The following is a 230,179-nucleotide window of genomic DNA, read 5'->3' on the forward strand; positions in this document are numbered from 1 at the left end:
CAGGACAAGAAGGGGCGGCTCACTTGGAAGCAGAAATTTTCCAGAGGGAAATCGTCCAGTAAGCATTCGGTTAACAGTCTGGCGGGCAGTACGTGCCCTTCACCCACAGAAACCAATAGGACTGATGAGAACGAGGACAACTTTGAGGTTATCGTGAAATCTCCATCAAAAGGGAGGAGTAAGAAGCCGTCTAAACTGGGCCGGAGGACAGACTCTGAGCAAACTGTCAACACTGCACACGACAATGAGAGTAAGTCAGGAATAAAGTGGATATAAAAAGATTGAATCCAGAATAAACAAATAACCTAATCCAGTGGTTTTTAACCTGTGGTAAATCTCACGAGACAATAAGCAGGATAGGAAGGCAGAATTTGTTTTTCCTAATGTAGGAATCTATCATAATCTATATGCATAATTTATGCAAGTGGTTACAGTGGATTGTCTTCGATTTAAGGGTCACACGCCAAGAGGTTTGGAAATTGCTGATATAATCTAATCTTTCTCTTATTTTATAGCAAATAAACCAAAGTTACTTTTGAGTAATGCTGGTTTATTAGTCAAATATTTTACAATATCGTGGTAACATGTTTACAGACATTATCGTCTATGGATCCTGATTCATTCTGCATAATGTCTCTCTCACCTCACCAATATATTTTATAATTACTGTTGTTTTTTTTTCTCACAGGTGTTAAGAGTCGACGTCAAAAAAAAGAAGCCTGTAAAGTGTCCTGAGGCCTACCTGCCTGTCCTCTGAGCACAGAACGAAGTAACACATTCTTAAAATGGATTACAAAGTGACTTCCTTTTAAAACTAACGTCACCTTTGATTGTGCAATATTGTAAGTACTTTATCCAGTGCCTTACAGAAAGACCAAATGAATGCACAGTCCTTCAGGCACTGACACATGCAGTTTATATATGTTTGGTGCCAAATGTAAAATTAATAATCAAAGTATTGTGGGATGTCTGTTGCCCTTGTGGGGCACAGAAAGGTTTGATGAGATATTTCCTGGGGATCACTTGCATCTTGTTTGCTCTGAACCTTGTTGGGGCTTGAGGGATGTGGGGGTGACTGCTTCCCCCCTGGACCCTTGAGTGCATAGTTGTATAATGTATATTTGAGAGCACAAAATGCAAAGTAAGCTTGCACAAGTCTTCTTCGGCTGATAAGAGAATGTAAAGAAAGCCGCTGTCTGAGGTTTCAAATGAAACGCATCCAAATAATGCTGAGACGTACAGGCAGACAGAATTTTCCCTGATCAGGAATTATTTGTAACAACTAAGCCACACCTGTCCTTTCAAGAGCGGACTCTGCTGCTGAGCAACCTAATGCAGGACATCGTCAGACTTTGGCTGATTCTCACTTTTGCTTCTCCTTAATAATAAAACGAGGAATCATCTGAGCTTTGACTCTCAGTTACACAGCGAAAATATGTTAAACAAAAAGAAGTAAAGGTGAGTAATGCCCTTTTTAGTAAAGTGTTATTATGTGTGTACAGCATTGTACTGCAAACCTTTATTATTTTTCTATGTCGTCGTTTATCTGTAAAAGAATGTTGCCAAGAATTCATGTTAATGTCTGGTTGATGCACTAATAAGTTGTGGGATCTCTTGTTCATTGTGCTTAATAAATGGTTTCAGATAAGGAAAACTCTAAAGGTGCCATGAAGATTTTTTCAAATTTATATTTAGCTTGTTTTTAGACTGAAAAGTACTTCATTTAATACTATCCTAGTTTTGTATTATATTTTTACAGCAGAACTATGCTTTCATTCAAATTTTGAGTCAGGTTTGCCTTTTAAAAACCATGTCTGTTAGTTTAGGTTAGGAACTTTATTGTACACATTGTGGAAAATGCAAAACAAAATGTTTAAACTAAATAAACAAATACAGTAAAAATGAAACGGGAGAAAGGCTAGATATTTGTGAAACCCTAAGCAAGCTGTTAGTCTGTATGTTCAAACATGGGGCATCACTTTTATTGCAGCTTCACCTAGTGGTGTCTCACAGTAGTACTTCATTATTTGAGATGGAAAAGATGATTGCACTGCACAAACCTACCGCTAGCTGCCTCCCTTGTCCTCCCTCTGCTTGTCTCCTCTGGGTGTTTACTAACAGCTCAGGCCTCAGAGAGGAACTGCAGGCTTGTGAACTCAGGGTTGAGATTAGGGTGGAGGTAGAGGAGGGGGATGGGGATGTGGTGCAACACTGAAACAGGAAGTCAAAGCTGCAGCAAGAAGAGGCGTTAAGAAAAGACTAATTTTACTGACACACAGTGGGCATGAAAGTGTTATTTCCTGTGAGCATTTTATCTTACACTTTATCCTAAAACACTGCAAATGTCTTTCTTTCACTGGAAATCAGAGCTTGTCAGCAAGAGGTCATTTCATTTCAAGATGAACTGTATTCCAACAGCCAAACGCACACATGACAGTTAACCCTCAGTGGCACACCATAGATCACATCTTTTTACAGTTATGGGTTACTTATCTGTTTGCAGTGGTGTAAAACATGTTGCTGACTGCATAAGGCACAAACAGTTGGGGGCAGTAATCCACCTTAAAGGTGCAGTACAATGGCACCAATAAAAGAAGAGAAGAATAAGAGTGAAAGCTAATTCAAAGTCCCCCTCCACTTAAAAATGTGGTGTGCTTATTGTTTCTTCAGTTGGATGTTTGACCGTCACTGTGCAGAATGATGTTTGACACTAGAAGGCTTTTTTTCCGCTGAAGGTGGAAAGCTTCTCTGTGCTCACCTTCAATCTGAGTTTAAGGCATTTACGTACGAGCAGGATTTATGACATCACATCTAGTTTGGAAGCCAAATTTCTCTCTGCTCTCAGAATATTGGACTCCTGTGTGTCCCCAGAGTTAAAAAGAAGTCAGCTGGCTGCAGGGCCTTTTCCTATCGTGCCCCTTTTCTCTGGCGTAATCTTCCTGCTGACATCAGACAGTCTGACTCTGTTGAGGCTTTTAAATCTAACCTGAAAACTCATCCTCTGTACTAACTTTCCTTCCATACTTCAGGCCCTGTACCTGTTACCACTTTACTGCCAGTGGGTCGGTCTCAGTCTCAATTAATCTATTAGCATTAGTATTTATAGTCCGTGTTTATCTTGCTGACAGACTGCAAACTTTTTGATATCGACTGCATTTCTCGAACCCTCTGCTGTTTTTGTTTCTGTGCCCAAAAACTGCCAAGCTGTGCATGCCCCCTCCAGTGCACATACACTAAGAATGGACTTTTCAGTGAAGTCAGAGACAGCTTGTGTCTAGTAGTGAAACTTTCGAAATGAAAATATTCATTGATATTCAAGGATTCTTGATACTTCAATGAGGGAGAAAGAGTAGATGTAATTTTAAAACTAGTTCAACCTTTTTTGTAGAAAATATTATTCCAAGTGTATTTTTAGATGTTTACACACACACACACACACACACACACACACACACACACACACACACACACCATAGGAGACCTTTAATCCAAGACTACAATTCGAGGTGATATAATGTGTTTGTAAGAAGCAAGTTAGCATGGATTTGGTCGTTTTCAGGTAAATAGATGACTAACTCATCACAGGGTGTAGGTTAAATGTAACTTGTTATTACTGTTGTTTTAACAGCATTTAATTGTTCTTTTCAATGTACAGTTTGGACCTGATACACACTGAAATATCGTCATTTTATGCTGTTGACAATGGTGATATGTAAACTAAATGCCTAAAAAAAACTTTACCTTTTCAACCAAATTTAGCCTGGTTTTGACCTAAACATCTTTTCAATACAACATCAAGAACAAGGTGTCAACTACGTTTACTGTGAATGAGAATTTATCACATGAAGAAGGCCAGAGGAAGCCATACATAATTTGTGTTAGTTTGATCAAATTTGATGGTTTCTAAACCTGTGAGTGTGATATTGCATTAAACCACAAAGGTGGTTTAGGTGCTTCACCCTTCAAGAAGCACAAACAGGGATGTGAACTGAGCCTATCATCAAACTCACACATACACACACGGAGACCATAAATATGAGGAAGTAACGTGTGGTCTGATGGTTTCAGAGTGTGTTCAACTGAAAACACAGCTGTCAATTTGATCCTCAAACCAAAAACAGGATCCAGCCTTGCATGTCAACAGGCACCTGAATACTTTTTATTAAATAATTATTTCATGAGAACATAACAAATACAGTACTTACAATGACAGCTAAAAGATTTCTTTCATATACTACAGTGTACACATTGCAATTAAATCTAAGCAAACAGAATGTATATTGCACTTATTGCACTGGGCTATAAAGGTAGGTGGAATGTTAAAAAATGCAGGCTTGGTCTGATTAGAACAAGTGTTCTATGTCACTCCAAAGTATTTAACAACAACAAAAAAATTAATTCCCCAAAATGCCTGAAAATAATATATATATATTTACAAAATAAGCATAAGCCACCGTCGTCAGATGACACTTAACTGTAACAGTAGCGTAAAATGTAGCGCTCTCTTTTCATGCAAGAAATAATGATCTCCTGGACAGAAGTAAAGCTGCTACTTTACTTGTAAATGTCTATTTTTGAGAACTGTTGAAATGTCTTGCCTTTTTATAGCATACATAGAACTGCTGGGAGATCACGTGCTTAGTTTGTCTTCCTGCTTCTAGAATCTAAACCTTGTGGAGCCGACAGACCTCAACTGCAAATCAACTTTTCATGGTAGAAGATATCAGACCGTGCAATGAATGCACTGCCATTTAAAAAAAAAATTCTGTTAACAGAAAAATACAAATATCCACACACAGCTCAGTCCACAACATGAACTGACCAAGATTCAGTTCCTACTAACAGTGAGAGCAACAAAAATGAGTCAACGTTTTTCACCTGTGACACTGTTTAGTTCAGACTGTAAAAAGGGAAGTGGAAAGAGAAGTCCCTCTTTTAGACTAAACGACCACCGTCAGTGTCTGGCCTCCACTGTCCTCGTTCAGTTGTGTTGCAGGGTGCTTAATACAACTTAAAGGGGGACTGAATCCCACTGTACCATAAATGTCCATGGGGGGCGCTGGACAGCTTAGTCCTGAGGAGCTTGATTTATCACCTTCTTCTTACGGACTGAGACCAAGTCGTAGAATGGATCCTTGGTGATACTTGCTCTGTTTGAAGTAGAGAAGATCGTCATTATAGCGTGGCTGATGCAGCAATATTAGTGTGTGTGTGTGTGTGTAGACTTGTAATGCTATCTTCTTGAGGACCAATTTCAGTTTTAAACCATCGTAGTGAGGACATTTCTGGATTGAAGGTTTGCAATATCAACGTTATATAGTGATAACGTTAATCTTGTGTTTACATCTTGTTGCACTGCCCCCAGGTGGCCAAAAAATCTATTAATTCAGGTATACGGTTAGGAATAGAATTTGGATTAAGATTATTTCAGTTAACTTTTACTCGAAAACAAATCCTTTAAGGCAAGCAACAAAAGTGGTCAGACTATCAGACAGATTTTCCGGGTTTGACCTGATTATCTAAACAATTTTATTTGGTGAACTGAAAGCAAAGATAGATGCACCTTTCAGGACTGGAAGTGGTTGCTTTCGCAGATTTCTAGCCACTAAGTTAATGAGTAAAATGTTACGATGAAAGCATAAAGAAGTAATTACAAAAACAAAATGTAGGTTGTAAAAACCCAGATTTGTCCTTTAAAGAGTAACTACACCCAGCATAATAATCTTGCTTGCACTGCCAAGTAGTGGTGACTCCATGCTCTTTACACATCCTGTGTAGCACAGCACTCCATAGTACAATCAAATACAAGATCTGATCACAACTGGATGTGGTCTCAAACAGAACAGACCACACCTGACTATACCCAGCTGTGATGTTGGGTGTGGACAGATGTTTAACAGATGTATACCTTTCCACCCACAGAGGTAAGTTCAGCAGTGCTTTTCCTCTATACAAGATCTAGTGGAGAGTTATTCTTTAAGGTTGGATGTAAAAATGTTTAGGAAATGAACCTACTTAATAGTGGTCCTCACAAGTATATTAAACAAACAGGACTGCAGGAACGTGCAGGTGGATGTGTGTTTGCATTGTTACACAATGTATTCTGATGTTTCTGGTTATGCACATGTTGCTATTTATGTGGACGTTTGCACAATCCCGTATATATATATATGTGTGTGTGTGTGTGTGTATGAGAGAGTGTGGTCTGACCTGATGGCCTCGATCCAGGAGTCTCTCTCCTCTGCGCTGGCAGCACAGATGGTGTAGGACTGGTGCTTCCCCTCCACCACTCTGCCGTCTGTCTCTGTTTTACATGCTTTGATCTTCTGCCCTCGACTGTTGGGGTTGTACAGCTCCAGACAGTACTACACGACACCAGAACCACGTGATAATCAATCTATAAATCTATCTATTGCCCTAACTTAAGTGTTATATCCACATATTGCACCCTATTCAATATTTGATTTTAAACATGATAGCGTTGAAAGGAAACACAGCTGACAGCATCTTACCGGTTTACGAGGATATGGCACTTCTCTCACACAAAGGTTCTCTAGAGGGATGATGCCTCTGGGCTCCTTATCCTGCAGACAAATGAAAAAAAAGAAAGGGTGAGTCAGGCGATGTATCAGGAGGGCAAGAAGGAAGAGCTGAGAGTAAAAATGTCATTGGCGTCACAAAAGGAAGGGAAGTAGATGAGATAGAAAATAATAAAGAAGTAAATCACCTATGGTAACAATTTGTGACATTTTTTATTGACAGTAAAAACACATTTTGATAATCGCAGCAAAACGAAGAAAACTCTGCGCTTACAGTGAAAAACGTATGGCTCTGAGGTGTGGTTATCACGTCACTTGTATTTTGGATGTGACATAAGGCCAACAAAGGCCTTCTAACATGACCCATATAACTCCAAAAAACTCATGAGCCTTTTCCGATCAGTTAGGTTTCACAACTTCTTGGTAAAGGTTGGAGGTTTGCCTTCAATATTAATATTCAGTATTCAATATTGTTGAAGTTACATGCTGTGTAAGCCCTACAATACACCACAATGACCTCCTCTCTAAGAGGTTTTGCATCACCTGCCTTTTAGGAATTATCCTAACAAGTGACAGCAATACTGTTGTCTTCTATTAAGGGCAGTCTGTATCTGGCTGGGGAAAAATGGTTTTAGAAAACAAAGTGAGCAGAGGAATGCTAGGGCTCAAAAGACTTTCAGATATACTGTGTGTCAAGGCGACTTAAAAGGAGCAGTGTGGGAGCCTTACAGTGGTGAACTCAAAGTAGTAGAGGCAGTTGTCAGTCAGGATGAACCATCGCCTCTTCCAGGTCTTGACCCGACCACCTGAAACCCAGAGAAAGCAAAAAATAAAGATCTCTATATGCAGTTATTGGCTGTGCTGTCACTTGTCAGTAGAAACTCACAAGCGTTCAAACATTGTGTAACTTAACAACATGCTGACCAAAAATCATTTTTTTGAGGTTATCTGTCTGTCAAAATTCTGCATAACATAATACTGACGGTGTGTGGTTTGCATGGAAACACACGATGGTATTCTCCACTATTGGGTCATTTTCTGACTGCTTCCTCTGTACTTTCCTGTTTTGGCCTAATGTAGCAGCTTAGTTAAATATGATGTAGCACAACAGCGCAGAGCACACTTAAACCTCTACTATTTTGGTTTTTAAATCTGTTAAACATCCAAAATTATTCATGATTATTCATAAAAACAGACTATTTTGGAGAGTTGATTTACCAAGCTTGAGGAGCCAGCCTTCTCTGTCAGGGTTGAAGAACGTGTGAGTCAGATCATTCCCATCATCCTCTGGGATTTTGAAAGGCTCGTTGCGAATACTCTCATACAGTTTCTGAGTAGAAAGGAGTTAAATGGGTAAAAAAAAAAAAAAAAAAAACATTAAAAAATTACTACAATTTAATGTATTGTACCATCTGCTTGTGAGCTAAAGCCTAAACACTAATCAGAGGAAATTAAATGAAAAAATTTGATGCAAAAGTCTTAACATGTCCAAACAATGGGGATACAAATTTCCATCTAAAATACTGCTGTCATTATTTACATATTATTCCATTCACTCAAACTGAGACACCAAAACACAAACATGTGTCACAAACTGTGTGTATGATTTCACTTAAGGGTGACACCACATCAGATGTTTTCGGAGAGAGTGGGTCATTGGTGTGTTCGCGCATCTTTATTCTAACACCAGCCCACTGTCTGGGGCACTGTTAATCATCCCCACCTTCTGCAGACCACTGTCAGTTGTGACTGACCTGCGGGTGGAAAGACTGGGCCTGAGAACAACTTGGACGTGGTTATATGTATGAGTGTTTCTGGTTCAGATGATATGGTGATTGGGAGATAGTGGTATTATCCTTTCATTTTACAAAGTATAGATCATTTTTACTTTTTATTAAAAATAAAATCAATTTTACTATTTTTTTTTTGCATGCTTAGAAATTGAAAACTATGCAATCAGAAGTGAAACTGCCACTTTCTGGACTACTAAATCAAGCAAAGGAATTCACTTGAATACCCACACTGCGTACTGGTGAGAAGCACATAAAGTCTGCTCCCCGGGAACACCCCACAAATAGACTTGCCCTTGGATTCTACACCCGACAACCTACTTTTATGGGGATGTAAAGTGATTCGAGTCCTCAAACACAATCCAACAGCTAACAGTAAATCTATGTTACACCATAATGACATGGAGGCTAATAGGATTGTAACAATATATTTTGATACAAAAACATGACAGTTGTGGAGCTACAAACTTATTCGCAATATTAACAAAATCTGGTAAATTCAAATTAAGCTTGAAAATGTTGACAACTTATAGTCTTAAAGGCTGGCTATATTCAATATTTTTCTTATTATCAAGAAATCCCATGAAAAGACCAAAACCAACAATGTATTGATTCTACGCAGTGTTGGGCAAGTTACATGAAAAATAATTTAATCAATTGCTCATTATATTACTTATAGAAAACGTTATTACGTTACTTTACTAATTACTCACCAGTAAAAGTAATCAGTTACATTATTTGTTACATTACTGTAGTTACTCGGCACAGCTCTGTTAAAGGTGTCTTTAAACAGCTTCAAGGCCTCCACACCTATACCTGACAAATTCTTTTTTTTAAACGAGACACTGGGGTTTAACAAGCAGCCATCTTATAGTTTGGAGGTGTTTACTGACCATCAACAGCTAGCTTAGTGTTAGCTACAGTGAATGCACACAACTCTCAGTTCTCCTACTCACTCAAGTAGCTAATGTTAGCAAGTCAGCTAAGATGATAAAACATTTATGTATTTATGTATGGCACCTGACTATTGTTTGAGACAGACTTGAAAAATTGTGAACCTATCCTTTAAAAATACAGTGGACCTTGTATCATGTATTGTACCGAGCCACAGGCCACGGGCCAACTGTAATTGTCAAATTCCCAAAGGCAAAAACTGATGGCCAATTTTCTTCCAGAACATGGACTTTCAGCTGTATTAGGATTTGGGTTATTACTTCCTGGTGTCTTTTTTGGACACTGTGATTGGCCAGTGGTTCTCACCGAGAGCAGGTCATTAGGTAGATCCTCTCCGTTGTTGATGCCCCTGTTCATGGAGATGAAACGCTCCAGAGTAGTCTTGTCCTTCACATTGGGGTTGTGGAGGCTGGTGTTGAGCATGATGATAGCAAATGACAGGATGTAGCACGTGTCTGGTGTTACAGAGGAAGATGTACACACGCAAAGAATAAGAGGAAGCAACATAATGCCCATCATATTGATTCTAAGAAATGTAGTTCACATAAATACAGAGTCAGAGAAGAAGAGAGAGATTTGGAAAGAAAAAAGAAGAAATGTAAGTCAAAGTCAAACAGAGAGAGGTGATGTGGTCATTTAAAAAACATCCCCTCTTACGCACACACACGTTTTCACACACACACAAACGCAGCCCAGACAGGAAGTGGACAGAAGTATATTTAGTGAAGTTCACCGGTCGACTGGAAGACGCGAATGTTGCAGTCACAGTAGCGTGTGGCGAAGGCCTCCATCATGCGGTCGATCTTCTGGGCTTCACCAGGCAGACGGAAACTCCATAAGAACTGTCTGTCACATACACACCTCAATAACATTAGCCGTTGTATGTTATATATAGGGTACATGTTTATTTAGGTTTGTGACCAGTATTTGAACTGCAGATGCACTACACATCTGGAGAGTGAGTGTGTGTTGGCAGTAGGTGCACGGCTTCAAAGTGACGCAATCTGTAGGCCTATGTGTGATTTTATGTGATACTGCTAAAATTTAACTCACACATATTAGATTATAGTAGTGGTTAGGGATTTGTAATGACTCTCCCTCCTTCCCTTTCCAGTCATTTAATGCAACTAAGTACTCCTCAAGTAATGTACTACTTACCATTTTGACATACACTTACATTACTTGAACAGGTGTCGCTACCTCCTTCTACTTCATTACATTTAGATACACTTATTGTACTTTTTATTTCACTGTATTGATTTGACAGCTGTAGTAGTTACTAGTTACTCTGCAAATTAAGAATTTACATAAAGTACTCTTTTCTGAAAATACATTCTGTACTTTCTCCTTAAATGGGCACTCCAGCAGCAAAGAGTCTACGGCCATGCTAGCAGCTATGTGAGACTGTATTAGGCATGGTGGTGCTTTGAGCTAAATGCTAACATCAGTAAGCTAACATGCTCACAGTGACGCTGAATGCTAATATTAAGCAGGTTTAATGTTTAGCATTGCTGTGTTCCAAATCGCATATTTTTTTTCTTTTTACTTTTAGTACGTACTGAAGCTGCCCTTGCAAAGTAGGCTACATACTGTTGCATGCAGTATGCATACAATTGGGACATACTACTTCTGTCATAACATTGCGATTGGGGGTCAGAATAGCCAGAAAAGCATGCTGGCTTTCTTGTGGTGGCCAATGCTAACATTGGCAGGAAAGGCCACCACAGAGGCAGAGATATTGTGACTTTTAGTCACTGGTATGTGACTCAGACCTGACAAAACCCCTCCACAGCCACAAACGACTGTTTTCCCAAGCTGACTGATAGCCTACTCCTCATGATGAGTAAACTGATTTTTATGTGTAAAATTGTTGCCCCTTTTTTTGTCTGTATCTAACTCTGCCACACTGTCACTGACGCAGGTAGCAGTGTTACTTTCCGCTGATGTGGCTGCCAGCATTTCTATGCTTAGCACCCCCTCTCATATAAACTCACTGAAGTTTGTGGCTAGTTTCGGGCTGGTGACAGGTGTTGAGTGGTAATTGACTGTAATCTGGATCATGTAATCATGTTATATAACAGTGGTAAAATGGTTTGCAGGTAGTTGCATTTTAGTGATTCTGTGAAGACTTTGTAGTTTTTTTTTTTTGTTTTGTTTGTCATATTTTGTGTTTGCTACAGAAAAGCATGCCATAAAATAAGACACAATGATACCAAGTCACAGACAAGTTCAGGGACACCAAGAAATCAGTGTTAAAGATGGATTTAACAGTGGAGTGTTTTGCTCCTGACAATATTGTCACCATTTCACATACAATAAAATCATCACTGCCAACATACTTTTGTCATAATTCTGTGAAAATTGTGAAATTTTGAATTGCTGCAATTCAAAATGTATTCATTAACAATTAGCAAAAATTTCCAGTCCAAAATTAATCAAAGCAGTTATTAATTTTTGTTCCCTTTGTGACTCTATATGTAAGTACAGTAATTGTATATTTCCACCTACATTGTCTTTATTAATTATTTTTCAGGCTATTATCAATCGCTCCTTTGCTCTTATTCCCTCTTTCTTAGCATTCTTTTTTTATTATTGTCCTGTCTTTCACGAATATAAACTATGCACCTCAACCTTTTAAATTGGTAAACTTGTTCTAAGGATGCTTAAGTGAATCTTGACAAGAGCTATACATGCAAGGGTTTCTGTTAATTCTGTTAATGATGATGAGTAAGAGTACTGTAGATGAGACAGGAGAGAAGATGAAGGGAGCTGACCTGAGGGCCTGGACCAGGTTGAGGTCGGAAAACTCGTGCAGCTCTACAAAGGCCTTCAGGGTCTGGAGGTGGAGCTCCTCCCTGTTTGAGAGATGGGAGGAGGTAACCAGATGAAGATGTTCACTTTCCCTGTTAGAACCTGCATTCAAATCTCTTTCTCTCCGCCTCCTGCTGCTTTTTCGTCCTCTGCCTTTTTTCCCCTTTCATGAATTTTACCTTTACTTTTCCTTCGTCCCATCGTTAATCTCACCTTTCTCCTCCTGTATCTGCCTGATGTTTATTTTCTTGCTTCTACCTTTTCTATCTCAAATCCTCAATGTCCTCTTCATCCATTTTCTTTTCTTCCTACTTGCTAGTCTCCTTATTATCCTCATCATTAATACATCTCTTCACCCCCCTGTCTTTCATCCTCTTTTTCATACTATCTGTCCACGTTCCTCTTCCTCACCTTTCTCCAAGAAATTCCCCAATGGCCGTCTTGTTGAGACCCTCCTCCTTGTAGAGGAACTCAGCGATGGACTGAGCACTTCTATCCAGCAGTTTATTCTCCACCAGGTAATTCATACCCTGCGCGCAAACACACACACGCACAAAGCAGATTGTTTACTGGACGTATACATTTATATTTTCACATTGTTTTTGTTTATGATTTGTTTTATTGCACCTACAGCTAAGCTTGCACAGGTAAGTAGCATTTTTAGTTTATGACATAGGCCTAGCTTTAGACATATGCACTTAAACACACAAACACACACACACGCACACACACTGCCTTCTGTGCTGTGGTTACATGTGTTTAGTTTCATAATGATCTCATCTCCGGTTGGTAATGCAGAGCTCACTTGCAGCTTCTTTAATTCCAATTCCTTAAAACCCATTTCTCTTCCTCTTTCTCCTCCATCACAGGGGTTGGAGAGGAAAAGGATGGTTAAAAATATATATGGAAAGAAGAATTACAAATGATCTCTAACCACTAATGCAACATTGTTTCCTTTGCCAATATAGGCAAAAATAACACATCTGCAGAAATAGAAATGAGAGTTACTTTTCTAAATACTGAAATTGCTGTATGTAATGAGATTTTTTTGTGGTCTATGAGGTTGTGATTCTTTCCTCATACACACATGATCAATGCCAACTTTTAATTGATGAAAAAGACACATATAGTTTTTCATGACAGTGTTATGTTTCTATCTATCTATCTCCGCTGCGCGTCGGAGTTCTGCATCACCCTGTCGGGGTTACTTTCGCAATAATGGTCGGCTTGTGGTACATTGCCCTGCTTATTACACGGATACTAAGCAAATAAAGAAATCAATAATTTGACACCAAATACTGATTAAAAAAATATTTTCAAACGTTTGTTTGCCACAGGTCTTCGTTCTGCGGATTGATATGATTGGACTCCAGAGTCTATGATCAGAACTGCGTCCATAGCAACGGTCTGTTATTCATAGAAGAGGTCTGCTCATTTGTGTCCACAACAGTGACAAGCTTGACGTTGCAGTGAAACCACAGAAACTGTGCTGTGGACCTGCATCAGTGTCATTTCACAGACTCACAGCAGCCCATGTGTGGTTAAATGAGAGGAAGAGCACACAGCGACGAGCAAGAGCTGCTCGCTGAAGGTATTCAGTCATGTTCATTTTGTCTCAAAAGATTGTCAATAGACACACACATGCACATACACTTCTGAGCTCACCTTTTTAGGGTCCATGTTGAATTTCTTCTTCCCATTTGAGAACTGCTTGCTCTTCTCTATGGTCTTGCTGCAGGAAAAGCAACATTGGAGCAAAAAATCAATGGTATTAATGAATCATTGTAATTAAATAATGATATACAGTATATGCACTTTGGCAGATGTTCAGAAGCAGACTTCTTCTCAAAACCAAATCATTTGTAAACAAAAGTCTTAAGATTACTCGTAACTTCAATTATAACCTACTTTATATTGTGCTTTACATCACATCATCATTTGTAGCCATGTTAATTATATATTTGGTTATTTAGTTATTTATTTTCCAAACTTGGTGAAAAGATTAAATTGGCAGTACCACAATTGTAGTATCGCAGAAACAATTAAGTAATATGCAACAATGTGTTTTCTCATTGACGGTTTCTTTTATCAATCTTTATGAAAAGCTGCAACATGATACTGACGTTTTCTGCCCATATTCTCAGTAAAATTGTTATATTCTGTGCTCCAGTAACATAGCTTGTTATTTTAGATAAAACAAAACAAATATTTTATTAGCATGCAAAAACTTCACCTCCCATGAGGATTTCTGTAGAACCCCTAGGGCTGAGACTCATGGGAGCTGTAGTTTTTCACTCTCAGCTAAATAATAGTTGTTCTATCTTTGCTAAAATGTTGAGGCGCTCAAATGTTACTGTCCAGGACAGTCGCAGATACCTATTTAGCTTAAATGAATAATTCTACATTGTAGGAAATATGCGTATTCGCTTTCTTTAGTTAGATGAGAATATCGATACCACTCTCACATCTGTCCACTAAATATGAAGCTACAGCCAGCAGCCGTTTAGCTTAGCTTAGCATACAGACTGGAAACAGGGGGAAACAGCTAGCCTGGCTCTTTCCAAGAGTAACAAAATCCACCTACCAGCACCTCTTAAGCTCGCTAATTAACACTTTATACCTTGTTTGTATAATCTGCACAAAAAAGTGTAAAAAAAACGACAATTTAAGGGGGATTGCGTGGGACTTTGCAACAGGATGTTCAGGCACAACTGAAGTTCAAGTGCTCATTTTAATGGGAGCAATAGAAATTAAAAACATTTCTTGAAGTATTTCTTTAAAATCCTCTGTGAGTAAAGACATTGAGATCTAAAGTGGAACAGAAGATAACCCAGAAGAGGGTGAAAGTTGTTGGAAATCAACTGTGAGACTAAAACTTAAAATTAAGTGAGAGCATTTGGTGGGTGTTCTAAAAAGAGGAGTTCTATGAAAAGAATGAGTTGTTTGTCAGGTAGGTGTTGGGGTTTTTCCCAGATTAAAACTCACTTTTCCTCTGCAGACTCAAAGCTGAGTATTTCCGCCATGACGTTGTCTATCTCCATTTTTAACTTCTGGACAGGGCAGAATGAAAGAAAAGTCTTTAATATTTGTTCCATCAATATTAAGAGCAGGAAAAGTCGCTTTTCCCAGTGAAGATCAGAAATGTAATCAATGAAAACAGCATTTTTTAAGCTGACACGTGTGTGTGTGTGTCTGACAAAGTTTGTGTGTGTGTGTACCTGGATATCATCCAGAAGGTCTTTCTTATGCGTCTTAATGCTCTCAATCTCCATCTTCTCATCTGCTGTAAAATCTGAGGAAACTGTACAAAAATTGGAACAAAAACGTCAAATAGATTCTCAGGAATTCAGTTTCCTCACACCCACACAACTTTCTTCACATCAGGACATTCAGTTAAAATAATGATGTAATCTACTTTAATGGACTAATCACCTATTGTAGGCTTCCTGTGAGATATCAGCAGATTTGTAGAAACACACTCCTTATTTGCATAAGGAGATGACTACGTTTTAATGACCTTGTTTCTTTAGTTTTGAATGTATTATACTTTGTAAACCAAAGGAAATGTGTCTTCTTTCTGTCACTTCATAGATCTGTTCTACTGAGTAATGATTTGAATAAATCTGCATACAGTATCAATGAACTGTATTTTTAAAGAGAACCACAGCATGAGGAAGAGAGGTTTCTCTGGGAGATAGGCAAAGCAGGTGAAGTGGTTTTCTCATGAAAGACATCTGTCACCGCAAAATCTAGCCTTGAATACATTTCTTGAAAAATACAACACATGAGCATGCAAATACATGGATACATGTTCAAACACAGCTAACAGGCTCTGTGGAGGCCTCTTTATCATATTTCCACTTTCTCAACCACCAGCCCTCCCCACTCCCACATTAGAGTTCCAGAATGCAGAAGTGAAGTACAGTATGCATCTTGAAAAAACGTACACAGTCATACTAAGAAAATCATCATCAATCATTCATCTAGACTTTGTGGAGGCTTAGGAATCTATATTTGAAGGTTGCTCGGTATCATATAATGTGTCCATCAACAGCCATATGCTTGATCTTTAATGACAAATTACACTTCCAGGTTCTATAGAGTCAGTCAAATGGAATCATTGCGTCACAGGAGTTACTGGTTTGGTGAACTGGAGTTCCCTCGACCTGATATTGTAATACACATGCAGCCCACCACATAGGTGGGTTCTGTTATCCAGGTAAAAATTGTGAAAAAAAAGCTCTCAGATAAATATTGGAATATACCATTACAATTAAAGTCAGCATTCTGCAAAGCTTGTTTGCACTGTTGTAAAAGTGAAGTTATCATTGCACAGATTCATTTAAAATATATTGCTGGGCTGATGTGCTACGTGTGCTACTAGACAGCTTGGATTTGCAACGTTTATTTTTTATGTAAAGACACTCAATGCACGTTTACTCATTGTTTGTCTTCCAGGTCTGATTTTCTAGCAACATCAATTGTGAATACAAAACTGCTCTTCAGTCAACTCTCAACTCAGGCATGTTGGAGTGTCTCACCAGCACATTAACCCTATTGAGTCTCTCTTGATTTGAGGAAAGTTTTGCAAGGGAGCAAATAACATATTTACAGTTTTCTTCTCACTACTTTCTTGCAAGGATAATCAGCTGTGGCTATTGCATGTAGGAAAGGAGCTTTAGGCGCAGTTAGAAGGCTGATTTGAATTTCAGCGGAGAGCGGGTCCCACAAGACAAAACCAGAAGTAGTATAAATATCTTTCTTATCAGCATACAGTATATAGCAACAATATTTCACAGCATTATTATTATTATTTTTTTTTTTTGGTAGGCTACCAGTGAAACTAGACCTGAGAGTATGAGCTCTGTAGTGCCTCCATCAGTAGGGTGGAGGAGAGTAGCATTTGTTTCACACAGTTATACACCAACATGTAAGTAAAAGAGTGCAGGGTTTTATCCTCAGAGAGAAAAAAAAAACCCTTACAGAATATACATTTAAACACATGGGAACTATCAATGCTTCCTGTAGAGATCTGTGAGCCGTTTGGTGTTAATGATCTGAACACAGGACTTCCATTTCCCCACCCTTCCTTTACACATCTTGTGCAACAAAGCTGACATAAGTCATCTCTCACTTCATTTACATAAAAAAATAACTGTAGACATAGTAAATAGCTTGACACTATGACTTTGAAGGTGGATTGTTTAAATGTCTAACTAAAAATAGCAACTTCTGTTTTTATATTATTGACAGTATGACTGCCTCTTCCCTTTTTCAGCTGAGACCCACAATGTGTCCCCTGTGCATCGATTCACCACAGGGTTCACATGGTGATACGTGGTATACCGTGAACTGTGCACCAATAACCTAAATATTTAAGAACTATTAGACTATTATTAACTAGATACATTCTTACCGTACACTGATAGTTCACACCAGAAGGATTGAAATAAATGTTTAATGCATTTTTATATCACAGCTGTTTCTAAACTAGAGCTGACAGATAAAAGTTTTACTGTTTCTTGTCTGAACCCCAGCGTGTTGATGACCACAAATTAGTATCTAGTATTACAAATATCAAGTACATTAACGTTGAGAGGATAGTTAAATACCTCATCATATGTAGGAATAAATTAAAAGACAATTTATGCAGGTAAAGCACAGTTGATAATTTCACGAATCAATGCCTTATTCCTTAATTACACATATACACATACACATTCTTTAGATCATTAATTGAAAATAAAATGCCAACAAATGTTTTAAAGCTTTGTGGATATCTCAAATAAAATATTAGCATCAGCGATAAAAAGAGAGAATGCAAAACAGGCCCTACCCATTTGGCAATCAGTCATTTATATCCAAGAAAAAAGAAGAAACTGGCAACACCAAAACAGTTAGACACAGTCAAGTCGAGATATCAAGATATGCAGACTGCCTCGGCACATAGTGCAGTACTACTTCAATGAAGCAGATGTTGGCTTTTAACCCCACCTCTTCCCCATCCATCACATTATCAAGCTTACACCAGCATACAGACAGAATGGAATCTCCTTCAAAATAAAACCCTAACTGAATGGTTTAGTCCATGAAGTGAAGCAATCATGTCCTTTTATAAATTATTTTCAAGGGGTGTGAGACCTCTACAACACTGACAGAACCTGTGTTATGTTGACCTGTGACTAAGATTAGATCTTAAACTGTTGGTCCAACAGAGACTTCTAGAAGACAGGAGGCAGCAGTCCACCATGAAAAAGCAATTATAACATAGCTTTGTATTTGCTTTTGTGGCATGAATACGACATTTGTTGATCTGAGATTTCTTGCAACACCGGTGGCGCACCCGTCACTGTTGAGTGGTTGAAACTCTGAGTTGAGACGACAGAGAATGTTTTTGAAATTTGGTAGGACAATGAAACTTGGTTGCAAAACACAGTTCAGGCCAGGAAGTGAGTTTCGAAAGCCAGGAATCTCATCAGATGGTGAGCTACAGTAAGCGTTTAACCAAATTACACTTATCAACAGTGCTCTTGATAAGTGGTCATCTGGTGCTATATCAGAAAAAATGGACCTGGTTCCAATTTACTCTCTTTTAACGGCAAAATAGACACTTTTATTTTGAAGATAACATCATCTTCCTTCTTAACTTATTGTGGTGTACTAACTCAGGCTGACTTGACAGTTGAAAACCTTGTAGCAGAATTCATGAGGGGTTGTTAACAGGATGGTTTTGCACGCAGCATCTTGAACAGTATCTGACTGTAAACGTCTGTTTATCAGGTGGTTATTGAAATTGATGTAAGACATCTGCTAAATAACTAAAGCATAAAGACAACCTCACTAAAATGACTTCACTACATATAATACAATGCATACATACAATGAATACATATCTTACAATACATTTAGGACACTATATGCAAGTTACTATAAGTACATTTTCATAATACAGAATCATTTAGGAAGGCAACACTATATACAGTATAAAGTCATCTCACAATAACTATTGGAATAAGGATATTTCTCATGGTTGATCTGACAAATGCATCAGCTGTTTGCCTAAAGACATTTCCAACTTAAGAAAAACTAAAGTAAGATGCAAATGTGTATAGGTCTAATAGTTGAACAAACAGCTCCTCTGCTGTACATGCTCAGGACGTGATAGATAATGACAAAAACAATGCTGAAGTGCCATCTAGTGGTAACAAAGGAATATAACTTGTATTGTTAATTGTAGTGTATGATAATGAGCATGTGAAGATGTGTTTGTGTATTGATGTGGCTTATTTCCCATTTATTTCCATTTTCTATTACTTTTATTCATTATTGTTAAATTAAAATTAAACTTAAACTACTTAAACTAAATTTAAACTAAACTGTGTGTGTGTGTGCGTGTGTGTGTGTGTACTGGCAGTGGTAGTACTAGAAGCAGTAGAAGTGTATTACTGTGGTTTATTTTCTTTTAATTCCCATGTTGTATCACTTTACAAATTGAAATGAAACTTAAATACTTAAAAACTAAATTTAAACTAAACTGTGTGTGTTTGTGTGGTAACAGTAATAGAGGTGTTTTTGTATTACTGTGGTTTATTTTCCATACATTTTTATCACTTTACAAATCAAACTTAAAATAAATGTAAACTAAACAGAAAGTATTTGTGCGTGTGTGTGGCTCTGTGTGTGTGTGTGTGTGCACAGGCATGCATAATTGCAAATCTACAAGCAAACAAAAGGGGAAGTTTTAAATAAAGCCCAGGGTTATTGTTACTGCACCTTCCCCTTTCAAAACTATTTCGCAGCTCTCATCTATTGCAACAGTGTCTTTTTCCACATCAGTCACCACATTTATACTGTATTTTATACCATTTGCGGACTACTTGCATAAGTTTTGTTGTTTATAAGAAGAAAATACACAACAAGACCGGAAGGAGAGATTGGTGCAAAAATGAAGGAAGAGAGGCAGCAAAGGGAGGGGAGTGAGGGAGGTGTGTAACAATTTCCTGTAGTTGCATGCTGATCTGCGTTTCTGAACCTTCCTCTCTGAGTCTGTTTCTGTCAGAGTGAAGACCACAGACGAAGCTGAGAGGAACAGGATGCAGGCTATCAAATGTGTGGTCGTGGGAGATGGGTACGCCATTATTTTACTTTACCTACATTGTTATAACTTGAGCTGCCTTCAAGTATTGAATCAAGAGGTGTTGCAGCTGATGCATGTTTGGCCCTAAGGTCAGAATTTAGGATTATTTGAAAGAAATGTCAAAAATGTTCACATAGCCTGAACAGCCTTGAGTAACAGTTTTCTCAACTTCCGCAGTGATGTGGCTGTGTGATATGGTGTTCATTTGAAAAACTTATGGCTACTGTGCTCTTAAACTTGTTGAAGAACACAGTCTTAGTGTTACATATAAATCTTTAGGCATGTGTTTGACAGCGCTGCTTCAGAATGAGGGTGCTGGATGGTGCAGGCCACAACATGCAGGAAAATGCTGTAATGCAGCAAGGTTAGAGCACAGAGTCCTTACTGTAGATGAAAATCCAAGAAATGCCAAAAAGAGTGGCTCATAGGACACTGGAAAAAAATAGACTAAAATAGACTAGGAAAGAAAAGAAAAGAAACAGGAAGACACATATCTCTATTTTGTTAAAGTTTGGCATTCTTGCCCTCTTTAACATTAGAAAACCTGGTGAATTTGTTTGGTCTAAAGGCTTAAATGTACTCTCTCAGAACAAGTTTGGACAATGGGTCGTCTACCACATCAGAAAAACTAACTTCGGCACACTTCTTATCCTTGAAGGTGGGGCAAAAGGGCCGGTTGTCATGATGGGTGAAATTGTAAAGCGGAAGTACTGTAGTTGTTGCTGCAAGAGATTAACAGAAAATTAAATATTTACAGGTAGCAGACAGCTTCTGTAGCGCCAGTTCCTTTTGTGTGTTGAATGTGACACTGAGATTTAAAATTGTACAGTGAAGTAGGGAGACTGAAGTAAAACAGTCTATGATGGTAAAGTGCTGACTTTCAGCTTTGATTTGATGGAGACTATGCTCTGCAGTGTAAGATCAGAAAACAGTTTTACTTTGGAAACAGCAATGTCATCCTGTCAGTAGTGCTGTCAGAAACATGGACCAATGCCTTATTTTTGTCGTTGAATTTGGAGTACCTGTTGTCAAAATCACTTAGAACTGAAAGTTGCCACTGTTACTGTTTAATTTAAAGTCTAAAGGAGCCAAACACAAGAGAAAATGTCAGCATTCGAATGGACTGCTCTGCATCTTGGCTTTAAGTGGGGTTGTGTTACTGTGTTCATGAAGTTAATGATTTGTGACATACCTTGATGTTTTTAAAAATGACTTTGCCTAAGGAAATTACATTACATTTAAGAAAATACATTTTTTAAAACATATTCTGACATGAGGTTGGAAAAAACACAAAATCCTTTTGAAAAGGGAACAGACAATGTTGTTGCTAACAACAACCATTGCTAGCACAGGCATTCTCACAACTTAAACCACTTGAATGACAAGCTTGACTTCTTATTTTGAAAATACATCCTCATTGGGTCTATTTAATCACAGCTGTTTGTCATGGCTGCTGTCCAGAACTTCAGATTGTAGTCATACCACACTCCTCCCATTCATTCTTTGAAAACACACCGCCAACACAAAGGCAACTGGTGCTGTTCAGCAGAGAACATGAACAGTGGGGGAAGTAATGTGAGGAAGTGAAGAAAAGAATTTGGCCTACATATTCGTCTAGCGACCGAGCTAACAAGCTCACTAACTGCTCGCTGGCTTAGAGAGCTTTATTGAATAAAGTGATGTACAATCCTGAGAACAAAATATGCCAGGGCAGAGTAAACGACACAGTGCATAGAAAATAAAAAGAAGTCTGGAGAGCTGCTGTGGCTGACTAGCTTGTTAGTGTGACAGCTTGGGAATCTGCCCACTTTTACACCTGTGAACACCTGGCCAATCGCTGCAGAAAGTATTGATTTGTCGGTTGCAAAAACTGGATGAAAAGAATTGGGAATACCCCTGTTAAAAAGTCTGAAAGGAGCTTTAGAAATAGTCCAAACAGCACATCTGAGAGATGTATATTTGCCTTATGAGAGCAAAGAAGCTGTTGGAGCTGGTATGAGTAATTTCTGCCATGATTTTTTATTTTTTGATCGACTCTGGTGGAAGCTAACGTGGCATCGTGCTGCAACCTCTGCAAACATCCTTTGCTATATGTAGCAACAGTTTGAGTTTTGTGCTCCAACCACTTTGACAGAGGATGAATTCTGTGCAGGTGGACCTTGTGGAGACAGTTCAGTCTTTTAAAAGAAACTCAGCAGCTACATTCTCTGTGTGATGTGTGAACATGTGTTTGTATGTGACTAAACCGAAATGTCAAAAATGGGATTTAAAGCTTCCAGTAACACAGAGAAACACAGGTTGTAGAGAAGTCTGCCGTCTCTCAGCAAGTCACTGTGTACACACAAGCTAACTGCTGCTGATTTATGACCCTATTGTAGTGTTGGCCTGTTGGATGGATGGATGGACTGTTTCAACAACAGTTTAGTTACTTTTACCTCTTAAAGGGGCCATGTGGCGTTTTCTTGAAAACAATGGTTATATTTACAGTGTTACTAACCAAAACACATTGTGTATATCCTTGAAGTCAAGCAAACGTGTGGAGTACATTTCCTTCCTCATAAAAAAATTGTTTACATCCATGTTTACTTGCTTGCAGTCTTCTTCTTGCCTGCCTTTGCTGGCACATTGCAGCATAACTTGGAGTGTTACAGCCACCTGTTGATCAGTGGAATAGTGTGAGACCATTGGTAGGAGTGTGTATAGCGTCACATCATGTGCGTCCTCCTGCGGATGCGGAAGATTTAAAATAAAAACAGGGACCCACTCAGCGAAAAACAACTCCACAACTAGAAGTCTCAAACTCCACAGGGAACCTTTAACAAGCAGCGGCCTGTTGGTCATTCAGACAAACCCACAGAACTTTACAGTATTTCAAATTCTAGTGGAGATCCAAAACTTTTCCAAAAATGCAAAGTAGGCTATGGCAGGCTGAATTTAAGAAAATATGTATAAAATCATGAACAAGACCACTAGAATATTTTCATGTGATGGACTGATGCAGCTATAAAAAGTCTCAGGTTCGAATATTTCACTCAGCGTAAATATCATAGAGTTTCAATAAAGAGATGGAACAAGCTAATTCAGAAAACATACCTGCTACTGTCAGACAAAATAATATTATTTTAACAACCTTAAAGGCCCGGTGTACAAACTGCTCCACAAATGAAGAATGGTTTGCAGTTAGGTATGAGAGTAGGCCGACATATTCGTCTTTTGAGTATGTATGTAAGTATGAAAATATTGTCCCGTTAGCGACCAAGCTAACAAACTTACTAACTGCTCGCTAGCTCAGAGAGCTTTATTGAATAAATTGATGTACAATCCTGAGAACAAAATATGCCAGGGCAGAGTAAACAACAGAGTGAATAGAAAATAAAAAGAAGTTTGGAGAGCTGCTGTGGCTGACTAGCATGTTCCCGACTGGCTAGCTTGTTAGTGTTTAGCTCACAAGCTTTAGTAGTTCACCAACTGCCGCTGCCAGTAGTTACTACGTCTCCAAGCCTCCAGCGCCACTTGTTTCATAATGACGCATGGATGAATTTCACTGTTCCACTCTGGTGTGAGCAGGCTGTAAGCTACTTAAGGAAATTGCATGTTTGAGGGTAAAAAACTAAAGATATAATACATAAAACACGACTAATAAAAACTGAGCCAATTGGACTGAACCAAGTGGAGCGAGACGAGGCTATCTCAAACTAAGATGGAAGAAACGAGAGAAAGTCTGCTGTTGTGATGGTTACGAGATTCCAACCAACATGCATGGAACAACATAGAAATATACTGCAGAGGAAATAAAAGTGAGGTAGAGAATAAGTTTGAAGAATATAAAGACAGCGATAGAGACAGAGTGAGAATGAATCTCCTTTGAAAAGTTTACCAAGCTAAAACCAGATAATGTAGGATGGTGTCAGCAGGGGACAGAAAAGTTGATGGAAAACCAGATTAAGAATAGAGACAGTGCGAGATCAGAGGTCGAAGTCGTTTTTCTTTTCTTGATAGCTCAGTTTTGCTGGTTCCTGTTTTCAAGCACTAACTGATGCTTCTGAAACAGATCAGTTCCTATTTGACTCACACACAACCACATAGCACACACATGCTTGTACTTCTATACTTCTGAGAGCCTTCATCCTAACCTTGTCTAACCCCAACCTTTATATTTCACCTAAACCTTATTCTAACCTTAACTGTAAAACCAAGTCTGAATCCTCAAACTGCCTTTTGGAAAAGTAATGACCTGACAACATGTCATCAGACTCAACGTCTAAAACGCATTGGTCCTCACAAAGGTAGAAGTGCTCACACACACACACAGCTTTTCTTAGTCGACAGCTGGGCCCCTCATGCCACTGTTGAGTCATCTTGTTCCTGAGCTGGCCTTTTTTAAAATGCCAACTTATATGATGAGAGCATTTTTTAGACCCTGGATCAGTTCGTAGTGTAGATCTTTTTATCAGAAAATATTTGGATTTTATGATTATTTCGATTTTAGCATCACAAAATGTTCGACACAGCTTTGATGTGCCCTTTTTTTAATAAGTTAAGTTTGTCAGCTTCTATTTAAAGGGTCAATCCACCCATATCACAGATATATATATATATATTCTCAGTGGCATCTCTAGTGGTATCTAGCCCTGCAGACAATTTTGTTTTATTAGCCCAGATCAAAATATCCCCCGCTGAGTCTAGTTAATGCTTCTGCCGCTACCACAATACAATAGTGCTGAGGGAAATGTCATTTTTTTTGTGCTCAAAGGCTGTGTCTAAAATCACTCATTCCCCACATAGCCACTCAGTGGTGCAGCTGTGAGCAGTATATCAATTTTGGACACTAATGAAATCATAATTTTGTACAATCACTGACAGGTGTCGGTCACATAACTGATGGTGTAAAATAAATGTATAGTGCACCAGGGAGTGATTTGGACATAGACTTCCCTGTTTCATTGGGAGCTATTTTCTATCTTTTAAATTCTGAAAACAGTCCCGAGTTATACTAAGTGGAATTTTTCAGTGTTGCACCACAAACAAAATTCCAACCACCACCATTGTCTGGTATTGGCTGGCAGAAGTGATCAGTGGCAGATATTTTATTTGCCACGAGAACCTTGGCAAATAAAACGGAAACTGTCGGCTTGGCTAAAAACCAGAAAGGGTATCTGGGGATATATGCATGAACTAACACAGGTGAAGTCCCAACTCCCAACTTACTCTATGAAAGTCACGCCATTTTATTGGGGCCGGGTACATATTAAGCATATACTCAGGTGACACTCACATGATGCAATTTGTTTTAACATTTGTGTCAACTCTACCACATGCCTGGAAGTTACCTTGTGTGTTTCACCCCAAAATTAACCAGAATATACAAATCATTTATGTCTGCTTGTAATGTATTATCAAATTTTCCCATACTGCTGCACAGATCCCCTTCCCTTACCTCAGCTGTTTATGTGTAATGCAGCTTTCCTGGACTTTGTTTAGTGTATGGATGGGGGGGCACTACAACCCCAAGATGCCCAGTGGGGAGTGAAGTTACATTTAAGCTCTCAAGAAGTCCACTGTGAGCTGTGCTAATCCACTTAGGCTGTTCCTTTTGCACCCCATTTATGGCTGAACGCTTTTCTGATCTGGTGTGAAATGACCTGATCTTAAAAGAGCTTCAACAATGGAAACCCCCTCTGCCTTGTTGCTTGGCGTACGGCGATGTTGCCTGAATCATGCATCAATAATAGCTGTGATTCTGAATGGAAACATTTTGATTCCACTTTTCATAGGCTCGTACATGTGTTGCAGATATGAAATCATCTGATAACTTGGTTTCAAATCTTTAGTATTTGTTTGACAAATTATCTGAACTCAGTGCTCACTTACTAGTTATTTCTGGAGCTTTTCACCCCATCTCACAGTCCTCATCAGTGGATCTAGTTTTAACTGAGAACAACAAAAGACTAATAAGACAAACAACAAACAAAAAAACATTCTTTAACAGGGACACGGGTTACAATATATACAACTGTTATCACGTGACAGAAAAAGCTAGTAAACTACTGTTTCCAAGTTCAAGAACTTTCATGCTTAATTTATGTAGTATTTATCTTTAAAACCAAATATTTGTGATTAAGTAAGCAACAGTCAATGGTTTACCAATCAGAGTTGCTTTTTCAGGACTGAGTTGATCTGGTTTGATCATATTTGATTGACAGTGATGTTTCCTGGCAACAAGAGCAAATAACCCATGAAATGTCATCAGATTCCTCGATTGTGATTGGTAGGTGGGAATATGTGACATGATCTTTATCAACAAAGCCCCTCCCACTTCAAACTAATGAGAAGAGCACAGGAAAAAAAAATACAGAAATCTCTCATGCGATATATACTTTGTCAGATATCTGTATGTTCATGTCTGGTGCTACGGCTTACCGTCCTTACACCCTCCAGCTCGCACCTTTAAAGGCCGATGAACCGATGTGATTGTGATTGTGGGTGATGAGCTGATGGGTTCCTAGCTAATTGGGCACAATCCGAATTTGCTACGGCATGCCTGCTTACAGCCATTGTGGGAGCAAAAGAGTGAGATGTACCTGTAATTGTAAGACCATAACAGATGTAAAGAAGCTGTTTACTATATTACTACTATATACAAAAGAATTTGGGCCTAAATGTTATCCTTACAGGCAAACCACAGGTAGAACATTTGGGCCCTGAGCTGCAGACCCCCGTTTTATGGCTCTTTCCCTGCTTTGCAACTTCTGTTTGATTGACCCAACAAAGCTGAAGAGCAACTCCTCATAACTTCTTACCAATCAGAAATTTATCCTGAATGTTATCTGCTCTTTGTATCAGTGCCTCAGTGAAGACACGGCACGAGTTCTGGTGGTGTTGAAACGCTGACAACAAAACTCTGGAACAAAATAAGAGCAGGGCTAGTTGATACTTGTTGATCATCTCCTGCATGTGGTTTCATCACTCTGGATGTGGAGACAAGCTGCTTACTGCGCTCCTGTAATGAACATGTTACTGGGTCTAAGGTTTATAAAATGTGATATTAAAACTAATACTGTATAGAACTTGTGATACTGTACATGTGGTGACGGCACTAGTCTGCCAGCTCCCTCATCTCTCCTCCTCTTCGCCTTCTTTTCTATGACTGTGTCCTAATTCTATTCTACCAACTAAATCGAACCAGGTTTTGAGTTCACACTGAATTAAGCACACACGGATGTCTGTCAGTGCATGTCTTGCATGATTTCCTGTTAGTGCAACATGGACAAATGTGCCAGTTTCTTGTATACTAACTCCACAAAAGTATACTATGAAAATGAATGTATTGTACATACTGTAAACTGTTGTTAGTATGGAACTGGGACAAAGCTTATGTCTCCCACTAAAGCCCTGCCCTCCTTCAGTTTTTCTCTCACTGTCTTCCACTCTTTTAGCCTGAAACGTTCTTCTTGTCTTTCCATAATGTCTCACTGTATGTTTTTTTTTTCTTGTGTGATTTAGAGCTGTGGGAAAAACATGTCTTCTCATCAGCTACACAACCAATGCCTTCCCCGGGGAGTACATTCCTACTGTGTGAGTATGATGCACACATGCTCTCTCTCTCTCTCTCTCTGAAGGTATATGAAAAACATACAGTAAATTACATGTACAAGTAAACAAACATGTTTCTGTATGAACACTGATGAATTGAAATACGCAATTGTGTGCATGCATAGGCACACATTATACGTTATACAAATATGGCTTACATATAAACACAGTAAAAAAAAAAGATACACACACTGCAGTACATCTGCAGATATCTGATGGTATTAACACATACAGGTTTGGGTTGGCAGCAGCCTACAAGTTAGGAATACACACTTCTTCCTAAAAGCTTTCTTGATTAAAAAAAAGTTGATAAGTAAATGATACACTCTCCTCTAGTTGAACAACTAATGTTGCAGTGCTTGTGAGCAAGGCACTGATTTTATGTTTACTCTGCTAGCCAACATGGTAATAATAAAAATACTTTATATAATATACTATCATATACTATACTATTATACTAGTATATTACTATTAATATACTATATACTATATAATAACTTCAATATAGCACCTTTCAAAACAAAGTTACAAGGTGTTTTACACAGGAAAGATTAAAACATTTCAGGACTGCAAGTGGCAACTGAGAGACACGTAAAATCAGGCAATAAATGTACAAGAATTTAATGAAATTAAATAGGATACAATAAAATAAGATAAAAGAGAATGACGTAGAAAAGGTTTCAGTCGTAGTCAACTGGACACTGTTTTCAGAATCAAGACGTTTCGGCTCCCATCCGGAAGTCATTCTCAATTGTGATAAAAGAGAATGAAATTAACAAAACAGTTAAGCTATGAATTAGGAAAAAAGAACTTGCTGAAATTAGTAAAAGGCGTTTTTAAGAAAGAAGTGATTTGATATCTCTTTTAATTTTTACCCGGGATCTTGGAAAAGTCAGAGAAACTCTGCCTATGAAGTGCTTTAAAAGTAAAAGTTTAAAATCTGAAACTCAACTCTAAACCTGACTGGTAACCAGTGAAGAGAGGCAAGAACATGGGTGATATGATGTTATCTCTTTCAATTTGTTTAAAGCCTCTACCTGAAGGCATGAGGTGACTATGAATATGAGCAAAAGCATGAAAGGGAAGCAGGGTGTTGCTAACACATAGTTGAGTGTGTCCATCAAAGTTGCATAAGGGAAAACTGAAGTGATCGATGACAAGACCCAGGTTGAGAAAGTCTGTACCACTGACTTTTATTTTTACATTCAATAGTATGCACTCATTGCTCCTTTAGTATTGAAGGTAGTTGGTAATTGTGTATGTTGTTTTATGTGTAGCAGCAAGCGTACATACGGGAAGGTTAGGAAAGTAACTCACACAACTGATAGATGAGACTGTAGTGTTTCAATGTGGCCACACGGGAGCAGTGCTGCTTAAATATTATAATCTAGAACATTGCAGTCGTCACTGTCGATGGTGGAAGAAGTACTCATATCTTTTACTTAAGGATAAGAACAAAACTATTACTAGCAAAATGTACTTAAAGTATCAGAAGTAAAAGAACTCGTTGGGCAGAGTAGTTCTTTTGAGAGTCTTGCATTGTCTGTGTAATCATATAATTGGAATATTACTACTGATGCATTTTACTAAAATACATACTGTTGGGTAGTTTAATCTATAACAATGTATCATATTTAATAAGCTGGCTATATGCATTGTATGTAAAATCATAATCTACAACATAAATAATAACTATAGTTTTCATACAAATGTAGTGGAGCAGTATAAAGTAGCATAAAATGGGAATACTCAAGTAAAGTACAAGTACCTCAAAGTTGTACTCAAGTAGAGTACTTGAGTAAATGTAGTTAGTTACATTCCAACACTGGTTATTTCTTTACACACACTAGTGTTTTAACAACAGAAGCCAAAGATATTACGCATTTTAATGGCAAACAAACACAGGGAATAAAAATGCCTGTAATCCTTACAGTCTAAGGAGTAGTGCTCATTAGCAGGGCAAGAAATAGTCAGTTAAGTGTAATGAGCTACTTACTGTACTAAACAACATATTTTTCTGACTGCAAAGCACTTTGTACATTTTTTATGTAAACAAAGGTATTTTAAAATTATTATTATTAAAGCCGTATTACTGGTCATCCCAAACTCTAATCACCTTTTCCATGGTTTCTGTAATATAAAGATTCTCCTTTCAGGCCTCAGGTGACTTATGTCTAATTATGAGGCCCTACCTTGGCGTGATGACATTTCATTGCATTTATAAATCAAATGATTGATTGTTTAAATAATCAATTAAATGAAACATGGGCTGACCGTCCACGCTCCCCACAGATTTGACAACTACTCAGCTAATGTGATGGTGGACAGCAAGCCAGTCAACCTGGGCCTCTGGGATACAGCTGGACAGGAAGACTATGATAGGCTCCGCCCACTCTCCTACCCACAGACGGTATACCATCACACACACACACACACACACACACACACACACACACACACACACACACTGTTGATTAGAAAAGATAAAAAGCAGAAGAGAAAGGAAAAAGAAGCAGATGTTGCTTAATGTGTGAAAGCCACCTGACTCATATAAGACAGAAAAAAATTCTACAAAGAAATTCCTAGAAAAATACTGTTAACCTTATAATGTGAGACTTGACTGTGATACAGTTCAAAGACAAGTGTAGTCTAATACACAAAAATGCAATAGAATGCATATATACCCATATAAATATAAAAACTATTAGAGTGTGACTGACTTTGGACAAAATAATCTAAGTATTTTTTGATTTGAAGATTATTAAGGATGTTATTTTGAGGAAGATGTTCCTTTTTTATTTAATCCTTCAAATTGAATTAAAGCAGTAATTTTGTGCCAGAAAAAGAATATATTTTTTGTTTGTTTGTTTGTTGTTGTTATTGTTTTTATGCTACAACACTTGTTGAATATGCGGTGGCTATTATATTACAGTTGGTTACATGCATTTTCTCTTCTCAACACAGTTAATCTCACAGCAAAATGCACCAATGCAACCAAAACACTAAAACACTAACTAAGTGTAAACCTTTGGGTGCATTTTGAATCAGGCATGAACTACTTTTTTCAACAAAATAAAACGCAGATAAAGCAAAGCAAGCTTTCCACAACAAAAAAGGTAATAATGCCCTTTACAATAAAATAAGTCAAGCAGTTATAATTCCGTTACAGGTATATAATGACATAACTTTTACACTACAAGCAACTCTGATTGGTAAACCATTGACTGTTGCATACACTTGCAATTGACTTAGTCACCGTCCCATTGTGGTCAAATCTACCATCTAAACTACTCATGCCATTGTCTATCCATCTAGGATGTTTTCCTGATCTGTTTCTCCCTGGTGAGCCCAGCGTCCTATGAGAACGTCAGAGCTAAGGTGAGTCTCGTATCTGTGGTACATTATTATTTTGACCTTTTTATATATCACCTAAATAAACAATCACCCACTTTTATATAGATATTTTTAGTTTATTGAATCAAATAGTCCTAAAATAAAACAGCGGTTATACTGTATATTAATGGAAACAAACAACGCCTCATGCTGCCTCTTCTACCACACTTGGTTTGCTGAATGAAACGATGAGTGGGAGGCGGTTTGCATGTGTATGCAAGGGAAAAAAAGATATGAAGAGCAAGAAATATTTAGGGATAGCAGAATGATTCCTGTGTTAAATGGACTGAGTGAGTAAAATAGACTGCATGTGCATGCATGACATTGATTATGTGTCTTCTATGATATTCCTCAACATTGTCTATCTTTACATTGTGATTCACTTTAGGTTGAGAAAGCTGTGTCTACTTAGAAATGTAACATTTCTTATAATCTATTTTTTATTTATATATATCATAGATACATTTACATTGCATTACATTTTACACATTTCTATTGGCATATTCAAGTCTCCATAATCACTGTTAACAGTAGAGTTGCCCCTGTAAATTAGATGATTTAAATGATCTTTTAGAGCCCAGAATCTAATTGTCTGTCATACGAAATGGGCACCCCTGTGTCACTGTCTGCAGAACCACAGGCAGCCGCAGGTTTCCATTCATTTCAGAGTTCACTTTGACAGTCAATCTGCAGAGTCCTGTTATAGATCATTCAAAGCTTTGAACACTACGTCGTCTTTCTGTTTTTTTTTTTAAGTATTTTGTTTTGTTATTGTTCTATGCAGTTGACTGTTCTGCTGTTTTAACTGCTAATTATGGTTAACTTTGGACAAACTCCAGGGACAATTTAGCTATTAAAGATGCATGTTAACCCTGCCCTGATGACCAAAGTATGGTCTATATAGCCAATGATGCACATTGTGCTTCTGAAATCAGTGACCATGAATACGTTCTAAAGTGGAGAAAATGCATATTAATGCTTAGTGCAAAATGTATATAGATTTTCTGATTGATTTATATTAGTAGTAATGGTTTTGTCTATTGAACGTCAGAAATGAGTAAAAAACGTCCATCACACTTTCCTAGACCCCAAGATGATGTCTTCAAATGTCTTATTTTGTCCGACTAACAGTCCACAATCCAGATATTAAATATACAATTAATCATAATAATCCTCACATTTGAGAATCTGGAACCAAGGAATGTCTGGTGTTTTTGCTTTTTTATAAATTACTTAAATGGTTAATCAAATAGCTGCCGATAAATTCTCTGTCAATTTACTAATCAATTAATCAACTTAGCTCTATATTTTTGAATCCCGTCCATCCATATTCTATTTCTGCTTATTTCTATTCAGGGTCATAAGGGTTAAATCATTCAGTCTTTCAATCTCAACACATTGAAAAAAAAACACCTGATTGTAAATGTATCATTGTGAGATAAAAGCTTTCATGTACAGCACTCTCTTTCAATTTTCATAGTTTCATGTATTTACCATTTCCTGCGCTACGATGAGGCAAGGATGAGTATTGCAACAAAAGCAGAGCCTCTGGAGGAGCTGTCCGGTATGACCTCTCTCAAAACCACTCACTGCTCCTCTACCCCATACATATCCTATAAGAACATCAATATGCAATATAACAAAATAAAATAACATCAGGAATATTGATTAGATTTGTTTTAGTACCATTCACCTCTGCTTTGCGCTTCATTTTGAATGCCATGTGAGTCACCATACTAACAAGGGACTGGAGTGGTACCATAAAAGTGGTTGCTGCTAGAGTAGTTGTATGGAGGGAAATTAAAAAAGAAGACCGGTTGATGGGATAAACGTGGTTTCTATGAAGTGGCACTTTCTATAGCGGAATGAGGGCTTAAATTATAATTTTACTCCCAGAAAAAAAGCTGTATTTGGCCTAACGTACAAGTAATTACCTGTATGTGGTTAAAGTAATGAGACTTAAATGTATTTGGCACATATATGATCATGACAGGCAAAAGGAGGCTGCATGTTTTGACTGGCACTGTTTGCACTAAGCGTGCACTAAATTAAGCATACAAACATTATCTGGTCATTTTTGAGATATACTGTAGCTCATTTTTCCCAGGGCAAACCTTTTATGATTCAAACACCTGGCTTCAAACTAACCTGTTTCTCTCTATACATTCCTTCCTTCATCAGTTTCAGAAAGCTCATTGTTTTGTGTGTGGAGATGGACAACTATTAACAGCAAGGCACCTAAGCAGCTAAATGTCGAGCAAATAAAAGCATAATGACATGGTGGGGTACAGATTGATTGAAAACAAGTCCAAGTCAAGTATTAGATTACAGTGTGAAGCTAAAGGTATAATGTGAAGTGGACCTGCTGAATACTCAAGTTTAAAAACTTCCACCAGAGAATTTCCCTATTGGCTGTGAGCAAGATAGCATGTCAGGATTTCATTTAAATGTATTTTAATGAGACTTCAGAAGAAGATAAAGCTGGTGAGGGAGAACGAGACTCAAGGAGTCCATGAATGTGTATTACACAGTGGTTTAAAATTCCAGCTCCACGGTAAGACTTTAAAAAGATTTGACTCAAAGAATTAGCAGTATGATTCAGCGGGTAATACCTATAATCCCTTCTTGTCATCCGGCTAGCTTGTGAGCAGACTTCTCCACTAAGCAGGTTGAATTTGCCAATCAAAAACTACTACAGCTGTCAGAATATACTTAATTCATTTAGCAGATAGCATCTCTCTCCCACTGAGGACAATTGTTGGAGAGAGGATAAGAGAGGCCAAGAGTAGAGTGAGAGAGCAAGAGGAAGAAGTTTAAGAGAGAAAGGGAGATATGCGGTGCGAAGGGATGAGCAAACGAGAGATCAGAGGGAAAGACGTGAGGAAGAGAAGGAAAAATAGTGGGTGCCTGGGTGAGAGAACGAGCAAAGGCAAGAATTTTGAGAGGAATTGTAAAAGAGGAAAGAGGAGAGTGGAGGCAGCCAGGACAGGTCTGAAAATGAAAACCTCATTCATGTTTTGAAATGATTTGCAAGTTGGGGCTGAAACTTGGATTTCAGGATTTGCTTGAGCGAAAAAGCAAATGTGGAGGCTACATCTAACCACAACCATATGCATGTCATTTGCATTTTAAGACTTATTTCATCACAATTTAAGAAACCAGGCGAGGCGGACTCCTTCGTTCACCATTTTGTACCTCCTGGCGTCCAACTTTCTCCTCTCGTCTCCCTTCACCCGCTGTTTTCTTCATCTCCTTGACTTTGTGCCTTCAACTTTTCTCTCTTCTCATTTGGTTTGCCTTTAACTGTCCTTTGATAGTGGTACCCGGAGGTTCGCCACCACTGCCCCTCCACACCCATCATCCTGGTGGGCACCAAGCTGGATCTGAGGGACGAGAAGGATACCATTGAGAAGCTGAAAGAAAAGAAGCTGGCACCAATCACCTACCCTCAGGGCCTGGCTCTGGCTAAGGAGATAGGTGAGTGCCACTCATGGGGTTCTCTCAGGTCTTGTATGACAGAAATATGTAGCCTCCTTGTCTGATGATTTAAACAAAGCAGCACCTACAGTATCTATGTAGCACTCAGGGAGGGATATTAACCAGGCTACTGTGTTGTAGATAAATGAAAATATGGTCACCATATCATAGTTTGCCTATGATGTCGGTTGATTTATGTTTTGTGCTTTCTGCAATTACTACCATTACCGCGATGGTATATTGAGTTCACTGACAGTAAAAGCATAAATGGTTGGATTGATCATGGTAAACAATCGTCCTCTCTGACAGAGGAAAGTAGCCTATGTGATGTTAGTCATTCGTAAAACACTAGTGTCATGACATCAACCTTGACAGAAAAAATATCTTTCACAGATGAATTTGCAAGTGTACTTGTTAATTCATCATTTGCATGTTGTGTGAGAGTGGTTGCTCGTATTGACAGACCCGCAGGTAATTATCACCCGACTCTGCAGTTTCTCGGCCCGCAACTTTACTGTTTTGGTTCAGTCTCATGGCTCCATTTATCTAGTTTCCTGTCGCAGCAGGCAGCTATTTCTGGAAAAAAGGGTCCTTTAAAAAGCTCTGATAAATGCAGGTATTCTACCTGCCCAGGACCAAGTGGCAAACAAAGTTAGCAATAGCTGGTGAACAAAATGGAGCATTTAGCAGCCAAACAGCCAGATACTTTTCTCAGGAGTTGGTGGAGACCCAAACATACATAGGTCAGGTGGACAGAAACACGACACCAAATGAATGCTAATGTTGCTCCGTGACTAATACCGCTTTAACACAATTGACAAAGAGTTGCAATCCATGATTTCTTGCATTGTAATAAGATGAAATACATAATGCAATAAAATTTAAAAGGGGAATTCTCTTCTTTGCAGCCAGAAAACCTATGCAACGAATATTTCTCAGATGTAGCATGAAGATTTCATGAAGTTGAAAGCCATGAAATTAAGATTTTAGTCCCCACACTTCATGTTTGCCTCTAATGTTGGAGCGACTGATAACAACATAGCCAGATATGCATGGTTTTGTTGAATTTCTGGTGGAATTACGTCTAGGAGTAGCTATATTAAAAATGGGCCAAATTTGGTTGAGAAGCTAAAGCCCATTAGACCCCCAGTTGACATGTTAACAATTTTTCAGAGGATTTTCTATTTCTCTATTTCAACATGCAGGTTCTATGGGATTTCCTGCATACAGTAATTCTTTACAAATATGGTTAAAAAGTGCAGTTTACACTGGACACATACAGAACGTTAATGCACAGGCTTACAATTGCAGCTTGTTTACTTCAGCCTTCTTCCCTCACTCAGTCTTTATGTTTCTATATGTAGTTTTATTGTGTTATTCTGTGTGTCCTTGCTTGTATGTATAGATTCAGTGAAGTACTTGGAGTGCTCGGCTTTGACCCAGCGTGGTCTGAAGACTGTGTTTGACGAGGCCATCCGGGCCGTGCTCTGCCCTCAGCCCACCAAGGTCAAGAAGAAGCCCTGCTCACTGCTGTAAATGGTAAGACTGCAGTAAACATGGAGCGAGAGGAGGAGAGAGGTCAAAGAAAGAGAGAGAAGAAAGGAACAATTGAAAGATGTAGTGAACAAGTGAGGGAGAGCAGGAGGGGTCATGATGATTTGTTCGTTCATTTACTTTCCCTGGATCTTAAGTCTGAATGCATCGTGCACAGCTTGTGAGGAATCTTGCGCTCTGATAATACACGGAGAATAAAAGCCGATTCTTCTGTAATGATTTCACAAATGTCATATTTGATATGTGAAATAAAAGTTCCTATCACAGCACTTGGCTTATTATTTTCAAGACTTTAGGGCAGATTTCCAATTTGCCAGGAAGAGGACAGACACATAATGCAGTGAGCTAGAAATACAGCAATAATTTGACAGACAACTATCCGAGCCTTTTCACCACAGGAGATACATTAGCAACTGAAAAACACTAAGTCCAAAGAAAAAAGGGAGCTAATTTTGAGCTCCTGCCTTTTTTTTAAATTACTATAATAATTGCAGAACTGAACAGGACTTGCATCCCGCTGGCATTTCAATATGCCAAGGTACAGAGAGAATTTAAAGACATGTTACAGAGAAATTATTTTTACAAAATTGTCACTTCTTTGCTGAGAGAAATAATTGTTTTTGTTCTTAATGTTGAAGCAGGAATGGATTTTCTTGAACGTCCTACATGCATTGCCATTTCAATCTGTGTATGTGTTAATGAAGGTGTTACAGAATCATGTGGTCTTCATTGTTTTAGATTCTTGCAGGACCAGTAAGAAGAGAGAAAGAGATTGAGACAGCTGACCCCGGGTTAAAAGAAGACAATTTGAAAGTTCTGTTATGTTTCTAATAGAAAACTACAACTAGATTTCCACTAGTTTAAAAAATAATGCATTTGCAATTATAATAAAACGGTAGCAAAACTTTCTGTACAGCATACTCTGAGACTGATTTTAAAGTGCATTATAGATGATGCACCAGGTAGAATTTCTCTGTAAAATATACAAATTTATCAGAATAAATCACTAAATGTGGATGCAACAGACTGCCCCAGTTCACACACTATAGATTCATCCTGTTAGCTTAAATGTAACACCGGCAGCAGCATGCTAGCTTTATCCAGTGTACCAGACTTCCTGCATACCAGACTACATCTCGCTGCCCTTTTGGGGCCAACAATATATACAGGTGTCTTGTGCAGCTTCAAATAATGATGATATTTGTTATGGAGTGCAAACGTGGTGTTGCAATAAGATTAGTTCATAATGTCTCACGAATATTGTTTTGAAAGTGACAAACAATGATAAAACATAAGGATCAGGAATGTAATTTTTGTATGAACAGGGAGCTGAACAATGTTGTATTTGAATAAAGGTTATTAACAAGGGTATTATTTGTTGTGATATTAAAATAAAAGACATGATCAAGTAAAATATATGCGGAGAAAATGTTATTTCAGAGTTGACATGACTATTTCCACTTTGATAAAACACATGACTGCTATGAGGATCAAACCTACGGTTTTCCACTTACTGCATAGTCTACAGCTTCCTGCAAGCAGCATCAGACATACAACCTCATCTACATGATCCCAGCAGTGAAATTAATGAGCACAGTGTGGCGGCTCTGTCTTAGGTAATGCTGATATATCTGACTGCATTTCCACCATCTGCTACAAGCATAATCTGTCTCTCTTTGCTTTCCTAGAGGTAAAGACGTCAGGACAGTGACATCAATCTGGCTTATTTGTTTGTGCTGCTTAACAGTGGCTAACTGATTAATGGTGTAAATGGGGGAGAGAGTATAGTCCCAAGAAGGTGGTCAGGGTGGATGGTGGCCGTACAAAGCACAGGACCCCGGAGACCAGGGTTTGCATCCTGAGTCCTGTCTGTGGTTAGGTTTAGGCAACAAGAGCACTTCGGTTAAGGATAGGGAATGATTGTGGTTTCAGTTAAATGTTAACAAGCTGTGTCTCCTGCTTCAAGCCACAATTTTTCAATATTTAACCAAGACTACAATGTTTTCTTAACCTTAACCAAGTGCTTTGAGTTGCCTAAACATAACCCCGGAATATCTTGATTGGTTTGAATAGTGAAACAAGAATTACATCAAGACTTGAAAAAGGTTTGTGCAGAGGAAGTTAACTGACAGTATCTCTATGACCTATCTTCCATTAAAAATATTGCATAAGATTTCTAAGGAATTCCTTGCAATGTATTGCTAAACTTCTGCAATTTGACACTGAAGAATGTATTAGACATAAAGTACAAAAATGTTGTCAAGTGCATGCTTTCCACATCTGTGCTGACACATAAGGGTTTGATTATATAAATGATTTCTTCACAGAGTATTAAGTAAAGGCTATGCAGAAAGTAGAGAACCTACATGTCAAACCAAGACGTGGATAATGGACCTGATTATGACCTAAAAAAAAAGACAATAAACTGCTGAAAAATTATATTCATTGCGACTTAAAGTGAACAATACACTCAGAAAATGTATCATAAATGTATAATTTACACAAGTCTACAGTCAAGTACAGCAAACTAAATGTCATATAATAGGTGTGAATGGATAGCTTTTTGCACTTCTGAGGAACCCGTCTCTGCAGTAAATCAATTTCTCTTTCTTTCCACCCTAAAGCCTCTTCAGAGGCTTAGCGATTTGTCAGTAGCAGCAGTAAAAAGGTAGGCAGCCTTTTCAAACCAGATTATCTTTGACTTGATGGTTACACAGAATTTGGTCTTGACAGCTGAGATTAGGATCAATAGGGACTCTCGTGACAAGTCATTAATGTGCTCTACAATGGGAGGCCTAAAACTGCAGTCAGGTTGAATATTTGTACAGAACAGAGTGCTCTGGAGAAAACACAGAACACAAAGACATGATTTTCACAACAAACTGCATGACAGCCTTAAAAACTACGAGTGAGTAATGGTAAATGGACTGTACTTGTATAGCGCCTTTCTAGTCTTTCCGACTACTCAAAGCGCTTCACACCACATATCACATTCACACAGTGATGGCAGGTGCCAACTGCTCATCAGTTCCAAGGAACTAACTCATTCACACACACACACACTCACACACCAAAGGCACAGTTTGGGGTTCAGTGTCTTGCCCAAAGACACTTTGACATGCAGGGTGGGGGAAGCCGGGATCGAAGCGCCGACCTTCCGATTGGTGGACGACCCGCTCCACCACTAAGCCACAGTCGCCCCGAGTGAGAGAAAAAGAAACAAGAATAATGACTTGTTTTGCTTTCTGAATAAATCTCTCTAACCTCAATCTTAGCCTTGCTAGCATCCGAGCAGTCTCGTTTCTTTGTCTTTCCCAAATGACTCAGATTCATAGACCTCTTTCACAGCAGACACCTTCACTTGTCATAGCAGGAACAGCACAGGTGGAACTAACATTAATGATGGCTCAGTTCCAGCAGTTGTTGCAAAGCATTGCAGCAATTAATATCAGTTACAGCTGTGCTTGACAGGTCAAAATCTCTGCTGTGAAAAAGGTGTAATAAGGTCTATCCACTTCACACTTACACCCCTTAGTTTGGAAACCACTGAATTTATTGATTAAATTAACATGAAAATCTGTAAGTCAACATTTTACACGTACAGTAAATAGACGGACATAGCCGAAGACATTAACGCGGGTAAAGGGGTTAAAATCGATGGTTAGCTTACAACAATGTTAGCTTAAGTTTATTTTCATTACTGGAAAAGAAAACACAGCTCAAAGTTTTTGTTGTGATGTGTAAAAGAAAACCTGGCAATGCAGAATTTATAGCTGCTTGATTTCAAGAGATTGAAATGTGACGGCGCTGGTAATTTTCCTCTTGAAATTTTATTTCATAGTCACAGCCGTGTTTTATGCTGGACACAGTTTTTAATGCACTTCAGATGAAAGTGACAGAATATTAAACGTTAAGCATTAAACTTGCTATTTAATCTGCATCGTAAAAATCTCAGGATTTGGATTTGGATGTTCATCTGGATTTCAAACCAATTTTAATGCTTCATTACTTTCATGTGTTATGTTATTGGCAAATTATTATGTACCACAGTTAAACCCACATGGAGGGTTACAGAGGTCAAACCGTGACACGTCAGTCACAAGATGTTGTCTTTAAATTATTTTGTCACGTAAAAAGATTCAACTAACTGCTGTTGACAGGACAGAAAATGGATTTGCCACAAAAATTCAAGACACAGTGCCTCATTAAAATAGAAACAGTTAAAAATCCATAGGGTCATAGCCCTTAGGGCCATAGCTACCATTGAGGACATTGAGGTCATGTCCTCTGTTTTTTTTGGGAAAACGTGAGGGTTTTAGCAACCTGGGGAGGAGTTACACTCTACAGTTAAAATCTTTTTTGGGGTTTGGAGGACATTGACTCATGACCTCAGTATTTCTAAAACCCAGCCTAGGGCCTTGCATCTCATGTCACAGGTGGTACAAAGTATAGCAACAGATACAGTACATCCAAATATAAAAACAGACTGTTACAAACACTGTTTCCAATTTGTAAAAATTTTCTTGGTTTAAAAAACACATCAACCACACAAAGTTTCTTGTTTAGCTGGAATCTCATATTTTTAATTAGGAAAGATTCTTTACATATACTGGCGTTTTTCCCCCTCAGGTAATAGTTTTACGGATCCATGTAGCATATTCTGGATTGCAGAGGTCCATGAATGCAGCTGCTTTTCTACATACATGTTTACGATCACCAAGAAAAGAAATGACACCGTAAATCTTGTCTTCGTACACCACTCCTCCACCAGAATCTCCCTGTGAGAGAGAAATACATTTTGTTTGTAATATAATGTTGCCCTTTTTGAAATATAAAATATAAAATTGTCAAAACTTAACAGCACATATTAGAGGCCATGTCAACCCACATAACATATATCCACTCCAGGTGTTTGGCCACAGAACCAGTGTTGATACACCTTGACTTGGTAGACTTGTTGGAACTTTTTCTGCAAAGTATTGTTGAGGTTTTCACAGCTGACAACATCAATGTCTGCACAGTGGAGAGTGGGTGATTTACTGGGTTCTAGGTAAGAAGAAGAACAACAAAACGTTTCTACAAAATACTTGTTGTTACCTGTTGAAGAATTAAAGAATTTTGTTTGTATATTTTATTTTGTGCATACCTGCAGCAGAATAGAAATTAAACTTTCTCCGCCCACTGGCAAATGTATGTTATTACAATACATTTTAGTAAAAAGGAGAAATTGTTTTGCTGTGCATAAATCCGTACAGGAAAATTGACAGAATAAAAAAAATAGAATAGATAGATAAATGTATTAAATGATCAAAAATCATCTCACTCCTTTCATCATTAGGGCCTCCAGTAGTGGCAGCGTGACCTGCGATGTTAAATCTGGAAAATAACACAAGAACCAAGGGGTTATGTTACATCAACATAAAGCATTTGATGCAATCTTTCATGCCACTACTATTATCATTGTTGAAAGGAAGGCTCAAGGGAATTTATGATTTATTTTTACTCTGTACACAATGACATGGATACATCATACTCCCAATTACAACCACATAAGGCCTTAAAACAACAGACAAATTGAGACCTGGAATTGCTGACTTTAAGGGCAAAACCAACACTTTATTATTCAACTACAAACTAAACAAATTGATTGTATTTTCACACGTTCTTCATACAGTATAGTTGCACTAATCTTCAATGTGAAAGGTGTCACGCAAAGCTGTAAAGAATTAGCACCAAAACTCAAGCAGCTCCATGTAGCCTCATTGTCTAATTTGGATCATTGTTTTGGTTTGGTTTTCCAGCCCGCAACTCCACACTGATCAACCACGTTTCCAGCAGCACGCATTTTGCCAACCTCAAATCATTTTTCACATGCACACGCTCTAATTTTCACTTGGATATGCAGCGAAATGCTCGCAGTGTAGAGGCCGACTGTGGTAAAGGAGAGCAGTGCTGCAACACTAGCACGCTGAGGTGGAGAAAACACACAGAAGTGAAGAAAGACTTGGATTTTGAAGGCTTTATGCCCGGATCAGCCCCGAAATTATCCTTAGGATCGACTTGTGACATCTCTACTGACAGGTGTGTAGGACCAAAACCCAGTGAATGTGCTGGGACACAAAGTGAGGTTCGACCCTATTCATTTTATATGGGATGTGAGTGAATTGCCTCTCAAAGCACTGTGAGACAACAGGCTTCACGGGACTGTTCAACACTGGAAGAAAGGCGATAGCTGAAACATTTTAATTTACATTTATATTTTGCATTTACATTTATTCATTTGGCAGACCCTTTTGTCGAAAGTGACATACAAATGAGGTAAAATCCAAGCTACAGTAGATCAAGAAGCCTTTGAGAATAAGTGCCTCAACTCTTGGTTCAATTTTTTGTTGCTGATGGAGACAGAGAGCGAGAGAGAAAGCTTGAGAAACAGAACTATCTCCAATGTAAAACCATCCGTGGCAATATTAGACGTTTAGTGGAATGGCTCCGGCCATCCATTCACGCCAATATTAACCTGACTGCGACGCTATAAGACGCTGTGGGCATCAGTCCCATTGGAGAACCGAGGACCCGCCGCCTGGAAGTATTTTCCTCACTGTTAATTCCCATGTTAAGGTTTTCTTTCAATGATGTCCTCAACATTTCTCAAAACTAAAACACGAAAGTGTCCTTGATAATTCAACAATAAGATAGGTTAATGTTACGGCTATACGTTTAGATTATTTCTCCTGCGATTCAGAGAAATAATGTTTTTTGTTGTCAGTTTTAGATAGCGGAAGGCTAGGCTACATTACCCATGATCCTTAGCCACCGCTGCAAGAGGAATCCAGCTCACTTCTAAACCTGAAATCTGGTGGAAAACGTTTAAATTACTTAATTAAGTACTTACTGTACAATGAATTTACAGTCATAATCAGCCAGACACAGTGTGCCACATAGGTTTTGACCTGTTTTATACAGTCTATCTATTTTTATATTGTGCAACTGTCCTTCATGTTTATCTACTATATATAGTATTGTGTATTAGCTGACCTGGTGTAACAAGTGAATTTCCCCAGTGTGGGAGCAATGAAATATTATTATTATTATTGGACGGCACCCCCAGTTGTTGACTATGCTCACGTGATATCAGAAGTCAAGATTTCTCTGTAACAGTTGGTCACATGTCTCTTGTTGCTGGATTATAAGCCTTTAAACATGCACCAAGGTCAAGGTTCAAAGGTCAGTATGTCAAAGCAGGAGCCACGAAGAATCTTCATAATGACATATCTTACTCTCCAGGTCGCAGCCTTTCCAACTAAGTATCTGGTTTAGCTCTGATATATAAAATTAAGCTTTTTTTTCATTTTTAGTGGAACTAGTGACCAAAATGAGTTACCTTCAGAGATATAGTCCAGTTTGATGATATATATGAATGTGACAAGTGCAGGGATAAAATGAGGGATGTGATAGGTAAAGTCCAGTTTGATAACCCCTTCTTAAGAAAGGTGATTTCATAATTAAATATCTCAGCCACATGTTCTTGGAAATATAAAATTATATGAGCAACTTTACATTCTACAATCACAGGCTATAAAACGCCCTTTTTAACAGAGATAGTGGCGTTTGGGTTCAGGTTACGGCCGACCGGCAGTAATTTGAAATGGAATGAAGCCCACTGATGGCAGACTGCCCAAAACAGGAGTCGAACGCGCCAAGTCCACCCACAATTCCCTACGTAGGCGTAGCAGCATCCATTGAAATGATCTGAGAGAATCTTCATAATAACTAACAAAACTAGGGATCACATACATTCACTAAACAAACATTATGAAAATAAAATGCTAGAAATGTTATCAAAATGCATTTTAAATCAGAAACTATCTTAAAATACTGCATTTTCCACTGAGAATAAAAGAAATGTCCACCATTTTGGTTTTCAGAAAATAAACTTGACAGTCACGTGACGTGGACACAGGCCAATAGAAAATAATACAACATTTGCCTGACTGTAACCAAAAATGAATCTGAACTTGGTTAAGCTACTTTTAGCTCCTACGCTGCCCAGATCTGGAACAAACCTTCAGAAATTGTGAGACTTCAAAGGCCAGACTGTTAGCCATCATTTGATTATAGATGCATCCTTTTCAAAAACAAAACAAACATGTTGACTCAAATGCAAAATGATGTTAAAATGAACAACTGACAAGCACCTCTACATCTTTTTCAGGTGGGACAAAATCATAACTCACTTTTTAGGATGATGTTCACAGTCAGGAAGAGCTACAGGTTTAACATCAGAGGGGCTAGGTAGCTGCAGCAGCATGATGTCATGGAACCTGTTCTTGTTGTTCTTGTCTTTGTCTGTATAGATCACTGGTTTTGCTGTGATTTGCACTTCTTGTGCAGGACCCCCTGGATGCACACCTAAATCTGCAAACATAGTCCTACAGGCAGGAAGAGGCTAAAGAATAAACACAGTTTTATCTCTTTTATATTTATTTTTTCTTCTCAAGAATACCAAAAACATGTATGTTAGTCTGTATATACTCTGTATTAGTCTGTATATGTTTAGTGTTAGATGTTACAGTGTTTTAAGCAATACTGTCATTTTCTCACCTTCCTCGGATCAAACAGTGAGCTGCAGTCAAAATCCAGCGGTCACTGATCAGAGAGCCACCACACAAGTTTGAAGATCCACCAGCAGCAACTCCTCTCAGTTTGACATGGTACCGACGCTCACATGGTCGACCTCCAATGATTCTCTTCTGCAGATCCACCACTGTGCTCACTGTGACACCTGAAAGAGAAAATCCTCCACCAGCTGACTGTGAGTAAAACTGTGTTTGTTTGTACAACAATTACACCTTATATGCTCTCAGTAGAATAGGTAAGTCCCCATTAGGAGACCAGGCAAGTGGCTGTCACTGATCAGACAAATGTTTTTGATAAATCAGTTAATCAATAACAAACGTGTATACAGTACACGTTTGTTACGTGTACTGTATAAAGTAATTGAAAGATACACAACAACCCAACTCTCCTGCAAAAGCTCTTGCAAAGCTGGGTTTATGCTACATGCAAGGAGTTAATGACAGTCCAGCTGTAGATAGGTTTGGATTTATAGTTAAGTGTTGGATTTCCACTGCAACAGAACAATGTGTCATACGTGACCAGGCTATATATAGAAGTGGCATTACATCCAGGTAACTTGTATTTCACCTTGTCTCATTGTTACTGAATAGAAGGCTAATGCTGTGCAATCGCTGTGCACGCGTTCTTTCATTTATTGTAACAGACAGCGATGATCAGTAGTGGCAGTGGAACAGTTTTGCTAGATGTGTATTACTGAAAAGGAGAATATTACTGAGCGTTTTTGTAGTGTTAATGTTTTTATGACTATTGGAAGCTTGGCGAAAACACTAGCAGCCCAAGATGAGGTTTCCATGTGGTATCTCTGTAGCTGCCGTAGCTATGGCTATGGCTATGGTGGCCTCTTAAAGCTCAACTATAAATCCAGCTTAAATGTGCCCTGCTTCAGTCTTATTCACCAAAATACACTGTGTGTATCCTTTAGGTCTAACAAATGTGTTGAGAACATTTGTGAGGCTGATTTTCATGCACGCACAAGAACAAACAAAAAGGGGACCCACACCAAAATATATTGCTCCACTGCACTCCTAGTGGACAAAAGGGTACCTTTAAGGTTCGATGCTACTTAAACAATGAAGTAACTTTCATAATAACCTAACATACAGACAAATGCACACATTGATAGCACCGAAAAGGAGAGAGACACGCACAATAACTGTGAATGTAAATGGATTAGCTAGACATAAAATTATTAACTTCAAAATACATTATATACAAAATATTAACATAAGGTATCGTTAAAGTAAGCATCAGAAGTGTAAAAAAAACAATGTAGATAACATTTCTGAATACTCACCGACCCACAGCAAAAGGAGAAGCATCAGACGAGCCAGCGCTTCACCGTCTAATGACTGCCTTTCTGTCACAACAGCGGCCGTTATATTCACCTGACAAAGTCTTATCAGCAACCCCATTGGCTGCATAGTTGACACATTTATGCAAAGTTTTAATCACTTATTAACAGCAGGGAAATGACACTGAAATGAAACTATAAGGCACTATGAAGTAGGTTATTGCCCTGTGAGCTCACTGACTTGAATCACATGTTCTGTACTCTTTACTTGTCTTGACTTGACTTGTATCCTTTTTATTCAGAGAAACATGTGCTGAAATGTTGATTTATAAAATGAAAACAGTCCAGGATCCAGAATTATAATTCATATTGTTCAATGCTAACGTACTTCACAGTCAGGAAGTAGTGGGCCCTTTATGGAGCGAAGTGGAAAGTAAGGGGGTGGAGGTCAGAGTGGTGGATGGGCGTGAGGCAATGAAGGACCAACAATTAATGTTAACTTTTATTTTAATGGTAACCATGAGTTTCTCTAACCTTAAACAAGTGTTTTAGTTGCTTAACCTTAACCAAGCCTCAACCATACATTAACCATAGTTTATTTGCCATAACCATAATATTTCCATAACCTTAACCCTCCTGTAGTAACCATGTGCAGATGTTAGAGAAATAATACATTTTACATTGGCATTGGACATGAAAAATTTTCATTAACATGAATCTGTAATTTAAGGTTTGCATTCCGTCCAATACAAACATTCTGGTTTGGCAATAGGGTTAATTTGAAGATAAAAACATTGCATTAGAGTTGTTAATGTTATGTGAATTATATTTTATATCGTAATACCAATATATATTGTGATATGCTGGAAATCATCAACTGAGAAACAGTTTATGGATAAAATGTATTTTTTTAGTAACCCAGTCCTTATTTCAAGTCCTTTTTCTCACCTCCTGCACCAACAATAAAACAAACCTAATTGTCATTTAATAGCACACATTTGAGATTACTGATTTCCTGAATTATGTTCTACTGCTGTGATCATCACATACCACTGTTCCTGCTTCAGCGTGGTCGGAAAGCAACTTCAGGGCTTTCGATGGGGCTTTATGGCTTTCCCTGATAGAAGGAATACTGGATTAGGACTAGGATACTGTGGCATGTAAACATATTATGCTGGTTTCTGATCATTTTTTGTTGGTACAGAACATAAGGGCCGAGATGGTAAGACATCAAGGAATCATAGTAATTTATTTGTCACTTTATAACACAGGGTTGCACAATGAAAAGTTGGAGCCCCTTCATACACACATAGAACATTTATACAACTTTTTAAATTTAAAATAAAATAAAACAATATATACAGTTATGTATATACTTATATAGGCTATTTATGTATAGGCTACACCCAGAAAGTAATAATTCTGTAGTGCATTTTAAATTTTCCTCCAGAGGAATGTTACATAAAAAAAACATCTGGGAAACATTATCCATCAACTTTGACAACATTTGAGCACCAAGCATCATTGAAGACCTTTAGTGTGCAGCTCTCCCCTCCTTCCCATGAAGTCTACTTGCTATTTTCCTTTCTTTTTGGGCACAATGCATGGTAATGGTAGAGATTTTCACCTTTATACCCAAATCATTTCAAATAATTGTGACAAACACTCTTTTTAGTTTGTATGAAAACAATTTCTGCAGTAAAAAAAAAAAAAATCACAAGGAAATCACTCAAAGTTCCTTGTAGGGCTGAAATCGCTGCAATAAATCTGTTTATTACTGACAAGTTTCAGCCTGTTTCCAGTTAACCACATAATAGACCACACCCTCTCTGTGGTATGTCAATAGTATCTTTGATCCATTTTATGTATTCTTGATTGCAGATGTCCATGATTGCAGTTGGTTTAGTACAAACATAGTCCATATCACCAGTGAAAGACATGACACCGTAGATTTTGTTCTTATACACCACTCCTCCACCAGAGTCACCCTGTGAGAGAGAAGATATAATGTATATTTCTTGTAATATTATTCTACTCCATTTATTTAATATCTTGATTTGTCTTGATGATTAAAACTTTAATGAGTGTGCAGAAGATTGGGTTTAGAAGCCATGTGAACTTACAGTACAGACATCCACTCCAGGACTTTGGCCACAGAACCAGTGCTGATACATTACTTTTCTGTAGAAAAAGCTGTTCTTGTTTTTCAAATAGTTTCTGAGTCCCTGACAGTTGACTATGTCAGTCTCTACACATTGAAGAGTATGTGATACACCAGGTGCTAGAGGAAAAAAAATGCAAAAACAAAAATGTTCTCGTTATCCATTTTCTGTCATTTGAATACTCTGAAAATGGCTTAGACTGTAAGATGAATGAACAAAACCTACCAATGGGATTTATCATTATGATTATCTTAAGATTTATTATCAGGCTCTCTCTAAAGTTTTTTAAAGAATTTTCAAGAATCAAACATCTGAGCATAAGTATAATAATCTTCCTTATTTCCTTATTTCACCTGAAGAGAAATAAAACTCACTTTAAAATTGGGTTGTTGCCATCAATAAATGAAAGAATAAACTTTATGAAAATAGATCATTACTTATCAAGTTGTCAAAAATATTCTCACTTCTTTCCTTATTAGGGCCTCCAGTAGTGGCAGCGTGACCTGCGATCTTAACCTTTTCACCCCTGAAAAACAATAAAAATAAGAAGAAATTATTTTTTATTTTTTCAGTGGCAGCACTGCTCGGGGCGCATGCCTCAGCATTTGAAAAGAGCTAGAGGTTACTTCTGAAAAAGCCTGCTTCATGACAAGCTCACTGCGCAGTATTTGTGTCTTGGATGCTGCATCAGCGTGTAGGCTAATGTTAGCGGCTCTATCCTGCTCTGTTGGATTTGGGAAAATATAAATAAGTATAAAAACTCGTTCAATTATATCACAACTCACAATTTAGGAGGATTTCGACAGTTTGGAAGTTCTATAGGTCGAATCTTAGTGGGCCGAGGTAGCTTCAGTAGCATGATGTCATGAGACCTCTTGTTGTTGTTTTTGTCGTAGTCTGTGAAGATCTCAGGTGGTGCTTTGATTACTACTGGTTGTCCTGGGCCTGGATGCACACCTAAAACTGCATTTATAGTCCTACAGGTAAGTAGAGATGAAAGAAAAACATCACTCAATTAAAAACATCCACTTTTTATATTACAGTACACAGTAAATCAGTACAACGTGATAAACCTTTCCTAATAAGTGCAATTTTGTAACAGTGTAAGACAAAAGATATTTTTTATAGAATAGAAATAACTCTTTGATTGACTGGTTTAACAGTGTTGAAACACAACACAAATGGGAATGGTGTGCCAATGACAAACATGACTTGTTGCCTCTTGTCCTGTACTTTTATCACAAAATCACAGATTTTAAGTGAGAGGTAAAGGTGTTCATTGAAAAACACAAAATGCAATCTATGTTAGGGACTCCTCAGTTGTCAGTAGCTTGTAAACGACACTATAGAACACAGTTTGAAGAGATTCGGTCTGAATGAGAAATATGTAGGTTTTTCTCACCATCCCACCTCCCAGCAGTGAGCTGCAGTCAGGATCCACTGGTCACTGATCAGAGAGCCACCACAGAAGAACTCATCATTGCCATCATTTGCTATCAATTTCACATGGTACAGACGTTCCTTTGGTTCACACTCATGACCTCCAATGATTCTCTTCTGCAGATCCACCACTGTGCTCACTGTGTCACCTGAAAGACAAAGTCCTCCACCAGGTGACTGCAAGTTAGAACAGTGGTTGTTGTAGAGAACTAATTCACTCTGTATAAAGTTATTGATATACACGGTGAACGGTCCCAAAAGTTGTGTGAGCATTCCTATGGAATCCCAGTATTCCAGTTTTTTCACAACTGCAAACAGGCATTTCTCTATACTAAGTTCATTTTTAGAAAACTATTCACACAGTTCTCTTTACCAACATGCAGCTCAGCGCAACAGTTAATCTGACATCCAAAATGCACTAATGCAACCAAAACACTTCATACACATCTCAGGAGCAACTCATGTTCCAGAACACTGACTGCATTTGTCTGCCAACGGTAACACTTTGTCACTCAGAACACACTGACCTAAAACAACACTAACAAATCAGTAGCTTTACAACATGCATGGTGATACATGAAGTATCTTTTTAAACTCCCTAGAATACATAATATGTATTTTACGTAACACCCAACAGGCCTGATTGCAACAAGCAACAATTGTGAACAATAGTTGACTACTCACCGACCCACAGCAAAAGGAGAAGACGAGTGATGCCACCCATCTCTTTCAATGACTGTCCTCCTGGTGCAACAGTGGTGCTTTTTTTAATCAGTTCTCGCTGTCTTGTTGGCTTTCGATCCACCAATCACCTCATGAGGGTTTATCAACACAACCCCATTGGCTATAGAGGTCTGCACTTTTTTTTTTGTTTTTGATCAACTATCAAGTGCCCTTGTCTCGCTTGAAGTGACTGCATGAAAATGACTGATATACAAAGAAAAGAAAAAAAAAAAAGTCACCTCAGCTGAATTTTATCCAGCAGGCAGATTAGACAAACATGAAGCCAACACCATAGAGTATTCAAATTAATTAACATAGATATTGTTTAAGATTACGGTCAAAAGATTAGTAAAAGTTGGCCTCGAGTTGATATTTTGATTGAAAGGAATTCATTTTAAGCAATTAATTGTTACTTTATACCTGCACTGTGGGCCAATTCTAAGATGGTTTCTTCACACACACGTACCTTTGCAAAGCTTCTTCAAACCTTTTAAACCTTCCAGAGTGTACATGGAAGCTGCTACAAATGCTGCACCCAATAGTTCATTTGTGGTGCTGAAACAGTGAACATCTATTCATCATGTCTGTTCCAGTTCCCCTGTCTATCTCTGTGCACTCTGAGTGATGAAAGGTGAACTCCCCTTGCACATTTTAGAGAGGACAGAATGATCCTTTTGTCTGGGCTCTCGGTTTGCAAAAGTGAATATTTTTATGACTAATAGTCATTCACAACATAATTTTTACTTACATTCCAAACATATTTCAACAGTCACAAGGTAAATATATATTTACTGAAAGAGTTTAATCGACATTTTTTTCCCAAAGTTTTTATTGAAGTACTGCTTAATTGATATCTTTACAATATACAGGGATACACATTTTTGCAGTATCTTGGTTTACATTGTTTACGGTTAATGGTTTGTCTTCAAAACCACTCTGAGACCATGTGCTCTTCATCCTGACTTGCAGATTGAACATGGAGATTTCAGCTGAAACACACAAGTCACCCTCATGGCAGAAGTAAGAAAGGGAAGAAGTGTTAAGAAAGAGAGAATGTAGTTCTTTGCAGGTAATTTGCATAAAAATGGCCAAAGGCCCGACACTGTTCAGTATGTATGTGAATAACCTCAAAGCTGAAATTCAGTACATAAATCTCTCTAATCACTTTAAAAGGATTTTAGTCCATGCTGAGCTGCACCTGAAAAGGAATTAAGATTAATGACTTTTTCTTTCTAAAGAACAAAACAGTTCTGATGTAATTTTAGTAATTTTTATGTGTGCTATCAATAAATGAAAGAGAAAAGTTTCAAGTTCTCAAAAATATTCTCACTTCTTTCCTTATTGGGCCTCCAGTAGTGGCAGCGTGACCTGTGATCATTACTTTTTTACCCCTGAAAAATAGCAAAACTAAGAAGTTCACAAGGGCTGAGCTGCGCCTCAAAAACTGTCCTTTGTTTGTCTTCTTCTCTGGTGAGTAGTCAGAGAAAAAGTTACAGTGCATTAAATAACAGTTACCCCGTGCTTGTGAGCTCAGCACTCTGTATGCTATGAATTCACAGGTAACAAACAGTGCTGTGGTCACAGGACTACCTGTTGATGTGCTTTTTGGTGTGACTCGTTGAGTCTTTTCATTGGCCTTCACCACATCTGGACCCATGTAAGAATGACAGCTAATGCAAGCTGGAGATACCCTCCTTTTTATAACATGAGTTTTTTGTTTAGGGCATTCAGCTTTAACCTCAGTCATTTACTACAATATGTACCCATTAAGTGCATATTTAAAGCCCCTTTTACAAGATTTTCATTCTAAAGTCAGCTAGAAACATTAAGAAGTCAGTCGGAGACGAACTTTTCAATAAACTCTAATGTTTGCTTAATTAGCCAACTAATAAAATCGGCAACAGTCGTCATTTCAATTAAAGTTCAAATGAACCTGCTTTTGTCTACCACTGTCTGAATTCAAGGAGCCATTGTTTCAAAAATGACTAAGAATTTTGAAAGGTGAATCACATATTGTGTGAGAACTGATCAACAACCGTGAAATGCAGTAAACAGGTACATGTTATCATAATGTATATTTATAATATATAAAAATGTATATTGATGCTTCACTTCCACTGTTTGTTTTCACTATATATATATAAAAAATTCTCGAATGATGAGAAATTCATGCTGGAATACTTGTGAGTCCCAAATTCACACAAGTCAGCTCCTTAAGCATGTTTTTCCTCACACATCCACACCTGTGTATGACTGATTAAGTTATGCGGCTCTACTTTCCCGAACTTGTAAAAACCCAGAAGGTTTTGCTTGTTTCAACACATTACTAGGGATGACGTCTGGTCTGTTGGTCGATTGGTTGAAGAGCAGGTACAATTTCAGTCAACCACGATTTTCTTTGGTTGACTAACACCCTAGACATTACAACTGCTCTGCTTAATTATTAATGACTGTCTGCTTAACATCGTTTTTTGTTAATTGCTTACATGTCCTATTTCGCTTGTTACTACTATCCCGTTCAGCTGCTTCATGTTTTCACTTGCTTTTTCCTGTTCTAATTGTAAGTTGCTTGTTTTATTGTTTTAATGGTTAATTTAACATCCGTCCAAATGACAACAAAACACTGGCACATTTACAGTGATGTTGATCAATGTGCGTTATCCCTGAAAAAAATAAATATAAATTGCATAGCCACCGCACAATGGGATCCTCATTGTCAGTAAGCCTGATGCATCTGGTCTCATGGTCATTTATTTTTTAGATGATGGTACATACAATTGGCTAGTTCATTACATGCATGGTCTTTGCTGTCTGATATAGCAGCTCTGCTCTTATTCCCCAAAGGTTCATATTAGATTTCATAAACATGCTGTACATCATCAAGCTGAAACTGCCACATTCAGAAGAAACATTAAAAACTGATTTCAGCAGCCAGCTGGTAAATGAGCTGCATATTAGATGAAGGAGGAAACATTTTCATAAAGGGCTGAATTAGAATTAATTGCAATATACAGGAATCTGTATTAATGCAGTATCTTGGTGCATATTATTTACAGTTAAAGTTGAGAGCTTGTGCTGTTTTGCCTCGTCATCCTGACTTGCAGATTAAACATGGAGATTTCAGGTGAAACACAGAAGGAAGAGCTAGTAAAACAGCCAGTCACGCGCACCACAGAAGTAAGAAGGGGAAGAAGTGTTCAGAAAAAGAGAACATATTGTAGTTCTTTGCAGGTAATTTGCATAACATAAGTATGATTTAATCAAATAGAGGATTTTCACAGAATGTTACCAAAGTATGTGCATGTTGGAGGGGACAGGTCTTGCTAAGTGCAAAAAATAGTCACGCTCACAGACCCCGCTGTGAGCTGGCTGGAGCTCTCTCAAGAGACCGGTGTCGTACACAAAAGGCTTTTATTTCCCTGATGGTTTGTTACAGTATGTGCATTGTCCATTATAAAACCTCTGGTTATCTGCCTTTATTTCCTGTGGGATGTTTTGGTGTGTTGTTATTGTGACTGGCCAGTTTGTGGAGCGTGTCTTTGCTGTTGTGGGAACAACAACGTGAGCTGCTGTGTAGGCAGGCATACTGGGTAGTCTCGCCCAGCGAGTCACAGGCTAACTATGGGTCTTCAGCTAATAAGCTAGCTCACTATTCTCAGTACGTATCTATCATGTTTCCAACTTACTTAAATGATGAATTTACTGTTTATCAGACCACAAATAAGAAAAGAATTAGGTTGGAAAAACGATGCACGCTGCCGGAGCGGAGTGTTAACTGATCACTGTATAAAAGCACACAACTTTTATAAATTTATTCACTGATTTTGGTGAAACTGGATCATATTTTATGGAGGGAATATTTTCTGGTCTTCCCCATGGGCGTCGCCTAGCCTTGGCAAGATTGTTCCTATAGCCCCGAATAATTCTCCACTTTGAGTGGCTTGTCACTAAAGAAGACAGCAGTGTTGTAATTTTGTATATTCACTAAACATAGGGGAGCGGAGGCAAGACCAATCAGAGAGGGTTTAAAGGAAAAAAAGTGGAAATACTCGTGTCTGTACACACTCACAGCATTGGCACAAACATCCTCTCATGCTGAATTATGAAAACAACTGTAAATATCTGTGTGAGTTCCAAGTTACATGAACATGATATGAGCAGAGCACAAGTTACTGATATTTAACCATATACTGTTTAAAGCTAACCCACTTTGCATTGCACTGTAGCCAGCTAAACTGCTAGCAATGATAGTTGTGCCAGTGACACCAAACTAGCGTAGACTCGTTTTGGGCCGATTTTTGTCATTTTATTTTGCTAATTTAATGTTCTGCCTTGAACGAGTGAGAGACGCAGTTTAATGAGCACAAAGAGGCCAGCAACGGCAGAGAGAGAGGCAGAGGGAAAAACAGCTGTAGAGCCAGAATATTCTTACATGTAACTGTGAATTAACTGTAAGGATTTATTTCCACCAAACCAGAGTTGGCGATTGTTGGAACATTGGAAAGAGTTTGAGTTTGAATGAAGTGTGTTTTAGGATGAGTTAACGAGGCAATTAAGCTGGTCTTAGTTCGGTGAAAGAGAAAAACTTGAATTCAGAAGATGTAAGGTTACGGTTGTATTTTTCTGTTTAAAATAAAATAGGTGTAAAAATATTTGAATATATAGAATATTCTCCTGGGAGAGTCAGGTAATCGGACCGCAGCTGCATGGCTAACTAGCTGAGGACAGCTGGCGTTACAGTTAGCAGCAAGTGAAGCTGTGAATCTGTTTACCAGTAAACTCCGTAAATCACCGAGAGTTGAGGCAGAGCAGCCGGAGGACATCAGAGGGAAACCCAGAAAATGTTTTCTCCATAAAATATGATCCAGATCAGAGTCCTGGTCGGAGCCAGCTGTACATCTCCCAGGTGTGATAGTTGTGAGCCGACTGTCCCTCAGTGGCAACCGTTGTAGCAGCAAGGCATGTATGGTCGATCTATACACTCTTATGTCGATCGACCAATAGGTGAAAAGTTAAGCCCATGACACACAGCCCCCCTCATTTGCATAATGAGACAGAAATTCATACAGAAATGTAAAAAGAAAAGACAGAAATAAAATGAATAAATGAATGAATGAATAAATAAATAAATGAATACAAATAAATGCACAAATCAATAAATTAAATGGAAAATTAAATGGGAAAGTAAATAAATATGGGAATTAATACAAATGTAAATAAATACAGAAGCAAATTAAAACAGAAATATCAATTTGTGTCACATTTCATAAATTATTTAATGCCTAAATTATTTTTTATTTATTTTCTGGTGCATTTAATGGCATATTAATTAACATAATTTATTATATTTATTTATTTATTTTTGATTTTGGCAGTTGTGGTCCTGCTCCCCCTGATGTCCTGCTCGCCTAAAAATAAACTGACAAAAAACAAATATGCAAAAAAAAAAAACCCACAACCCCCCCTTTTCTGCCCCTTCCCCATTAATAGGATAGTCATTTGATTCATTGGTAATAAAAAGCAGCTATAATGAAGGTTATTATAACAGTGTATCAAATTACAATGTGAAAGCAATGTGACAATGTGAAAGGTGTCGCTGGTAGTGATAAATTATCACCATAGACTATATAAACATGGACGTAGTGTCCTTGACATCACCCATAGGTTTCGGAAGAGCTGTTGTGAAGCTGGCAGTCCCCAACTCCGGCTAATCCAAAATGAAGCCTGGTTGATGAAACCACCTAGCAGCTAGCCATCTGATAGGGCACCCACATGTCTTTGTTGGAGCCAGCCTCAAGTGGTCATTTGATGAACTGCAGTTTTTGGCACTTCAGTGTTGGCTTGATTTTTCAGCTCATTGTTCAGCTGTCTGACCTGCATCTTTACTGTTTTGGTTCACTGTCCAGACAGACACAGTTAGAGACTATAGCTGGCGAACACAGTCACATTTAGCAGCTTAAGAGCCAATTATCTCCCTCAGGAGTTGGTAAAGACCAAAAACCGAGCTAAAAAGAGATTGAATATTGGACATACATTTAGAAGGTGGTCAGAAACACAACTGAATGATAATGTTGCTCCATAACTGCTGGATGGCAGTAAACAAGCAACTACTTGCTAACAGTTTGCCAGTTTTAAAATGTAATGAGATCTGTTATTACCTATAGACACAAAGCAGTACCTGTCCTTTAAATAGGATTCAAACCAGTTTAATACTGTGCCAGAAAGTCCCACCTAGTTTTCCAGTCAGTCTAGTAATGTGTTGTGGTTGACTGTGTCTAATACAGCACTGAGATCCAATAATACCAAGACTGAAATTCTGCCACTGTTTGTGTTTAAGTGGATGTCAATGAAAGACTTTAAAAAGGTGTGCTCGAAAACCTGACTGGAAGACACCAAAACAGCTGTTGAAAACAGCTTTTTCAATGATTTTACTTAAAAACAGGAGGTTTGATATGGGCCTATAATTTCTCATTAGTGACACATCTAGATTGTTCTTTTTTAAGACTGGCTTGATGACTGCAGTTTTCACAGTCTGTGGGAAGACACCTGAGAGAAGAGACAATTGTGCAGAAATATGTTCATATATCTTTTTTGCCTGTGACACTGAAGACATAAAAACAATAATGATCGTGAGTCATCGTCATTTTAATTTAACTGACGCAATCTTGTAAAAGAAGTCATACTGTTTACCATTTTTATCAGTATTTTTTAAAAGAGCAGAGTATTATTTTGTCCCTTTGTAGTTTTTCCATACAATGACAAATCTTGTGAAACTACAGTCATGTTGAAGAATCACCTTTATTGTTTGTCTTAAAGGACTTTACAAATGATGGTTGAACATTTAACGTACATGTACATTTATGAATTGAAAATTTAGAGCAACTCCACAGTTTTCCGAATGAATGTGAAATGCTTGTTAAATGACAGGACATGTTACAGTTAACCACACATTAGACATTTCTTTGGTCTAGTAATAGTATTTTTGATCCACTTTATGTATGCACAGACGTCCATGAATCCAGCTGCTTCAGTACAGGCGTATTTAGAGTTACCAGTGAATGCATGGACACCATAAATCCTGTGATTGTACAACACTCCTCCACCAGAGTCACCCTGTGAGAGAGATGTATATATTGTTTATTATAGACATTTGCATCATTTATTGAAATACTTATTTATATTAAAGTGGTGAAACTTGTAATGACTGTAGATAAGATATAAGGTTAGAAGCCATGCCAACTCACTGAACATGTATCCACTCCAGGAGTTTGGCCACAGAACCAGTGTTGATACGTCCTTTTTGAGACAAGAGCTCTGAGCCTCTGACAGTCGACAACCTCGATGTTTGCACATTGGAGAGTATTTGACAAACCAGGTTCTAGATGAGAATAGAAAAAAGCTGTTTCTTCACTGCAAAAACAAAACACTCCATCATTTTCTGTTTAACTTGCACACTGAAAATGATTCCACCAGCAAATTAACATGACTGTGCTGTACCTTACCACTTATTTATAGTTTTATAAAATGCATCCAAATATCTTCAAAGAATGTTTAAGAATCAAACAGTATCTTTAAATGAGGTCATTTATCTGCTTTATTAAAAGAATGTTTCAATTATTTTCAAAATATCTGAATATTAAGTGTACTGGCAGATGTTTTATTGTGTATATACATAAATATAATAAATAAGCAACACAATTTTAAGGCAAAATAAAAAATGTATTTAATGTTAATATGTGTCAACAATGTTACCAAACATACAAGCAAAAATAAGAACACTAACGGTGATAAACAGATAATTGTTAATATAAAATAAACCAGATTCATCTCACGTCTTTGATTATTAGGGCCTGCAGCAGGGGCTCCATGACCTGCAATCTGAACTTTAGCACCTCTGAAATACAATTAAAAGAGTAAAAAGAAACCGTTTTATAGCAGTTTTCATTTAAACAAAGTCTAAAAAATGATTCAAAAACGTTGAGCTGAGCTTTCAGAATTATTGAAAGGGAAAGATTATGACTCATATTGGGACGCTTTTTACAGTCAGGAAGTCCCACAGGTCGAATCTGAGTTATAGGGTTAGGTAGCTTCAGCAGCATGATGTCATGGGTCCTTTGATTGTTGTCCCTAAAGATCTCAGGTGGTGCTGTGATTTGTACTGTTTGTCCCGGACCTGGATGCACACCTACAACTGCATTCATAGTCCTGCAAATAAATAGAGGTTAAAGAAGAACATCATGAATTACCATAAATACATCATATTTTAATATTGTAGGTCAATAATTACTGAACATGAACATAAGCAATGCTATATTCATTTTGGGAATGCTATAGTTTACCATCAAATCATTTAGATTGTTGCTTCATGACTTTCAGAATTTATGAGTGACAAATATATTGCTACTGGTTTTTAAGAAAAACTTTCTCACCATCCTTGCTTCCAGCAGTGAGCTGCAGTCAGAATCCACTGGTCACTGATCAGAGAGCCACCACACAAGGACCATTGTTGAGCATTAACTGCTATCAATTTCACGTGGTACAGACGTTCAGTTGGTTGACACTGTTGACCTCCAATGATTCTCTTCTGCAGATCCACCACTGTGCTCACTGTGACACCTGAAAGAGAAAATCCTCCACCAGGTGACTGTGAGTAAAACTGTGGTTGTTTGTACAACAAATACACCTTATATGCTCTCAGTAGAATAGAAAAAGGTGAGTCCCCATTAGGAGACCAGGCAAGTGGCTGTCACTGACCAGACAAATTTTTTTGATAAATCAGTTAATCAATAACAAACGGGTACTGTATAAAGTAATTGAAAGATACACAACAACCCAACTCTCCTGCAAAAGCTCTTGCAAAGCTGGGTTTGCTGTAGATAGGTTTGGATTTATAGTTAAGTGTTGGATTTCCACTGCAACAGAACAATGTGTCATACGTGACCAGGCTATATATAGAAGTGGCGTTACATCCAGGTAACTTGTATTTCACCATGTCTCATTGTTACTGAATAGAAGGCTAATGCTGTGCAATCGCTGTGCACGCGTTCTTTCATTTATTGTAACAGACACCGATGATCAGTAGTGGCAGTGGAACAGTTTTGCTAGATGTGTATTACTGAAAAGGAGAATATTACTGAGCGTTTTTGTAGTGTTAATGTTTTTATCACTATTGGAAGCTTGGAGAAAACATTAGCAGCCCAAGATGAGGTTTCCACGGTGTAGCTATGGCTATGGCTATGGCTATGGTGGCCCCTTAAAGCGCAACTATAAATCCAGCTTAAATGTGCCCTGCGGAGTCCCTGTTTCCATTCTGTCTTATTCACCAAAATACACTGTGTGTATCCTTTAGGTCTAACAAACGTGTTGAGAACATTTGTGAGGCTGATTTTCATGCACGCACAAGAACAAACAAAACGGGGACCCACACCAAAATATATTGCTCCACTGCACTCCTAGTGGACAAAAGGGTACCTTTAAGGTTCGATGCTACTTAAACAATGAAGTAACTTTCATAATAACCTAACATACAGACAAATGCACACATTGATAGCACCGAAAAGGAGAGAGACTGCCTTTCTGTCACAACAGCGGCTGTTATATTCACCTGACAAAGGCTTATCAGGAACCCCATTGGCTGCAAAGTTGACACATTTATGCAAAGTTTTAATCACTTATTAACAGCAGGGAAATGACACTGAAATGAAACTATAAGGCACTATGAAGTAGGTTACTGCCCTGTGATCTCACTGACTTGAATCACTTGTTCTATACTCAATCTAATGTATCATTTTTATTCAGAGAAACAGGTGCTGAAATGTTGATTTATAAAATGAAAACAGTCCAGGATCCAGAATTATAATTCATATTGTTCAATGCTAACGTACTTCACAGTCAGGAAGCAGTGGGCCCTTTATGGCGCGAAGTGGAAAGTATCAGCTGTCTCAACCCCTGGATCTGCTCCTTATCACTAAGCGCTGCATCATGCCACCAACCTAAACTTTTAAACTGACTTCTCTAGAAAAGAAACAGATGAAAGTCATTAGGAAAACAAAACACAAAAACAATATGGCTGAAGTACACAACAGAGAAGTGTCTGTCATTGTCATTGTCTGCCTCATTCAGAGGCCACTTCATACCTCCAAGTGATCTAGAATTCATCTGCCAGGATATTAATGGGAATCAGAAACCACATCACACCAGTCAGTGTCATTGCTTGGCTTCCTACACATTTTGGGATTGATTTTAACATTTTATCGTTTACTTCTAAAACTCGAACTGGGAGTAATAGCATTCATGCCATGCATTTATTTTTTTGTCTACCTAAATTATTATGTTACCAACAAGGTAACTAGTATTTTGATGTTTGTAGAAGCAAGCAGTGCTTCAGCTTCCACTGACACATATTCCACACATATTTTCGCTTCCGTTTCATATGAAAAAATGGATCCACAGATGCGTAAATATCACTTTACATGTATTTGTTGTGCTGAAACTATTTACATTTGTAAAACCTATACCATTTTTATGTGAAATTAAAATACATTTTTACAGACTAAGTTTAAGACATATTTGCAAATCGCTCTGTATTTATATGGCTATGACTTTACACAACACAAATAAAAAAATTCACTTTGTGCACAGTGAAATATTTGTGGATCATTGCACACATTTGTGGATTGTCTTCTGTGGGTTAAAACTAATAAAAACTTCCATATTTATTTAACATTAACCATCATCCAATCATAACCAATCATCCATTACAACAAAAAGAAGGGCACCTCTTTACTGCATGGATTGTGCTACCTTACAGTAGCCTATAGTAATTCCAGTGAAGACTAAGACACTGTAAGAGTTTTTGAGGGATGAAATGTTAAAAACTATGAGGATTCATATTTTTTTTTAACTGAGAAACTCAATTCAAATGTCAGAAAATTGATACCCATGCACTGGAGGATAAAGGCTATCAGATCAGGGGAAGTGATCGGCTCATGGCCTATATTAACTAACTAATAACATCATCTCTGCGTTTATGTGTGCGTGCGGGGGGTTTGGGGGTGGAGACTGTGCCCACAGAAGGGGCTCCGTCACGCGTCAAATTTAATCTGGACTGTAACGATGGGGCTCCGGCGCAAAAACACCAAAGACTAGGTGTTTGTGGTAAGTTTTGATTTAAAAATTTTTATGTTAATGTTTTTTTAAAGCGTGGTGCTTGGCTCTGTTGTGTTTAGTGTCTTCGGTGCTCAGAGTGTGTTTTCATTTGTAACTGTCCTCTGACGATTAAAGGCGAGGTTTGCGAGACGTTAACTTCATGGCAGTTACTTAGTAAAATATTTCGTTGGCTTATCAAAACAGAGGCGCTCACACACCCTGAGTTTATATCTCCTGAATTTGCCTCGTGGTGTGATAGGAGGCTACATCGTATTTTAATAAACGAAACTTCGGCACACAACGGCTACTCTCGTCTGTTCATTGAATCCATCCAAATGTCAATTTACATCTTACTATCTCAATGTACTTTTACACCAGGATCTTTGTGTTCACTGACATTTTAAAAGCAGTGGTCATCTAAAACAAACATTTAGTAGCCTGTTCAGTATATTTTGCTTATAGGATATTGTCTTTTTTTCCACGCAATATGTCAGGTGTTGTTCTTTATTGGTAGGATACTTTGGAATACGCCAGCAGTTCAGGAGTGAGGAAAATCTCTCTTTCTGTCTCTCTCTTGTACACACACACACAGACAAATGCATGTGCACATTTTAATAAGAGCACTAGTTAGTCTGGTACGCGAGAATGATCAGCCGTTGTACCACTGAAAAAGAAGAGAGGAGAGAAGAGAAAAAGGAGATGAAACAGTGGTTCCCAACCTGTGGTTCCCAAGATAAATCTGAGGGGTCTTAAGGTTTTCACAAGTTGTTTTAGTTTGACCTTTCCTTGACCTAATTTGAGCATTTTCCTTGTGAAATACTGGCTACTTTAACCTCAGCATGCCTCTAAAAATCAATCTGAGAAGGAAAAATCACTCTTAAGTTGAACTGCTCACAGCTCATGTCCACACTAAGGCCATGACTTGGGAGGAGGGGTTGCAAGCAGTGGCGAGATTTAACTAAGTAGGCTACATTTACTCAAGTACTGTAGGCTACGTACAGTTTTGAGGTACTCGTACTTCACTCGAGTATTTCCATTACTTTATACTTCTACTCCACTACATTTATTTGGACAGCTTTAGTTACTAGTTACTTTGCAGAGTCAGATTATTAATACAAAATCCAATCAAATAAATTAAATAGGAATAAATGTATTTTTATGGATTAAGCCACCAGGCAGCATATTAAGTAGTTAAAAAATTTGCTCCATCTTTACCAGCTGCAATATTTGTGATGCTTACACATTAAAGTGTCAACATCTTAATTCAACAATATAATATATATTATTCTGAAATGGGCCATTCTGCACACTAAGTACTTTTACTTTTGGTACTTTAAGTATATTTGAATGCTAACATGTCTGTACCTTTACTGCAGTAAAGTTTTGTACTTGTAACAGAGTATTTCAAACACTGGAATGGAAGACCAGAGGAAGGAATGAAGAGATGCAGACAGAGAAAAAAGGAAGCAAAAAAAGGTAAAATGAGAGGAGACGAGTATAGAGAGAAGGGGAAAGGAAAAGGGAGAGGAGAGAGAAAACAAGAGGAGAGGATACAAGGAGAGACTTGAGTTGAGAAAGGAGGTGACATAAGGACGGGAAAAGACAGGAAACAAGACAGAAGAAGAGGGGAGAGAAGATAGAAGAGGAAAGAAGAAAAGGGAGAGAGGAAAGGAGAGCATAAAAATGAGGAAAATAAAATTTCAATAATGACTAATGTAAAACCACCTGATAAGAAACATACTGAGCACACACCGTATGTTCAGTATCTTAATTTTTTTCTTCTTTTCATCAGTTTGCACCTGTTAACAAAGTCTCTCTGCTTAAATCAGTGGTTAGCAGTCAAATGAAGAAAATAATCGAACCTCTCATGACCCGTCTTTCTCTTTTTTTTTGTCTTTTTTGGTAAAGATCCACTCTAATGTAGCTTTTAAGGCTTTTTATTCTATTCTGCTCATCTCGCCAATTTGGCTTGTAATTACATGCATTTGTTTGGACTACATGCGTTCTGCATGCTGTGTGGGAAGAGGAGTTAATAACATTGTGTTTAGAAGGACTGCGGCATCGCATGACAACACAACATAAATACACTCAAACATACAAACACATTTTACTATCGTAAAAATCCACTTTATGTTCTCTGTGGGTGCTGCAAACTCTTCATCATGTATTTTTATTACCTCTAATCCATCACTCAGGATAACATGACTCATTTGAATGTGTGAATGTGAGCACACCACTGTATGTTTATCTTTGTGTGTATGCAAATGCCTGGTTTGGAAAAGGCAAACCACACTCAAAAACGTTCTGTGAGTGCGTTTGTGTTTGCATGTCTGTAGGAGTATTGATCAAACTCAGGCTAATCTGTGAGCTCTTGTCAGTCTTTGTAATGGAAAGTGTGGAGGCAGCGACGTGGCGGGGATGTAGACCTGATCCAGCCCTGTAAATCTGTTAATTGAACAGCAGCAGAGGAAGTATACTCCCGTGGGGAATGAGACTGATGGATCGCCAATTAGCTGATGGTGTATCTCTCTTCCATTTATACTTTCTTGTTCTAAAGGGAAATCATTTGGAAGAAAAACAAAAACATTGTTGTTGATCATCTGTCAGCTAAATGACCAGTAGATACACATAATTAGTCCACTGTCTTCCTGAGGGCATCTTCTTTGGGACAAAATGCTGCCTGGTGTGTGTGTGTGTGTGTGTGTGTGTGTGGTGCTATTTATCTGTCTTTGTAAAGGCATTAAGGCTATGCTTCTCTGATGTGATGGAGCTATTGATGTCATGGCTTTTTCACTTTGAAATAACATTTCTAAAACCTAATTCATTCAACCCAGTTCAGGCCAAGATTTTAAAAGCATCCTTATGCACATTTGCTTTGATTAGCATTTTCCATTTTCTTACTGTATATTGTACATACTGCCTTTTTTGTATTTATACCAAGCTACATTTACTTATACAAAACAGGTACCACTTTCTAATAAGTCAGCCTTTAACAAGACTATCAGTCTACAGCCATACTAGCTCTACTAACATGCTCACAATGATAATGTTGTTCACCATGTATGCGATGTGGCAGTTTAGCGCGTTAGCGTGTTAACATTTGCTAATTAGGACTAAACACAAAGTGCAGCAGAGGCTGATGGGAATGTCATTAGCTTTTCAGATATTTGGTCATAAACCAAAGTGTCAGACAAAAGGATAAAAGCAATGTTGACACAAATGTCAACCTCATGGTGGCGCTATAGAAAAGTCAGGGGATCACCAAAGTCAGTAGGATTCATCCTTGGGGTACCACGAATGTCTGTACAAATGTCCATTAGTTAAAACTTAAAAACCCTTTATAAAGGATGCCTTATTAGACAGTGGTATCCAACAGCACAAGTAGACAGAGAATGTGTTTCTGTGTAATTGAAGCTTGCAGAGGCTCCCAGAAAGCAATTGTTCACACCCTCAGTAGTTCAACTGTGTCCCCATGGTCTGTGTTTTAGCAGAGAAATATATCCAGTAGCCTTAGGCTCGAACAACAAACTAAATTGTTTGTTTATTTCATAATTGGAGTAATTCTCTGAAGTTGAAAAACTAATTTTCTTCATATTAATTCCCTGTACATCCTGGTGTGAATTTAAAAAAACAAAAACAATATTGCCTCTTAGTTTAAGCATAAATGTTACATCATGTTATTAGCAGACACCAGCAGTATTGGAGCTTATGTATTGATGGGTATTCACAGATGCAGGAGTGTGTTTCAGGCTCCGGTGCGTGAATGCTTATATAGTGTGTGTGTGTGTGTGTGTTTTGGAGGACAGGGGTGCAGTCATGTGTGGAGGTGGTGGTTTTGTGTCCTGTAGCATCAGCTGCATGTGCGTATGGAGTTATCACTGTGTAAAGCATGTGAAGTAAAGGTGGAGAGATCTCTATTAGTGCAAAGTCCTCCACTGTAATGGCAGCTGGCCCTGGCAGGCGGAAAAGCACCTAAGTGTAACAAAATGTTTGCTAAAATCCTTTGCAAATTCATTCTCAATGTCAAAAAACGTTTAATTACAAACCAGACAGAGTGTAAAAGAAACATTGTAAATGCCCTAAAATGCACTTATTGAAGATAATAGTAATGATTGTCAGCATGAATTTATTTGACTGACTAAATATTCACCGGACAGGCATTTGTTTTAACTGCAACCTTGTTGTCCTTCAATCACACCAGCAGTTTGTTTGTACTAAGCCGTGGCTCGAAAATGACGAGCTAATTACACAGGCATCAATAGAATTTTTAGTGAGAAGGAAGCAGCTCTTCACCCCCAGCCTCAACCATGTAATTATGAAGAGGCCTCTCATATGCACAGTCAACAATACTGTCAGTATAACAGTACTGACTGCTTTCAGAAAATTCAGCTGTTGAAATGCATTCAAATGCTGTGTGGTTGGTTGTGAAAGATGTATTTGTATGCGTTTGTCATCTCTGTATGTGTGCTCCTTTTATCTGTATGAGAGGTTTATCAGTACCAGAACCTATTAAAGCTCAATATACGCCAGGGTTGCTCGACACACTTGACAGAAATGGCGACTGCAAATGTGCCATTTCTTTAAAATCACAGCTGTAGCAGAGTGGAAACTGATGTTAAAGGAGTGCTCCACTAGATCCTTTAAGTATCGAATGCTAACCCCCTGTAGCCCTGAAAGTAGGCTTGACAGTTTGTATAGCTTGCTCCTTTGCAGAGGATGGCAGCTGAAGCCAGCTTGAATTCACAGCAGGGACATGAATTCCAATAGCGACCCAGAGTCTCCACAATTGATCTTGTTTATTATTTTCCACACAATTGTCACCTCACAAACAAATCTCTAAATACACTACTTCCAGTGGGGCTTTGGAGTTATGAGTGAGCAATAGCATTCTATGGTAGTAGTGTATTCAGCAATGTTGTGGACAGACCATGTTTGTTTGGAACATAATGAACATCGGAATCTATGGTGGAGAAGTGGATTATCATGCAGGAGTGGCAGCCATGGCGTCCAGTGTCGTTAATACAGGCACCTTTACTTTTCACCAAGGCATCGACAAGTTCACTGGGACAATAACTGTCGAAGCGCTGAGTGACCGAGCATAAATAGAGCTTTAGTGTTGTCACTTTGCAAAATATTTAACTCAAAGAAATATGAACTAACATGTCATTTGCTTTAAACTAATTCAAACGCAAACCAAAGCCTATCCTGAAATACGTTGTGGCTTCTGTCAGATTTTGCTCCCCATTCATTTCTGTGGGAAACAGGGTGAGACATATTCCATGGCAGTCCCTAACTGACCCTGCCTTGTTTGCTTTGTGCAGAGTTCAGTCATATTTAGTTCTGACACACAACATCGCACGGCTCCTAAATGTCTGAGAGAGGGGCTGGGATTGACCTTCATATTCAGCACTGATTGTTTATATCCTTGTTTATTTAAAACACACACTGTAATAATACAAGCAGTAGAGAAGAAGGGAGGCTGCTTGGCCGCAGTGAGTGCAAGGATATTAAAGAGGGTAATGAAAATTAAGTGTCAGATAAAATACTGTATAACAACCCGCTGGCCATGCCACCTCCCGCAGGTTACGCTCACAAGCCAGTGTACACTTTTTCCCGCTTGCTTTCTGCCTCAGCACATATGTGAATTTCACCGAGTGAATTTCAGTCTGCCTCACTTCAGAGACAAGCTAATAGGCACTTCAGCAAACTGCCTGTTGCACTTATACACTGAGAATTTCAAATTTGAACAGATAAATACAGATTGGATATTTCATTTCGTCCCATGTTCAAACAGTAAACAGATTTGTGTTTGACTGGCAAATGTCCAATACTCACTCTTCTTTTAGCTCTGCTTTGGTGTCCACTAACTCCTGAGAAAAATATCCGTATCTTTCGTTGCTAAATGTTCCACTATGTTCACCAGCTAGTCTCTTAAGTTTGTCTGTGTGGGGTTTGGTGTTGGGCAGGTAGCATACAGCCAGTTGGTGTAAATAGCCAAAATATCGATTAGTGCAGCTTCAAGGTTGTATAATCTTGTTAGGCAGAATTATGGAGTTCTGGAGGATATCCCGTCATAAGACTTGAAAATATAAGACCATTGAAATGTTGAGGCATCCATTAGATTAGATGTTTAGTTTAAAAATGTCCTCCTACACCTTCAGAAATGGCACCCACGCTGCACGGGTACAAACTGTTCTGTTCTGTGTCATTTTATTGAAGAATAACAACAACTCCCACTCTGTCTGCTCCCTTTTTTAACCAACTTTAGAGTTTTAGTTTCTCCATATGTCTGTGATAGGAGAGTTCTGTCTATGCAAGGCCAACTAAAAGCAACATCACAATATGTATTAGTATCTTGGATCACTGGAGTATATATGATGACAAAAATAATAATTTTTGACCAGGTAAAGTCATGTTTAACCTTGTTGAGCGGATTTAGCTTCTGACTTTAATAAATATACTGATACTGTAGATTTAGACTTTTGATTTAGCAAAACCAGCAACAGAAAACAAAAAAAGTTTGCTTCAATCCTTAAATAATATGAACCTAATCACATCAAAGTTTCACTGATATGTCTAAACCTACAGTATCTGCGCTCAGCAGATGCACAAAGGAAACAGTGTGCATACACACATGCACAAATGCACGTATCACACACATACACTCACACACAATACTCAATATATGTCATTGTTGCCTTTGTACGTGTATGTAAAGAGCATCAGCTCTTCAATCAGCATTCATTTTGACGCTCTTGTTTATCTCGTTCATTTGCTCTGTACAGGGCCTTTTGGGCCTTGTCTTGACCTCTTGATCGCCATGGCAACATCTCCCAGGAAGTTTTTCTTAGAGCCGGCCATAGAATGGCAGACAAAAGAGGTGATGCCTTCTGGGAAAAAAGATTGTCTGTCTGCTCTTATTGTGTGTGTCAGAGATTAGAATAGGAGGCTGTTGAGTGCTGCACAGGAGCACATAGGGAAGTGTGTGTGATTATGTGAGCCTGCACACGTAAGGGAGATCTTGTCTTCGGTAGGACATTAACTGACTATATATACATTTCTTGTGCTATAATTTGTGTAAAAAGCCATTTTATGTACCTGTAATCACATTTGATTTAGAAAAAGATATACATGTCTTGCACTCTCCAGCTCTATCTGTATGTTCATGTAACCATTCAAGGTGGTAATTTTCCCCTTCTAGATTATACCCGCTATAGCTGGTCCAGGGATTCAGGTATTTGGTGATGAACCTGTATCTCTTCCCTCCAGAATGGCATTGTTATGATTTATGATCTGCAGAAATCCACAGCTGACTTTGCATTTTTAGATTTATCTTGTGCATTTTGAATATGTTCCTTTTCCTATGCATATTTAATATGTTACAACTGAGTTTTTCTTTATTATCACTGCAGGACTAAGGTCAAGCAGTTTTAACATATAGTTTTTCAATTCAATTTATTTTCTATAAATATGGTTGTAAAATAATTTACCTATACTTTAACTATGCATATGGACTCTATAACCAAATGTGTACATAGTTTATGTATACATAGTTTATATTTACACAGACAATACCGTCCAAAGAGTCATATGTAATGCATATCACAGAACAAGGTTATGAACGTCTTTGAGAGAATCCCTTGATATGCACACAGAAATATCTGTCATGCAAGCCCAAGTGGGCTGGGCATCTTTTTAAAGGTATGACACTTGAATTCATTCATCTGCTGTACAAAATGTAATCACCCTTTTAGTTAATTGTCACAGTCCAGATTGCACAATGTATACAAAGTGGTGTGCAGTTTTGACACAGAGTGGGTTAAAGTGTGAATATGGCATATTGTGTGTTAGCTGATTTTTAATATGCTTGGAAAACCACCTTCACTCTGTGACAATATTGGTTCATTTTGAATACTCTCTATTGGCTACTTCCCTAAAAAAAAGAATTGCTCAATTGGTTGTAGTGCTCCATTCATGTTGACTTTGATTGGAACAACAGTCAATGACTGAAGACAATGTATTCATTGATACCTTCTCCTAATGTATTGGAGAGTTTTTAGCTTCACACCATTGTACCGTGAGGCTACCTAAATGTTGTGCAACTCCATAATATTTTTTCCTTCTTATAAATCAACATCAGGTTTTAAAGCTCACAAATACCCACCAAATCACTGAATCAGTATGAGACCATATCAGGAGCTCCTGTAGCGCTTTGATTTTGAGAATCCAGTGATGTGTTTTTCAAAATACAATAGACCAAATCTTCCAAAATTGCCTTACCTAACAAAAACAAATATTGTATATTCACTGGAAGTGTGTGTACTCGCATATGAAGTGGCTCAGGTCATCTCACAGCTGCACAGCATATAATGTCCAATGGCATTTACATTTAGTAATTGAGGCCCTGACCTCTGGCTATTGGCTCCTACATTCAGCCTAGAAAGAAAATCTACACCTCACAGGAGAAATGAGGAAAATTCGTGTGCACCAAGATTTCAACATGTTTGAACAGAGAAGATGACTGGAGGCGGTGGTGTTTCTTTCTTAGCTTACTTTTTGTTTGAAATAAAACCAAGATAATCAAATACCTACTTTTTTTCCATTGATGTTTCTTCCATTTATGTTTATTGCAATATATAAAAAAATGCCACTGGTTGTTTAACTGAGCACACTGCACAATATCCCCCTTTTGTTTGTTGATGTAGTTAATATCTCTGTCTTTATTTTATCCCTATTTCCTGCCTGCATCCTGTAGCACTGCAAATTATTCTTCCTTCCTTTTTCCCTCTTCTCTTCCCATCATCCTCACATCCACATTAATGACTGTGGAGGACATGCCTCTGTTATTTTTTCTCCATAGGTCAGTGCATTTTGTCCCTAACAGAGCACCAATTATTAGCCATCGCTGTGAGGGATGAGGGTGTGCCTGCATGCGGCATGGTAGTTATTAAGAATCCAGGATGGCTTCATAAACAAGTCTTGTGCTAATAGAACTAGATACGTTATGTTTTTGTTCCGGTGCAGGCTTGTTTTTGTTGTGATGGAAGGAGGGTTGTTAAGTTGATTAGTAGTTTAGTATTCTACAAGCCACCGAGAATGGACCAATTTAAACTTCTGCACACGCTGATAGTATTTTGGTAAATGTGGTTATTTACTTTTTTGCTGACAGTTACAGAATAATGTAAGATCTATACCACTCTCGTATCTGTGTGTTAAGAATGGAGCTGGAGCCAGAAGACAATTAGCTTAGCATAAAAGCTGGGGAAAACAGCTAGTCTGGCTCTGTAAAATAAAACGAAAAAAACAACTCCTCTAAAGCTCACAAATTTATCATTTATCACATATGTTTAATGACAGTTTGGGGGAAGGAGTTGATTAGCTTTGCTTAGTTTTAGATGGACTTAACATAGTGAAATTGTTACTTGATGTATGGTGGCGCTGTAATGTTACTAAACGGCACCACCTTTGCTACAATGTAAATATTGCTAGCAGTAGATGGCTAGAAACTCAAACAGGGCTTTTGTAAAAAGCCTGGTTGTTGCATATGCATGCTGATATTTTGCCAAGCGAATATCTTTTTTTGGCCTCTCTTGATATGAATTCAATTTCAATTAAATTTTATTTCTATAGCGCCAAATCATAACAAAAAGTTATCTCCGAGCACGTATGAGGCCAATCGTACAGTTCTAGAAATTCAGAAACATAAAAAATTTGTTTTTCATCCATCTTTCAGGTCAAGCAGTGGTCAACAGCGATTGGCCCACAAAGGTCAGTGCAGCTCAGGTCAAAGTTCAACAAATTTGAACTTTCGGTATCCGCGTAGAGCTGTAACAGCGCCCCCGCATACACAATAATGGTGAGGCGTAAGCAAAAGCTGTTTTTCCATGATAGTATGTATACGCCATAACTCTTGGTAACTGAGCAAAAAAAGAAAATGTCACACTACTTTAAATTGTCACAAATTATAGATAAACGAACAACAACTTATTTGGTTTAGACTTGTTGGAAGTCATATTTTTTTACTTTGGAAAAGAGCCAGCCTACCTGTTTCCCACTGCTTTCAGTCTTTATGCTAAGCCAAGCTAATTGCCAGACATGAGTAGTATCAATCTCCTCATCTAACTCTATAAAATGAATAAGTGCATTTCCCAAAATGTCAAACTTCACCTTTAATGCATTATGTATAGCACTTTAAATTGCTTTTGTGTATGAAATGTGCTAAATGAACTAACTTTTCTTTGCTTCTAGGGCCGTTGACCTGTTACTGATGGGATCTTAACGATTTCTGTTGCCTTATATTCGCTAATGCCTCCATGGAGCTCATCCAGGCCACCCAGGTTTCCTTGCTGCCTCAGGAAGCCCCTCCAGCTACCTGGAGCAACAACTCCATTCCCCCCTACTCCAATTTCCTGCTCCTCTCCACTCCTTCTGAACCACTTCTCTACTTCACCCCGAGTGACAGCTCTTTCATATTAAACAGCACCTGCCAGAACTGCACCAAACCTGAACCTGAATCCCTCCCTGGCCTGGCTGGAGTCTTCATCCCTCTTATCTACGGGATAGTCTGTGTCGTTGGCCTTGTGGGCAACACTCTGGTCATCCACGTTATTGTCAATTACACCAAGAATGAGTCAGTCACAAACATCTACATCCTCAATTTAGCCATTGCAGATGAGCTCTTCATGCTGGGCCTGCCCTTTTTGGCGGTGCAGAACGCTCTGCTCTCTTGGCCCTTCGGCTCTCTAGTGTGCCGTGTGGTCATGACAGTGGACGCCATCAACCAGTTTACCAGCATCTTCTGCCTGACTGTGATGTCAGTGGACCGCTACCTGGCTGTGGTGCACCCCATCCGCTCCTTCTGGTGGCGACGCCCCCGTGTGGCCAAGGCCATCAGTGCCACAGTTTGGGCAGGGTCCTTTGTGGTGGTTCTGCCGGTGGTGGTGTTTGCCAACGTGCTGAAGGATGATGGGAACTGCAGCATCGTGTGGCCTGAGCCAGCAGAAGTGTGGAAGACGTCTTTCATAGTGTATACGTGCACCGTGGGCTTTTTCTGCCCCCTGCTGGTCATCTGCTTGTGCTACCTGCTGATCGTCATCAAGGTACAGCATTTACAGTAACACAGATTCTGTTTTGTTAAGATAGAATTGCGAAGTGGGAGGAGCCGCTTGTTCCAGAAATGGTTTTCCCCATTCTGTATTATTAACTGTTATTTTAACGATATCCTCAATGTTACTTAACATAGAAACACAAAACTCTCCTGGATAATGTAACGACCATATTTATGTTATGACCACCACTTTTAGTTATTTTAACTTCATTTCTGAGAAATCAGGTCATTTTGGCATGGCGGACGAAGAAGCCAGTCAGAGGCGCAAATCAGAGTGGTAGCAAATTCAAAACGTTTTGTCGTTGAATTTGTGAACAAAACACTCTGTCATAGTTGCTGAATTAACCCCGAAATTGACCCAGAATCCAAAAGTTAATTGATTTAAACTGCAGATTGTATCATCAGTTTTCTCAAGACTGTAACCTTTAGCTTCCACCCACTGTTAGCGGTGCACGTCACAGAATTAGAAGCTTGGTGACTGGATGTTGCTTGTTAAAATTCTCCTTGGGAGACGTAGTTAACTTCTCCCCTGAAGTTTGCATGTACACAGGCTTGTACCCTCAACTTTTTAATCAACAAAACAGACATTTTCTAACAGAGTTCTTAATCTTTTGTACTTATTATTCCACCAGGAGAGTTTTATGTTCATCCAAGCTGTATAAGTGCTCCAACTGAGTCACGTAAATTAAGTTGGACTTTTACTTTCAAAACTAGGGGTGCCCGAAATAACTTTGCAACTCTGTTGCATTATTTTTTACATTATTTTTAAGTCAAAGATATTTTTGAAAAAAATGTAGATTTAGTATATTCACAAAGAAATCCCTCCAAGTAAAGCTGCAGTGCAGAGAAGCCCTTTAACGGAGTAACAGCTTTCATTATGAACTGCACAAACACATTGGTACACTCTAATATCCTTTATAATTGGACCATTCTCTGTTGATATTACTAATGATGTTGGCGGGTGCTTGTACCAAGGAGTATTTGCAGAAATAATGGAGAAGCACACTGTGCCAGAGTTAATATGTTATGATTCTGTGGAAAAACGGAGTGCCCACCACAATGTATGACACAAATAAGGCTACATTCCTTTTATTATTTTCAGAAATAGATATACTTTCATTTTTTTTACAGTATAAAGTAGCATTGTTGTTCTCAATATTAATGTATCAAAAAACGTGTTGCTCTTTAACTCCTTTTAATATTTAAAGGTCCAGTTCATCCAAGTCACAAAAAAGCATATTTTTCCCCTAACCATTTGTGATATCTTGCCAGTGCAGATAGTGGTAGTTATATGTTTTGAGTTATATGCTATTTCACTGTTTCAGTCATCATTTTTCTGTATTTATTTTGTATTTTGTATTTGATGTGCTATAGCAGTGTTTGCCCTGTAATGCATTTCAAGAATAAAATGTGAAATACCACTTTTGCAAAAAAAAAAAAAATTTTAAAGTAGGAAAGGAGGCCATGACGCTCAGGATTAATAACGTAAACAGGTTTCTTTGTTCTGTTTATTCTAAAGCCGTGAAAAATTACAAAAACAGCTAAGTGTATTTCCAGGAAGAATATCGTACTTATAATCCACAGACATCACTGTCAACAGTTTCCATACAAACTATTTCTTAGGTACAAAGTGGTTAGAAGTTACATTCACCTTTGTATTGGGACGGCAGCAGAAACGCATAACGCTCTGCCCATAAGCAGGTGGGCATAACGCAGAACGTCAGCAGATAAAATGGCAAGATACTAATTGAGAATGTTGTTTTTTATTTTGGTGAGCTAACCCTTTACCAGTAAATGTGTGTGTTTTAAATAAGACAGGTAAAAGTTCCTCATCTTTCCTTCAAAAGGTGCGCAGTGTTGGAAAACGGGCGCAGGCCACGTCCTCTCGGCGCAGGAAGTCGGAACGTAAAATCACCAGGATGGTGGTTGTCGTGGTGGCAGTGTTTGTCCTTTGCTGGCTACCATTCTATGCTCTGAATATCGTCAACCTCCTGGTGGTCCTGCCTGGAGACTTCAGGGGGCTCTACTTTTTTGTTGTTGTGCTGTCATATGCAAACAGCTGTGCCAACCCCATACTGTACGGATTTCTGTCTGACAACTTCAAGAGAGGCTTCAGGAAGGCCCTGTGCGGCACCTCACGTAGGGTGAAGAACAACGACAGGGCCGGCACTGAGGTACAACGACCGACAGAGGAGTGGGGCGGCATTGTGCTCCAAACACAAAAAAGTGAAGGAGTCGCCAATGTGCATAGGAAAGACTGTGGTGATAAAGAAGAAGAGGAGGAGGAAATCAATGGAACAGAAGGGGCCATGCAGATGAGTGAAATATGCAAAGCGTCACAAAATGGTAATAACAGTGGAGTGACAGAGGGCTCAAGGACACAGGTCGTGCAGAGAGGTAAGCCTGAGATGGAGAGTGCCAAACATGGAGAACTGGCTGGGAAAGGCCCAGGCTTTGATCCTGCTGAGGCAGCGTCCTGTACGGCCAGTAAAAGTAGAAACAGCAGGCCACAACCTGAAGAATTCCTGGACAAAAACTCTGTGCTTGAAATCAGCTACCTGTAACAGCTGTTTTCAGAGGAGTTTGGTACATGCCATTTCAAGCTTTTCTCACAGACATTTGAAACGGCTGTAAATATTACACACTGCGGATTACAGATTACAAGCTCAGTGTTAGATCATGTGCAGTGACTATTTTACAATGTGCAAATCTTTGAAGTTGTGGTCAGATCTTTTTTTCTTGGCTGAAATACTAATTTGCATGATGCCATATTCTACCAATATCAATGCAACTGTTTTAGTCATGGTGTGAGAATGTAAAAATAATGTAGCTTTTAAAAAATACAAAAAGCAGGCATGATGTTAACAATGTTAATCAAATAACCTAAACGGTAGGAAGAACAAATTTAAATATCTAAAACACTTGGGGAAAAAAACATTATGCCTTGGAAAATGGCTGCAAGTATTATGAAGTACAGCATGCAATTATTGTTACAAGTAGTTAAAGATGTGCAGACATACACAATGAATGTTCATTCTTGAGATTTAGATTTTGTGATGTTTTTTTCTTGATATTTTTGTCTCGAATTCTCACTCTTGATCCTGAGAGTGAGACTGTTTTGCCAACTGGTTTGGTATGGTCCCTTTAAACTGACAAAAGCCCAGATGTTTGACCAAGAGGGTCATCGACGATTGATGTAACCCTGTATATTTAGGTTTGGGCTTCAGTCACTGTTAACTAAGTGATCTTCTACATCAAAGACCATCATTTTTCTATAATTATTTTTTGCTGTCATGTTGAAGCAAACTGTCACTTTTTAAAAAAAATCAGGAACATCTTGTTCTGAAATGGCTAATGCACTGTATGAATCATATCCCAGTGGGAAACAACACAACTAATGACCCATTATGAAATTAAAAATGTAAACTATGTGTAGTTTTACTGAATTGGATTTTGAAAACAGCCCACAAAGGTAATTTACCTTTGTACTGCTTACAAACACATTTAAGTGATGTGTGTTAAGTGCTTTTGTTGAGTTTTTGTGTAACAACATCCATACTGTGCTCGGCTGAGCATACATACGTTGAGCTGGACATCTTTTCTCCCTTCAAGGCTAACTGACAACAACACATAAGAATAGAATAGAAAATTGATTAGTTATGATGGTTGAAATAGTAGGGGTGTGTTTTGTGAAAAATAATTCGTGTCTTATTTAAGGCTCATAGATTTAAGACAAATCCCAGATCAGCAGGTTATATTACAATGCCAACTTGCTTTTTTTTCCAGTTTGTCGTCTATGATCACAGCAAGTACAGTGTTTGCATTAAGATGTTGTATTATCAGCAATGTTGTCAGAGCTTCGGTAAAGTACTAAAGCCAAGCGTAATGTGGTGAAAGTGGGCTAAATAAATGTTTACAGATGATATTGGTATGTAAATATTTTTGTCCCTTAATAAAACTTGGTGTTGTATGCAATCATGTCACTTAAACTACTGCACAGTGTATACATGTATACAGTATGTAATATCTTCATATTTGTCATTGTGACCTCAACTTTTACTGTACGTTGTTCTCCATTAAAGACTTACAACCAATATAAAATAATCCTCCACACAAAAGAAATCAGGAATCTAATTGATGTCTGTTCACTTAAACCATTTTAGTGGCAGGTTCAAACAAGTCAAAGCTATAGAAAACAGTACATTCTGCACCTGGTTAACTTTGAAAATGAAAAACCAAGGCTGCCCTCTAGAGGTAAACACACTAGAAGAAAAAAATATTACAAGACTCAATTGATGGCTGGGACACAACAAAATAGGGCATATTTTAGAAAACATCATAGTTTTAATTATTTCAAAACACCCATTGTGTAACTTATTCACATGATGGGAACCTCGTCTTGTCTTGTAAGTCTTGGTCTTATGCAGTTGGTAAAACATTACAGATTTGGATAGTGTCTTGTGTGTGTAAAGTATTGGATGTGTCTTTGAGGGAGAGCATAAAAAAAGTGTAATTTCACATTTTGTCAGATTCTTTTTTACATCCAGCCATGAATTAATGGATCCACTCATTCATCAGTCCATCAGTCCGTCCTTACTCAGGGACAACGTCTCCTATCCACTTGAGGTAAGGCGGGTTGCCCTGGTCAATAGGCAGGCTGATGACCTCGGCCACCTCATAAGGATGGTTAGAGCTGGAGAGGACAATGAGCAGTTATACATATAAACAGCAGTAATTAAAGCCATACACTCTGACTGCATGAGACATGGCCGGTAATGGAACAAACGATCAACAGTGTTCCTGTGAGAGTTACTGTAGGTAGGAGCAAAGGAGTTTTCTGTAACGAGTTTAAAAATTAAACTTACCGGACATATTCAGCAAGAGCAGGCACCTTGGAACTTCTTGTTTTAATCATCTAAACAGGAGAGAGACACTGGGTGAGCTCAACCGACTTCATCAGATACTTGATAATTTTACCATTTTATATTAATTAATATTTAAAAACAACCTATTCTGAGTATAGTATACCACAAATTGTTTGCCCTCTCCCAGTATGACAACGTCTATAAAATGTTAACGGTTTCTGATATTCCTGATCCTGGAAGTCTGTCTCTACCCCAGTGAAGTTGATAGGTTTTCACACACACCCACAGGTGGGTCCCCAATAAAATGTGTGTTTTTTGACAAATAGTATTAGTAGTGTTAAACTTGTGTTTGATGTGATATGGTTATAATTATGGTTATATTCATGTATGTTGAAAATGTATCTGAAAATGAAACAAATAAAATCCCAAATCTGTAAATACACTGCAGACACACAGCAGCTGCCAGAAAGAGGAGGTCACATTATACAGATAAACATATTAGCTTTCTCTGGGTGAATAAATGTTAATGTGACTTTTAAAAAGGAAGCCAAAGGGCAACGAGAATGCTGGGCTTTCAAGTTTCATCAGTAGTCATTAGTAACACCATCAAGCACATCATGTTTAATTAGGAAAGTAGTTTAAAAACACACACACAAAGGGCAACCATTTACTGCATACAGCTGTTAGAAACTGAGTACAATTAGCTGATAAGTAAGATGATCAGCCACCGTTGGTAAACAATACAAGCACACATTATTAGACTGTAAACTAAATTAATAAAACAAATAACTAACCACAGCCAACGTCAGACAACCTTATCATACTTTAGCAGTTACAGTACCTAGTGTTTCTGTAGTGGTGACAAAACGTTTAACGGAATCGCCCTGCGCGCTCCGTGGAAAATATTACACCAAACTAAACATTCAGTACTTCATCTCATTCTTTATTTGATTATTTTGTATTATTTTTATTATTTCTAACTGTTTAATTATATGTAAATGATTTTAATTAAGTTAAAATCACATTTTTTTATTCAAACTATTTTAAAGAAGTTGCAATGAGGTTATGGATAATTATTATGTCAATAAGCAGTATTGCATTAATAATGGTATTGATAAAAACCAAACAATACCCCTGTCTAAGTGCTACTTGTAGCAGTAATTCTCTCTGTAGCAGCTGGTACTATAATGGTAGTAAATGTGGTAGAAGTAACAGAAGCTACAGTAATGGTTACAGGTGCAGCTGTAGCAATAATAGTATTTGAAGTAGCAGTGATACTAATTTACCCCGTGGTGTAGAAATAGGATTTAGATGCATTTAAAGTGAAATTTTACACAGATAATACTACATATTAGAAACTATTACAATACTTAGTTAACACTCACCAGCAGCACCTCATTGTCCTCCTCAATCTTACCCTGCCACTCATATCTGGGGAAACAAGACAAAATAAGAAGTTTGTCATCTAACAAATCTTAGGGAGTCATCCTTATTTTTTTTTTTTATAAAGTACCAATTTTTAAAAGGACAAAATCATTTATTTCAAATGCTGCCTGAGAAAACCCTTCACCCATGACCTGTCTTTAAGCAAAAACACCCTGTACATACTGAAAACACAGATAACTCAGTGTAGCATGACACTAAAAAGCAGCCGTCTGAAAACGTACACAGATTTGATTGCTGGGACAATGTTGACGCAAGCAGCTAGCTTCTTTTCCACAATACCCCTGTGAGACAGAAGAAAAGAATGAATCAGCCACAAATGAATATGCATCAAAAATCTGGCAAGATTGCTTAATCCTGTTGACTGAATGGCAAAAATGAAAATGAATATCAAGAATAGATTTTCACGAATTTTACTGTATCCTTTATTCTATAATCATGTTAAAAAGATAAAACATTTCCAAAAACAGAATTAAGATGTTGCTGATAGTATCACCTGGCCAAGTCTCTGGCTACTGTGTCGTTAGGACAAGTGACGAAGGCGGCAGAGTGTGTGCCCGACGTGTACGTCTCAGATGCCATGGAAAACGCCCTCAGTCCAACAGTCCTCAGCAACTGGAACATAAACACACTCAGGAGCACCGTCTGGGAGGAGAAAAGGCAGAGGAGGAAGAGGATGAAACCAACCAACAACACGGCAATAATGTGTCCCAAATAAATTAGAGCAAGACATAGGAGTTCAACAAACAGGAATGAACTAAGGGTGCTCCGATCGATCGGCCATTGATCATAAGACGATATTCGTTCTAAAAAGTTTGATTGGTGGTCTCTATAAAGGCCGATCAGAAGAGCCGATCAGATGACACAATGCCGCCCAGGTATATTAATGGCCGGCAAGCGAGTGTTAGCAAAGAAACACACCGAGAGAGAGAGAGAGAGAGAGAATGTTAACTGGTATTATGTTAGAAGACGTGGACACGGTGGATATTTTACAAGCATGGATGAGTGAACAGTGAACACACCTGTTGGTGCAGATGTCATTCGGTACCACGTTGGTTTTCGATAGTTTCAATAGGCTACGTCATTAAACTCCACATGCCGCTCCCCTGCTATTGGGAAAACAGAACAGCGAGTGACAAAATCCAAAACGGGAGCTGTGGTTTTTTTGGGTGCCTTTATAAAACATACTGCTGACCAAGAAAGTCAAACAGAGCAAACACTTACAGGGAAAGAAACAGAAAGAGGCAGGCGGGGCAAGCCGGTGTATGTGCAGACCAGAGGTGTAGGTATGTGCATGTGTGGGGGGAGGGGAGAACTGAAGGGAAAAGCAAGGTGAGCAGATTAAAGTAGTTTGAGAGTAAAAATAAGGTGGAGAATTAAGCTGAACTAAAATGGTAATAACCTACTAAAAATAGAAATAGAAATCCTGATCGGAGCACACTCTGAACCAACCATAACAAGTGAAATGAATGTGGTGTTTAAGAGACATCTGCATCCAGCATGGAGCATCAGGGAAACACACACTCACCACAACCAAAGCTTTCAAGGATCCACCTTGCAGTGTCTCTGCACTGGGAAATCCAATGCGCATTGCCTGAGCGGGTCAAAGACATAACGGTTAGCCAGCCAACATATAACACATGTCATTGAATGAAAGTGTAAAAACTGCGAATATGCGCTCAAAGGAGTATTTTCCAAGTCAATATTTATATATATATATATATATATATATATACATACATACATACATGTGTAAAATATTATTATTATTATTATTATTATTATTATTATTATCATTATTGTGACTATATGACCTTACTTATCTGTATATATTCTAAAAGCACATTTTTTCTGTTTTTATCTCACACATGCTTTGGCAACGTTAACATCTGTTTCCCGTGCCAATAAAGCCCAGTTGAAATGAACAGAGAAAAGTAAATATGCTTAGTAGAAACACAGGATTTAATGAATGCTTTGGCTGCAGTACAGTAGCAATGTAACGCTGTGCATAAAGTCAGCCTTCTTCTCTCATTTACTTTACATTATTTCACAAGATAAACAATCTGTAGAAATCAGGCAGCCATTCACCCACAAGGATAATGCAAACGTGACCAACAAAAACTTTGTACGAACCTTCAAACAATCAGTTTCTAGTTTATTGGTAACTTGCAGACGAGTTGTGTTTAGCTAGTAACGTTAGCATGTGTGAGCGCTAGCAGCAGTAACGTTAATGATAGTTGTTAGTCGGGAGTAAAAACACTGGCAACTTTATGAAAGGGCAACACTGCAAGACAAAGTGACTAAAAATGTCAGATAATTTGGTTAATACAAAATACGAACTAGCAGCACCTTTTATAGGTATTTGTTTTGTAACTTACCTTCTGACAGCTGCCTAGCCTCTGCCTAGCGAGCGACACACTCTACCGTAAAGCGGGACAGCTTTAGATGTTTGTGAAACTGTCGTAAATCAGCACTGGGCTCACAAACGAAGGTTACCAAAGTTTGTCTTCAGCAAAAAAAAAAAAACTTTTTATTAAATCCTTTTATATTATGTTCATTATTCCACGGTTTCCATGGATGGTAGTAAAATTAATTAATTAATTAATTAATTAATTATTTTTTAAAAAGTAAATAAATAATCCCTATGATGTTGTCAATCGGAGCAGATAAATGTTTTAGTCCATTTAATCGTGAACATTAAACCACAAAGACAGCATAAATCCTGTACATATTAGAGGTAGGTATATTGAGCTTTCAGTAGCCTAGTAGTGCAAACGCATGATGATATACTGTACACCATGTCTTCTTTGTTAGGCTACACATTTGTCCTTTGTCATATGTGGTTTCTTGGAAAGGATTTAAAACAGTAAGGCAGGTGTAGACTGACCAGACTTTTTGTTCTTGTCATTGTTTTCTTTTCTAAAATATAAAGTTTGGCTGATATAGTGTATTTTTTGCGGAGATTATTGTAGGGGGAAAATATCCCCACTAGTTGACTTGATCTTGACGCTTTTGGCAAATTTGACTTTTTCACCGCTAATCAACTAGAGGACAGCAAAGTATAGGGCAATCCATTCAAAAACACAATTGATTGAATACACTAGGCTACTAGAGCTATGGATGTTCTTCGAGGCCTCTTAGAACATCCTTGCATTGCTAATTTCTGCAAGACTTTGAATGGTCATGCAGCACTCAAAGCTGTCTGAAACAGATACCACTAATTATGTGCATATGCCATCTAATGCATGTAATGTGCACACATACTGATTTTCCACTATTGCCACCAACATTTTAGAATTATCAAACATGCAGTGGCAGTGGATAACCATATGATGGCAGCTTTTGTACAGCAGACAAGACAAGAATATGCTTTTTGATCAGCTCTGGTACCAGCAGTGACTGTGATTGTGTGCACACGAATGATGCATGCCCTATGTGTGTGTGTGTGTGCGTGTGTGTGTGTGTGTGCACAAGACAGAAAGCCACTTTTTTTGATAACGTCCACCAACTCCCTCACACTCTCCTCTCTTCGCCCTCATCCTTGATTAAAGAATGAGACAAGCATGTCACACATGCTAATATGTACACACACACATACACACACAAACTCACACACACTTAGAGGCTGTTGCACATGCACTCAGGACAAGATAGCTTGAGCTGTAGCTGATGTGAGAGCTCTACCAGGAATGCATGGACACATAAAGACGCAGCGAGGCGTATTAGCAGAGCTTGTCAAGCTTTTGCAAGAGCAATGAGGAAAGATGGAAGGAGGAGGGAAATGTTGGGGGGGGGCTTGTTCCCATGGAAACTGTGCAGTCAGCACATCTGTACTTGTTATGCGCTGTCCTCTCTCATCGGCATCCCGCAGCCTCTCCCCACCACAGCTGGACATGACAGCATGCGCTCACATGTAGAAGACGCATACACTCACGCAAATATGCACAACCTCTGCTCTGACCCCGTTGCCATGGCGACCATAGAGCCCTCGACCCATGGGACATTATCTTAGTATATGAAAAAATGTGTTTGTTTGCCTGTGTGTGACAGAGACCAGACATTCACACAAGTTGCTACGGGCACTGGGCAACTCTCTTGCGCTCCCTGTTTCACCACCAAATTTCATCCTCCCTTTTTCTCTCCCTCTCCCTCACCCTCTCTCTCTTTCTCGCTCTCTCTTTCCTCCTGTCCTTTTCCTTCTCTCCCTCTGTTTCTCGCCCCCTCTCCCTCCAAGCATGAGGAGAATCAATATGTTTTCAATTTGCAGCAGAGCTTTTCTCCTCTGCATCCTAATCAGGCTCCACTGGCCCTTTAACTTCCAGAGAGAGAGAGAGAGAGAGAGCCATAGAAAGAGACAAAGAGAGAAAGAGTGGGTAAACCTTGTGGACCTCAACCAAAGGACATTTCTACTATACAGCTAAGATGTCCAAGTCAAGATCAGCGTAACATGTGCTATAGAGCATTTTTCTGCTGTTTCACTAAGAGGCTATATGATGCCTGTAGAGCAGGAGTCCTGACGTCACATCCGGGTTATCCACTGTTCCACTAACTTCTGTAACTCACTGCAAGCTCTCATTGAAGGTTTCTTTCATCTGTCTTTCTGAGAAAGTTTTCCAAGATAAATGAATATCTACTTCAGCACTTAATAATTTTAACAAAGTTAAACAACAATGAATTTGTTCGCATTCAAAATAACTACAGATCCCATAAAGTTTTATCAGCATGGTAGTGTGCATGTGTTTCTCCATTATCCAGGATACTCTTTTCTAATGTCATCTTTATAGCTGTGATCTCTGCTGTCTGAAAAGCATCTGTGCTGTTCAGCCCTACCTGTCCATTTTCATAGGTTGCCGTACTCACTACACTATGCATTGACATTACAGCACTATACAATTTGGGTTTTATTTGAATGACAGGCTTTGTTTGATTTTTTTAGGCTTTTCTATGTGCGCCAACTTGGAAATGTCAGGATTACAACTTAAAAGTTGACATAAAGAATATTTACAAACGGTATTTACGGAAACTAGTTTTTAGAGTAACTCCCATATGACATGAGCATCACAAAGCAGCATCTCAGTCTGTCAAACTGTGACATTTAACTTGCAACGGTCTTGGGTCTTCTGGGAAATGGTGTTTGCTAAAAACTGAAATTTTAAATACAAAACAATATTGCCTTGTTTTTTAAAGAATTTACCATCCATATCTAGACTAGTAGAGTAGTAGAGTGTGCCACATGACCTAATGTTGAGCAAGTTCGTGTTCAAGGGATTTTTAGTCATTTGCATTATTATGAATGTCAGTCGGGTTTTGAATAAGGTGTTTTCTTACTTTTGGACCCGAAAGTTCTGGTATCACATAGGTTCTCTATTGATAAACACCAACCATCTGGATACAGTGGACATGCCAGCAACACTGCAGTTACACATTTAGTATTGTTCATTATTTAGGTGCCCTGTGGTGTTTTTGAGCACTAGTGGTACTGTGCAGCAATATGTTGATGAGCTAAAAAGATAAATGTTCTACCAGAGGATGCACACCACACATATATTTTCATCCATTTTTATGTCAGTGCTACTGTAGTGCTGTTATTTTGCACCCAATCATAAAGCTGGCCATTGTCTATTCATGTACTGTATTTCTATGTGACATGGGGGTATTTAATTTGGTGGGTGGATTACAACTGTCCCCCAATGTGACATTTTGTTGTATATATATTCTGTCTTTGGCTCCTGTTACTGTTGGCTGCTATAATGACAAGATTTCAGGGACAGGGATTTCAAGACAGGGATCAGCCATTATCATCTTATCCTCTTGAGCTTATGAGGAAAATGAAGTCATCTGGATTCATTAAGCTATATTATGTCTGAAGTGCTTTTAATAATACTGTAATCTGGCTCTTTCATTATACTTGTGGTATACTTGTCTTTTTACAATTGGTTTCTCACATCTATAGAGTTTTGAAATGGGAGGAGCCGCTGGTTCTGGAAGTATTTCCTCAAAATGAATTTCCATTTTAAAAATGTATTTTTAATGTGCGAAATGTTCCTCAATATAGAAACATGGGCATCTCTTATATAAAGTAACAATGCAATAGGTTTATGTAATGGCCACCACCAGTTGGTGCATGGCGAAAAGCTCTAAATACTACAATACCCTTGGCCGCCATTGCTACGGAGAAATACTTTGTCATTGCAGTTGGGAACAAAACACCAAACTATAGTTGCCAAATGAATCCAAAAGTAATATCCAGAATTTGAAAATGAACTGATGTAAACTGCTGAATGTTTTATTGGGTTTCTACAAAGTGTAATATTCAGCTTCCGTCCATCGCTAGTGCACAAGTAACAGATTTATAAGCTAGGAGTTTGGATGTTTTTTACCGAAATGCACTTTGGAAATTGTAGCTAGCTTCTCTTTTATGTACATAGGCTTGTATCTTTGACTTTTAATAAATCAAAGAATCAGATATTTTCTAGAGTCTAGAGTTTCGTGCCAACCAAGCCGTGGAAGTGCTCCAACTGTCACTCACCTAACATTGTCTATGCAGAAAATGAATGAATTAATTGGAAAATGATTTTTTTTCCCTTCCTGATCCAAGGAAGCCCAGGATAACCTTGCAACTCTATAGAACATGAACATAGTTCTTACTGATGATGCTACTTGCACTATGACTGCACGATAAACAGATACAGAATAAAAACAAACAGGTGACAGAAGATAAGGTAGACTCTGTGTAGGCTGGTGTTCTTGGACAAGTGTCAGCTCAGTATCTTCCACACTGTGACCAGCCGTCACAAACCACGGAAAGAGTCAGAAACACACTGAGAGAGAGAATCTCCAGCAGGAAGTCAGAATATAAAGTGAAAACTTAGGAAAGAGAAACAAAGAAAATATAAAAAGCTGAGAGTGAAAAAAAGAGTAAAAAAAGAGTAAAAGAAGTCATGATTGAGCTCCTGTCTTTCTCTCCTTCTGCTCTCCTCTGCCCTCATTAACACTGACTTCTGAAGAGGGAGGACCACCTTGGGACCTCCCTCGTTCACCCGGGAGACAAGAGGAGAGAGATGTTCACCTCTGTAACAGCAGGGTCTGGGAGACAATACCTTGGAGGACTGAAAATCCACAGCAATTAGCCCGTCTCTCCCTCTCTCCCTTCATCGTACTCATTCCTGCACTTATCTGCGTATTTAAAGTGTACCCATGGCTTAAGGACTGAGGCATACATGTTGTCTGGTGATTAGCTCTTTGACCTATTCTTGACCTTGAATATTAGGCTTTTTATAGGTGATTAGTCATTCATCATCCGTAAAAATGTTGATTACACAGTTACACAGTGTTTTTCAGCCTAGGAGTCAAGAGGGTTAGCAAGATTTTATAAAATCTTGAAAAAAAATGTCTACATATGGATTTTTCAACTTTATAAATTGCAAAATATATCCTAATGTTTAGGCTAAATAAACCACTCAAAACCAAATTGGATTAGCTGGAAAATTCACTTTCACAAAGCTGAAAAAAGTTGACATATTAGAGATTCATAGTTTTAACAGGAGAGTGACGATATATACCACACATGTCAAACGAGTTCTAGAGTAATTTCACATCTACTATGTTTTGGTCCTGTTCAATAAGAAACAGGAAATTAAATAAAAATGTGTTTCATTGCTGGAATAGAGTACATGAACATGGAGGTTTCTTGTTTCTATATTGTATGCACTTTTTTTTTGGGAAAGTTTTTTCTTTCTAAATTTATTAAGGTGAATTTTCTGCCGAGTCCTCTTCAGTCTGATCTCCTTTCTTTCTCTGTTGGATTGAATCACCAGAGGGTCTGTGGACACATAGTACAAACAGGTTCATGCAAAAGAAAAATCATAAGCAGGACAGTAGCCCAATTAAACTGTTAAGTGAAGCATGGATGTTTCCGGTATGAATAAACAAGCATGCAGTTTGCACACTGAAAAAGGGCGTCTGCTTGTGATTTTTTATTTTTGCTTTTGAGAATTCAGAACCCTTCTACAAGTACTGGGGTTGAGTGTGTTATTTATATAATGCAAATGAATCCTGAAAGGAGGTCAGGTCAAAAAAACTTGACCAAAAAAAAAAAAAGCCATCCCTTTATGGCAGTCAAGAAAACACTGAAGATACCACTAGTAGTAGAAAAAAAGTTGAAATTACACTTTAAAGAGCTTTGCATATTCTCTAATAAACTGATACAGTTTGAATAAATGACCAAAGCTGTTTTGTAGTATTTTATGCTCTTTAACAAAGACCATATTTCTCATACTTTCATTTTTGTGAGTACAGTGAGCATGTGGCTGTTTACCCCTCTGGTAACAGCTTTTGATAACAGTGAAAATTTATTCTGACAGGGTCAGCTAATGTGAAGACCAAATTTGAATAAACTTGACTTAGAATATAGTGGCAGCATGTAAAGTATACGACTGCAAAATAACAAGAGTTCCAGTTTTGTGCTACACAGAAATGTAGATTTAACACAAACTCTGACCCATTTTAATTCAGTGTACAGGCTGCATGCTGTCTTAGTGACGATCCGATTTGTTGAGGGTAATTATAGTAATGTCTGAAAATGAATGTGGACATGATTTATTGAAATGATTCCACTTTAAATGTTTCCACTGAATTAGAAGGAAGCAAAACAGAGAAGTGGGACAGTACAACCAAACCGAAATTTCCCTTTATGTCTTTTCCTCCAAAAACTCCTCAGAAGAGCTAGCGACAAAAAGAACAGCTGGACAAACAGATGTGGCTGCATCCATTCTGAAATCTTTTCAATCTGGTTTTGAGCAGAAGATCAAATTTGGGAAAATCTAGGGAAAAAAGCACGAACCCCTTTCACCAGCGCTGGCAGGAAGTTTTCTATTGTTCTCGAAAAATGAAAAAAATTAATAAATCAGTTTGTCCTCTGTGGAGTAGTGCCACAATGTGAATGCATGAAGTGCTCTTAAAAATATATTCAAAGCTGTACACTTTTCTTTCTTTGCTCCTCTCTCATCTGCTCTCTTCCTCCCTCCACATTGCTAATTCACCAGCCCACCTTCTCTTTCTGTCTGGCTGTGACTTTGCTGGTGGCGCTGGAGCAGAGCAGAGGAGGAACTTTCAAAGTAGGCCAGGTTGCAGCAGGTTACGCAGAGTCATTCATGCAGACTTGAAGATCGCGATGAGAGCGAGAGGAACAGGACACCCTGGCTCACCCTCAGGCAACGAGGTGGAGAGAGAGAAGAGCGAGGAAGAAGGAAGAAAAAGGGGAAGGCAGGGGGAGGATAGAAAAAGTGTTTAGGAGTGTGACGGAGACAGAAAGATATGAATTGTGAGGTTAAAAAGGAAAGATAAAGCGAGAAAGAGAGCAAAGAAAGATAGGAGGTAAAAAAAGAGAGCAAAAAAGAGAATGGAGCCACATTAGCCAAAATTATACATGTACAAATAGGACTCTTGTGAGTGTGTCTGTAAGTTCTGTTGGTGTGTCACTTTGTGTGTAAAATACTCAGATCCACATAAACTATACCAGTACTTTAAAATTAAAATGCAGTGCACATGCTTATGCACTCATCGTCTGCACACTCTCACACTCATTCTTACACAAATGCTAAGAAAGCGGCAGAGATACACAACATGGCTAAAACCATTTATGCTAGCGGAATTCAATTCAGTTGAATGGAATTTGGTCACGGCAGCAAAGTAAAGGCTCGCAAAGCATTTGCATCAAGTTCAACTTTGGCGAACTATAAAATGTGGAAGGGTAGCTTCAAAGTACAGTCCACAAAAGATTAAGCTACTATTTAAAGCTGTAACAATTGATTAACTGATTGTGCAGTAATAATTTTTTGCCACTTGGGGTCAGCGGAACAACCTGGAAACACAATATTGAAATATTATCACCTTATGATGTTGTTGTGGTGAGCAGTTGTCTATTTACACACCCACAGACACAGAGCAACATTAGCATTCATTTGGAGTGGTGTTTCCTGACAAATTTAAGCACAATATTCACTCTCACTTTAGCTGTGGTTTGGTCTCCACAACTCCTAAAGGAAATATCTGGCTCTTTATCTGCAAAATGTTCCACTATGTTCATCAGCTAGTAACTAACTTTGTCTGCTGTTTGTTGCTGGGCAGGTAGCGTAGAGTGGGTTTATCAGAGCTTTTTTCTATGAAAACAACTGTGGTTGGAAATAAGGCTGTTGAGAACAGTGAGACTGAACCTAAACAGTAAAGTTGCGGGCCATAAAACCAAAACAATGGGCTGGAAGATGCTAAAACGCTTCATTGAGCTAAGGGGAGTTGGATGATAATTTTCTGTGGGTTTGTCACTTGGAACCCTCTTTCACATTACACATAGTAATGACTTTGTTTATATAAAAATATTGATTAATGCAGCTTTAAACTAAGAAGTCATACACTACTTCTTCATGCGAAAGCACCATGATGTGGTCTGCAGTGAGTCATGATTGATGATGGATGATAGATAAATAACTGTGTTCTTCAGGTGCTTTATTTTTAGTTGCGAACTAGCTAGCAAGCTCGCTGCAGCGAGTGCTAGTAATGTAGCTATCGAGCTTGCTAGCTTATGGTGCCTAACAACATGGGAAGGAATTTAGCTGTCACTTCCTGGTATGACCGGGCCCTGAGGTTTTTTAGGAAAAATAACTGTCCATATCCACAGTCTCGATGGTCACCCTACCATGCTAAGAAGAACTAACCCTAACCCTAACCCTTGTCCAGAAGTTGAACGACAGTTATGGATATTTGCCATTAACTGGCTTCCTAACTTTCTATGATATTTGTGTCCAGCCTCATATGATATCAGAGGACCCAGTAAACACACAAACCTTAACTATGTTGTATTTCAAGTGAAATAAATCACAAAGGCAACATCTAATTTGAAAGTAGAACATATGAAGAGATTCAAGCATTTCCTGAGCCTCAGAAGGTTGTTTGTTCACATAAAGAATAAGACAAATCATGGCTCTTAAAAAATAGCAGGTACAGCCTAAATGTAACAAAATTCGAAGTTTTGAACAATGAGTGGATTTATATATTTTATACAAAGGACATAAAAGCGTATTGGTGTAAAGACAAGCAATGCACTTCATTTTTGATAGATATCTGGTGCTGCATTGAGTATGTTGCTTAACAAAGCAACATGTTGGCATTGATTGATTGATATTGGCAAGAGGCAAAAGACCTTCTAAGATGAAAATGATCCAAACGCCAAAACAACAGACAAACTGCACGTGTCATCGGCACATTGCTTGTGCAGAGTGAGAACATAAGATACAGCAACAACTATGCAGCAACAACGCCGTGCTGGTCATGATTAAGGGATTTTCTGTGCCTCTCTTCTCGTCTCTGGCCATCAGTAACCAGAGTGCAGCAGGGACTTGAGGCTGTGGCTGGATGAGAGGAGAGGAGGAGGAGTAGAGTAGAATGTTAAACATGTCCTCTAGACCCCAGAGGAGGAGGAGGGAGGGCGGCCAACATGGCAGACTGTTCACTCTCTGCCTCTCTCTTCTTCTCTATGGCTCTGTTTCTATCCCTCTCTGTCTTTTTCTCTCACTTCTTCCTCCCACTCTATCTGCAGCTTCTTCTCTTCTTTGGAGATCTTTTGTATCTTTCATTTGGAAGCTGTTCACATTCATCATCCTGTGTGTCTTTCTAGAATCTTCAGATTTAGTTTTGTCACTGTAATTGTAATTCACTCAGTGTATGAAATGTTATTAGGCTAAATGATTTGCGTCACTGAATGAGGTAACGCTCATTTGAAAGAAGTTAAACCTGTTCTTTTAGAATGATTGATAGTGCAATTTCATAATACCTCGCTGTACCTTTTAGGAGCACTTAAACACCCTTGGTTAACAAATCCCAACATTTTTTGCACACTTGATTATTACAGACAAGATTTTCCCACAGTTAAGGATATGCAGAATATTGTAATGGCACTAAAAAATTACAAATGAACTAAATGACACTTCTAAGAAGAGCCTACACAACAAATAAATGACCCATATGACCATTTTCTGATCTGCCACCTGTATGGTTGAGGTTTAGTTAGGTTTAGGCAACTAAAACTACTCGGTTAATGGAAGGGAAAGATTGTGATTATGGTTTAAAAAAACATTGGTAGGACTGTTGGTAGGAGACAGGGAGGCTTTACAGTTGGACACTTTGAGAGAGGAGGTTGGACAAAAAAGGAGTACAGTGGTTTTGCAATCTCATTCGAACCTCACGCTACTTCCGTCTTTGCCTCAACAGCAATTATTCAAACAATCACAAGAGGCCACCTGACATAAAAATGTAATGTTCTTTAAATGGTGACCAATGCTGCCATTTTTCTGGTGAGGACAGTCTTTTTTCTGGGAAATGTTAACAGTGGTTGTAAAATTAATAAACCACTGAATTATGTGTTGTATAACAAAAATCAAAAGCATAAGTGTATCAATTCATTGTGTTGATGATTAAAAACATACTTCAACATTTTGAGAAATATTTGCTTAGAGTTAGATGAGAAATTTGATACCACTCTCTTATTTGTTGTACAGCTCAAACAAACCAGATATAACATATTAATTAGTGCACTTTAGAGGTGCTTTTAGGCATATTGTGTTACCTTTGGACAGGGCCAGGCTAGCTGTTTCCCCCAGTTTTCAGTCTTCATGCTAAGCTAAGCTAACCATCTCCTTGCTTCATATTTAGTGTAGAGACATGAGTGGTATCGATCTTCTCATATGAGTCTCTCGGCTAGAATGAACTCATAATCCAAAATGTCGAAATATTCGGTTAAATCTGTGTTCATTTGCCAAGGCAGGGTCTTTATCCTTGCATTTATGAGGTTGATAAATATCAATTTCAACTAAATAATCTGATGCACGGGTGAATTTGTATTTGTAGAATATAAGGTAAAATGGAGAAAATCATCAGCAACAACCCAGAAATGTCAAACAACAAAGCACGGAATGCACAGTTTGTTACTGTTGCATGCATGTTGAAGCTGCATGCATTGACAGGAGCATGTATGGACATGTGTGTGGACCAAGACATTAACAAAAGCATCTCATCACCCACAAATGGTGCAGGCAGCTGTAGGCCAATCGGTGACAAGACAGAGCCTCCCTCATTACATCCAGATCAGACTACTGCTGCAGCAGTTATGGCCTTTCAAAGTTTGAAGTTTTGACATTTAATTACAGCATCCCCAACAGGCAACTTGTAATTTCAAAATCCATTGTTCCAAGTTTCTTCAACAGTAGACCAGTAGTGTCTCAGGCACAGTCTGAAACATGTATGGATGAACTAGCAGGCTGAACCAATTGCTACCACTTTGCTTCTTGGTTTATACATTCACTCTGAGTCTCATGAAATGCTATTTCAGGCCAGCAGCACTAGCCTTGTATCTAGAAGCTGTAGTGAACAAGTTTACATATCAGATGCTGCAAATGGCAGCGAGAGATAACTGTAAAATATCTGAACTTTGGTACCTAGAAATCCTGAAATGTTGTGTAGGAACCGTACCTCCTCTGTGAGTTAGCCTTTGTACTGTATAGCCCACAGCTACGTTGCTGCAGTATGTGTAGGATGTGAGCTCCTTGCATCTGAAACGTCAGAACTCATCTTATCTGAGAGAATCTATTTCTTGGTGCCAGTATGTACTCATTCTCTTTAGATGAGGAGTTTGCTCTGCATATTCAATGCAGTCTAAATGTAATTTATGATCATGTTAGTAGATAGTAAATCCAGTATCAGGATCAGCTTGTTTTGTTCTAAATATTGTTTCCCTTTCTACTTGGATGGAGATCTAAATGTATATTGCAACACACACTATGTTAAAGGGTCACTCCACAAATTTTACACCTGAAGTTCAGTTTATTTGTCATGGGGGGTGGGAGTACTTCCCAACCCGTTAAAATAGTTGCATAATGTCTTCTGTGGCTCTGGGCTTGAGACTTAATATTTCTAATAGACAGCCGGTGTTACAAACTGGATGTGTTTGAAAGAAGTGCACTTAGGAGGTGGGAAGGGTCTAATGAAAGATGCTCTCAAGTTGCATTACAGGATACGTAGGATCCAGTGTTTTTGGAGTTTGAGCCATGCTAAAGACTAAAACTTAAGCTATCTCGGCATCTGCTGCTTCTGCTGTGATTAATTAAAAAACTCGCATGAAGATATTAACCTGATGCATCCATGAGCAACAAATCGCCGTTATCAACAACATGCAGCAATGTAGCTTCAACCCATCTTTGCCTCCAAGTAGAGAGTAAAACATAAACAGTTTCTGTTACCTCTTGGCCAGCCTGCTGCACTGAGTATCTGAGTGTTTGTGTGTGTGCATCTGTGTCTATATCCCTGGCAATCCCCATGAAAATACCATGTGGCTACAGAGCAGCCTATCACAAGAGGGAGACAGTTGCCGTGTTTATGGCTCCAGTGAGGGAGCTGTCCATTTCAGCACCACGAAGAGGCAGCAGTAACCATGGTGCACTGTGAGGATGAACAGGACGTGACTAATAAAACACACACAAACAAAACAAGAACATTTATACGCAAACTTCAGAATATATTTAGAGATATAATTAAAAAGAAATACAGAAATTATCCTGTCGCATGTGCAGTTCAGGTCTACATTCATTCAGATTCTGGGTTTTGTGCTATATTTCCACCTACATGCACCACTGACATCTACATTTTGCATGCATACCTAAATAGTTTTGGCCAGTCAAAGCATACTTTACCTTCAAAATAAACACATTGTATTGTGTACTTTGTGATAATCTTTGGAACATCTGTCTAAATATAATATGAAGTATATTTCAGTGGTTGTGACAGTATCAGAATCATTGTCTTCTCTGCGGGGTGAGGGGATATTAAACATATGACAGAGTCAAACATACAGAGCACGGATCACTGAGCTTTACAGCCTAACACATCTATTTTTGCTGAACCCATCTAAGCCCTTAACTGCTCGGTCAGGTGTTTTACACTCACCGCTCACCCCTTTCATCATTTGTGTCTCGTATCTCCTCATCGGCAGGAAATTAAAATACATGTCAGTCTGTTGGAAAAGAATAACCTGCTGCTGATAATAATGTGACACCTTCTTGATCCCTGTCAGAAAATTGTCCTTTTTCTTGCCCGCTCTTCCATGAAGAGGTCAGAGGTCGGATGGCACGGGGTGGTGCCTTGCTCCAGGACACAGCAGGGTGGTAAGCTGGCTGAACTGGGTTTGTACTCCTTTTTAAGCATTAGTCACACCTGCTGCTTAATGAAATGGAGTCAGAATTGCACAGATTCGTTTAAATTACCATGGTCTGTCTCCCCTGAAAAACATAAAATAAACCACACAATCTAACCCCAGTTTCCTTTAGCAATTTAGGGCAACTGCACTGCAAAAAATATCTGCCTTAACAAGTTATTTGTTCTACATTCAGGGCTTATTTTAACAGGTCCATTGCTACCATCGAGGTCAAACCTTCTATATTTTTGGGGGACTTTCAGGGGTTTAGTAACCATGGGGGGAAGCTTACATTACATACACATGGACAGTGTTTTTGGACTTATTCCAGTATTTTTAGACCCTAAAACTTTACATTTGATAACTTTTAGGCTAACAAAAATAAATGAATAAATGATTCAATATGTCTCCACCAGAACTTTGTTCCTGGCAATACTTAGACTTTGGGAAATAAAAAGCTTACATTTTATTTTACAGGTCCGTGATTTCCTAACAATTTCCTAGGTTTCATTGAAAGAACTGTATAATTTGTTACTAAATACATGTAAAATAGATAATGTTCTGTTAGTTAGTGTTTAGTTATTTGAGTGTAAAAGCTCAATTTAAGTAAATATTGTAGGAAATATAATTGAACAGCTAACTCAATTATTATTGTTGTTGTTATTTTTGTCTTTTTTTATTTTATGTCATTTGATCTAATTTTTTAATCTAATTTTGTTCTGTTTTAATCTGTAATTCTGTTTAAATATTGTTCCACTGCATTTCTTCACCTCATGTAAAGTATTTTGAACTGCGTCTATGTTTGCAAGGTGCTATACAATAAAAGTGGCCTTGCCTTACCTTCAATACTTTGGAAAGGATCTCAAGAAAAATGACTCTAAAGAAAATAATTCAACAAACAAGTTGATGGAACACGTGAAATGAAGCCACATGTGCTTTTTTTGTTCAGAAAAATGAAATACTGAGATTCAGCATTAGATGAACTGACTTGTTGAAAAGGACAATTTTTTGCAGTGCTGCTGCTGCGCACGGAACATCTCTCCCCCCCTCTCTCTCGTCCTCGCTCTCTGGTTGTGTCGATTTTTTTCATCCTCTGCTTCTAACCATCATCCACCCCCTCCTCCTCCTCTCCTCTCTCCACTTCTGTCTCAGCTCTGCGAAGAAGGAAAACGAGGAAACCAAGGATTGATGTGTTGCTCCACTTGAAATTTAATATTTTTTGCGCACATAATCCCCCACGCCTGACAGCCTTGCCAAAAAAATCATTGCTTTTGATGATTTCTGATGATTTTGATGTGATGACAGTAAACGGCTGTGTGTGTATGTGCGCTCGTTGTGCTCCGGTTGGCCGTGCTATAACCGTCTAGGATCGTTTGGATGCTGGAGGAAGAGGCTCTCACGCTCCGGGAAGCTTCGTCCATCCCTCCCTGTCCTCTTAATTCCTGCGACCGGCTGCATGACCGGTGATGCTCGGCCTCTCCGCCTGGATGCGCCCCTCTCTCCGCGGTGTGCCGTCGGTACCGCTGCCTGTATCCCCCTATAGCAGATTTCCACTGTCGCCGGAGAAAGGTCTAGGGACCACATATGGAAACTGGGGATCAGAATTTTAGGAAAAAGGAAAACTAAGCAGGCTGTCGTTTGATTTCCATAACTTAATATTTTTTCCTCCTCTTTTTTGGCTTGATTTTTTTTTTTATTTGGAGAGAGGGGTTGATCGTCCCTGGTTGGTTTATTTTCCTTCATCTCTTAAGGAATGGCTGGTTTTCATGGCAGTCATGGTACCGGCTGATTATTTGGCATTATTTATCATTCTGTCCTTGATTTTGGGGGAGCTCTTGATTCTGCTGGTTTGAATTTGTTCTTTCATTTCTTTCAGCACATCCAGTCCTTATTTTTTTTAAACATATTTTGGGCCCTGCCTGTCTGTCTTGCCTGCCTCCCTATTCACACAGAATACATGTGATAGCGTGATTCTTCAGAAACGCTATGGAGACAAGCCTCCATAGTTCACTGATCCACTGGCTTACATCAAGGTAGTCAGATCTCATCCTGAATTGTGTCATCATCTGTTGGAGGTGTCTGCTTTTGCCTTTTTTGGGGCCATTTTAAAGAAATCAGGCCGCCAACTGTGTTAGTCTTAACCACCCTCCACCCCCACACCCCAGTGTTTCTTCATCCCTTTTCAGTATGAATTAATTCACACTGCGTGCATGCGTGTGCTCATCCGTGTACAGGTGTGTGCGAGTGAAAGTTTGGCTCTGTGAACGAGTGTGTGTGTGTGTGTGTGTGTGTGTGTGTGTGTGTCTGTGTTTGTGTGTGAACCGGAAAATGACAGTGTAGGCTGTATGTGACGGCCTATGTGGGAAAAATCAAGCGCTACATGCACATCATTCCATATATCACCGTTGAAGCTGTGAGGATTGTAATACATGTAACTGCTTTAGTCAGCTCAGAAAGCCGAATTCAGGCCTGAGACGACCACAGAGAAACGGAGCAAAATCCTCCATCTTCTCATTATCTTTTTCAGAGTTTGACATTTAGAGGCCTTCCAACTCAACAAAGTAGGCCTAGATCCCAGACCAGGTCTCTTGTGAGATCTGCTAGAAGCCTGTGTTTTTAGGTCAACTTTTTTTTTTTCCAGAGCAGGGCAACTTACTGCCACTTGAGGACTAGAATTTAGAAACCTCTGTAGCTGAGGGTTCTGTCATCCTCGCCAAAGTCTGTTTGACCCGTCTGTTGGGCCAAACAGCCACCCATTCTCCCCAAACCTTCACCTTCATCTTAATTTTCACCTGTTTGCTGTCCCACCCCAAAACCAACCATACGATTTCCCCCGAGCTCCCCTAACTCCCCTGCCCCCCCAGCGCCCCCCCGCTACCGTTGTCCGCCCGACACCGCCCACCCCCCGTTTTCCGAGCTGGCGTGGCGACGCAAACTCACAAATATTTACTTCCTGTACATCAAGAGGAAAGGGGGCCCCCCTTTCGTGGAATGCGGCAACATGGGCGTGTTTGACCGCGGAGTTCAGATGCTGCTGACCACGGTAGGGGCCTTCGCCGCCTTCAGCCTTATGACCATCGCAGTGGGGACAGACTACTGGCTGTACTCGCGCGGCGTCTGCAAGATCAAGAGCACCAACGAGAACGAGACCAGCAAGAAGAACGAGGAGGTGATGACGCACTCGGGCCTCTGGAGGACCTGCTGCCTGGAAGGTGAGCCAGAGATGCACTGAAGAAGCCATATAGACACGCACAGATACACCAACAACACCCCGCTCAGGAACACAGGCAGATCGATTCCTACATGCCCACACACACATACACACAGTCCTGCATTTGCACTCACATGCCTACACATATGCTCACATGCCCACACTACTCTGTATGTACTCTGCATCCATTTCCACACATGAAAACACTCACTCTCTCTAACCAAGACACACACCTCTGCTCTATCTATCTATCTATCTATCTATCTATCTATCTATCTATCTATCTATCTATCTATCTATCTATCTATCTATCTATCTATCTATCTATCTATCTATCTATCTATCTATCTATCTATCTATCTATCTATCTATCTGCATACTTCCTTCTCCCTGCCTGCAATCTGTGACATCATATCCTCATTTGCCAAGTATTATAGGTCATTTTTATTAAGTCCTTTGCATTCCTGCACAAAGTGTGTACCCACTCTTTCATTTCATAATGATTTACCTTTCATTTTAAAATTGCAGCGTTCTTCACTTCTTTCCATTTAGATTTAACCCAGTGTTGAAATGTTGAGCGATGAATGCAGCTTCTTCCTAACAGGTGATTTAGATGAAGCTTCCAACAAATGGTGTTTGGTTGCTTTCTTGTCCAGGGTTTGGGTTGTCATTTTATATCTGACATTGCTGGAGTGCAGATTGGCCTTTTAATTGTCCCAGCAGAGAGCAGCTCGGCTCACATAGCAAACTGCCTCAATGGACCCAAAGGACACACAGGGTCCAGCAAGGTATACAGCTGACTCATATGTCCACCAGTCCTGCTATAAGCTTGTAATTGTTGTCATTTTACACTCTGTTGAAAGGAAATATGGAAAGAAAGTATGGAAAACTTTACATGGTTAATGACTGATAAACAAAAAAGCCAGATGTCTCCAGCAGTCTGTACTGAGACTGATGAACAGGCACACAAGAGTTTTTGATTTTGATTTGATATTCCTTTTCCATGTCTATGTAAGAAGTGTTTAGTAATCTCAGTAATCCTTCCTCTTCTCCATACTAGCCTTGAAGTATTAGCTAACCTGTGCTGTCTACTACTACAGTCTACTGTCTACAAAATCCCCAATCCTTGTTCCACGAAAAAATGTCTTTCAAAGTTGAACCAAATCCAATGTGAAGCTTCAGCAGTTTGATTTAGCCAATTCAAGTGGTTATTTTACCATCTTTTGAGAACAAATTCCCTCTTATTTGCTTCTTCGTTGCTGTGTCTGTGGCAGAAGGATACTCACCAGTGTCACGTATCTGCATTGTTCTGGGTATGTTGTTTGTTGAACCATCATGTGAGGTTTGACTGAACATTGGAATGCGTTTTTTTTTTGCATGGAACAACCCCCATTTCTGATAAAGTATAAAGAGGAAGAAGGATTCCAGAGACCCAAAACCTTCACATATTTGTACTGGTCAATGTTTAAGTTGAGGTCTGACTGCATCACATGCAGTTTTGTCTGAGGCCTTGGTCAGAACCAATATCTGGGGTTTACAGGTAAAACATTTCATCTTCCTCCTTCGACTCCCTTTTTGTACCAAAAATTACAAACCCCTTTGGAACTTTTTGAGTTAAAATGTGGACAGTTGCATCACTGCTATACAGGTTTGTTTGGGAGCTGAGGTGGAGAAAAATCTGGTTTAAATGTGGCATAAACTGACTTTGCCCTACATAACATATCCTTCCATACATTATTGAAACCTATTGACAAATAAAAGCATTGGGTGTGTGTATTAGAAAGAGAGACAAATGAGAGTGTATATAAAAGAAAAAGCAAAGTCTTAAGATTGTGTAGTGTGTGATGCAATGTTATGTCTTGTAGTGTGAGTATATTTGCGATCATACAGAAGAAAACCTGCGACCCTCTCTTTATGTGTGAAACCAAATTCGAAACTTGATCTGATCTGAGCCTGTCCTAGTCCTAATCCCAACAACTGCCACTAAATACCTAAGTGTTACCATTAACTTCAACCTTTTTCTGATTTTAACCTTAACATCATACTAAAGTCATAAGCCTCTAATAACTTCTAAAAGAAGACAGGACTAAACTAAAGTTTGCTGTTTCTCACCAGGATAGCAATATAAGCGCATTTACACCATGCCTGTGTGACCCATCTTCATCCTGAATCACATAATACCTGGTCCCAGATTCACCTGATTCACAGGACAAAGCCATGTGCTGATGACATAGTTTCAGTACATTTGCGGTGTTTCTCCCATGATTCAGTTGGTCGTCTTACAGTGATTGCCGCAAGAATAGCAGCTGTCATGTCATTATAAATGTGGGTTTATGAGGGAAGGAAAGACAGAGAGACATACAGGCAAAGAAATATGATCTAACTTTGACCCAGCTACCCTAGCGCCATATTTTGAAACTTTTTACCCAGTTTCCAAGTTTGTGCTGACATTTTTATGTATGCACTATGCACTAATGCTGTGTTCATGTAATATGGTAGCTTCTGATTGCCATTTTGGGATTTGTAAATACATTGAAATTAACATCTAAATGGTAATTATGATGTGGAATGACACACGTTGCTGAGTCAAACCTCTTTCTATAGTTAGATGCATGTAATAATAAACACCTACCTATTACTCATGTACTATACTGTGTGTTTCTGTGTGTGTGTGTGTGTGTGTGTGTGTGTGTGTGTGTGTGTGTGTGTGTGTGTGTGTGTGTGTGTGTGTGTGAGATTGTGTGCACTCATGCGTATCCAGTTATGGTGTTGACACTGTGACGTGACTCTCTCTTATTGTGAGCTCACATTGTCGCATTTGTTGAGCCATACAGCCTGATCCTGTCACCCACCTGGTTATCCATTGTCACAAGGCCTCAATGTAGCATTAAGAGCTATCATAAGATGAACTGTAATGAGCTCCTCACCTTAGTTCATGAGTAATCATTTAACTACAGTGGCATGTATAGCAGAAGTCCCTCTATATGTAGTAATCTTCATCTATTCTACATCAGTACTGCAGCTAGTTTTTTAACCTTATGGAGACGCAGAGAAGTCCAATGGGAAACTAAACTCTTTACAACATGCTAACTAAATTTCCAGATCTGACATTACGGAAACATTTGTTGAAAAGTTGGAGTTCAAGTAAAGCACATGACATTTAAATTTTGTATCTTAATCAGTAAGAACTAGTGCTAATTTAATGTCAGGTCACTCATCAATTCAATACAAAAATGCCAATCATGAAGCATTGGAGGTTGAGGTTAAACTCATACCACAATCTCAAATGATGGTTGTACATACTCACTTATTCTCCAGCTTTACAGTGTTTCTATTTTACACCTCAGTTCCACATTATACCTGGCTAATGTTTAATTAATGTTTTGTTTCCTTGTGTTTGGTTCATAGCAGGTTAAACTCTTCCTGGATCGGAGTCTTTTCATGTTCAGACTGGTGGTTTTCTGCTGCTAACAGGGCAGATATCACAGCACACGATGTGCAGGTGAAGCTGAAACATTATAATAAATAGACGGCTGTTTAAATAAATCTCATATTACATCACTACATTCAGTAACCCTTCACTGCCCCAGAAAAAGATACATTTTCTCAGCTTATAAGTACTAAATATTGCCCTCCTTCCTTTGCTACATCTTTATTCTGCTACAGTAGTTTTTTTCATATAAGCCTACCACGATTAAACAGATGAAACATATGTGTTGTGCTTCTTCTGTTTTTCCAACAAAATCTGCACGACACCTTTAAATACTTACAATCATTTATCATTATTAAACAGGCTTACCGAAGCATATGCCAATTTTCTTTACCGCACACATTTTTTCCTAGCTGTTAATACTGCTTACATTTGATCTGTTTGGGGTTAGAAGTCACACAAACACAACATACTGAGCTTTGTTGTCATCTTATTGTACTACAACTACTTCTCCTACTTGCCTTAAACAGCATGGCTTGGTTCTATGCTATGCAGGTTAGTACTACAGTAAAACTTTTGACCAGGACAGGAAGAGTAGACAAGGTCAGGCCTTAAGGCTCTTAGAGACAGTGATGTCTTGGCTATTCCTTTGTCTAAGTTGGAGTCTAAGAGAAAGAAAATAAAATGTTGTCCATGCTATTGCTGTTATGTCCCCAGCCTGCAGCAAACCCTGCAGCCTGCCGAAAACGAGGCTTAGAACTACACAAAGTTAGAGTGGGTGTGCTTTGTACAGCTCCACATCTGTGAGTGGCTCAGAATCTCCAGAATGTCCAAAAAGAAATCAAGTCTGATACACGCTTTTAGGTTATTGAGATATACCTACTCAGGCAGATAAGTATAGATAAGTTACAGTATGACGTGTAAACTAGACTACACCAACAAGGTGTACTACAAAAGTGAAAGCCTTTTTGAAAATAAAAAGAAAATCTTTTGATCTTTTGTTTAGCTCATGAAAAAATGAGTTCTGCACTTTGAATGGTCGTGATGCAGGATGAAAGAACATGTATACACTCTTCTCAATGATTAGCTGGTTTTATTTGAAATTACCTCAATAGAAAATAGTGTGCAACTTGTTTCACATCGTTGCTTTTTCAAGAACTGTTGAAAATTGCTAATTTGGTGCAGGTGTGATAAAAGCTACCTGTGATCAACCATGTGACTAAATTATGTAATCATATTAACAAGGTCATGGGAATAAATTTATTGTTGCAAATTTGGAACTACTTAGACGCTGTTTGTTGCGTGTTTAAGGACAAAATGTGTTTATTTCTTAAGACAGAGAACATGAAATCTTGGCAGAGGTTTCAAAATTGTCAAATCACCAACACATTTGTCGATGTGAATGCAGCCACGCCAACTCACTCCATGTGATATGCTTATTTTCCCCGCTAAGTGGCTTTACTTTTCACACTCTAAGCTCACTCAGTGTCCTTGGCACTGGAGATTTGAAATGGTTAAGAGCAGAGAGGAATCTGAGAGAGATCCAGCTCGCTCTGTGTGCTTCGCCTTCAGAGCTACAGTTGCTTTATAGCTGCGTGGTGCAGAGAAGAGAAAGAGAGAGGAAGAGAGAAATTGGGAGGTGTTGAGAAAGAGAAAAAAGAGGGAGAAAAAAGAACAAGAGAGAGAAAGAGCAGGCAGCCCTGGTTTTCTGTCACACCCCCTCAGGCATCCTGTGCTATCTTTAACACACAGGCCTACGTTCTATCTAACCTATCTTGCCCCGGCTTTTAACATAATACGTCACAGTGTATGCTTTTATTTTAATGCTTGGGACATGATGTACATGATTTGCAGATACCAGTGACTGACTGACTGTTGCAGTTCTGTCATGACAGTGACATGTTAGCATCACAAAACAGGAAAGATCACACATGACATTTTCATGTTGAGCCTTGAGTTATATATTGCAGATTTGATTATGTCTCTGCTTTCATGCTTAGGCCTGTATACAAATGTAAGGGTGTTTGAGTGTGTAAGGCGGGCTGTCTCAGAACTGGAGTGTATACGGCGATGACATTAATTATGCTAATAGCCATCAGCTCCGTTAGCTTTGCAGTGCTGATTGTCAACAGAGCCTCTTCACGCTGCCTCTTTATCTAAAGCTCCAGCTAGTGATACGCCAGGATAGGGAGTAATTTATTACATGGAATCAGATTACAAAAATAATCTGTGTGCACAAAGACAAAAACACAGACCGCCTCTTTATCTAAAGCTGCAGTTAGTGGTTCAGTGGATGGGGAGCACAAATGACATGTAATCTGATTACTGAAGTAATCTGGTTGGAAAAAAATCATATGATCTTTCATATCAAGCACCAGTCAGACAGTAGGTAGGCATGGGGACTAGCACATTACATGTAATCTGATTGCAAAAAAAAAAAAAACACACACTGGTGCTTTATCTTAGGCTTCATTACTTGATATGATGGGATGGTAAATGATTATTACGAACAGATTTATTCAAAAGTCGCCTGATTATGTGTGGTCTGGGATCTGTAGGCTGCCAGATAGCAAATCATTTTGGTGATGAAGATACAGATACAAATTACAGCCTGCACTTGTCTCATGTTTTATATTACTAGGTGGAATATTAGTGGTATATGCTCAAATTGTGATAATATTTATGTTTAGGCTTTCCTTGTGTGTGAAAATACAAGCCCATAACATTTCATATATTTATTGCAGGTAATAGTGCTGAAGGGCTGTTTAGTGCACATGTGTAAGTCAGCAATTAGAGAAAATTAGAGAAGTCTGCTCGGCGTGAAAAGAAACACATCTGTTGACCATGTATTATGGGATACAACATCAAGTTAATAATTACGAATGAATGAATAAGATAATGAATAATGAATTAATTAAGTTAATAACTTAATGGCCTTATATAAGATACTGTGAAACAGCCTGAAATGGAGAAAGACTCAGTAATTGTTTCCAATGGAACAACTGTATTCTAAGAAGCACCAGACATGACAAACCACCTTGATGTTGGAGTGTCAACAAAATCAAACTGCAGAACATGCCATACAGAACAGGACATATGATGTAATAATTTTACCCACAGTTATGGTGTAATACAACTACAAACTACCACTGATGCTTCCTGTGTTGTTGCCAAAGTAGCCTTTAAGATTATGATCATTTCTGTTGCCTCCAGTGGACTCTCTGTTGCAGAAGGTATCACTCTGGGTTCATCAACTCTGGTGAGCATTTCACAGACTGCAACCAACAACCTTTTACTGTGTTGGAAAGCCGGTGGTTTGAATAATAATGTTAATGGTTGATCACCAAAGACCTGTGGGACCTACTGTATTGCAATTCAAGACTCTCCCATCCTAACTGACAAAATGGTAACATTTCACATGATGGAAATGCATTTTAATGAACATCTGGAGGTGAACCCCATCGCTTCATTCACATTTTGGATTTAATTTACAGTTAAAGAAAAAAAAAGTTATTTCCACACATTTCTGACATCATAAGTGACCAGTTTTAAGGAGAGCAAAGGTCAAAGCCTTAGTCCCTTCACAAAAATGCTAAAAGATGTAGCACACTGTTTATGATGGAAGAGTACTGTGTAAGGAAATAAGAGTCATTGTTCTGCCTCTGCACTGAGGCTGGCAAACAGTCAGCATCCAGCAGCGCTCTGTGGGCGTGCTGTTGTTAAAACTGTAATAGAAATGACTGACAGGTCACGGCAGCTGTCAAACCTCAGCCGTCAATGTGCTGCAACCACCCAACTCCTGGAGACTCATCTTAACAAAGCAACAAAAACCTATTTGAAATTATTTTTAGATTCATAACTTATTTAAATGGCAATATCAGTTTTTTCTCTATCACCTAAAGTCTAAGCCCACCAATCTGCAGTAACAGCCAGAAAATCCTGAAAATCATAGACTCCCTCTGCTTTGAAAAATATGTTGCCTTGATGTGAATGTAAATAATGTGTATTGTTTTTTTCCTCACATGACACCATAAGACTTTTTAATGCAGTCATTACAGTATTTACGTCATATCAAACTGATAATACCTGATATTCTCAATGTGCAGTAATAAGTGAAAATAGACCCTATTAGACCCATAATTTGTCATTATTGGAAATGTTAGCATGCTAACATGCTAAACTAACGATGGTGAACATGGAAAATATTATACCTGCTAAACATCAGGCCATATTCGCAAACATTATGAGAATACTCTCAGAGAGCTCCTAACTTAGGAGTGATTTAGGAAAATTCTCAGAGCAACTCTGAGCAAGGAAGGGACAGAAACGTTTACCTTAGTGAGAGGTGTAGTTGACCCTGTTGCTAAGTATAATACATTCTTTTAAAAGGTTTGATTGGTTGATCCAAAACAAAGAAATATAAATACACTTTTAGTGACAGTAAAATCGATCAGAGAATTTAGTCTCTATTAAGACAATAATTATTAATGTAATTCTGAATATTATTTTATGTAATGAACATCTCTGTTGAATAAACTGTAAGCCATACTTTAAAAGTAGCCTACAAATTTTTGCTACTTGCGCAGTTGCCTATTCACATGCTAGTTGTTATATTTATTTGCTTACGTTTATTTACCATGCTGGTAATTTTATTATCTAATCTATTTGATATTAACGGGGGATAAATGGCTCAGCTTTCATCAATTTCTGTGATTGCTGGCCAGTCTATATAAGTAGCGGCATTAGTTGACATGTAACTCTACCATTAACCAGCGAACAAGCAAACAGTAATGCAAGTAAAAGAAACAGAAAACCCAACTGGACAGAGGAACAATGTTTAATATTAGCTCAATTAGTTGACAGGCGTAAAACCATTTTAAGACGAAAATTGGGCCCCGGTGTTACAGTGTAAGCTAAGAGGCAGGCATGGGATAATATAGTGCAGCAGATTAATGGCTCATTCCCTTTGGTTGTGCGCAACAGTGAGGAGTGCGAGAAGCGGTGGTATGTGTTGCCGTCTAAAGCGAGAGGGGAGATTGCAGCACACAAACGGAATTCTTCATGCACAGGTGAGTGCTATACCACTAACTTACAACTGCTGGCAAAGTTAACTTAAATACAGAATTATATGTGCCCATATACTGGATTGTTTTTAGGGGGTGGACCACCTGCTAAACAGCTTTATCAAGTAGCAGAGACTGTATTTAATGTACGTGGACAGTCAGAAGTAAGCATCACCGGGCTGAAGGAAGGCACAGACAGTTCAATAATTCAGCTGATGGAAATGCGACAAAGGTAGGACAAGTTGGTTTTCATAAACCAATAGGCAGGTAGAATATCAAGAACAAATTTTATTTAAGTTATAGGACATATATAGGCCATTTCTCATATTTCTCTTGTATAATTACATGCTCAAGGTGGTATTCCGTGAAATGAATGAAAACAAGTAAAAACTAAACAATAATTAAACGTGTTTTCCCCTTTTCTGCAGCATGGAGCCATCAGACGAACTGGGGTCTTCAACGTCGCAGGTGTGCGACCTTCAGCCTGAAGTGTCTCCATTAAGCCTGCCTGCTGCTGCCACTTCAACATCACCCCTGCTGGACAGAAAATTGGAGATTGAGATGGACGTCCTCAGGCAGCTCAAAAGAGTCCTATGTTTACATGAGGACTACGACAAACTAAAAATTGAGCTTCTAAAAAATAAATTACATGACTAATAGAAATTATGCATTCATGTGTCTTTATAACAACATGCTTTTTAATGTAATGCCTAGTAAAATTTGCATGGTATGTTGGTTCAATACAGCCACCAGTTTTTAAATTACATTGACTGTAACTTTGTAAATTGGGCTCTGTGAGGAAGCCCACTCTGGGAAAAGTTCCTCCTCTGTGGAGTGTGACTCTCTTCATTATCATCCTCGTCTTCATCACCGTCACCATGACTGTCACCATGACTGTCCTCAAGAGGTTCTGGGATTTGTCTGGCTTTGAAGATGTTGTGAAGTACTGCACAGGCTGCAATGACTTTGCAGACCTGATCTGGTTTCAGCCACATCTCTCCATGTAACACAACTGCCTCTTCAGCTGGCCAATACCCCGCTCAACTACTGTCCATGTTTTCTTATGGGCCCTATTAATCCATACATATAAATCAGACCAAGGCAACTGAAAATAATGTGAATAATGTTCAACACAGTACATGTAGTGTAGGCTATTTGAGGGAAATATTTAAACAACTAGGATACTCCAACACATTTGTTGCTCTTTAAATTGTATTTCCACGCATAATAGATGCTAATGTTTAGGCCACCTGTTGTAATTTAGCTGTGGTCCCGGTCTGGATGGAGGTGTAAGGAGCCATGGTTTGCATGGATAGCCACTGTCCCCTAACAAGTGGCAAACTGGCTGGCACATAGTCTCCTTCAAAAAGCTGGCCACTCTCAGACAGTATCCGTGCATCACGTGTTGAGCCTGGCCATTTTGCAACTATGTCCAAAATCTTGTAGTCCGCACTGAAAACCATGTGAGCATTGATGCTGGTGGTGCCTCTTTCTGTTGACAAAAAGTCAATTCTAATGGTGCGATAATGCAACACCGGGGATGTCCATGAATGCCCTTTTGTGAGCCTGCAATTGTTTGTGTGATCACTCTGCTGATGGAAGGTTGCGACAGACCCAAGTCATCACTGCTGCACTGTTGCATTTTTCCAGTTGCCAAATATCTTAGTGTTGCGATCACTTTCATTCCTGGCATTATAGCATTGGGTGGGAGACGTGAGCGCATCTCTAATGAGATCGACCACAAACATTATCCCTGCACGATCTAATCTGTAGCATTCCATTTACTCACTGTCATTTAGCGTTTGGAGAACCTACCTCTTTGTCTTTCCGCCATTTTCTCCTCTGCTTAAGAAATTCTAGAAAAGCTAGGGTAGGTAATGTTAATACATTATCTTACATTAACCCCTTAATGCTTGTTTCAGTTTAGTGTTCATTGAAGCAATAGGATGTTTACACTGAGTGAAATATTAAAACCCAAGGATTCATGATTTTCATGGCTGAGCCATTCCATCAAATATGTAAATATTAAATATATAGATACATATATACAATATTTGCATCATTTAATATAAATTTCCCCAAAATTGAGCCTGATATATTTGGAATCTTTGAGAGCTTTGGGATCTCAACTAGCATTTAATTTAAAGTTGTGTGGGTTTTAGCTAAACAGCATGACACACTGACTAGTCAGTCAGTGAAGTGTTTAAATACTTCAACTAGTGACTACAAAACTGTCTGTATAGCTAATCTGGTTGAAATGGACAGTTGAAAGTTGCCGTCACTTAGAACACTACAGACATAACAGATACTTTATTGCTGTAGTTTGAAACTTAAACAGAACAGACAAAGTGCAAAGTGTGAGAGTGATGCATACAAAGGCAGCAACATGTACACAAGATAAACATCACATTAGGTACCTAAACTTGGAAAGACTACATTCCAAATCCCTTCTTCTTTATCAAACACACATGCAGTATCAAACTATGTGTATTTGTATATTTCTGCTCATAATGGCATGCACTTGTGTAAATGTGCACACACACACACACACTGACACACACAGTGAGCCTGAGCCTCCTGATATCACACGTCCCCTCTATCCCCACACTCTTCCATCCAGCAGCTATCGAGTCTGCTCCAATTGGATTGACTCTGTGTGCCTGTCATCCTGGACGGATGGCCCTGTGTTGGTGGTCCAGCTGTGGAGGTTGGCTCCAGAGATCCAGCCTGTCGCGGACTTCCATGATGGATCTTGCCTCAGGACAGTCTCTCACTCCTAGGCACAGACCGCCACTGCCCTGGGGGCCCCAGCCTTGACAGGTGGAGCTCAGCAGGCTCTAAATGCTGCTATTAATCTCCATCATGCCAGGATTGAGAGCTAGCGAGGTGTGTGTGACAGGAGATATGTTTCTGGGAATGAGGTGTGAGTGTCTGAGAGTGTGTGCTCCGTGTGTGTATGTGTTTGTACCAGCATTCAATTTTAGCTTTCATCACACTCAAAATCATTTTGTTACTGAAGACATCAGAATCCTTTGAACCTTTGAAAACCTCACCTCTTTTATTAATTTCCATCTAAGCAGGAGTGGCCTGGATTGACAAAACACATGTTCCTCTATGTTTTGGAAAACCGACCTTTGGGCTTATGGAACCTTTTTTTTACGGAAAACCCATTAGGTCCTTTGCAAATTCCCAATTGTCAATTTAAGAACAATGTTCATTCTCCTAAGCTATGACAAGTACATATTTTGGAGATATCAGGTTTGACAGCTGTGATAGAAGGAGAGTATTTATGATCTGTGTGTAAAGGTGTGCTGAAGTCGATATTCCAGCGTTTGGTAGAGATGAGCCACATAAATAGTTACGGAAACATGGTAGTGTTGCTGCTATAACTGATACTTGCAGACAAATAGGTATTATAGAAACGTTTGCATGTTATGACCTGTTACATGTATGGTTTGCAAGTGTATGTGTGTGTCGCTTGTATGTATCATGTACTGTAGGGATAAAAACCAGTTCAGACAATGGAGGACTCACTTATTGTGCGGATTCAGACAATTCGGTTCCCGCGTGATTAACTGTTTATTTTACGGTTGAGCTTCGGGTCTGCGTTTTCCTTTAGCACAAAGTTAAAGGTAAATTCTGGTGTTCTTCAACCTGGGTCAAAGTCCCAAATCTCTACATGTACAAAGTTTGAATGAACGCTGCCACCATGCACACATTTCCACATGCTTATGATTGCTTGCGTACATTCAGTATGTATGTGTGACATGTTGGTATGCATAAGTATATGCCATAAAAGATAATGATTATAATGCCAAAATAATGCCTAAGATGGCTTTGCTCAGTATCATGACACTGCTGTAAGTGTAAACACTGAACCTATGAAATGCACAAAGTAGCTTCCTGGACAATTATGTTAAAAAAGCTTGAAAAAAAACCCTCCTACCATGTAACTATTAAAAATGTTATCCTGCCCATCCTATCAAATCAAATGAAACATGAGCTGCAATCTTGCCATATATATATATATATATATATATATATATATATATTTAGAAATTGATTTGGATGGATGATTTTAGAGAAGTTTTTCCATAATGTTTCTTTTAGACTATCCATCATGTTTTTCCTGTTTTAAAACTGGAAGCAAAGACCAACAGCACAATGACAGCCCAGTGAGTGGTATGTTTGTCAAATCAGCTGAAGGAAGCTTTCAGTGAAGCAGAGAACTTATATCTATCTATCAAACATCTATTGTACAGCCTGCTTCACATGAATCACAGCTGTGAGATGGCTTTGCCTGGCTAGCAATGTCAACAGATCTTTAAAAGAAATGTGTTTTTCATTAAATAGAGCATACATTAGTGATGCAATTTACACACATACCTTGGAATGCCAATCATTATGTAGTTAGTAGGCGTTTCTCATAAATGTCTTATCGTCTGTAGCAAAAGTAAGATCTCTTTTCTACTCTTCTTACTTTCTAAAGTTTGGAGTAAGTTTTTCAAAGGCTTCTGCTATATCTGTTGTATGGTTGGTTTTTAAATCTATTTGTAGTTTTGCGGTTACGTTAAAAAAAAAACAATATTTTGTATTTTCTTTTGAAATACTGGTAAAGAAATGGCATACATTTTGAACCCTGACTGTACTGTTAAACTTGCATCAGACACCATAGTATCATGTCATTTAGTGTAGTGAACATCAATTTAATTACTGAACATTTTACATTTGTCAGTAGGTATGTTTTTATGTTTTAGTATATATGCATCATATGTATCATCACCCAGTGGTCGTTAAATCCCTAATGACCTTCTCATTATTTGCTAATTAATGCAGTCATTCCACCTTCAAATTGCAGCAGCTCTCCTCGTCCTCTTTCATGGCAGTGCGGGGTATCTACGGCCACATTACGCTGCGTAACTATGGCGATGCAGCGCTCTGTTGGCAGCACAAGGCCACCTGTCAAACAGGCATCACGGCCTCTCAATCAAAGGGACTGTTTATGAGCACTTACACACACACCTGGGAATGACATACACTCCGCACCATGGGAGGGTCATCAATCATACACACACACACACACACACACACACACACACACACACACACAAAGGAGTATACACTGCACATTTACATGCAGGAACATGCACAAACATAGATACAGGTGTAGTAGAAACACAAGGACATACAGAGTTAATACACAACAGGCGTTTACAACATGTTTAATATTTAAAAACTGTATCAACTGCGCATAAGCTCAGAAAAATAATTTCTAAACCCAACATGTATCACATTATTTTTTATCACTGTGTGTTATGATCTTATGATCCACACCCGGATCCAGATTAAATATGTATAACTATGTTCTATTATTAAAACAAAAAAAATCTGAAGATTGTGCTTTCTAGTCAACAGCCTCACTGTTAACTAAAAAGCACTAAACTAAATGCTAGAGGCAGCAGTTGGATCCAAAATACATTTAAGAAAATGTTACTGTGATGCTGGTATATGTCAACAATTTGTGTTGCAGTCAACTTTTTTGGTGTATGCCTTTTCCCTGTACTCGGTATATCCTGTATAGACATATAACAACCCATGACAAATCTGATGGGCTGCGACAAACATTTCAGCTACACATGTTTTCTCTTCATCTATGCTTTTCGTTTATTTTCAGGCTAATCTGAGAAAAGAAAAATCACCCTTTGGTTGAACTGGTCATCACCCATAGATGTATGCAAACTGTGATTGTTTCATTGTAAGGGGTCACAAGCAAAAAGGTTGGGAACTACTGGACTAGAACAAGTGTTTTATAGTTTAGGATTTGTAGTCCAGTGTTTTACAGTGCAGGAACAGTAAATCATGCTGTGTTTTAACAGCATTCTCAGTCATCCATGTCACCTAGCCAAATGAAACTGGACTTGTTCTTCAATACTGAATATGTTTCATTAGTTCAAGGCCAAAAAGGGAAACTGACTTAGTTAACATTTCACAGTGTTAGAGTTTGTGCAGTCCCCTAACTGGTTGTGGGTTCCCATTTCAGATTTCCATTTTTGCCCCGATTAGGATTTTCAAATGCAGATTTTATGCAAAAAATAAGGTCTGCCGTTCACATAAGTCAACAAATACTTCACAGTTTTTGTGTATAATACAAAAATATAACATAAAGGACACCTGTTAAAAGCTAATCTGTTAATTCTGAACAGTGTCAACAGCTTTCTGTGTGCATTATGTGCATGTAAAGTTAAAAAACAAAAGTGTTCTGATTTTCAGAGATTAATTAGTAATAGTAAATAGTTGTACATTACATTGTGTTTTCACAGCACATATGAACAAATTAATAAGTCAGTATTTTATAGTGGAGTAATACTATCATGATTGGTTCCCAATATTTTTGTCTCTTAGTGTGGACATAACTTGGGAAAAGTTTAACCAAAGATGTTTCCTTTTCACATTGTTTAATTTTAAGGCGTTTTAGAGGGAGATAAAGTATCCAGTATTACACAGGAAAAAAGTTAGAGAAGAAAAGTCAGAAACAAACACAATTTGGTGTAACTTTCTTATTCCTTTACATATCTTGTAATTTATTTATTTCAGTTGAGAACCACTGTCTTACAGTATAGTAACAGTGTAAGAGTGTGATTCCCACCATAATAACAGAATGTCATGTACTGTGTGTTTCACAGTGGAGTCCAGTGTTTACAGTAGTAACAGTATGTCACGTTCTTTGTTTAACAGTATAGTAGGTTGAGTGTGGTGTAGCAGAGAGCTGTTGGCACCTCCACACAGTCTGTTTAACGCCTGGTGGGAGAGGTGCTGACAGGCCGACTGCTCCCTAATCCTACAGACATCAGGAGCCAAAGGGAATGACCAGGGAGCTCAGTGTGTGTGTGTGTGTGTATGCGCATGAGCACTATGTATACAGTATGTCTCCTTCTACACAGCTGTTAGCATTTCAGTACCGTTGATTAAATCACTTTTGTTAAATACTTGACAAGTATATAACAACTTATAAATACTAATACTATAAATACTCTTAAGACAAAGAAGAACATACATCGTCCATGTTTGTGTAAAGGGTCTATTGATGACGGTCACCAGACAGATGCCATCAGAGCCTTTGATCCTGCCCACCATCAGTCACAGTAGAGTGACAGATCGACTGAGCTGCTCTCAGTGTGAATGCAGGGTGAAGCTGCTGCTGATCCATTGTGGAGTTTGTCTTAGTAGTAACATATGGTCAAACTGATGGAGTAACAATGCTGTCATCTGTAAGCTACATGAGTCATAAACACAGTGTCATGAACATAGTGTCTTTGTGTGTGTGTGTGTGTGTGTGTTTCATGTTCTTATATCCCGGTGGGGACTTTAACCTGAATGCACACTAACCCATGGGGAAAAATTGAGGTCCCCACGAGTATAGACTGTTGTTTGAGGGTTAAGACTTGGTTTCAGAGTACAGGTTACAATTAGGTTAAGGTTAAGGTTAGGATAAGGGTTAAGCATTTAGTTGTGATGGTTAAGGTTAGGGTAAGCATTATGTCAATGACTGTCCCCCAAGGGGATAGTAAAACAAATGTGTGTGTTTGTGTGCTCACAGTCTCACTTGCCTGTATATGATACATTAGCCTATTGATTACTGATGTGCATTAGAGAGTCAGACAAGCAGCACCAACACACAGACACACACAAACACGGACATGTTACAACACACAAACACATTTATGAACACATACAGACAAACTCAAATTACATGTACTTTATGTAGTTATGTTCTACACACTGCGTGAGTAATGGTAGATTGAATATTGTGTAATTATTTTGTTATCAAACAGAGAGCCGAAGTGAACCAGGAATTTCCGGGTTCTGTTCCAGAAGTAAGAAAACCTCATTCAAAATCCCACTGACATTTCAAACAATGCTAATAACTAAAAATACAGGCTTGGAACAGAGACTTTCTACACAATATGTTGGGTGGCTTGCTTCATATGTTTACATAACAATAAAACAATCTAATATCGTTTATTTAATATATCTTTTTAGGAGCCTTTAACGAACACCATTTCCCAGAGGCCCTACCCGCTCGCATGCTAAAGGTCACAGCTCGAGTACACGAGCTAATAAGTCACCTGAGAGCCCATAAATAGATCTACGGAACGAAGACCATCATCCTTGACCTTAAGGGATAGCCATGACATCCTCACAACAAACAAACACACAAGTGCTCGTGTTTATTTTAATACTATTTTAATATGTTCAATGTCTAGTTTGCTGTTATGGACCTGTGTGTGTGTATTTGTATCTCACATGACAATGGGATTTCCATTTCCATTCCAGGTCAAAGGTCAAACTTGTTGTCTTGTAAGGTAAAGTGAAATATTATGTACTCACCCACACACACATATATACAGACCGTACCACCACCTGATGACCGCTGACATAGATAAAATGACTATTACCACCTAATTATGTCCTTATTACAATATAAATTCACCATTCAATAACTATATAACCATGAATTATCTTACACACGTGTTACCATTTTGTCAAAGAGGGAATTTTACATTCACATGAAAGCACATGAATCACTTGTTTCAACACTTTGAGGAAACAGAAACAGGATAAAACGATTAGAAGCACTCTAAACTGAATTTTTGCATTCATCGTATGAATTTGTGCTGGCTTTATAAAAACTGGCATGTTGGAATATATTGCAGGTTCCACCTGATATTGATACACTCCAAAAAAAAAAATCAGTAGACAGGCTGCTCTAAAGCTGTAAGATGATATTTATGTAGTTGCAGATGCACTATTATGGGATTTAATCCTGGACACAATGCCGCCCAGTACTATGTAAAGTACACCATCTGGCAGACACCAAATTGTTATCCCAATGTAAGGGGGTGGCAGACCACCCCCTTACATGTGTGTGTGTGTGTGTGTGTCTTTGAGTCAGGAGTGAGGTTGGGTGAACATTTAGTTTTCAGTCCCAGTACAGATTCTAAGTGCCAGAGCTTGTCGTACTTGAGGCTATATGATGAGACAAAGTTAGTCTGGCCCACTTTAAAATTTATAATTGAGATGCATCAAAATTAAAATAAAATTATAAAAGTTAGTTTAATTTAGATTTTTCCAGCTGTTTATAAATGGAAATGTATATAGTAGCAAAACCAAGTTTTAAGTGTGGCAGTAACATAAACATGACACTGGTGGAAATACCAATGCACTCAGAGGACTTTTAGTACCTGAGATTGTTCCTGGATTTCGATCCTGGAACTGTTTGGTCAGAAAGCCTAATAGTGTATGTAGAAGATGAATACTTTTTACAATGTCAAGCAAGTATTTGAGCGCGTAGCCCAATGAATGAAATGAAAGCAGGCAGGATTCAGTGTGCTCAAGGACACTTCGACAGGCTACATTGGCTCTTGTGGTGATCAAACCTTTCAGTTGGGGATTGATTTCCAACAGCTAAACCACCCTGTTACCTTCCAGATACAGAACTTATTGGTCGATGTTACCTGGCAACTATATAAAGTTCTCTGTCAGTGAAAATCAGTACATGCCTTGAACACGAAGCTATGAGAAGAGGCGTAAGTGTGTTACCGTTTTCAATGTTGTAACCACTGAACCTCCAGTCACTGTCTGTACTGAAGATGAAACAAATAGCTCTATAATCTGGTTGTTGGCTGTGTGAAAAGCGCCCAGATGTCTTCATGACACAATGTGAAACCCAGCGAGGTGTCAGGTTTTGATTTATCTGATTTTTATGGTCAGTGGAATGAGTTTACAGCTATACGCCAGATGTGGCTAACTCACGTTAACGGTAATGGTGCAACATTAAGCAGGCTATGATGAACTCTGGTGTCTGTGTTTTATGACTGGTGGTCTGAAGTAAATCCTCAGTGTTTTTATGTACTGAATACTGTGTGTGTGTGTGTGTGTGTGTGTGTGTGTGTGTGTGTGTGTGTGTGTGTGTGTGTGTGTTTGTGAGTTTGCACTGTTCTTTGGATGTTGTATATAAGTTGAAAATATGTGCCTGTCAGGATGTGTGTGGAGTGTTTCTGTGGATAGATGCAACAAATGTGTGTGTGCGTGTGTGTGTGTGTGTGTGTGTGTGTGTGTGTGTGTGTGCTCTTGTACAAGTTTTAGGCCTTGACAGTGAGGACATGCCAAAATGTCGAGAGCTGTTTGAAGGTTAGGACTTTAAAGGCCCTGAAAACTTACCCAATCAGCTTCTTACTATGAATGATGGAATCCTACATGAACCAAAATGTCTGCCAAAGTTAGAACAGTTTTGTTTTTTCACATAAGAGATGTCTGTATTTTTGTAAGAGGAGGGTTATTTGATGTTTTTGAAAGTGTTAATTTTCATAGCTATTTGTCATAAAAGGTTGAACCATAGTTTTTGAGTGACAGCACTATAAAAGTTGTAGGAACAAGGTTACAATGCAAGGTTGCTGGGTTGATTCTCTGAACTGGATAGTAATATCTGGATGGAAAAGGTATCATCATGACGTTCATGAGAAGCTCTTAAATATACCTATAGCCATGTTTTACCTTTTGTTCTCATACTGTCACTGCCATAATTTCTTTTCACCAGTTGCTTAATGGTAGAGCTACTGTATTTACGTTATTTTTTTCTCATTTAGATGCTAAATTTGCTGTTGCTTATTCACTTCATTGTTTACTAGTTGTTGTGGAGTTGTAGCTCTGTCTACACTCGCTGCCTCACCTCTCTGCAGGATGAAACTATCAGAGTGTTAACCCCTAAGGAGTAGAGAAGGCAAGTCGGTACCGATTACTATAATTAGCAGGTAAGTGTTTTCCTGAATTAACCGTCATATCTTCCAGCCTTTCTGATTTCAGTGCTACAGTCACGGAGCAAAGGCTTGTGTACGAGGAGGAAATGGTAAAAAAGAAAATGAGCCTGAAGAGATTAAAATAGAGCATTATTGAGATTTTGCCATTTCCATTAATTAGCTTTAGGCTGTTCTCTCACACAGCACTTACTAATGTTTAGCCTTTTGGGCATGTACAGTGTCTCAGGTGTACCTTCTAATGGTTTAATCTACATTTATGAGTTGAGAAGTTGGTTCCAGCAAGGGCCTAAATTTACTTTGAGCAAGAGACAACTCCATTTTGTTGTCCATAATCATAAGGTAGAAAAATTTTCACTTTTAACCACTCATTGATCAATTGCAGCCTCTAAATGACCCAGTAAAAGACTGTGGTTGTATTGGGCAGGTGGTGTTGTGTGTTGGTGTGTAAACGCAACAATGAGATGGAGTGTGTCGCTGAAACACAGCTTGCAAGGACACAGTATTCTCCTGTTTATAAAAGCTACTTTATATTGTTTTATTTATTGATTGATTCATTCTTAACGGTTGTGTAACAGAAACACACATGCCAACATGGTTTTCCCATTTACAGCCCAATCTAACTGCCCTCAAACATTCACCTGCTGTACTGTGAAGTTAGGTAATTAGTTATGTGATTTTGAGGTGCAAGCTAGTTGTACTTCACGCGTGCAAAGAGCTGATGACATGGTTGAGAACGTGATCGTGTTGTTTTGAGTGAACAGGGAGATTCAGCAGGTACTGTAGCACGAGTTGAGTCCGAATAAAGCGAAACAATTCAGCAGTTTCCTGAAGCCTCTCAGAGTTTGAGTGCAGGTCAGTGCAGTGACAGCAGCATGTGGACACAAAATGGCTTCCAGCTAGTCTGCTTGTTTGTTGTTTCGTTTGCTCAAACGTGCTGACAGATAGGTGACACACGCAGAAACAGCTCTACTTTATTCAGTGCAGGTTTGCAGTGAATGTGTGTTAGGAATAAATTTTAGTGTGTCTACATGAGCATTATTTTAAAACCTCATTGTAAATTAAGTGACTGTTAAAACACATCACTTCTGCCATCTGCTAACTGTATAGTGGAGTGTCACTTCTCTCACAACATCACATGTTTCAGTGTGTCTTTTGAAGCTTCAGATTGTTTGCCGTTCTCTCTTTGTAAAGGCTGACTGTACAATATGTAATGTCAGGAAACTAGACACCCTAAACAGATGCTAGACATTGCATGATTTTATTATTCATTTTAAACATCTCTCCAACAATGAGACAGTCAACTCATTAGCAGGTTAAAAAGACTCAACCCTGAAGCTGAATGACTATAGCACACACAAAGGCAGAGCCACAATGCCAGTTTACTCCCATGTGCTGAACTTGAAAGCTTGAACCTGATTCTGACTGTGGTTACGCACCCCAGCTCTCTCCTCTGTAGTTTAGCGTTATGTTTTTTTCCTTCTACCATCAACATAATTTTAAATGCCATGATGGGTGAAAAAGTACATTTAGCAGTGAGAATCTGTTATGTTTCAGTAGCTATAGGACCCAAAATCAGACTCAGACGATGGATGAAAAAAAAAAATGAACAAAAGTTTACTTTAGGAATGGTGAATGAAGTTGTGAGTGAGAGATCCAAAGTTTCCTGGGAGAGCAGGGCAGGCAGGCACGGCAAGCAAACAGGCAAACGGAATACAGGAATGAATGAATGAACCTGAGGCACAGGAAAAAGAACGTCACGCATGAGCAAAAAGCAACACCAAAAAAAAAAAAAGTAACAAGAAGCAGAGTAGGCCGTAGCATAAGTACCACACCGGCAAACTGAACGATCGAGTGAAGAGACGGGGTAGATATACTGCAGAGTCTGATTACTGGATGGAACACAGGTGTGTAGGTGATTGCAGCAGGAGGAGGAGGATTGGAGCGTCACGTCCAGCCATACATAAACACACACATAAACACATAGAGATGCCAACTGGGGACTGGCAAGAAACACAAGGGAGGGGAGAACAGCTGATAACAACAGGAAAAAAGGGAAAGACACAGCCGGACCATGACACAATCAAACTTCCAGAAATATTATTTCAACTCCTGCACACAGTTTTTTCATCTCAATGGCAACTAATTTTAGTATGATCAATTTATATACTGAAGTAACATTAAACAGAACTCAACTCACTTCAACTTTCGACCTTATTAGTCCTTAGAAGTCGAGAGAAGTATAGAATGAAAAAGAAGATGATCATGACAGTGCGCACGGACACTTCAAACTCCTAGAGAGGCAGCAAATGACATCTGGATTTAAAAGAACTATAAGAGCAAGCGAGCTTAGACATGGTTAAAACTAGAGCTAGACTGATATATTAATCATATTGGCCTCAAAATTTTATTTTTTAGAATGTGTGGCAGGAGAAAAATTATATTTGAGATTTTAAACTCATTTCTATAGCTAACAGGGAGCCAATGGAAGGAGGAAAGAATGGGAGTATTGTGTTCTTTCTTTTTTATCTTGTTAAAAGCCTTGTTGCGGCATTCTGAACATTTGTACCAATGCCTAAAAACGACAGGTTTACATTTAACTCTAGCGGTCACGTGAATAATGACTCCTCAAACACTCCTGTGTGACAGCCACAAAACTCTGAAGGGAGTAAGTTGGGGTGGATTGATAGGACAAAAAGCATGCAACTTTAATACGTTTCCATTCCCTACCAACAGACAATGTTGGTTTCGTTTAACCATGACAACGAAGGCTCCATGAGGTTTCCTTTAACCTAAATCTAAATTCAACCAAACTCAGTAGCAGATCAGAAAATGGTCATGTGGAGAATAAGTCATGTGTAATGTTTTAGAAGGCGCTGATAAACTACATTGCCCTGCCAATAGGGTTTCAGATCAGAAAATGCTTATATAAATAGTTTCGGAAGGCAATGACAAACAACATGTTTTTCCATTTATTTGGGAGAACCGTGTTGAGTAGGAAATGGGATGAAGTCAAATACAACACTTCAGAAAACAAATGTTGCAAATTTGCAAATTTGACTCCTGTTTTAAAAGTTCAGATGATTAAATGGTCAAAAAAGTTGTTTTTTTCCCCTGCTACTATTTTTTATGAATAGGTGTCCCATTAAAAAAGTTGATATGTTGATTCTGAAAGAAACTCAGCTCGCTGTGGTTTGCCCTTGCTGAGGAAGAAGCTGGTGTTTTAATATGCTCCTTGTGATATTAAATGAGAATTATTCTGCTAATTGTCCACCGCCGTTGAATTAGAAAGTGTTTTGAAGTTGTAGTGAAACACAGCTAAAGGCTGGCCTCTTGGTTTCAAGATATTTATGGAACTAAATAGTTTATGAACTTTAGGAGGGGCAAATATTTTTGTTTTTGTTTTCTAAGCATTTCAACCTCCCTCTCTCTCTGTCTCTCTCTCTCTCTGCCCTCGGTTTCTTCCTGCTTGTTGTGAAACGCTCGGGCATTTTTGTTGAATATTCACAGATCATTTACACGGCAGAGGACAGGAGGGGGCAGAGGCAGGAGGGAAGGAGAAGGAAGAAAAAAGGGAGAGGAAAAAAGGAAGGGCTGAACAGAGGAGGTGGAAGGAGAAGAAGGGAAAGAGAGAGGGATGGATGGAGGTGATTTGGCGGATCCAAACTCTGCACCCATTGGCTTTTTCTTAAATGAAGGACCAAAGGCGAGAGCTGCAGCGAGGCGCTACTCAGAATACTGGATGATCCCTCCTCCCCTCCCTCTCTCTTTCAATCCCTCCCACATTCTCAAGGAATCAATAGTCGCAAATTAATCATTCTGCCCAGAGCACTTTAAAAGAGAGAGCGATGGTTTGCATAAAGACAGCAAAGCAGCAGCAGTGTGCACAATCACACCTTCAGTGTTTTGAGCCTGATTAGATGTTATTCATTGTTGTTTCACTTGTTTGGGGATGAGTAATCATTGTTGTCATGGTGATTGTGGTGGCACTCTTTATATCATTTCAGATATCAAATATCTCTAGCCTCGTGAGGAAATCCAACAGTCGGAGATTTTATAGAAGAAAAAAATATGAAACTGATGTCAAAATGTTAAAAATTTGTGAACATTTTGCAATTGTTTTTTGTGATGTGTATGGAGTTGTTAGAAGTTCTGAAGACTAAATTTATAAAGTTATGTGAACCAAACTTATGATAAATGATACAAAATAAAAAAACATTTGCATATTTGCACTTGATGTACAAAATTTTGCTTTAAAACTGAGACATATGAACGTTTCACATTTCATGTGTACTGAAAAATTGCCCAGCAGCCCACCTGCACACTAGGCCAATACACACTTAAGTATTTCAATACGTGCATTGCATATTTAGAATTTTTTGTCGCTGAATTTCATCCTTCATGTTTATTTTGTCCAATTCTTATTTTTTATTGCACACAGCCTCAAGAGTATGCTACCCTGCATTTCACTGTATTACTGTATTAGCATGTGACAAATAAAACCTTTGAGTCTGCTGGTAGGCTTAATAAGAGAGCTTTCAATTATATTTTCTCCTCTGCCTGTCTGATGGCATTTCTGGTATCACGCCACTTTTTAACATTCTCTAAATGATAAAGGGTGATCCAGTCGCTGCTGAAATTGGTCGGAATAATATTTTTGCTTTGATATCATAAAAAAGGTAAAGATCTTTTTATAGTAACACTCTTTTTCTTAGGCGGTCTCATCCATGCTGGATTGCCTTCAATCTCTGTGTGTTTTGTAATGTTCCTCTGTATTTTTGCTGACTCTCAGCACCTATTTCAAGGCTGATTAATCTATTGATTATTCAATCAATATTTTAGTCTATAAAATATCTATCACAATGTTCTGTTAAAGACCACAGTGATGTCTTACTTACGTATTCTGACCAGCAGCAACAAAAAAAAGAAAGAAAGCACAAAGTTAACCACAACTCTTTTACAAAACAATTTTAGAATGGTATAAATTAATAAATGCAAACATGCAAATTGTATTGTATGTACTTCATAAATTAATCAAAAAAGTACCCGAAACCAAAATAAGTTTGCTATTCATCTGTTTTATACTCTTATTGTATTCTGACCCATTTCTGTGTGGAGTTTGCATTTTTTTTAGATACAGAAAGACCCTGACATGGTGTAGGTGTATCAAAGGTGATAGTAAAACCTGGAGTTTGGGTTTATAGTCACTGCTACCTTTGCAGTCACCTTCCAGAAAATCCCAATCTGGGCAAATTTGGAGCCTAAGCGAAGCTGATTTGGGCCAAGCACAATGTCATAATGGCTATCTAATGTATGATGGGACATCATTGACATCCTACAAAATGTGGACCTTTATTATCTTCTCAATGGAGTAAACGTTTTGGTAATATTTGAGTTTTCATGCAGCTAATATAGTTAAGCTGCATGTCGTTTGTACTTCAGAAGGAACACCCCTCCTCCTTCTTTCAATATTAATCTAGTTGCTCATTTACCTAATCCACTCACTCACATATTTCTCTAATTTCCTGTAAATGGTGCATATAATTTGCATTTAAGGACATCATGCTCATCTCCTTTACTTTTGTGAGACCAAATAGGATAAAGAATACATTTTTTTTAATGTAAATGAGTCATTCGGCCGTGGTCGTTGCAACTTGGTTCTTTCCTGTCATGTGTCTCGTTCTCATTGTTTGGTTCTTCACCTGACCTTCCATCATTTCAAATGCGTCCATGTAAAGCAGATTTTGTTGGACTTTGGCCACTTGTGGGCAGTGGAAACAAGTTGTGAACACAACATTGACATATCATCATATTTGAAGTGGATATGGCAAGCTTGTTAGCAAACTGTTGCTTATTTACACATCTAGCAGTTAAGGAGCAACATTAGCATTCATTTCGGGCCATGTTCCTGGCCACCCGGCAAATGTAAGTCCACTATTCACTCTCTTTTAGCTCTGTCTTTGGTCTCTACCAACTCCTGAGGGAAATATCTGGCTCTTTAGCTGCTAAATACTCCACTATGTTCACCAGCTAGTCGCTGACTGCGTCTGTTTGGTGCTGTGGCCCAAAAATGACAATGTGAGAGCGGTGAGTCTGAACCAAAACTGTAAAGTTGCAAGTCGGACAGCTAAATTATGAGTTGAAACCTGCAGTAAAGCTCCGTAAAGGAGAGGGGAGCTGCAGATTTGTGTGATAATTCTCTGTAGGTTGGTTCATCACTACAAGTGACTCCTTTCACATTGTCACATTGTTTTCACATTGTCATTTGATACATTGTTATTATACAAATTTCCATTATAGCTGTTTTAAGACTCAAATCAGCAACGCTGAATACGCCAGTGAATGATCTGAAGCTGGTGTATAAACACATATACCAACCCTGCACAAGCCTGTGTTCCACATACACACAAACACACACACACACACACACACACACTTACACAGCTTGCGTGACAGTATGTGTTGCTTTCTTTATCCAGGCTGCGAGCATATGACTGTGACACGACCCCTCCAACCCAAAACAACAAGTACTTCTTTTGCCTCAGGACACTTTTCAGTTCCATTATCACTGCAGGAGAGATCAACTCTGTCCAGAAAACATCTGGGAAAGATGTCGGGGTGAGACGGAAAAACTGGGGTGAGGAGGGAGGAAAACTATGAAAGGGAGGAAGAAAAACAAGGAGGAAATGGAGAGTTTGTGTGTGTAGAGAGAAAGTGAGGAAGTGAAGGAAGGAACGAGGGGTGGAAAGAGCAGATGGAGAGACATACATAATCTGAAGAAGAGAAGGTTTAGCAAGAGAGAGGGAGTGAAAAGGTGGGGATGAAGAGAAGGAAAGGAGAAAGAGAAGAAGAAGACAGGGACGGGTAGACATGTGCCAAACAACATCTGTGAAGGGGGGAGGAAGAGGAGACGTAGTTGTGGATGTGTACGGGAGAAAGCTTTCCAAACAACATCTGGAAAGAGAGCAACATCTGTAATGAGACGATGGGAGGAGAGGTGAGGCGAGAGGAAGAGAAGATCTTAAACTGAGAGTGTGCTGAGGTGACTGACGCTGCTGTGAGTGGTTCTTAGTCATAGTTAATGTTGTTGACACAGCAAGCAAATCTCGACACTGGAAGCCGTTTCTGTGGTCGCAACATCAGCTGATAGTGACCAACAACGTTTTCATCTTGTTTACTCCTTTGCTGATTTGGGAAAAGTCTGACTGCAGCTGAGCTTTTTGGGAAACGTCATCCATGACTAGCATGGCTTACTGGCTTTGCTATTCATCCCATCTATAACAATCAATGCTATAGGCGCATCAGCTAGGAATGCGCTAGCTTTTAGCTGCCATTGGACAGTGGGATTGTGATTTTCTTTGTGCGAGGAGAGTTTTTTGCTGTAGTGTTTCCTGTTGGGCCTGTGAAAGGTAGATGTGTTTGTATACGTTGTCTTCTCATTACCACAACCAGAAAAAGGTGGTGACTCTATTTTTCATAACCTCACTATTTGAATTTTTTTTGGCTATTTGGAGGCAGCAAGACAAGCTGTAAGCAAATTATTAGCATATTATGGCCTTATTAAGTTGTTATGGCAAACGCATTAGGCGACGATTACCTATTCACAGAGCCAGAAGACTAAAGAAGAATAAAGCAACGTAAGCATGTTTTTGGAGTCAGATTTCTATCCACCTGAAAAATGTAATTCATCTACAGTATTAGCTAGCTTTGTCTAGTTGATGCATGAGAGTGATGAGAATAAACCAAAACACTAAAATTGGGGGCCAAAAAACCAAAAAAGTTGCAAAAACGTTCTATGTTATACATAGTCATTTGATCCATTATTAGTGTAAAAATTTGGATTAATGCTGCTTTAAAAAAATATTTTGTTATGAGTTTTATTTTTGAACATTGTTTTATTGACTTAAAAATCCATTCAGTTTGCCTTTCCACAGTCGACAATTTCTCATACATTGTGATGAAAACAGCAATGTTTATGCAAAAAACTTTACATTATTTACATGTGTCGACTTGACAAATCTACAAAGTATTTTGTGCACATGGATTGGTGTATATATGATTTCCTGGGTCCCTCTGACCTGTTAATGGAGTGTTTATAGGCCACTACACTATCAGCACTGGTTGCTATGGACATATGTGAGCTTTTGCACAGCCGTTGCTATGCAGGGAGAGAGAGGGAGCGAGCAAGAGAGAGAGAGAGAGAGCCAGAGGCTCATGCAGTGGATGAGTCATAGCCCCCAGCCCTCCCTCCCCTCACACGCATACCCCCTGCTTTCCTTCCACTGACTCAATGGAACCTCACACACACACAAACACACACAGTTGGGCGTATACATGTATGTGAAGGGACACACATGCAAACAAACACACACAGAGCCCCAAGTGATTTCTTACCAATCTTCTCAGTGGTAGCCAAACCTGTTAACTTGTCTTCCCTGTGGATAACAGCTAATGGCTCATATTCATATGCATGAATGCACACACACACACACACACACACACACACGTGTGTACAAAAACACAGCCATACACACATGGATGTGCTTGTGGACATGCCTGTGTAAATGCACAGCTGTACACATACTGTACGTACATTGTCATGAATGCAGCCACGAATATATGCACAGTCACACAGATGCACACAAACATAAATATGCTTTCAAATATGCACACACACCTCCCTCACCGCATTCTGCCCTCAGCAACCACTGCTGAGGTGTTTGAGGGAAGCACTTAACCTCATGCCTGCTTATTGAAGGACTGGTTGAACTTTGAAGCTCCCAGGTGTGAATGTGTGAAACTGAATGAACAGACGCATGACAACTCATAAGTGCTCAGTCGACTCTTCCTTCCTAAATTAAGATGAGGGTATCTGCATATATTAGGAACATTTCTATATGTAGGTTACAGGAAAGGAAGAAAGAGACAGAAAATGTGATACAGCTATGGCCAGACAGAGGAGGGGAAGATGAATCAGTGACAAAGGAGTGAAGAGGGATGGACACAGAGGAAGAGAAAGACAGAGAGAGATGAGAGAAGAACACATTCAGGAATGTAATTAAGAGCATGACAAAGAGAGCAGATATCACAGAAAAAAAGTGATCAAACTGGTGCAAACCACATGCACCATGATGTGGCAAAAAATAGGGAAAATGTTCTATATGACACACCAGTGCTATATCCTAAAAATTCTGTGTCATCAAGTCCTCCAGGCTAGAATATTGCTGCTGAGCTAACGGGATGCTTCTTCAAAAACAACCGCACACATCAGTTACTCTTCCACTGAAATGCCAGATGTCTTTGCTGCTATTTGTTCATGGAGAACAAAACCTCATAATGTCGTATCGCCTTTTAACAGAAAAACCACAAAACCCATAAAAGCTTCTCATATTACACAATGGAGCATCGTACAAGTCTCCCATATGCCACCAAAACAGGTTTTTACAATAAATAAACAGCTTCAAAATTACTCTCGTGTCCACCTCTGGCTCATTCATTGGCCAGTAATTTTGCTCAGGGATTGCTCAGATCTGTTAACATAACAACATGTTGCTAAAGGGAAGCCAATGAATGACCTCGATGACTGAGTGACCATCAGAGCAGCCAGTAAATGATCTCCCCTATCTATCCCTAACTAACTATCAGTGAGTGAGCGTAGTGACGAGGTTAAATAACCCTGTTTGAAATAGTTTTGTGTTAAAGTTAAGACTGCTCAAAAGCGTATGAGTGAGCGCTGTCTTTTTATATTTTGAACTATTTTGGTCATCTGAAGCAGAAGACAAGGACGCCCATTGTCTCCTGATACATTTATACTAGCCATTAAACCTCAACCTGAAAAAAAATCCTCGCAGTCAGAATTGTTCTCCGAGAATACAAATCAAGCTTATTAAGATAAAATGAGGCTTAATGTGACACATTTTCAGATGTAACTCACAAATGTAATATAACGAGTTTTCAGGATGACATAAATTATGAGAGCACAAAATAAACAAGCAAGAAAACAAATCAAGATGATTAGCACATAAAATTTAATGGTGTTAAAATCCCCACAAACATTAAAATCAGATCCAGATGATAAAAAAATCTTCAGAATTGGTATACAGTCTTCTACTCTGATTGGTAGCTGGGAGGATGAATCTGCAAATAAATTACTGGCTTTCAAAATTCATGTTGACTTTATCAAACAGAACAAAAAAGCTGACATTAGGAAAGATATGGAGGGATATTTGAATGTGGGGAGGAAAGGGGATGCTAGAAAGATGTGGGGAAGGATGAAGTGAGAGAAAGACCAGTGTTGCTGCTAGTATCTTGGTTATTTATAGTTTAAATGTCTTGGCTCCTTTAGCCTGAATTCATTGTCTGCCCCTCTCTGTCTCTATCCCCCTCTTCCCCTCTAGCCTCTCTCCCTCTCATTTTAACTCCCTCTCTCCTCCCTCCATATCTCTCTCTCTGTCTCCATTCTTTCTGTATATCGCAATGACTTCACCTCTGCCCTCTCTCCCTTCTCTCCTCTCCATCTCCATCTCCATCATTCTTTATTTCCCTCCCCTCCCATCCCCTCTCTTCTCTTTCATTAGATATTGGGTCAATGCTCCCTGCACAACTTCCCACTCCTCACCCCCACCGATGCTGCTCACTGGTGTGGTGTTTCTTTAGTAATGTTACGCAACAGCCACCACAGACACACTGTGGGGCATGGGAGGGTGGTGGGGTGAGGAAGTGGAAAGAGAGAGAGCTGGATGGGGAAGAAAGACAGAGGATGAGAGACATGAAGGCAGAGAGCGAGAGGGAGAGAGAAAGCTTGCTTTTCATTGCACATTGACCCACTATCTTGCCCGGTCTCGTGGTCCCGTCACTCACATCTCAACCTTCATGAGCTAATGGCTGATTCTGACCCATTTACCCTCGTGTTTTCCACTGGAGCGTGAATGCATTTTTATGTGGCGTAATGTGTGACATTATGACCATGACCAGCTTTTCATTCAACTTTTTTATCCTGTAAATCAATGCACAAATTTCAGGTCATAAATATACAAATAATATATTTAAGTATATGTGTGTTTGTGGTGTATAACCAATGCATAATATTTAAATTTTAATTGCACTATATTGGCTATGAGTCACTCTCTATGCTGAGAGTAAGACCACTGTTTAAATCATTCACTAGATCAATAGACCACTGCATTTAATTTGCATGGGCTTTTAAAGCAAGGGAATATTTTAGAATATATGAATAGGTTTATTCTAACATTTTAAAACTGGACAAAAAACGGATGATGATACTGTCCTCAAAAATTGTTATGCAAAGATGTTAGGATGACTCAGGACATTGACTTAAGTGGGGTTAATTAAATGCTAAAAATATTTTGTAAGGGTAGTGCAATCTTCGGAGTCTGAATATCTCATTAGTGCAACAGTAACAATAAGTAATTTTGGACAAAATAAAGTAAACAGTAAAACACTATATAGCATTACCAACTACTGTATATTGTCTTTTGCTGTGCTCCTATACCATCCAAACTTTCATTATCTGATTTCTGAAAGCTCAAATTTTGTTCTGCATTTGTGATGTCCTGGCTGATCCAAAAGCATTGACAGACAAATAGAACAAGACAAACTTTTATTAAGCAGCAGTTTAACTGTTGGCACTGAATTTACACATGCACACAGGCTTTATCACATGCCTGCAGCTGCTTGACAGTTAAGCCCTTCCAGACCTGCCAACAATCGCTACACCATTTGAACACAGTTTGACTCAGGTTAGCCGATCAGTCTTCTTTCAGCCAGTGGTTAAAGGTCTTTAAATGAGTGTCTGAACACCGTATGATGACTTATACTATAACACTTAACCCACTACTGTGTCCCACCCACATTGTCCCCAGTCTCCAGTGTCAAAGTCCTGCACCTTGTACACCCACTGTACACCTTGACCACCTCCCTACTGGATGACATCTGCGAGGTACATAAATGTAGCACTTCCTACATTTGAAAAGACGTTGCCAGGGAACATAATCTAGGCCCCAATTACATTTCCTTGCTAAACATAATTGGGAAAACAAATTAGTAGTATATGAACATAATTTCCAGGAGGAGATTCTAAAGACTTCATATGTACCAAAGAAGTCATGTTGAACAGTAGAAATATGATGCAAAAGACATCTATAATATTTCTATTTGCTGAAATTGTCCCACTAAAAAAACGTGGCAGCTTGGGTTTGAATTTGTCACTCATTACTGTGTAGAATAAACTTTTCACTTAATTTGAATATACTAATGGATGAAATTTAAGTGAAAATCCAGACTGAGAGATTGAATGTGAAGAAGCGATACAAAAACCTGACATTCTCCAACTATTCTGTAATATTTAATAAGCTGCAAATATAATGATATAATAATATAAATCATAATATACTGTATAAACCGGGCTTACATTTTACTCTCTGGCTCTGTTGCCCAGCGTGTTGTAACAGAGAGGATTCTGGGAGGATGTAATGTAGAGCTGTATAATGAGGGCAGGTAGCTGTTCCACATATAGCTTGCCTGGTGTAATTTTATACAGAACTAAACATCTGTTGCCTCATTTATCAATGAGCTTTGCTGGGACACTATCAGCTTTGTGAGTCTCACATTTCTTTTAGTTCTGTCACCTCTCTGCCTGTCACATCTCTTCTGTCTGTCTCTTTCCTTCACTTCCTCCTTCCCTTCCCTCTCTCCCTCTTTTTGTTACCTCCTTTCACTCCTTTTCCCTCTTTCTCTCCCTCTGTGCCAAAGGAATTCGTCAGGGTGGGAGGGGGAGGAAACATTGCACAAAGTTTTACTAAACAAAACTAGGATAGAGCAGTGAAGGGACCAGAGAGAGAGCTGAGGGATTTCTCAAAAGGGGGACAGTGTGGTTGTTTGCAGGTGACTGCTGTTATTCCCCATTAAAACTCTTTCAGACTTGTTCATTAACTGTAATTGTTTTATTGTTTGACCTTTTTCTGCTCCAAATCCCTTCTGCAGATTTATACATTTAAATGGCAAGTGTGCACCCATGGGTGGGGATGCTAATGTCTTCCGTAATCAGTGATAGTGTCTCGTCGGCATCATTGTTCTTTTTCTGCTGCGCACTATTTCCTAATTTGGATCCATCTACTTTGTAACTTTTTGCATTTTGTTTTCAGACACACTAGCAGCGTGGCTCTAGGAATGTCAACATCAGTCTGTCGGTCCACCTCTTTGGTCCTGAACAAATATTACATGGATTGCCCAGGCATTTGCTATACAGATATCCATGATGCCTAGAGGATGAATCCTAATGACTTTGGTCCTCCCCTGACTTTTCTTCTAGCTCCATCATCAGGTCAAAATTGTAATTTGTCCTGTATTTGGTTTATGACGAAATACCTGCAAAACTAACAGCATTCCCATCAGCCTCAGCTGTGTTTAGTGCTAACTAGCAAATGTTAGCACACTAACACACTAAACTATAATGGTGAACATGGTAAAAATCATACCTGCTAAACATCAGCATGTTAGCATTATCATTAGCATGTTAGCATGCTAAGTACAGCTTCCCTGAGCTGCTAGCCTGGCAGTAGACTCATAGTCCTGTTTCTAAATATATTTTATGGTTAAGGGCTTGGTCACATCAGCATTTATGCCAAAGTTTTGAACAGAAAATTAACTGGAATTGCCGCCATCAGTGGATTCACTTGCTGAGGTAAAATAAATTCTACAGTGTTTTCACGTAGAGTTCAACCTCAAGGAACTTGAGATGTGAATTCACGCCACTGACCAGCTGCAAAGCGTCTTGACAGTCCTGACTTTTGAGGGAACTGGAGAGAATTGGAGAGCCCAAAATCATAGCAGCTGTGTTTCACCATCTAGTTTAGTATAACCCAGATTTGCTGGAGTATAAACTGCTACACAGAAGAGATCTGGCATGATCTGAAGTCAGTCAAGAGAAGTAAGTAATGCTGTTTCTGGCACCATCTATTTTGCAAGAACGTGTGAATGAATTTCACTGTGACCAGACATGTAGACTGTGATCCTGTTTCCACCGTGCAGTTGTTGTTGCTGTAATTTTAAGAGTTAGGATTCGGTAAAATACTTATTTCCTGCTACAACTGAGAGTTTCAGATTGCTGTACCTGTTTTGGGGAATAGTGAGGCTGTTTAATGTGCTCTGAAAAACTGCATCCCTTGTTTTGAGTATTCACTCACCAAGATGTAACACTGTCCTGAGAGTGCTACATGCACAGTACAAGTCCTACTTTCAACCACTGAACTACTGTAGAGCTGCTCTACAGCTCTGTCCCAAATAAGTGTTGCTGTTTTTTTCAGCTCTCTGAAATTATGTGGATATGTCTAGTAACAACAATAACCCGACTTTTCTAGATATGTAGTTCTGATGTATCTGAAGAGAGATGCATGAAAAGAGATATTTGCAACTGTTTGACTGATCTAATGCTGGATACCATAGATTGTATACACAGAGAAAGAATGCACAATGGGAACTTAGCGGCAACAGTATCAGTGATGCTAACATTCTACATTATACATGACGCCAGCGCAGATCTAGGTGACCATGGTGCAGCGGAGGCTGTTCTCATTCACTTTTCGTAGTCATACCTACGAACACAGGACTTTCACCTGGGAGACTGGGGTTCGTGTCCCGTGTGAAACCGAAAGTCAACGTTGAGCTATTTTAAGTTATACTTACTTATTTTAAGTTACGTAACCTCCGTAAGTTAAGTCACGTGACTTACTGTGAGTTACTAACGTAACTTACTTATTTTAACTGTAACCTTGAGCTTTTCCTAAACCTAACCAAGTAGTTTTGGTGCCTAAACCTAACCAACAACTAAAGCCAGAAAAGAGCGAGCAATGAGACATCATGTTGGGGAGGTTAGCTAGTCGTGTTCACTGGTTGCTATTGAAAAGAAATACAGACGTCAATACCTCACTGCACAGCCTTGAGCTCTTGAAATGCATATTTTTGATTTGTACTTTCTTTTCCACTTTGATAAATTTTGTAGAGAACTTTAGTCATGAGATTCCACACAGTGTGATGACATTTCCTCAGATGTGTGCACATTTCACCAGTGTGTTTAGAAGCAAGGTTGGATATTGGTGACCTGAGAAATTCCTGATATTTCTGACTCGGAATTTCAACTCGGAGGCTGACATCAACGTTTTTTCTGGCTCGGCTGCTCGTACTTACAGCATAAACAACATGATATGAACGCAACAATGGTCCACTCATATTTTTGCCAAGATATGGCATCACTATCACGCACAACCCTATCAAGTTTGAAAGCAAGCATGTGTATTGGTTTGCACACATTAGATTGCTTGCCTGACTCATTTTAACATTAAGGAAAATTTTAGCAGTGATGAACTCATTTGGACTGAAAGTGTAAACACCTGGTTATGGGATAGTCTCTGACCACCGGGTCTCTTTGGTGCCCTTCACCACACCGCTGGTTTCCTGCAATTGCAATTAACTAGCCATTTGTGATGCTGTCACATTGGCTGCTTCTTGTTTTGTGCCACATGACAACACACTGCTCCATTTCCCTGTCTCAAAAAAAATGAAAGACACAACAGAGGCTTTTTTCAGCAGCAAAACCCAGTAGTTTTCTCTCTGTCACAACTACACATCAAACTAACTTATGTGTTGTGTGCACACACATGCGTGCCTGCAGATAGGAAAAGTAATTGCTTACTCTAAATTAGTTAGAGCAAGTAGGGTGAGAATCTAATTCCACATTTATTACAATTATCTTTAATAGGTCTTTCCATTGTTGAATGTGTTCTGAAATTGTGCGGAAATGAATTGGGTTGTCCGGGTTCAAAGATTAAAATGATATACAGCTCACAATGAAGTCGTTTAATGAAGTGAATGCTTTTTAGGCGACTCTGTTCTCTGCTTCTTGAAGTGGAACACGTCCTTTATGTCAGAGTTTTTATCCTAAAATGCATGAAGAGTTGATTTTGGACTTTAGGTATATTGTATTGATTTTATTTAATGTTCTTTTTATTACCAAGCTTTTTAGTGTATAGCCAAATCAATAAACTCACACACTTAATATTAAAGTGAAGTCCACAAAGAGAAAGCATAACAGCCACAAAAGGAGGGAGACAAACTTTGTGATAATTCCTAGATCTTTTAGTATGGAAGTAAAATAGTTCTTTAATCTTTTATCTTCAGGTATTCAGGCACTATGTAGAACATTCACATACCACTTTTACCATAAAAACTTACCTAACTTGTACTATTGTATGTATTGATAGTTTACACTCTTGTCTTTTGGGGCATTGTGGGTGATTTCAAAAAGAACACCCTTTTGTAAAAAAAAAATGCACGGCAACAGAAATATACAACAGAAACCTTAAAACACAGAATGTCTTCCTACCTTCAAAGCAGTCAGACAGTTCAGCAAAGTCATAAATGAATGAAAACGTTATGGGGTTGGGTATTAAAGGGTTAAAAATATGTAACCTGCTTCACAGAGAGAAGTTAGACAGTCTCAAGTTTGAGCAAAACAACGACAAAAACGTGGTCGGTCAACACGTCGCAGTCCGGTACCCAGTTTAGAATACAGTAATAAGTTGAAGTTCTTGATGTCCATGTTCAGGGAACCTACAGAAAACAAGGAAATGTTTGCAAATGCATGGAAGGAGGAAAAACAGAGCATCACTCATGAGAAAACCCTCTCCTGGATGAATTAACATTAATAGATCAAGAAAAGAAAGGAACCAATTTTCTGTGCATCACACGTGTAATCAACTGAACTGAGCTGATAGCCATCTTTGCCGTGCAACACCTCTCCTTTGAGGTCTCTGATGTTCATCCACCTTTGCAGCTGTGGGATTACTTTAATGGTATTTTAGCATACAGATCGACTGAGCCATAATTAGCATAAAGAATAAAGAAGCTATGCCAAGTATTTGCATAACACACAGAGCTGGTTCAGTGGAGGGCGTTTGTACTTTACATTACATCTCTCATTCTCCCACACACACACGCAGGTTCTGCAGTGGGTCAGGATGTTAATTCTTCATAAAAGGATGTCTGATAGTGTTTCACCACACTACATTAACTTATCCTTAACAGTCATGAGGTCAGTCGACAAGTAGGCCTCTGATTGGCTTGTGACAGCAGGGGGGGTCACCAGGGTCTCATATTATTGGTATAAATCATCTGCGGAGAGTCACAGGGGCCTCTCTTGCTGTGAAGATAAGTGGGTGACAGAGCCATCCTGACCCCTGAGGTGCAGGTTCCAGAATAATGTATCTGTTCCATGTTTAAGCAGGATGTATAATTTAACATGGGCAATTTGGAAGAGCGACACCTCATTATGACGACTGCAGAGACAGAGGATGGGAGGACAGAGGAGGACAGGACAGAGGAGTTTCTCAGATGGGGATTTTATACAGACACTAAGGTTTGTGTCTGCGTGAGCAAAATGTTGGTTGATGTCACTGTAGATTAGAAAACATGCAATAGTTTATTTTAATAGTAGAGACAGCACAGTGGCATGACTTATCAGCAAGAAAAAAAAATCACAATACAGAGAAACGTAAAAGGGTATAAAGAATTATGCCTGCACAGATTTGTCTTGTTTACATCTGTCCTGTACTTAACCTCCAAATCAACAATGAAAGAACTGCCAATAATTAGATGTCGTGTTTCACGATCTAAGGACCCAAAAGCAGAACACAGGGAGGTGAAGAACTGGATGGTAGTTTTAACAGTTACTGGTCGCTGAGCGCTCTTCCAGAGCGAGCGGGTCAGGTGTGGCTCCGCTGGGGACAGGAGAGCAGTCTGCCGGCACAGTGCGTGGAGAACCGGCTGGGTTGAGCGGGGCTGCTGGATATGGCTCGTGTAGCGTGGCAGGCAGAACAGGGAAGCAGCGTTGCAGAGATCAGAGAGCACACGGTGGCTGCGATCACCGGCATGGCATGACTGTGAGAACGGGGACGAGCTGGCGCTGATTGTGAGGTAGAGCCAGGTAGATATACTGTGGGGCCTGATTGGATGATGAACTTAAGGTATGCCGGTGATCCGCAGCAGGAGGGAAAACCAGGGAGCCCCGCCCAGGCCGTTACACACACACACACACACACACACACACAGCGGAGAACAGAGGATTGACAAGGACCACAGGGAGAGGAGAGCGCACTAGAGTACGCAATGATAGGGAGAGAGATGTGGCTAACTATGACATTAGATTGGAGATAGCTGTGAATTAAGTTTAGTGTCTACTCATTCATTTGTTGTTCAAAATTAATTAGTGGGTAAGAAAGGAAGACTTTATTTAATTTTTTTACTCTAGCTTGTATCTATCCAGGCTTGCACAGTTGTTGTTTAAAAGGGATCAGCACCAGAGTTTAACCTTCAAACTTGAAGTCACATGCCTGCTTCTTTAGGCATAATTTATATCAACGTTGGTGTATATTTGTCCAGAGGCTGGATGCATTATCTTGTATTTACATTTGCTTTTGCAAGGATCAGGTTTGGTGAAACTGTCTGAAATTGATAGCAGAAAACTTACTGTTGTGACTTTGGAACTGAACCTGAAGGCTACAGACAAAGAAAGCCTGACTTAAGCAAAAAACGTTGGGTTCCAAAAAGTACTTCAGTCCTCTACAAAACATTATTGTTTCTTGTCAAACTATAGTATTATTTCAACATCTTTAAAGGAATACTGGTAATTATGATTCTTGTGAAGTTTAGTGACCAAGTGTAATCCTCATCCTAACCCCACCCGATGAGAACCTGAGCAGAAGGTGTGTGCTGGGCCTTAGATAAATAGGCCTTTTTTCACAGTAGACATTTTGACTTGTCACAGCACAGGGGTTATTAATAACATTAACAATGGCTCTGTTCAAGTGTCCCAGTAAGCCATGACATTGTGACCGTGAACTAGCATGAACCATGCCAGCACCCTGAAACTGAAGCAGCTGGAATTCAGCCACCATTAATTTTATTATTTACACTTGTGCTTTTCCTACTGTGACATGTCAAAATGTCCCAAAGAGTGAGTTTTTACAAAACACCCCCCAGAATGGTAGAATTTGAAAATGCTGGTCTCATATTGTGGTATAAACAGATGGAATGCAGCTTTTGAAAAGTGCTGATGTATGACTAACGACCCTAACACACATTGTTTAATATTTCTGATAGCATCAGTGTTAAACTTAAACAGTGCCTTTGATCATTGTAGTTTATTATAAAATACAGGAGTTGTCACATATAAAACATGGTGAAATATAGTGACGACAATGTGGTAAATGCACATTTTTTGTTGTATGGTAACAAAAAGAGGAGCGAAGAGATTTAACTGTATTTCTATAGGCATTTCAGTGTGGACAGCAAATTTGTGTGGAATCTGAATCATATTATAAAGACAGTTTGCTAGTTATGACTGATTAAAATGTTAAGATGATCATGAGTAAACCTCATATCTCACAAAACTTTTCTCATATTCATAAAATCAGAACACAGATATGAGCAGCTGATTGACTAATTTAACATTAAGACTATTTGTTCTTAAGTAAACATTTGACATATCAGAGCAGTATATGTGTACAGTGCTCGGATAACTAGAAGTGTATGTGAAATGCTCATGACTGAGGCTTTTTGAGACTCATAAATTAAAAAAAACACAATTTTAGAGCCATTTGATGTGTTTTGGTTTCTGGCCATCTGTTAAAGTCAATATCATCAGTGAATCTCAGATGATGACATAATGCTCTGTTCAGGTTTCATCTCTGTCGAGACAATAAAGTGGGTTCTTGATTTGAATTGCAGAAAGAATAAAGGAAGAGAGAGAGGAGTCGAGGAGGGCTGAGCTGCCAGCTCAATTCAAATGGGAATCTGGTCCTCGGGGTACACGCACATGTATGCATGTGAGAGACAGATAGAGGAGAGAGAGAGATGGTTGTGTGAGAGAGAGCTAGCAGAGAGAGAAGGAAGGGAAAATGCTATTCCAGATTACATGTGCTTGTGCTGCAGCGTGGGTGGGCATGTGTTGGAGGGAGTGAGGGAGAGTGTGAACGGGAGAGAGAGAGAGAGAGAAGAGAGAGCACTGATTGAGGAAATAGAGTGGAGATGATGGAGATTCTGCCCGGCAGTGAGTATGTGAATTGATGTTTGACATAATGTGGGATCTTCATGTGGAGCCGGTAAATTAAAACTGAAAAGCGAACACTGATACAAAGAGGTTTTATTATTACAGTTGAGGGAGTGATGGTACAACAGTGTTTTTACTGTATCTTCTTTCTATCTCCTAGCAACCACAACAGACACCATTTTGAATGTTTTATAATACTGTAGCTACATCACAGTTAGAGGGTTGAGAAAATAACAGAAATCATGTGAACAGATGCATTAAGGAATGTCAAAGATTAATAATCTGAGCAGGTAGGTTGATTCCACACAGGATGTGATAGTATGTTGTCTGGTCCTCTTGTTTCTACTGCAAAACATTCCTGTTAAGCAGTTACCATTTAACCTGCTTTACCTGAGTTAAACCTACAGACACGTCAAACTATAAAGACAGAATATCTCCAACATAGTGTACACATTATTAGCCTTGACAGTCAGAAACAACCGAGTAAATGTAGTGAACAGCACACTATGATTAGCACATATTTTTTACATATGTCATCAATTAATAAATAATTTTCCCTCCTCATTTATGCTAAAATTGGTGCAAAGACAAAAATCAACAAAATGGTAAAGGAAAGTGTGGAAGCTGCTGAGACAAGGGCAGCAAGTCTTACAAACTGTGCAGAGAAATTTGGAAGTCAGAACATGGAAGAACTGGATAATAACTGCTGCACACCACGCTGAGGTTCTGTTTGCTAGCTTGTTTTGGCCAGTATTTCTGTTATTATTTCTCCTGCTCACATTTGTACTGTCACTGACTCAGTTTCAGTTGTAAAAACAAAGGTTAATATTATCTCTATGTATTTGTATATTCACCTTTGTACTTGTTAGAACTATCTGTATCATACAGAAAATACTCTTTTACTTGAAAAAAGACTATGAAAGCAGGAAAGGTAAAGCTTCAGTCACAGTTGATGTTGCTCAGACCATGCTCACATCATCAGGTGAAGCACAGAAATCCCTTCAGCAGAAGTTCACTCGGGCACCATCACAAAGTGTGTGACTACAGGCCCCTATACGCAGTGCAATTTTGGGCTGTCTAAGATGAAAGTTGACAATCGTGAGAGAAACAAAATCATTTTTTTGTCAATTCAAAATGGTGGTCCTCGATCACACCGTGAGACACATTCACCGATGGCCAATTTGAAGCTTTGGCGACCAAAGAACAGCTTGCAGCAAAATCCTCACAGTGTCAGAAATTCAGGACCGAATTCTCACAATGTGACTGCTTCTACAACTCAGGTCTACAAGCCAACCAGTGAGCACAGAGTACACTAGCCTGCGTGACATTTTGCAAGCACCATTTTCGAATAAAGTTCAGGGGAAAAAATAAACAGAAACCATAACAATGGAGGCTAAAAGGAAAAAGAAGTTTACTCTCATTGTCCTCCTCCTCTTTTGAGATTTTTCGACGCGTAGAAGTGTCAGCACTATAGTCAAAGCTTGCTTATTGTTTTTCTGCATTTTGAAAACATAAGAGCTGATGACGTGCCTCTACTCTCATGTACTATTTTCTATTTACATCGTTGTGCTATGACACAGAGTGCAACCAAGATTTTAGTAGACCCATCTCACACAGTGTGACATGCAATAAACCTACACGATTACTGTTGTCACCAAGTCTAAAAGCTCCTTAACAAGACAAGAATTCCTGACTCTTTGAATGGGAAGCCATCTTGGACTAAAGATGTGTTCATGCACCTTCCATGTAACGGAGAGGCCATGTGAATGTGGGGCTATTTCCTGCTGAAACACACAGTGCTGTTGCTCTCCACAGTCCTCTCAGGAACGGAACAGAATTTCACACACAGCTCTACACAGTTCACGCCGAAATTATAAAATGATGAAAGCCTTTTGCAGCATGCTGAAAGGTTTCCGAGGCGCTTCCTGGTGAAATATCTTTAATGTATCTATCAAAGCCTACCTGATGAAAAACACTTTGTTCACCTGAGTGTTTGCTGAGGTGTATTAAAGACATGTAAATATGAAACAAGCTTGTGGTAGAGTTCTGTCATCATTTTTTTTTTCACTTTCATGTGTCAAGCTTTGGTATGAAATTGTTCTTTTTCTCTGTGGTCATGATTAAAATGCAAAATATCTGAAAACTTAGCCATAAGTGCTCTCACAGTGATGAGTGAGAAAGACAGCCAGCGAGGCTCTTGACAATTGGGCTGATGCTACAGTATATGAGTGTGTGTGCCTTTTTTTGTGTATGTGCCTGTAAGTGTGAGACATATTTTGCAAGTGTGTGGGTGTGTGTGTGCGTGTGTGTGTAACCGATGCCCATTTGAAAGCCAGGCGCTAGTCTTTCGTCCTTCAATTGCCAATTAACAAGGGCCCATTTAATTGCAGTGGTTAGGGAGGGCATACAATTACCACTGGAGCTGAACCAAGCTAAACACACACACACACACACACACAATTCTTCTTAATGAGCGGCACTATCATCTTTCCTTTCTTCCTCTCTTTCATTTGCATTTTGCTCACTCTCTCCTCCTGCCTCCTCCTCACCCTCCCGCCTTCTCTGTCGAGGCGTTTAGATTAAACTCCTCCTGTCGTCTTCTTCTTCCTCTTCTGTCTGTCACTTTCTGTCCTGTGATGTGTTTCCTTCAAAGCTGTTGACAAATCTCTCTTCCACTCCTTGTGTCCTTTGTCTCAAATGTTGCATCTAACTTTCTTCTCCTTTTTCCATTTCACCATCACTTTCTCACCTTTTTAGTCTTTCTTGAGTTTCACTCCCCCTTTTCTCCCTCTTTTCTTTACCCCCCTTTTTCTGACTCCCTTCTCTGATTACCGTCCTCCTGTCCTAATACATCTCTCATTATCTTAATTTTTACTGCAATGAAAGTGATGAGTTGATGGACATTTAACTGGGCAAATAACTGTGAGAAACACACACACAAACACACATTTACATATACATTATTGAGTTTGTTATTTTTGCTTTAAACTGTTCAATTTCTCCTGTCATATCAATTAATTTAACTGCTTTGACTTCTGACTGTGCTCATAACTCTGTCTCTTCTCTCTTCCCTTTCTCACCCACTTTTTTTCTTTCTCTTGATCTCACACAGGTTCTTTTAAAGGCATGTGTAAGCAGATAGATCACTTCCCTGAGGATGCTGACTATGAGGCGGATGCTTCTGAATACTTCCTACGTGAGTTCTTCCATCCATCCATCCATATTCCCAGAATTTATTGTATCTTTTCATCCATTTATGCATTTAATATTTCTTGTCCTTATGATCGTTCATTTTTGGTTTGTTTTACTTTACTACGACCTTGTATTTGTTCTTGAAATTCAAGAACCTGAATAGCATTCTCATATCATCATACTCATTCTATAATCAAAAGATAATTTAATATGAAAATATAACAATAGTTTTAAACAGAAAATATACTGAATCTACTAAAATAATATACTAAAATTGTTGTTTCAGCATTTCATAAAGTATCACTTAAATACAAGAATATGTCAGTTATCAACTCTGCCACCAGAAAACTTAAATTGTTTAAACTTGATGTGGGAAGGAAAGAGAGAGAGAATGGGGAAAGTAGCCTTGGCCAGTGAGGACAAGAGGAAGATGGAGAAAAGAAGACAGGAGGGCTGGGTTAAGAAGTTGGAGGTGGAAGAGAGAGGGCAAAGACAAAGAGTAGCATAAAAACTGAAGATGAGAAACTAGAGAGAGCAGTGTAAAGGTAGAGAGACTCAAAAGAGAAGAGGGGTAAGAGGTGGAAGTCGAAGGATGAGGAAGAGGTCACTGATGTGGAAGAGGAGGAGGGAAAGGCAGCAGAAAGAGCAATGAAGTCTTAAAGAAGACCAATTCTGGGAGGTGAAAGAGGACAGGAGGACAAGGTGGCAGAGACAAGGAGAAGGGATGGTTGAGGAGGTGAAGGACAAGGAGTAGGGTACCGGTGCAGTGGTGTTGCTCTCCCAGCGGCTTGCCAATTAGGACACTTTCTTCTATAAATACTCCAGGCTCTGCTATTTGGGTCATACCTCTCCCTCTCCTCCTTCCTTCCATCCATCCTTTGCCTCCTCCCTCTTGCTTTCCATCCATCTGTCTGTCCATCTCCATCGAGGCCTGCATGCCTGTCTGACAGCTGGTGGATGGAGGCCATGGGGTGGTGCGAGGGGATGATGGGGAACGGGACAGAGAGGGAATCGAAGTTGGTGTCAGAATCCACTTGAAATGTTTTTTTAGAAAGTTTTAAGCGGGTTTGGTTTGAAAAACAATGCATCAGAGCTTCTAAACTATTTCTGTGTGACAGTTTTTTTTCAAAAATTTGCAATAAATAATGAGCTGCAGTAGTCCGTTGTTTCTAGGTGTTATGAATTTTCAATTGTGTTGGGTTTGTAGGTGAGGTGTGAGGATGCTTAAAGGTTGTTAAGGACTTCCTGAGACGGCCCTCTGTAGAGAACAGTATTTATAGAGCAACTTGTTGGGTGAAGGTGGAAAAGGCACCCATGCCAAAAAAGTACCCATTCAGATAAATAATCCCTGACAGAGATAATACATCGATCAGTTGGTGCTCTGATATCCTTTACCAACTGAAAGAGGAGTTGCCAGTTTTAGAGTAGAAGATAGAAGCTGCTATTCATTTTGAATGTGTGTATTTTGTCCAGATGAACCACTGATCCTGCATTCCTTCCTTGCGTCACCATGGCAACCATTTGAAATATCCTTGGACTTGTGTGTTTGTACATGTAGCTGTGTGAGGTACACTTAAGCTGAGGACAAACCTGAAGACTAGCTGGAACCTACAAAGACTGGACAAACCACACATAAAGATTGTTTCCACCGACGTGCACAGATTTTTTAGTCTTTGACAGTCAGGATGGAGCATACACCTTATGACTGAGTAAATATATCGCCTACTAGACAACACACTAAATGACTGGTCAGTAACCACTGGAGTTCTGGTGGTAGACAACCCTTCAAATCCTGCAAGACCACCAAGTGTCGCATGTTCTTGTACCAAAACAAACATGGACAGCAACCAGCAGCTTGCACTGTTTATATGCAGTGCAATTTGCGCTGAAAGGGGCAAAAAATTTGTTTAGGTTAGTACCTGGATGGAGAGGCATGGTCAATGCAGACTGTAGCCTACAGAGGGAATTGGAAGTGAGTGAACTGTGTAAAACAAAGCTGACTTCAGGTTAGGTAAAGCTGCTTATTAGTAGCGATATGCGTCCCCACCTTTAGTTACTACAAATTTTGCCAGATCTCGGCACATTCTACTTTGTAAATTCTTTTCACAGAAAGTACTTCAATTCATTGTTGGTTTACGTTTTTTCATGGGATTCGCTGACAATAAGGGATATATAGAATATTTGCAGCTTTACCCTTTAAATGTCTTAAATGCATGTCAAAACTAGTTCCTCCTGTTTTGCACGTGCACAAAGTTATGATGTTTGATCAGCTTGCTAATCAGCTATTTAGCCAATAAAGACTGTTTTTAATGAGATTGGTGGATAGCTATGTACAGCGTGTATTTGACGTCTCATTCAACATTGTTGTGTCAGGTCCATTAATTGTATGCGACCATTTGCACAAATTGTCTTTCTGTTCTTATTCTGTTTATTCTGAACACCACTTTTATAGGTTGCAGGAATACATCATCATCACTCTGACTCTCGCGCTCTTTGCTTTTGGTTTTCTGTAATCTTCAATGATATAGTAATCAAAGTTCATTCTACTGTTGCACTCACCGTAAGTCACTCTGAATAACATTGCCAGCTAAATTATTAAAATAAATAAATACAACCACAGTCTCTTACAAGTGGCCACTGAGTGCTGATACAGTAGCTGAGAGAGGGGAGACCACTGCTCTTCCCTAACCCACCTTGAATTTCAATCATATTGTTTTTACTGTCAGAAGCCTGGGATAATGATATGAAAAAGATTGCCAAAGAAGCTCAGTGAAACAGCAGCGCTCAGTGTTTGTTGACCAGTAGGCTCCTGATATCCTCAGTGCAATGATGGGTGTCCACCTCAAACAGCAGAGTTATTACAGGGAAATCCACACTGAATCACACAGAAAGGAGAGAGCCTAAATCAGTGATGTTAAGGCAGTGTTTTGTAGGCCCTCATACCTAATCTACAAAATAGGTTGCCTATCAGTGCCTTCCAAAACAAACCATATGACAAGGATACACACAATGAGTTTTGGTGAGTAACACTGAATGCAAATATAACTTTATTTTCTTCACAAGAAAACTCCACAGAGCACCTTTAACTTGGTATAATGGTCCTGACTCGAGGGTGATAGACAAATAGTTACAGGAGCACTGACATAAAATTAAACTTCATCTCTCTTTCACATCGCTATGTTAACAGTTGTGCATTGAAGAGAACTCTGTGCGCCTATGGACCAACGTCACAGAACACGTTGCAGAAGTTGTCAAATAGGCACAAGAAGGCAAAAAAAAGTCTGTCTTTTTGTCGAGACTTCATAACGCAACTAAGACACACTACACAGGATACAACATCAGTGACTGGGATGTGTCCACAAAACAGTGCAGTGCAGCAGTGGTCTCTGGCCCTGTGTTATTAGTGTGGATTTATCCTTGTAACTGCTTCAGAATCAAACTGATCTGAGAGTGTAAATAAGTGCAGCAGCTTTTCAATTTTAGTGGAAAAATCCACTTCCTCAAATGACTCAAACCCATTTCTGAAAGAGATAAACAGAAATGTTACAATTTATGAACAGTCTGCCACCATTTAGACCATTTGTACCAACTAAAATAGTATTAGACCAATGATATATGGAGGATGAAAGTTGTCATTCATTTTGGATTCTTTACACTCTCTCTCTTCCATTCTCTGTCTCTCTCTTTTTCCCCAAGAGTCTTTTCGATCGCTCTCTCAGTCTCTCCCTCCGTCTCACCCCTCCACCCCCACCCTACTCTCTCTCTGGGTGAATTTGTACATGTGGTTATGTAAGGGCGAGCATGCAGCCTTCCTCCTGCAGCAGTACTATCAGCCGCAGCCACAGAGAGAGAGGACAGAGCCACCACCCCAATCCTTCACTACAGCATAATATAGAGGACAGGGCTTACAGTTTACCATGCTGGTGTATCCATCTGAACAAGAGAGCAGAATCATCTGAAATCTGAATAATTCATTTATAAATAATGATCATTCCATATGTGTCAACACATCTAATATCCGAGGGAATCCGAATGGATCTGAGCGTCAACTCTGATCACATGCTACGCCAAAATCAGGTCCAAAAGCAGGTCCATTTTGGATTGGGTCCAACATTTTGGACCCATGAAGCCCTGTAATTCCCATTTTTAGTAGATAGACTAAAATTTATTTGGGAAATATCCAGTAAAATCACTGTCTTCTATTACTGGCCAGTGGAGTATTTGGGAGCAGAAAGTTGAATTTTACAAGACTTGCATGAGAAAAAAACCACAAACATGGGGTTGCATGAGCGTTAAATTCAAATGCAAATTGGCAGAAAGTGACAATACTTTATTAACACTTAATAAACACATTTACAAAATGCATCAACCTAACAGCAACAGGTGATTGGTAGTATGTCCAGTGAAAGCTGGATTCAGCAACATTACATCTATCGCATCTCCTGTCTATTAATATCCTTTCTTATCGTGATCATAGTAGAGAATGTTGATATTGGACCATTTAGCAAAACCCCAAATCATGTTTTGTGACACACTAAGGGATAGATCAACCTCTTGGTAAAAGCCACTATTGACTGTTGGTATGAGATATGCTAGTACTCTTTCAGACTGACAATGGCACTGCACCAAACAACACAGGTTTCCTCGTTCATTTCATCGAGACCATTCATTTCAACGAAACTGGGATGGCATGCAACTAAAGTCGCAAGCTCTCCTGAAAATAAAGATGACACGAGGACATAGCATTCACCTCAGCCTGCTGAGACTCTGTGATGTCCTACATAAGCCAGTTTTTGATGTATGGTCTAATGTCCAACATATCTCTTGCACTGTCTGCTATTATTGCACACTATACTCCTGTTGTCCTTGAAATCTGAGCTGGTATTTGTTTTATCATAGAGTTAGGTGACACTCTGTCTCTTGGTATCACCAGGATGCATTCACTTCACATCCACTGTATTTACAAAACAAAGGGGAAAAAATGGATTATAATTAATAGCATTATTTTCTTGTTTCCAAACTTGAAGCACAGTTCTGCAAAAATTAGATGAAATAGTGTGTGTTTCTGGGTTACGACTGAGAACAAATGTCTACGGCATGGTTATCTGTGTGAGACTGTTTGTGGACACATTAAAGCACGTTTTCAGACTTGATAAAAAAAGGAACCATGTGTATTTGGGGTTTAATTTAAATTATGAGAAGTGTACAATACTTGGTTATCACTAAAGGTGTGTATAAACCATTGTGTGTGTGTAGGTGTGTGTGTGTGTGTGTGTGTGTGTGTGTAACAGAATAAATTTAGGATAGTAAAGCAGGTGTGTGTATGCAGGGTTAGATGGAAAGGGTGTGAAGTATATAACACACAGTGTGTGAATGTGTGTTTTTGTAGGTGTAAGTGTGTGTGTGTGTGTGTGTGTGTGTGTGTGTGTGTGTGTGTGTGAGTCGTATCGTGCATGGAGCCGTTGAATAGGATTAGATATGGCTAACAACTCAGCTCTGGCCCTAACTGGCTTGAACAAGGCAGTCACAAACACACACACACTCACACACAGGTTTGTACTTCTATATTTGTGAGGACCCTCACTGAAATAACTTATCCCTTAGTCCCTAACCCCAACCATCATAAGTACTGCCTAACCGCAACCTAACTAGTGGTGGAAGAAATAGTCAGATCTTTTATTTAACAGTACCTTGGGGAGTTTTCGACAACTAAAGGAGCTGTGGAGCAATGTTTTTCAGATGCGCACGAACAACTGGAACATGTACATGGAAGAGCATGTGGGTGAGGCTACACAGGTTCCTGTCAACAGTTTAAAGCTATTCCACTGATTGACAGTTGGTGGCAGTATGATAAGCCAGGAAAGCGCCAGGACACATAGAATTGTGTCAGCAAAAGACGAGGGAAAAAAAGAGCTGCTAGCTCATGTAAACATAGATGTTAACAATGCAGTTTGTAAAATATTAAACAAATCAGCTTTGCAAATGTTTCATGAGGAAGGAACTGAATGCAACATGTTTGTTAGACTTCAAGGATGCACACAATGTATTTTTGGTGAGACACACAGTAAATGCCCTGCCATCAAAAATTGTGTTGAGTAAAACTGCAGAAGTAAAAGTGTTCGTCAGCAAAATGTTTATAACAAAAGTAGAAGTACTATATGAAATGCCCCCTTTCAGATCATTATATTATGACATTGAATTATTATTACTGCTGCTTTGATGTTGTACAGTAGCTGGACAAGGTGGAGCTAATTACTGTGGAGTAGTTTAACAATGCATCATATTTTATAAACTGTTTAAATGTTTTGTAGGTAAAATTTTAATCTACAAAGTCACTAATGACTATAGCTGTTGCATAAATGTCATGAAGTAAAAAGTACAATATTTTCCTCTGAAATGTAATGGAGTAGAAGTATAAAATGGTTTGAAATATTCAAGTACAAGTGCAGTATTTGAGTGAATGTATTTAGTCACACCAGTGACCTTAAACTTAAACCTATTTTTTTCTAAACGCACAAAAAGCCAAAATGTCCTCACTTCACAAAAATGTCCTCACTCGTAAAGATAATACAAGAACGCACACAGAGTCCTGATTTGCTCTGAACACTCTCAAGTGGAAGCGCTGCGCAGTCTTGCAGTTGCTATAATTAGACCGCTGGATCCTCGTACATAATGCTAATACTCCGGATCGGGATGCTGAGAGACACATGACGTCACCCACTGATGACGTCACCCGACTCGCTGATGTCACGCAGCTATTTTTGGCAGCCGAGTTGTGACATGGAGGCATATCACAATTTACACAAGTAATACGGCATGATAATGAATGGCAGGCTGCGCAAGCACCCTTGTGTGTGTACAACATTCATACAAAAACACACACACACACACGCCCAGTGGTGTGGTGTTCAAGCTTATATTTTTCTTCTTCTTCTTCCCTCTAAATAAGGTCTGTTCATTTTCTCAAAAGGATTCTACTGGTGAACACATCTGTCAGCTTTACATGGACACACACACACACACACACACTTATTCCCCTGTAGCTGTTTTGCCAAGTTCCCACTACCACATGTTCTTTGCTGCTGGGCTCTCCCACGTGGGCGAAATGTGTGTGTGTGAGTTAGAAGTTAGATGAGTGTGTGTGTGTGTGTGTGTGTGTGTGTGTAACAGAGAGAGAGAGAGTGAGCAGATTGTTCCTGCGTGGGTAGTGTGCAGTGTGTATGGGAAACACCAGTTTGGAGCGGGAGAGTGAGAGAGTGAGTGGGTGGGAGGGAGGCTGATCGATGAGTGTGTTCATTTTGTAGCTTGTTGAGCTGATGTGTGTGTGTGTGTGTGTTTGTGTGTGTGTGACAAAGTAATGGGGGGGTTGCTGCACTGTACTGTAGTTTGTGTGTGTGTGTGCGTGTGTGTGTGTGTGCACGAACCCAGGGAGCTCCCGTGGTGGTGTTCACCCCCGCCTCTATAATTCAGCCACAATTACAAGACTCTCCTCTGCCGCAGCTAATGAAACCATAAGTCAGCCGGAGACACACACACACAACCATATAAACACACACCACTGCAGCAGAACCAACCAAGCAGTGGGAGAAATGAAGGGAGGGTGAAACTGTGTAACAGAGAGAATGAAAAACAAAAGAGGTTTGAGAGAAGGAGGAAGGAAAGAGACAGTTTTGGTTTGTGTGTGTGTCTGCTCTGCCTTCTGTCTGTGAATTGTATCAGAACCATAGTGCACAGTACATATTGACTCACATGGTACAAAGATGACAGGATGACACACACAGTTATTGGAATATCACTAGCAACAGTGTCAGTATCATCAAGATTCTCTGGATAATTGTTTCAGTATGTACAGCAGGGCTATTCAATTGCAAATTCAATTGGGCCAGATTTTAAAACCAGGAAATGTAGATGGGCCAGACATTTTCAGCAGCCTGTTTAAAACCAGTTTTTTTTTTGTTTTTGGTAATGACACATTTTAAACAAATAACAAATGAACGTAATAATAAATAGCAGGCATTTGGAGATGGCGGTAAAATAAACAAATACTTGCCAGTCCAGGCAGGGTTAAACTGACTTCATTGTCAAATTTACATTTCAGGGTTAACAGAGACATATTTTCAGTAGAGCACTTCCCTACTTGTGACTGTCAATAGCCAGACGCGTGGTCGGAAATCAAATGAGAAAACATTGATTTGTGAAAGATATGATTGGCGGTGTCGCTACATCCGTAAACATCCTGCCCGAACAGAGATGAGAAGGAAGCGAGATGGCTCCCTCGTTAGCGACTTCCCTACACTATATATGTAGTTTACTTAATTTGTCATATATCAGATGTATGTATGCTGGGCCACTCGGAGGTTGCTTCTGGGCTGGATGTGGCCTGCGGGCCGTCAATTGAATAGGCCTGATGCAAAGCCTTCCTAACTCTCTTTTCTCATTTAAAATAGCATCAGTAAAATAATAATCCTCCACCACTGTATACCCTGACAGCTAAACATTGCAACAACATTACAAATCACTTACATGCAGATAATTAGCAGACTGGTCCTGTCCAGGGTGTACCCTGTCTCTTTCCCAATATGAGCTCAATCACCCTGCAACCCTGCGCAGGATAAATGGGTAAATATGATGGATGGATGTAGTAATAATAGTTTTGGGGAATAGTCCCGACTTCATAGGTATTATGCTGCAGTGGTTGAGCAGTGACCACTGTCATTGCTTGAGAAACACACACCCTGCTATTGGATTTCCCCTCAGGGATCAATAAAGTATTTCTGATTCTGATTCTGATTTGGCCCATGCAGTGGCAGTGACATCCACCAGTTAATAAATCAAAATAAATCATTTGACATGCATTAGTTGGAGACCGTAGCACACACCAGATGTGTCATACAGACAGAAGTATTAGTCGTGGTACAGTAGCCAGGATGCGTTTGGAAGCTGGGAAATATGGCATATCCCAAAGACACGTGATCGTCTCTGCGAACCTATGCAATGAAAGGTGTGAAGGGCTGATTGGTTGATCCAACTCCAACTGGGAGGTTTTGAAACGCAGAAGAAAAAAAACAACAAATAACGTTATACAAAAATGTTTTTACATAAAAGTATAAAAGAGACAGCCATGTGAGTGGCTCCGTTCAGTGGGTGAACATCAATGCACGTCATACACCTCCAGTGTGTGTTGTCCTTAAAGTTTATTGCTCAATTTTACTTTTTGTAAGATGAGAACAACCAGGTGCTTTTTGATATAGAACTATAGCTTTGCTTGGTTTAATTAGAGATTTAGTGATACTGTAGGCTATACGACAGCGAGCAGGAGCAAAGTTTCAGAACACGCAAAGAATAAATAGCCTAGGAACTGATTCTTTGCCATAACAATGTCTTGGACAGCAGATGTGATTGTGAAATGTTTGACTTGCTTAAGTGGTGTTGTATGATGAGCCAGGATGGCCTGAAGTTTACAGAGATAATCCCACAACCAGGAAGTCAGAGGTTCAATCCTCACAGCAGCCTCAAGCATCCTCAACGAAGAAACTAAAAACATAATGTAGACTTCTCCTCACACTGCTGCTGAAGCTCGTTCACTCTCAACTCACCTCTCTCCGTCTCTCTGTCTTTGTGCCGTGATGTGCCTGGTGGTAGGGTGCGCCTGGAGGCCAGCAGATTTGGTTAAAAATTCTTCCTTTTAAACTCCCTGCCTTCTGCTTAAAGCGCTACTGCAGAGAGGAATGGTGAGAAAGAAAGAGTGAGACAGAGAGAGAGAAAGAGACTGCTCGAGGCAAAGCAGCTTCACAGAAAAGTGAAGGCCTGCAGTCTTCTCGCTTCTCCTCTTGTCTCGTATTCGTTTTCCTCTTCTGCTTTCATTACTTTTTCTTTCTTATTCTTTTCTTTTCCACTTTTACCCCTCTATCCCCCTGTATTTTGTCAATTTTTGCTGCCCACCACAGTTGCCTTTTTAGTATTGCGATGTATTTGTATCACACTTTATCTAAAGCCGAAGTCTTAACAGTCGCCGTTCTGCTAGACTTTATAACTTAATGCGTTACTTTCATCCATCATTTTGTAAAAGTGAAACATGTTCCTGGGGTCTATCCCTCCTCTAAGATTAATTAGTATCTAATACAGCACTTGAGATAAGTTAAAACCTTTGCGACCTTAACAAAGTTAAACAACGATTAATTTATGAGCATACAAATCTCCCATGAAAATTTAGGAGCGTTCGTATTTACGCCATCGTAGCTTGGCTTCTTCCACATCATGACACCCACCAACACTCTCTGCTAATGTAATTTCTCCACCTTGTTAGCTGTAATCTCTGCTGTCTAAAAAGTCCACACCATACAGCTTTTTCTGCCCTGCATGTTTTTACTAGCCGAGACCACTTGCCTTGACTGGTAACATTGAACTAGTTCTTACAGGAAATGGTGTTTGTTAAAGGCTGCTAAAAACAGAAATATGAAATAAACAATGACACTGAATTGTTTCTTTTTTATTTGAATGAGATTTTGAAAATGAGGTTTCCCTTCCTCCTGAACAGTACCTGAAAGTCCTGATTTCACTTTAAATCTCTATCAACCTCCTTGTCTCCTTATAGCTTGACAGGTATAACAACAGTAACTAAGGCGAGTGGGGTTTAGGAAATGGTCAATAAAATTTGATTACAAAATAAAACCTTGCTACCATATATTATGTGCTGTCCAGGATAGAATATGCCCTGTGTGTGTCTCTTAACATCATAGAGAATCTCAAGCAGCAGTGTGTTCACCTCTAGTGACTGATAAATCAAGTTTAATACAGGTGTATTTGAGTGTGTGTACGTGTGTGACAGGAGGCATTTCCGCTTACACTGGAAAATATATATGTGTGTCCGTGTGTGCATACAGTATGTGGCTGGTATGAGGGGCTTTCCACCTTGAAGACAATTTGCCCTGACACCATATGTCAATGAAGAAGAGGAGATGGGGTTAAAATAAATACGATGGAGGAGGAGGAGGAGGAGGAGGAGGAGGGGAAGCTTGGTGTTGTGCCAACTCTGAGGTCACCTTAATATTTGATCTGCTTCAGTGAATGGAAACATCACAGTAAAGAGAGAGAGAGAGAGAGAGAGAGAGAGAGAGAGAGAGAGAGAGATACAGCAATGGAAAGAAGTGAGAAAAAAGAAAGCAAAAAGAGAAAGGGAATGAAAAAAGAGATGGAGAGTTATCATTGTCATTAGAAACAAGATCAAGGACATGCTCTTCCTTCAACAGTCATTTTTAGGTGCCCTTGAGCAAGGCACTAAAGGCTAACTCTGGTTTATTACAATTTAAGTCTTATTTTGCTAGTATTAGTTAGGATAACATTGTACTCTGGGAACACATCGCTACAACAAAGTTTGACAGGGCAAGAAACACAAGCAGTCAGAAAATCAGATTGTAGCTTGTAGACAAACCAAGAGTTTAGCCAGATTGTCCAAATCACTACCACGCCCGAAATGTTGGTAATAGTCCCTCCTTGCACAGGAGGACTGTGCACACACAAGTACGGTAAATACAGTGGGTCAAAGTTGAACGAGAAGGTTCATTTTTTTCTTCCAAATATGGAAAAAATCTCTTGTCGTGTGTCTTGTCCTGTCATACTTTATTTAGTGATGTTGCTGAATACCAACCACCTAATGTTGCATTTCTGAAAGCTGTTTGTCACAAAACAGTCATCAACTGAATGTGAACACAAGTATATTATTTACTTGAGTAATAAAGTTGAAGATTACCGAACCGACAAACCCGATAAACATTTCTCAATAGCAGAGCATGGAAAGTGTCTTCAAACACTTTAAATGTGAAGTTTTAGTGGTTCACAACATTCTATACAGATTCATATGATATTAATGAAAAACATTAGCTTTAATAATTATTTTGTCTTACTTATACATTTGTGTTCTTGCAAAGGATGGAAAAGAGAGATAAAGACAGGAAAAAGGAAGAATATGACATCTTCAACAAGGGAAGCAGAATTATGCAGGAAACTATATCGGCACGAAAACCAAAAGTTCAGGAATGTGACATTGGTCGCCTCTGAAACCAGATCGAGCTCCGTGACCATGGCAGCACCATGACAACCCCTAGGCCAATCAGCAAATCAGCCAAGCAGAGGGCAAGCAGACAGACAGCTGATGGACAGACTGATAGGGGAGGGAAAGAGGACAGAGACAGACGGAGAGAGGAGTGATAGACTGATAGATAAGGGCCTGATAGAAGGAGATGGACACACTACAAAAAGAAGGAAAGGTGGAAAACGTATTTTGCAAGTAAAAATATTATAATATAGAAGAAGTAGTCAAGGTACAGTATAATATAATGCAGCATATATTCAACCCTGAAAGAGATCTGTAAAGGATCATATTGCTGTTACGTGTCTTTGCAAGTTGATTCTAATGCCATGCTGGTAGCAACTGAAATCTGGCTACCTGAAAGGGTAAATATAAAGAAAGTTATGGTACAGTTTGCTTTGGAAAATGTAAGTCGTTTTGCTATTGATGCTTCAGCTATTTATTCCATCCATGTCATTTGGTCATTCAGCTATCATACTATTTGTAATAATAATATCTTTAGCATGTGTCCAGTGGTGACAATTATGACAATGACAATTATTTTTGCCTTGATGTTTGTGTGTGTGTCCAGGCGCTGTACGAGCCTCCAGTATCTTCCCCATCCTGAGTGTAATTCTGCTCTTCATGGGGGGGCTGTGCATCGCCGCCAGCGAGTTCTACAAGTCACGCCACAACATCATCCTCAGCGCCGGCATCCTCTTCGTCTCTGCAGGTACAAAGGGAAAGAGAGGAAGGAGGCATCGCCTTATAACCAAGCTAGTCACTAACCTTGTCTGTCTGTCGATTAGTGCTGGGCAGGCAGTGTGCTGTGGCCAAAACAACATTGAGAGTGGTGAGAGTGGACCAAAACAGTAAAGTTGCAGGCCATAAAACCAAAACAATGAGCAGAAAGGCTCTACAACGCTGTGCAAAGCTGAGGGGAACTTGATTTGTATGATAATTATATGTTATAGTTGTTTGATCCATTGTTAATATCAAAATATTAATTAGAGCAGCTTTAATGCCAGAATACAAAAATGAAGAAAGCTGCAGTCAAGGACAAACAAATATTTTAACCATTTGACTGACTGAAGACTCAATGCTTCACCCCTCCATCTGGACATTGTTATTCACCAGTGTATAAAAGAAAATGAAAAGACACACTGAGGATAACGAGGCAGGGCTGAGGGGACAAACAAATAACGAGGTGAGGAAAACGCAGGTGACAGCACAGTATCAGAACATTTGAAAGAGACACAAATGTCAGCGTTGTGGAGCAGCTGAAAAGGAAAATGTCTTGTTATGGAAGCAGCCAAAGCCACGATGGCGCTTGCTGACCACCAGGTGATGTGCTGCGTAGCACTTGACGTGTGTGTAGCATGCAACGATCGCCTCAGGACGAAGCTAGGGAGACAAAGATAGCGCAGGTTGCCATTTTGCCAAAGCATTTTTGTGTTTTTGTGTGTGCATGCATGTGTGTATTTGTACTCTGGTTCTAGGCCATGGCCTACTGTGCTGCGCTAGATAACTAGTTCCCCTCCAAGTCAGAAGTGAGAGATGGAGTTCTCTGTTTCTCTCTCACTCTCTTTCTCACTGTGTCTGTCTCTCACGCCCTGTTGCTAGGCTAAGAGGAGGCCACTGGGATTACACTCTAAAAATAAGGTGTCCCTGATACTCTTCTGCTCTGATCCATCTCAATCAGGCCCTCAGACCTCACACCTCAGTCTGCTTTTCTGTGTCTTTATACAGTGTTGTTTTCACTGTTTATTTGTCTTTTAGTCTGTCCGCCTGGCTGTCCATGCATCTATTTCTGGCTACACACAGCCAAAGTGATGATGTATGATAAGAACACATATGATCAAAATAGAGGGAGGGAGAAAAGGAAAGAGAGATGGAATAGAAAAGATGAGACAGATGAGAGAGATTGGCTGTGAATTTGAACATTGTTGGAGGTAGGAAAGGCTGGGGACGGTGAACTACAGAGATACAGAGACAGATATTAAAATATAATATAAGAAATGAATGTCAGGCGGAATCTGCCCCAGTTCGCATCTCAAAGAGTTAATGGTTAAAAAACATACCTGTTTACCTGTTAATTTTACATGAATTTGATTTGTTTTAATTCAGAGGGTGCTGACATGAAGTGTGAAGCAGACACTTAGCTGTTTCCTCACTGAAGATTTACCTTACCTGTTTTTTGAAACTTACTTTACTATGGTTTGATATAAACAAGTTGAGCAGAGGAGAAGTTTTTTACGTTGTATTTTTTTCAGCTGACAAAGATGATAACTGTGATGACTTTGGTTGTTTAGTGTGTGGGCCTACTTGAGTAACAGGTTGGCTGTATTTTAGATTTGATCTCTCTCCTTCTTTCCTTGTCCCAGGCCTGAGCAACATCATAGGAATCATTGTGTACATATCAGCCAACGCTGGGGACCCTTCCAAGAGTGACTCCAAGAAGAACAGCTACTCCTACGGCTGGTCCTTCTACTTCGGCGCCCTCTCCTTCATCATGGCCGAAATGGTGGGCGTGCTGGCCGTGCACATGTTCATCGACCGCCATCGGGAGCTGCGTGTGGGGGCACGAGCCGCTGACTACCTCCAAGGTGCGGCCATCACGCGCATCCCCAGCTACCGCTACCGCTATCGACGCCGCTCACGCTCTTCGTCCCGCTCCACGGATCCCTCGCACTCCCGCGAGGCATCACCGGTGGGCCTGAAGGTCTTCGGGGCTCTGCCCTCCACTGAGCTGTCCATGTACACGCTGCCCAAGGGCCAAACGGGCACCCCGACAGCCACCTATAACTCAACGGAGAGGGACCACAACTTCCTGCAGGTCCACAACTGCATCCAGAAGGACCTGAAAGACTCAGGCGGCCACAGCAACACCGCCAACCGACGCACCACACCTGTATGAAACTGATAGAGGGACCTCAGACACTAAAAAAAAACAGAGGGAATTTGGGGGGAGGCGGCAAAACACAGATCATGGTGTAAGGAGACGGCTTAAGTGGATAGATGGAGTGAGGGGTAAGCGACAGAAGGGAAGTTCTGAGCGCTCCACAGCACCTCAGATGATCACTGAGTTTCTGTTAAAAAAAAAGGAAACAGAAAAAATGCATAAAAAAGAAACATGCATGATTTTCCCATCTACCATTGTTTAACAAGTTTTGAACATATTTGTAAAGATTTGAGGGGGAGGATGGGGAAAGAGGAGTCGGGGGGTGGCCGGTGGTTGTCTGTCTCGGGGCTGTGGAACCGTGGAGTGGTGGGCTGGGCCAGACTGCCCGTTAAAAGGTGAACGTTATATTTTTTACTCTTCCTCAGTCTGATGAAAAGGGAGTGTAGTTGACCCCTCTGCCCCGCCTATGATCCCGCCCTCGCACTACCGTCCCACAAGCCCCCCAACACACACACCCTAACCTCCCTTAAACCCCACTCCTTTCTTTAGTTGCTATATCTTCTTGATTTCATTCTTTATTCGCATTAATACTGTGAACCATTGCGGTGTGGGATTTTAGCAGGGAGCAATTCAGGCCGCAAAAAAATAAAAACAAAGAAAAAAAAACCAAGTTAATATATGTATTGATTATATATAAATATATGAATATATATGTTAATAAATCATGACTAGACTTCCCTGGCGCAAAAATATCAACAAGGAAAAAAAAGAAAACAAAGTAACCTACAAGTGAAACTAAATCAAGTCGTCATGGAAACTAAACCAAGACGGAGGATTCATCGTGACTGGCTCATTTGACGGGCAAAAGCTTCAGCTTGCTTGATAAACTGATATTGGTTAGTATTAGACCCATCATCACCTTCTTTTACAACAAAAAAAATATTTTGGCCTTCCACCGAAACCCTGGCAGCCATCGTTGTTCAGGGTCAACTAGAGGTGAAAAGTTGACCTTACTTTTTTTGCTCCATAAATGGGGTGGAGTGAAGAGAGAACTCTGGGTAATGGAGGATCTCTCAGAAAACTTGAAGAAGACTGTGGACAATGAAACGTCACTACTGCCAAAGACACAAAGTAGTGCGTGACAGAACATGGCTACCAGTGAGGTGAAGCTAAGTGACTCCAAAAAATTAAGAATTTACATGCATGCTAATCAAAATCATCCGATCTGCTTTTAAGGAACCTGTTTTGAACAATTGAACAATGATACCATGTAAGGGCAGTGGGGTGACAAAGTAGAAATTAATGTTACAGTACTGTGTCTATTTCAATTTTACTTTTCTTTTTTTTTGAGAGGGTAATTTGGGGTGGGGCTTCATTACGCTTGAAACAAAAAGAACAAACTTTGGAGAACGTATCAAGGCTTTTTTTAACAGAAGAAAATCTTATCTTGCCTTTTCATTTACTTTTATTTTCTCGGTTCCTTTTCTCGGTTCCTTTGATCTCTCACACAGCCTTAGTCTCACTCTTTCTTTGTCTCATTTTTCTTGTTCTTTGGTTTTGCGTTGTGTTGTAAATGAGAATTTAAAAAAACCGTAACGTCTTTCAAGGTGCCAAAACTGAATGATTCTGAACTTGGATGCATCAAGTCCTGATGAAGAATAAAAATTGAACCCCCCCGTAGGGAACAGAATGAGTCTTTGTTGTATCATGTTTGGTCTAAAAACACAACATTACCGAGTCCAGTTAGACCAGATAAGGACCAGCATCTTAGCCTACATTAAGATTTAATTGATTTAAATCTTAATTTTAGCAAGAAAGAGACAGAGAAAGACAGATAGCAAAAATGAGAGAAAGAGAATTTTCTAAAAAGGGGAAGGTGAGAGACAGCAGCACTGTGATAGGTACTGTCATTCATTTAACTCTTTGACCGACTAAAGAACCCCTCTTGAAAAGGTCTGATGGTAAAGACCCACTGAATATGGTGCGACACAAAGCTTAGCCAAACGGAGCAAACTTCACCATTTCCCTTTCCATGGGACCCAAATGAATCACCTCTTAAAGCATTGTGGGATAACAGGTGACGCGAGAATGACCAGCAACGCGAGAAAAAGGGTTGCAAGTCGACAAATTCAAACTTTATGTAAATGCGGCTGAAGTCTGCCGGAATCTCCATTGAAGTTTGCAGACAAACTGAAAAAAGAAATTGCAGTGGTGCCACATGCTTTTTCCATGTGTGGAAAATGTCTGTGGAAGAGAAGATCATTATTGGAATTCCTGAGATCCGTCCAGCTGTAGGTTGCTTATTTACACAATGTTTGCTTACGAGCAAGCTACCTGGCCTTGACTCGCCCACAGCGACAAGCTTCATCATCAGTGCAACCCACATTTGCTTTCTTGCTGAAGAAGGAAAGGTGCACTGCTATAATTAATTTGGCAGGCTAGATAGCTTATTAGCTAGTCAGCTGTAGCACACTGAACAGCTTAAAAACTTACCTTCAAATGAGATTGGTTAGCTTAGATGCTAAATAGTGCGGTCCTTATTCTTCAGTACAGCTGCTGACAGAACACTCTCACTCCTTGGCGTGTAAGCTGAAGTTGCCAACAAGTTTGTTTACATTGTGTCTCAGCGCCCCAGCTGGGTCAGCTGTCACTCAAACACATAAACTGGCCCACCCACTTAACGGCTTGGAGGGTAAAGGCGCATTTCTGATGTATCCCAGATTTTTTACGGGGTCATTTTTGTGATTTCAGTTGGACTTAACTGTAATGCGTCCACATTTCTGGGGAGTAGCTGCCATAGATACACAGCATCATCATACACTACATGCACACATCATAATGACTAGGTTTTGTAGTTGCTAAAGCACAGCCTGCCTCAACCATCTCATACTGCACAACATTTTCTCACAGAAAACATTGAAATTGCTTGATCTTGTTGGGTAATAGTGATAGAATATGCAGCAGTACATTGCAGCACAGGCAAGGCTTCCTCAGGGTGCAAACAGTGTGCACCGCAACATGTTGTTGGGATTTTTTAATATATAATACTGTTACACACCGTTTTCAATCCAAGGGAAAAGCATACTGTATGAACACTTTGTCCTTTGTCTTTCTGTACTTTTCTTCAAATTACTCAGTGCACACACTTATTCACTCTGTCATGTCCTTGTTAACGCCATCACTTTCTATGATTCAGTCATTCATTCACTCTCTCAATTTCACATCCTTGTTCACTCAATCACTCACTCACACCACTGTTCACTTACTCAGCCTGATGTCTCTCTCTGCTGTCATTCACTCATTCCCTCTCTATCTCCCTGTTAGCTCTCCTTTAGCTGGCCGACCTGCCGTTCCATCAGCTGTAGAATAAATCTCTCTCTCTCTCTCCCTCCCTCCCCCCGGTGTGATGATCAAAGTTGCTGGCATGTCTCTCTGCAGTACTGCTGTGATCACTGAAGAGAGGCAAGCGAGGGAGGAAAGAGAAGGGAGGCAGGAGAGAAAAAAGGGAGTGGAGCAGTTGGACAGATTCAAGCAGCGCCACACTGCCCCCCTCTGGTGTGGAGGTACATAATGATTATCTCATATCAGTGTTCAAACTCACTGACCTCGCCAAAGTGCATGGAACATAAATCCTCCACAACAGTGTCTGTTAGCACCATGAATATAGTGGAAGGTAAATTCAGTTGACTTTCTCATTTGCAGAACAAGACTGACTTTCCTTTTAAGATTAACATCAGTATGACTCTGAATTGATTAACATGCGGGATCTAGACTGTGCTGCAATAATTCTAAACTTTAACAGTATTGAATTATAATGAAATTAATAAAATGATACATTTTAAAAAGCTACTAAACAGATTATTTAAATTTACATTTAATATAATGCGTTATGGCCTGACACCCACACATGACTTCCTCCAACACATAACACCTGTTCTGGCCAATCAGAGCTTGGGCTACTGTCATGTGAGACTGCTTGCACGTATTTAAATTAGAGGAAGCTGTCTTTAAACCGAAGTGACTACGATATGGAAACTGATAAAATGGTATCATAAACCAACAAGGCTGGCAGCCTTTGCTGGCCTCTACCGTCCTTTTTACAGCGTGGTCCACAAGGTGAGGCTTCACAGCAAACCTGTTGGATTACTTTATGGCGAAAAACCGAAAGAGAACACAGATGTCATAGTCAGATGTCATTTTTGGGATGCTATTGGGACATTTTTTGCAAGAACGGACATCACATTTCTGAAAAGGCAGATAGGTAATGATGTAATAAAACATTTTTGTTGTTATGCAGGTGAGCTTGGAGGCGTTGTGGCTGATTTTTGTCACGCTGCAGTTCAGACAGGAGGGTAGCAGATCTGGGGGAACAGCTGCTGTGTCCTTCCTCACCTGCAATTAGCAAGCTTTTTAGGTCATGGACAGTTAGGGGCTATGGAATAAGCCATACTAAGACACACAAACACACACACACACACACACACACACACACACACACACACACACACACACACACATACAGAGCAAGAGATAGAGAGAGAGAGACCAAGGTTGAGGTCAATTTAATCAAATTACTACATTAATATGAGTTAGCATAATTTGCAACAGTATAATGGTATAATTTAGTTTTATCGCTATGGGGCACGACTAATATAAATTGCAAAGTGTGAAAGGCATGCAAAAAGCCATTATTTAGAAACTAAAATTGTTAAGGATCGGAAAAGGACAAAATAAGAGAGAAAGTCAGCAGACAGACGAAGAGCTGATCCGCAGGAAAAGTGTGTGAGAAACAGAAAAAGAGCGAGTGCGGGTGTAAGATATGAGCTGGAACTCTTTGCCCTGTGCTCAGGCTGTGTCATGAATACAAAACTCTGTGTTTGTTTGGATGAGGAGCACTGCAGTGAAATATAGCTGAAATAAAACCCTGATGTCCCAAAGCAGACTCAGACCTTGCACAGATATGATGTGTAGCGATGCACAGATACTGTAGGTACGCTAGGGGCAATTGCAGATGTCGATGTTGTAATTGGCTGATCACCAAAAATGCTATGTGTACTTTTATATGATGTAAAAAAAAACTAAAATTTGAACAAATGGCTGAAGTGTAAATAAATTAGGTTTTATCCCAACATAGTAGTTAGTGGTTGAGGTGTTTACTCAACTTTTGACATTTGTTGCTCACGAGAAGATTTTCAATGCAACAGCTCAGGCTCTGCTTTCAGGCCAATATATCAACTCGGTTTCAATTTCAATTGCCTGTGAATTTCTATACTCGTGAAAATTGACATACCACATAAATGATCATTTATATTTTAAGGCCCTTAAGGTGTCTGCGGATGTTGGCCTAGGTCACAGATGCTTGGGTGCACCACTCCCAAAATGTACTGAACAAATAGGGACGTAACATCTAGTAATTGAAACGTTGCATGCATTTTTTTATAGTCATTGGCTGCTCATCCACATGATAAGTCCAATTGTAAAGTCATGACTGATGGCCAATCAATTGCTAGATTCTCAATTTGAATGCATATGACATACCATTATTTCTAACCTGTATACAGCACTCCTGATAGCATGTAAATGCACAAAAAATGCACAAAGGCCCTTGTGAGAACATTCATATTATAAATCTAGAACGTTAATCTTTTTATGAGGCTGAAATACATGCATGACATATTTATATACGCCTAACGTCCAACAGCATTTCAATCCCATGGTAACAATCAAAGCATGACCAGGCAAGCTACTGTATTTCCCTGCTGTATGGCTGCACAAATACACAGTGTTAACACAGTAAGAGCAGCAGCAAAGACCGAGCAAATACACCCCCGAATGACAGAACCCCTTTCATCACACAGTTACTTTAACAGGCACAATACGGATATATTGGCTTAAAAGCAGCAAGACATAAGTGAAAGTTTGAAGGACGTCAATGTACGTAACATATTAGTAAACAGCGCACTCCTTAGTCCTAAGTATGTAGAGTTTGGTGGTGGTAGAATGATGGAAATATTAATTTGGCCTTTAGCGTGCCATTGTTGGTTAAGTCCAGCTCTGCTGCTTTCTCGCCAGTGTCCATTTTTTGTCAGGTTTTTTAGATATATAAACCATGGCTGTGAAATCGCATACTAATGTACTGCCTACTACATACTCAATCAGTATGTACTGCATACTGTAAACAACAATCACCAGCAGACTGTTCACACTGAAGTATACTCAAGCATCACACGACTGTATCAATCACAACATTAGCGGTCCGAGCTACTGTGGAATGAAAATTGTTTATCTCAAATGTAAATCAACGTTATCTGTTCCACTCAATATATTTTCAAGTATTATCTTAAGGCAAATTAAAGAAAAAGGGGGGAAAAACGGTAAAGGCTACTGTTTGTGGTTCTCGTTTGATTTAAAGAAGAATAAAGAATTAAGGTAAAATAACTATTAAGATCAAAGATGGACCGGGCAATGTTAGCAGCTATCAGTATACTTTACAGAGAAGCACAAGAGGAGGCTGCTGAGCTGAGGAGGCAACTGCAAGTGAGAAGAGCAAGGAGGAGGAGGAGGAGGGAACAGTGTTGTGCTATCTTAGTGTTTGTCTCTGGCTATATACATTATCTTGTAAAGTTTACCTAAAGCAGCGCTTACCTAAACAGAATAAATACAATACAGTAGATAGAAATGTTGCTGAAGTCGTCTGTTGCATTGGCTGTAGTGGTCTGTGTGACTGTGGGGCAAGAGGGGTCTGCGAGCGTGACAGGCCAGCTGGCTGCCTAGCTACCCCCGCAGGCGCTTGTGGAGCTTCTCAACTCCAAAAACGTTGGAGCAGATTTTTGATTCGCCATCAATTCCTAAAACTGCCAATGTTCAAAATCTACACAGTTGATTTTTCGCCTTAAAAATTTGCAGAAGTGAATTTAGTGGTGAAATAGCATAGGAAAATTGCAAAAAAACAACAACAAAAAAAAACAACAAAAAACTACAGGGTGGTGCTGGAACCATCTGCCATTGGACAGTCTGAAGAGACACTATGCATTTTGGGGAGGTTGAGTATGTGCAATAAACTCACGCCACATACTCAGAAATTCTTGCTAATCTAGTATACATCCAGGCATTTCTCACGTACACAAAATACACATACTGACTGGTTCATTAGTATGCGATTCTGAACACAGCCCATGCATACTCACTTTTAAAGTGAGTATTTTCGTATTGATATTAAGAACGCGCAATCTTTTTTTCATTCCCTATTTATATCACTTGATAGAGCACGGCAGCAATATAGTAGTTCTGTGCCCACTGGGGCCATGCATGATAAAATGCAAGCACTTATGGTATGCTATAAATAAAAGCACCCACCTAATGGCACATGTAAGCATTAATACGTAAGGCATGAACAGTGTTAAAATATTCATTAGTGGTGTGCTGAGTACTGCAAAAATAACCTGCATTAATTACTGTCATTAATGTCATTAATCATAAGATACTCTTTATTTCTACATGGTTATAATCAGAAGTAACACAAATCTATCTCCAACATGTATTTAATCAAACTGTGGAGAAATAAGTGGTTGTGGTCTGCATCTGTGATCTTGACAGTCTGAATCAGTATTCATTTTACTTTGACACACACTTAGAGGACCACTAAACCACTTCCCAACCATCCCACTGTCAGAAACATCCCAAAGTTGACCTCTATCACCTACTGAAGCCCTCTCAGCTTTGAATGGGAGTGGCAGTGACCACTTTTGCCCTCTCTTGTGGCTAAAGGGTGAACAGCAGTTGTTCCTGCTGTGCTAAAGCTCCACGCCAAGGGAGCAAACCTGTTTTGAATACTAATTATTGAAAGTGAATGACTGCCTTCAGTAGGGACAGATGACTGAGCACACTGGAAGTGTATAAAGCCACTAAAACAGGCTTGTGTCAATATTTCTATGATTGCTGACTGGCCGTTCCAATATCTGTGGAAATGAATAAGTCTCTCCCAAAGCAATAAGCAACAGCCCACACTCTATGCTGAGACGTTATTGAATTATATTCCCAAGATCCGTTTAAAATGAATAGAAGACAGACTTTAGGATACTGTTGAAGTGCTTAGAGTGATTTTCCAGGATGGTCAAGAGCTTGTGTTACACCATAACAGTATGTGTGTGTGTGTGTGTACAATAATGGCTCCAGGAAACTACTGCAGTTGACAATGCCACACATATTACATACATGTGGTTGGCACAAATAGGTGGAACAGGTGTATAATCTACATGCTGATACACAAAGCACCCTAATGTGACAGACGGTATTGCTATTATTGTATTTGGATTTTGTACCATATGCCTGGGAAAAAACAACCAGGCACACCAGAAAACACATGCAGACACCCTCACATACACATTACAGGCACGAAAACAATGAGGACAGAAAGAAAGAGAAGGAGAAAGATCCTAATTGCTATAATTATGATCACCCACTCAAGGAGTACGAAAACATTGTGCTGCAATAACAATTACAAGCTGTTAAATACAGATTCTGTAAATAACCTCATTACAAATCAGTTTTTTATTTTACAGGTAAAAAGTTGCCCAATAAGTTACTTACTTAATTTTTCTTATGTAGTTTGTGAATAAAGACTGTTTTGACTGGCTTGACTGATGTGTAATAATCATGAGACACTTTCAATGTAGCGCATAACGAGATAAAAACCATTGTGTCTGGCTTGAACCAGCGCGCCCTTATTTGAATGGTGGCAGCTGGTCTGAGAGAACAGGGACACGGCTTTGACCTGGTTTGAATGGGAGACCGCTAATTAGAACAGTGATTACTGGTTGTTAGCGCTGCACCGGGGACAAGCCTGAAATGATGTGAAAGGGCTGCAGCTGGGGAGTTAACACTAAGAGAGAGAGAGAATCAGAATCAGCTTTATTGGCCAAGTATGTGTACACATACAAGGAATTTGACTCAGTTTTTTTTCGTTAATGCACTCACACAAGCTAGAGAGAGTGAGAGGAAGAGATGGAACTGGAAAGAGAAGAGACAGCAAGCAGGGAGGACAAGTTTTAAAACAACTAATAAAGGCAGAGAGAAAGAGAAAGTGAGACAGAGAGAAAAGGACAGAGCAAGTGAGAAAGATATGGAGAGAGATGAGGAAAGAAGGCAAACAAGAGAAAGATGAGGCCAGGAAGTGACACTGAGATTACAGGAAAACATAAAAAAGGGGAGGGTAGGAGGCAATAAATAAGGGCGAGCTTGAACCTTTTGTCTTGCCTAAAATCAGGAACAGACATCTATGCAGAGGAGAGGAGAGGAGGTACAGACTCTGCTCTTTCCTCCACAATGAGCTGGAGTCTTACTGAGGTTTTGGTAATGACCCGACCATCACTGTGAAAGTAAACCCCACCATCTGTGCATAGGGAGGGAACGAGCAGATAAGAGACAACACAGCTAACCGCTGATTATCGGAGAAAAACAACTTTATTCATGGTCACATCAAAATGTCATTCAATCTGAACAAGCTATTCTCTGCTGGGCCTGCAGTGCGGATGGTACAAAAGAACACAGGCTTTCTTTGAATCGCCTCAAATCCTCACATGCATTATCCATAAAGCTTATTAAATTACGTGAATGGAAATCCTGTGTCTATTATCCTATGAGTGAAAAGTCAAGGTGTGTGTGTGACTGGGGTCTAGCCTGGACTCAGGTTCTGGATGGTTTCACGACGTTCTTGGTAGAGAGAGTGGAAGGCCCGGGCTAAACTGAGGAGCGGCACATCACAGTTCTCCATCTCCTTCTGCAAGAGACAAACATGAACACACAGTGATGGGTGATGTTGTCGTTCTTGACTCATACAGAAATCCAATACAACCCATTTGGTGCACTTTACCCACAAAGCCAAAGAAGAACACAATGTAATGTCCACATTGAAATATACTTACAGCTGATGTCTCGTGGTATTCCAACCCCTGGCTTTGGGCCCATTCCTGGGCCACAGATGCCTGGACCTCCCTTCTAGCAGACAGGTCTGACTTGTTGCCCACCAGGACACCTGAGAAACACACACACACATACACAAAGAAAAGTGACAAAGCATTGACATCTAAAAAAAATATAATACTGGTACTATTTAATGATGTCTTTGTAAAGTATAAGGCAAGATCATTTCTAAGACCAAATGTTTAAACATTGCTATTGCATTCATTTCAGCCTGAGAGTGTTAAACTATACATAGCTGATGGAGAAAAATCTGTCTGGAAAAAGAGAGCTGTTGCAGTTGATTGGTTATGTTTAAAACACGAATAACTAATATTTCTATCTGAGTTTTTATTTTTTGGCTTATATATCAATATCTGTATCTGCCTCAAAAGTCCAGTATTGTTCATGCTCTAGTCCACAGCTAGTCCACAACTCTACAAGAGATTACATAACACATTTCAAAAGACCTGAACATCCTTCACATAATGGACCACAATGAAAATTACAAAAGAATTCAGAGCAACTTCACAATTGAACTATGTCTGACAGTCTGCCAGTGTTACACAAATTCTTTGACCTTTAGAGGTTGTTACCTGGAATGTGGAGACCCTGGCAGTGAGCACGGACTCTCTCCATCCAGTGGCTGCAATTGCCAAAAGACTGCTCACTGGTCAGGTCAAAAACCAGGCACAGCAACGACAGCTCACCCCACTATGAAAGGGAAGGTGATGGGTGGTGAGAAGGTGGGAAGGGTTGTGTAGGGAATGAGGACAGGGGGACAGACAATGAGACAGACAGAGTCAGTATCACATCAGCTTAATTCTTTGACCTTCTGTGACAAACTAAATAATATTTCAGTAGCTCCCCTGTGTTTGTACTTCATGTAAGGATATGGAGCCCTGGATGGTGAATTTCATTAGTTTCATGCAAGTAGAAAAACTCTAGAGAAGCAGTCTCACCATTTTTTCGCAGGCTTCCACTAATGTCTGCTTCCCTGCAGAGTCTATGATGTAGAGCTCCTGGAGGGGAAAGGCGAGAAGAGAAGGGAAGGGAAGAGGTGTTATACATGGAGATTTAGTCAAATTAGATGGTTTTAAACTTCCTATTTTCTTTGGCAAGGGCATTAATGTTCTTCCTACAATGCTGCCCTATTGCTTACTGAATGCAGATGAGAAACTAACAATATTAAATGTCTGGGAAAACTTCTTCCACACTGAGTTATGGATTCCAATTCTCACCACCCACCCTCTGTGATTTAGAAAGAATTTATAAGAAAAAAGAAGCCCAAAAACTTATAAGCAGTGTGGTGGACACATGATGGAGAGGAGACAATGGCTGGACTCACCACACTGTCATTGGTCTCTGGGATGTTCATACATTTCATTATCAGCTCCACTCCTGTTGTCTGCCAAACAAACACAACCAAGATGTTAATTATAATACTGTTCATGTAATGTAAAGCTAATAGACCTTCATGAAGCCTGCAGTTCATGTTTCCTCTTTGTTACGAACAGCAACTCTGTTAATGTGATTGTAAAAAAACATGAGCTATTTGGTGTTTCTTATACGAAGTACCTTACTGTAACGAGTGTGTTTTCGGCTACATTTTCTTATGTGTACATTTTTTGTTTCTTCAATTTTCTTCAAAAGCTGCAGTTAGTTAAATCAGATTGTAGCTGTCGCTGTCAACATACATTTTACAGCTTCACATTCTTCCTACTGTGGCTTTTATAAAGAAGAGAAGAGACATTTAGCTGTCACAGAGTTGACACTATACACAGTAGCACAACAAACTGTCTTGTTTGATTTATTGTTAATGTCTAAACATAAGCATCACTAATTAGCAGCATGACATGGACTGAAAGCAGCTTCATCATCCTGATATTCTAATCCTGACCCTACCCTCTCTTCTGTATCTACCTTACTTATTTTTAATGTCACAATAAAGAATAATGCCTTTAGGGAGGGGACTACCAACTCTAAGGATGATACAACCCCCCTTTGGGCCCAGCAGTGGCAACAATTAAGACATAGTGAGAGTCTTAATGGTTAATGAAAATCTAGAGTGGAGGTTTACATTTATACTTGGTTGACAGTTACCACAAGCTGGTAGTTTGGCTGTGGTTTGTAAGTAGCCGGTCATTTTGGCAGATCACTGGCCAACTTGCCTTGAAGTTGTTTTCCCTTCTATAATTTTGAGTGGTAGAACAGTGCAGGCCAGTTGAGAAAGAGTAATGGTTTTTGCTTTGTCAGATGGGAAAAAAACTGCATAGGTTGGACACATAAGTGGTGGACAATTTTTAGAAATGAGTACAGGGCATTTGGAGGAGGGTGACATAGAAGGTGATAGAATGCAGCTAGTAGATGATGCAGTTCTAGTCCTGAATCATCTCCACTTCCTGCATTGCTGCCCTATTGCATTGTATGGCAGAAACAAGCTTTAAATACAACAATGACAGATCATCACCTTTTACATTCATATGGCAAACTTGTTAGCAAACAGTTGCCTATTTACACACCCAGCAGACATGGAGCAACATTAACATTCATTTGGAGTCCTGTTTCTGTCTTCCTCATGAATGTATGTATCAATATTCACTCTCCTTTTAGCTGCTTTGCTCTCCACCAACTCCTGAGGGAAATATCTGGCTCTTTAGCTGCTAGATGCTCCAGTTTGGTCACTAAGTTTGTCTGTCTCCTGTTTGGTGCTGGTCAGGTAGTGTACAGCAAATATTTAGAGCTTTTTCAATGAAAAACAGCTGCTTGCTGCAGCTGAAAACGACGCAACAGCCGTTTTACTTTAAAAAAACCCCCAAAAAAACTAAAATTGGCAAAATTTGAAGTCACTTTGTAGGCTGGTAAGTCTCTTTGGCAGACTAAAATGACCAGAGAAGCTGTTCTCCCAACCAATGGCTGTTTCAAGAAAGGTTAGTTGTTTCCGCTTTGGTGCAGAGGTTGGAGACATAAGTAGTTGAGATTTTAAAATTAATACAGGGCAAACAGAGGAGGTAGATATAAAAGGAGATAGACTGCAGGCAGTAGAGGGTAAGGAGGATATGATAAATATGGTCTTTTCACAGGTGCATGTTCTTCACAAGCTTCAAGATCTAATGAAGTCCTAAGTGGACTGGATGGTTGCTGACTGCCTTTCACCACTATGTATCCGCTGATATGAGATCAGTGGTGACCTTGAAAAAGCAAGATAAGGTTTCTTCACATCAGCACCAAACTCTAAATTGATCTGATCTCCTGAGCTCATACTTAACTGAGCGTATCAAATGCCAGAGACTAAAACTCAGAAAACACACACATGTACTTTTCACACTCACTGCCTCTGTGATACACAAACACATATGTTTGTTTCACTATCCCCGTGAGAGACAGTCATTGACATAATGCTGTCCCAAGCCCCTTACCCTAACCTTAACCATCACAACTAAATGCCTAACCTTAACCCTTACCCTAACCCTAACCTTAACCTAATTGTAACTTGTACCCTACAACCAAGTCTTAAGCAGTCTCTACCCATGGAGACCCCATGGGTTAGTGTGCATTCAGGTTAAAGTCCCCACAGGGATATAAGAACATGAAACACACACACGCACTCACACACACCTCATTCTAACATTTACCTGCTTCATACACAGACACAGTTCATAACAAGGATCCAATAGTATAGACACACACACACCCACACACACACAGATGATGCGGCGGTCCCACTTTGGAGCGGTCTAATGAGCTGGTGTGATGCATAGGAAGCCTCTCGCTGGAATGTCAATGAGGTCCTATTAGTAACAAATAAGCTTGGAATATTGCTAACGGGCCGTCTGACATTTTCAAAGGAGGACGTGAGCAGAATGGCCGACAGCCTCCTCTACCCTTCAAAATCAAAAGTTGAAGAACATGAGGGATGACTTAGGTGTCTGCACAAGGAATAACTCACAGTGCTGGTTTCTTTTTCACATTAGTCACAATGGAAAGGACATGCTGTTCCATGTTTCCATCAGCAGAGAAATCTTAAAGAGAAAATCCAACCTGATACATTTAACACTGCTTAAAACTGCTATTGGTAATGCACCTCCGAGTCATGAGTATTAGGTGATTTGTTTGTAGTGTATAAGTACGCACACAATGGTATAAACAACAAGATAATTTTGCTGTTCTTAGAGCCTTTTCAGAGCTTTATTGTCCAAAGGGTAGAGTAAAAATTAAAGGGTTTATCTACTTGGGAGCATTAAAGAGCTCAGTAAATTTCATCTTAATCTGTCCAATTAGATTTAGATATTTTTTGTGCATATGTGGAAATTCTGGGCAAATAGTGGTACATGAGGGAAGGTCGGGGGTCATGAAAAGACAAGATTCATCCTCTGGGAACCATCAATATCCACAGAAAACTTTATAGAAAACATCAATGACAAAAGTGTAGGGTCATGGGGGAAGTTTTACCCTGGCAGTGGCGCTAGACAAAAAGGTCAAAAGAAAGACAAAAAGGAATTAGAAATTCATCTTTTAGGATATCTACCTGCCATCGCCAGACTAATTCATAAATGTGTATTAGTCTGGAACCTCTCAGTTCATTTTGGATTTCCAATGGGCATTATCAACGGGCGCAGACCAAAGTGACTCTGGATGCAATTGGAAAGACCTACAACCAATCAGAGCAACAAAACATGCTGAGTGACACATGCAAGTTGAAGCGGTGCTAGGTCCGTCTTCAAGCAGGAAAAAAATGGCGGCCTGATCACAAACTTACAGCTAAACTAGTTAAATTACAGCTAAACAGTACACTAAAATGTGTTTCTGAAACCATTTGAGGAGGGAAATAGGAAATGCAGTAACAGAATCTTGATTTGATCAGCACTGCCTATCTTGACAGTTTGATATGAGTTTCGTAAGCCTGGTGCCTTGTGCTGTATCAACCAATCAGAGCAGCGATACGTGTGATGTGTGACTTCAAATCTGGACTGGTAACGCTACTCAGCCAGTCATCGCATCAAACCCGCCCCATATTAGATAAACGGCTGTGATTGGCCTGACCGGATCAAGGACAGGTGGAAATCTATTTGAGTGGGAGAGGGGCCAGATGCATCTGCCAGAGCAAATGAAACATCATCTCAGCAGATACAGCATGTCTGGTTCCCAGGCTAATGAATATCCATACCAAATTTCAATGTGAATCTGACAAGTAGTTGTCAAGATATTTCTAAAGCTTCCTAAATTTTTCTCAGGTTGCAATTTAGAAATAACTGAAATTTAGAAGATACTCACTTTCTTGCTTTTTCTATTGCTACTATCATTACCATTATGGAAACTCATCTAAATAACAACACTTAAAATACATAGTAGCCTAACTCCTGGCTCCAGCTTCAAAGTTTTGGAAGGTGGAGTTTGTCTTACATGAAGCACTTGCCACCAAGTGAGCAAGAAGTTAAAACTATTTCAGCTAATATCAAGCAAGCGGCTGGCTTCAAATAGGTGTTTTAACAGTTGCATAGCAACAGCAGAAACCGTGACCAGCACTTTCCCATGAGCATTTGTTTCACTGCATCCAGCTTATAAAGTGGTGTCTGGTGGACACAGGGCCTTGATCTACAGGCACACATCCTAACCTACATGTTTCTCCTCTTATTTTCAAAGTGACATCCCTTCTCATTTTCCTGTTTGTTATATTGCATGGATTTTTACATAGTTTTTACACAATTTATTTTCTGTATGTATTTATTTTTTGTATATTTTCATACTATGTAGTAGTACATATGTGTTAAGACTTGCCTGGAGTTCAGCACACACATACCAGTGCAAATTAAAAATGCAGCACTATTGCAGTGCATTTCTACTTAAAGAAATAATGAATAGCTAATACTCTACTAGTCCAACATGAACAGACACGTACAGCATCACAAACAAGTGGGTATAGGCCTATGCAGTATGGAGAAACTCAACACTGTTGTTGTACAGTGTGTGTGTGTTTGCGCTTGTTAAGTACCTGTTCTGGTGGCTTTCCAGAATCCTGCTGTATTAATTATCGACATTCCTGTCACCTCAGAACCCCCAATACTGCTGACACAGCAAGAGCTGAACAAACACACACACACTTGGCTCTTGTCCAGTATTTTACCCACCAACCTGTTCTGTACCCTAACCAGCTACAAGGCTTAATAGTAAATTTCCAAATGAATGTGTGCAAGCTGCGCTAGTGCATTCAGTATGTTCATGTTCAGGCATGTGTAGTGCATGCATTTAGTCAGTAGCCCTTGAAACACTGACGGAGCGAATCAGTGAGCAGCCATGACCCCATATATGACAGAGTCAGGTTAATGACACAGTTCCCTCCCTCATGCAGATTAGCATAAATAATGCAGATTAGCCTTCTCAGCATTAATTGGTACATTATGCTGTTTTGCACTTCAGTGATTCCTGTAGATTTAAGAGACCTGTGCAGATCCTTGAAAAACTTGCAAGGAGTTTCACCAAATAAACTGCATATGTAATATGATCATGATTATCAGTGACTATTTTTAGTCTTGATGATTTGCAACTGATACATAATTACATCTTGGGTAAAGTAAATGCTATAACCTCAGGCAAAATGAACTAATATTAAATTGGATATTTCAATAATTGCCTAATTCTAAAATTATTATTGAGTACATTTGAAATATGTGACTATACATGATTAATTATGCAGTCCTGCTCCACAAGTACTTTATTACTGCTCAACTGCACTGTCTATATCTATAATGGAGCTGACGATCTCTACAGGTATGAGTATACTGGGGGTCTCCTGTAAAGTTACTCTGAAGAAAGACTAGGTAAAAGTGAGGCAACTAAAGCAGCAGATTTAGCTGATTAATTCAAAACCTCAGTTACCCTACCTGAATGTAAAAATATAAGCATGTGGCTAGTCCCTGACTCAGAGCACAGCCCAATCCCTAAATCCCTCAACCAGTTGTTTAACAACCCGATTCCTCTGTTATGATTGTGTGATGTGAATACCGGTATAATAGTGTATCCTTATTATTACAAGGAGTGTTACAGTGGTATGTGGGGTGCTCCAAATACACAGCAATATATTTAGAATAGTATACTCTTGCTGTGGGACATGTGACAGTATTACACCAGGGATCCTTTTATTTCCTATGTGTTAATGCTCTCACCATGCTGTAGTTCTTCTGGAAGAGAGTACCATCACTGTGGAACATATGGGAAAGGGCACTTTTCCCCACTGCAGCATCTCCTGCACACACACACACACACACACATACACATACACATATAATAGACAGAGGCAACATTTCGTAATCTGTGTGTGTTGTTCAAAATTTCTCAGCTTTTCTGAGTGTATAGGTGAGTGTTATGTGTGTTTCCCGCCTGCTTTGTCAATTATATTCATCATTAACCTTCCTTTCTTTGTCAGGTAGAATTTGAAAGTTGGTACTGCCAAATTATCCGATGGAGTATACAAACACAGCCAGATTTACCAGCATGTCAAATATCTACTACCGGTAGTGATTTGTGTGCGATAAAAATGAGTGTCACAACATCTGGGGTATTATAAAGTGGTAAGTTACTGAAGAAAAGAGAGCCAACAAATTGTTGTGCTTTGCACAATGAATCTGATCAGAATCAGATTCAGAAATACTTTATTGATCCTCGTAGGGAAACTCTTTGTTACAGTAGCTTGCCTTTACGTCAGTGCACACAGGAGAAAGTACTAGAAAACGATATGATACACTATAAACACTATACACACTATAAAACAGGTCAGAAAATAAATTAAGTATCAATGAACCCTCATGATACGTAAATAAACACCATTGTTGTACGTTTAGGAAAGTATTCGGCAGAGGACCATTCACTTATCTCTAGTGTTTTATAGCTTACGTTGAACTGACTACGGCGGGTTTAGTAGCAGATTGGTAAGCTTTAGCCCTTGTACCGTTTAGCTTAAGTGCCAGATGGACTAAATTTACAAAACCTTACCGACAAGCAGACATCTCGCCCTTAACTTCACCATTACAGTGGATAACTTCCAGACACTGTAAGTAAACTCTCTTGTTTCATTAATGATGCTAAATAAGATCTACTTTCTGTTTTTAGCTGTTTATGCATCTAAATAGTCTCTTCCTAGTTCCTCAGAAACATGGCCACAACGCGTCTCTTAGCAACCAGCCACAGAGGTGTTTTATTGGTCCAGCCAGCGAGAACGTATCTACGTAGTGGCTGTGCTGTAATTGGCTAGTTGTGAGGACGTAACCAGTATGTTGATTGGGATTATTTTTCCCCTGAATATGTCTGTCAGGCAAGCTTTCTCAAACGGTGTACAATTAACGCCACTTGTGGTAAAATTGTCATATCGAAACTCCAACAATAGCCCCGTCCGTTAAATTAGTGAAAGCGTGTTGGTCAGGCACGTTATTACGGCACATAAATTGGGAGTAAGAAATGCTAAGAACTAATTTATGGTACGAAGGACCACACATTCCAAAGCAAAGCCCGATAAGACCACCAGAGGGCGCACTTTATTGCCTTAGCACATTGACTGTATCCTAATTAAATGCCTCAGCATCACAAATCACTCATTTTGACGTGGATTTGCAGTTTTTGTGGTGTTTGTAAGGTTATTGTATCGCTTTCAAATTTATAATCAGATTATTACAGCGGTTTTAAAACAGAAATCAATGTTCTAAGTCACCTCAGACGAACATCTAATCTTTTCTTAGCACACTGAGGCATCTTAGTTATATAACGTAGCTTTATTAATTATCATGTTCTGGGGGGAAAAAAGAATATTATGTTATGTTATGTTTTCCTCGTCAAAGACAAATGGGAAAGCGCGTGACTTCTTGTGGCAATCCGAAGAGCACATGAGCGCGCTCTCCATAAACACGTGCGCGTGCTCGCTATGTGTTTTTGGGAGGGGAGCGCTCCGTCCGAGGCGTGACAACGGAGGCGCGTTCACGTGTTCACCACCGGCTCCTGAGAGAGACTGAGAGCATCATCAAAACACTGGTAAACAGCTTCCTCTGCCCGGATATCGAAAGAGGACAACGGGGAATTTAGAGGTTAAATTAAAAACAACGAGAGACTAGGGAGGCTGTGCGCCAAGGAGCCAAGGAGAGACGAGCATCCATCCTTGCAGCAGCATCAGCAGTGATAGTAGTAGCAGGAGCGGATTCGAGGATTTTCCGTGTCGGTTGCCCGGTGCTCCACACACCCTGTGCCTTTGAACCAGCAGCGGGGAGGAGGGGAGGACCAGAGAGGAGGCTGTGCAGAGAGGAGGAGGACCATGGAGGGGATGCAGGCATACGGAGCCGGGAAAGCCGGAGGAGCCTTCGACCCTGTCACCTTCTTCCAACAGCCTCAGACCATTCTCCGCATAGTGTCTTGGGTGAGTGACCCAGGACATGTCTCCAGTAGGAGACATACAAATGGAAAATACGTTTTTTGGTTCTTAGCTACAGAGTGGCTACATAGGCCACTTATAAATAACATTATTATGCGTACAGTTTACACGTGCATATGTCAAATGTGTGAATGTCAAAGGTTTGAATTACCTTCTTTTTATCTGTTTATCTAAAAAGGCCCCAGACAGGCTTCATATTAGTGAGAAATAATAAAGATTCCTATAGGGATTGCAGGATGCAGTAGACATCATATCCTGCTTTATGGTATTTTATTTTTATTCTTTTTATTTTTTGTATCAAATATATCAATATTATATGTCTTTGACATTCCCATTGTATGTTTATTGTACTCAATAGGGAGTTTATATTAGGCTGATGTAGGCCCAGAATGGGTCCTGATCACTGTTTATAACATTTGCCGTCCTCTCTGGTAATATATTAATTATCAACTAATGTTTTCTAATAAGCATAGTCAGAACACACTTGCATTCTCAAAGGATTTCATAACAAATAATTTCATAATCTCTGCCCACCCTCCCCTCCCCCAAGTGGAAGGAGCACTAATGAAAAGGTAAAGCAACAGTAGGCACCACTTTTAGGAAGGATAGAAAACAGATGGCAACAAAAGTCCCCAAAGTCTCTAAAACAACAAGTGGCCACTCCATAAATAAGTTGTATCTTATAGGAAGGATTTGATACCATTGCAGATTGAAAATTCCATATAAATACCACTAAGTATGATATGGTCATTATGAACTCTGGACTTAATTCTCTGTTAAGGAATTCTTCAACCTACATTTGGATTTTGGCTTCTAATATGATCTTCAGTTGGGATAATGAATACAGAAATACACCAAAAAGTAGGAGAGACAGACACACCACAGTATATGCCACTAATGGAGGATTATAAGATTTTGAGGGTTTTTTTCATTAGGGAGCATCAAGCAGAATCTCTGCCACCCCCTCCACTGTCTCTCCCTTTTCAGTTCTAGTTAAATAAATTACACTGAAGGTAAATTTCTTTGCCAAAATGTAATATAGGCTGAAGGCGACCTTGATTTCTCATGAATGTATGGGTGCAGAAGTACTCTATGATGACGTTCACTCAGATGATGTTCACTAACATTTTAGACGTCACACGTCACTTTTAGACTGGCATGAAAAAAAGTGTCTCTTCATAAATAGTGTCAAGTGATGTTTTCTGTCAAATATAGTTGTAAAAAAGCACTTGCCTTTGTTTTTTAATGGTGACTAGTGATCGGGATGTGATGCAGGTTGAGTTTCCTGTGTCTGCTTCCACCAGTTCATCACCTTGTTTAAACGTCTTCATAAGGAATGTGTACATTTACTCTTTAAATTAGCTGGTTTTCGTGAAATGCACACAGAAAACAAAAAGTGTGTGTTTGCCTTTGCCAATCCTGCAACCCTGCTAAATACAACTGACGACTAGCATACTGGTTTATTCTGCAAGGTAAAGCATAAAATATTAAAGGTAGGCCATTCTTTACAGTCCACCCACTTTATAGCAGAAAGTCACACAGTTGGGATTATTTCTTATTTATAGGACTGTGTCTGCATGTCCTTATATAACACCAAGAACCTTTTCAAGTACGCTGAAAGGATAAAGAGGCAGGTTGATTCATGTGGATACACAAGTTATAGGATACTTTCCAGTAATGGCGTCTTGCCAGCATGCTGGTTGTTGGGGTAACAAGGGCTGATCTGTACTTTAAAACTGCTTCTCAAATCAAGACTAATGGAACACTAAAGGGAACATTTGTTTTTGGTGGAAAGGTTTACAAAATAGACCAAAGTAAGTTTTAAGTAGTTTTATGTCACCCTGTGTTGGGAACAGGAAAAAAGTTGATGGATAAAGTTGATGGATTATAGTTGAAAAAAACAGGTGTAGTTTACCATCAAGTATTGTCACACTATGGTCCTGTTTCTGTCCCCTGTGACTAAAGCTACAAGTGTGACTGATAGTAAACTTAACGCTCATCTAGAACATGAACTGTATCATTCAAATCTTAACCACATGTAAGAAGTGTGAAAATAGGTTGTGAGTGTGTTAACCCTTTAACTCTGAATGGCTTGTGTCATGTGTGGCTATTCCATGATCCATGAAAGACGTCATATTTATGTAAGCATCAGGTCTAGTTATGAGGTCAGGTCTCTGGCTGTAGATAAATACATACACATGTATTAATTATATTGTGATGTGATGAAGCATTTTGTGTTTCATTTGGTTTTATTTTGACATGGGAATGCCTAGTAAAGGCCACATCATGAATAACTTCTTTGTAGATATCCTATATTATTAAAGTGTATGCTGTTTATGGGATATGGATAGTCTCTGGCATTATTTTGTGAAACATGACACACAACATAATAGTGTCTTTTTAAGAGTTTTAAGGTTGATTTTTCAAAATGAAAGCTACAACTCAGTATTCCAGTAGTATCCAAAACTCCTGTAGGAGTCATCATTGCATATATTTTCATAATGGGTGGCCTGAATGTTAGAGTGTTATTAGGCTATAAAAGTGCTTAATTATTTGCACTATAACCTCTCAGAAAATAGTGAAAAGGGCATTTACAATTAATTTCACTATTTCCCAGAGTCAAAGGTGACGTCTTCAAACCTACAGTCCAAATCTCAAAAATATTCATTTTACAATGACATTAAACAGGCAAATCTTACATTTTAGAAGGTGAAACTTGCAACTGTTTGGTATTTTTTTCTTCATAAATGACTTAAACAATCATCCAAAGTGTTGTTGATAAATTGTGTTTTGATCAACTGATTGATTAACCCACTAATTGTTTCATCGCTTGTGTTATTGTCATGTTCCACTCCTCTAACTACACATCATTTTCCACACTACATTAGAAATACAGGACAGTAAGCTATATACTGGTGAAAAAGACAAACCTGAACACATACAGGTATGGAGTGACTTTATGGGCCCACATGACTGCTTCGCCCCCTAGGTGTCAACAGAGAAACAACATGTCTCCATAGTAACAGCCACAGCCTGTGGTGTGATGTTTTGTGTGATGGTGCTAAAACTCAGTCTGCTGTGGATTGTAGGGGAGAAAACTGTCAGTATTTTAAACATTTGATGATGACAGGCAGGAATGGATAGATTTGCTTGGCCATATTTGGAAAGAGAGAGAGAGCAGTTTATGAATGGTGGTTGAGGGTTCTTCTTTCTCTATTTCCCACTACTTCTGACTTATGAGGGCTGTATGTGGAGGTGGTAATAAGTGGTTTTTTTTGTGTGTGTGTGTGTGTGTGTGTGTGTTTGATTGAGCATCAAGGAGTCAGTCCAGTATGTTTGTGATGATGCACAATGGATGGAGGAGAGAAGAAGAGTGAACATAGTCACAGATGGAGGGAGAGCATCTTGTTTGTTGGGTTGAGATGACATATTTTTGCCGATGGTTCTACTTTTGATCTGCATTTGAAAGAGCATTACTTTTGAAGCTTGGATCATTGCTTTTTGGCTTCAAGCGACTCTTAAGTTCTGCTGCCATTCAAGGATTTGGGTTATCACCAGGGCAACTTAAAACATTTATCAAATATTTTATGCACCTAAATGTGGTGTTTTGTTCTGCTATGTGCATTATTCCACCAAAGAATGGAAGTCGACATGCCCAAAGCTGAGTTTCTCACGGCCCATTGGGTGAATTTACAGATCAGTTCACCACTTAACTCTGCACTAATGCAAAAAAGAAAGTGATATTTGCTGTGTATGTGTGTGGTTTTCTTTGAAAGAGTATAAGAGGAGTAAGAGGATTTGCTCACTTTCAGTGTAACTGTCTCTGTAGTCTGCGACAGCCACCTTTGTGTATGTTGATAGTGATAATAGCATTCCAGTGCATCTTACAGTTTATTTTGCTTTCTCATGGGTTTCTTAACACCATCTAAAACCCAAGCGACATTTCAAAACAGACTTATAATAAACTATTATTTATAATTATGTAGCTCCACTGTTCTCTTATTTTCTCTTTCATTGAAATGCTCTTACATAAGTGACGTGGGTTAACATTTTAAATTTAGCTGTGATGATGATTAGCATTTCAGAGGTCAGGAGATTTTGTAATTGGTGAGTAAGTATTTGCTATTAGCAACACAAACACACACTCTGCAGTGCAGCCCATTCTGTCAGCTCCACACTCACACACAAACTCTCACAGTTTGTTAGTGCCTACATTCAATTCAGACACAGTTTGAAAGTTTGAAATATTGCATGTTTGCGTTGTATAAATGCCTTTATGTGTTTGCAGTGGTCATGTTGTGAACATGTGTTGTATATGTCTGCAGATCTGTGGTGAACTAAATAAGCCTATCTGTGTTTTTGTATTAAAGATTTACAAATGAGCCTAGAGTAACACCGAACTGTCTTTCAAATAGGATTGTTAATACATTTCGGTATTTGGCTGGTGATTGTCAGTAAGTCCCGAAACTATCCCCTGATTGGTCAACGTACGGCACTAGGGATAGATTGTGTTATCTTTTGTGGTAAACCTCACCCAGTCAATACACTTATGTGTATGTTAAAACAAAAGATGTGATCACATCTACTGTGGGTTTCCTTTAGTTTAAGTACCGTGGAAATGTTAAGTAAGTTTGTTGTACTTCTATATTTTTGTTCATCTGTGTTTGCACTGCCTGATTAGAAGCATATAAATCTGATTCCAGCTTTAGTGAAAGAGTCTTTTTTTGGGATAGAAATCTGCAAATCAGACAAAGCAATGTCCCACTGCAGCTAGCCAGTGCCTCCAGAGTAGAGATCTATGCTGGGCGAGCAGGCCTGCAGGTCCCACAAATCCCACAGAAGATGTTGGCAGCACAGGTTTTTGTGTGCAGTGGACTGCGGGAGTGGTAGGGCGCAGCAGAAAACCCATGTACGTACGCATGCAAAGCATTGAAAAGAGACATTATAGACCTCAAAATCTGAGCTTGCCACCACTAAATATCTCTACTCAATACAGGCAGCATATAAATGATTACACCACTATGTTTGCAATTTGAGCTCCCTAACTATCCGACCTCATTTTTTTTAATTGATTAATCGATTATTCGTTGTGTCTATAAAATGTCAGAAAATTGTGAAAAATGTTGTCATTTCCCACAGCCCAAGTTGACGTCTTCAGATGACTTGTTTTGTCTGACTAACAGTCCAAAACCTAAAGATATTCCGTTTACTATCATGCATGACTAAGAAAAGCATCAAATCCTCACATCTGAGAAGCTGAAACCAGCAAATGTTTGGCATTTTTGCTTAAAAAATTACTAAAATGATTATTGTCAATCAACTAATTGATTACTCGACTAATTGTCGCAGCTCTAATCCATTGGTTTAATTTCTGTACAACATGAAAATCTATTAGCAGACTATTGAAACTTTAATTGTGTAATCCATATAGTGAACATCAAGTCTGCGTTCATCTTTGTGAAAGTCACAGTAGTGTTGAACAGTAATGCAATTTAAGTACTGTGATACTTGTAATGATAATGTCACTTTGATCAACATTAGCATAGACTTGATGTTGTTGAAGAAATCACTCAGAATCCTTTGTGGACATTTGCTGGAGTGGTTTGTTTAATAGGATACTAACGGTTAGCTCACAGACACAAAGAGTGGGTCTGAGTGGGTAAACTACACCCACAACAATGGCAGGGTAGCACATTTATACGGTGGGCCGAGAGGTAGTGATCAAAGAGTATGCAATGCAGTTGTAATCAATAGGTGAGGCAGTTTGGCATTCAGACAACAGGACTGGCAGACAGTTTACAATGATAAAAAGAGTGATGAAATCAAGGAGTAAAAAGAGGAAAGGACAGGATGCTGTTCCCAAATGAGGCGTCATTATCACCATTTAAAGATTTGCTGGGGGAAATCACTGGGGTTCAAAACCTTTGATCAATAGCAACAGGATATAACAAAGAATAGTGTGCTTATTGTCAAGTCTACATTGTACAGATGTCCTAAGCAGATCCTATGGATCAGTATCAGGGCCGATCTGGGCATATTTCAATGGATCGGTATCAGCTAAGATAAAGCTGATCAAATGCAGATCCTTACTTTACTTTACTCTACTGTGTGTTGTCCACTTCAGCCTGCTATAGTTGCAGCACTAATGTCCTTTACCACAGTCGGGCTCTACAGCGCAAGCATTTTGCTCCATACACAAGGGAAAACTAGAGTGTGTGAATGTGAAAAATTATTTGGACACATTGGTAAGAGTGACTCGGAATTGTGAAGCAAAATACATGGATTATAACTTGATAACAGGCCAAAATGAAACTTGGCTGTTGCCGGGTTTGTGTGTCTGTATTCATCAAAAGATCTCTTGTGAGGGAAGAAACTCAACTCTGTAGCATCGCTGTACAATTTCGAGTGGACTGTGTTTTTGTAGTTCCAACAAATGCAACAGAGTGATACGAGGGCTCTGCAGCGGGTGATTAAAACCGCTCAGAAGATCATTGGTACCAACCTACTGAGCATCGGTGATATCGATGAGGTGAGGTGCCTGCGCAGAGCCCAAAGGATACTAAAAGACAGTACCCATCCAGCCACAGCCTGTTCACCCTGCTTCCATCTGGCAAGAGATACATACGTATCCGCTGCCGTACCACCAGACTACAGGCTGTAAGACTCCTTAATTCATCCTCAGCACTCCACCATGTAAAATAGTTTTATCTCTATGATTTAGTATTGTTCATCATCTACTGTATATACTTTTTGTATTTAATGTCTCTTTCTGTGAGTAGCATAAAGGGAACTGCAACTTAAATCTTGTTTCACAACCCTGTGTTCTAAAATAATAAATCTACCTTGTACCTTGTCTTTTCAATAGCTGATCATGTCACATTCTCCCAGTTAAGTTTTCATTCATATTATATCAATAATTTAAGATGATCAATTTAATATTTTTGAACTAGGACCTTCAGTATTTTGGTGGGCCAAATTTAGTAGGCTCCATCTTTTATTGTGTCAGATACATATTTAATCAGCATTTATGTAGGCTTATATAAATACAAACTGGTATGGTCCTAAAATTAATATAACATCTAGTGAAAAAGCTGTTTAAGCATGATGAACCGTCATACTTAAAAAACACATGCAGAAGTAACTGAATGACCGCCAGTCCAGATTGCAGTTCTACTCTCTCTTGATTCTGTTATGCTTCGCATTACAAGATTGAGGAACCGTCTGTTTCCTTACAGCGATACAACCTTGTTTTCTGGAATCATCTGATCATGTTCTCACTAATTGCCTCCCAAATTCAAATGGTGAGGGATTGAAAAGGCAGAAAATGAGAGACATGTTGAAGAGAGCAGTGTGTGTGTGTGTGATTGAGTGAGTGGGTAGAACAGAGTGTATATGTGTGGATATGAGTGCCGCTGTGTCCTGGACTTGTGATTATGTCTGTCTCTCATTGTGTACCCTTGGTGCTGCAGTGGCTCTCCTTGAATTGTACTTTGACAAGGTCTGCTCTCTCTATCACTCTCTCTCTCCCTCTCTCTCTCTCTCTCTCTCTCTCTCTCTCTCTCTCTCTCTCTCTCTCTCTGTCTATCTCACCCTCTCTCTCTCATTACATGAGCAGCTGCTGCCATGGTGACAGCTGTAATCAGGTATGCCCAGTCCAGTCCAACATGCTGCAGCAGACAATAAGCCCACACACACACACACCCTCACACACATACTCAGTATATAATGTCCTCCAGCAGTGATCCTGTATTATTCAGCAGTTCTGCTAACTCACTGTTGACTTGTAGTGAACATTACCTCTCTCTGTCACATCTGTTTCCTTTAGTCCTTTTACAAGACAATTTTACTAATCATTCACTGCAGTCGTTTTCTGTCATTATGGTTTTGTTTGCTTCTGACAGCAGTTCATATACAAACCTCAGTGAATCACTAATTCACTAATTGAATCACTCAGTGTGTTTCTATAGAGGATCCAGTTCCACCTTGTCTTTCATCTACAGCTTTGTCTTCTCTCAGTGATGAATGTATCATAACACTTGGCAGAGTTGGTTCTTTCTTCAAGTGTTAGTTTTGAAATGGTGTACATTTTTGCATTTGCATCTAGAGTGAATTATAGTGAGAGCAACAAATGCTTCAAATACACATGTCACAAAAACTACAATGAACTGTGGAGTGCAAGATTAGTGGAAATGGAAGTAAAAAAAGAGTTCTGAGAATTCTGATTTTATTTCTCAGAATACCATTTTTTCACATGGCCCTTATCCTTTTCTTTTGCATTATTACATATTGTTTTATTTGTAGTATTATATCTTAACATTAGAAAATAATAGGGTAAAGAAAAGGTGTGGCGGTTGTCAGGCCGAATGCTACATACTTAATGCATCAGAATGCTTCCTCACAGAGGGCAGGGTTGGGGAATATGAGGATACTCAGTGTACTATTTCACTTCTATGTTTACCAATTGGTGCTGGTTATTGTACACTTTTTGGAAATAAAAAGATGTTGAAAAAAAAAGAATGCTCCCCACAGCTTTCCGACCTCAGAATTGGGGAGAGATCTATCTGACAATTTCTGTAACTTTCCTAAACCGATAATCCAACATTAATGCCCACGTTATGCAGTGATTGGCCAGGTGTCTGGAGTTGCGAAAGTAGGCAAAGTTTGAACTTCTCTCTAAAGTTGTCTTTTTTCAATCTTCACACAACTACTTCTGTCACTTTTCGTGGGCACAATCGAGTGCCCATGAACACCATAAATGCCATACGAACTAGTTTGTTTTGAGCATACTCCCACCTTAACCCTTATCTCTGACAACTTTTGTTTTCTTCCAGCCTCAATCTAAACTTGACATTTTTAGATCCAGCAAAAACACATATATAAAAAGCTATAACTCATATTTAAACATAACCAAAACTCATACTTGTGGCATATGATGCACCCACAGTTTTTTCTTTGTAAGCCCACAAACTGGCGACATCTTGATGTGTCATTGCGTCGACGTGCATCCGCTCGTCAGAATACACCACTGTCCTATTTCCAGTGAAGACACATTTCAGAACTCCAGAAAACAGCAGCTATTTTGTCACATTAGCTCACCAGATTAGCACATGCTGACTCCTATACCCAGACCACTTCTGTCTATATGATGGGTCAGTGTGTCAATTGACGTGTATCTATCAACACGACATTCCATGGCACAGCTGTGTGATGCACTTAAAGATCCCCTCCAAACATGTATTAAAACATATATACAAATAGTCTGCTTGAAACAATAATGTGTGCCTGATATGTTTTTTCTGCAAAAAAAGTATAATTAAAATATTAAAATCCTTAAAAAGGCATCTACTCCTTCTAGCTCATTAAAAATTCCAGAAACTATGACTATGCAAATGTTGTTAATTTCTAAAGTTTTCCTACTGGACACAAGATGTCTCTGTATGTGCACTGGCGACTTCAGGTTTTTACATCACACTTGTTTAAGTTGCAAATTGAACCAGGATTGGCTGCCAAACTGTTTGTGATGTCACAAATCATGCTCGTAGGCCCACCCCTTAAAATCACATTTTCTATGAACACAAAGAAATCAGATGAAAATCAGATTTCATCAGATGAATGTGAAAACAACCTTCTAGTGTCAAACTCTGCACATACATCATTCTGCACAGTGAAGCTCAAACATCCAACTGTAGGCACACGGAGAAAAACTTTAAGAAGGGACTTTAAATTTAAATAATTTTGGTTGCTCAGCCTTAACCCTAAACTTACTTTTTTGGACTTAATCTTAACTTTACATATGTGAATTTAAAGTACACATGCTACAAATGTGAATTAAGTGGTTACATTTTTTTGTTCTAAAATGTAACTTTCTTAAAGCCAATGGGGCAGATTTACTTGTTGCTAATACCAGTTAACTTCTTTAAAGAATTTTAGAACCAGGTGTGTATTTTTTATATATTGGTGCAGTAGTCTGCCATATTCTGTCTACTGCCTATATACTGATACTTGAGGACAATTCCACAAACAAAGGCAGGTTCATTAAAAACAAGTTTAGCCATGGTGTGATGTGTCCCTCTGTGTGTGCGTGGCTAGTTCTAATACAGGATTTTGTGTGAGGTACAGTGTGTGAATACCGGGGTGACATGAGGCCCGGCTCAATTGTCTGGTCTGTACAATGGATCCAAAAGGCCTTTCAGCCAGCACAACAGCAGCTTTAAATCATTCACAACCAGCCAGACTGGACTGATATGATTTAGACCTACTCAATGGCTGAGACTGTTGTTTGCAGTGTGTGTGTGTGTGTGTTGCATGTAGCAATCACCCAAATACCAGAATTTTGCTTAAATTTTGAGCAAAAAGAAGAAAGGTAGATGTAGAGTAAGTAAGGTAGAAAGAGACCAGAAGATTCTGGAGGAAGCACATGCATTCACGTATGCATGAACACAGTTTCACAAGTATTTACACATACACACACTTCTGGCAATCGGCATCCCTAATGTGCAACTTGTAAGTGATCCTCTGATGGTCACAAGATCAGAATCCCACGTGGTGTCCTTCACAGTGCCTGCTTTCAACACCACCAGAAGCCTTGTGATCTGTCTTTGGATCAGAGGGGCGAGGGAACCTCCGCACGCATGCACACTCACACACACATATACACACCTAAAGAAGTCAAACCGATAGAATCACAGCAAAAAAGAGTGGAGGAGGGTGTGAAGGAGAGTCAGATATGAAACCATATCACATGCTCCACTGTTCATAGCTCCTAAGCAAGTGAAGAATGTTTAGGTGCATTGAGTTCAAGTATTCAGCACATTTCAGTTGTTGGGCATTTTTGTGTTCAGTTCAATATTTTTGTTTCTAAAGTATGCTTATGTATCTTGGTGGGACACGCAAAGTAGAAAAATGACCGTTACACCATGCAATATGCAGTTGATGTGCATGTGAAGGAAATGCTCCAGCCATCACAAACCCGGCCGGATTTCTGCAAGCAGCCGGAGAAAAAGCTCAGTAATTCAATCTTCCCCCTGCCATGTGACAGCAAATATAATTGTGACCCAGAAGACGATGTGTGTTTTCAAACCCAACGAACTAGGTTATGCCAAAACCAATGCTTATTTCAAGTAAGGGCATTTGTGTGTTTGATGTTTGTGTCACTGGAACATGCAGAGGAAATGAGAGAGAGTGTGGAAAATAGAGGCACATAGAGAAAGATAATCCCTGGCGGTGAATTTGTTTCCCAGTGGAGTTTCTCAGGGGAGCATCATAAAACCAAACTGCGTCACACCACTAAAACTAGTGTCCCTGCAGGTCCTGCTGTCCATGTTACAGAAACTGTCAAACTTCCTTCTGCATCCAAATAAAAAACAGCGAGAGTCACAGATGTACACGTTCCATAGTCATTGTGTAAAAACATTCTCAACTCCAGTAGTTCACAATATGAAGCTAATTGTTATCACAATCAATGTGTTTTTTGGACATTTTATGCCTTCATTATCAGGATTCACAGACCCCATATGAATCGGCCAAGTTGATGCTGCAGCACCGCACCCGGAAAGGGACACGGGAGCCTCCTGGAGCCAGACCCGGTAGGAGAGCTTGCTGGCAAGCGTCTGGTGGCCGGGCCTTGACCCATGGGGCTCGGTGGGGCAAAGTCTGAAAGAACTACATGGAGCCGCCGTTCTGTGGGCCCTCCACCTGCAGGGATAGGCATTGGGGTCATGTGCTTTGTAAGCCTGGTGGCAGGAAAAGGCGGGGATGTAGACATGCTGACTCCTGGCATCACAGACTGGTTCTAGGGACATGGAATGTCACCTCTCTGGTGGGGAATGAAGCGGAGGTGGAGCAGTACCAACAAGATATAGTTGGGCTCACCTCAACGCACACTGGTTCTGGAACCAAACTCCTGGAGAGGGGCTGGACTCTCTCCTTTTCCGGAGTTGCCCGGGGTGAGAAGCATTGGGCAGGTTCAGGGATACTCACAAAACCCAGGATGATGCACCGAACTGCAGCTCAGAGTACCCGGCCTTCTTGGAGTCTCTGGGTGGCGTCCTGGAAAGGATTCTGTCTGGGGACTCTAGTTCTACTGGGAGACTTCAACACTTACGTGGATAACGATGGAGAAACTTGGAGGGGGTGATTGAGAGTAACGGCTTGGAGTGGTGTTTTGTTATTGGACTTCTGTGCTAATTGTGGATTGGCCATAACAAACACTGTGTTCGAGCATAAGTGTACTTGGTACCAGAACACCTCAGGCCAAAGATCGATGATCGACTTTGTGGCCTATCATCAAACCTGCGGCCGTATGTCTTTGAGAGGAGCAGAGCTGTCAACTGATCACCACCTGGTGGTGAGTTGGATCAGATAGTGGGGGAGGCTGCCAGACAGACCTGGTAAACCTAAACGTGTATTGAGGGTCAACTGGGAACATCTGGCAGGGGCCCCTGTCCATGGGATCTTCAACTCCCATCTCCGGAAGAATTTCTCGTGCAACCTGGGGAGAATTTTGGACATGGAATCCGAGTGGGCCATTTTCAAAGCCTCAATTGTTGATCATATGTGCCTGTTGTGGCGGCAACCTAGGAACCTTAAGGAAGCCATGAAGCTGAAGAAGGAGGCCTTTCGGGCTTGGTTGGCCCAGGGGTCTCCTGAAGCAGCAGACAGGTACTGGGAGGCCAAAAGGGCTGCACATTTGGCAGTCGCTGAAGCAAAAACCTGGGTATGGGAGGAGTTCTGGGAGGCTATGGAGAAGGACTTTCGGTTGGCCTCAAGGAAGTTCTGGGACCGTTCGATGACTCAGGAAGGGAAAGCAGGGCTTGGCTCAGGCTGTGTTCAGCTGGGGTAGAGAACTGCTGACCTGGACTGGGGATATTGTCGAGCGGTGGAAAGAGAACTTTGAGGAGCTCCTGAACCCGACCAACACATCCTCTGTGGAGGAGGCAGAGTATGAACCCATATCCCTGGCAGAGGTCGATCATGGGAGTTTGACCATCCAGTCTACATGTGTTTTGTGGACTTGGAGAAGTGTTACGACCGTGTCCCCTGGGGAATCCAGTAGGGAGTATGGGGTACTGGGGCCGTTGCCACGAGCCATCCGGTCCTTGTATAACAAAAGTGAGAGCTGTGTCCATATTCTCTGCACAAAGTCAAACACGTTTTCAGTGGGTGTTGTACTCCGCCAAGGTTGCCCCTTGTCTCCAATCCTCCGTAGGGTGGCTGGGCTCAGTCTTACAGATAGGCACATAATAAATAACTTTAAATTTGCTGCAATGTACAAACATGCAAATGTGTGTGAGTAGGTTAAGTGTAAGTGTGTTCGGGTCAGTGTACTTATTTCTACAATGACAGAACGACAATAGCAATAGAGAAATGATGTGAGTTGTCTGGTTCACTCTGAAGGTCCTGAGACTGTATTTGAAACATTTTTGGTAACTGCAGGTTCATTGCAGGGTTTGTAGGTGTCTCTGAAATGATTTCCAGTGAGTTTAAAATTTCACCATGTCTGTTCAGTGACATCTAGAAAATGTTTGCCATGTAAATTATCTAACAAATTGAGAAACAGTCTAAAGATATTGTGAAAAAAAAGTTTCTTACTAAAAAATTCTTAATATATCCCAACTCTCTCTCTCTCTCTCTCTCTCTCTCTCTATATATATATATATATATATAGAGAGAGAGAGAGAGAGAGATATGCACCTTAATGTGTTAAAGAAAGTGCTTTTTTTACACTTATGGTGCATATAGAAGTATTTTCTAAAGAGGCACGAGAACAAGTAAGCAAGTAAAATATACAAAAGACCAGACCTAAATCTTAAAGTAAGCCGGGCATGTGAAGCAATTGACAAACTATGCGTGTGTTTAAGCTGTATATGGTTGAGTGTGTGTGTTAGTGTGTGTGTGTGTCGAAGCACGCTAATTTTTCTCAAGAATGCTTGTGGACAGAGGCAGGGCCAGTAATGAGGGGAGATGGGAGAAGACGAGGGGGAGGGAGCGATGATTACCATATATACCTCAATATACTGAGTCACCTGTGTTATTGCTGATTAATACAAGTGACTCAGGGATTACTTCATCAGGTATGATTTATGATTTAAAATTCACTCTCGAATGCATGCTCTCTCCCTACATGAAAGAAAAGTCAGACTGGAAATGCTCAAGAAAGCTACAAAAAAGCAGATTACTTTTAGAAAAGCATTTCAGATATGAAGCCTCCATTTCAAACCAAACATGTACATGACAAAACCTACTATGGTAGTAGTTTTTTGCATTGTGATGTATAACCTCAAAGACTTGATGAATTCCCCTTAAATACTGTATGTTCATTGGCAAATACTTTTGTAGGAAATGTATTGCAGCCTAGACCAGGCCTATTCAATTACAAATTCAGTTGGGCCAGATTTTAAAACCAGGAAATGTAGATGGGCCAGACATTTTCAGCAGCCTATTTAAAACTTTTTTTTCAGTTTTTGGTAATAACAAATTTTAAACAAATGCAAATGAATGTAATAAAAAAAATAGCAGGCGTTTGGAGATGGTGGTAAAATAAACAAATACTTGCCAGTCCAGGCAGTGTTAAACTGACTGTTTTAATTGTCAAATTTACATTTCAGGGTTGACAGAGACATATTTTCAGTAGAGCACTTCCCTACTTGTGACTGTCAATAGCCAGATGTTTTGAAAAGCTACTATTTGTGGTCGAAACTCACATGAGAAAATATTGGTTTGTGAAAGATATGACTGGCGGTGTCGCTACATCTGTCAACATCCTGCCCGATCGGTACTGCGCATGTGGAACTCTCAACAAAGATGAGAAGGAAGCGAGATGGCTCACTCGTTAGCTACTTCCATACACAATATATATACTTTACTTATTTTGTCATATATCAGATTTATGTATGCTGGGCCACTCGTAGGTTGCTTCTGGGCCGGATGTGGGCTGTGGGCCGCCAATTGAATAGACCTGGCCTAGTCTATATTTTTTGTTTTTATCAACAAAATGTTATTAAACAAGACCCATGAAAGTCCCATGAAATAAATAAATGTGGCATTATGAAATACTAGTACCATGAAATAAATAAATGTGGCATTATGAAATAAAAACCTATTTATTTATTTAATGAACCATATTGACTCATTTATTTATTTCATAGCTATATTAATTTCATAGGCATTTTTATGTAGTTATTTATTTATTTAATATTGACTGAAATGGCATACCATACAGACCGGCCAACATTACCATCCCAATCATAGACTGTATATAAAGATGGACGACATGACTGCTCCCCAAAAGTGAAGCCAAAACACCTCGATCGTCCCCTGGTGGCTGGCTGCAGTATAGGTCATAAACCCCACCTGTCCATCTTTATATACAGTCTATGATCCCAAGAGCCACGCCACTAGCATAGTGTCTTATTAGCTTTCTCCGGACTTTCAACCGCAGCTCCCTGTCTTCCTCAGCAGATGGAGTTTGCTCAGTTGTCATCACATAACCTCAGTATGTTATATGATAACTCTATCCACTGAGGAGGACTACAGGATATGGTTGAAAGCTTTGGAAAGTAGTAAGTGGACCTTGAATTAAGGTTGTTTTTTTTTTGGGAACATTTGTTTTGATTGGTTTATTCAGTTACACCCTCCGTCCTCTTTCATTCTGTTTCATGCTTTTAAGATCTCCCCTTTGCTTCATTTTGACAGTTTCTATAATATGTTTCAGGTGTCATCTCATTGCTGAAGGTGCTCAAAACACTTTTTTCAGTTATTATTCTTTGTGTTATTATTTTTAAAGCTCATAGTTAGTAAATGAGTAAGAAAATCCACATCAGGTTTAATAAGGTTTCTCTGTTCTTGAAATAATGAAGTCTGTGTCAGGTAAATTTAACAGAATTATATTCTGCTTCTGCTGGCACTTCAGATGTTGAGTACTCATGTCAGCAGTGAAAATGTGGTTTCTCAAGTGTGGACCAGACAGTGGAAAGATGGGCTTGGAAGCAGATAAAGAAGGAAACAGTGGAAGAGAAAAACTGTGCTGTAATCCCCATCGTGACTGACCCTGTTTCCTCCCGGCCTGGTTGTTGGCCTTCATGGTCTGAGTTGTCAGTGAAAGTACAGTCTATTGTGTGTTCTCCCTTTGTATCGCTGTCATTTGTCACATAAACGCAGACACAACAGCTGGGTAAACTATCCAAGCAGCTCACCAACCCAAGCTTTCTGTCTCTCTTTTACTCTCTCTATCACATACACACACTACACACGCACATTCAGAATCCGTCACTCACTACAGCAAAATCCACACACAGATTGGAGACAAACATAAACACACTCAGCCTAGGTCTTATCCAGACAGAACTAGCTCCCTGGAGGTTTGTTCTGAGGTTTTGTCAGTTGGATGGAGTTGTCTGATCCACTGTTATCAAGTGAAGTACAAAGTAGACTGCTACACTGCACTGCAGGGTGGAATATTAACATTATGGGTGTTTGTATGTGTGTGTGGTCTCATATTTATGGCCCCTGTGATGCTGTACTGATTGGAGGAGAGGAGAGGAGAGGAGAGAAGGATTAGATGGTATCTTAGTAACCTGCTCCTGTTATTGACTCCATTTTGTAGCCCTTTGTGTCTCCACTCCTCGAGGCAAAGGCAGACAGGAGAGGAGAAGAAAGTAAAAGAAAGGACAAAGGAGAGAGGATGAAAGGAGAGGAATGCAGAGGAGTGTAAACGAGCGAGGGATCAGATGCTATTACAGTAACCTCCTCCTACAGTATGATTGTCTCCATTTTGTTGCTGTTCTCGCCTCTCCATCACTTTAGACAGACCAACCCTGTCAGGATAAAACCTCTCCAGCACGTTCTTGCAATTAGGAAAATCAGCATTACATTTCAACTTGCCATCATGCATTTTTAAAATTAAACACTTGGTTTAAAACGGATTTCATATGGCCGGTGTAATCCACCAGTTGAATTAAAAATAGAAGCAATTTCCAACAAAACAAGATTATTTTTTTGTAAAAACAATACACAATACTTAAATATGTTTATGACAACATGTCTTGAGTTACCTTTCAGCACATGATAACGCATTAGTATCATATACTGCGTTAACATAGGCAGACACAGCATGAGTGCGCACCAGGTTTCTGTAAAGTCGCTGTATATGTACAAGATATTTATGTTATTAAAGCCTCTTTCGAATTTATTTGATGGCATAAGTTTTTGTTTTTTGAAAAATGAAACAATCCTGGTAAAAGAAAAAATGGTAAATGGTAAAAATGTGTTGCTCTCAGCTCAGCTTACGGCCGATGTACTTCTGTGAATTTTAAATAATACCACTTATCAGCAATGTCTGAAATAAACCCTGTCCTAAATTTAAAATAGCTACCAAAAATGGCAGCAGCACTGTTGTTAGGTCTGTATGGCAATGACAATGAAGATAGGGAACAACATGAACACCAAAATATTATGATTCCGACTCATCAAAGCTCAAATTGAATACCCGTCTTTTCTTGTCCATTATAGCAAGCTAGCTAGCCAGTGACAAGTGAAGTGAGACAGCCGTTGTCAAGGATACAGGCAGTCTCGTGTATATTCTAAACACAGATAGGCCTACAGGCATGACAGGAGTGACGAGTGCCGATTAAAGAATCAAGTTTACAGTTTTAGTTAGAATTTCTTAAGTTAAGATACGTGGTCTGAGATAGGCTAGGACACAGACATGAGTTTAGGATTTGCTTCTGTAATAGGAAGATAGGATTTGTCCTATCTTTGAAACGTTTTTTTTTTTTTTTTTCTGTAATGAGGCTCCAGGAGTCAGATGCAGAATTTAAAGAAATAGTTCAACATTTTGGGAAATGCGATCTTTAATACGAATACAGCGGAAAACAGCAAGCCTGGCTCTGTCCAAAGGTGCCTAACAGCACCTCTAAAGATCACGAATTAACATGTTATGTCTCATTTGGTAATACCTACAAGCACTGAAGTGTAAACAAGGATTTTGTTGTCTCAGGTTAGCTGTTTTCCCATTTCCAGTCTTTATGCTACGCTAAACTAACCTGCTGCTGGCTGTAGCCTTTTATTGAACGGACAGATCAGATTGGTATTCATCCTTTTCATGTAACTCTTGGCAAGAAAGGAAGAGTGGATTTCCCAAAATGTCAAACTATTCCTTCAAGAAGAAAATTGACAAATTGTTCAAAGATATTGATTTCCGCCTGAAGTGCAATTTTACTTTCAAAGATTCTGGTAAAGCAGAGGAGAAATGCCTGTGTGTGTTCTTTGCTGTGTTGATTTAGCTAACCAGACATTCAAGCTTATCAGTTATAGGCATTTAGAAATGTAATGATGCTGGTATGCAAAGCACTTGCAGTACTGTTTAGAACATTACATGATGCTAAAAATATGGTGGAAGCCCACAGTGTAGAAAAGGTTAAAGACGCTTGTTATGAATTGTCATTTGAAAATGATAAATAGGTAATTTAATATAACTTGAATTTATTTTTATTTTAGTTTATTTGGTAGGGACCATGCACAATTAAAATAATTGCACCAGAGTTAGGTAATTTGCATCTGCAGTCCCTGGACAGAAAAAACAACCAATAAGTACAGGACAATAACACAACAGAATGTGTTAAATCCTATTTTCAGACAACGTTAACAGACTGTCTAATGTACTAATTAGTTTCAAAATTGGATATAGCCTATATGTCCTTGTTCACATAACATAACGCATTCACTAAGCATTATATATGAATTATTCATACCATTGTGTGTTCAGTAGCTGACTAAATTGCAAAATAGCAGAGAAAGGCTAATTTTTTTTCCGCAGTCAAACTCCATATTTCAAGAGAAAACCCAGAGGCACATTGTGCAAAACTGTTTGAAAAAGGGACGGATTATTCATAAAAGTCCCCTGCTGGGTTGTCGTGACCTTATTGGCTGAGAGCGTCACGCTGAAGTGTTTTCTTATTCATAAATTACCCGGTCAGTCTAAATATACCATTGGACTACAGCAGGTGGTATTCTTTTGGGCTGGAAAGGGCTTTTATGAATTATTACAAAACATGCAAATTGAGAACAGGGTGAGGTGGTGGTGTACTGAGCAGGAAGCTCAGATTAGTGAATGAAAAAATTCCACTTGTCTGTTCTCGTACTATACACTAAGCATAAAAGTACAAGCATAATCAGGATGGACAATGGGATCATGGCAAGCAGACTTCAAACACAGTCTTTGTTCTATATTTCTTCTTATATTTTATGGACAAACAATTAATTGATTAATTGATAAAATATCTTAATAGATGATGCAAAAATTGTCATTTGCAGCTTTAATTATATTTCCAGTAAATAGATGTTCCATTATGAGTTAATACTGTCCCCAAAGATGCAAATATATTGTCAGACACTATGAAACGCCACATAAATGCCTAAATCTTCCTTTTCATAGACTGCTGTCGTTCATCTTTTGGTGTTATCTGGTTTAACGTGCAAAACACTCAGGCCACGTTGTGTAGTGTTGTGTCATTTTACAGCCGTGAATTGACGTCCGTAGCACACACCGACCGTGCTAAACAGACAGAAGAAGTACTTAAAGCATGGTAGCCAGTTTGTGCCAATTTGAGGAGCAAACATGATAAAAGTGCTGCTTTTCTGGAGCGTTGATGCTAGGGAATAGGACAGTGGTGTATCCTGACGTGCGTGAAGACAAGGCTGGTATGTGGGGTTAAAATTGGTAGGCACAGGTCTTTCGGCACACCATACTCAGCCAGTGTGTGTTGCCCTTAACAGTCAAAATATTGAAAGACAGATCTATCCTACAAAAATGTCTTTAAATTGTATCCTGTTTATTGATGGTCTTTTATCCAAAGGTCCTATCAGTGCCATAGCTACAAGGGGCTGCCTTGTTTCTTCTCTCACAGTCAGTCCCACCCCTTCTTCTCTTCTCCTCTGCAGCTCTTCTCCATCGTGATCTTCGGCTGCATCGCCAACGAGGGCTACATCAACCGCCCCAACGAAGTGGAGGAGTACTGCATCTTCAACCGCAACCAGAACGCCTGTAATTACGGCGTCTTTATGGGCTCCATGGCCTTCCTCTGCTGCATGGCCTTTCTGGCTCTGGACGTCTACTTCCCCCAGATCACCAGCGTCAAAGACCGTAAGAAGGCAGTGCTGGCTGATATCGGGTTGTCAGGTAAACTCATTATCTATATATTTCATCTACCTTATGACTTGACAATAAAGATACAATAGTGGATTGTTTTTGTGAAGCATCTTGATTTTGTGTTTTTAACACTCGTGTACTTTTTTTAAACAGTTAAAGACAGTTAAAGATTACTTTTACACATGTATTACTGAACAAGTCTATACAAATATAGACTGGGCTGCATTATATTAACCGTGTAAAGCTCAGCCAAGTACCACAATAAAAGGAAAGCCATCTGATTTTTTTAGTTCAGGTAAAGATTTTAGATTATCTCGGCTTAAATAAAATATCCTCTTTTCGAACCCATTTTAAACATATTTGAAATAAATCTCAGTTTATCGAGTGCAACCAAGGTCTGCAATAATGTTTTCTTCCTAAATTCATACCCACTCTGCAGAAGAGTGAAGCTTCTTAAGTGTAAGAAACAATGTTGACTGTATAGCATGAACACAGATGGATGCATGAACAAGACACTGTGTGCCGGAAAATTAATACAAATGAACCTGGGACAAATCATTTCAACTGGAATAACAACTTTCAAAACAGATTCATAAAGTGCTGAGCAGCATGTAGGACAAAAACACAAGCTAATAAAATAAATTACGACAAGGCAATCAGAGAGCACATGTCCCACCAATGCAGTTTTCTAGCTTGCTGTACCACCCAAAGACATTACTGCCATGAGTTACAGAAAAAACATTTATTGACTGTGCAAATGTACCCCAAAGATTAGCACACCAACCAAATCTGTTCAGTCATTCAATGGCCCAAGGACTTTCACATTTTATGGAGATTTGTTCATAAGGTTTTGAGATACACGGCCGCCTCCTGGGACCTGCAGACCCAGTATTAGCTTATAAAGTTGTTATGGCTAGCATTACAGCAAATTCAGACACAAAAGAGACTAAAGGAAAATTATTTTAATTTAGTTTATGCTTTTCCAGTGTTAAATCCACTCCAAAGAAACAGTCTAGTGACCATACAGCTGATTGGTATTGCTGCTGTTATCATACTGGGTTTTAACCATCTATACAAAATTGACTCAGCATACAGGCTGTGTGTCAGTATTGCCTTCTTCCTGACTACATTTCTAGTCTGTCACACCAGTTTTGTGCTCCCAGACTGCAATGTATTGGAGTAGGGGGTCAAGGTGCTATAGTTAGGTTATAAGTATCAGAGAACATTTTTTATTCCCTTTTTTTCTAGACAGATTTTACCAGCTAATCAAAATCCCCCAAAATACCCCACCCTCAGAGAAAATATGAGCAGTCTATAAAAAAAAAACATCTGAATATTCTGACATTTCAGAAATTGGTAGTTAGGTTATCATCACAACAAAAGGAGAGGAGGTGTGAGAGGCATAATAAGGGGAGGAGACCTCTTCTGGTGCTAACAAGCCTCTGAGACATTGTACTTTGGTGTGTCGGACAGTGGCTTGTGTTGATTGATCAGTTAATGAGGTAATTCCTGTCACAGACAAGATTCTCCATTCCTTTTTTCATCACTCATACACTTTCCCTCTCTCTCTCTCTCTCATTCTCCCACTGTATCTATGTTACGAATATGAAATGCTTTGTACTTTACTGAAACAAGGGAACAGCTGGTATATGTGTCCTGATCAGACCTGGATGTTTCTGATTAAGCTTTATCTTCTGTTTCACCCACTGCCTATTTGAATCCCCTTCATATCTCGGTCCTCCTCTAACCGGAACTGTAGAACTGTCTGTATCTGGTTTTGGGGGTAATTCCTGCTGTTTTCAACTGATCCACAACTGTCTCCATGTCTTCTTCATTGTTATGCTGATTATATACAATATAATGTCCCACTCTAGACCTCCAACTATAACAGTTTAGCTTTCTTGGCCTGCCTTTCCTATGTTAGTGTCAAGTCTTAGTATTTTATTAATACAGTCCAAAATCAAACAGCATACAGCACCTTCTATATTCTATATACAAAAATCTCTTTAAAAATCCATTCCTGATTGTCCCTACAATTAGTGGCTAAAAATCTGGGTTTGTTAACTGATTCTGGCCTTTGTCAAACAAGGAATTGTTTAACATTTGGGGGGGAAATGCTTATTTACTTACTTTTTTTGCTGAGACATAAATGAGAATATTGATGCCACTTTTGTGGCTGTACTCTAAATGTGAAGCAAGAGCTAGGAGGCGGTTTGCCTAGCTTAGCATTAAGACTGGAAGTAGGGGAAACAACTAGCCTGGCTACTTCCAACGAAAAGGGAAAGAAATCCTTATATCATTATTTTAACACTGTCTCTGTACCTGTCTCTCTTCCCAGCATTCTGGTCCTTCATGTGGTTTGTGGGTTTCTGTTTCTTGGCAAACCAGTGGCAGGTGACCAAGCATGAGGACAACCCGCTGAGGGAGGGAGGGGATGCTGCCCGGGCAGCCATCACCTTCTCCTTCTTCTCCATCTTCACCTGGGTAAGGGCCTCCACACCTCATTGGTGCACAGTATAACATAACACGTGACACACGCGATCCGGTGGCGATAGATGGTTCTATAAAGGGACCGACCACCTAAGATTGTGGATCACCTTTCAGTTCCTCCTTTGCTTGCCAGTTAGCTATTGTGTAAAATGTGTATGACTATTGTTCCTCGATTTTCTTTTTGGTTAGTGTTTGGATGCGTGTTCATTTGTATATCTGTACATATAAACTCATATGTGTGTGGATGTTGTTCCAACAGGGCGCTCAGGCTCTCTTCTCTATGGAGAAGTTAAAGAATGTCTCGTTTGAAGAGGAATACAACAAGCTGTTCCCCTCTCAGCCCAATCAACCTCTTGTTTGACTCTGCTCTGTCTTCTCCCCCTGCTGCCTTAACCCTCCACAGATGGCCACTCCTGTTACTTGAATGTGCTGCATTTGTTTAAGGGCACCCAGTAACATCAAATTGTGCTGGAAGTGAGTGTATTTGTAATCCAGCAGTAAGAAAAACATTTGTACCATCATTATTGCCCGTAAGATGTTGCTTAATGTTTTTGCCTACCATAGTTAATTAACTTATTTCCTGACCCAAGCACATTATAACGATAATGTATGTGCAGGTGGGTTGATTCAATTGCTGATCATGACTCAACAATTACATCGTCAAGTGCTGAGATTTCTGGCCTTATACATTTCTGGCCTTATATACCTATGTAAATACCTGTAATCCATTTTAGAATGGAAGCTGCCTGCCCACGGGAATTTTAAAATGCTCCTATCCAAAAGCTAATATTACATATTCATGTAGATTTCTTTTTTAAATTTTGATATGTCAAATGAAAGATATGTCAGATAAGATATATTTGATATATAACCAGATATATTTGGTTATTCAATTTTAAGTTGTTAAGATGTTAACCCACAGAAACGTGTGTTCTCCATCTGTCATGTGGTTTTCTGTTTTGGTGTTTGGTCAGTTTTTACTTCATATTCAAAGCAGGCATGACAGCAGTTTGTTGCTGATGTAGCTAGGTGTGTGACAGGTACACACTCTGCCCAGCTGTAGCTTCACCACCAAACCAGGAGCCCTTAAACAAGTGCAGTCTCAATTTACAGAACAGGCCACCACTTCTTCTTCTCATCATTTACACGAAGATTTACAGAGTGATTGGTGGTTTGTCTTTTTGTTGTAGGGGTCGGAATTATTAAGGTGACAGTTTTTATATGAAACAATTTTGTTTAAACGTGATTTCTCAGATCTTTGTAATGAGTTTTTATACCTTTTGTCGGAGTGCATTGTTTAAAATGTAAACATTTTGTATTTCTTTTGGTTTTTGATGAAGCTACAATCAAAGCCTTCAATCTCCCAAATCCATACCTTAAACGAATAGTTCAACATTTTGGGAAATACACTTCCCTTTCTGGTCGAGACTTATTTGAGAGGATTGATACGGTACCACTTTCATGTCTGTATTTAAATATAAAGCTTGAGCCTGCAGCTGGTTAGCTTAGCTTAGCATAAAGACTGAAAACAGGGGGAAACAGCTAACCTGGCTCAGTTTGGAGGTGGCAGAATTCATCTACCAGCACCTATAAAGCTCACACGTTATATCTCGTTTGTTAAATCTGTACAAAGTGTGAAAACAACACATTGCAGTGGTGCAGGGGGTTATGTATCGGAGAATTTCTTGGCCACGAGCAGTGACATCCTGTAGTGACAGGAATTAAGGGTCAAACAAGCAAAGGGATATAATGTGTAGATGGATGAGTGTTAGAGGTGTTGTTAGGTGGATTGCGTTACCTTCGGACAGAGCCATGCTAGCTGGTTCCTCTGTTTTCAGTCTTTATGCTAAGCTAAGCTAACCAGCTCCTGGCTCCAGCTTCATATTGAGCTGATAGCCATTAAAGTGGTATCAATCTTCTCATCTAACTCTTGGCCAGAAAGTATATATCCCAAAATGTCAAACTATTCCTTTAATTTCTCTAGTGTATCAAAGTTTTTCCCGGTAAATCTCTATGCACGTCAATGCTTTCCCCTCTTCGACTATTTTAGTAAGTTTAATAGCTAGATTTGTTGTTTTTATAGCTTTTTGAGATTGGCTTTACAGTTTAAGTGGACAGTTTTAAGACAATTTAATTTAAATATCAAACAGTTTTATTGGCTATTCATAGGATTCTTATGGCTTGTAACTGTGCGTGTTATTGGGTCATAAATCACTTTTATTACATGAGTAATATACTAAAATGTCCCAAAACAAAAAAATCTGAACTATTCAGGGTTCAGTCTATAAATTGCGTTAATTATTTTATCAAACAAGGACCGCAATAACTACATTATTTCTAAAAATGTACTAACTTGTCTTCATATTATACAATCAACCAGCCCAATAAAATATTTGATGGACGGACAGAGTGGCGTATCTGACTGAAAGAGTCAAAACTGACAGATTAGATCTGTCTGCAAAATCTGATCGAGCCGAGACACACCAGTAAATAAAACCCTCATGAAACTTCCCAGCACTGAGAGCTTGAATCAGCTCAGCTCTCTCTGTCGTTTTCCCTTTCTCTCTTGAGTGTCTGTGTTTGCTCTCTGTACTCATGGTATCTCTGACTTTCATCCACTGTTGTCTTGAAACATCTCTAATCATCAACAAAAATGAGATTTGTGGCGTTTTACAGTACAGGGCCTCAGCTGTTAAATAATGCACTCAGACACAGTTTAATTGCTTGGTCCGTATCCCACTGTGGACTGGAGGGGCGCTGAGGTGGTGATTCTCATTATGGAGCTGAACAATGGATAAAGAGCCTTTTTGCTTGCTGCCTGTAGAACTAACTTGCTCTGACTGACTAAATGACTCACTCAAACTAGCTAATAGGCTTCACAAGTTTTCCAAGCCAACTAATCAATGTTTCCTTCTCTCTCCTCTGCTCTAACACTACTGCATCTCTGCTTCCACATCTATCCATTTCTCCACACCTTCCATCCATCTATTTATCCTCTTTGCCTTCCTGTCATCTTCCATCTCCGATCCCTCCATCCCCAAGGCGGGCCAGTCCTTCCTGGCCTTCCAGAGGTACAAGCTAGGGGCCGATTCAGCCCTCTTCTCCCAGGAATACACGGACCCCAGCCAGGACGCAGCCGGAGCCCCTTACACTTCCTTCGGTGAGGACGACGTGGAGAGCCCAGGAGGAGGAGGAGGCCAGGCCAACAGCGACGGGGCCTTTGATGGCACCGGTGGTTACCAGCGTCAGGACTACTGAGATATTGGGGGGAAATATACTTGGGGGGGCAGTTCTGGGTGAAGTTGCCCACGGTTTCTAATTTAGAGCGAGGTTTGTATAGTTTCTATCACTGGGTCAGAATTGACCATGTTTGGGTCAATATAGCACAGACGCAATAGCACAGACCCACTGTTAGACACAACAAGCTTAAGTTTTACCTTAAAACTGTCACAAATCTATTGTTAAGTGTACAAAACAGTGTGCATATGGCATTCAAACTGCAAAGGATACACGTAATATTAATAATCAGTAACAAAAAGTGACACACTAAGTTTAAAATGAACTGGAGTGGATTATAATTCAACAGTTTGCAACCATACCATATTTTAGTTTGGGTAACTAACCCAAACTAAAATAAAAATCTCTCCATGGGTACTGGGTAAAGTTAACACAGTATTGCGTTGGTGCTATATTGACCTAAATTGGGTCAATTTTGACCTAGTCATTATTAGTGCGTGCATGCAACAATGAATGCATTTAGCTGGAGGAAGAAGTTAGTGGATTTCATACCTGAGCCATTTTGGGCTGATTTCCATCTGTTTATGTAGGAACTTATCTCTAGGTCAGAAAGTGTGGACAACTTTCCAGATTTTGGGAGGCACAGGTAACAGCTAGGGGTGGGATAAGATGTCAGTTAGGTGTGAGTCTGTAGTAGAACAACAGCAAGGGGTCAAGCTTTTGCAGAAATGGTCACCCTGTAGCAGATCAATGCTTGTGGCCACATTGCCTTCATCTTCTGAGGTCTGCTGTCAGTAAGCAAAATGACTGGGATCAGTGTTAATTGAAACACACACACACAACAAACCAACACACACACATGAAAGCACACGTTCACAGCATATCGATTTTGAACAGACAACACAAGTTTCTGCTGATGAAACTCCTTAGAGGTGCATTACAGGATCTCTGTATAGACAAACAAGCAACAGTGGCATATTTGGCAACTAATCCCCTCAACTGTAACACCGGAGTGTGTTTGTGTGTGTTGAAAGGTCTCCTTTGGGTTTTAATGATGTGTGGATGTGGGACAGTGTGTTTTTTCCTGTTTCCCTGAAGAACCCACTTTTTCTTTCCTCGATTGTTGCCTTAGTGCTGACTGCCAAGCAAAATCCAACGAACACAGGGCAACGTATACCCAACATGCACAGTATCACCTTTCTCTTTCAGCATCTTTAGAGCAAGACCATTGCTAATTGAATTTTGTCTTGTTTTTATCCTTAAGCAGGTAAAAACCATGAACAAAACAAGCATTTGGTATCGTTATAGAGCATCCCAAATGACACAAAAATGACAGTTTCATATCAGCTGGCCTACAGACAACTAACTACACTGAAGAACTGCAGGTTATTTATCTTTTGTGTTTTTATTTCAGCAACTCTACAGATGAGGCAACCATGAAAATCCTGAGTATTTATGAACATGCATTGCTCCATTTTCTTAAAGAATAAAGTATATCTATCTCTCTATAAATATATGTAAATCCATAATTTGCATATTAGAGTGTTTGAAAAAAGATTATGCTTTATTTTAGGGCATTATGTTAGTTCTATATAAAAAAGAGAAGACAAAAGAAAGAAGACCTATGTTCTGTTGTTATTGTGATAAGATATATGGTGAGGTCATCCATGCCTCATCCTTTATGTTGCTTTCAGGGTAAGGAGATGTTTTTATTTTGGGATAATAATACTGACTATAAAAAAATACAGCAACAAAAAAATGTGACCAAATTATCAAAGTATATACTGTATATGCACATATATACTTTATACTGTACAACCATGTAGACGTAGAAATGTGTGATGTTCCTTTGTGAAATTCCTTTAAAAAAAGTTCGATTTAAGAAAAAGATTGTGTACAAATGTATGTTTTTGATGTGTTCGATTTTAACCAATAAAAATAAAGAAGATACTGATAAAGACATGAATGACTGGTCTGGGATTTTTGGATTTTAGTTGCATTTTCATTGCCATCTTCTGTCCTTAGACACATCTAGTGTGGGGGATACAATACATCTACCATATTCGCTTACAAATTCAAACAACAGCAATGTGTCTGTCTTGTCTAGATTGTTTGTACAGGAATGCTTATGAATGTATTTAAAGTGTTCCTCACACTTACAAACAAAGTAACTGTAGATATAAACTCATTTTAAATGTTTTCAATCTTGCAGTGATACTGAGCAGGAAGGTGTAGTCCCTCATTGGTCCAAGGGTGTACCATCGTAGAAAAGGTTTCAGTCACACTGGACACTGTTTTCAGAATCAAGACGATTCGGCTCCCATCCGGAAGTCATTCTCAATTGTGGAAATGGTCTGAGAACTCAGCAAACTTCCGGATGGGAGCCGAATCGTCTTGATTCTGAAAACAGTGTCCAGATGACTATGACTGAAACCTTTTCTACGATGATACTGAGCAGCTGCAGTGAGACACAGAAATGTGGCACTTCTCCATCAACCAGAATATAGACAGTGCGAACTCAAATACAAATGACTATTAATGAGGGGGTAAAACTCCCAAGTGTACTTGTTTATAGCCCTGAATAAAACTGAAATGTCACGAAAGACAAAAATGATGGCGCAACAGTCGTTAGCAACATGTAGGCGCAGTGTACTATTGTAGCCTAGTTCATAATAACCCCATGCGGTGGCGATATTGTCAAAGAAATCCAGCATACCAAAAAAACGGAAGTGGTGTTTGTTGTTGTTGCCCCCCCCCCCTTCGTTTTATAAATGAACTAAATTAAGAATTACACTGTAAACGTTTAAAATAGCAGACCTACACAGAACCTATATAATATCTCAATAAAAAAAAATTAAAATCACGAATTCGACAAAATCAACGTGATACGGATGCTGCCTTAAAGTGCTGTGGGAAATTTAGATGACCATTGATAATTGGTAAATCTGAATCTAAATCGCCACAACACACGAGGAGAAAAGACATTTAGAAGAGAGCATGAAAACCGTGTCAACACGTGATCTCAAAAGATTAAGTCAATGATTATGCAATTGTTTGCGTAAAATGGAAACAATTGCTAAATACTAATTCACGTGATACGTTTTCTAGTATTCACATTAGTAACAACGAATTATTACAGCAACCACGATAGATGCCGTTTAAGATTCTTTTCGTTTCATTTTATTTTCAATTACTTCCCACCAAATGCAATGACAGGAGTTTTTATCACCTTGACGCTTGAAGTTTGGAAATTTCGATGAATCTGTGAACGCAACGAGTACCGTCCAACATGGCGGCTCAGCGTAGGAATTTGATGCAGAGCGTGAGTGAAAACTCAGCTATTTATCAATCTCTCTAACCTGTAATGTTAATATTACACTACTCTTGAAGAATGCTTTGGTCTCATTTATCTCCCCCGGTGGTCGTCTTTGCTTGTTTTGTTCCGTTCAATGTTGTTTCCTGACGTTCAGTGATGCTAGTGCTAGCTATTTTAGTTGAGCTCATTAAGTGGTTTGCTAACAGTTAGCAAGCTAACTTACTCCAAGTTAATTTTAAAAATAATGCGATTTATTAGTTTCTAATCACCGGTGGCAATTACTATTACTAAAAGTAGGAGGAGGTAACTACGTGACCGGGTTTGCATTGCCCGGCATATCTATCACATACCTTGTGTGAATTAGTAAACTGAGACTCAGAATCGGCCATCTAGTTAAGTTAGCTAACTTACTTTGTAACGTTAACGTTAGCGATGTTCGCTTTAGTGGGTTTCGCTTAAAGGAATCCTCAGAAACTTTGCTCTCCGTGTGGCTCCTTGTTGACACTCCTGTCAAAGTTATTGACAACCACATATCATTTTATGTTAGACTGGGGTCTAGCGTTATGTTCCAGTGACCCCATGCGGAGACGATGTCGGTGTCTAGTGTAGGCACGGCGAGTTTAAGTTAAAATCAAAATGGTCATTTTGTTCATTATTAAAAACTGTCGGGGAATACATACTTGTTATTAACGTTATCCAACAACGCATATTGCCGAGACACTTTTGTCTTTCCCCTGCCTTATTTATTAATACTTTCCATTACAAGTAACCTCGATGTGCTTTACAATAAAATGCATACAGCAACAAGTATCATGTACAGGAGAAAGTCATCAATACACAGTGAAATGTGTCAAAAAGTAACATACACGACAATACAAAAACAATTGAAAAAATAAAGGATACAAGACCACCTACCCACCAAAGACAGCAAGGAACCCCAAGAAACGTTTTCCGTTTTAAACTGTTTTAGTAAGATATTTATAAGTAAATTTGAGTTCATACTGTCACTATCTCAATTTCTGGAGTGAACTAAACCCTAATAATGTAGCAGAACCCCAAGCAGATTTAAACAAATATTGTTTTCATATAATAGTTGATCTGCAACAGATAATCTATAAGAAAACCACATATGCTTTGATGTATATAGAAATGACTTTTTTACCTTATTCCTGTTTTTTTCTTTTTTACCATGACAGCATCAGAGCTGGACAGATGACCTACCGCTGTGTCAGATGTGTGGGGTTGGCACAGTAACCAACTGTGTGTACGGCCCTGATGGTAAAGGAACTCAGAGCCACAGCAACGAGGATGGACACCTCGGGTTCAGGTGAGGCACTCTGGAAACACAGAAGCTCTCAATAACAACAGAGAGTAAAAAAAAAAGAAGAAGAAAAAAAACAGACAAAAAGGAATAATGTCATGCCTGGAACAGAGCTGCTGTGGAGGCAATGGCAGTGTGATTCATGCTCAATACCTGCATCTCAGATGGCAAGTTGACTCCTTTTTTCAGCGTTCACCATTTTGGGATCACCAAATGTGAATGGCATACAGTAAATAAATACCTGTTATGCAAAACTATCAAACTACCTGCTATTCATTCAGCTGATAGCATTATGATATTGACAGTGCCCACTTCCAAAAGAGGTCCTTGAAGCTGGTAGGGATTCTTTGTCTTGCTCAAGGACACTTCAGCAGGGTAGACTCTTGTCAACACAGTGCTTTAAAAACACTGTGTTGACTGTGTCTCTAGTGGTTGAAAACTTGCTGACGCAAATTCACATCCACTCATTACTTTATGGTATACAAGGCATCTCTGATGTTAAAATTGTATTATTTTATAGTCATTTACATAAATACCTAGGTGCAACTGGATAATTAGATTTATATACTAATATTGTGTCAACATCAATGTTTCTTGCCAAAGTGGTAATATCTTGAACCATTTCTTATTTCATCTCAAATCAAAAAACAACAAGATGCAAGCATATTAATCATAGGGTCTCTTTCTAATTTGTCAACATTATATAATTTACAACATCATAGTATTCCTCTATTATCCTCCCCCAGGGGTTCAATTGAATTATGAAGATCAGGTGTGTGGTTACACCCCTTCTGATGCATGCAGTCACGGTTTCCATTTCTGATTACTGATTTTTTGGCTGTGAAAGTGCACTGCAAGCACACACAAAGACATTATCAACAGGTTTCCCTTGTGACTCAATCACTTTTACTCAAACATTGTTACACATAGAGTACATCCTAGTGTTTAATGTTTGATGACTGACATACTGAGTCATGTTGCTGCAAATATCGCTTGAGGGAAAGTTTTATTGAGGCAGCCATGCTTTGCTGCTGTTATTAACAAACACTCAAACCGCAGAAATGAACTAGATGGAATGTACACGTCTTTGTGCTGTGTTTGAAACAAGTCCACAATTCAACATTTACGGTAACTTAAATGAAGAATTTACAAATTGTCTAGTTACTGTCAGTTTTGACTATGATCTATTTAGTTAGTCTCTATGTGACATGTGACATATACCCAAATACAAAAGCATTAGGCTACCCACTCCTCTGAACCTTCCAATTTACACAAAACACACTACAGTCCCAGGAGTTTTGGATGAAGAATGTTTTGTTTTTTGAATTCCCACTGTCTTCCCTTATTGAAGTGAAACAGAAGCCAGATGTTTGTTGTTTTTTTCTCCACCAATCAGAGGCGAGGATGGCTGTTTCCTGTATGGGGTTTTTAACGGTTATGATGGCAGCAGAGTGGCCAGTTTTGCCTCCCAGTGTCTGACAGCTGAACTGCTGCTAGGACAGCTCAACTCCAGTCACACAGACAACGACGTCCGCAGGATTCTCACACAGGTCTGCGTGCGGTAATGTTACACGTTTCACATGTTAATGATTACAAAGCAAGTAGTAAAATGTATTTATATTCTAGGAAGAGTGAGAAATAGACTTGTACCCTCCAGGATGGGAAATTGATTAATTTTCTCACATTTTTGCAGTCACTTCTTTTAAGGCAAAAACTGATTTAAATGTAAACACCACTAAAATTCAAAACTCTATCGCTCCAGAATTGATGGGTATGTCTTTAAATGCACAAACTAAATGCAGATAAAAACTAAATTTAAGTTAATGTTTTCTAAAGCTGTTAAAGGCTTATTTACACCAATAATGCACGCAAACACAGGACTTAAGCATATATTTTTAATTATGATCAAATGAAAAACACTCAAAATGCTGATTTGACAAAATCTTAGAGAGAGAAGTTCAAACCCTTCTTACTTACTCACCTCTGCACACCTAGACTATCACTGTGTGAAGTTGGCACAAATGTTGGATTGTTGGTTTCAGAAAGTTACAGAAATTGTCAAACAATAAGTAAGCAGGAGGGGATTACTGTAAATATTGAAGGGTTATGAAAAACAAGCTGAAAGTCCTGTTTCTGCTGAAGTCAGTTGAAACTATCGCACCTCATAAGGGTTGTAACCTCACACTATATTGCAGCTTGCTACTTGCACGTCTGATATGATCTGTGTTTGCAGGCCTTGTAGCTCCAACAATATGCAGCCACATTCTGCTTCCAATATGACAGTCCTGTCAAACCACAGGGGATAGACAAGCTAAACTGATGGACTGGCTTGTGAGGCCTAGCTTATTGTTCTCTTATGATAGCAAGGTATCATCTCAAACATTCTTTTTCTGTAGTATGTAGCTTCAGTAAGTACAGTGAAATTGGCCAAGAAAGCATTAAAGCATTTTGGATTTAAACATAGGATAGAGCATAAGCATCACTGTGTGAGGAGGACCTAATGAATGTATGAAAAAAGAAGAAAGATTCATTGCCATTCTAAAACTTAATCATACTTAGCTCGTAGTCTACTTTATATTTGTGCATACACTACCTTTATGCCAAACTGCCCTTTGCTCAAAATCTTCTGCGTTTGGCAGGTGGCAGGAGTTGATTTCTTATGCTGGTTCCATGGTTACTCTAGTGCTATAAACACAGAAGCCCATTCTGAACCAGAGAGAGCTTTCAAAACCTTTTCCCATGTCCATAAATTGCCTGACACGAACTTGTGCTACTTTTAAAGTCATTTCACTTCATCAGTTGTTTAGAAAATATAAACAGTTTATGTATTTACATATATGTTTTGAATGCAGCTTACATTATTACAGAAAAATAATTGTGCAGTGGTTAGTCACAGATTGAATTTATTTGTGGTGGTCGGCTGCAAAACAGCATTCACAATCAGACATGATCAGGGAAGATGGTAGTTTACGGATGGATGTTTATGCCCTAATAAAGACAATGCACCTGAATACTAAGTGGGCTAATGTTCCCCCCATTTAATTGACATTACAATACTGTACACACTGTAGCTCATTAGTTATGAACTCTATAATAGCAATGCTCTTATTTACATGCATTTCTACAATATTTAGAGCATGTACTTGGCATTTATGTACTGTACAAACTGACCTGGATAATTGCCAACACTGTGTCATCCAGATATGTGTTCATGCTGTTGCAGGCCTTTGATGTGGTGGAGAAGAGCTACTTTGGGACGATAGATGATGCTCTGGCTGAGAAAGCTCACCTGTCCAACTACCTCCAACCACACAATGAGGTATTCACACATATACACTATGCAAAGCATATTGACAGATTAAGCTGAAAATTGAGAAGAGGAGTTCTCTGTTGGTTTCCATAGCAACCACAGATTTGGGCATTAGTGTGAGCTAATGCTCAGCCATTGGAGAATGAGCTTGTTATGTTCTAATTGGGCTCATCAGCCTGTTTCATTAGATAAGCCGGTCTCAGTTTTCCTTCTCTGGATCCAGCTCTCTCTGCTCTTCTGCCTCCGCTTCTCCCCCCTCCGTCTTTTTCTCCTTGTGTCATATCTCATTTTTCAATCTCTGCTTTTCTCTGCTTCACATAGTGTTATATTCAGTTCTGATATTGCTGCTGGTGTGGGTGTTTTTGTAAGATGATGTTAGTCACTTTTTGTTGCTTGAGTTGGTTGATTAAGAACATCTTGTCATAATCTACTGTCTCACAATCTACTGTTCTCACACTTCGTCTTGTTTGCTTATCTGTCTCTTTCATGCTCACTACCTTCTGTGTTCTTACTCATCTCTTATCCTTTTTCATCTCACCTCGTTTTCTTTTTTCTCCTCCACGCCTACCTCTCCTCGTTTCCACTCGCCCTTCATCTCGTCTCATTTCTCTCGCTCAATGCTCTTTTATTTTTCATTCTTCTTTTATCATTTCTCTCATTTCCTCTTTTTTTCTCCTTCAATCTGCCTTCTCCTACTGATTCTTTACTCTTTTCCTTCTTACACTCTCCTGTTTCCCCTCCCTCCTCCTCCCACTCACTACATTTTATTTACTTATCTTCCTCAATACTCCCTCTTCCTCCTCACTTTCTTACTCTGTCTTCCTTGTCTCCTCCCGGCTGGTCAGAATGTGTCATTCCACCAGCTTTCTTCTCAGAGTCAAAAAGTGCAGGAGCGTCTGAAGGAGCTGGAGCAGGAGGTGTCAGGAGGCGCTACAGCCGTGGTGGCACTGATCCTCAACAACAAGCTCTATATCGCAAATGTTGGTATGGACACACACACGTTTACACAGGCTAGCATTGTCTTGATACCTGACTTTGACAGTGCCATTACTGAGATGTTTATAGTTAATACTATTACAAAATCATTATTAAAACCTTTTGACAGAAATATTGTGATTTAGTTTTACCTTATTTTCCATCTTTGTAGTGCTGGAAAATGTGGTTCGCACCAAAGACCATCCAATAGTAAATGGTCACTGTTTCACACCACTAGATGTCAGGGTTAAGCAGGTTTTGGTTCAGGGCTTGTCACTCTTTGAAAATCCCAGTCAGACATTGCTCTGTTGGACTGGCATTCACAGACAGCATAGAGGGACTTGAAAGTTTATGAATTCATATAGGCCATTTCCACCATAGGAACTTTTCCAGGGGACCAACAACCTTTTGAGGAACTCAGGAACTAAACCTTTATTTCGACTTGAGGAACCAAGGAAATATGTAGTTTCTCTAAGATCCATGTGGTTCCAGGTGGGAAAGAAGTCTCTGCTGCGGGTGTGAGTCCCTGAGCGGCGATGAAAAGACAAAGTGAGCGAAGGATAAAACTTTATTTGCTGATCGTTTCATTGCGGTTACACTCTTGCCAGAAATAAATAACCATCAAACACTCAGCAGATAAAGGTGTTCTGGAGTTTTCAATCTCCCTTTCCACCTCTCTATTTCTCATTTTCATTCATTCATCAACTATCAAATATCAGAGTCATGCAACAGTAAATACAAACAAGAAAGAATCATTCTGCAGTGGGATACTGTGTTGTATCCCACTGCATTTGGCAAAAAATTCAGGATTTCTGCTGAAGTGATTTGTTCTGTAAGATAAGATTGAACTTTATTTATCCGGAGGGAAATTGTTGAACTTAGTACTAAGAGACCAAACAGTTACTTACTAAAACAGAAAAAAAGTAGTTGTAGAAACACGCTCAACAGGCACTAAGGTAGTGGACACGCACATATAATGCCAGGTCTGCTGCTTCAGGGCAAGATATTTCATTCTAACTGGCACTGAAAAATCCTAAAACTTCAAATCTTGGATTTTATTTTCTGATACTTGCAGCTATATTGAAAGTAGTGTGACCGTTGCCTCTAATGCCAGAAACTGGCCTCATTTGGCTCTCAAAACAGAGGTGCTGCCAAACACCCATTTTAAGCCAGGAAAACCCATTTATGAACTCTTCCATCTCTTTCATGCTCTTTTTGCTTCTCTACCAAGACGACACAGGTGCTATTTTTAGTAGCATGTAAGTTGATGCTGTATGCACAGCATCAGCTACAGGCAGAGCATGTAATGGCTGGGTTTGGGTTGGGCAGCTATGCCTCTTGCTTATTTCACGTCCTGATGCATCAAGCATCAGTCGTCCAGGTAAAGCTTTTTATCTTATTTGTTAATTTTATTACACAACTTTCTGTAGCCTTTATAATTTATTATTTTATAGATTTATAGTTATTGGTCATGTAAAATGATATTGTACAGATCCACTTAAGGACAAGGTCAACAGCAGCTACAAAACAGTGCTCTTTATACTGTTAGGGATTCAGTGTCTTGCTCAAGGGCACTTCAGCTGGGTTGATACCCAGTGACATGGGGGGGTCATAGGCTCATTTGGTGAGGTCATATAAGTACTAGGCCGCCACTCCATATTTATATTTTAGAGGTACTTTGGTATTATAAGAATAGGAAATTTGTAATTTGTATCTGACAAGATGTGTTTCCAGGACAACCTACATACTGTCCAATATGGTGAATGATCACCATGCTCAACCTTGTTAAACTGGTACTGCTACAGAGACCAAAGGTACAGTATCAAGACAGTATGTTACAAAGTATAGGGGTTTAGGGTTGCAAAATTTTGTGACATAATAATCTAGATAATTTTGCTTGAAATGACAAAAAAAAAGCTGATTTGCCATAGGGCTGCCGCAAGTAGTTGACGCTACGCTAATATATTTAACCGATGCATGGTTTTCGTTGCTTGTCTTCATTATCACTAAATAATTGCTGTGTCGGGACAACAGCACGGCAGTGTGGGCATGTTTATTTGTGCTTTAGAAAGTTACCGCTGTGACACAATCAGAAAATGACGTTTTATTTCTCCGATTTACCGGCTTTCTCCTACCGGCGCTCCCTCTCCTCATTCACTCTCAATGTTGCCCGACCACCGCTGTCTCTCTGTCTGTCTCTCTCTTTTTCAAATAAATGAACAGAAACCAAGCGAAGCTTCGTAGTATCGCTACTTTTCAGCATCGAAAAAATAAAATAAAACAAGCAAGGACACAACTGGGAGGGTATCATAGTTTGGTCCTTGAACTGGTTTCAGTGATATTTCAGATTGCCTGTGCCATTTGACCAGTCTGATCGCCAGATTGGCCACCGCAGCGTGATGTCGGGTTGCATTTCTGAAACCACAGTTTTGTCTATTCAGTGTCTGTTCATTAGTAAGGAGAGATTTTTAATGTTTTGTCCTTGTAGCTGTTTAATACACTCATAAAGCCATAAAGTCGTCTGCCTGCTCCCTTAGAAATTCCATTGAATAATTGTTTGAGAAAATGTTGAGGTTAGAATCTGGGCTTATTTTACGATGAGTGACAGTGTGTGTGTTTATTTTTATCATGTTGGAGTTGCCAGTTTAAACCTATAGTTTTGCACTTGAATATCTAAACATTGTTTACATTTTGTTTTGTGCTGCATTATACAATGACATACAGTTTGTCAAAATAAAATTAAGTCAAATGAAATGGTCAATTAAATTTTTTTGGAGGAAAATTAATCGTTTAGATTAATTGATTAATCGGTAGAAAAATAGTCGTTAGTGGCAGCCATAATTTGCCATGGTTTTGAAATACCTAAACCAAAATCAGTAGGTCTCACCTTGACAAGATGAAATGCCCTGCCAGAAAACCCATGCTTTACATACTGTGCAGAAAGTTTATATCTACAGAGAACCAGAAAATTGTTACCACAGGTTCTGTTTTCTGTGGCCTTTAGACAGATGTTGGAATATTGGCGCTCTCTTCAAAACATACATACAAGGTCAGTCACTGTTTTTGAATCCCTGATGCCAAATCAGTAAGTGTGTGTGTTTTTATGTACAGATTCCCACCTCCTTAAGCCACAGAACAGAAAAGAAGCATTTGTCCTTTTTATTTTTTCTACACCAACAAGCAGGCCATTTTTGATCCTTAACGGAGAGGAAATTCAAATGAGACATTGGGAGGCATTCTCACACACACGCACACAGACACACACACACACTAACCCTGAGGAGCGACAGGCATTCCTTAGAAGTATTTCTCTTTTAAGAATCATCAAAGTTAATCATCAAGTACCAGATCCCAGCTGCTGTATATGGGTCTTACTTCATGTAACTGGACACTGTGGCCATTCTAACTTCTGCTCGATTTAATCATTAATCAAGGATATACATTTTATTTTAAGGTCAACTCTGTTTATGAAAATCCCTTTAATACAATTTTTTAGATGTTTGTCTTTTTGCTTACATCTTAGATTCTGTAGCAGGCAAAGGAAAAGAGCCCCTCACCCTCTCTTTGGGATTTCATTGTCTTTTGTCCTCAAGGACATGGCGCAGAGCAGAAAATGGGGGGGTAGGCTAGTAATTAGTAGCGAGTAGAAAGGAGGACTGTCTCCCCACTGGCCTGTTGTGTGAGGGTCAAGAGTTCAAAGTTGACAGAACATGAATCCCATGGAGGTTTAAACATAAGAGTAAGTGTGCTTTAAAAAGCACTTCCAGCTGTGTGTTGATGTGAAATATATTTGACAGTTAAGGTCGTATGACCCATAATTTGATATGCTAGGAGTGGGGGTGTGCAGGGGGTAGCCAAGTGTAGATGAACATACAACAGGCATGGTAGGCTATTCTTTTCAGATATGTAGCAGTTGCAACTTTGCACAAATGAACATGAGGATTGTCTCCAGGCTTCCCAAGATGGTCTATAGAGCATTTTGTGACCAATAGATTAGTTTAGAACACAACAAAAGTGATGTGTTGTGTCAGCACTGCCTGATTAACACACAGGGCCCCACAGAGAGGCACATGGGCCCCCTGTTGGCAATTTCAGTATAATGTGGCTAATTGGATGGCCTTGTCTGCAGATTAGATGAGCAGCACACATTACCCCAGGCATTCACAAAACTTCCAATTTGGGTGGAGGTGGTGTTGCGCCACATCAAGCTCCTTGCTCATTGGCCCAAAAATGTTAATATAAGAGTGAATTAATAATTAAAATCTATCCCCGTGTCGGCAACATCATCCAGTGATTCATATTTAGCTTTGTAAAAGTACCACAGTACCTTCACTGATTCATTGGCGTAGGTTTGGGCCTGTGAGTCACCTCAGAGTAACGTCAGTGCATTTTTGTCTCTGCATCATTAATGTGTGGAAAAATTAGAAGGCAAAATGTCTCATCTTCAAAGATGACAATAGAGTTGAATGAAATCCTCTGACGCAGTGTCAACAAAAACTAGTACTCCATTCAAATTTTTAACATGAAATAAACAAATAAAATATTCTAACTTCATATTTTCTCTTCCTGCTGGCTGCTGACCGACCCATTAGGTTTTACTAAAGGAATTTGATTCTTTTTGTCCAGAATCAGTGTTACCATGTGTAAATGTTGACTCACCCTAAATACTAAATTATTAGTTTACACCATAAACTTATTTTGCAAGTCCACGTTCTTATTTTTGTCAATCCTTGTATGTTTGTCTGGGATTCCAGGTACCAACCGGGCACTGCTGTGCAAGTCCAGCAGCGATGGCCAGAACCAGGTTCTCCAGATCGGCCGACCACACAGCACTGACAATGAAGACGAGCTGCAGAGACTGGCTACGCTGGGTGAGACTTACAGACAGATAGGCAATTACCTACAAAGATGACAGAATCTTGAAACACAGATATATAGATGATCTGACCAGGGTTAGTTTGGTGCACTTGAGATTTGTTTTCCATACTATTTTAGGAATTATTCTTATTTTTAGTTTAGTTTCAGATTATTTCTCTGCACTATTAACCTTTTCGTTTGGTTTTATTTTTTCTGACTTACCAGAACGTCTTTAATTTTAGACACAGATTTCACTTAAATTTTAATTAGAGCCCGGTCTGGGAAAAATTAATAAAAAAAAAATTAATACTAAGCCATACTGGGCATTTTGAATTTTGAGTCAACCATGCCACCCGCATAGACGGATATTTCACATAATCAGTTTGACATCCAATTTCACCAACATTATTAGCTGTGCTGTCTCCTTCCTCTTGTACTCTGCTTACTTGCTGTTGTCTTTTTCTGTTAATTTAACAAGACAGGTATTAATCATAACAAAAAACTGGTCACTGGTCAAAATAAATAAAAATTAAGATTAATTGTAAATTTTGTCGATTTGAATATCCTGCCAGGTAGTTTTGGATTCCTTAATTTAATGTAAGTTTATTTTTAGCGTTGAAGAAAAGCTTTTTGGATATTGTTTTACCTTTTTAATTTCAGTTTTTGTTTACTTAAATAACTATGGTTCTGACAGATGAATAGACAGAAATGTATCTTTGTAACATTGTTATGGAAAAAATCAGATTAGCACAATAGCATATGTACATTCAGACATACCTTACATTCCGTGCAGGATATACAGGCAGACAGAGAGACAGCCATTAGTGTAGACTAGCTGGCATAGAGACACACTTGGAGCCATCTATCCATGGTAGACAGCCAACCTAATGGTCCAGTAATGAGGGTCGTGTATGTAACAGGAAATGCATACATTGTGATTAGCTTTGCAGAAGAAGCATTAGGTGCAGCCTGGCACCTGTAATGAATATACATCAATGGTGAATTAGCTGCATTGTTTCCCAGCATTTCACACCACACCATTAGAAGAGGAGGCAGAGCTCGCTCTTTGTTCTCTTGCCCCTTCTCTCTATCTCCAGTTGGGAGTCACACAATCATTCTGTTGTTCAGGCCCTTCTCTGAATGATTTAAATGAAATGGCAGTCGTTCCATTAACCCAGCTGAAGGTGACCTCTCTCCTCATATTTTCATCCACCCCCATACACTCACCCTTCTCCTCCTCCCACCCCCATCTCCTGCTTCTACTTATTGCTCTTGTCTTTTTGCTTTATCCTCTCCTTCCCCATACACAATCTCCTGCTTGTCTCCCCCATATCCTCTGCCTATCATTATACTGCAATCCTAAAACTCATCTCTTCTGTCTGTCCTCACTTTGCGCCTCTCTCAGTCTTTAATTTTTTTCTTTCCTTCTCCCCTTTTTTATAGGATTGGATTCAGCTCGTATAAGGCAGGCGGGGCAGATTGCTGGTCAGAGCAGCACCAGAAGGCTTGGAGACTACCGGGTTAAGTTCAACTACAATGAAATTGACTTGCTCAGGTGAAGTCAGAATACAAACTCAAACTGCATCATGTGCACATATTGTACATTCCTGGGCAGACCCACCTGCCACGCTCTTCTTTATTATCTTGTTTTGCTTGCTGAATTATACCTGTTTGTTCCTCTCTCCCTGTTTTCGTCTCTTTCTGTCTTTGTAACATGTGTTTTGTCAACTTGAAAGTTCAGAACAATAATTCAAAGGTGGGGAGACAAAACACAGTCCAAAGTCATCAGTAACAAATAGGTTATAAAAAAAAAAGGTCAAATACAACTTTAATGAAAAGCAAACAGAACATGTTCCTTTAGATATCCAGTTTTGTATTTTTGATGGATCAGTAAGTTCAGCTTCAAATTTCATCAAATGTTTTTTTTTTGTGGTGGTCTTTGAATTTTGACATTTTGGAATATACGCTTCTTTTCTCTCTTGCCGAGAGTTAGATGAGAAGATCAATACCACTCATGTCTGTGCTAATTATGGAGCTGTAGCCAGAAGACGCTTAGCTTAACAAAAAGATTGGAAGCGGGGGAATCGGCTAGCCTGACTCTGTCCAAAGGCAACAAAATTCATATGCCAGCGCTTCTAAATTTTACTAGTTAACATGTCACATCTCATTTGTTTAATCCGTACACAAACACAAATTTAAAACAAGTTGTGGTTTTACGGGGATTTATGTGCTGAAACAATTTCTTGGCCCAGCACAGTGAATTCCTGATGTTTTGTTGTCCCCATAATGCAACCTGTGGAGACTCAAGTATTATTTTTGAATTTCTGTTAAAGTACAGATTAAACAAACAAGATATAATGTGTTCATTAGTTACATTTAGAGGTGCCTGTAGGCAGATTTTTTTTAACAGGTTAGCCGTTTTCCCCCTGTTTCCAGTCTTTAAGTGAAGTTAAGCTAAGCTATTAGATGATAGATCTAGCTTCGTATTTTGCTTACAGGGAGTGATCTTCTTATTTACCTCTCAGCAAGAAAACCAATGAGTGTACTTCCTAAAATGTCAAACTTTTCCTTTAAGAATTGTGGTTCAAGTCAAAAAATACTTCAAAACCAGTCGAATCAGTTTCTGACTTTCGTAGCTGTGTGTGTGTGTACACTCAGCACTACCTGGACAGTGGAGCTCTGTCTCCATATTATGGTCTTTATTATCAGATCTGACACTGTTCCAGCCTCTCTTTTACCACAGCTGAGCCTCTTGAAATTCCATGATCCGAGGGCCCCTTCTCTCTCACTTTCTCTCTCTCTAATTTCCTGTTCCTGTCTGCAGTCCAGGCCAAGCAAATCAGGTTCAAATATCTATGAGTCATTCCAATTATGATCCTCAATAAAACACACAGTAGAATCTTTAAAGAATTTCCTCTTAGGTGCCATCAAAGGGAGTGCAGGAAATTTAATGTGGACAAAGTATAAGTGATTCTTTGGATCTATGAGATTAGCTAGGTTTATTGTGTTTTGGTCAGGTGCACTATTATCTCTCTTTTCTTTTCAGTTCCTGCGTCTTTCCCTCTCCTTCCACTTCTTCTCTCTTCCACTCCCTGTTCATGCTTGTTTTCCTCTTTCTCTGTCTTTGATATAAATTTATCCACTAACATATCTATCTTCTCCTGTCCTCCTCCACCATCAGTGCGGCCAAGACAAGGCCAGTCATCGCAGAGCCAGAGATTCATGGCAGCCAGTCTTTGGACAGCGTGACAGGCTTCTTGTTGCTGATGTCAGAAGGTCTCATCAATGCCCTTGAGTCCGCCCACGGCCCCGAACAGGCCAATCAGGTTAGCAGATTCATCCTGACAATTTCTTACCACCTCAACCACTTTCCCTCCACTTGTTTTTCTGGTGTCTTTTTAATCTCTACATTCATGTTTCTCTTCCTACTTTTGCAAACCACGTACTCAAACCATGCATTTCAAATCTTTCTTTCTTTGATCTAAATCTGCTTTCTTTACTCTTCCTGTCCTGTTCCCTCCTTTTTTCCTGTGCCTCATATTATCTCCTTCTACCCAAACCTCCTCTTTTCTCCTTTTCATTTATGTCATCTTACTATTACTATTTTGTTATTTTTTTATATTTTGTTGTAGTCCTTGCCACTTCTTTTTCTTATTGGCTTCTTGTTCTTCTCCTGTCTTCTCTACTTACTTTCTGTTCTTTCTTTTCATCCTCATCATCTTCTTTAGTTCTTCAACTCTAGCAACAATCTTTCTTTTTCTGACTCCCTGTCTCCTCTGCTGTCCATTGTAGGAAATCGTTGCCATGGTAGCAGCAGAGCTGGCCCAGCAGACCAGTCTGGAGGCAGCGGCTCAGTCGGTGGTGGACCGTGTCAAACGGCTACACCACGACGTCTACGTGTCTGGCCGTCAGAGGGCGACCTACTGTTCTCGGCACGAGGACATGACCCTGCTCATCCGCACACTCAACTACCCGCTGGCTGAAGGAGCGATCACGCCCACACAGGGTAGGAAAGGGCATTCTGGGATTGGTTCACGTTTCAACCACTGCTCAGGGAACAGACGTCCACACTAGCCAAACCAACAATGTTCCTCATTTAAAACTTTTAAAGTTTTAGAGGCATGTGGAAAATGTATTAGTCAGATTAGTCATTCATAGAGAACGTTGAAAAATCGTTGAAATGATAGCGCTTCCCAACCTTTTTGGCTTGTAACCCTTTAAAACAAAGTCAACTCACTCAACTAGTCAAAGCTTACATATGTTTATGACCTGCACTTGAATCTAAAACAAATTTTTTACTTCTCAGATTTTTTTATTATTTTTTTAAAGGCCTAGAGAGGTAAATCTATTCAGTGTTTTATAAGGAAATAGCAAAGATGAATGTCCTAAAAAATACTTTTCCTTGTTGATCTGACACTCTAGGATGTTCCCAACCCCCAGGTTGAAAACCACTGCTTTACAGATTTTAAAATTATAGAAATGTATAATTAGTTTAAGCTTTAGTATTTAAATATTTAGAACTTTATAGTATAGTACCATATTAGACATTAGTATCTAAGAATCATTAGAACTAGAAATGTCCCAAGCCGATCCTAGGGATCAGTATTATATAAATAATTTAAGCTGATCAGCTTTATAGTTTTGAATCAGGACCTACAGTATTTGGATCAAGTAGCTTGCGAAAAGTAAGGTGTGTTTTTTTCAATGTGTCAGATACATATTTAATCAACTTTTAGGTAAATATTCAACTTTTAGGTGAATATAAGTATCTGATTGGACTATGTATTGGCAGATAACCAGTGTTAAAGGACTCCGATCTGGCTACGAATACTACATAGAGCCAAAATAACATAGTCCAGGCAGAAAAAAATCCAATTTACTCCAGGTTCCCAAGGTGCCCATTTCATGCTGAGGCTGCACACTAGTTTTACTGTGTTTGTCTTGATAATAGTACTTGGGAGAAGTATAAAAACAACACTGGTGTACCTCAGACATTTTCATTTCAAAACAACTGAGCAGCAGCCTTTAACTTATTGCTTGGTGAACCTTAAAATTGCCTCTGAGATTAACAGGATTTAATATTTTAAACCTTTTACATGTATGTCCTCTGCGCTTCTCTCAGGTGGACGTATCTACCCTGTGTCAGTGCCCTACTCCAACAGCCAGAGCACCAGTAAAACCAGTGTCACCCTCTCACTGGTCATGCCCTCTCAAGGTACCCTTACCAATGGAACCAACACTGCCTCCACCCTAGAGGAAGGCACCCCCACACCGGGGTAAGTTTGGTTTGTCTCTTGTTCATGCTTGCTCTGGGTAAGCTTGATTTGTACTCCTTCTAATTTTTTTCCTGCCATGCATGCTTTGAATTGGCTTAATTTTTGCTTTTTGTCTCACGGCTGTTGTGTTTTTTCTTCATACACTTTATTTTGACTCCCTTGTGCCACTGCTGTTGTGTTTCCTCTGAGTGAGCTTTATTCTGACTCTACTCTTCCCTCCCTACTGTTAAGTTTATTTTGGGTGTATTTTTGATAAGCAAGGTTTTCAACTCCCTCTTCCCTCCCTTGCTATATTTATTTTAGGTAAGCTTGGTTTTCACTCCCCTGTGTCCCTCCACTGCTATGCTTATTTATGTCTAAGCATGGTTTTCACTTCCCCATTTTTCCGCTGCTATGTGTTCTGTGTATCTTTCACAGACTAGAAAGGAAAGACTGATCAAGTACAGCTGGAAATAATATTTTAATATTGAACTCACCCATAAGCATACAGTGTACATCATATACTGTAATGTAAACATAAATATAATTAAATCAGTATTGCTCTTCGGTCATTTTTACTGTGTATACAGAAACAAATTTCACACACAGTAATGTCCTGGAAGTCCAGCTGGAGTATTAGATTAATGTGTTTAAGGCTTATGAGATGCAGACACTGCATACACTGCACAATGGTTTGTAATATTCAGACAGGGTTTTACAACTCTGGAAAGTTATCATGGTGGCAATTATTTTATCTTTCATCATGACGGCTGTGAGGCAAACAATGAAAATGTCAGATTTCGTTGGGTTGCAGCTAAAGTTGAGCCTGCTTCAATTCCTTTACTGGATGATCCTGTGTTTGTTTTTTTTGCGGGAGTCTCCTACGTTGGCACCTCTGCTGCACCACCAGACTGCCCCCCCCCCCATGACAGGGCTGTGTTTTTTACACAGGGCTCAAATCAGTCTGAATGCGGCCTTTCAGCCCCTAGAGGCCAGTGTCACAGTATGTTTTTCCTCCTTCCAACATCTAGTGTCTTAAAAGTGAGACTATGTTACATTTGCTGAACGGAAGCCACTGTGGCCACAAGTGGTAATTGTGCGATAAGAGCACCTTGAATTTCTCCGCATTTCCTGCCGTTTTTTGAGTCATTGTTTTTATGATGTCATAATGGTGCAAAATGACTGAGAACGAGTTTAACAGGACAAAAACAAGGAACAGCAAACACATTTTCTAATATGGAACACTGTGTTTTAGGTCATTGATGTTCAAACAAATGATAACTATAACTAACATGGGATTCATTCAAATCAATTGAAATACAACCCTAGAAGCCCATCCTAAGCTAAGTTGCAACTTTGACGTGGTTCCACAGTGCCTCCCCTGCCTCACTGAGTGTTAAGGTTACAGGTGACTTCAGATGTGTTGTAGTGGTAATGTTACCACAAATAGCCTTATCTTTATCCAATTATTTTTCCATTAAGGTGTTGGATCCAAAATACTTCCACACATTACTTTTCAGATGGTTTGGTGTAATAATTATTTAACGACAAGCTAATTTCCTTCATTTTGCATTAACAAAAAGAACAATGATTGCCTAGTTTTGTAGTGTAATATGAGTGAACATGAGTAGCCCTCATGTGGCTGCTGTTTTTGGTTTGCTGCATGTGCGCATTTTCTCCGTTTTTGCCCTTGCTAGCTCGTCCTCAAGGATTGCTTTTCTATCTCCCTGTCACTCACTGTCTGACTCACATCTATATTTCTCTTCCTCACGGGCCCCGACTTGCCAATATCCATCCTGTGTCCTACACTCTGTCCTTGCCTCTCCTTTTTCCCCTCCTTTAGCACGTTTCACCACGCTACCTGCCAAACTTCCGTTGACAAAATGCAGCCCATAAATGAACTCCCTCTTTCCCCTCTTTACCCTCTCTCCCCTCTTACTCCTCTTCCTCATCTCCCACTCTCCACCTCCCTCCTCTCTCTTTCCACCACTCCTCCTCCTCCCCGTCCTCTCCCTCTCTCTACCTCTCTCCTTTGTCTCTCCACCCCATACATGGACCCCTTCCTCTCCTCTGACACCCCCACTTCTTCCTCCTCTATTCCCACCGTCATACCTGTCTTCTCCTCTTCCTCCACCCTCACCAACCAACCACCGGTCTCCTCCCTCTTCTATTCCTCCACTTTCCCCAGCAGTCAGAGCCCCACAGCCACCCTCCAATCTACCAACACCCAGACGCAGAGCTCCAGCTCCAGCTCGGGTGATGGAAGCCTGTTCCGCCAGAGAGGCAGCCAGGCAGCTCAGCCCGACGAGACGGGTAGGGTCCCACCTTACGTGGACTTCAGTCAGTTTTACCGCCTGTGGGGAAGTGACCACAGCGAAGGCCAGAGCGCCCAGGGAGGACTGGGACCCCAGTGAGGAGGACAAGAAGGGTGCTGGGTGCCGGGTGCCAGTTGGAAAGGGACGGACTGGGTTTTCTGGCAGCGAGGAGGCACATGGATTGAGAAGGGACAAAGATTTTAAAAGGTGGTTGGGATGACTGTTAAAATGCTATTAAAGGATCATAACTAAAAATAAGTGACCTAAAGGTGCATGGGGACGCATGGAGGAAGGACTGGGGTTTTCAAGGTCTTGCTATCAGACGGTGGGTGAAGCCAGTGGGCAAAGAATAACCCTGAAACTGTGAGAAAATGGTGTCACTACACACCACCAAGTGATGTTTGCTCTTCTGTAATAGATGCTGGTCATGAGTGATTGTGAATGTATGTAATCCAGATTGTAGCCGTTGTTGTCAGATGTAAAAAAAAAAAAAAAAAAAAAAAAAACACATGTATCTGCAAACAGGAATCTTATGGACTTCAGAGTTTGTGGAGTTGAGAATGATTACATACTGTAAGGCCTTAAAATGGAATGAAAGGATGCATTTGAAAGTACCTTTTTATTTGTAATGAAAGTATATTTCCAAATGAACCTGTAGGCTCACACTTGACCATCTTTTGCCTGAAACATTTCAGTTCATTTGGCTTGATTTTCACCAAACAGGACCTGAAGATTGGCGGGTATGACAACACCCAGACGCAATAATACATACCCTAGTTTCATTCTAAATGACACAGGTATTTGTGCTTGTGGAGGGGGGCAGCAAAGCACCTTGCCAGTAATCAGTCGGAAAAAGAGGAATTCCTCTGTACAGCTACATTTTGAAACAAATTGGAAGCACATTAGGTTTTATTTAGAGGATGATTAAGCATTAGTGGTTTTCTCTGAAGAAAAATGAGCCACAAGCTAAACCTTTGTTCTTTAAAAAAAATATGCTAATACCGTTTTTTTAGTCACCGTCCCACCTACTCTTATAATTACTAATTTTCTATTGCTGGAAACGGATACCAGTACATAAAGAAGCACTTAAAGAATACAAATGCACTGAATGACAACTGCAACATAAATAGCCTCAAATATGGTAAATAAAAATGTAAAGGATTCACACTAAAAGTCGTTGAAGAGACCTTTAAAAAAATGTTGTATTTGATGTTAAAGTGGTGAGTATTGGGACCTTGTGTAAGAAGTATAACTTCCATGAATGATCATGCTGAACATATATTTTTGACTGCGCTAAATTTCGATGGCAAGAAAAAAATTCTAAAAATCCAGCTACATGAGATGGCATGACTCTCACTTGACATGAATCTAAATCTGACAGTCCTGATCCTAACAACCACAAATCTGAACTTGGAGGTTTTCAGGGATCAACAATGATGTGATTTAGTGGCTGCATAATGCAAGACAAGCTACAGCATGAGAAGAGTATGAGATGTGGGAGAGGTGGCTGCTCTGAACCAGAGAGCTAAGTGTACCATAGCTACAATGTTTGAGTTTTTGATTATGAAGCGTGGTCTGCTCTTTCAACATAAGGAATGGAAGAGAACCTCTCTGACCTCAGCAGCATGACATTGATGTATGGGGAGCACAGAGACTTGAGCGCCAGCAGACTGTGTTCACAACGCAGTGAAGTAAAAATATAATTGACCATCATGTGATGGGTAAGAGTAGGGAGGGTCTGCAAGCAAGAGCTGAGTGATTGTTGGAGCAAATGGAGCCATCCATCAAAGTCACACAGAGTCATCACTCTTTGGTTTTTCTATCCCATGTGTCACCAAGATTTCAGAATCACCTTTGAAATAATCCAAAAAACACCCTCTGTTAATCTTCCACTATTTGATATCAGTTGTTGGTGTTCGTTGCACAGGTATATTTTCTGATGAAACTTAATTTTCTCCCAAACTGTAATTTTCTGTCTTCCAAAATTACTTTAAGGAAGGAAAAAGGATATTTTCCAGTTGAGAAAACACATTTCACATGCTACCAATGACAGACGTAAAAATATACAAGCTGTGACTGCATGGCACTCTGGTGTATTAAGATAACTCTTGTGAAGAAATCTGTATCTTTGTCTCCTCTACCATGAAAGGCAGGCTGACACATACCAGAGACATCTCTCCTTTATGACTCCTCACAGATTCAAGGAACAATATTTCCAGCAGTTAGACATGGAGGGGGGATGTACACACACATATGTATGTATGTGTCTGTGTGTGTGTGTGTGTGTGTGTGTGTGTGTGTATATATATATATATATATATATATATTACAATTAGAAAGTAGGAACCAGTCACCATCCACAACATTATTTCCATAGCTCCCTCCTCTTGGAAGTCAGGAGTTAATCTCATTCCCTAAATTAAGTTCACACTGTTATGAAACCCTAATTGGCTTAATCAGGGAAGTGATTAGAATCACATAAAAAGTAATAAATAGGAGAAAAATGATTTCACATTAAACCCACCAATCACCAGTTGGAGCTGTACTGTAACAGACGTGTTTAGTATCAAGGCAGACACAGGGCATGTTACTAATTTCTCATTTTAGGGATAATTGGTGTTTTCCTCCTGCTTAGGCCATGACCTAATTCTTGAAAGGTGGGTTCAGTTAACTTTTTTTATTTCATTGCTCCTTGTAGAAAATGAAGGGAAATGAAAAGTCAGGTGAATGATGAGAGGTTGAACTGAACAGCCACCATCACTGCACTCAGTAGTCTCTCTGTTTGCCCAGTCCTTAAGGAAGTCTATACACACACACATAAAATGTAAGTCCTTTGGCTGTGATCGAAAGAAGAAGTGAAGAATCTATCATTCTGTATTCTCTGTGTATGTTTGATCATCATGCTGTATGATATTAATCTGCTGCATACTGGGAGATATACAGTAGTACCTTGCTAGAGTATAGTGTATTCTAGAAACATACTGTGTACATGTGTTGTTGTGATGGGTGGTCTCAGAGCGAGCTCGATGTAAGCGGTGTGGCCCTGGGTGTTGACAATCCCAGGTTCTGTTCCAGGGATGAGACATTTAACACTTTTTTTTAACATAAATATCAAAACCTCAGTCTGAAACAGCCAAACATTATGCAAAGTGACAAAGAAAAATGTTATACATGTTTCACATTTCACATAGTACAGGCTCCATGGCTATTACAAAACTGCACAAGTCAAAAATAGATGGGTTTTTTGAGATTTGAAAAGATTGATTTGTCTGCCAATTGACTCCAGTTCAGATTTAGTCTGTAAGAAAGCAGGGACCAAATTAAGTGTCAAGAGTTACATTTACATTTATTCCTTTGGCAGATGCTTTTATCCAAAGACATTTATGGGATTCCAGTCTCTTCTTAATATCTGTCTGTTAAATAGCTGATTTTAACTAAACTGAACTAATTCCGGATCTCCTTGACATTCATCCCTCCATCCACACTGTCATAGTGCATGCTGGCACTAATGACTAAAGCCTGGGGACGATGTATGTCCTGTCCGGTCACACTCCCACTATGACCAAGAGCTTTGAACGGTTTAGCCATCTTTTTGGTCTGCACCTATGGATGCAAAATTTTACAACTGCTGCTGGACTTGGTTTTATTTGTAATTGTCATTCCTTCTGGACCAAGTGGGGCCTTTTTATATACGGTGGGTTGCATCCTAATAGTAACAGAAAAATGTATTTCAAATGTTATTAACTTCATTGCTTTCAGCCTTAATTTCTGGTTTCCCCAGCAAGACCCTGTCTAGCATCCTGACTCTGTACTTCACAGCCCTGTTCCAGACAGTGTGGGTCCTGCTGGTGTGGATTTTGTCTCCCTCACTAATTCATTCATTCCTGTTAGGATTATTGAAAGGCAGCGTGCAAGACCGAAATCTACTCAGTCCACGCAGAAACAATCTCATCTCAGTCAAAACCACTTCTTCTATCCCTACTGTGGAATCATATAATATCTTTACGTTTACTTAAGATCCCTTGCAAATAAATCTTTCATCTGCCAGGATTTTATCATGACCAACAATATTGACTTTTTATCATCCCAGAGTCCTGGATTAATCCTGATGAATGTGCCCATCTCATTGAGTCATCACCCCCAGAATATTTATTTTTCCACCAGCCATGACTGACAGGCCAAGGGGGTGGCTTTGCAGTAATACACAGAAATGATTTTAGTTCTCCAGTCTCGCTTGGCTGTTTCTCTACCTTTGAGAGTGTTAGTTTTATTTTAAAGTTAAATTGCCTATTTTATGAGTTTTAATTTACAGACCCCTAAACGTTCTGGTTTTATTCAGGAATTTTCAGACCTTTTATCAGTCATTATGTTACAATATGACAGTGTTCTCATTCTTGGTGATTTTAATATCTATGTTGGTTGCCCAAACTTTTAATAGGGTTCCACAGGTTCCACTCCTCTATCCTGACCCCAAATCCCCCACACCAATTCGCTCCAGCCCCCTAAACTCACTCTCTGTTCCTCGTTCATGTCAAGCTTTTACTGCACAAACATATTTTTTAGTACCGGAGTCTCACTGTAGAGGAGCTTGTCAGTGTTTTTAATAGCCCTTGCACGAATATTTTAGATTCTGTAGCGCCAGTCAGATATAAAAAGTCGATATCTTCTTCTCTGCCATGGTTGAATTAAGAAATGCAGGAAGGCAGAGTGGAAATGGAAGAAGGATAATCATAGTATCTACCTTGCTTCTCTGTCGATCTGTTGTCCATTTATCAGCGTGCAATCAAAGAAGCACTCCTATTTTTCAGAACTGATCGCTAACCGATCGTGTCATAATCCCAGAATCCTGTTTAAAACCATAAACTCTGTATTTGCTCCCAGCCAGTTGAATCCTCCCCAGAGAGATGTGAAGAATTTCTTCATTACTTTTATAACAAAATAGTGGAGATTCGTCAGCACATTAACACAGCCTTCAGAGAGCTCGATGTTGACTCCTGCCTACCTTCAACATTATCCCATTTCAGTGAAATCTCTCTGTTAACCCTGGAACATACTGTTGCACTTTCAAAATCATCCATCTGCCCTTCTGACTGCATTCCCACTTGGTTTTTAAATGCTGTATTTCAAATGGTTGGTCCAGATATTTTAGCCATTATTAAATGCTCTCCATTATTAAAGGCATTTTCCCCTCCAATTTTAAACATGAATCCATCATTTTAAGTAATTTTAGACGCATTTCTAAGCTGCCATTTTTTATCCAAGATTTTAGAAAAAAATTGTCTCCACTCAACTGATTTCTTTTATGAAGAACAAATTTTTGAAAATGTTCAATCTGGTTTCCGCTCTCTACACAGCACTGAGACTGCTCTTGTCAAGGTCACAAATGACTTACTGCTTGCTGCTGATGCAGGCTTGTATTCAGTTTTGATTCTCCTTGACCTCAGCTCGGTCTTTGACACAGTGGACCACAATGTCTTAACTGTTCAACCGTCTGAAAAGCTTTGTTGGCGTCAGTGATGTGGCTCTGAACTGGTTGATCTCCTATCTGTCAAACTGGTCCCTCTCTGCAGTGCTTGGAAATACCTCCTCTCTTGCTCCTCTCTTTTGTGGGGTCCCCTCTTATTTGCCATACAGGCCTACATGCTATCCCTGGGGCAAATCATGCGTAAACATAATATCGTCTTTAATTGCTATGCAGATGACATGCAACTGTATGTCCCTTTAAAGCTTGGTACCACCAATGCATACTGTATTATGTCTTGCCTCACTGAAATTAAGAATTACATGTCCAATAATTTCCTGCAGTTGAATGACTCCAAATCATGCTTTGATGCTCAGGTGACTAAAGTTTTATCTCCTCCAGACTTGACTATTGCAATGCACTTTACTCTGGTATCAGCAGGTGAAACATCCAAAGATTGCAGCTGACACAAAACGCTGCTGCCAGGCTTTTTTACTTGGACTAAGAGAAGTGACCACATCACACTAATCCTTGCTGCCCTTCACTGGTTACCTGTGAGTTTTAGAATTGATTTCAAGATTTCATTGCTTGTTTTTAAAGCCTTGAATGGTCAGGCTCCTGTCCTATATCTGTGGTCTGCTAACTCCCTCTGAGCCTGATCGCTGCTTGAGATCCTCTGGCGGGGCCCTACTAATGGTTACAAAATCTTGACTTGTCACTAAAGGTGACCGAGCCTTTGCTGTTTGGACCCCTCAGATGTGGAACTCCATGCCTGAGGATCTCAGGAAGGCAAACTCAGTGTCCTCTTTTAAATCTCTTCTATTTAAATTATTTTATCCTGTTTTATATCTTATGTTTAGGATCTTATTGACTCTTAAGCAATAAAAAAAAGCACTTTGTAACTTTGTTTTTGAAAGGTGCTATATAAATAAAATTATTATTATTATAGTTATTATAAATAAGCTTCAGCCAGGATACGGTTAGGTTAGCTTAGCTTAGCTTAGCATGAAGACAGGATGCAGGAGAAAACAGCTTACATGACTCTGTCTAAAGTAAAATAAAATCTGCCCACATGCACCTCTAAAGCTCATTATTTGAAATGTTATGTATCGTAAAAACAAGTTGTGATTTTACAGGGGGTTACGGAACTAGTCAACCAGCGGCCAGGCACAGTGACTTCAAAACAAACAAGATATAAACTTGTGAGCTTTAGAGGTGCTCATAGGTGGATTTTGTTATCTTTGGACAGAGCCAGGCGCGCTGTTTCTACCTGTTTCCACTCTTTAATGCTAAGATAAGATTACTGTCCCCTCGCCGTACCTTCATAATTAGCGTGCAGAGTGGTATCGATCTTCTAATCTAACTCTCGAAAAGAAAGCAAATAAGCATATTGCCCAAAATGTCAAACAATTCCTTTAAGATGCATTGGTAGTGAAATACCCTCATAAATGTAGACTACAGCTACAACAATTATGTTTATTGGCAAATCCAAATTTGTTGCCTCTAAGTTTGAGTGGTTGTCTATATGTATGTGTTACATGTGGTTGTAATGATAATGGATGAAATGGATAATGTGAAAATAACCAACAAAGCTCACGATAGAATGTAAATCCTAAATTTCAAAATATATCCTGAAGTTGTACTGAACTGTTGCTTGTTCAACTTTCAAGAGAGTTTAGTCACTCAAGACATGTTCTGGCCAGTCAGTTACAGGACAGATAGTCAGTGGTGGAAGAAGCATTCAGATCTCTTACTTTAGTAAAAGTAGCAATACCTCAAGGTAAACATACTCCACTACAAAAGTCCTGCATTCATTTTGAAGTAGATATACAGAAGTATTAGCAGGAAAATGTACTAAAAGTAAAAGTACTCATTAGGCAGCAGAATGGCTCCTGTCAGTGTTATATTATGGAATTATTCTTACTTTGCGTGTTGTGTTGTCGTAGCTGGTTAAAGCAACTTTTAAGTACTTTATATACTTTTAGGTAGTTAAAGGTGGGGTATGCGATTCAAATCCAATACAAATTCAGCGAATATCTCCTCACGGTCCACTAGCTGTCTGTTTAATGTGTGCGCTGAAAAAAAATCTGGTATATGCACACAGCTCTGGCTCTGTAAATGGGAATCAACAAGTGGCTTGGATCGAGCCACACGACACTATTCCAGCCATTCCAGACATGATTTGTGTGTCAGGTAACGTTAAATGACTTGCCCACGGACATTCAGCTTTCTTTCTAGTTGTCTGGATCTGGTTTGCTCTCGTCCTCTCTGCATGTTAGTTTTGCAGCAGCATCTGTAGCGACAGTTTGCTAACCCACAACCTAGCTAATGTTAGTTACATTACTTGCTGTGTAGTAGCAAGAGATTTCTCGAAGATCACATACCCCCCTTTAAATCTGTAACAATGCATCATAATATCTTATATGTAAAATGTTTATCTTTAAAGTAACTGATTACTGTTGCTCTCAAATAATGTGGTGGAGTAAAAAGTACAGTATTTGAAAAACTGATGTTAAGTACAAGTACCTCAAAATTATACTTTAGCACAATACTTAATGCAAATGTACTTATTTACTTTCCACTACTGTACATTGGAAGACTGGACTAAAAGACTTAGATTACTTTTATTTGCCTCTGCCTTTATCATCAGTTACAACCTGTAACCATGACCATGTTTTTACACAGTAACTGAAAAATCTTCTTTACGCTTTTCTCTCAAATGAGACCAAAAAACCTCATGAGCAGTTTTTCTTTTACTCCAATATTTTTGTCAGAATTAAGCAAAGAGGAATTGTGTTTAAAACCAAAAGAACCTACTTATTGTGCACCCAATTGCTGCCACTCTGGCTTGTTTTGCTGCATGTTTAAACTAGCCCATCAGATGGCAATGTGGAGCTAGATTTCCAGATCGCTCAGAGACCATAGTTACAAAAGTATCTTTAAGTAGCAACCTGTACCTTCAGGTTCTGACTCCATTTAATTTTGGCAACAGGGAGCCCAAAATAACCAGTCATACTGTAACAT

At 39.3% G+C, this 230,179-nt stretch overlaps 12 protein-coding genes across 23 annotated transcripts in view; 6 read left to right on the plus strand and 6 right to left on the minus strand.

The window, feature by feature from the left end:
* The window catches only part of LOC122872874 (protein FAM83F-like), a 9,135-nt gene extending 7,481 nt beyond the window's left edge, over window positions 1-1,654 (plus strand). The window contains exons 4-5 of the mRNA XM_044188933.1: window positions 1-250; window positions 689-1,654. The exon at window positions 1-250 is cut by the window's left edge and continues 499 nt beyond it. Coding sequence (XP_044044868.1) covers window positions 1-250; window positions 689-735 — 297 coding nt within the window. The 3' untranslated portion in view covers window positions 736-1,654. The remainder of the gene's footprint in view (window positions 251-688) is intronic.
* Window positions 1,655-4,137: 2,483 nt separating this feature from the next.
* On the minus strand, window positions 4,138-18,088 carry cyth4b (cytohesin 4b). The gene is made up of 13 exons (XM_044186641.1): window positions 17,931-18,088; window positions 15,313-15,395; window positions 15,080-15,144; window positions 13,760-13,826; window positions 12,506-12,624; window positions 12,058-12,138; window positions 10,017-10,129; window positions 9,590-9,738; window positions 7,758-7,869; window positions 7,269-7,345; window positions 6,513-6,584; window positions 6,211-6,365; window positions 4,138-5,150 (listed from the first exon to the last, which is right to left on the minus strand). The coding sequence occupies exons 1-13, from the start codon at window positions 17,947-17,949 to the stop codon at window positions 5,069-5,071; spliced, it is 1,194 nt and encodes a 397-aa protein (XP_044042576.1). The 5' UTR covers window positions 17,950-18,088; the 3' UTR covers window positions 4,138-5,068.
* Window positions 18,089-19,913: 1,825 nt separating this feature from the next.
* On the plus strand, window positions 19,914-37,664 carry rac2 (Rac family small GTPase 2). Its single transcript, XM_044186700.1, has 7 exons — window positions 19,914-20,222; window positions 27,735-27,806; window positions 30,117-30,234; window positions 31,140-31,202; window positions 34,535-34,694; window positions 36,100-36,233; window positions 36,987-37,664. The coding sequence occupies exons 1-6, from the start codon at window positions 20,188-20,190 to the stop codon at window positions 36,228-36,230; spliced, it is 579 nt and encodes a 192-aa protein (XP_044042635.1). The 5' UTR covers window positions 19,914-20,187; the 3' UTR covers window positions 36,231-36,233; window positions 36,987-37,664.
* A 2,119-nt stretch (window positions 37,665-39,783) lies between these two features.
* Window positions 39,784-46,233, minus strand: LOC122871490 (kallikrein-8-like). Of its 3 annotated transcripts, none has more exons than XM_044186686.1 (6): window positions 46,180-46,233; window positions 44,850-45,030; window positions 44,483-44,677; window positions 41,572-41,624; window positions 41,137-41,294; window positions 39,784-41,026 (listed from the first exon to the last, which is right to left on the minus strand). In XM_044186686.1, the coding sequence occupies exons 1-6, from the start codon at window positions 46,202-46,204 to the stop codon at window positions 40,874-40,876; spliced, it is 765 nt and encodes a 254-aa protein (XP_044042621.1). In that variant the 5' UTR covers window positions 46,205-46,233; the 3' UTR covers window positions 39,784-40,873. The 3 variants fall into 3 exon arrangements, with proteins under 3 accessions (XP_044042621.1, XP_044042612.1, XP_044042604.1); XM_044186677.1 differs by having other exon boundaries at window positions 44,850-45,058; window positions 46,184-46,230; XM_044186669.1 differs by having other exon boundaries at window positions 44,850-45,054; window positions 46,180-46,230.
* A 1,173-nt stretch (window positions 46,234-47,406) lies between these two features.
* LOC122871479 (snake venom serine protease BthaTL-like) lies at window positions 47,407-50,557 on the minus strand. 2 transcript variants are annotated; one of them, XM_044186660.1, is made up of 6 exons: window positions 50,463-50,557; window positions 49,741-49,927; window positions 49,124-49,315; window positions 48,803-48,864; window positions 48,300-48,457; window positions 47,407-48,164 (listed from the first exon to the last, which is right to left on the minus strand). In XM_044186660.1, exons 1-6 carry the CDS (start codon window positions 50,500-50,502, stop codon window positions 47,979-47,981), a joined length of 825 nt encoding a protein of 274 aa, XP_044042595.1. In that variant the 5' UTR covers window positions 50,503-50,557; the 3' UTR covers window positions 47,407-47,978. The 2 variants fall into 2 exon arrangements, with proteins under 2 accessions (XP_044042595.1, XP_044042586.1); XM_044186651.1 differs by having other exon boundaries at window positions 49,741-49,942; window positions 50,463-50,517.
* A 6,753-nt stretch (window positions 50,558-57,310) lies between these two features.
* Window positions 57,311-59,493, minus strand: LOC122874032 (mast cell protease 1-like). The gene is made up of 5 exons (XM_044191515.1): window positions 59,469-59,493; window positions 58,931-59,117; window positions 58,334-58,706; window positions 57,746-57,879; window positions 57,311-57,614 (listed from the first exon to the last, which is right to left on the minus strand). The coding sequence occupies exons 1-5, from the start codon at window positions 59,491-59,493 to the stop codon at window positions 57,494-57,496; spliced, it is 840 nt and encodes a 279-aa protein (XP_044047450.1). The 3' UTR covers window positions 57,311-57,493.
* A 2,020-nt stretch (window positions 59,494-61,513) lies between these two features.
* Window positions 61,514-76,447, plus strand: si:zfos-169g10.2 (somatostatin receptor type 5). Of its 4 annotated transcripts, XM_044186616.1 has the most exons (4): window positions 61,546-61,658; window positions 63,048-63,125; window positions 71,898-72,748; window positions 74,604-76,447. In XM_044186616.1, exons 3-4 carry the CDS (start codon window positions 71,963-71,965, stop codon window positions 75,318-75,320), a joined length of 1,503 nt encoding a protein of 500 aa, XP_044042551.1. In that variant the 5' UTR covers window positions 61,546-61,658; window positions 63,048-63,125; window positions 71,898-71,962; the 3' UTR covers window positions 75,321-76,447. The 4 variants fall into 4 exon arrangements, with proteins under 4 accessions (XP_044042540.1, XP_044042551.1, XP_044042558.1 ...); XM_044186605.1 differs by lacking the exon at window positions 63,048-63,125 and having other exon boundaries at window positions 61,514-61,658; XM_044186623.1 differs by lacking the exons at window positions 61,546-61,658; window positions 63,048-63,125 and adding an exon at window positions 71,377-71,505.
* A 449-nt stretch (window positions 76,448-76,896) lies between these two features.
* LOC122871511 (protein CutA homolog) lies at window positions 76,897-81,542 on the minus strand. 3 transcript variants are annotated; one of them, XM_044186711.1, is made up of 8 exons: window positions 81,443-81,516; window positions 80,593-80,658; window positions 80,087-80,173; window positions 79,561-79,709; window positions 79,289-79,348; window positions 79,007-79,052; window positions 77,622-77,671; window positions 76,897-77,449 (listed from the first exon to the last, which is right to left on the minus strand). In XM_044186711.1, exons 4-8 carry the CDS (start codon window positions 79,686-79,688, stop codon window positions 77,350-77,352), a joined length of 384 nt encoding a protein of 127 aa, XP_044042646.1. In that variant the 5' UTR covers window positions 79,689-79,709; window positions 80,087-80,173; window positions 80,593-80,658; window positions 81,443-81,516; the 3' UTR covers window positions 76,897-77,349. The 3 variants fall into 3 exon arrangements, with proteins under 3 accessions (XP_044042646.1, XP_044042653.1, XP_044042642.1); XM_044186718.1 differs by having other exon boundaries at window positions 80,087-80,170; window positions 81,443-81,489; XM_044186707.1 differs by lacking the exon at window positions 80,087-80,173 and having other exon boundaries at window positions 81,443-81,542.
* A 13,858-nt stretch (window positions 81,543-95,400) lies between these two features.
* LOC122871536 (voltage-dependent calcium channel gamma-2 subunit-like) lies at window positions 95,401-156,796 on the plus strand. 2 transcript variants are annotated; one of them, XM_044186751.1, is made up of 4 exons: window positions 95,401-97,514; window positions 140,055-140,138; window positions 152,794-152,934; window positions 154,586-156,796. In XM_044186751.1, the coding sequence occupies exons 1-4, from the start codon at window positions 97,304-97,306 to the stop codon at window positions 155,116-155,118; spliced, it is 969 nt and encodes a 322-aa protein (XP_044042686.1). In that variant the 5' UTR covers window positions 95,401-97,303; the 3' UTR covers window positions 155,119-156,796. The 2 variants fall into 2 exon arrangements, with proteins under 2 accessions (XP_044042686.1, XP_044042691.1); XM_044186756.1 differs by lacking the exon at window positions 95,401-97,514 and adding an exon at window positions 136,627-136,942.
* Window positions 156,797-164,546: 7,750 nt separating this feature from the next.
* Window positions 164,547-173,235, minus strand: ift27 (intraflagellar transport 27 homolog (Chlamydomonas)). Its single transcript, XM_044186791.1, has 7 exons — window positions 173,050-173,235; window positions 172,224-172,303; window positions 166,409-166,468; window positions 166,023-166,082; window positions 165,657-165,774; window positions 165,027-165,136; window positions 164,547-164,881 (listed from the first exon to the last, which is right to left on the minus strand). Exons 1-7 carry the CDS (start codon window positions 173,081-173,083, stop codon window positions 164,777-164,779), a joined length of 567 nt encoding a protein of 188 aa, XP_044042726.1. The 5' UTR covers window positions 173,084-173,235; the 3' UTR covers window positions 164,547-164,776.
* Window positions 173,236-174,001: 766 nt separating this feature from the next.
* On the plus strand, window positions 174,002-202,307 carry LOC122871543 (synaptogyrin-1-like). 2 transcript variants are annotated; one of them, XM_044186769.1, is made up of 4 exons: window positions 174,002-174,457; window positions 194,411-194,648; window positions 196,957-197,102; window positions 200,151-202,307. In XM_044186769.1, exons 1-4 carry the CDS (start codon window positions 174,356-174,358, stop codon window positions 200,364-200,366), a joined length of 702 nt encoding a protein of 233 aa, XP_044042704.1. In that variant the 5' UTR covers window positions 174,002-174,355; the 3' UTR covers window positions 200,367-202,307. The 2 variants fall into 2 exon arrangements, with proteins under 2 accessions (XP_044042704.1, XP_044042713.1); XM_044186778.1 differs by lacking the exon at window positions 200,151-202,307 and adding an exon at window positions 197,368-199,510 and having other exon boundaries at window positions 174,003-174,457.
* Window positions 202,308-203,513: 1,206 nt separating this feature from the next.
* tab1 (TGF-beta activated kinase 1/MAP3K7 binding protein 1) lies at window positions 203,514-222,345 on the plus strand. 2 transcript variants are annotated; one of them, XM_044186731.1, is made up of 11 exons: window positions 203,514-203,667; window positions 204,858-204,988; window positions 206,379-206,532; window positions 208,206-208,301; window positions 209,138-209,276; window positions 214,022-214,138; window positions 215,568-215,679; window positions 217,306-217,450; window positions 217,917-218,130; window positions 219,247-219,400; window positions 221,568-222,345. In XM_044186731.1, the coding sequence occupies exons 1-11, from the start codon at window positions 203,635-203,637 to the stop codon at window positions 221,791-221,793; spliced, it is 1,521 nt and encodes a 506-aa protein (XP_044042666.1). In that variant the 5' UTR covers window positions 203,514-203,634; the 3' UTR covers window positions 221,794-222,345. The 2 variants fall into 2 exon arrangements, with proteins under 2 accessions (XP_044042666.1, XP_044042673.1); XM_044186738.1 differs by having other exon boundaries at window positions 221,571-222,345.
* The last annotated feature ends 7,834 nt before the right edge of the window (window positions 222,346-230,179 follow it).

The sequence above is a fragment of the Siniperca chuatsi genome, linkage group LG3 (genome assembly GCF_020085105.1).
Source record: "Siniperca chuatsi isolate FFG_IHB_CAS linkage group LG3, ASM2008510v1, whole genome shotgun sequence".
Taxonomy (NCBI): domain Eukaryota; kingdom Metazoa; phylum Chordata; class Actinopteri; order Centrarchiformes; family Sinipercidae; genus Siniperca; species Siniperca chuatsi.

Coding starts and splice junctions, on each gene's coding strand:
- tab1 (XM_044186731.1), top strand. CDS start 203,635: ATGGCGGCTCAGCGTAGGAATTTGATGCAGAGC. Junction 203,668..204,857: donor GTAGGAATTTGATGCAGAGC/GTGAGTGAAAAC, acceptor TTACCATGACAG/CATCAGAGCTGGACAGATGA. Junction 218,131..219,246: donor AGCGATCACGCCCACACAGG/GTAGGAAAGGGC, acceptor CGCTTCTCTCAG/GTGGACGTATCTACCCTGTG.
- ift27 (XM_044186791.1), bottom strand. CDS start 173,083: ATGGTGAAGTTAAGGGCGAGATGTCTGCTTGTCG. Junction 166,083..166,408: donor CAGAGACCAATGACAGTGTG/GTGAGTCCAGCC, acceptor TTTCCCCTCCAG/GAGCTCTACATCATAGACTC. Junction 164,882..165,026: donor AATACCACGAGACATCAGCT/GTAAGTATATTT, acceptor TGTCTCTTGCAG/AAGGAGATGGAGAACTGTGA.
- LOC122871543 (XM_044186769.1), top strand. CDS start 174,356: ATGGAGGGGATGCAGGCATACGGAGCCGGGAAAGCCGGAGGAGCCTTC. Junction 174,458..194,410: donor TTCTCCGCATAGTGTCTTGG/GTGAGTGACCCA, acceptor TCTCCTCTGCAG/CTCTTCTCCATCGTGATCTT. Junction 194,649..196,956: donor GGCTGATATCGGGTTGTCAG/GTAAACTCATTA, acceptor CTCTCTTCCCAG/CATTCTGGTCCTTCATGTGG.
- LOC122871536 (XM_044186751.1), top strand. CDS start 97,304: ATGGGCGTGTTTGACCGCGGAGTTCAGATGCTGCTGACCACGGTAGGG. Junction 97,515..140,054: donor GAGGACCTGCTGCCTGGAAG/GTGAGCCAGAGA, acceptor GATCTCACACAG/GTTCTTTTAAAGGCATGTGT. Junction 152,935..154,585: donor CATCCTCTTCGTCTCTGCAG/GTACAAAGGGAA, acceptor TCCTTGTCCCAG/GCCTGAGCAACATCATAGGA.
- rac2 (XM_044186700.1), top strand. CDS start 20,188: ATGCAGGCTATCAAATGTGTGGTCGTGGGAGATGG. Junction 20,223..27,734: donor TGTGTGGTCGTGGGAGATGG/GTACGCCATTAT, acceptor TGTGTGATTTAG/AGCTGTGGGAAAAACATGTC. Junction 31,203..34,534: donor ATGAGAACGTCAGAGCTAAG/GTGAGTCTCGTA, acceptor GTCCTTTGATAG/TGGTACCCGGAGGTTCGCCA.
- LOC122871479 (XM_044186651.1), bottom strand. CDS start 50,502: ATGGGTGGCATCACTCGTCTTCTCCTTTTGCTGTGGGTCG. Junction 49,943..50,462: donor TCTCCTTTTGCTGTGGGTCG/GTGAGTAGTCAA, acceptor CACCTGGTGGAG/GACTTTGTCTTTCAGGTGAC. Junction 48,458..48,802: donor AGGCCCTAATAAGGAAAGAA/GTGAGAATATTT, acceptor TTTTTCCTCTAG/CACCTGGTGTATCACATACT.
- LOC122874032 (XM_044191515.1), bottom strand. CDS start 59,493: ATGGTGAAATACAAGTTACCTGGAT. Junction 59,118..59,468: donor GAAATACAAGTTACCTGGAT/GTAACGCCACTT, acceptor TTTCTCTTTCAG/GTGTCACAGTGAGCACAGTG. Junction 57,615..57,745: donor CTGGAGTGGATACATGTTCA/GTGAGTTGGCAT, acceptor TCTCTCTCACAG/GGTGACTCTGGTGGAGGAGT.
- cyth4b (XM_044186641.1), bottom strand. Junction 10,130..12,057: donor AACCTGGTCCAGGCCCTCAG/GTCAGCTCCCTT, acceptor TGTATGTGACAG/ACAGTTCTTATGGAGTTTCC. Junction 6,585..7,268: donor ACTACTTTGAGTTCACCACT/GTAAGGCTCCCA, acceptor ATTTGTCTGCAG/GATAAGGAGCCCAGAGGCAT.
- LOC122871511 (XM_044186707.1), bottom strand. CDS start 80,655: ATGCGCATTGGATTTCCCAGTGCAGAGACACTGCAAGGTGGATCCTTG. Junction 79,349..79,560: donor GTAGCCAGAGACTTGGCCAG/GTGATACTATCA, acceptor TCTGTCTCACAG/GGGTATTGTGGAAAAGAAGC. Junction 79,053..79,288: donor GTCCCAGCAATCAAATCTGT/GTACGTTTTCAG, acceptor TTGTTTCCCCAG/ATATGAGTGGCAGGGTAAGA.
- si:zfos-169g10.2 (XM_044186605.1), top strand. CDS start 71,963: ATGGAGCTCATCCAGGCCACCCAGGTTTCCTTGCTGCCTCAGGAAGCC. Junction 72,749..74,603: donor ACCTGCTGATCGTCATCAAG/GTACAGCATTTA, acceptor TTCCTTCAAAAG/GTGCGCAGTGTTGGAAAACG.
- LOC122871490 (XM_044186677.1), bottom strand. CDS start 46,204: ATGCTTCTCCTTTTGCTGTGG. Junction 41,625..44,482: donor TGTGAACATCATCCTAAAAA/GTGAGTTATGAT, acceptor GTTATTTTCCAG/ATTTAACATCGCAGGTCACG. Junction 41,295..41,571: donor AGGCCCTAATGATGAAAGGA/GTGAGATGATTT, acceptor CTTCTTACCTAG/AACCCAGTAAATCACCCACT.